The 288,358-nt window shown below is 43.2% G+C and overlaps 5 protein-coding genes across 34 annotated transcripts in view; 1 reads left to right on the forward strand and 4 right to left on the reverse strand.

The window, feature by feature from the left end:
* The window catches only part of LOC118795857 (GRAM domain-containing protein 2B-like), an 11,595-nt gene extending 2,107 nt beyond the window's left edge, over window positions 1–9,488 (reverse strand). Inside the window, exons 1-11 of one of the 2 annotated variants that reach the window (XM_036554610.1) lie at window positions 9,352–9,488; window positions 5,201–5,353; window positions 4,769–4,826; window positions 4,157–4,229; window positions 3,713–3,816; window positions 2,996–3,094; window positions 2,632–2,703; window positions 2,470–2,538; window positions 2,243–2,330; window positions 2,009–2,083; window positions 1,716–1,815 (exon numbers count right to left, since the gene is read on the reverse strand). In XM_036554610.1, the coding sequence (XP_036410503.1) occupies window positions 1,716–1,815; window positions 2,009–2,083; window positions 2,243–2,330; window positions 2,470–2,538; window positions 2,632–2,703; window positions 2,996–3,094; window positions 3,713–3,816; window positions 4,157–4,229; window positions 4,769–4,826; window positions 5,201–5,353; window positions 9,352–9,401 (941 nt within the window). In that variant the 5' untranslated portion in view covers window positions 9,402–9,488. Of the gene's footprint in view, window positions 1–1,715; window positions 1,816–2,008; window positions 2,084–2,242; window positions 2,331–2,469; window positions 2,539–2,631; window positions 2,704–2,995; window positions 3,095–3,712; window positions 3,817–4,156; window positions 4,230–4,768; window positions 4,827–5,200; window positions 5,354–7,184; window positions 8,467–9,351 lie in introns of those variants that run through there. The other variant, XM_036554609.1, reaches the window with a different exon arrangement.
* A 10,015-nt stretch (window positions 9,489–19,503) lies between these two features.
* Window positions 19,504–27,358, forward strand: LOC118795387 (PDZ domain-containing protein GIPC3-like). Its single transcript, XM_036553846.1, has 6 exons — window positions 19,504–19,803; window positions 22,216–22,401; window positions 22,874–23,054; window positions 24,754–24,863; window positions 25,840–25,921; window positions 26,999–27,358. The coding sequence occupies exons 1-6, from the start codon at window positions 19,504–19,506 to the stop codon at window positions 27,148–27,150; spliced, it is 1,011 nt and encodes a 336-aa protein (XP_036409739.1). The 3' UTR covers window positions 27,151–27,358.
* A 1,466-nt stretch (window positions 27,359–28,824) lies between these two features.
* On the reverse strand, window positions 28,825–35,247 carry LOC118795695 (thromboxane A2 receptor-like). 2 transcript variants are annotated; one of them, XM_036554376.1, is made up of 3 exons: window positions 34,949–35,247; window positions 32,770–33,652; window positions 28,825–31,204 (listed from the first exon to the last, which is right to left on the reverse strand). In XM_036554376.1, the coding sequence occupies exons 2-3, from the start codon at window positions 33,565–33,567 to the stop codon at window positions 30,905–30,907; spliced, it is 1,098 nt and encodes a 365-aa protein (XP_036410269.1). In that variant the 5' UTR covers window positions 33,568–33,652; window positions 34,949–35,247; the 3' UTR covers window positions 28,825–30,904. The 2 variants fall into 2 exon arrangements, with proteins under 2 accessions (XP_036410269.1, XP_036410268.1); XM_036554375.1 differs by having other exon boundaries at window positions 34,944–35,247.
* A 1,747-nt stretch (window positions 35,248–36,994) lies between these two features.
* LOC118795943 (thromboxane A2 receptor-like) lies at window positions 36,995–41,042 on the reverse strand. The gene is made up of 3 exons (XM_036554754.1): window positions 41,005–41,042; window positions 38,655–39,519; window positions 36,995–38,014 (listed from the first exon to the last, which is right to left on the reverse strand). Exons 2-3 carry the CDS (start codon window positions 39,444–39,446, stop codon window positions 37,796–37,798), a joined length of 1,011 nt encoding a protein of 336 aa, XP_036410647.1. The 5' UTR covers window positions 39,447–39,519; window positions 41,005–41,042; the 3' UTR covers window positions 36,995–37,795.
* Window positions 41,043–52,928: 11,886 nt separating this feature from the next.
* LOC118795491 (receptor-type tyrosine-protein phosphatase S-like) lies at window positions 52,929–215,159 on the reverse strand. 28 transcript variants are annotated; one of them, XM_036554011.1, is made up of 37 exons: window positions 214,906–215,159; window positions 186,030–186,098; window positions 147,388–147,589; window positions 140,417–140,562; window positions 139,221–139,362; window positions 124,631–124,819; window positions 112,535–112,645; window positions 109,966–109,977; window positions 101,827–102,096; window positions 100,636–101,217; window positions 99,975–100,111; window positions 99,741–99,885; window positions 91,158–91,466; window positions 89,192–89,385; window positions 87,986–88,012; window positions 86,571–86,688; window positions 81,830–82,423; window positions 80,850–80,944; window positions 80,156–80,409; window positions 79,889–79,976; window positions 78,202–78,429; window positions 77,748–77,905; window positions 77,316–77,330; window positions 76,973–77,088; window positions 73,835–73,882; window positions 69,179–69,276; window positions 67,383–67,506; window positions 65,943–66,118; window positions 64,717–64,836; window positions 62,218–62,372; window positions 61,464–61,749; window positions 59,812–59,990; window positions 59,199–59,325; window positions 58,650–58,775; window positions 56,116–56,270; window positions 55,464–55,599; window positions 52,929–55,211 (listed from the first exon to the last, which is right to left on the reverse strand). In XM_036554011.1, exons 3-37 carry the CDS (start codon window positions 147,470–147,472, stop codon window positions 55,143–55,145), a joined length of 5,814 nt encoding a protein of 1,937 aa, XP_036409904.1. In that variant the 5' UTR covers window positions 147,473–147,589; window positions 186,030–186,098; window positions 214,906–215,159; the 3' UTR covers window positions 52,929–55,142. The 28 variants fall into 28 exon arrangements, with proteins under 28 accessions (XP_036409904.1, XP_036409889.1, XP_036409887.1 ...); XM_036553996.1 differs by lacking the exon at window positions 87,986–88,012 and having other exon boundaries at window positions 76,973–77,085; window positions 77,316–77,327; window positions 77,748–77,902; XM_036553994.1 differs by lacking the exon at window positions 87,986–88,012 and having other exon boundaries at window positions 77,748–77,902.
* Between the last annotated feature and the right edge of the window lie 73,199 nt (window positions 215,160–288,358).

Consider the following 288,358-nt stretch of genomic DNA (forward strand, 5'->3'; position numbering starts at 1 on the left):
TTTCTACTTTGAGTTTCAGGTCAAATATTTTGGACACTGTGGCATACGTGACAGTTCCATATATAATATATTATTTCAGTCACAACGTGCCCCTACACTAAAAAGACAAATAGGTACGAAGCTCCTCCAGGCTCAAAAAGGAAACATGACTTGAACAACCTTAAATAGTTCAGCAAATTCAATTAATTGTAATTATTGTGACAACATGGTTGAAACAAGCCATGTTATGGATGTTTTTACAAACAAGACATTGAATCAAACATTTTTTGAATTGGAATTTCTCTTCTTAATTTGCCTACAGGTGAAATCTGCTGGTTGCTTATACTGTATATTGGCCACACAAAAAGAAAGCTCAGAAATGGGGAAAACGAACATAAATATGCCATTTGGTTAGAAAATACCAAATATCGTACTGTATATAAAAGTATTATACCAACCATGGTGATTCTAACGCTCTGAAAAAGGCAGCCGCTGAGAGCAAACCATGCTTGATAAGAAGTGGAGAGAGACCAAAATTTCTAGCACAGAATGAAACATTTAAGATATTCAATATTAAAGCTGCTACTTTCCCAGATCTTAATAAAGAGATCAACTGCCCCCGTTCCTATGATATAATTACTTTTACTAATAGATTATATTCTAGTTATTTTGTTTTTTTTTTTTAAGTTCAAATTTAATCCTTTCTTCCATCTTTTGCTCTCAGCTTACTTGAGGGAAATGTTTCCTTGTAGAGTGCAGGTGTACACAGAGCTTGACATTAGCTTCCAATGATGCAATTATCTAATCTAAGCATAACATGTGTCTCCAGTTGCATCATGTAGCTACATAAATATGTACTGGTGTGCAGTAAGTACCTTGATTAAGCAGTTTGCAGTTTTTAACTTGTTCTTGTCCCTGAAATAATGGCTTTTATATATCTCCCCAGTCTTCCTTGGAATCTGAGGTACATTTACCCTTTTTTCTGAGAAAATGCCTCACAACAGGCATATGCACCTCTGCCAAAATTCTTCAAAATCTTCATTTGATTCATGTTCAATATTCAAATTTATCTATGGGGGATATTTTGGGGTGACTGTGAACTCTTGTAGTGCCCCTGACACATTTTTATACTTTTAAATGATCATAGAATCCCGGAAATGCCCAGAATGCACATGTAAATTGGTTTCAATTTTGTGGTTTGACATCTGATGTTGAACTTTCAGATCTGATATCTAAACAATGTCTACGGCACACCCATCACCCGATTTTGCACATGCATAATTCGTATTCCAGCACAGCATTTAACATGTCCTGCAAACTGTGTCATATGTGACTTTCTACTGTGGCTGTGAGTGCTGGTAACAGCACAGGGAACAAGATTCCTAGTATTAGGGTTCTGTAAAGAAGGGAATGAAACTCAGAGTATTTGATATATATTAAGGAGTGAATGTGAATGGGATACCTAGGTCATTATGTACATTATATTACATTATTGTCATTTAGCAGATGCTCTTACCCAGAGTAACTTCCATACGTTACAGTTTTTACATATTATCCATTTATACAGCTGGATATTTACTGAGGCAATTACCTTACCCAAGGGTACAGCAGCAGTGCCCCAGTGGGGAATCAAAAAAGCAACCTTTTGGTTACAAACGCTGCTCCACTATGCTACACTGCTGCCCCAAGGGGATCACAGCATAAGTTGTTGATGGAAAGGCAAGAATAGGACTCACAGGAGCAGGTAGATGAAGAGGAGGAGGTTGAGGTTACTGGTCTCTCTCAGTATGAGGAGGGATTTGACCTTCTCAGTTATGGCCCAAATCCAAGAGTGTCCTGTAAAGGGAGAGAAAAAGACCACAGCAGTTTAGTGTCATTAGCCCATGGGAACTGTTCAAACAACTGCTCTAGCAACAAAAGAGAGCCATCATATTTTATATGGATGTATTTGGTCTGTGTGTGTGGTGGTATATATGTGTGTGTGTGTGTGTGTGTGTGTGTGCACGCGTGTGCTTCGGCAGTGGGGTACCTGTTTGCTCTTCAGTGGAGCTGTCCTCCTGGTCCCTGTCTGTGGATGTGGAGCTGCTCCCATGAGGTCTTTCATCTGAAAGGAACCATGGATCAGGATACAAATATTACTTCTCAACTGCATCTACTACACCCAACTGATCTATTACACTTTTGCCTGACTCTGAAATATTGGTAGCTCCAGTGGTTCCAGCCCAATCACAGCAATGGTGGTCCATACCAGCAGGACACTTACTTCTGGTCAGCTTGGGTAGGGGTGAATCCAGCTGGTCGATGGGGTCTTTAACATCAAAGCCATCCTCCAAACTGGAATGGCTGGAGTTCTATGGAGAAAATAAGAATGAGACCAGCAGCTTCCTTACCCACTGAAGCCCACCTACAGATCCATGACGTAGCCAGAAAATTCCTTAATAGTGAATACTGCTACATATTAAAAATAAGAAGCTAAAGAGACAATCTTACCACATCCTTCCCTTGATCGAAGCTATTCTCAGCAGAGGAAAGAACTGGGCTGCTGTGGCCGCTCTCTTCCTACAGAGAAAACAAGACAAGACAATGATTACAAAGGGCCGGTAACCTTGAGACCACAGAGAGATGGAAGACAGCGCCCCCTGCTGTACATACCTCCACATTTGGACACACTGTGCACAGAAGCTGGTAACAGGCCTCCCGATTCCGCAGAGAGACAAACAAGAACTGAAATGCACCAAGAATGCACGCTTGAGTAATGGAATAAAATCAATATGCAGTGCTGACGCAGCAAAAGGTTTTCCATTTTACAATTTATGTAATGTCATGTTGCCTTGCACTGCACTGTACGTTCTGTAACTGCTTTGGTATGAGTTACACGAGTTACACAACCACTACTGTCCCCGTGAGGAATGTTCTTAATCACATTGATTAACCACCATTGGGACAACGACGAGGTCAATATTAAGAGAATAAACAGTGAGAGTGTCAGAGGCATTATTGCAGAGTGAACTCTGACCTTCTCCCCCTCGTGGGTGTGTATGGACAGGGCGTTGGGCACCACCCGAGCTGTGTTCTGCTTCTTCACAGACTGCACACTGGCTGTATGGATCACCACCTGGGACAGAACGCAGGGGATAAATGCATCACTGTCACAAACGGCTGTGGTGAGCAGAGGGAAATGTGTGTTTTTTTTGCACAGTTTTAGTACATGTCAGTGGTGGGACTCCTCATGAACTGCTGCACTGACAGTATGAGTCAAAAGTTTGGACACCCCTGATTAAGATAATGGGAAACATGCATTCAAATTTTTAATTTTTAAAAAATATTTGAGTAAAATAGGTTTCATTTTATTTTATTCTATTTATATTTTTATCTTTTGGTCACTGCATAATTCCATTTGTGTTATTTCATAGTTCTGATGTCTTTGCTATTATTCTAAAATGTGAAAAGTAGTAAAAATAAAGACAGAAAAGTACGTCCAAACTTTTGCCTGGTTCTGTATGACTTTGACAACACATGGTCTTTGGTCTGCCTTCACCAATTTTGTTCAGCAGAAAAGTTTAAGTGAAACAGTAAGGCCTCTACAGCAATCAGATTACAGATATAGCTGAAAACGCAGATACAGCTGAGAGGCTTACCAGAAGTCTAGAAGGCTATTGACAATGCTCAGTATTCATCAAAGTCAATAAGACCCACAAAACAGCACAGACATCTTGGGTTAAGGGACGCTTACTTTGGTTTCCTTCAGCAGGACGGAGGAGTGGAAACACACGTAATTTTCAGTCACGAAGAGTTTGCCGTGATAGACCACCTCCTTCTGCAGGGCGCACGTGAAGGCTAGAGAGAGAAGCAAACACGTTGGGTTACACAATGGCCACCCCGCACCACCCCTTCAGAGTGATGTAATGCAGATAACGCCATTTTTCCACCTGTTACACCTCACACAGTGCTGTTACACCTTTTCTATTGTTCCTCATTTACGGGTAGCTGAATAAGGAGTCAAAGACCACGTCATTATCACCACCCGCTATAGCCGAAACATAACAGGTGTACGTCATGGTGGCTTGGGTGTGTATGAGCTGAGATTATTCCGGGGGCATAAATACGTTTTAAATGACTGGAATGCAAAGAAACAAACGAGATTGCAAAACTGATTAAAGTGTTGTGTTAGACTCACTGTGCGTTAATTCCTCACTTTCAGGAATGTCTCGAAAGAGCTTGTGGAAACTCTTGTTGTGCTTGATAAAACTCTGCATGTTACAGAGAGGAAGAAGAGCAAACAATTCAGAAACATTCCTGTCAAGTTGTATTTGGCAGATCAAGACTTAAACCACATTTCTCAGACTTCAGACAGCATCTAATTATCTGTTCTGAAAAACATGACATCAAAAAATTATTTCCTTCTTGAATTTATAAGAACTTGATTTTGTTTCAGTATTGAACCCTTTAAAACAGTTATTTAATTTGTAATTTTTTAAATTATCTATTCACATTTTACTGTCATTATTATCTATAATTTTTAATTCACACTTTCTTTTCTCTGTGTCTGTCTGTGTTGGTTTTTATATTTAACACATTTTACATTAACACAATTTTGAAGGTGACGTATGTGGTACTGTCACTTGTGGAAAGGTTCTTTTCCCTTGTAACTCTTATGTTTGTCCTTCTTGTACTGTTGTGTCATTCCTTGTACAGGAAGGTAAAATAAATTAAATTAAATTTGAATTGATTGAATTTGAAAACATAGCTAATCGGCAGTGTTTTCTGGGATTTACATGTGCTGACTTACATTTCGTGAGACTGCACCCTCTGGCCTTTCAAAGACTTTCTCCTCAATACTTGGTGACCTGTGTGGCCATAAGACAAAAAAAGTGAAAAATTATGAGGAATGCAGAACAAGAGTACTTATTCTTCATAACTACCTATTAGCAGTGTATTTAGACGAATAAATGAAAGATTACTCTATTATATACTATTTTATATGAAAGAAATATACAAAGAAATAAAGAGGAAGACAAGCGGACCTAGTAAGAGGATTATTTGTGACGTGCTTGTCTAGCACCATCCCCAGGAAACAAAGACTTAAGACAAACAGACAGCAAACACACACACCCACATACACACCTACACACATGCACACACGCTAAAAGATGCATGCATGCAGATACATGTCAACAGACACAGGAGAACCCTGCCCATGTACACACACACACATACACACCTCAGTGGGGTCTGCTGCTTGTTGAGGCTCCTTCCCAGTTCCTGGATCTCCACCTGGGCTTCCTCCAGACTCTGGGCTTTCCTCGGTTCAAATCTCTTCTTACTCTTCCCCTTCCTCAGTCTCCCGGACAGTCCCCCACCTTCTGCTGTATAGCTGGAGGGAGAGAAACACAATGAGCCTACCTTCCCCTCCTGAAGGACCTCTCTTTCTCACTGCTTAATCATCCCTCCATCTCGGGACTCGTTTCCACTGCATTATTATTTTTAGAACCACAAGGCAAACTACTGGAACCACCCACAACGCTTTAAATGATCATTTAGCCGGTGAGCAATCACTTTAAAACGTGTGATGAGAGAATAGGGAGAGGAGGGACAGTAACATTTGATCTTCTGATCCTTGAGAGCGCTCCATAATTAATGCAAACTGACCGAGTGAGTCCTGGTCTTCAGTCTCACGCTGTTTCATTGTGTTACAGCAGTGCCCAAGTCTGCCCTCACCCAGGCTTAAACTGGGCCAGCGAGACAATACAGTCAGATCTTCATTGGTGAGACCACTGACTGATCTATGTCTTCACCAGGTACAACAGGTTGATCTCATTCTCTACCCATGAGTGCTGCTTTGTTCTCTTGGACCCAGTATTGATTAGCCTAAATATTACGCAGTCATTACATTCATTCAGATTTGAGTGTCTGCTAAAATGAATATAAAGTAGTAATGTGTTGTAATATTCATGTGAACAGATATTCCATCACACACATGCTACTGTAACACCTTTTAAACACATACAACAATAATACAGTCTGTCACAATACAATGAGTACACAGATTTTTTTCTATTGTCTACATTAGAACTGTGGAGCACAGTTTATTTTGTTTGTAAAGGAAATTCACATGGACTTACAAACAATTGCTGGATGTGAGGCTACACAATATAGCTCCCCAGATGGGCATTTGATGGTGATCCTCAGATGTTGCCTGTAAGCTATGGACGAGCGTGATGCCCTGCTGACTGAATGATTACTTTAAAAGATTTCCTGAGACTTCCTTCCTGCTTTTCTGGACACTCAGTCCACATTAGAAAGTCAAGGGCTGCTTTTCCAGTCCAGGCATTTTATGAGCTCTCCTTTGATTCTCTTACCCACAGATTTTTTACCAAGACTTTACTTGCATTCATTCCCACGTTGATTTTCCAACAGAAGCACTAACCAGCCTCTGATGTATGTGATTTACAGGGTCTACAGTCTGCAGACTTTGTTGAATATGGTTTACTATGGGTTTCAACCTTTCAAACTTGAGCTCATCCTCAATGATACATGCAGATCAGGGACAGTGTAATTGGAGTGTAGCAGTGGAGATGGCTTTTAAAGTTTCACAACAGCTGAAGTAACAATGAGCCAAAGGTCAAGTGGACACCATGAGAACTCAGTCTGATCTGAAAGTGTGTTTCATAACCTCTCTGCTCCAGCAAAGGTCAAATATTTGCAGGCACTCACACACACACACAGTATACACACACACACACATACATAAAAAAATCGAGTGAGGCACTACCATCTTTAAGCTGGCATTTTGGATATGGTCATAGTAAATCAATCATGTGTTAGTTTTCTGGAAAGCCATGTAGGGCATTTTCTTTAAATTCTTTATCATTTAAATTCATTACATCCAAGATGTCTTCAGAACTCTTCAGAAAAACATAAAATGGTAACAGCTTCCCAGTTAAAGTATATCAAGTCTCAAATGTAATATTTTCACTATAACACAGACAAACAAATGAAAACCAGCTTGATTTGGTACCTATGGTATTTTCTGCATCTTCTCTATCATAAAACATAATACATTTAATTTCATTGTGCATTGATAGTTATCTTGGTGTTCACTTAAAGCCATTCAACGCCAAAACTGAACATCTCTTCATCAGAACAAATTATTCTCACTTCTTAAAACTTTACCCTAAACGAAGTGGAAAAAAACGCCCCCCTACCTCTCCACGGGCTTGGATTTTGCCGAGCGGAAACTCCAGCACCTTTCCATAGCAAACTGTAACTTCATTTCATGGACTGAGAAAGATATAGGCACTTCATACCCAAAGGTTCATCACTTTGCTAGTATAGGCAACATAAACCCAAAAAAAGATGTTCTTTTGTGGAATCCAATCTTTTCTGATCTGCTGGTCCGCCAAGGTCCCAGGTGATGAGCTGTTGCTGGACCCTCGGCAAGCACTAAAGGAGCACTCCAGCACAACGGCAACAGATTCTACCAGGAAGCCCGTGTCTGGAGAAATGGTGTGACATTTCACAGCAGTTGGCTGTTGATGAAGCCAGGCCACTCCTACTGGCTGCACGGCACCCTTTGTGTTCATTGTGATTACCACAGGTGTCAGCACGCAAACCGCAAGCCCCTCCCCCTCTGCACGCACCCCCTGCACATAGCAGCAGCGGAAGCCACGTGGTTACTCGCTGAAGTGAAAGAGAAATGGGTCATCTGAATCTTTACTGCACTTTCACTGTGAATTACGGAGTTAGCTCTCACTGCCTCTGTTAACACATGTGCTTAAGGGGAAGGAAGCACATGGCATCTTGAAAAAAAAGTCCTGACCTGTCACTCTGGCAACGAGGTAGGGCTAGTTTCATGGGAAACGCCATCTATGACTGCAGCACCTTGGAAATGAAAATTATTTTAAGAGAGTCTGAATTCAGAGAATGATTTGTGTAATTTCAGAGTCTGCATATGTATGTGTGTTTTTCCTTCGATGTATTTATATTTTCAAGACAATAACGAAGTAAAAATCAAGATGAACTCAGGCAGACATAAGCACTGTATGCATGTGTGTATTGGTCTGTATGTGTTGCAGTATATATAAGTGTATGTGTGTGTGTGTGTGTGTGTGTGTGTGTGTGTGCGCGCGTGTGTGTGTTTGGTCTTTTTACTCAGTCTGTGCAAAGTTCAGCAGTCCCACAGGAAGTGATGATTAGGCAGAAGATCTGAACAGACTGGATTTACCAGAAACCTATGTTTGATGGCCAGGCTTTCCTTCAAGCCAACACATCACATGACTGTGGGCGGACCTTTAATTCAAACAATGCAAATCACAGGATCGAGGGTGGAGCTCGCATGTATTTGAATAAAACGAAAGTCACATTCCTACAGCACCTTACAATTGCTATATGTAAGCTGGTACCCACAACCAAGTTGACAAGTTACACTCTGTCAGTTACACACCCTAAAACTGCTATGCATTCAACCAAAATAATGAGCACCTGTGATCTCAGATTGCCCTTTGACTAAAAAAATTCTTTTGCTTATTCATCTGTGAATCGATCTAGAGCTCTGATGACACATAAGACTAGGATCTGAGGTTGGCTGTTAGGACCGTGAGTCCTAAAGTATATCAGGTGTGTGTATGAGCTATGAGCACAGGCTGACAGCAATCCCATGATACTGTTCCACCACTCCATCCCCACTCTGTTTCCCTGTCAGTCACAGAGAGCAAGACCCGTCACATTTCCAGAGCTGGCAACTCTCACTCATTCGCCACAAACACTGTCACACTCACGCGTTTACGCCCCTTCTCACAGTCTCACTCCGACCTGACAAAACTGTCAGCTCCAGACCAAGTCAGCGTATGTTCCGTGTCACTGCTGATATGAGGCAAAACGCAAAAGACTGGATGCTGCTAGCCTGCTGAGTCTGTCTTGAAGGACTCTGGTCATGCAACACAATGAATCTCACTGCAGATACAGCAGCAGATACAGAACATCTTCATACTCCTCATACTCATGGCTTTCTCACCTGCAGAGGAGCCAACTCCTTTGAAAAGCACAATGAAAATACTTTGGCTAACAAAAAGAGTCCAGTGCTAAACATTATCACCATGCTACGCTAAATGTTATCACCTCAAACCATAACTGGTATTAATGAGCACAAAACAAATGTATCCACATCTTATCACGAGTTAAAACAAGATAGAAATGTTAAAACAAGATAGATCATGTTAAAACAAGACACAGCAATACCGTGTTTCTTTTATTGCCTCATATTACACAGAATTTGAAAACACTGGTGGTGTACTTTTTTAGTGAAACTAGAAGTAGAGATGGAAGCCTTGCAATTTTTGGTTGTATGCAGCTATAAAAAGCAGCAGTACTTACTAACAGCTGTCCAGAGAGAACTTCCTGAAACTTCTGCTCTGTAGACTCATGGTGAGCAGCTGGGGGGTTGACCACAGTACCACATCCACTTTGTCACTGAGCACCTTTCAGGTCCTATAGATTCCCTGTTCTTTTGACCAAACTCCTGCCCCAGCGCCTGTCCCAGTTTTAAATGCGCTGAGATCAGTAGCTGATAGCAATGGAGGCGGGACAGTGTCCCAGCACTGCCCTATCAGTGCCACTGCACACTGCGGCTTCTGATAGCAACGGTTGCTACACACACCACCATGCCTCCCACCCCCCTCCCACACTTGTAAAAACAAAATACAATAAGCATACCCACAGATGCACAAACACACGCACGCACGCACGCATACATGCAAATACATGGAAAGAGACACATACACTCACATGACTGCTTGCACACAGACACACACACAGACACAGATCCACACACAAAATGCAAAATGTATCTGTCATGGCCAAATGTCCATAATGTCCACCATGTACATCAGAATCACAGATTTGTTATCGCTGGGCCGTGTGTGATGAGAGCGTGACGCTCAGATGACCGTGATCAGATATCTAACAGCACGTTAAAGGCTTCTCAGGCATGCACAGTATGTCAGACATCAGCGGGAGATAAAAATCTTTTGGAGGCACTGCTCGTCCTGTACAGCTAGTCATGCCAGTGAGAAATTGCAGAGAAACATCTGCAGCACCAGCTATTTGGACATGAACTAAAGGTGAGTGCTTGTGCTTGGCTACATCCCAATGCAAAGGAATGTTTTCACCTGGAGCTCAACACTATAAAATTATGTCACAGTGTTTGCAGGGTTGTGCCTTCACTTTCAGTGTTGCAACGGCTTTTTTCTTATATTACATTACATATTGTCACTTAGCAGATGCTCTCATCCAGAGCGACTTACACAAGTTACAGCTTTATCCACTGATATGGACTGAACATTTACTGAGGCAATTCTGGGTTAAGTACCTTGCCCAAGGGTACAGCAGCAGTTCACCAGCGAGGAATTGAACCGGCAACCTTTCAGTTACAAGTCCTTCTTACCACTACGCTACACTACTGCCCCTACATACATTGTATAGGCTACATTTATTACAACATTTTATATTTTAATTTTACTCCATGCTGAGCCCCCAAGTAAAGGACTTACTTGAACACAAAATTCATGCACAGTATTCAAGCACAGTACCAACCAAATGGCTCATTTAGATATGCTTAGAATGTCCAACCTAACACTTGCCCTAAAAGTTTAACACACACACTTGCTCTAAAAGTTTAACACACACCCTCAGTTCATTTTACCAGCAGCATGTGTATAGGTTGAGCATTATTACTCATTTACTGTGGCACAAACATCAGTCCTATGCATCTGTACACCTGGCTGTCCTTTCTATTGACCAAAATATAGCAGGCTGTGTCCCCTTGCCACTCAGAAAAATATACGATAAGCAGCTACACTCTACAACAAACTATGTCATCAAAATGCTCCCCACCCCTCTATTGTCTAGAGTACATATTTGATGGTTCTGATTTCAGCAGACTATAGGTTGGCCTGGGTAGCTCTGTCATTAGTGTCAGTTGGTTTTGTGCAGTGGGTCCCTGGCCCATTGTCCAGGCCCTGGGCTTGGATTACAGGGCCTGTCCCTATGGGCCTCTCCTCACACAAGGCTATTATTTCACTGTAAAATCCCAGGGTGTCAGGTGACAGCCGTGTCACAATTGGCCCACATGCAAAGGGACTTGCCTAGAGACAATAGGGGCGAACTTCTGTATCTGGCTGTGGAAGTGTGGAAGTTTCAAGCCATGATTACAGAGATTCACTGGCTGATCTTCTGCATTTTCTTCCTCAAAAAGTACAGTCTTATTGCTTCTTTTTCCTGTGAGGGAGCAAATGATGAGGCTAGCTCAAGATCACGTTCTGTGCCATGAAAATGCAAGTAAATACCTTCTGTCAGCCTGCAGGGATCAGGTTACATCCACTCTCACAGGAGAACAACATGAGAAGAGATAGGCATCTCCTGTGAGAAGCGGCCTGTGTTCCAGAACCTGCTATCATGCATCTGATCACAGATGTATAGGTGAGTGCTCCATCGCTGCACCGCCTTGAAGACAACGCTGTGCCTGTATCACCCTCCCCATACAGAGCATCAGTAAAAAGCCCTGTTTACCAGAACTCTTTCTATAACTAATAACAACCCCTTTCCTTTATTGTGCTACCTATGGAGCTGGCCGCCACCCACCCACATCTGTTAATTTCACTTTCAGTTCACCTCACCCAGGTCACTGGCGATTAGCGAGCAGAGCACTCCGACGCCTGGAGAAAGGCAGACGTGGGCGTGGCCCGTGGGAAGGCTTCCCATCAACGCTGCCGCTGCGTCAAGGAAAACCATTTAGCCTCAGCGCTTATGCATATGGTCTCTGCAATGCTTGACTTCACTGTTTCGGTATGTAATAAGGAGTGAGTATCACTGAACAGAGACAATTCTGAGCACCTGAGGGCTTTGCTCATAAGAACCATTATATGATGTTATTAGGTGGAGCACCTTGTGTTAAAATGGTCTGACAGGTATGCCTGTGGCTTTTCATTTAAAAAAGGAACTAATCCATTTATTGTTTCTCTATGAGAAATTACACCTCTCTATTCAGTCTGTATTGTGAAATATCCTCATACTATAACCTGCACCCACAAGTTGTTTGGAAATTTCCCATAATATGGTAATTTATAACCGCTTCATGAAAACACTTCCTCTTCCAGTACAATGGAAGTACAATGCATTCCTACATACAGACCTCTCTTTTCAGAAGTAAAGTTTACTAGTGATTTTCACTGTCAAACCTTAAAGGTCTGACTAACCACAGTAAAGGATGAGATCAGTATTCCACTCCAACACAGCATCAACCATATAGCACCTCCCCCTCCCCCCAGAGCTGCTGCTCTGATCCTGCTGAATTGGCAGTAAAAACATGGTGGTGCAGCAGTGTGACCCTGCCACAGGTATTTAAAGCTGCATTACTGCAGTTACTGCATTACGTTATTTTATTTGCTTGGCAAATCACCTCATCCGGGCAACACAGAGGACAACCTCAAAACTCACCTCAACCTGGCAACCTCAAACAATTCAGGTTATGTATGCTTGCTCAAGAGCAACACCAATGTCCTGCCTGAGATTTGATCCTGCTACCTTCCGGCTATGAGTCCAGCTCCGCAAAAACCACAATGGCTCAATGTCGCCTTACCTCGCCACATCCTCCATCAGGGGGGCGTCCACGCTGTCCACAGAGACATGGCGGTACCACGTCCTCTTGCTTTTTTCCATGAGGGCCACAGTAGACTTCAGCCCCACTGCTTTAGCGATGGGTTTGGATGGAGGGTGTGGCTCTCCCCGGCCTATGCACTGTACCAACGGTTGAGCGCCCGGGACGAGGGGATCTCTTGTGAAAACCGCTTCCCTCGAGCTGAGCAGCACCACACTGCAACGGCCTGCACCCACACAATGAGATCACCTCCAGAAGTGGGCCCCCATGGCGTTACCGTGGAAACAGCTCCACATACTGCAGCGGGTGGGAGGGAGAAATGGCAGCTTTTCTCCAACGCCTCAATGTCACCATAATGACACTTATATTTAGGCAGAGGGCTGAGGGAGAAGAGTCGAGGAAGTTAAGAGAGGACAAGGTAAAAAAAATCCCACCTACAGAGTCTGTTCAACGTGGTCTCCTCCTCCTTGAAAAGGAAATGACTTCAGAGGACTACTAGACAGGAAGAGGAAGCACTGCAAATAATCTTATCACTGCAGGGCTGGCTTTCTAACATATCACACTTTCGCACTTGGCTAAGACAGAACCTGCAAACTGACGATGAAGTTGACTTATTACCGAAAATAGTGACTTTTCATGTAATCCCAAATGTAAATGAATCCATCACCTCTTCAGAAAACTAAAGGAAAATGCAGAGAAAATGCAGATGTATCTTAATTTGGCCTCAGAATACCAGGCCCCTGTCTTTGTGGGTACAGGTTACTGGCTAAGTGGCCCAGACACTCTCAGCAAGGGCAAGTCTCTCTGAAGTAGGCAGTTGTCTGTAGCCTTCTATGCTGCTGCAAAAGCATCTAAAGTTGTCAATAGCCATCCAGCAAAACAGAAATGTCCATTTTTACGAGGATAGGGGTAACTTCCTGTTTGTATCCAGTGGCATCCAAACCCATAGCCATCTCTGCGCCCGCAACACTAACCACTAACTGCCAAGCCCATGGAGGCACACCGGACATGACTGTGACTGGTTACCGAGGTGATGGTGTCTTAGTCAGAGAAAGGTGAGAAGATCGGGATCAGTGTGGGAGAAGCTGTGACCCATGTGTGAACGACCTGGGTCTGCTGCTGCATTATTCTGGTTACCAAGGACAGCTCTTGTGATCTCCACTTCATGCTGGTGGCAGTGTAGCATAGTGATTAAGGAGCAGGACTCTTAACCGAAAGGTTGGCGGTTCGATCCCCGTTGGGACACTGCTTTTGTACCCTTGGGCGAGGTACTTAACCCGTACTTATCTCAGTAAATATCCAGCTGTATAAATGGATAACATTGTAAAGAACTGTAACCTATGTAAGTCGCTTTGGATAAAAGCATCTGCCAGATGAATAAATGTAAATGTAAAACAATTGCAATTTGAATGGTGACTTCCATGGCACCCAGTGGCACAGCCCAAGTAAATAACAGCTTTCCCCAATCCCGCTTGTTTGCATAACTGTAATGCCCTCTTACACCAGATCCCGTTTACTACTCTCCCCTTCACTTCTCTTTGAGGGAGTGTAGCCAGACATTGCACACTTCACAGCAAGGTTTGCCTATTCAACATTATGAGAGAGTGAGATTTAATTTTCAGTTAAAATGAGCACAAACTATTTCACAAAGCTAAAAGCAAAACATATCAAGTGTTAATCAGATTCTATTACCTAGGTCAGCAGTTTCAGAGAGGTTATGGATTATAAATGTCCATAAATAATTGAGGATGGCAAATACACTGGGACAGATTATGCATGAGCCAGCACGGAGGCCATGTCTGAGCGTAAGTGCTTATGTGAATCTCCTTTTTGGCTGTGTACTGTCTGCAGTAAAACAAGAAACCTAAATCTTTATCTTCTCACCATCAGTTGATGACTAAAAGTACATAATATCAAAGAAATCTATATATCTAAAATAAAGAAATCTAAAATATCAAAGAGGATGTGTAATTTGCTTCCAGTTTCTGAAGTAGCCAGAATTGACTGCAAGGGTTGGCAAGACTCAACAAAAGCTCAGTGATCACAGCAAACTCAGGCCATATTCAAAGATGTCTTGCATTATTTTTCATTATACTTCAGAAACAGTAATATATGCTACCGTGTTGAAAAAGATTTTTAAAAAAAGAAGAAATTAAAGAGAAAATTAAAAAGAAATTTAAAAAATGATTAGAATAATAATCACATATGATATATGATATATTAAGATATTAAATATAATGATATATTTCTGGAGATTGGCAGGCCTGTAAGAGCCACAGCAAATATTCACCTATTGTCCTACTGCAACAAAAACATCCTTGTCATAAGGAAAAAAAAATCAAATAAATAACAAAAACTTTAAAAACATAAACCATACTATTCTTACATGCGCCAAAATGCAGATGACTTGTCTTAGAAGGAACAACCATGCATACTGTGCTGCAATACAGTGGCACTCACAAACAAGGCAGCTGACAAATGTGCCATAGCTGCTAAAATGCGCCATCTAGTGGAACTAAGAAGGAGCTACCATTTCAACCAATTTTCCTTTATCCACTTTTGCAAGATCATGCGCTTTACAGATCAAAAAAGTCCCATAGAAGTATAGTGAAAGCATTGTGTCACTGGAATGCCTGACCTGGGTTTTTAAGACAGTTTTAATCAGGGCCGGAAAGCATGCGTTCAGGCCTACATTTTACAACGAGGCGCAGCTGACATGCCACTTTGCATAGATAATTACAGTAAAGCCATGCATGCCAGCAAAAGGCTGGTGTTTTCACAACCGCACAGGCGCGGATGTGGGGTGAGCATAACAGTCTGCGGTAGCGCTGGTGTTGAGTAAGATCCGTGACTCTCACTGGCCTCAGACATCACAGTCACACAGCCAGCAGCGGCCTTCCCGTGGGCCTCTTTTCTCAGAAACCCCTACACCACATGGCACTGCACACTCACCGGAATCCCCCAGCCAGTTCCTGCAGGCTGGATAGCACCCAAGAGTACAGGTGCCTCAGAGTTATGAAATGAAAGTGCACTTACGGAAAACCATGCTGGATTTTGAACAAAGAAACCCATTGCTCCCAGTGGGACAGAGATATGATGCATAAGGAATCTATGAACTGCAACAGATAGGCAAAGTGAAACGTTACCTAGAGTGCTTCCATGACACAATAAAACCCAAGAAAAACAACTGGTCAGACATATCAAATGTTTGCAAAGTCTATAAGCATGGTGTGTGACAGGGTGCTCATTTTCAAAATACCTATATTTATACTTATATTGCATTTAGAAAACTACATTATTATTTAAAGTTTCAATTAGAAATATGTGTTGAATGAAAGTGTATGGTCAACTACTGCAGCAGCAGGCCTAGGTACCCTTCAAGGACATGTCTGTTGTACATTTTGTTGTCAAAATCAAGGCTAACAAATGAGTTTGCCCTCTGCATCTAACTTTGTTGTGGAAGTGTGCCACTTCACAGAGTGGTACGCAACCTGAATAAAGGATGAAGCAGAGGACAAACTATAAATGCTTGTTACTCTTGACGTAAACTGAACTTAGCAATTATCAAATGCCACTGCTGACCACCGCAGCATGTACAAGTGTTCAGAGGGCATCTTCACAGTATCAGATCAGCTGAATGCATTACCTAAGCAAGGACCTAGTGATCATTCCTCTTTCTGCACCATGCTAAATAATGCAAGTTTTGTTCTAGAATGCCAGTCGCAAAGCAACCATAGGATCATTCTAACGAGCAAGAGTATTTTTATGAATGTAATGTCACATAGTTTTCTGACCGAAGGACATCAAGAAGGACCTCTTCAGGACAGTGAATTGTAGATTCCAGGTATTTTGGACACACCTGCAGCATTGATCATTTATTGAGACATATTGTGTAACAGACTGACGTAATGGGCTGGCCACCTGCAGTGCAGTGTCACTCTAGTAGTTCAATAACATTAAGCTGCAGATCATATCCCACCTGTCTCCTTCCCCCCGGCACTTATGACGTTACGGGTTCCAGAATGGCAATTGGATGAGCAAGATTAGGAGAATCATCGCAGACAGAGAAAGCGATGATGCGGTTTAATGCCGCCTCTGGACATGCAAAGGTCAGATCGCGTGCAGTGACACAGCATTGACGTCCGCGATGATGAAGCTAAGCGATTTTTGACCTGTCCTTATAAACACGTCAATTAATTAGCACCAGAGCGATATTTTGTCTATCGTGAAATGTTCCAACTAAGAAGTCATGAATATGCTCTATATATAAGTGCTGATGACAGCACAGTTGTACGATTAAAATGAAATCCACGATGCATCTGATCAACTATGCGTTAGGAAAAGTTACACAGTAATTATTTCATAATCCATTGTCATAAATACACCAGTTAGCTAAGGGCATTGGACTTAGCTAAATGGAGAATATAAGAATCCACACAGTATAAAAATTTGATAACGCTCATTTTGCTGGACTGTTTACTACGCCGGTATTCCGTTGTGACCCATTTTACACACAAAACGCGGAGTCACTTGAGGTACGGCTAAATTTATCCACGCAAGCTGATACAGCATCAAAAACCTCGAGGTTGTTCATTCCTCCCCTAAGTAGAGTATTACATATAACAGCACTGAAACGTTTCCCAGGCATTTTGCAATAAGAAGCGGCTCTGTACAAAACGTTATGTGTAGTCGAGTCGGAGCTCGGGCCATTATTTAAGCAGAATCATAAATTGCTGCAATCATTATACGCCATAGTAACATTGTATAAAACAATCACGACATGCAATAACTGAAATTTGGAACTGCACACAGAAATGGGACAGGAATTTCCTTGCTAGGTGCATTGATATTTTACCCATCTGCACGTTTTCCGCCACGAGCATGGACCGATAAATTGATAAACGTGTTGTGTTCCCTTCTAGTTTGTTACCTTTCGCAAGTACACTTAATTATTGCAAAGTCTGGTGCTTTACGTCCTTTGTAGGGAACGTTATATACTTTAAATTCCTAAAGCTGACAACCCAGTTTTATAACGGTAAAAAAGTACGGCGAAATCTTGAAATATCAAAATCCATACCTTTCTCTCATGAAATGCTTTATTCTGGATATGGCACTGTGATCTATTTTCCGAAGAATAGTTTGCAGTGTCTTCCTCTTGTTCTCCAGCATTCTCCTTCCACCTGGGGTACGGACATCACCAGTGCTCGCTGCCAGTTGTTCGCGAACTCTCCACCCGGCCTGTTTGGATTTTACAACCCCTCCCCTTTCTTCATTGATGTCTACCGGTATTAAGAGTGCAAGCTGTTTCGCTGACCAATAGGATCTACTGTCGTGTTTCTAAACAGAGGCTTTCCGCACAAGTCCCACCCTTTATTCTGTTAAAACACGCGTAAAGAGAGACAAACGCCGCCCTTCACCCCAAAATAAGGTGCTGAGCGGAGCGAAAAACTGAGAATTATGCAGTTCATACCGAGGGCCATTGAGGTTTGCTGTTCAAAGTAGCCATGTGCGCCGTTAGTCTGATTTGATCATCAAGCTCATTGTTTGGGTACTGGTTGACTTCTGAAATATTATATTAGTGTTTCAAAACTGGAGTACAATACTTATATTACACAGTTCAGCATGTTGTTCAACTCCTGATTGTACATAAGACTGGTCTCATCCTCTGCACCCATGCAGCTGTGCTGAGGGTTAACAGATGCCATCCTCCCATACACAACACTGACTATTTTTTCACACTGCAAGCCCTACTGTGCCCCAGGAGAGCAAATGCTAAATGGAGAGCAATCAAATCCCCCTGACATTATTTGAATGACTCATAGGTCCCTGTTTGAGTCACAGGATGCCAAGAGCCATGCGACAAGGGACCCCTGACTGATGAAACCCACCCACCCAACAGCAGAATGAATGCAGTTATGCTCCCCTACTATGGATTGAATGACACAGCTCAAACTTATATACACATCTGAGCTGGAGGAATGAGCACTTTGGCCAGCTGAGCTGTTTGGGAACACCCCCCCCCCCCCCCCACTTAAAATGACCTGTATTTCCAAAAAATTCTAACAATTGCAAGAAAAATACCATTGCCCAGGACCTAGCTCAAGCCCTTCAGATTGGAATGGACAAGTTTATCCTGCTATCAAGTTACTTAGACAAAAGAAATTGTAATGACATGCAAAGTATTTGTATACAAGACAACACCAAATGCTGTTTAACGTTGTGGTGGTCTACTTGCTCTGGTAAAGCTAGAACTTCTAAGAAAAAAAAAACTGATTTCCATCCATGGCATTAGACAACAATTGGCGCTCTCTCTCTCTTAGGACACTGGGGAAAAGTGGACTATGCCAAGAAATGACCCCAGCCTTACTGACCACAGGAGCTGTAGCACAGCTATACTAGGAACCCCCAGGGAGGGTCTGAGGCATAACTACCATTACAGCTTTGCTAGGTCAGTCATACACAGTTTTCATCAGTTATAGAGATATCTAATCTTCTGTCAAAAAGTGCTGTTCCATTGTGATGGGGAAGCGGGAAGTTGTGGCTGACTTGTCAGCTGGGTTTGCTATGAATTTCCACTATTGAGAGCTCCACAGTCAACACAGGGAGGCTTTTCGCAGAAAAACAGAGGTGATAAAATGTTTAGCATAGGTGACAGGAGAGCACTGTGGTCATCTCTGGGGTGAGGGGTAGGAGAATAGAATGACGCATGTTTTGCCTGCCCTGGGGCCCTGCCTCGTCTCTTATGTCACGAATAAGATCCCGCTGTCCAGGAGCTTTTGATGTCCTGTATCCCGTTACCTGGTCACGCTCATCATTAATTTAGCCGGCAGACTCTGGCACAGAGAGACTCTCTTTTGGTCTCAGCCAGCAGCATGCAGCAGGGGTCCAAGAAGAAGAGGAGAGAGCTGGGGCAGATGCAGAACGGGGAGCCCACAAGCCCGCAGGGTACGGAGGGTGCAGGGGAGGCGGCGGCCCAAGGGGTGCAGCCCTCGGCACCCCCACTCCCCTCCTCTCCCCCGCCACCCGCCAGACCGCCACCCTGCCCCAGACCCAAGCTCGTGTTCCACACCCAGCTGGCCCACGGCAGCCCCACGGGCTGCATCCAGGGCTTCACCAACGTCCGGGAGCTGTACGCCAAGATCGCAGAGGTGTTCAACATCTCAGCATCTGAGGTAGGCCCTCTGCTAGGTCTGCTAGGTTTGCTAGGTTTTATGGGGGGGGGGGGGGGGGAGTTCTGTTTCAGCATGTCAGAAACACACAGAAAAGCTAGCTGCTGGCACAGAAAATGTGCTGTGTAATCATTGCATCAACTTTCTGTGATTGTGTAAAGTTGTGAAACAATATCGTCATTTTGTAAGAAGAGGAAAAGAGTTAGTGTCATGAAGTAATCGCAACAGCGATGGCCACAAGGCAGATGATTCAAATGACCTTTGTTTAATTCCTTGTTCATTTACCATTTCCTTATTATTTCGCTTTCACTTGCAGCATTCTGTTCATTATTGTTAATTTGTTTTCATCGTTTTTTGTAATACCTCTTTATCTGTGAGCTATTTTTACCGACATATTTAATGTGTCTTTGCAGTGCTTTATCACAGAATATTGCAATTTTGCCAATGCAGAGGACTCTGTACTTTTATACAAATATGGTTGTATTAGATTAATTTATCAGAGAATGCAGCAAGCTGGCCATGACCAGTATTGCAGTCTTGTCCTCTCTTTTGTTTCTGTAGGGAACATTCCAGAATTCTTAACCCATGCGGTGAATCAGGAGGTTCTTTTGGGGGTAAATTGTTTACATCACATACGTAGAATTTCTGGTTTCTAACTTGTACATGATCATTTAGGGACAGTAAATTAACAGTAAATTTCCTGAAACATTTTACAGTACGGATTTTAAGCTTTGTTGCTGTCTACTTGAAATGCTTTCAAAATTGATTTTATTTTTCATTAAGCATCACACCAGGTTATACATTTATTTATGAAAATAAGTGGTTCGCCCAATGGAAATCTACAATAGCATATGTTTATTTTCTGGATAACTAACAATGCACTCAGAGTATATGTTTAATGAATCAATTCTGAAATGTTTCCAGGTAGGATGACTGTCTTGACATGCTTAGTAATTTCATTTACCATACTTTTTCCATGTTTGTAGATATTTCTTGAGTCACCCAATTCTTGTGATCTTTCTTTGGGACAGAAGTGTGAATAAGGGCTTTATCACAAAACAGAGGTGAAAGGTCTCACAGCCACTTACCATAATTAGCATGTGAGGTTGTCACAGTGACCTGCAGAAACCAGCTGTTATCTTTTTGAAATGGACTTTTCTGGGGGCTGTTATCTCAGTTGTGTTCAGAGGAATTTCCAAGCTGTCAGCTCTCAGCCACAGTCCTTGAAACAGCTGTGTCTTGCTTGAGTATGTTTTAAGTGAGCAGTGCATACAGCCTGTATTTGTCTTGTCTTGCATATGTGTCCTTTTGGTGTGTACTGTGTGTTGCTGTATGTGTGTTGAAGTGGTGGTAAAGACCCACAAAAATGTTAATCTGACATATGGTTCAGTAAATCATATTAGTGCTGAGCAAGAGTAAATATATGACACTTGGCCTTCACTTTGTATATATAGAACTTTTACCTCAACACCTTATGCTAAGAAATTCTTGAGTGTGCGTGTATCTTGGCTGTTTACATTTGGAGTTTAACTGACAAGGGGAGAAAGTTAGGAATTCCTCTTAGTGAGCTATGGCAATATGTCTTTTCATCTCATCCTGCTGTGTTTTTTCAGTAAGAGCCCAGTGCAGGCACACAAGAAGTGAAATACTGCACTATCCTCATTGTGTAGCCCTGACCCCCCCCCAAACACACACACACACACACACACACACACACACACACACAAGCCCACCAAAGTGAGCCGTTGCAGTTTCTATTCCTGGCTGTGTGTGGTGACATTGTGCAAACATCACTCTGCAGTTCCAGCTCAGTTACTGACAAATGCTGGACATTTCTTTTGGCAGTCTCAATTTAAACAGGCAACTAAGCGATTCAAGTTCACAACCAAACTGTGCGACTTCATTAAATGATCTTTAAATCACCCACCTTTCTTCATTACATGACATCACAGTAGGCATGGCTACGGCAGAGCATAGGAGAGAACAATTGATTATACAACACATTTTCCATTGGCCTGAATAGCGGTCACCATGCTTTGTCATAGCATTCAGTGCTCAAGAAAAGAAAAGGACACCATTTTGCTGGCTAGCGTGTTCTCAGAAAGGAAATCCAATTTAATTCAAACTCAAAGTTCAAAATTAAAAACACATTTTCAGAGTGCAGATGCAGGCAGCTGTCATCATGTTTTAGTACAAGAAACAGCATAAAAATTCTGCACCTTCCTTCAGCCTTCCAAGATAAATTTAACTACAGGTCATTCATTGAATAATCTCTTTAGATTAAGTTATCATGTATCTGAGTGATATATTTGTTTAAGGAAGGTGGTGTGTGAAAAATATTCAAATCATCACTCGCAAAAAGGGATTGCCGTAGCCAAAACACCACTAGCCTGTGTGTTTCTCCCCACCTGGTAGATCCTGTTCTGTACTCTGAACTCACACAAGGTGGACATGCAGAAGCTGCTAGGTGGGCAGATTGGTCTGGAAGACTTCATATTCGCCCACGTGAGGGGAGAAACTAAAGAGGTGGAGGTCACAAAGACTGAGGATGCACTGGGCCTGACCATCACAGACAATGGAGCGGGATACGCTTTCATCAAGGTAGTGGCTTCCATCAAGGTAGAGACACCTTTAAGAGGCACCTAGACTGGTTCTAAGAGAAACTCAAAGTCAGAGAAAGTGGCTGCTTTGACATACCAAGCAATTGTAAATGAATCTCATAGAGGGACATCAGCTTTGTGCTTAGAACGTCACTGGCAGTAACATCTCCATAATTTTTTTCTGCTGTTTGACACCTCCTAGAAAACTTCAGTTTTATTTTATTTTGAGGTAGCATTTCAGATACTAGATGTGCATGTTAATTCATAAAGACAAATAAAACAGATATTTATTATAACATTATTTTTTTTATTATTATTACTATTATTTATATGGATGACATCTATGAATATTATCGATTAAAAAATACAACACGGTACTACAATACAGTAGTATTATGAATGCTCACATTTAATGGGGTCTGACTGGCTGGTTGTTCACCTGACTGCCTGTACCAATGTTACCATGTAAACAGAGGATAAAGGAGGGCAGCACCATTTACAGGATGGACACAGTGAACGTGGGCGACCACATAGAGGCCATCAACGACCAGAGTATTGTGGGCTGCCGGCATTACGAGGTGGCCAAGATGCTAAAGGAGCTGCCTAGAGGAGATGCCTTCACACTTCGGTTGGTGGAGCCCAAGAAGGCCTTTGGTGAGCAGGCACCCAAATACAACAAACTTCTCTGAGGCCTCTGTAGGTCCTACTAACCTGTAGAATATATAACAGTCACCATGTCTGGATTTCAGACACTTATTACATTCATTACATACTGTTGCTTAAATACAGCACTTGAAGGAAGTGCAGTGTTTATTTTCCCTTCTTTCATTTTACTCTTTAACTTTCAGAAGATTATATACATAATAAATTCTGCATTATATGTATGTACACATATTTCATTGAAAATCTTTTGCTCATTGGTTTAAATTAACTATGGCAAGAGGAACTGTAATCTGCCTGAGCAGTGATGCTGTGAAAAACACCTCCAATGTACAAGATGGTTATAAGCTGAGAGAGATCTAGAGACCTCAAACAGGTACAGATCAGCTCTGTCTGAAGAGTGCAAGAGTGCATTACCTGTGCATAGAGATATCAACTTTTACAGAAACAGTGCCACGCTGTGGCTATTTGCAGCCTAGCAATGCAATAGGAGGAAAAAAAAGAAAATTGCTGCATGTAATGAAGTACATGAAAAGGAAGGAAAATATGAAATCTGATAATTCAACTCCCTGTAATATCAACAGATGTGGAGACAGGAAGTTTGCTCCTTTTGCTCATCCAGCATTTTTCAAGAGAATGAGTGATCAGAGCATCTTTATTCAAAACTGTAATTACATATTTAATGTTCATGTGCAGCAGTTTGCCGTCGAGTTTGCCAGGGCTCTGGAACAGAAAGAGTTACACAGTGTACTGCATATTCCATCCTCTCTTCCATATTCCTTCAAATGTAAGAGAATCAAATAATCTATTTGCAATCAATTAACGCTCCTATCAAATAAGTGGAGAAGCTAAACACTCTGAGAGTAGTAAACAGCTGGCGATGTGGGTGTAATCACACTGCTGTCTCTCACCGGTTCTCACTAATTCTCATGAACATTGTCAGCCTGCCTCAAATAAAAATAAACCTCAAGACAGAACAACCACATTTCAGTTTTAAGTGAAGTTACTCTCCTTACTTAACTCCTGAGAGATGAAAAAAAAAAAAATCATCTGCTACTTCGCTAGATGGAATGTGATGGAGTTTTTGCATGCAATGGCTGTAGTGATCCTTCTAAGAAAAGGCAACGTCCCTCGCAATGAGGATTTCAGCGAAAATAGGGCCTCACATTCTTACTCAGCCTGCAGCCGTTTCACACATCGGTGCTGCAATCACTGATCTGTTCAGATAGAGAGAACATAACACAATGGGACCTTAGGCCATCTCCTTGCAATCTGTTTCCTTCTTTCAACAAACTTCCTACACCCAGATGAAGCTAGCATTGCAACAGAGTACACATGGTGTCCTGCAGGACACAAAATCCCCAGGCCCCCCCTGCATACGCTTTCTGGTCCCCTGCATGGCACATATGTGGCTATTAAGTCCTGCTGCAGGGCCACTGATACTTACTCAACAACTGCTCCCTAAAACCCGGAGGGGGATCACATTTCCATGTATTCTACATTCTTCACACGGCTCTTTCTATTATGAGACAAAAGTTCTGGAGGGTCATGGCACGCTGATCGATGCTAAGCGCCTGTAGACATGCTAAGTGACTGCAGCACAGCAGAGCCAAGCTCAGAGTTGAGGGCTCATGGCATTGTGGGGGGGGGGAGTCAGTGCTCACTGCTGTTTCTCTTTGCCATTATCTGGCAGACATGATTGGCCAGAGGATGAGGGCGCCCAAGTCCGGCGAGGGGAAGGTGACAAGTGGGAGGGAGACGCTCCGGCTGAGGTCCAAGGGGACCGTCTCTGTACAAGAAGCGGTGAGTTTGCGCACAGGCACATGCACACACTCACATACAGAAACACACACAGACACACAAGGGTTGTGCACATGTATGGCTTGAACAACGTCATGCTCACACTCATTGGTCTAGGAGTGTGGTTAGCCTGGCCTGATGCTGTTGCTCATTCAGCAAGAATGGATACACTTCTGTTCTTTTGTGCTGGAAGTTGGTCTGGATAAGAGCGTCTGCTAAATAAATGTAATTTGATGTATGCATACATGCATTACATTTACATTTATTCATTTGGCAGATGCTTTTATCCAAAGTGACTTACAAGTGAGACAGAGTACAGTACAAAGTGCAACACATGCACCTTACACTGGGGCCATCCTGCTCACGTAAGCAACAGGGCTTGTGTTTTCGTCCGCCTCAGGTGATCACCAGCTGTCTTCATTGACTGACTTAACCAATCACAACTGTCTACATCACAATAGTATGCGCAGGGAAGCAAGGGATGGAGCTCACAGGAACATGACTAAGCAATTAATCAACCCATAATTAATTATTGTACAATGATTTCATGAGACAACCTTAACAAAGGAAAAGTTACAGATGAGTTCAGATCCAATTTCAAACAATTTAAGTCATACTACACATAACAAAGAAATACCAAATATGCCTTAGCCATAGAATCAATGAGATATGATCAGTATATGATCTGAGAAAGAACCATGTATTAATGGGACATCTTTCAGTTACATGCAGTATGATAATATATCATTCTTAGAATATCATTTAAACAGGTTTTTAATGAAAGTCCGAAAAATATACACATACACGCACAAAAAACCATCCCCTTACTGCACATTCAGCAAAAGGCCATCTTACATGCTTTAAGAATATAACTAATCTCTGATTTATTGGCTTTAAATGATCTCCAATTAACATCTAAGCCATAATTATTGAAGTTAAACACCAGTGGGTTGAGTCATGACACTGTTTTCCCTCTCAGCCCAACGAGCTCGAGGAGAGTGCCACAAAGAAAGTGGATGACCTGCTGGAGAGTTACATGGGCATCCGGGACCTGGAGCTGGGTGAGGCAGATTTTGCCACTTTTCTTTGGCACAGAAACAAATTATCTCTGTTTTTCCATAAACCGTTAGAGATCTTTTCCTTACAAGGGAACGCTGTGAGACTCCACCCACAGCGAATTCACCCCCAAAAAACATGCGAATACTAGACAGAGAACTGGTGGTGCAGTGACTCAGTGTCTGAACAAAATGTGGACAGAATTATACCTATTACAGCGAGGAATGTTAGCCCCAGCTCTTCCAGTAATCCCTGTTTAGCTGTGGATTTAAATCTCCATCTTTTCTCTCTCTCTGCAGAGCAAGTCTATTTAAGAACAGTGGCTTCTCTCCACAAAAAAGCCACTCTTTGGGAGTAACAAAAAAACATAGTCACAGTCACATATTCAAATGAATTTCATAACTGTTTTCATTTGCAGAGCAGCCTGAGATGTTCAGTCATGATGACCTTTGAATGACCAGACGAAGTTAGACAGCATATCCTATAATCGCACATGAAGCACCTATAGCTCCAGATTAGTGCAGCCACAAGCAATGATACACTATAAAGTGCAGATGGCTGACATTAGGCACCTTGAGTGATTCCATAAGAAAGGAACACCCAGGAAAAGAATTTGGTTGGTCAACCATTTAAAAACCTGCCTGGTGAGAGCCACTGACTTGGTATCTGTCTGGTGAGTCCAGCTAACAAGTTTTCCATGCCGGCACACAATTTCATTCCTCTAAGGACCCGCCTTATTATAACAAGATTGATTTGATTCTGGCGTGGAGACACAATGCAACAATCACAGCTATCCAAAATTAATTTTTCATAGGTGAACTTTGGTTTGGGAAACATACATGAACCCAAGCCTCATGCTCAAACATTCCCTGAGATTTTTCCAGAAAACATAAAAATACATATTTAGTTCCAGTGACAAAATATGTGTTAAATGACAATATACGGTATGGTTAAAGTACAGATATTTTTATGGAACAGCCCTTTAAGGTACGTCTTTGAACTTTAATTACAGCTGAAGGTATAAGGTGCAATGGCTGGTTGGCTGCCACTGACACTCACAGGACGGCAAATCTCTCTTGCAGCATGCACCATTGTGGAGGCAGGCAAAGGCAAGCAGAACCCGGACGATTTCGCCAAGGCTCTGGACTCTGTGATAGGGGACTTCGGTTTCCCGGATGTGTTCTTGTTCGAAGTGTGGGGCGCCATCGGGGGAGTGAAGAGCGAACAAGGATAGAGGTGGCGCTATGCCCCTGGCTGTTCCTTTGTGACCAGTGTTAAAACGATTGAGAGGACAGGTCTCCTAATGTCAATTCCCAATGTCCACTCCCAGTGTTAACTCACCGTCACAAAAATGATTGCATGGAATAATTCTTTTATAACACAGAATGCATACCCAGGTAGTGCACAAGTGACAAACAACACAGTTTAGGACAACAGAGGATTCATGATGCATCCAGGTCACTTTCTTAATGAGGCTAATTGTGTCCGTCGCTTTCTGATGAGCTGTGGGACACAATAATCTCTGAACACACACCCACGGACAGAAAGGCAGACACTTTGAGTTCATGTAAATGAAATGAGCAAAGCAATCGCACCAACCTTTGCTCAACTTCACTAATCACGACACCAGACTGCATACAGCAGGGAAGAATAGGGATAACATATGTGGTCAAAGGAGAAGCAGGGACTAAACCACAGAGGAGATGGGGTGCTGAAGAACAACACAATGCATTGCACTGAAACCATTAAACACGCCCAAGACAATGTAGGCCTAGCCAGACTTTTACAATAACATGCATCATAGTCATCAGAGGTCACCATTTAAAGGTATATGTTACAGAGGTCTTCTAGCACGGAGTCCAGATGAATCACTAATGAGTCACTGATGTCACCTTTGCTCCCTCATGTTGCAACAGTAAATGAATGTAAACTGCTCTGGAAAACCACACCTCTCCATCTGGAGACGCTCCCTCATTCCAGGCTAAACACCATCATTTTGGGCAAACTCCGCCTGCACGCATCTTAAGCCACCCACATCTGAGTTCACTTAGCGGTGAGAGAGATTCACAACCCTGGGAAGCAGAGGAGCCATTTACTATAGACGCTACTAGGAGATTTACTAGATCAAATGAGGTGAAGTAAAACATTAGTACCCCATTTGGGATTTAAACCAGTGGTCCTAAAGTCCTGAAATTCCAGACCTATCACCCAAGCACCACACACTGGCCTATGCATACCATTGCTTTAGTAACCTCTGTGGGCTTCTGTTCTTCAGAAAAAAAAAATTAGCCGGTACTTTGGAGCCTGCATGATTTGGAGTAATCACAAGGAAAAACATCTGGGCATAGAAAAAATACGCAGCCATTTCAATATTTAATGGGAAAAGTCTGTGAACAGGATTCCCACAATAAAGAACGAAGGGCAGAGTAATACATCACCAGCAAAATCCTTGCATATGTTCTTTGCAAGGGAGTGCCGAATCAAAGCCATCCTTACGTGAGTTATGAGAATTTCTGGCAAACTTCACCATCAAAGCAAACAGCTATGGATTCCTACTGTTGGTCATTCTTCCCCGCAGCCAGATGAAATGAAGGTCTTTGCTTCATAGTTCATTAAACAGACTTCTCATTTTTACAAAGAATGTGATTTAGGTCTGCACTGTATTGATCTAAGTAAGTAATATAAGCTGTGTTCAGTGCTTTGGTCTAAACTTTTAGGAATGAATTTAAGATCTTCTTAATTTAAGATCTGTTCTTTTTCCAGTGTTCAACAAAAAAGTATTAAGTTCTATGAATGTTGAAATAAACAGCAAATTTGTACAAAACAGATATGAAACGTTTAGATTTGTTACAATTAAGTACAAACACACATTGTAGCTAGACTGAGTATAGTTCTTAATCTTGCGGTGTTAATCATATAGCGGGTTTTTGTATATACATTTACTCATCATGAGTCTGTTTTTTTGCCTGTGTATGCATGCAGATGTAAATATTGCTGTTATTGGTGTGTAAAATTTGTGTGTGCAGGAATATATCGTGTGTTTATTTTTCTGTGTAATCACAACACAGAATGTCAATCAAATTATTGCAAGGGCTGGACTGTACAGTAGGTGGCCAAGTATTGTATTAATAGGTTGTTAGTTTTTACACTGTGTGCTGAACTGCATGATACTGTATGAAAACCTGAGTTTGTAAGACACCTATCACATTGCATTCTTACAAATTGTTAAAAAAGGCATGAAAGACTATTGGTCAAGCCTCAGTTTCAACAGAGTGTTTTTGGTGTGTTCAGATCGCATCACATCTATGCAATAAAACAAGAGACACGAATGACATTTTATTTTCAAATATCTAAAACTGCACACATTTACGCATGCAACACTTTATTTTTAGGCTGAGAAATATCTATGGGGATCTGAGGGAGAATTCACGAGGGAGATGACTGTTTAAACTATCTGGTCTGTATACAGTCATGATCGGCGTGAGAATATTCTTCTGAAGGAGCGTGCTCACTGTAAAACTATTTTATGATGACATTCTGCTCCAAGCTGGGGAATAGATTTTAATGCCCCCCTTCAAAAAAGGATACATTTACTAAGACTGTTACCAATTAGAACAATTATTTTAGTTATAATAAGGACATTAATGACGTGCCTCAGATACATAACGAGATTAGCGCATAACATATTCTACCCATGAAATGAATGCATTCATAAATGCATGTAGTCTCTTTTTATTTATTGCTAAAATGAAATCATATTTACGGGCCTTGTCAAAATCTTTATGGCTAAAGAGGAATATAAATGAATCCCTTACTATCTTAAAATATACTGATAGAGCTATCAGTCTTACCCACTTGGGAGATTTAGTTTTTTTAACGCCTAGCCAACCTGTGCCTTTCCCTGTCATCCACAATCCAAGGCATTAAACATGGACAAGATGGAGGGAAGTATTTCCTGGTAGAGAAATATGTGAAATACTCTCTCTAGCTATTCTCTAGGGAGAGGTGGTGGGAGATAGAGTGAAGGGCAAGATGTGAGGTACTGGGAAAGGAAATTACTGGAGGAGAAATGTCTGGGAGAGCAGACATGTATGCTTACAGTTGTAACATTTTACCACACCCCCAATGTGGTCAGCATTATTAGCGTGAAAATGTACAGTAACTTCTCCAAGAAAAAGTTAAAGAGGTATGTAAATTACAGGTCATATAAACATGGATCTAATTTCTTTTAAAATGTGTACCTTGAATAGGAATGATACTTGTGAGATATACGTAACAATCATTTCTGTAAGCCAATATAACTAGTCATATAAGTGCATAACAACAGAACAGATGTAATTGACCTGTTAATTGTCAACTGAAATGATGACTTGGGGAGAAATTTGAACTTCTCTGTGAGCAGATCAGGTTCTGTATGATTAAGAACAAAAAATAATCAAGAGTCTATACTGTAAAGTGATGGCAAGAAATCACCACACTTAAGTTCCTTTCTTCAACACAGTAAACATACAGTATTCATTAAAGCTTTTCATTAAGATCGATCACTTTAGCATATGGTGAAAATCGGCTGAGTGATGCCTTTCTGAGAATAAATACAGACACTTACTAAAAACGCATGCTGAAAAACAAAAGTTGATTGTATCCATTGTACCAGAAAAAAATCGTGGCAATCCTGGAAGGCCCATGCTTGGCTCATGTGCATTGCACTAGTGGCTCCGCCATTCAGACGAACATCAGTCCATGGACCACAGAGAGCAGCTCTGTGGCAACTGCACAGTGCTGCAAAGCTCCTGTGGAACGGCAGTTCATCTGTCTCATTTCTACCCAGGCCAGCAGGGTCAGCAGGACAGTTCAGGGTCAGTGCAGATCAGGGTCAGTGTCATCACAGATTCCCAGCAAGCTGAGTTTGATAACTCCAAAATAAAATGATGGGAACATGATGGGAACTGTAAAAGTTAAAGATGAAGGGTTGGGTATGATGGGACAAGTCAGGACGCTGGAGGAATGGGCGTGCCCTCATCGCATGGAGCCTCTCCTCTATGTACGGGCTCCCCTCCCAGTGACGGGCGTGTCAGTCTCCTCAGGGAGGCAGTGAAGGCTGGGTACAGGCTTATGGTGGAGCCGCGGGACCACTCCCTCGACGGGGCGATGCGCCTCAAGACAGCTCGGCGGAACAGGATGTAGACCCAGGGGTCCAGGATCTGGTTGCAGGTGGCAAAGCGGAGCCACAGCAGCAGGTATTTGACCTGGAGACGACTCCCTGTTAGCACAGTCTGTGCAATGAACACCTGCAGAGAGGCCCAGGAAAGTTAAATCAGCTATCTGTGTACGTGTGTGCACACACGCACACGCACACACGCACACACGTGCACACACACGCACACACGCGCACGCACATGCACAAATGGATGAACACCGCGCGTGCGCGCACACACACACACACACACACACGCAATGACAATACACTCAGGGACCATCATTTTAGGTTAGAGCAAGTCCCCTGTGGCAGTTGTAGTCTTGACTGCAATGCGGTCTTTCTCCCACAGTCATCGACATGAATGGCTATTCCCCAGGAACGAACACATTTTTTTCCAGAACATCTCCCTATGGAAAGTCCAGCTGCCTCCTCCTGTCTTTCCATGAGGTCATAACACAATGACAAATCATGTATACAAATCCTACTCACAAACACAATACTGCGTCAAAATGACTGCAATTTGTTTGTACGGTTAGGCAAGTTTGCATCTGGAATGATAAACAGATATAGTTATAATGACTTCATCCCATGATGTCAGTGGTGGCAAGGCAAAATTCTCCATTCACAATGGATGGACCAATGCATGATGTGATCCAAGAAATCAAATTTTGAAACGATATTAGAATTATCCTGTTGCTCTAATAAAAGGAGTTTGCAACATCCAGCCCACTGAAAAATCAAATCAAATACGTTTCTAACTTTGACAATGCTATATGAGAAGATCTGAAGTTACGCTGGCGTCTTTTTGTCTCTTTGACTTCAAATTTCCAAAGCTTGCCTCCAGCAAGCAAACTAAATCAACAGTGCACAAACACTACAGCTAAGAGGGTAACCTTCAAAAAAATACAAGTGTTATATGTGTGACAGCTGGAAGCCTGTTATGTCGGAGTCACAACAGGTTTCTGTGTCGTTAGGTGACAGCGTCACCGTGTGGGGTTACGTGCTGGAGGGCTGAGATCTTAGCACACGTAGCACCTCTGTAAACACTGCCCTGTAAACACTGGCAGTGGGAGATGAATACTCCAGCTGTGAGTCTGAGTCATGACAGCTCGCTCTGTGTCTTCATATTGTGTTCTGAAAACTGGCATGCCTTCATCGCATAACAGCTCAAAAACAGGCATACATGCTCAGTCCCAAGCAGCATGACAGGCTCCATAGGCTCTAAATGAAAGTGCTGTCAATTTGCTGGATTCACTGAAATGTGAATGTGTATGATTTGAGTCGAATACATTTTACCATTTCGTACCCATGTGACATTCCTATCTGTGAATGCATTGCTTTAAATGTGAAATTGCTTTGTAGTATGCTGAGCTGCAAGTTATACTCTTAAAATAATCTTATTATAACTGCATGGTTTCAGCTATATTGTCCCAATAGACAAATCATAAAACATTGACAGCAATCCAAAGAAATTAATTCACGCTCGTACCAATCAAAAATGAATCACATTTTAATGTGTGAAAAATTCCAAAGAACGGTTGGTTGATTGAACGGTTGATTGGTAACTTTTCTCAGATAATTCACTTTAAGCTGCATCCTTAAATAAACCATTGTGTGAAACAGTAAATGCCTTAAACATGTAGATTGTGCACTCACCAGCAGGGGGCACCAGCAGATGGAGGCAATGATCATGATCCCGATGAGCTGTCCCATCATCTCAGCTTCATGGTTCCTGCGGCGCTGCATGGCCTCCTGGCCACAGCACACCCTCAGCAGTGTCACCACACTCACTGTGTTCAGCAGGAAGGATGCGGCCAGCGAAAGCAGACCCACCAAGGAGAAGACCAGGCAGAAGATCAGGTCAAGGGGCTTGGAACTGATGTTGATGAAGCACCAGGACCCAGGAACCTGCATGTGGTAGCTGCCCAGCCCTCCTAGAGGCAGCAAGCTGATGCAGCCAGCAAAAACCCATACCATCACTACGGTCAACAGGGCCCGGCTCTTGGACATGTTGGTGGAGCGGGAGAAGGGTTGGTTGATGCCCATGAAACGTTCAACTGCCATGGAAGCTCCCAGCAGCAGGGGGCACAGCCCATAGAAGACCATGGACATGCCCATGAAGTTGCAGAAGTGGCAGTGCGGGTCCAGCTCACGCCAGTTGAAGCGCGTGGCGTGGAAGGAGACCACGATCGAACCCGTGACCAGCAGCCCCATGAAGTCAGTCACCACCAGGCCAGAGAGGAAGATGAGAAAGGAGCAGCGTGAGCGACTCTGGGCCCGCTGGTAGGCCTTGATCAAAACTATGAAGGCAAACAGGTTAGAGCTGAGGCCTAGCCCACTGAAGATAGCAGAGAAGTAGGCGGAGGCAATGGTGTGGTTGTATTTGAAAGGTGGGCTGTTTATGGAGAAGCATATAGGAGTCGTCTCATTGTCTGACGAGGCTGACCTATCCATACTGGCAGTTAGTAGATTTTAACAACTTCCAGAGAAATAAGACTGTGTTCCATTCAATCGTATGCAGTTCCCCATGTGTGTCACCCTAAAAAAGAGAGAGTGTGTTACATTTATATTCAAATAAATATATTTACTTTTTTGTAACAAAAATTTCTCCTGAATTTTTCCTGCATTGCATACAGATCAAAAACTGAGACGTTGACGCCTCCTAAAATTTTGGATTGTAAGGCAAACGCACTTCAAACAACGCTATGATCACGCCAGCACTGGGAGGTGCACTAACTATGAAAGCATGCGGTAATTAAGTCCAGGATGTCAGTTTCTTGACTTCCTGTCAAAAGGTTACAGAGGCAGTGACGTAAAAAACATTAGATATGGACAGTGATTACATTCCAAGCTGGTGCCGAGCTGCTATCCACCCCTTTTAGGAAGTAAGAAGAGAACCAGAACACCAATCAATGTTGCTCAGCAGAGTAAGGCAAAGTCAGCAGACTTCTTTGGCTCCAAAGCAATGCTTCAAAGTCTGTTTGTAAGTCTGTTTTTAAGGCTCAGGCCAAATCCAGCATCTCGGACTCAATCCAGAAATGCAGCGGACTTTATGCCGCTTGATAAGATGTAGTCATAGCCACTTTCGCAGGACCCTTTTTACAGGACAAGCCTCTTGGGGTGAGTTTAGAAGTGCTGTAAAATTTATAGCATAAACAGGAAACCAAATGAAGGACAACCAAACAATTAACATTCCCTTTTCTGGTGTTAGTCCTTAGCAATTTGAGTTGCAAATAAACAGCATTAAACAAAATGGAGAAAAATGGAGAGAAAGTGTTTTTATAGTAAATCCCGCTCTAAGCTATGATCCCCACAAATCCCGTATACCAATAACTGAAATTACAAGCTGTAAGCCATATTGAAGTTCTCTACATACATTCAAGACAACTTGAAAATACTGGGCTATTTCAGTGCACTACTTTGAGGCACAGCGCAAAAAAAACGGAGGAAACGGATTATGACCCTACTGTATGAACCTGTTAAATGCGTTATTAGTTAATTATTTTTTGATAGCATGTATAATTTTTTCAAAGTACATGTACTATGTAACATTTCAACACTTCAGTGTTCACAACTTAGGACAAATGAAACTGTAATGGCGATTTAAGGTTTAAATTAATATTTAGGATAATAACCGTTTCCACCATAATATTTCATTCAATAGTCCAAAGCATTGTAATTGCTATGTATCACACAATTGCTTAACTAAAGCAGGCACTTACGGATAACAGTTTAACGAGGCATAGCTCTTTAACTCAAATACAAACAGAGGGAGAGAAGAAAAACAGAAGGAGTGAGTGGCAAAATGAATACATAAAAGAGAAAGCTACCTTACATCTGTCAGCAGTCCCGTGTTGGTCTTCCAAAGTAAATGAAGTGCAGCCACTCTCCCTTCAGAGTTATAGCTGCAGACCAGCTGTTCACTTGAGTAGTCCCTCTACCAATGCACCGACAGCAACCCTGTGTAATGCCGACAAAAGGGATAGCCCCGAGCTGTCTGCCTTTTTTTTTTTATCAGGACGTAACTGTTTTCTGTGAGAAATGGGACAGTGGACTGGTGATGTGGCAAGCACTGCAACTCAAACATAAGATGGATATCAGGAAGACCACCAGTATTGCAACATCCAGGAACTCTGGGAGCACTTCCAGCAACCAATAGAAAAAAAAACTACAGTGGGTTTCTTCATGTCTTCCAGAAATTTTGTTTCATTTTGACAGAGTCTTTGGGATGCTGCATGTATTTTTTTTAAAAAAATGAGAGAAGCGATATTTATTCTTGCATACAGAATACACAGAATCATGTTCAACATAAAAGAAAAAGAAACAAATTCCACTATTTGGCGGCCAAACAAGTCACAGAGTGGATACGCATTAAGGCTGAGCTCCACAGCCATTTACAGTAAGTGACTGCCTTTGAAGCAGGGAGTACAGACAACTGGACTCCATGCACATTTAAAAATGTTTTCCAGAGCTCTTTATTACAGAGGCACGCATTACATTTGATGGTCATTTGACTACTTGACATTAATGGATGCAATGGTCCATAAGACCCAGCCACTACAACATGCATGCTCAGTTACCATTTCTAATTGTGACTTTCCTGTCAATCATTAAGGTACTTCCCCAGCTAAATATTTACGAGTCTTTGTGCAAGCACACAAACTCAGTCTTCACAACGTATGGACAACATACTGTGAGGTAAAGTGATTCATATACAAAACATACTGATACAGAAAGATTTATTTGCCTATACCATTTGTTCATTCAACATTGTCCTGTTGTCATTTTAGCTACAAGTGGAACATTTACATTGTGCTGATGTGAAACACGTTTACTTATTGTTTTCAAATAAACAGTATTTATTTATCAAACCTCTTACTGTCTATGGAGCTTATCAATATGTTTTTGGTGGTGGGGTGAAGGTTTGAATCATAAAGTCACATCATAGTTTGCAACCATCCCTGGGGAATGGACATGTACAGCCTCAAATATTAAATAAAGCAGCAAGAATAATATTCAAGTTGTCAAAGTGTTGTAGCATTACTGTTCATTGTGTCTGGTGTATTTTCTTTACCTCCAGACAGCCACAGAGCTTAATTTACCCATGTTATTAGTTATATCAATTACACCACAGTTACTGTTTGCTACAGAAAATTTCAGGAGTAACATACAGATTTTCATGGACACTATGTGGCACTTAAAATAAATTACCTTCCAGCGGGGGATCTGGGATTGGCCTAAGAATTTTGGTCACGTGTATACATGTTGTCTCCAGAACAGGAAGCAAAGTAGATGAGTGTTATCATTTTGGTTATTGCATGAACACTGCATCACAATCTGGGGCATTGTAATACTGAGGTAATGCCATTAAGAAGAAAAAAAAAACACTTACCATCATAGATATGTGGATCACTCTGATTTGGAAATATAACAAAGAAAATGATGGAATTTATACTCACATGTCATAAGGTGGAAAAGAGTATTTTAAAATGGTTGCAGTGTGTACTGCACTAGGTTAATAAAGTAGGTGTACTGCTTTTAATAGTGATCTAGTGAATCAGCTGCACACTTTCAATAATAATGCTGTGAATATTGTAATTCACTTCTGTGGCATCTGTGACACCTTTCAAATGCATAACAACCAGTGCTTACGTATGTTTCTCTAACCTGGTATAGTGGCTTTAGTTTAATTTAAGTCTCCTTCATTAAATTAGGAGCAACTGCATTCAACACTGTTTGAATAATTCACACTTGATTTGAATAATTTGCATGCTTCTACAGAGCACTTTGGGGACCTGACCAAAACCAAGCCAGGGAAAGACACACAGGCAAAAGAGCCTGTCCTTGTCACTCTGGCACTTCACCTGCTAGAGATAGCTTCGTCTTTGTACGATACCGCTACAGGACAAAAATTGCAGTACCACTGTGAGTGGAGCCACCAGGCTGACATGAGGCGACAGCATCTGTAACTTCACCAAAGTGGGAAGTGCAACGAGTCTGCCCCCTTTCTCATGTGGTGAGGTGGCGTGTTGTCGGAAATGTAGAAGTCTCTCTGTGGCCAGAGCTGCGGGAACTGAAACTGTGTTTATGTAGGCAGCAGAAGCAAGGGAGAACAATAGAAGGGGTGGAGCAGAGCTTAGTATTTATTTGTATGAAACAGGGCCGTGTGTACTTCTTTGTTTTGATTTTGTTTAATTTGCGTAAAACACAAAACATAGGCAAGCCTCGGCCTTCTCCTTGAATGAACCGTCTTTTGCTTTGCCTGCACCAAATTAAAGAACTGGTGTACAAAAGCTGGAATATTGCTTGATATTCCTGTATTGGAGTTCCAACAGCCCTCTGAAAGTGCAAGTGGCGTATTATTGCATTTCCTCTTCTTTGCTGGGTTGGACTGTGTGGCACACACACAGCATGGATTCTGTCAAATGTGGAAGTCCGCATGTGTGAGAGAAATTAGTAAGAATATAAACAGCAAATACAGAACTTTCCTTTGAATTCACTTCAGATTCTTGACAGGGAAATACTCTGACTCACGAAAGGTTCAGTCTTTTTTAGCTCTGGTGTTCATCGTTCTGCATGGGTTTTCCACTGCTTTTCCCTTTCCTGGTAACATGATTACTTGGTGATGACTCATGGTGGACAGGGTGATGCTCTTTGCCTACTGAGACCATGGGTGTGGACCTCATGATCTGTCAGTAGTCCTAGTTGCATTCCACGACCTGAGTCTCAACAGGGGTGTCCTTGATTTGTGCAAAGATGTTACCTGCCTTAAACAGGACAGCTGGCATAGGATGTAGATCCAGGGGTCACAGATCTGATTGAGGCAGGCCAGCCGCAGGAACAGCAAAAGGAGATCAAGGTCTACAGTCTCTGCTGACAGGGCGCACTTCAGGATGAATATCTGTGAAGCGGATGTGAACAGGGTAAGACAGGGTAAGCCCTCAGCCCGAGAACACAATCACAGGGTCTGTAATCAATCATCAAGAAACATGAACAGGCTAATTCTGTATTACACTGTAAATTCAAAGCAGTTACTATGTCGGCTTCAAATGTTCACCTAATTAAAAAAAAGTAAGGGAATTTGGATTTTTGATCATTGGACCCATATTGATTATGGAAGAACAGATTAAGCACCAGAGCTGTATGAGTGCCCAGCAGTGACGGGAGAGGAAGGATTCATGAATCTTCTAACAGGTTGAGATACTCTGTGCTTTCAATTATTGACTCCCATTAACCAAAACATTTTCTCTTTATGGCAAAATACTATATTTGTTATCAATGAATTATTTATAAAAAATGATAGTTCCATCCATGCAAGCGTTGATGAACCCCCCTTGCCTTAATAAAGGGCACAGGTCCTTGCACCATAACCAAGCAGTCTGTAAGTCCTTGCCAGTTATAAGAAATTATATATATATAGTATCTTGTGTATGAATAAATCAAAGTAAGTGAAGACAGGTGCATTAACCACTAAGAGACAGGAAAGAGCTTGATGCATAAAATAAAAGCGAAAGCCATAAATATGGATCCTGTGCACTCACCAGCAGGGGGCACCAGCAGATAGAGGTGATGATCATGATGCAGGTGAGCTGTCCCATCATGTTGAGTTCATGGTTCCTGCGGCGCTGCATGGCCTCCTGGCCACAGCACACCCTCAGCAGTGTCACCACACTCACTGTGTTCAGCAGGAAGGATACGGCCAGCGAAAGCAGACCCACCAAGGAGAAGATCAGGCAGAAGATCAGGTCAAGGGGCTTGGAACTGATGTTGATGAAGCACCAGGACCCAGGAACCTGCATGTGGTAGCTGCCCAGCCCTCCTAGAGGCAGCAAGCTGATGCAGCCAGCAAAAACCCATACCATCACTACGGTCAACAGGGCCCGGCTCTTGGACATGTTGGTGGAGCGGGAGAAGGGCTGGTTGATGCCCATGAAACGTTCAACTGCCATGGAAGCTCCCAGCAGCAGGGGGCACAGCCCATAGAAGACCATGGACATGCCCATGAAGTTGCAGAAGTGGCAGTGCGGGTCCAGCTCACGCCAGTTGAAGCGTGTGGCGTGGAAGGAGACCACGATCGAACCCGTGACCAGCAGCCCCATGAAGTCAGTCACCACCAGGCCAGAGAGGAAGATGAGAAAGGAGCAGCGTGAGCGACTCTGGGCCCGCTGGTAGGCCTTGATCAAAACTATGAAGGCAAACAGGTTAGAGCTGAGGCCCACCCCACTGAAGATAGCAGAGAAGTAGGCGATGGTGTGGTTGTATTTGAAAGGTGGGCTGTGTATGGAGAAGCATATAGGAGCTGTCGTATTATTTGAGGAAGCAGATCCAACCATGATTTCCAATGATGCCTTTTATCTCAACTTCCCAGGAAATTTGAGTCTATTCCGCCAATGTATTTCAGCAGCCCTAAAAAATATTGTAATGTACAGTACAGTAAACTCCCAATATGTTCAACTAACATCAATAAAATGGTTATTAAATGTTTATTTGATGATTCATATTCAGTAATGATTGGCATTTAGACTATCAACATAGAGCATTTCTGACACATTCATAAGCACTACATAAAATGACAGAACAGCTAAAGCATTATAAGAGCTTTATAATTTGTTGAATATAATATATACTTTACAGTTCTGTCATGACACATACTAGACAAAAAGATATAATATTGGAAATCTAACATTTTTTTATATGCTTTTGTGTATGGTTTTGACCAATTAAAAGAGCATTTTTAAAAGCTGTAGTTTCTGATGTTTTTCATGTTTGTACAGTTTGATAAATGTGATAACAAATTTGGCATGATGTTTCATAAAGTGCATTGGAATTATTCATGTTCTGAGTGTATGCATCATATTGCCTTATTTCAATCTGTATCACTTTTTACTCTATTATATGGCTTTGTGCATGCATTATGTAACATTCACATGAATATACAAGGAGTGCATTAAAATAACTTAGTTTCTTCCTGAAATTGTTATACTGCTCCAAGAAATCATCACTACTGATGATTTATAACATAATAAAATTCAGAATAAAAACAAAACAAACAAAAAACAGCAGAACCACACATAATATATCAGGAAACATTGGCTCAGACTGAACAAATCACAAAAAGATGAGTTTCAGTAATAGCTTGTTTGGTTGACAGTCTAATGTAAGTTTTTGGTGTTGGACAAGGCAAATGAGACTTTTACAGAAACAAAGATAATTTAAAATAAGTTTATCACTTCTGTTGACTGTAACAATATGATTCTCAATTATTCATAGACAGCTGCTAGGGAACGATTCATAAATTTCAATTTTAATATGTCACATGGTGCATCATTACACATACTTAACCACTGTTATGTGGCAGTTTTAAGAATTCACAATTAACTTGCCATTATTGTGTTATGTACAGTATAAAATAGTCAACCGAGTACACTGAGTCAGCAATGTTCATAAGGTGATGACAGAAGTGTCAAAGTTTTATGTATGGTTCTTATGAATTTGTATCGAGTGCTTTATAATGCATTTGTGAATGTTGTGAATATAACAAAACTATGAAGTTCTGCCAAACAAAAACAATAACCTTTGCTGCTTAGCAATCCAAAGCATGCCACATCATGTTCGGACATTAATCAATTTTATGTTTCCTTCTAACTGATTTGACTTTCATTACTACTGTACATCTAAAGACAGCATTGCTGAATGAACAAAAACAAATTTGTTTATGACCAAAGCTGGAAATGACTGCAATCATAGACTCAAGAAACTAATAAATCCTATATACATTATTACATCACATTATGTATACATTACATTACATATACATTACATTAAATCCTGTATACATTATGAGCACCATAGCTCTCAGGTCTTTTTAAACATGGAAAAAAATGTACTTACCACAGGATTTATGCAATATGCATCCCACTGTAAAATATTTATTTGGTTTTTCTTCTAAAAGTTCTTCTCAAAAATTGTATATAATTATATGGAGCAAAAGGTGCCTGTTCTCCTGGAATAAATGCCTCCAGTCATGATTAATTAAAATATTTGTGCTGTGATTGTGGTGTCGGTCACTCTTAAACACCGAAGGCAACCAAAAGCAGCTGTTGCAGCACTGCCAGTCTTTGCCTTTCTTCAGAGAAACTCTTACTCTTCAGAGAAGTTCATACACTTACTGGCCCTCGGTCCTGTGCTCTCATTTGTATCGCGCAGACCAGGCCAAATTCCAAGCACGCCATTAGCGGGATAAGTCTCATTGCGCAGGTCTGGAATGCTATAATACCCAGGACATAAACAGGAAATTGAATTAAGCAACAAATGTTATACTATCTCTGATGTTATCCCTCATAACCGGGCGCCAGAACAAAGCATTTCCAAAAAACGGAAAATCGTAGCTCGTCGGACAAGTATTTCCAATAATTTACCTAATAACACTCTTCTATATTTAGCCTGAATTGCTTGCCTTGATGTGATGTCAGTTACACTTAGTCTTGAGCATAATTACCTCTGTTTTCTTTGTGTTAAGTACTGCAATTGAGCTTACATAACATAAGGAAGTGAATCAACTGATTATAGATAAAGTAATCTTGAGTTAATCACTCAGTAATACAATCATGGCAAAACATGTGGTGTTCAACCCCCTCTTTCATTTATTTTACTGATGCTAAGTGTATAAAAAGTGTCAAAAGGTCAAACTCCTCTTTTATTACATAGGCGAAGAAATATATCCAAAAGCCTATTATATGTAAACAAGGTCTTTATGGAATTATATTTCTGTTCTCTTATGTTTCTGGGTTGATGAACTAAAAACCACCATCAATGCCGTTTGATGGAAAGTGATGTAAAAGTGACGATAAGACCAGAACTCTAAAAATGTGGCTTCTCTTATGTAACAATAAGTGTCACAATATAACCTATGCTCATGGCGACGAATCACCCTTTAAGATTGCTTCCTGACTTGTGCCTCTTGAAAAAGAAAGACCTTGAAGCTAAACCAACAGAATGCATGCGGTTATTGAGACCTTGCTTTGTGGTTAAGTGTGAAAACACAGCATTGAGTTTACAGTGGTTATCAACAGAATATCACCATCTCACTGATGAGAGCAATGTGCTGAAACATTTCAGTCAACTACTTAAACAAAAAAAAAATGTTGAACATGAATCTACGAATGCTGTGTTTGAATTTCCTTTCAACTATGCAGCATAAATATAGGTGTAAATCAGAGACATCAACTTCAAATATTCATGAAACCTGTGGGATTTAAATAGAAAACACCTATATGGGTCTTTCATCACACAATAATGTGTGATGAAAGAATATCTGCACATGCTGTACCAACATCCATCCATCCACACACACAGCAAATATTAAACCTGGACTTCAGCCTCGCCCTGAAGCATTCTTTTTAAGACTGGCCAAAGACAAGGTGTCTCAGTTCTGCTACAGCTGCCTTCACTTTCCTGGGAAGAAATGAAAGCTCTACACTGTCTCACATATGCAGAATTTAATTCATATCTAAAAGCAAAGGAAAACAGCTGAAACTGCTCTCAGCTAAACATTTCACAGCTCGGATTCACATATGGGTAGAGTGCCAGTGACACATCCAGGCTGAAAACATTCCGTTTCAGTCAAACTGTCGCTGTTGTCGTGGAGAAACTGACTTGGGCCTAATTTTAGTTATGATGTTAATGTTACAGAGATTAAGACTGAGGAGGTAGCTAAGGTAATAATTTTTCAAAGTCTCATTCTGAAGACACTCCATTATTGTCAGTTCACAAGTCATATTGTGAACATCATGTAAATAAATGACTGAAAGGCCAAATGTAAAAAGGCAAATATACAAACATGAAACACATAATCTGAGAAAACAAATAACCTTAAATCCTGCCAAATGTATGTACGCCGATCTCCTAAGTATCATTTACATTCCTCTTGTCTGCTTCCACAGTCAGTGGGAGATGAGTGCATGCCCACTTACAGGACATTAAAATTGGTACATAGGCACGATGTTTTAAATATTCATGGGGTAACTAAATTATTAATGCAGGCACCAGGCTGTCAATACGTCTGCTTTCTCTAATGTAATTACTACTGTGCTGATGCAGGGGAACAAGCAGTTTGTACAAGTGATTCAAATCCCTCTCCCCATATTCTAGAGTCCTTGTACAGACAAAATGTGTTTTAAAAACCGCTAAGGAATTGAGAAACAGACACAGCTTTCCGTATCAACAGTCATCTAGTTTCTAAGATGTGTATCCAAGGTAACCTTGGTTCTAAAGGGTCTCAATAAGACCACAAAATGGAGTTACTATTCAGTGATAAATGGTTTGTAAATAGTTTGTGAATGGCTAGTTTGGGTTACAAAAGAACAAATAACTAACATAACAACTTCTCAAAGGATAAGACTGCATATGTCTCCTCTCTTTCCAGTGCCTATTCCCACTCACACAGATCCCTTCCTTTGCATCAACCGATGTGCAGCCCAAGGTTATCAGTGGTCAACAGGAAATGTTGCAAGGCTAAGCAGATTTTTTTTTCCAAGCAAACAGGCAGCCTTCATTAATGAATATGCAATCTCCCAGTTTTTTTTTTTTTAAGAAGCTCAAGAACCAATGGTCTGGTAAGGTGTAAAAAACTACATTTCCGTCATCACCATAAATATATTTGGTAAGATACATCAATGACTAAGACAGAACACGGATGAGACACAAGCTCTGTGTCTGGTGTCTGAACACTTTAATGTTGTTCAGGCATTGATTTGATGCAGGCAGTTGCACTCAGGGTAACCTATGAAACACCATTGCGCTACTGTCACTTTGTCTCCTTCACTACTGACTGATGCAGAAATACTATGGATTTGATCTTTGAAAGATCTTTGATCTTTTTTTTTCCCCCTCAAAAATCTTCTTTGGAACAGGGTGTGAAAACACTGCCCTAGGTTCACTGCCATCCCTGTCATCACCATGGCAGCTGCCTAATCTTTTGTCATTTACAATGAAGAGGGCAGCTTTGACCTCTCACCCCACCTGCAGATTGACCTTTTGCTGAAATAATGCATTATGCATAAAACAATGTGCAATACTGGAATGAATATTGGCAATATTGTTTTGATGTAATTGGTATGTATTGTAAGCCAGTGTGGTTTTATGATGGCTTTAAGGCTACACGTTGAAACGGCAGGTTGGACACAGCTATTATACCCACCAGGGTACACAACTGAAAAGAGCCTCAAAAATGATCTGTCTCAAGGAATAGATACTATATGGCACACAAGCTGATTATTTTATTATGCCACGTAAATAAATAATGTAATCCTAAATGCCGTAACACAGGTGCCGCCATATTGGTAAAGCTGCACACAGGCTAGCTTTGCATGTTTCCAGCAATAGGAGGGCGAGCTCCGATTCTTATGTGCACTAATGAATGCAGCGCCATTTACCCGGCCCCTCGGTGCAGTGTTCAAACAGACACGTTCTGCTTGGCTTCCCTGCAAATCAGTAAATTCCCAGATAATTGCATTATGGGCCGGACGCCGTTCCCAGCGGGCAGACGCGGGCCGTCACCCTGCATTCTAATTGCGAGCAGCCAGCGCCACGCTGACGGAGGCGGCCCGTTGCCGTGACACGCTTCAGGTGCCAGGGATTAATACCAGGTTTGCGGACTTGGGCCTGCCTCCTCGGCGGATGGCCGGGGCACGCCACCCTGGCTTTGTCTGCGTTGGCGCTTGCAGAGATTCTCGGCTGTACTCCATCTAAATCACTGTGATCTGCGATATAACGGGGTGACTTCAGGTTCATTTCATGCTTTAATATATGTTTCATCTGTCTCTGCTTTTCTCTGACCCCCCCCACCCCCACCACCCTCGGATCACAAAGATTCCCAGCCAGATAACGAGGGGAGTGCAGGTGAAACTGGTTTCTATTACTGATCCCATGTTCTGCAGACACTGAGGCTAAATCCGCTTTTGGCCTGACAAGATGATGTACTTGCAGGCAGAACCAGCTTGTAGACATGCAACCGCTCCTACGAAGGGCAGGATATACTATGGAATTTATTCCTTCAAATGGAGAGAATCTGTCCTGCTGTTAACATTCTGTGTTCATTATTGTTTTGCAGTTTTGCATCATCAGATGTGTTTACTCCTCTCCATTTCTGAACGGTTGCCTTCGTTTGAGACCATGGCCTTCATGCAGTCTGTGGTGGCCTGGCAGGAGTCGTCACAGCAGAGCGATTGACTTTTGAGTACTTTTTTTTGCCTCATGTTGGTGCTCTTGAGTTACCCTCTTCCGCCTCAACAATTTAGATTTTTTTGTGCCATATATTTTCCTCTTAATACAAGATTTTATTGTTACCTTAATCTGTGTGGCTGTCTCAGGTTGCACTACTCCATGTAACACACCCTCCCATAATCCTGAGTTGTGCTGTGTGTCTAATTACAATGCACTCTGACCTTTGAGCTACAAATCTGAGTGAGCAATGTACTATTTTATTTGTCATACCGTATTGTGTTTGGTGGCTACTGCAATTTTAATGATAAATGTAGCAAGAATGTGAACACTGCAGTGAGCTTGGACAGACTACAGAGAATTGTATTCACAAACACAGCATATGTGAGAAAACTCATTTGAATATATTTCATCACAGAAAACAATGCAGGATGATGTTCATCCTCAAAACAAGGACACCTTGGAAGTTTTTTCTTTTTTTTTTTCCCCCAAGCCATCTACTCAGTAAATTGTTGTAGAAAACATAACCTTTTGCAGTTTTTATACTGGAGAGATAAAAAACAGCATCTCGAATATACTCATTCTTTTATTCCATCTAAGCAATTTCCACCACATATGTTCAAAAAGAGCTGCCAGGAAATTATTCAAGGAGAGATGCATGATTCACCACCAGATACACTTTCACAGAATTTCAGTGAGGCTGTCTGGGAACCCATTAAAAATAGACATTGTTTCCAGGGTAGGGACATGGCCAAAAAAATATGAAAAATAATGAAATGCAAAATAATTTAGTAATATAAAGGCAGGCTTGCACTTTCATCTATTTTATTAAAATCAGTGTTTTTTTTATTTCAGAGAGAACCTCTTGAGTTCAACTTCTTACAAAGTGGCTTTGTTAAATTAAATAAATTTCAACCGATAACACTCAATTGGGTTTCAAGACCAACCAATGGCCAGTGGTGAGCATTTCATATTTCCTTGAGAGTCGTCGGGCTGGGTTCAGTGTCCAAGGCCTAGAATAGAGATTGTCTCCTTATCTCCGAGGTTCTGTGAGTACATACTTGAAAGAGGATCTGTAATCTCCCCTGTGGACAAGGGAAACTGATTTGAAGCACTTCAAATGCGGAGCCACATCCTGGAACACAGAGCTCTCCAAAATAACCCTAATTAGAAGCAGAGAAGTATATCCTATTCCCCCAAGAGGTCTTTGTCCTAATTGATGTTGGGTCTGGCCAATCAGCAGACAAAGCAGGGGACCCATCAACAATAAATGAAAAGAAACTAAAAACAAGCTAAATGTGGTAGGTTGCACGACAGACCTTACTGTAGTACACTGGGGATATGCTGCAGTGTGAGCTGTTTAGATTGGAGAGCACTGTGCTCTAAAAAAAATATGGTTTTTAAAATGCAATCGAGACATTTAAAAATGGTATTATAAATTACATCATTATACATGTGACATCAAGATTGTAAAAACTCACAATAATCCCTCGATCCCTCAGTCCAGGCATTGCAGAAACTGCAACATAGCATTTAGTTCAATGAGAAATGCCAATGACTCCTAATACCTTATGACATGAAAATCACACAATGGTCTGGCCTGAAACTAGGCTTGGTCTTGGTCTAATCAACACTAAATATGCCAAACAATCAGGACTGAAGTGGAAGAGCCCAGCTTGGTTTGATAGAAAGTGCCAGGATGGAATACAAAGGAGATTAGCAAGGAGAGGCAAGAGCTTCTCAGAGCACACAAGAGAGAATTAGTATTCATCACAGAGTGAAAAAAAGGCACCTGTTTTCTGAGGATGTGTCTCCTGCACACTGTTTGGCAGAGACCACATTACAGATCATGATACAGAGGGGATTTTTTGTTCTATTTTTTTTTTCTTCTAAGTCTTTTCCCTTTTTCTTCCCTTTTCAAAACGGTGATTTGTGGAGTGCTGGGTGTAGTGAAGGCAATCCACTGTTAAACACATCCCAACAGCCACCATTCTGAACAGAGCAATACAGCCAAGTGGGTGCTAACTGAAAGAGGTATGTGGACCCACTGGTGTCATCTGAGTGGTTTACAGGTCCCCGATAAAACTAAGCCAATTTCTTCTGTTACCAAGGGCTCATTGGCCATTGGCTAGTTTTCTAGCCTGGGCCACAGAGCTCAGAGCGAGCACTTTGTCAACTGAGCCACTCGCTATCCAGAAGGTTTATAACCCACTTGAACACTCATTCATTTTATTCTCAGGATCAGATACCTTGAGCAGTTCAGGGGAAAATATTGCAATGTACACTATATACTGTATCTCAAACTGGCAAGTATATGGCCTTCCCCAGTGCCTTCCAGGAATAAGAAAAGGTCATCAGGACTAACACATACTTACAGTGTAACACAACAGGCTCCATGTAATCTAACCACACAGCATGCACACTCCCACTTGGTCTCAATCACGCATCTGTGGGAGAAGGATTAGACCAGTTAGATAAGGGTGTAGCACAGAGTGTTCACAGGTGTGGCTTGTAAACTCAGGCAGCCCCGGGACCGCGTTCTGTTTTTGTTCCATTTTCAGCAGGGCAGGGGGGAGCGGGAGGCCGGGTGCTGTCCTGCCCTCCCTCTCCCTACACGGCCCGTCTTTAATCAGAGCCGTCAGTCAGCGTGGGGAGGCACTGTATAGGCAGACTGATGCAGCCAGCTTTGGGGGCAGCTACGGTGGTGCCTCTCATTAATCACAACATTTCAATCTACTTACAGAGAAAAAAACGAAGGACAACGACCCCTGAATGAGATCAGAAAATGCTCGAACAGAGGCTCCGAGGGTAAAGTTAGCTGCAAGCATGCAGAGAACCGCACACAAATAACACTGCTTATGGAATACAAAAGGTGTTCTAAAGTTATTTCAGAGTAGATTTAGCTGTAGAAAATGCCGTGGCAGCTCTGTTTTGTGACCTTGCTGTTTTTGGGTGTTTTATAGCTAGTTAATCAAAGAGTATTATAAAGGACATTTGCTTCATGCATGGAATGCAAGTGATACTGTTGTAAGTTATATTGCCAATCTGTAGACACTGTGGTCAATAATGGCATGGTTTCAAGGTTTCATGGTTCAAGTAGAGTGAGCAAGTCAGGATGATCAACTGATTCAGGCTATTCACAGTTAAATCAATGTCAAAGGAAAAATCAACATCGTCATCCTTTGGCCACAGCCGAGATATTTTCCTTAGAAAAAACTGCTTTGGTTAAATTTTTCAAATGAATAATACCATACGTTGATGGTCAAATAGGGAATTTTACACAAAACATCCACCAGGTGGCAGCATAACTATTCAAAAGTTACTTGTGCTCAGTAAAGTGCCACACCTTTAACACATTCAATCAGTAATGCAGTTAAATCAAGTTAAAAAGAATATAAAGTAAAAACATACTTCTGAACAAAACTCATTTAAAATAAACATGAAACTGAAAACACATCCCAGGTAAACACGTTTGCACACATCCATACCATGCAACGCATACCTTCGTGATACTCGTTTCTTGTTTTGTAAATGCATGCCTTCATTTAAATTGTAAATTCTTTTGCTGCTATATATATGTGTGTGTGTAAATCACATTCAGCCTCAGGTTTCCTGTGCTAATAGTTAACTTAGTAGGTTTTTGAACAACAAATGCAGATATTTTATACATGTATATATGTCAATACATGCTATATGTTTTCCCTTGATTTATTACATTATTTATCTCAGCAGATGCCCTCACTCAAGGTGACTTACACAGCTTGCATTTTCCATTTAGACATATGTATGTGAAGCCATTTAGTTTAGGAGCCCTGTCTGATATTAAAAAACACATTTGAATGTCAATTTACCTACCCACTATGCCACACTGCCAGCCAAGCACAAGTTTATGATGACCTCATCCATTTTCCTGATGGTCTGTTAGTACCAACAATCTAACACTGTTTCTACCTCTCCTGTCTCCATACATCTACTTACACAGAATGAAAGGATGTTCTCTTTGATGTGCTCTACCTGCGCCTTACTGAACGCGCAGAGAAAAAAGCTTTTATGTGTAGGATTTTGAAAATTGTTAAATGTCCACTGACACTTCAACGGCAGCACTGTTAAAAGCACACATAGCAAAATGGCTGTGCTAATGAGACGAACGCAGGAGAACTCCCGCATCCACAACAGGCTGAAATCGATGACCGCATCATAAACCAACAGCACATAAAGACGTAAGACATTAGCGTTTTTGGAATGTTCGGTTATTAGTTTTTCAGAGAGTCCATGATTGATTTGTCATTTGCAGACACAGGGTCCCGGTAATCCGATTGATTTCTTCGCAGTTTATTTCGATGTTCTGTGGCTTTTGGGTAATGCCTCTCATCGATTCGGCAACGGTTCGCTTGGCCCAGCCTTTAATGAGCTCACATCTAATTCAGTCCGTAATTAGGCGCAAGCTCATTAGTTTGGCTGTTTATTTTTCTGTTTTCTGCGACAGCGTAAAGATTTTTCTTTCCATGGTGGTGATCATTAAGTTGTTGGGACGCGAGAGCCATTGGAGGGGACACAGTCTGGCTGAACTAAATGGCTATGGGCAAAACATAAGTGAACGACTTGGTAACCAAATGCACAAAGCAGGGAAACAGGCCCGGAGGGTGTTAAGTGGTGAATGAAAGTATTTTCAGGTGCAATTTCCGGGGGGGATGGGCACTTTAATTGTGCGAGGCTTTAGAACAGCCGATTGTTTTAGCAATTCGGCAGTTTTAAATAGCTGATTTGTGAAAGGACACAAACAGACAAAAAAATGGAAGAAACACCTTCATATTCTCACAACAAAGCCCCACTTCCTACAACATGTTTCTTTCTCACATTGACCAAACAGCACATACTGTACCTGTCAAGTGATACCAAGCCCTAAGAGGTTTCCAATTATTAACTCAAACAAATCTAATAAAGTAAATAAAGGTTGGAATAAAAAAAATGGAGGATGATTTATTTCCAGGCACCTGTGTTGAGAAAGAATGGTCTAATATGTACATCATTCCAGACAGATTTCTTCTAATAATTGTTTCCTGAGTATCTACAGACATATGTAGTGACTCACAAAGGACAAAGGGCAGAGATGAACTCATGGCCCCTTGTTCAAGAACACTTGTTTATTAAGATCTCACTGCCCTGACATCTTCTTGTTGAGTCATGCTATGTCTGGAATTTACCATTAAAAAGCTGTAAAACTGTGGTATCTGTGAACCACATCACTGGTACCACATTCACACTATGACCACACAGCAACAACTACATTGCATTTTGATTGTGGGCTGCCCTCTTATTTTAGCCCACACATTACGCAGAAAACAGCTGCTTGGGTCAAGTGTCCTATTGGAAAAATTCACAAACTTCCACACATAACATGTTATCACTAAAATTGGGTGATTTTGCATTCACAGTTAGGCTGGAACCCATGGCCATTGCACAGATTCTGAAGCACCAGCTAAATGAATGTATGTCATATGACATCATATGAATCACACTCAAACACTTCACAGAACTCACTTTGGACAGAAGGAAAAGGAATCAAATGACGCTCAGACATCTTGTTTTCAGACAACCTTTTCTTTAATACAAAGTCAACATATCTAATTACACGGTGGTTTTCAACCAATTATTGTTTGTTAGAAGTAACAATCTGAAGGCGATAGCACTTGGCCCTTGTACAAAGAAAATTTTTTTGTTGTATTCATGTACACACCTTTAATTTATTTTTTAATTGTATTATGTTGTTTTTGTAATCCCCCAGCCAACCAAATGTTCCATTAGCTTTGCTGCTGTAGCTTAGTTTTGCACTGGACAACCTTCACATAAAGACACACAAGTTGAACAAGCTCTAAAGAACCATGGGTTTGTGTTTCTCTTCAGGCCTAATGTCAGTTCAGGGCTCTGTTCTGATGACACAAATAAAAATCCCAGCATGCCCGTGACCACACTGAGATCCTCTAGAGGTACAAAGTCATTCAGTATGCTTTTTGTTTTTCTGTTTGCAAGACTTTTTATACTTCCATTTGTGTGACAAGACTTTTTTTTTTGCTATTAATTCACTTCCCAATTCATCCTGCATCCACAAACCAAAAAAGTGGTGTCTTTATGTTTATGCTGTACCATAAAAATATTCAAACAATGCCACACAACACACATTTTATCAGGGGCAGTGATGGGAATGCAGGCATATTGTGCTACCTTTTTATATCAGGCTGAAATATCATACAGCACATCACTGAGGAGACGTTGCAGCCGACAGCCACTATGCATTAAAGCACATCTTGGCCTTTTAACCAATGTGTGCCTAGCCCTTCATTTGGGTCACTTCATTTCAGAAAAAAAAATCAGTTTGAAGAAAGACTTCTAATGATCTAGTCTGGGCCTGGCCTGGGCAGTGGGAGAACCAGCCCCCCATACCTTTATCTCTAAGGTATGTGGATGAGAAAGAGGAGGAAGTGGGGTGATGCTGGCAAAGAAACCTTGTGGGATCTGTAACGAGGCCTTCTTGCCAAGTGCATCCTGGGGTTTTCCTCAGCTTCAGTCCCAGAGCAGCATGTAGAGCCTGGGTAGGTACACGAAACTTTTTCTGGTAGAAAATGGTGCATTGGTCATCTTTTTAAACTAAAGAACTCAGAATAACAGGGGTGAAGGGCTTTCAAACAGCAGCAGCAAGGTAAGCAGGTAGCATGAGATTCCCATTTTGAATTTCAGAAACAAACTATAAAGTCCAAATTACACGTAATGAATACGTCTGGTTATTCACTTACCAATTCTACTCCGGATCATCGTTTTAAACAAATGTTTTACGTTAGTACAGATAAAATAATAAAAAAAGTAGAAACAAAATTAAATACAAAAAGAACTGTGAAGTAGGGCTAAAAAACACTGCACTATTAATATTCACCTTGTACAGCAGAATTAGTCTATAAAGTACATCAATAATTCATTGGTTATACTCTAATTATTTCTCAAATTAAATGTTTAGTAGATCAGTTAATCTACTACTTTATAAAATGACAAGTTTACCAATACTATCACTACTATCAATAATAACAATAATCATTAAAACTCCCCCTTCACGATCGGCACAGTTCTACCAAGTGGTAGGAATTAAAAAGGGCTGCAGCAATGGCTCTGGGCCAGACATGTCCCTTCACCGTTTCCAAAGAAACGCACAATATTTCCCAAGGTTATGAAAACAAATTTTAAAAAAAGAAAACAAAGAACAGAAAAAAACAAAGAGAAACCATCATATTTTTGTACATGATCAGTTCAAGGTTTATGAGTGGTACAAAAACATAAAAATTAAAGCAAAATATATAGTAACATTCTGGATGATATATATCTATATTCTGACTTTAAATATATTTTGTATGTAGGAGTATATATATTTATACACATATATGTATATATATATACATACACAAACACACATTACACTAACCTCTACAGTGAAAAAATAGAATGCCTTTTAACATAATACGAACAAATAAGCATTTATTTGTCCTACTAATGTAAAAAAATGCAAACAATATTTCTGTAAAAAAAAAAGTCAGCTGTGTAAAGTTAAAACAATCAAAATAATACAACATTAATGTTTCATAATGTTAACAATAACAATAAGGCTTTTTGGAAGTAAGAAAGAGACTAATCACAGCTCCTTTCATGACTGTTAGTGTACACACCTATTAATAGCTCCTTAACACACAAAGCACTGCCCCCTCGGGAAACATTTTTTGGGGGCAGGGGCAGGGGGCTGTTCCTTTTCTCAGAATGACAGATATTACAAAGTGTAGCCACACATTCCAGTACCTGTTAAAGGAAATGTAATGTTTTTTTTTTTTTTTTGCCGGTAGGCAGTCACTCGTGAATTCATGATCACCACTACAGCTCAGTGAAGCATGTGTGTGTCCAAACAGGGAACTTCCAATGCCGCTGCAAGCAGAGTGTGTCGCTGTCAACTGAAGCCAAGCAGCGCGGCGACGACCCCCCGGAGGTCATCGGATGGGTCACCTGCACGTCACTGTCACGTCACTGTGTTTGCGCCCATTCCTGCTCCTGCTGACGGCTGCCCGGACCGAGCGGTGTCTAGGAGGGTGTTCCCGAAAAACTTAAATGCCTCGCGTCTCAATGTCAAAGGCGCCTCACGACACGCACGGATCTGTCTGTGGACCGAGGGGTCCTGTGCTGCTTGACCGTGGAGACGGGGTGCGGTCAAATATGGTTGCTTGTGGTCCTTTTGAGTTCTTTTTTTTTTGTTTAGAAGTAAAGAAAGTAGATACAAATGAAGGAAGGGGCTGTGCTCACGGCTGAGGCAGGCTGGGTGCAAGCCTTCGAATCTGACCCATCGCTGTGTACTAGCGCGGTGCTGTAGTACAGTACACAAAAACATAAGCAGCATGTTTGGTATAGACAGAAAAAAATCTAAAGTAAACTAAACTACTAATGGTAATAATGACAGTTAGGATCACATGGTTGTGATGGACGTTGGCCTCCGTAGACACAGTTTTGGATACTGGTGTTTGAATCTCCCAAACAATCTTCGCCCTCCCGGCTGACACCACTTAAACATTCCGTTGTCCTTTTCTCTGTTGTGATCACACAGCTAACCCTCACGCTTTGCTCTGCACAGGACTACATACCAGCGGTACAACTTAAAAAAAAAAAAAACTAAAAACACTACCATGATTAAAAAAAAAATAATTATAAAACACGTTTGCGACTTCGACATTTTCAACCATGGAATGACATCACTCAGGGCCGCAGACGACTCCACCATCGTCCGGAAGTGGGATGGAGCCACGGAAAGGCGCCCGCTCTGGGGCTGGCTTCCGACAGGCCCAAAGCCGCGTGCTCTTCCCGGCTCACTCCCCTCGTGTGCCCCCTTCGTGCTCAGCACCTGCCCTGTCACGTTCAAACACATCGCGATGTGGCCCTGGAGTATTTAAGAACGCAAACTGGGCGTTGAGACCTCTCTTCCCGGTCGGAGTCGAGAGCTGGCTTTTCCCCCCGTCCGCCTCGATGCGCAGTCTCCGCTCTTGGCACTGCGAGGTGGGGCTTCTACTCCAGGGACACGGAGGCCCTGTTGACTTGACGGGCGGCACGAGGTTCGAGGTGGCAGTGGCTGCCCTTGAGAGAGGGAATGTGGACTCTTCTGTCGGGCGTCACGAACAATCTGTAGGCCTGTCTGTGGTGTCACAGCGGCCACCTCTGTGGGCTGACTTTTTGGACAAGCGTGAATATTACCCCTTTCGCTTACATATTTATGCACATCACCTAGAAAAATCCTCTCTGGTACAGACACTCCACCTCTTTACCTTTCTCGTCTATCATTTCCTTCCACTCTACTCCATTAATGATGGTTTTGCATGTTTTTCCTTCATGTTTTTTTTTGTTTTGAAATAACATCACATAGTTTGTGGACATTTGATGCAAATAAAAATATGTCCTCCACATCCGAACACTTGAGGCAAGGTTAGCAGTCCGACACACAAATTGTTCCCACCTCACATCTTGAGCCATCATTTGGTTCCTTTACCAGACAGTTTTGAGAAGGCATGTTCATTCTGTTTACTGTTGAATACCTTCCCATACTTCAATAGCCATCCTTGGAGTCTGGATAGAATGTGTTCTTGTATACTGTTGTGTCATTTTTTTGTTTTAATTCAGTTCAAGTTTTCATTCAGTTTGTTTTTCGGCTGTTGTCATCAAAAATTCAAGCAAGTTCCTATGGCTCAGAAGACTGTTGAGGGGGACGGTGGGATTGGTGGTGAGATGTCTTACATTTACGTTGCATAGTGATCAAAGCTTCCTAGGTATTCCAGAGCCGCCTGGTAGCAAAACTGGTATTCATCCTGAACAGGGAAAACATAAAACAGATGGAGTCAGCACTTGAGACTTCACATACTTGTTACTCATTGCTTAGAAGCTGAGAAACTGCAGCGTTTCATAATTGAACAAAATAGCAAAAAGCAATAGAGTTAATTAGCACTTTTATAATACAGTTTAAACAAACACAAAAGGACTATGTCCAATGAGCCAGAGGGAAGCAACCCCCTCACAGACACGGCATAAACCGCTGTGCTGTGTAAATGGGCATCTCTCACCTCGGTCTGCACCATGGCTGGCCTCTGTGTGCGCAGCATCTTGACGGTCTGGAAGATGTCGACCACGCCCTCGTAACGCATCCTCTCCAGTACGATGCTGAGGGTGATGAAGACCCCGGTCCTCCCCACGCCCGCGCTGCAACACCAGACAGGGGATCCGAGTCAAGAACAAGACCAGCCAACATGGCTGCCACTGCACCCCCCCCCCCCCCTACACAGCCCTGCCCCGGCCTGGCTCCTCACCCTCCCCAGCCCCTTACACACTCTCAGCGCTGCTACACATTAAGAAAGGCAAAAACACTGATCTGCCAACTGAGCCAGTAACCCTGCCTCACACCCTGGGAAAAGGTTCCCGCTGATCCATTGCTGGCTGAAGAAAGTCTCTGACACGAGAAAGGTTGATTAAAACAGATGTTAAGTCCCTCATCCCTGCAATCCTTCCTGTCTGACAGTTCTCCAAATTGGAGCCCTGACACTGATCCGGAAATCCTTCAGGTTTGGGGCCGTAATCTGCTTTAGCGCGACACCGTGTCCACTTCGTCTAAATTTGTGGGGGGTTACGAGGGGGAAATATTACCTTTGAAATGCAACAGAACTGCAGGCCAAACACGCATAGAGAGGGTGCTGATTCCCAGGCTGTTCTCTGACTTACCTGCAGTGGACGGAGATGGGCCCGTCCTGGCCGAACTGCTCCTTGGTTTTATGCACCTGGCCGATGAAGTCGATGAAGCCCTCGCCGGACTTTGGCACACCCTGCTCCGGCCAGTCTGTGAACTGGAACTGCCGCACGGTCCTGGACTGGCCATCCTGTGGGAGAGAAACATATAGTTTAGCTCCCTTAGTGGTAACCACAAAATGATGAACCCGTCCCATTTTGCAAGAGGTTTACAGTTCTGCCCATGAGGTGTTCCTGGTTCAACTTGAAATACCACTTTTAAGAACTGTGTAAAAACGTGTGTCTGTAATAAAAGGCAAATGGGTTAAGTGTTTGGTTGGATAGATATACCATTAATAAATCCACCCAGTAATGGGCCATTGACTTGGTGTGAACTTGGCATTTCCAATCCAAGCATTTTCCCTGGGGTTTGCTTTTAAATACTTTTTTCATTTTCAAATGCACTTTCCCGACAACATTTCAAATTAATTTTCAAACTCCGATGAGATGCACATGCTAAATGATATCTGTGAGGTAAATTACAGAGCAGTCCTTGGTGGCTTCTAAGCCCTTCATTCGGTGTGAATCATCACCTCAGTGGAGCAAAAGGCACCGTTTTGTTTCCGAGCGTCGAGTCCTGCTGGAAACCAGGACACCCTCCCCGACCGCGCCTCCCTGGATGCACCCGTCCTTTGAATCTTTCAGCGTGCGCACAGAGGCGACACTGGCTCCCCTTTATCTCTTTGTCCCCCTTTTCAGACAGTTATTTTGCTTCCGAATAACATCCCGCTTACAGCAAATCAATATTACATCTGGCCGTGACAAGCATCTTCATTTGGGGACCGACTTAAATGGAATAATCTGGAGGGTGATCTATGGAGCAGCGCTGCCTTTGAGTGCTCCGTCGCGAAACCTGATGGATGAAGTCAGCGGGATGCAACGCACGCTGGAGTGGAAGGCAGGGGAGGGACCGGCTGTGGAAACGCATAGCAGGCGACTACACCCGGCCTCCAGACAAGGGCCACGCCCTGCTGAGTGATGCTTCATTTGTAGCCTCAGGGCCAGGACGGTTGTGTCGTTTTCCTTTCTGAATGAAAATAGGAGGGGAGCTCAGCAGTCTTCCACTGGTCAGACAGCAAAGGGCTCGTCTGTCTATACACAAGCAGCTCCCCAGTGTCTTCCATCAGACACTGCATGGCTGTCTGTCCCTTATTCTTTCTGCCACCCTTCTGGGAGCCCCTTTACTCCCTTTGACCAGTCAAATGCTCATTTTATTTCCTGGAAAGCAATTAATTAATCAATTAAAAGTAATGAACTAAAAATTAACCATAGAAATTCTTGCAAATTAGCCGAGATACAGAAAGAAGAAGGGGAGACAACGTGATGAATGAACAGGAGGCTTCGACTGCAGGTCAGGCTGAGTAACTGAACTCGATTCCGCTTTCCTCAGGAGAGGTGCGGAACAGCTGAAGTGCGCAATTCCTCTAACTCAACACACCTTGGCACCCCGCCCCCAGCCTCCCGCCCACTCTCCCCTCGTACAGCTTATTCAAGTCGCCTCTGATTAAGGTTCTCCTCCATTCACTTTCTCCGGGAGCGCCACGAGCGAAACGCTACACGAAAAGCTTTGATGGCTTAATCACAATTAGGCCCTTCTGCCATTAATGCGGAGCTATTCAACCTTCTCTGCTCCGCCATTGCAGCGCACAGAAGTGAGTGTCGACACCCCCTCTCCCACCCCTGGGATTAGAATGGGTTTTTTTTTGGGGGGGGGGGGGGGGGAGTGTCTTGACAGTGTAATACGATCGATTCAAAAGTGAGCCGTTTCGACTAGCTCCCCTGCAAGTTTCCAGCGCGGTCTGCTCGCCTTCAGCACGGTCTGCTACACCCCAGCCCCGCTGCAAACTGCAGGATGATGTAACGGTGGGCACTCCATGGAAACGCTGTTGCCAAGGACACAGACGGTGGGTTTGACTGACCGCTTGCTGTTATGTTACCCTTTGATGAATCTCCCTGGAGGGCTCAGCACAAAAAAAAAAAAAAACTACTCGATCAACAAACAAGAAGCAAAGCGACGCCTCAGCTCTCGGCCAGCATTTTTCAATGTCTGAGCGCTGCCTAAAAGGCCTGCTGATTGCCCGTAGGTTTGTCCTGGTAATTTTCCCTCTCCCTTTCATTCTCATGCAAACCAGCGCGGTGCACAGGAGGGCTAGCCAGGCCTGCTACCCAGCCTTAAGCACTGCAATACTGCAGATTTCCCAGGCCTCTATGAATAGCAAAACACAGCCTTGAGCACACGGTCATCTGTACTAATTTAACGTAACGTTTCATCCAGTTGTTCAATTAAGGGCTGTGGATGAAAACTAAAACCTAGAAGCCCCCGCAGCACTGCAGGAGCAGACTTGCCTACACCTGGTGTAGACTGCAGCGAATGACAGGAAAAGATGGCTTCATGCTGACATCAGAGCAGCCTCTGAGCGGGAATCTGAGAGGCTGTCTGTGTGTGTAATGGTCCTCTCGGCTGTACTCACCCTGGCGTCGGTGACCTTGAACTCTCTCAGGATGTACTGGGGCATGTTGTACTCTGCCATGGGGTCCACCACAAAGTACTGGTACCGGGCGGAGCGCTCTGCTGGCCAGTATTGATGGCACTTTTCCTGTGGTCGCATACGCACATAAACACAAACAAAAACACACACACACAGACACACACACAGACACACACAGACACAGACAAACAAAAAAACATCCAGTTAGTCTGAGTCACTGAAGCTCAGCTGCAGATCTTTAATTTGCCATGCAGGTATCATGCTTTATAGCTGCAGCCCCACAGTTGCAGATACCTTATCAACCATTTTAGCACAGGAAAAAAATGGCTACTCTATTATCTGTTGCTACAGTATGACAGAATCAAATAGAGCTGTTGCTAGAATATGTTAATATATGATAAAAAAGCTTAATTTTTATAGCACTAAGATCACTGCATTTCAAATCATGAAAGTTCCAGCTCCAGCAAGTTCAGCAGTCAAGAACAGTGCAGTGAAGGGGGGGGGGGGGGGGGGGTACAGAAGCACACTCACTCTGCCCATCTCTCTCAGCTTGGTCAGCATCACCACGATGGTGGAGTTGTTCTCCCACAGCATCCTCCAGAAGTCCTCTGTGGTCTCGGCCAGTGGTCCCTGTGTGGCGATGTAGGCCTTCTGCTGCCTGGAAAACACACACACACACTCTCTCATCATACTGCTAATGGTACAGTACCCTCAGCCTCAAACAGCTTGAAGGGGACGCAATCATGATGCAATATGCTAAAATATATACTGCCCACATTTCCAGTCTCTAATGTATCACTGCTGCTTCACTCTCTCTCCAGATCAACCTGGCATGAAAAGCTCAGTTTATCCAAAACTCATCTAAACCACCCATAATGTGAATAATACTGAATGAACTGACCCAGAGTCAGTACTTAGCAGGCAGGACCTATCTACACCACACCCTATGCTAGATTAAATCCAGTATACCGCCACTGAGGGTGGAGGTGAAGAGGAAACGCCAGAAAAAGGAAGCTGGTGTTTGCGCAGTTTCTATTCCAGTCAGGCCCATTACGGATGCATGCTGTGTTGAATATGGAAGCCTTGCATAATTATGACAGGCCACCTAGTGTACATGTGGCCTCGGCCGGGCCTGGGGTCTCACCTGTATCCGTCGATGAAGCTGCCGTTGATGTAGTCGGAGCCCTCCAATCCCCGGATCGGCTGCAGGCACACGCGGGTGGTCTCGTACGGCATGATGTTCACCAGCCGGTTCTTGAACTTGTTGCAGGGGAGGTTGGCACTGATGAACCTGGACGTGTGGGCTTTGGAGTTGGCCAGGCGCTGGGGCAGAGGAGAGAGAGAGAGAGAGAGAGGGAGTGAGCGTGACGGCACCTTTCAGCTCTTCCCACAGAGGACAGGTGTTCCGTCACAGTGCTCGAGGCAGCGCAGCCTCTGAAGCTGGGTTGGAACAGTAAGCCATTTAAGCCACTTTCAGGGGAAACATACTTTTTTTTTGTTTTCACTACTTTACGAGCATTTGTCATTCAAGGGTTTTGCAGAGCCTAGCCGTGCCATCAAACTGCTTTTAACAGGAAATAACTAGACTGATTAAACCTCTGTGGACAATTTGAATTCACCAATGTCCTGCTGTAATTGGATTTTTAATTAGAATTTGATTTTTTTCATCATCTTCGCATTATCCAGTTATCATTATTGTTATGATCAAGCAGTTCTCTGACGTTCATTTTCTCTATCTCAATATTCGGCTGCATTTCACCCCTCTCTCCACCACCACCGTGGTTTAATGTCTGCCCAAATCATGTCTTCTCATCCTCTGTTTTTTTTTTTTTCTGCTGAGCAAAAATCATTCAACATCCAGCTCCGTTTTTTAATCCTGGACGTGTGTGTCTACGTGGTCAGTATTTCTGGATGGGGATGAATATGCCCTGTCTGCTCCTGAGCCATGGTGCGGCGTGTGAGCTGCCTGCTGGACCCCTCCCAGCTGCCCGCCTCTGCCTCAGCCTTTGATCTCCGTCCACAGGAATACCTGGAGGTGCATGAGTCAGACGCACAGATGCCAATAACCGCTGGAAGAAAAAGGGAACGGGCAGCCGAGCGAAAGCCGAGCGGCGGTAGAGATTTCTCATTAGCTTTCCTATGCGCCGTCCCCAACTGGGGCCCCACCGCAGAGAGGGCCACCGAACACTCCTACCGGGCGGCGCTGATACACTCCGCGGCTGGCAGGTTTTACCCGTGAATCAGCTCGCATCGATTGTACCTGCTTACTTCATGATACTGGTCGTGTGTGTGTGGTGCCGCGTGCGTACCTGTTTAACAGGAACGATAAGGTACACGCACTGCATCTCTGACTCACACTGGGATTCAATTTAACCGAAAATGTCAGAATGCACCTGGGCCTCTGTCACCAGTCAAACTACTCCAAAATTCAGCTATTCCCGTAGGTGGCATAATGCTCTCTGACCATTGATAAAAGCTCTGCAATGTTTCAGCCCTTTAATCTAACAGCTCTGTGTCATCATGACTGTTAATTGCTACTCTTCAGTTATTTTATTGTGGCCTTGGCTATAATCAACCCTTCATTCAGCATGACTCATTTTTGTTAACTACTATTGTTACTGTAAGTGGTCCTTTTCAGGCATTACTGGGATCACTCACAGATCTGCATTTTCTGTTTTTTTTTCTTCCCCTGCTGGAAAAAGCACTCTGCCCAGCACAGTCCTGACACTGCAGTTGTAAAAATGTACTATAACATATACTGATCGATTACCCAGCAGCCCCTGTTCTGCTGGTTACCTTGAACTCCAGCTCCATGCCGGTGACGTGCTCGCCGCTCTCCACCTGGGCCAGCTTCTGGATGTAGGAGTAGAGGCTGCGGGCGGCCACCTCGGTGTTGCCGCAGGCGACCGCCTCCAGCAGCGCGTCGTGGATGAAGCTGTACTGGTCCTCCGTCTGCACCATGTAGTTGCGCTGCGAGCGCATCAGCGTCACGTGGCCGTAGATGTCCACCGTCTTCTCGTGCTTAATGCGCTCCAGCATGGCGTCGATCACGATGAAGCAGCCTGTGCGGCCGACGCCGGCACTGAGGGAGGGAAAGAGACGAGGAGAGGGCGGGGAGAGAAGAGAGGGGGAGAGAGAGGACAGGGAGAGGGAGTGAGGGAGGAAAGAAGGAGAGAGTGAGGTAGAAATACATGAATCCAGAAATAGTATTAAATGTATTTAATTACTTCATACATCCATGCATATGTGTGTGTGTATAAGGCACATATTTATGTATTCATGTCAAGTTGCCCAGTTGTTCCCCCCAACCGTCACCTGTTCAGTAAACTATGAAACCAATTCAGACTCATCAAAAGCACAGTAAAAAAAACTGACATGAAATCACTATAATGCAAGAATGACAGTAATACAGTATTATTCCAAACCGGAGCAGATTGTATTAGACACTCTCTCCACTGGCCTGTCCTTAAACTTCCCTGGCACACTCAGTTTAAGAGGAGCTGAAGAGAGTGTATGAGTGGGCAGGGCAGGCTGCGCTGCCTTGGCTGACCTGCAGTGGGCGATGATGGGGCCGGCGTCAGGCGGGTTGCAGGTCTTCACTCTCCGCAGGAAGGCCAGGAACGGGGTGGGGTACTCTGGCACGCCGTGGTCGGGCCACGCGGTGAACTGGAACTGCCTGACCTCCCGTTTCTCACTGGAGCCGTTCTGGAGAAGAAGGGGAAGGAAGAAAGGTTAGCATATCATCACCGGTCACATACAATACTGTTTTATATAACGCACTTCATGTTTGGTCATTACATTATTATAACAAGATTATAACAAGATTAAAAAATGAAAATTTGAAAACAGAAATGAAAAATGAAAACAGACAAGTCTGATGTGTAGGTGGTCAGTTGTCCATAGATGGGTTGTCAATCACTTGTTATTACGGCCTACTTTCATTATGACATCGACCCCAATGACAAAGCCTTATCTGAGATCATGCGTTCACCACTGACTGCACTCAGTTCTATTTAGTGTGTGCCATTTCTACTTGTTCGTTTTCACTTATGCATTAATGGCACATGATATGTCACCTTGGATATGGTGGTCACATTACTCAAAATAAAAAAAAGGCACAGTGCATTTATATAATCACACTGAACAGTATCTGAAGAGTCGGCCTCAGAAAATGGCAACTGGAGTAAGACGCAGCTCCATGAAGGGGAAGCCAACTGGACCCTCAGGCCGGGAGAGGGCCAGAAAACAGAACCAGGATTTTAGATTTTAAAGCGAAGGAGGGAAATCAGAGGGGAAAAAAGGGAAACTAAGGCTTTGGTTCTAACCTTCATCCCCTGTGGAAGAATCACTGCAGGGCTAAGCAGAAGGAAAGTCACCGTGACAGTGGCAGTGACAGTGATACTGATGGTATCAGTGGGAAATGGGACCAGAGCAAACCGTCCAGGGCTGAGCACCTGTGTCCTTGGGTCACGCCTGCCGCTGAAAACCTGACCGTAATCCGCCGTCTGCATTCAGCTGCAGATGCAGCCCCTGTATTGCGCTAAGTGCAGCGAACGCTGCGGGTGCAGAGTGCTATTCGTATGTCTGAAGGCTGCTGCCCAAAAGAAAAGATCGCTCTCAGCAGAAAGATCCCATTGTCCTGCCCTCCAGTTCTCGCTCAGTTTTCTTCCCAGAAGCGCTAAATGAGGACTTTGCATTTCAATGCAGTGTTCCTGCTTTGCTGACAGTTTTTTTTTTTTTTTTTGTGGAATAAATTAATAAATAAAGCCGGTAATTAAAAGTGAACTGGCCTAGTTTCTGCTGTTTGTTTGTTTATTTTTCTGGACAGTTTTTTGGACAATGAAAGCGCTCCATTTGCTTTTCATGACGATGAGCCTCCAAATTATTTTTTGAAACAGAAGCGTTTGGATGGCGCGCTGTCACGGCGGGAAATGCATAAATATGGATGGGTTTCTTTCCGTTTACCGCGGTTGGGTGACTGTTTCACATTTGCTCTGCAACCACCCCGGAGACACAACCTATATTTGTTTATTCGAACAAATGAAATTGCTATTTAAGAGAGCAGAACAGAGCGGAATGAGAGCAAAACGCCCGATAACACCCAACAGGAATGGCCACACAGGGAGCCAATCAGAATGCCTGGGAGAGGACGTTAGGGAAGAGGGTGACACACGGGGCAAGCCAGAGGGAAGGACAGAGGGGGGAGGAAAAAAAAAAGGGAGAGGAGGGAGAATGAGTGAGCTAAGACAGTCCGTGAGAGACAGAGAGAGAGAGAGAGAGAGAGAGAGAGAGAGAGAGAGAGAGAGAGAAAGATGGAGCAGGAGGGGCAGAGGTGGAAATGACGGACACAATGTGAGCCATACAGTGAAAGTCAGACGAGTGCCAGTGTTCGCGGAAGAAAAGATTCAGGTTCCACATGGCAGGATGAACCCTCAGATTCAGTTCAACTCTGGCCCACACCTTCAAAAGCAGCTCGCGATCCGAGCGGCATCTTGGTGAAAACCTAATGCCTTCCCATCTGCTAGATCACCTCTGCAGGAATGGACAGATTTTTCTCCCCCGAGTTCGGGGTATGCATGGAATGCCACTTATGTATGCATGGCTTTCCTCCACTCACTTAGCTAAGTGGTTCTTGTTGGCAGACAGGCACTAAAAGATGATGAACCAGGAAAGACAGAGAGGGGGAAAAAAAGGGTGGTGGAGGGTGGGGTGGGAGAAATCATTTAAAGCACGACAGCATAATGTCCTTATTATATCACTCACTCCATCATCACCACTGCGTGCATGTGTGTATGTTAGTGTGGTTTATTAATTATGTACTCAGACAAGCTTGTTCTTCTGCTTTTGAGTATGTACAATCACCCTCCACAAGCAAAAGTACATTTCTGTTCCCTTGCTCCTATCAACATCTATGGAGCTCCATGTACAGATGGGGGCACTCATCTAAACAGAAGGGATCCTAAACGAGAGCCTTACGATCCAGGGCCTCACACCCAGCATGCATTGCACACACTCTGGAGAGGGGGAAGCTGGGCTGGGAGCCTCTTACCTTGTGCAGGGAGAAGGTGCGCACGCTGAAGGTGGCCAGCTCGATGGTGTCTAGCAGCGTCACCTGGATCATGCCGTAGGTCTCTGTGCCGCGGCTGGGCCAGTACTGGTCACACTTGATCTGTGGGAAGGAGGGAACAGGGTTACAACCAACAGGCACGGCTCAAGACAAGTCTCTCAGAATGGAGCTCTCCCAGTTGCAGCCAAACCCATTATGCATGTCATCTGCTCCACACCACAAGGGGGTGCTGTTTCGCTGCCATTGTGCATTAAACCCTACGCACCAGCAGCCACACCCCACCACAAAAGCTTTTCCTCTGCACTGAACTGAGAGCAGGAAGGGAGAATTCAATTCTGAATTCAAACTGAGAATTCAATGCTACAGCCAGCGGAACATCTCCTCTCTGCAGAAGAGGCCTGCGTGCGCCTGGGTCTCCCGTTCATGTTTATTTAGTGCTTTCCCATCATCTTACCTTCAATCCGCACAGGCTGCCCTGATTACCTCTGACAGGGCCGCAACGTGCCCGCGGAGCTAGCCTACGTCACACTCACGAGAGCGATGGCTGAAGGGTATGGAAATAAGTGAGAGCGCATGGAACGCTGTCTGCGCACCTTCAGAAAAAGCAGCAAGTGCATGTGGTGCACTGGGCTGAACCGTGGGGGATCCTCGCCCCTGTATCAAAATGGGCCTCGCTCCAACTCTCCACTCTGCACTGAGGCTTGCTGAAGCAAATGGGCTGTCAAATGCATACGGCAACAGAAGGGCATGTCTGCCTTGCTTTTGAAATCGGCTTCTTTCTGTCAATTGATTCTTGCATTTTACCTTTACCCTTGAAGCAAGCGCTTCAACTGGAATAATGTCTATTTGCGCTGTGTTAACCTGTATCATATTAAATTCTGTTGCATTTCAAAGGTTTCCAAAGGGATTCATACCAAAGTAGCCCGATGATACCGCTGCACTGTTAAGTAGAATTTACCAGCTAAAAGCCGGGAACGATCAAAGCTGCTCACTCAAAACAGCTGCAATTCCAACACACTCATGAACACTTTATGGCTGAGAAACACCCCATGATCATCTTACCATTTCAGCTGAGCTACATCACTACACAACAATGCTACACTGATAGGTACAGGCAAGCTTTCTCTGTGACAGAAACCCATTCTGGCTGCAATAAAACCACGGGTTGATCTAGAAGAATACTGTTTCTGGGTAAAGGCTCCACTCACCCGTGACTTTTCCTCCAGCCGGGTCATCATGACCACAGTGGCTGCCCGCTGCTCCCACACCATCCTCCAGAAGTCCCCAAAAGTCTCGGGCAGCGGCCCCTGCGTGGCGATGTAGGCGTTCTGCTTGCGGTAGCCATCTATGTAGTTGGCGTTGATGTAGTCACTGCCCAAGAATCCTGCAGTGGGCACGATTGGAAACTTACAGCAACATGCCTCTCAGCGAACAGTTGTTTATAATGCATTGCTATAGGTTTTGAATAGATAAATCCATAAGAAAAACATGAGAACTATGCTGGTACTCCTTATTAACTTAATTCATGAAGGCGACGAGTGTCAAACATTTTGACGTGTTGAATACGTCTACACTGACAGGGACATTGACATTGCTGAAACAGGAATTTGGGCAACACCACCATGCGCATTATGTCAAACACCTACATTCTCCATAAAGCACCATCTCTGAGTTCTGGAAAGAGGAAGGATAAAGGCCTACATGACAGTTTTCTGGGTTTTCACATGACAAATCCTTCCCCTCTGCTGCCACAACCCAGGATTTTTTTTTACTGACAGCTCGCCGACCAAAAGTCTTCTGACAACAGTGGTATTAAGTGAGGAGAGAAAATTCAGGGACAGCACAAGTGCGAAACCTCAATAAACAGCTTTTTTCCCTCGATAACAAACTTAATGAGCTGTTTTCTACATTGCGGTACTTTTTTCACTGGTGTTTATTAACCTGTGGTAACAAAGAGACACTCTGGTGCTTAACAGGTGTTGATTAGGTGTCTAAAAATAGCAGAAGCGGGTGAAAATTAGCAGCAAGTACAAAGAAAATCCCATTAATAATATATTCCAGATGCCACCAAGTGAGCAGTGTTCTTTCTTTTGTCATAGCTAAGGCAAACACAGGATGGCTATGTGCATGAATTGCTCCACTGCTGACACTAATGGTGAAATCACTGCAGTGGAAAATGACAATTTTGGAGTTGATTAATTTATTCATGATTTTGCTTTTGAGTGTTTCCTTTGATATTTTGTTTTTTGTTTGTTTCCCATTGGGCTGTTCTGAACTGTGAAGCTTAATTCCAAATAAATACATAAACAAACACAACAAACAAAAAAAATAAAAATGGGTGAATAGGAGAAAGTTTGGTAAAGTCTGCCTTGCTTTTACTCAGACTACAGACAAGTTTGGTGAAGTCATAAGTTCAGTTGGAAATTTTTCTCTGTAGAATTTTCCAGAAAGATCAAGTGAGAAAGCTGAATATCCTTCCTATCCAGTGCATCACATATTATACACCCTGTGTTACAAGAAAAATAGAGAGACAGAAAAAAAACTGGGCACATCAAGACTCTAATTTCTTTTAAATATAGTCCTTCATATGTAGGAAAACAGACACAATTATTACTGTAGTGAGCCCTGAACCTTCGGGCATTTCTGACCTTCGACGGGCGAAAGGACGACCCGGGAGTGGTCGTAGGCGATGACATTGGCGTAGCGGTTCTTGGGCTTGTTGACCTCCAGGTTGGAATGCTCCCAGGTAAACTGCTGGCCAGGATCGATGGACTGCGGGGGGGGGGGGGGGGGGGGCACACGTAAAGGGAGGTCATCGGTTTTCCCGAGCGCATACATCACTTTGGCTGATCATAGTCTTAACGGTGGTGGTGGGGGGTTTTGTGAGAGCAGCGTAATTAAATGACGGTTTGATCCCATTTAAAACAGAGCACGGTAACACAGGTCGGCTTGCCGCAATCGCCGCAGTGGACGTTAAAAAATGATGACGAAAAACATTGATAAAGCTGGCAGCTCTTCCCCTGAGGGCGTGAGACAAATGGACCCCGCGAGTCTGACGCGGGCATGATAAATGCCGCCACGCTTTGAATATGAGAATTCTGAATAAATAATCCATTCCCTTGTCGGGGTAATTTAGTATTCCATTACGGGTTGTGCGTTCGCTCTGAGCCAGCGGTGCTCTCCTGGCCCCGGCATGAGGGATGCTCTCATTTAGGCCCTAACGCAGAGCGCAGACCGTGGGGATGAATACAGCCCAACTGTGTTTGCAGAACAAAGCACATACCCTCTATCAATGCCCTAAAATAGTTCTGGACTTACAAGGCATCTGAAGCTTATTTCACACAAAGCAATACATAGGGAGAGAGAGATACTGAAAATGTAAATGAACTGTACTTCTTGCAGGATAAGCTAGTAAGTGTTTGAAAGTGTTTAGCAGTATGTATGACAGGCACACACTTCCTCCTTCTAAATGTCCACCTCCCTCTCTCCCCTTCATCCAAGGTGAATCACCACTGGTGATTGTCCAGTGGCTTGACTCGATGGGTGGGGACTGATCCTGGGTGTACTGCACAACAGAGAGAATTCTGTTGGAGGTCCTGTGTGAGGGCTCCTGGGAGATGCTGGGACATGCTTTTCAGCCTCCACTTTCTCTTTAAATGAGAAAAACGGGTGCCAGGTCCCTCTCATCCTCAGTTTTTGGCTTTTATTTCACTCAACTGTGATGTGGGAGCAGGGGTGCAAAGACAGGAAAGAGTGCTAACTGTATAGTCTGTTTCACCTTGGCCACACCTTCAACTGAACTGCAAGTTAAGACCATCTGGTCCCACCCCCACAACTAATGAAGGGTTAGATTTCCTGAACCTCTCATTTGGTTGGATGAGGCAATAAAATCAAAGAAACGTTTACGCACGCTAAGTTTATATGGGCAGCTGAGCTTGCATGTGTTTGGTATATGGAACTACATATGCTCCCCAGAGTTCAACAGCTAGTAAACTTCTTGAGAAAATGTTGAGACAAATTCAGACACATTTACCTTTTACATTCATTCATTTGGCATATGCTCTTAACCAGAGTCACTTACAAGAAGTGCACTCATTAGGGTTAGGCAATTAGCAAAACTGATACCGAATCATTAGTGCCATGTCCTTGAAATGTAGTGTCAGTGACAGAAACATTGCCACAATGAAATTAAGTACTGTCAGAGGGTGCATAACCTTTAAACAGACCCCAATTAGGTTAGATACCTCTCAACTGAACTACTACACTACTGATAATGTTTCAGAGAACATCATAAATGCTGTGTAACCAATGGCGATCATAAGAAGCGTTGTGATGGCGGGGGTGAGAGGGTGAGAGTAAAAGGGTGATCTTGGGACTTGGTGTAAAGAATAATTTGTTCTCCCTGCAGACAGGAGTGCCCCTCTGCCTCCCCGCACACCCTCACCTCGTACTCCTGAGACAGCTTGAGGTTGTCGTTGGCCTTCAGCAGCTCCGTGTGTTCCGGCAGCTCCGAAATCGGGATGGGCGGGTGATTCATCATACCTGCTCGGCGGACGGACAGGGTGGGAGAGAAAGGGGGGGGGGGTTGGGAGAGCGTCAGAGGACTGCCACGGTGGTGAGCCTTAAAAGCAACAGAACGACATGAAGAGAGAGCGGGCAGGGGAGGGGTAGAAAGACGGGTAAGGAGCTGGGTACATGGGATAAGTGTGTGAGAGACTGCAGTGGGACAGTGGCACACGTACGCAGTCCACATGGCTTGGATGAGTGACGCTAAGGCAATCAGCGACCAGGCCAGGGCTCCAAGCTCATTCTTCAAACTCCCTCCTCCCTTTGGCGCTCATACACTTTGGAAAACTAGATGCACCAACTGCAACTCATTCCTCCTCCACCTACAGCATACTACTTCTCACCAGGTGGTCTTGCCATATGCCTTCTGTGAAATGGAAGGATCCTTCTTTGTAGCAGCAAGTGAAGTCACTTGAAATATGTTTCTAAATACAGCATGTGCAATATCCAACAGCTTCAAAAATCAAATCACTTCCTCACCCAAAGGCCAATATTCCAAACAGATGTCATCCAAATCCTTCCACAACCATTTCAGTTATCTTGTTAACAGACAGAAAAACAAACATATGTGATTAAATACCGTCTGCCTCACCTATCAAAGGGAGAGGTATTAATAGAAGTCTGATGAAAAAAGGGTATTTGTGGTAACAGTGAGGATGACAAAGATAGAGGCATGAAATGTACTTGTAAAAGATGTGTTCATGTTTACTGTCCAAAACAGGAGTTTCTGCAAGTGCATTGCAAGTTAGCATCTTTCATTTAACAACCAGAGTACAGAATACAACAGCCTTCAATTTAGGCACAGATAATGCTATTAAGCCAGTAACACAGGGCATATTTTCCTGCTCAGTGACATCAAAGAAGCAACTCAACACAGAAGACCTTCACAAAACCAGCTACGCTTTGACTCGACAACGGAATCAATTTCACTTGGCTATGGAAGCTCCTGTACTGTGAACAATATGAAAAAAATCCCTCATTTTAAAATGAGCAGTGACTTGGGTTAACAATATCACTGTAACAAGACGCATCCAGTGACAGCACATGTATGAGGATGTATTGTGGCAAGCCAACCTATGAAACCTCATCAAAAACGACCAACATTCCAAACAGACATCAACAGTCTGTCCTTAAGCTGACATCACTCAGTGGTGGGCGATCATTGAGCCCTGGCCTGGGGGATGGGGGCAAGTGAGGGGGACAGGGGTGAGACACAGTGACATGGTGAGGTGCTTCACTTCAGTCAGCCAAGGCCAAGCAAGCATGACATACTCATGTGCCATCTTTGCTTTCCAATCAAATGGTGGGAATGCACTTGTAATTGGGAATTGAAGAAACACCCCACCCCCCACCTCCCACAATGATGTCAAAGAAAATACACTGTCCTTTCAAACTGGGCTCTGACTCTGACTCCATTAGGCAGTCAAACATGGGGGATCTGTTGTACTTACAATATGTGGAAATCAACCAACAGGAAGCAGAAGAGTTATAGGAACATGCAGGGTTTCATTAGGGCTACAACAGGACTCGATTTGAATCCTTGTGTCTTCCTCTTGTAAGCTTCCGTTTTTGGATAGATTATAATTTGTCTACAGAGGTCAAGAGTCACCCTCTCCCAAACCTAACTCGGCAAACAGCACAAGTATATTTGCATTGCTTGTAACTGATCTCTCTCCTCCCCTTGATGACACCAAATGTTCCTTTTCCATTGCAGAACTGAAACCTGGTTGTACCCCTCAGTTTCAGGACCAGTTTGTTTCCCCACTATTTTGTCATACCGAGCGGTACCAGTTCAGCCCACTTTGGTTATGTGTAGACTTAGTGGGCAAGTGGTGTAACCACCTCACATCAATCCATGATGGTGCTGAAAACTGACAATAAGAGAAGGGAGACAGGAAGCACACACAGACATCAGCGTGATGTCAAGTGCTACACTACAGCACACTGTCCCTAGTCAGCCAGGTTTGCCTACAGGCTACACAAGCTTGCTTCCAGCTCTACTCTGGAAAAGGGGTAAAATGCTGTCCCCGCTCTTGAAATAGTTCTTTTTAGTTTCAGGATGACTCAGACCTATGACCCCTGCTGTTTTTTACGGCATTGTTATAATACTCCTCCTGGTTTGAAGGGGAGCGGTTCAATTACAGGCACCGTTATAACACTCGCATACTGCTTTGGCAGGACCTAATACAACATAAAGCACCAAAAATAAATCAAAAAGGCACTTAAAAGCTATATGGGGAAAAAAAAGATCTACATAGCACAGAGCAAGAACGATACATCAAAAACCAGGTTTGACTAATTAGTCCTGTCATTTGCCAGCCAATGTATTAAAAACTCTCAACTTCATTTGATTTGACCAGCCAACCTCTCTTGTTTGTAATTATTGATGGGACAACAAACTAAACAACCATCCCACTGCTTGTATTTGGGCAAGCTGCTGTATCATAATATTGAATTTCACACAATTACACTAAGGACTTGTATTACCATAAAAAGTAAACACTCGACAAAATATACGAAATAAGGAAAAACTGCCTCAGTTTTTTTTATTGCTTCTATATTTTATAATGAACTACCCAGCAATCCTTTGCCATTTTCTATTGCCCAAAATAGCCCTTATTAAAACGTGTCTGTATTATTATTTATGTAAAAATAAGTGGATCCAGATTTGATTCATGTTCTTACACTGCTGATGGAATTTCAAACGCAAAGAGAGACCGCTAATGGGCCTTTTCTGGAAATTCTCAGGGAGAAAGTTACGATTCTGAATAAAAGCAAATAAATTACTGACATGCATGCTAATATGAAACTAAACTTTTCAACTCTTTAACCTTTGAAGTAACAGAGCATGCTTATTAAATGCAGATCAAAAGGATCTTATTTGTATTTGTGAACATTTTTGACGATATGTGCACACTTGGCCGCTCTACAGTTTGAGATATCAGTTTCATTTCCGAGGATATTTCCTAGGCAAGTCAGATCAAATATGTCGTGATGGAGTCAATTCTGGTTTATCAGAATAAGGTATGAGCCTTTTCACCTGACTGACTCTCTCACACGTAAGAGCACCGGGTGAGTATTTCATCAGGTCAGGAGTGTGACGTTACAGGACACTGGTGACAGCTTGGTCACTCCTTTGTGAATCTGAGTGAATAAGTGTCTTTCATTCAATATGACAAGCCAAACTATTGATTTTATGTGATTGAATGATATGAGCATCTGATGAATGCCACATACTTGGCATTCATAGATTATACTAGAATCCCCAGCCAAACCGTAACCTTTAAATGCAGACTGCACGTCTAAAACCCATTTCTATATTTCACTGGCATTGGCATGTTCTGGGTAAGCAGTACTGCAAACGGTAAGAAGACTGATATTATTATTATTATTTATTTATTTATTTTTTTTTTTTTTACAACTTTTGCCTTGTATTCATCGCGTTTTTCGGTTTTTGATGGCACAGACTTTTAGGCACGGGCTTAACTGTGTGCTCTCTTACGTGACGGCATCTCGATACAGATTAGCTGTTTTAATTCGCTCGCTCCGCCGTGAGTGAATGCACGAAGGCGGCTCTCGTTCCCTCTGCGCGGTGTTTACAGCAACAGATTTGATTTATTTGTGAACACATGCAAATCATAATGTTCCAGGGCCATAGGCAGAAACCTTCTTTGCTTATGAATATTCAGATTGATACTGAACTATTGTAGGGCTTTTTTTACTGCAGTGAAAGGATGTACAATATCAAACTCAACTCTGCTTTGGCAGAACCCCACAGCATACCAAAAATGGAAAAGCACTATTTTTGCAATCTGCTGTTTCTTTCAAGGACATGAGACCCCCCCCTCCCCCCAACTCACAAGCTCATATCCATCCCCTTGATTTAAAGCCGCTGTTTTTCCACAGCAATCAAGAGAAGATCAATTAAGGAAAAGGAAACAAACTGGCCTCTAATTACACATTTCCAATCTCAGATTCCCAGCGGACATGAACAGGAAAGTAAGACTGTTAACGGCCCTGAATATGGATTTACATATAGAATACTCTAAATATGGATTTACATATGCTTATTTACATATAAAAGCAAGGCACAATGTGACTGTAAGATCACTCCACTTTTTTCTCCTTTTCCTAGCACTAGAAGGACAGCATCAGATGACTGCTTGTTCTTAGGCATTTATGCCATTGATTTGGCTTGTTCCCCCCCATCAGTTCAGATTGGAATTAAGAGTGGTGGGGTGACAGAGGGGAGGTGGGGGGAAGAGAGAGAGAGATAGGGTTCCTGTGGGAAAAGAATAAACAACCTCTCCACATCCGCAGTGACCGCAGAGGTTACACGGTGCATTAATGAGCAGCCAAAAGCCTGTGAGAGCACGAAGTCAAACCAGACGAAAGGAAATTAGTGCTGCACTGGTGAAGTATTACAAACATGGAGATATATACAGACAAAAATAACGCAAAGGGTGGCAAGTGGCACAGCGCTAATGCAAAAAAAAAAAAAAAAACACAGGAACTCAAATTCGTTGGGACTAACTTTCATAGGCAAAATCGGCTTCACTTAGAGGGCTGCTGAGACCAGAATCTGTGAAAAACAGCAGACATAAAAAAAGAAAAAAACAAAAACTCTTCTTAAACACTGATGGTGAAAGAAAGCGAAAACAATTATGACAATAGAATAAAAAGGCCAGCACAGCACTGGAGACACAAAAAAATAAAAAAAACAAAAAAGATGCCATACTTATTCTTGTTAAATGAACAGCTGCTGTTTACCAAATGTGACTGTAAGCAGTTTCCACTAAGCTGAACCCCTCTTTCCTGAATTATTGAAGCCTTCCACTAGGGAACGGCAAATACTCAGACACACTGAAAAGTAGGGCGTATGTACGGGAACATGACTCTGGCCCACCCACCCACCAGCTAAACGCACCCAGGAAAAGCATCAGGGAGACATCTGTAGTCTACCTGATCCGACTGGATTCTGAGGGAACAGAAACGGACGTCATCCACAGGCAGCTAAGCAACGGCTGGCGCAAAAACATGAGGGAGGCCCTGGGGACTCCAGGAACACACAAAACACATTTCTCCAGAGCGGTGGGGCAGGAAACGGCACCGGTAATCTGCTCCATTTTTAACAAAATCCACCTCAGAAACGGCTTTCCCCACCGATTCGCAACCCTCCTGCTCTCTTCCGCACGGAGGAAGGCAGGACTGGAGGAAGTGTGGCTCCCATGAACCCCTGGGTAATGCAGCAAGACAGACCAAGTGAAAACAGAGGGAGAGGGCTGGCCTTAGTGTTAACCGCACTGTGTCAAGTCACCCACGTCAACTCCTGTGCTCTCCATGGTGGAAGTGTGGAGGGGGGGAGGGGATACAACAGCTTCCTAAGTAAAAGTCGCCTCCCCCCCCTTGAAATCACGATTAACAAACACCGCAAATCACACCGAACATCCTGTTGCTCCTGACGACGGTGTCTTATTCACAGCTGCTGGGACTGGGGTGGGGGGGTTGTTTAAGGGTGACAAACAGATGCCCAATTCTGTCGTAAATTTGGCCTGTCCCACTGTGGGTGTCGGCACTCGAAATCGTTGTAAAACAGAAAATTAAACCAGCGCAGTCTCAATTAGGAGGGATGATCGGATCGAACGCCTTGTGAGACGACAGTATAAATGGACCAGTACGGATTCTCTCCCATATTTCACTGACACGATGACTAATTAAAGGCGGAGATAGGGGCTCTACAAATCTTCTGCGTAAAGACGCCATTCATCAAAGGCTGGATGGATGCCTCAAAGAACCATGGGAAAACAGGGCAGTCAAACAGATGCCTGGGATGGTCTGCGATAGTTGGCAGGGGGATCCAGCCCATAGGCAGCTCGCAGTAAAGTCTCCCTAACTGACACCGCAGGCTCTGGCAGTCAGTCTTCTCGGCCAAGTAGCTGTGGGGAGATGAAGCTGGAGACGGAAGACGCAGAACACAGAGGAGAGGGCAGAGGAAGTCAGACAGACAAGAAACTCGCCCGTCTTTCCTTCATTAGCCGGCTGGCTAATGAACCTGCCACATGAGGCGGGCAACACAGGCGACGAACAGGCTGCGTCTCAGCAGGACAGAGGGAAGCAGGAGGGGAGAGAGGCAGGGGGAGACCGTCACACAGACAAACACACACACACACACACACACACGTGTAATCTCTCACACACACACACACACACACACACACACACACAGACAGAAGCATGCACGCACACGCGCACACACACACACACACACACACACACACACACACACACACACACACACACACACACAGACAGAAGCATGCACGCACACGCACACACAGTGTGCACAAACACATACGTGATCTTTATTTAATGCCCGCCCACGGCACATCTCATGCGTGCGCATTTGCGCCGTATGCCGCGAACTGCCGGGTGCTTCTCCGAGCGCACTCAAGTGTGGTCGCTTGAGCAATGGCATCTATTAGCTAATGGAAATGTTGCAAATGCTCACTGCCCTGTTTAATTGGGCCAGAATGTCACTTTAAATGAAATTCTCAGAGTGAGAGGATAACGGCGCAGTGGGATTCAGCAGAACGGCAGAAAATGGCAGAAAAAACAAGGAATTGCACCCAATTACAACGCAGACAGTGTGCGATTTCTACAGGGTCTCTCTTAACCGAGGAGAACGCTGTCTGGAAAGAGACAAATAAGATGAAAGCATGATGGTGTGCTCACTTTCCACCCATTACTGCTACGCCCCTGAAAAAAACTGACATATAATCAAGTGGGTGATTCATAGCCTGCACTTAACTGGTTCTTTCAGGTCAAGAGAGTACTTTTTTATTTCGAATGTCGTTTGATTTTGCTGGCTGGCCCTACGGATAGCGAGCGCTGCTTTTGAGAGACTCTGCCCTTTGAAACAAGCGCTTCTGATGGACTCGAATACGGTTCGGCGCAAGTGAGAGAGGCACACGAGGGAGGACGCCGGGAAAGCTCGGTCGACAGAGAAGGCCAGACGGACGTCGGGCCGTACGGCGGTGACAGGGAAATGTCAGCTGCACTTTGAAGGCGAGACGGGGCACATTGTTGCTGGAGAATCATGAGGATTTAGATCGAAGGCTGACTGCCACTGAGATGACAGCTGACAGGTACAGCAGCGCTGGATTAAGGTCTGGGGACTTCAGTGGTGTTAGGGAGTTACACTTCAAGCATCATGTCCCAGACTTCCGACGGGACTTCCAGAGGAGCAGGATTCCTGATGCTCTGTAACACCCCAGGTGCCAAAACACCAGTCGACTCCCACAACTCAAACCTCTGTGCTGTCTGTCACACTTCCCATCGGTACAGAGTGGCAGATGCAGCTTATCTGACAGAGACAACCGGGGTGAGTTATGAACGGACAGCACAGAGGGCGAAATGATCAATGTGCTCAGGGCAGCCACCGCTGCTTCTTGTGTGGATATTTCCTCTGCTGTGTGCATGTGCTGTGGTACTGAACCTCCCTCTCCCACTGTGAGAATCCTCGGGCTGGTTCACACTTCACAGCAGCAGGGAGATGGCCGGGCCGCCCGGTTGAGCAATTCTTCCGCTGCAGCCTAGAGGACGACTGGACAGAGAAGCATGCATTTTCTGGACGTCTGGGTGTGTGCGGGGGCGCGCGCGCGAGCATACGTGCCTGGGGTCTGGAAGTTGATGCGTCTCATCTCCACGGGGTCGGTGGGGTGGTGCGCAGCAATTTCGGCGTTGTTCAGGGGGCATTTGTTGCGTGGTTCTGCGTCCTTCCTTTTGCTGCTTGGTAGAGGCAAAGCAAAAACACCCATGAAGATATGACTGTGGACAAGCGGAACAGCATAGATATTACAGCACTCTAACACTGACACAAGAACCAAACATGCAAGACTTAAATCTTCCCCAAACAGCGTTCACAAGACACACACAGTGACATCACTAGGGTTTCACCATAATGGCTCTTCTATTCTCTTTCCATTTTGCGAACAATAACTACAGCTTCTCCTTACCTGTCTGGTTTGCTGCTTCCATAGTAAGCATGGGAGTCAGACAGACAGAAAATAAATAAACAAATAAATAAATAAATGACACAAACGGAAACAAAAAAAAATCAATATCGGGCATTGAAATTCACATAGCAGCAGAGATCTAAGCTACAGATAAGGCTTATCTGATTGGAGCAGGCGGTTTGTGTGACGATCCACGGGGACACGAACCGACCCAAGCGAGGCAGGTCAAAGAAGGTCAAGGAAATACAATTACAATCTATCAGTGTCTGGGTGATTCAGGGGGCTCTCTGGCGCCTTAGATACACAGTCCAATTAGACCGCTGCGAGGGATTAAACCTCTCAGGACTGCTCATCGGCCTTAGACACCTGGAAACCGGAACAGGTCCTAGGCAAGCGACCTCACCCCATTCCACGCCAGCTTTCGACACTCACTTCTTGTAGAGCAGAATGGCGATGACGATGCAGATGATGAAGACCACAGCGAGAACGGGCCCGACGACCCAGATCAGACCGTCCCCTCCGTCCATGGGAAGCGGGTCCACGTCAGGAGCCATGACGGAGTCCGTGTAGGGGCTGGCCACGAACATCTTCTACACACACACGCACACGCACACGCACACACACACGCACACACACACGCACACGCACACAGACAGACTCAGTGAGACTCGGGTTGAGAGGTCTAGAATATTCAGCCACGCTGGAGCAATACTCTCTGGACACCATCAAATATGCTCAAATTGCACGATACAAAGAACTCTGACTGAGATCAAGCATCACATTTAGATTAGAGAGCAGTGTGCAAATCGCCCTCAACTGGCTGACGTAAGAAAGTCTGAATTCTCGTAATTGTGTGAGGAGCGCGCAACGAGGGAGGAACTCTCACCCCGTTAGTGGTATTGAGCTCCGCCAGCAGGAAGAAGACATACTCCTGCCCGGGTTCGAGGGCTCTGTTCTCGTAGCCGTTGTAGTCCGCCTGGTTGCCCACAGTGAAGAAGGCGGGCACGTTGGAGGGCTTGAAGCAGGCGGCGATGTAAGGCTTGCGCATGTCCACCTGTCTCCTCTGCCGCGTGACCCTGGAGTAATGCTTTTTCGGACTGCTGTCCTTCAGGAGCTGAGGGAGAGAGAGGGAGAGAGTGAAAGAGGTGGGGAGAGAGAGGGAGAGGGAAAGGGAGAGAGTGTGATACAGTGAAAGGGAGAGGGAGGGAGAATAAGAGTGAAAGGGGGAGAGGGAGGAGGACAGGGAGAGGAGGAGAGAGGGAGAAAGAGAGGGGAGAGAGAGAGAGTGAAAGAGAGAGAGAGAGGGAGAAAGGGAGATGGAGGGGGAGGGAAAAGGAGAGAGTACAAGAGAGTGAAAGGGAGAGGGAGAAAGAAAATAAGAGGGAAGGAGGAGGAGGGAGAAGGACAGGGAGAGGGAGAAAGAGAGAAAGTTTCTCATTACAGTGACAAGTGATCAGAAAGTTTGAAAATGTTGACTTTGTGGTGTAACTTGCCAGCCTTAATTTGCATCGCAATTTGTTTTTCTTTCATTGCTTTCTATGCGCCTCGGCTTTGGCAAGACGGCATTATGTCAGACAGAAAACCTCTATAACTCATTTGGTACAAACATCAATACTACGGTGTTCTGAATTGTTTCAAGTTTACTTTCCCCAGAAACTCCAATCCAAAGTCGATGCAATAAGTATAGTCCTGGCAGTGAGCCCAGACTCACACCAAGCTTGTTCATTTTGTAAATGTGAGAAGCGCTCGACTTAAATGAAATAACACTGATCTCAACGCCAGTGGCTTCTGACTGATTAAATGTCAAGGTCATTCATACCAGCCAAGGAGGTATCCATGTGTCATAATTTAACAGTAGTTTACCACACAGTTCTCATTTAGTATGCACTGTATATCAGAAGGTACTCGAAATTAATTTGAAGTTTTCTGGAGGGGGGAAAAAAAAAAATCGAGGAGAATTTGAAAATGGGGACATGTTTCATTGGTTGCACCAAGCACACATTAATCAAATGTCTCTGCAAGACAATTTATGTCCAACACAACACTTTCCCTAAGTTTTATTTTCTCTCAAACACCCTGGATAATTTTTCTTCTTTTTTTCATCCAACTTTTTGTCATCACCAGGTGCACATTAGGCTTTTTCCCACCATAACAACCTCTGCATTTGTGTAGGGGCACAGGACAAGGAGATATAAGCCCCCTTACACGCGCTCGCCTAAGTGACACCTGACTATTTTTCACACTGTATGTCCCACAATGCACTACAGTGAAGTGGACTAACTGGAAGAGGGGTGCTCCTCCACCGATATCATCCAAGTAGTTTGCAGGCACCCAATGAGTCCTAGTGGAACAATCAATGAGGAGACCTTAATGTACCCTATGGAAAAAGCCTACCTATTCTACTGCTGTGAGATCCTGGTAATTATTAGCAGATGACACAGCTTTCAGGCAACAGAGTTGAACCCAGGTCACTGGTGATGTGATGCTGAAAGTCGATGATGCAATGCTGTAGGTTGATGATGTAATGATGTAGGCTGTATTTCATGCTGATTGACGCTGCTCACTGCACTCACCTCATCCAGGTCGATCTCATCCGGGCTCTTGATGTGCCTGATGAGTCCCCTACCCTTCTTCAGAGGAACCACCACCACATAGACATTCCTGCAGCACACAGTTCGTCCATCTCACTAATCTCACATTTCACCATTTAACATCTCAACATCTTTCAAGATGAGCGGCACTGTTTCGTACAGTCTCTTTTTTTTCTCACCTCAAACTATGTAAAGCGTACCGGTGTCTATGAATGTGTGTGTGTGTGTGTGCTAGTGTCCTTCACTCACTTCATTAGATCCCTTTTCTCCAGTGGGGGGAGGATTAAGGTAAGAGTGGGCTCAATGTCATGGTTGTGATCCAGCTCGGGCTTCTTGGACAGGATTGGGGGGGCCGTCTTGGCGTGAATGCGGTGCCGCAGCCCACCCAGGTTACCCTCCGGGCTGGTGATCTTGAAGTCGTAGGTCGTGTTGGGCCGAAGATTAGTTAGTAGCGCTTTCCTCAACCTGGCGTCCACATCTATCTTTTGACGACTATACTCCACCTGTGGCGGACAAAGAAAAAGAAAAATATACACACGCACGAAAACAACATACACACAGAATTAATGAAAGGTCACGAGCATGTTATGCATCAAATGTGAGCTGTTTGAATGTTTAAATGTGCCTACAAATACCCAAGCAGCTGTATCTCTTCTCATCCATCAAAGGCATGTTGATGATGTCACATTATTTATCTCATTCAGATGGTTCACACAGCTCACATTTAACATCTTACATGTAGCATGGATATGCGCTATAACAGCTGTAACAGCAATGGTATCATCACAAGCAAAGGAGATACTGGTAAGCTATAAATGGACAACATGTAAAAACTGTAACCTTTGTAAGTAGCTTTGGATAACAATGTCTGCTAAATGAGAATAAAGTAATATAATGTGAGCTATTACAGTGTGTAGAATCAGCTGGCAGGAGGGAGACTAACCGTGAATCGGTAGGGGTAGCGGCTCTCGGGGAACTCCCAGGTAAGCAGAACCGATGTCTTTGTCACAAACTTCACTGTGAAGTTCTTTGGGACATCTTTTGTGAGCAGGGGGGTAAAAAAGATACACACAAACAGAAACAAAACACAAAGCAGGCCGATTAGTGCCAAAAGGAACAGCGGGTGGAGCAAAGAGAAGGCGTGGTTAAAAAACTGGCTGCAGTCCCGTTCCTTTGGGAGGGGGAGGGGGGGTTCCCTCGGCGTGAGCGGTGCGCTGTGTTTACTGTGGAAGGGGAGGGAGGGGGGGTACGGCAGCAGGTTAGGACACAGAACACGCCAAATCATGGACACAGACCCATGGGAAACATGATCACACACTGCCATGGCCTAGCGGCAGTGCCACTCCAAATGCACTGACGTTCATTTAGGGGTCTTTTTCGCGGCACGTTTTGGTCCTTAAATGGAGCTGTCGAAACCAGCTTGGGTGGGCACTGCCAGCTTAGACGACGCAGGAGACAAGGACAAACCGAAACAAGAGCATGCCCACAGTGGTGAGCAGTGCATCTTGGGATGCCATGCCACACACCTTCCTGAAGTGGGGGGAGGGGGGAGTGTTTCAAATAAATTTAAAAGAAACTAAATAAACAAATATTCCAAATCAATAAACTCATAAATACAGAACTGAAAAAAGCAGAGAGCCTACCTTGGCATACAGGGGGGCGTGTGAAGCTCTGTGTAGTGAGTGTACTGGCAGCAAGTGGGGGTAGGTGTGTCTACTGACTCAGCACTTACCTCCAACATCAGGACTCCTCCCTCTCAATGGCTCTATGCCTTACTGACTTTTACCTTGGGTTAGTGAAGTGAGTGTCCCCCGCAAACTGTTTTGCTTTTGTTTTTTTTTGTTCATGGTGATGGTGGTTGCTTGGTTGCTCTCATTTTTGTGTTTTTTTTTCCCCCCGTGGAAAGAAACAAGCATGCCCTACCTGTCTCAAAGGCCACCGTCCGATACTGGATCGGGGGGCTGTAGGGCCCTGGACCTACACTGGTGTGCGCGCGAATTTTCACGTCGTACACAGAGTTGGGGTTGAGGCTGTTGAGGGTGTAGCTGGACTCGCTGGCCGGGAGGGTGAGCTCGCGGGGGCTGCCGGCGCTTCCTGCCTCTTTGAAAGCCAGCGTGTATTCCGTGATGGCGCCATTGCGCTCGGCCAGCATGGGCGGCCGCCAGGAGAGCTGCACCGAGCAGCAGGTCACGTTGGACCCCTCTGAGATCTGAGGGTAGCCCTTGGGCACCTCCTCGGGGACGGTCAGCTCCTGCCAGGCCTCCTCGCCGAAGCCCGAGCGGCTCTTGGCGGAGATCTTGAAGACGTAGGTGGCGCCCCGGTGCACGTTGCTGACCGTGTACTCCTGCTCCTGGGCCGTGAACTCCAGGGTGGCCAGCGGGGTAACGTCCTTGCGCCCGAACTGGAGGCGGTACCCCTGTACCTCCAGCCCGGGGCCACCCTCCGCTGGCGGCTGCCACCTCACCACCGCGGAAGTCTCTGTGTCCTGACTGACTGACAGCGAGGGGGGGCCTGGCACTGTGGGCAAAGGGGGGGGGGGGGGAAGCAGAGAGAGTTATCAACCTGATACATCCCCTCACGCCATCATATTTGCTGAGGAGATACGGTCTTTCACATTTCATCTGCGGTAGCGCTGTTCCACTGCCGTAACTGCTCCAGGGCAGATCAGCCTCCATCTCACTCTAATAGTTTGTTGTGAGTGCTGACTTTTCCAGCGCACTGCCGGGGCTCAGAGTTGGATTACTGCCCTCTGCCCATCACTCTCCAGCACAGGCCCTGTCAGACAGATCACAGTCGGCAGGCGGAGAGGCGCTTTTCACCAGAGACTCTCACTGCTTCGCGATAGATTGTGGCCGGGAAAAGTCGAACCCACTCAAAACCCCCTTTTCCCCGATAGCACACAACACTTCAGCCACTCTTATGCTTTTCATTACATGTCCTACCAGCCTCCAAAGGCAGAAAAAGCATTTCCGGGGGGGTGGTGGGGGGGGGTTCTGTGGAGGAACGAGGGAACGAGGAGTGAGAGGGAAAAGATTTCTGTGCACTGCGAGAGTGGAGGGCAGATGGTAGATACTCACGGCTACCACACACATCCAAGCTTTTCCCTGTCATTTCAAAAGAAATTCAGCTTGCAGACTTTAAAGAGATTAATCCCTTGCCGCCTCTCTGCTAATGAAGCATCATCCAAAAACATGGCCAGTAATTCAGTTTCAGTTCTAGACTGGGGAAAGAACTGAAAAGAGGCACTGAAGGATGCAAAGGCACAAAGGAGACCTGACAGACTGATACCCGACGTCTTAGAGAAGCAATACTGATGCCAGAGGTAGGAGCATTGGCGAGAGTAACAGAGGATTCTACACAACCTGTCACTCCTCAAAGTCAGGCCGTGGGTACGTTTCCAGTCAGGTTGGTCTTTGGCAGCTGCTGTTGGCACACAGCCCCCAGGTGAGGAAGGATAGCGCATTACAATGATGCTACATTTACATTCATATTTTGTCTCTTAGCAGATGCTCTTATCCAGAGCGATGTACAAGAAGAGTACAAATAACTTTGCATTTACATTGTTGACATCAAGTAAATGCTTCTATTCAACAAGATGAGTGCACATAACACTACATTTACACTGTTGACATCTGGTAGACGCTCTTATCCAGAGTAACTCCAGAAGTCAAGCACAAAGGGCACCCAATATAATACAAAACCTTGCATAAACAAGGAAACCATCATCCACAAATGAACAGCCTGCATCAGTAATAATGCTGAGACTGTTAACGCGCCACTGGCCTGAAAACACAAGTGCAACACAACATACCCAACAGGAGTACACCATTCCAATACAATACCAACACATACCCAGGGCCTGGCTGAGTAAATGTCAGTGTAATGCTATGATAATACACCAAATGGTGAAAAATATGTTCTGTCTTTATCTTACTTGGTCTCTTTCTGTCCCTTCCCTCTCTCTCTTTCTTCCCCCTCTTCTCTCCATCTCCCTCCTCTGACTCACACTGTCCGTATTTGTCATCTAGTGATTTGTCTTTCTTGTCTTTTGCAAAAGGTGGGGGAGGTGAGCAGAAAACATCACCTACAAGGTGACCGGAATTCTGTAACAAATTACTGTGAGTTCTACTTGGGATGCAGAGAACTCCTAATACCAGCTACAGTGCATGGTACTTAAAGTCCGTGACAGAATTTTATATTGTGCTAATGGTAGCAGAGAAGGATGAGGGCCATCTGACATCTCAGGGCAAGTCTAATTGAAAAGGCTTCCCTTATATCTAATTTAGCAGAATAAAAACCTTTCAGTTTTGTGAGATGCTTGGCATTTAACAGCATCCTCATTATCTGAGCATTGTCACTGAGAGGGGCTCGGTAAAGATGATCCACAAATACTGAGGCTAATTTTTAAAATCATTATCCATAAATGCCTTACTTTAGGAGATCCCTCCTTGGCAGGAGACAGCCCATGGTTCATTACCTCCTGACATCCTTAAGTTTCACAGAAATGAAAATGTATCACAAATACACAGCGAGATCGCCTCTTCAAAAAAAAAAAAAAAAGGAACTGCCGGAGCCAGAAGCAAGTACTTAGTATCTCAATTAAAGAGAGAAGAGCCAAGGGGTCCGCATTGTCAACTATCCAGACCGCATCTTCCTAGTAAATATGAGCTTGGCCAAATATTATTCTTCAGAACCACATCATTGAGTGCTTGCCCACTAATGAACTATACAAAAAAATACTGGGGGATGACAGAAGTGGTAACACGATGGAACGGTTATGAATTCTTAACTGTGTGTCCAGTAATAAGAAAAACAACAAGCAACAACATGTGAAAAGCGTTTTAAAAGGTCTTCCTTACTACTATTACATGGCAAAAAGAGATATATTAGAGTTTCCTAGTATCATATGGCACATCATAGACAACTGATCCCTTTGACTACATAAAATATTTTCATTGAGGGCCACAGAGTTCTGAGTCAAGTCAAGTCACTTTTGGGTAATTACATATGCATTTTTGCTGTGCATAAATATTTCCTTCAGTTTAAAACAAATACTTTAGTGGATAAGCTTCTGAAGGGGGTGAGAATGGGTGGGGGGGCTGCTATTCAGATCATCTGTCACTGCGCGTCTGGCTGCAGGGCGATGGCAGCCAGCGTTTCCTCCGTTATCACAGTGTGACACTTGCAACGGGCACGTCTGTCAAACTCAGGCCTCGTCAGGGAGGCACTGGAGCCCGGAGCTGTGCGGAAACTAAACGGCCCCGCGACGGATTCTCGGCGACCTTTCTGGGAGGGCCCTTCATGCTCCGATATTTTTTCGAGTGTTGCGATATTCACATCGAGCCACTCTCGTTTCGAACCCGCTGGGACCGCCCATTGAAACAGCACTGAAAAACTGATTTAATCTCAAGGAAAGTCTGGAGTCTGATTGTGGCCTTGAGCTATTTCCCAAGAACCCGCAGAGACCCACAGGATCCTTACTGAGATGCTGTGAAGCCTGTGTTTTCCTGCAATATGCCCACACATTTATCCACAAGGAGCAAATTTATACCTCTTTAAACCCTTAAAGTTACCTTGCTACTGTATGTGTGGTGTTTTGGAAGGATATACACCAAATGTTGACACTGCTGTTCATCTTTCTCTACCCTCTCCCCTCCACCCACACACCACTGTCACAGACTGCCCCTCCTCAGGTGATTCACGTCAACAGATTTTAGGTGGAATCCTTGCTGCAAAACCAGATTATGTACACACGGCAGAGCCACCATATAATTAGAAACTGTGTGACTATTTTCTCCAGCCTAGACCCTCAGGGTAGGCGTGCATTTGGCTGTGAAACTGAAATACAGTTCACATATCCCTAAATAACGCAAATAAAAGTTAAATAAAATATCGCCTGCCTCAGCTCCCACTAAACTCATGTTTAGCGGCATATTGCTTAGCCACTGCTACCCTGGCCACATAATGTAACTGAGATTCTCTGCAGGTTCATAAATCACTGAAAGATTTGGCCTTCCAGTAAATTAATGTATTATCCAACACTCATTACGATTTTTAATTAGAGTTAAGAAAAATTGTCTGTATGTTTCTATGTGATATTTAAGATTGTGTGGTACAACCTACAAAGGACGCATCTCTTATTTTACTCCATTCGATAAGAGTGGAATGAGATTAAAGAATTACACCTTGTCATTTTTTACAGTGGATAACCATGATATGCAATGAATCAACTATGCCATTTTTTAATTGTTACATGTAAAACCAATTTAAAAGCTTTTGCAATCAACACCTGTTTGACAATACTTGTATAGGGAAATAAAGAATGTAGTCCAGGCAAGCAAATGCTATACCCTGACAAATGCATCTTTTGTGCTGAGATGCTATTTTCCTAATGAGTACGTGACCAGCTTGCTTTCCTTTATTATGAGTTAACTGGCCAGTCTGTACATTGTTAACATATAGCAAGCATTCCTCCCTTTCTTCTTCCTTTATTTTATTTTAATTGGAACTGAAACAATTACGGCAATGTACTGGTCTGAATTTGCGATTGCTGTGTACTTTTAACTATGTACTAGTCTTTGTAGTACTGTTCAGAGGCTTTCTCCTGTGATATAAATAATAATGCTCCCAAGAATAATAACAGGGTATTACTGCTGGTACTGACCTGCTCCCTTTGTCACCACCAGTTTGGGTTTGCTGCGTGCACCATCCCCTTTGGTGGTGTAAGCAGCCACAGTGATGGAGTAGGTGGTGTCAGGCTGCAAGCCCCCAATGATCATCTCCTGCAAGTTAATAAACACAGAGTATTGCATTCAGAAGTCATACAACCCCTCCGAATCCTGTGTTCATTCCAAAAGTGGTTTTCTGTACTAGTCTGTAAGTCATGTTTATCTTATCTGAAAACGAGATGTAGAGAAAATGAAAATGGCCAAGTACATTTTCTATGTTGTTCAGTATTCATTATTAAATACATCTTGTTCATTAAATGTTAATCTATGTCAAAACACCCACTCCACTGATTTTGTGAAACATTAACGCAAATTAACAATTAGACTCAATGAATATAAAGGGAGGTACATCCTCCTGATGCTATCTGAGTAACTCACATTCCAACCCCTATGCTCAGCAGAATGAAGCCAATTTGTTCTGCTGTTATAGGCTCCCGGTCATTGTCAGCAAGTACCATGGCCGGGTTTGAACCCCAGCTGCAGGTACTTAGAACAGGTGCTTGTACTGTCTTAGCCACCCGAGAGGACCCACTTAAACCCTTCACAGGAACAAAATACAGCATGCAGCAGTCTGTATTCACAGACAATTCTGATGTCCGAGATTTCATAAATTGTACGGTTTTCTGAAATTTCTCTGTTGTTGAGTTTGACTGCACAGGAAAATGAATCCTGGACATTACAGATGGGTCAGTCAGAAAGATTGCTTCCTAGTAAGATTGGCTGCAGATTTGGTCAGTTTGGTCAGAATGACTGCTGCACTGTTTTATAGATCCAGAATATAACGGCTTGTACTACACACACAAGAGAAAGGCAGAGAGTTGTCTTCAGGCAAGTTAACCACAAAATGACCTCACTATAAAAAGCAATGTTGGGATGCAAATCCAAGGAGCAAGCACGCTTCTTCACAGTACATAGCATAGCATCCTCTCTACACAGCTTTACACACACACACACACACACACACACACAAAATACCTGACTTACTGCACTGGCAGAAAGGAAAGAACACATCACAACACACAGCACACAGCAGCCTCAGTGGACACAGCAGCGGATATTGCATCTTCCCCCACAGTCTTCTCCCAGCACTGTTCATAATTTGTGCATGTGCTGAGAAGTCAGGGCGTACGCTCTGAAAACCTGGCTATTAGTGGAGAAGCATCCAATAGCATAGTGTAGCAAAATCCATCAGCTCATTACTGCAGGGAACTTAAAGCTGTGACACTGGGATCCAGCATGGTAAAAACAGAACTGGTCGTAGGGATTGAACTTGAAAGATGAGCCTGGCTGATGCAATGACCCGCTTGGCTGTTCTGATCTGATCTGGCCGCACCAAACTCTCCATACTCACATATTCAGCTGTATCATCCGTTTCCCACTAACCCCCGTGAGAGAATGCGGGACAGCAGTGAGAAAGAGAGGGAAGAAAGCAGAGCATGAGATTGATTTGGGGGAGGAAGGGAGGGGCTTGCGACAGCAGGGGGAAGTATGGGAGAAAAGACCAAGAGCAGGTATACGGGCTCTGAGAGAACAGGAGAAGGGCACGTTGACAGTGTACAGATTTGCCTGCTGACAGGAAAGGCTCTGATTGGTTGAACATTCATGCAAATCGCTGACACAGTACAGAACAGGTGTCTCATCTTGGAAAATTTCCTTATGCATTATTTTTTCCCCTATTCTGTCATGTACAACCTTCACGCCATCAAAATAAATCAATCATAAACAACAGGCTACACAGAAATCCAAAAACAGGTGAAAAAAAATGCACAATACATTTTAATGTAATTGCGGTTTAGCTATGCTATACAAGTCGCAATACTATACACTTGCTTGCTGAGGCATAATAATGTCCCTACACATTATAGGGAAAAATAAAGCAAATTCATCTAGAAATAAAAAATGATCTTGACAGCAGCACTCCGGTAACTACACTCTCTTGCATTCCCTACTGTTTTTCCATTTAGTTTAAGCCTCTAAATTATTGAAACTCTGTGCAATTGCAGTTTGAAAAGAAAGTCTACATTTTTAACAATCATCTTATGGTTTTTCTGACACTCGCTTTATAAATCAACCACTAGGGTGAGTTCATTTATAATTCATACAGCAGTTGCAGGAAAGGCTGTTCTATGAAATTTCTATTCTGTTTTCTCCCCTGATGCTCAACATTCAGTATTGTTTGACATCCCGCTGCTCTGTCTTTGTGGCGCAGACGCTATCATGGGCCTTTTACTGGGAACATGTGTGATCTGACAGGTCAACCAAGAGCACTAATGAAAAAGAGTATCTACTGCATGGTTCTTGGCATCTGAGCAGAACACAACTGCAGTAAGATTATTCCCTTACACTTGATGGTTGGGTGTCTATTTCCATCTGATACACGTTGGATAAGGACATATTTAACATATATGAGCACATGCCTTTGGAATTTTGCTGACGGTATACTGCTCGATCTGCACAGCAAAATAGGTCACCGTTTCACAGATGTTTCAGGCTTATATTTAACCAAAATAGCCTGGAGAATCCTGGTAGTGCAGACACGGGCTGAGATGAATCTCACCTGGGCGTCGGCCAGCATGACGTCCTTGATTCGGGGCAGGCCGCGGGACTCCCCGTTCTCCACGCGCACATAGTGCACCTGGTAGCCGCGGATCTGGCCGTGTTGCTTCCCCGGCAGCACGGAGCGCCACATCACTTTGAGCGCCGTGGAGTTCAGCACTTCCACCTCCACACGACGGGGAGGGGCGCCAGGCACTGCGGAGACAGAGACACCCTTACACACCCGGTCCACATGTATGGATGCAGACAGAGCCCTTTACACACCTGACCATACCCATTCGACTGCTCACGTACATAGGCACACAGACACCCAAACAGGCCTGCAGAATCCAACACAGTCACAACCAACCACACCTGCACTCATTTATACCTCAAACCCAGCACACACACCTGTGCAGACACACACTTCCCACACAAACAACTGCAGCTGCTAAAGAGAAAACAGGTGCCCAGCACACTCATGGACAAAGACATCACATCAGAGGGCATCTCAGGCATAATGAGATTATATAACATTATGCCACTTTAGGTTGTCAAAGGATAAATGCACCCATTTACCCATCCACTCACTGTTCGTGACGCATTTAATACAAATAAATTTCAGCCGTTTTTCCACAGATACGTTTTTATGCTTTTTCCCCTTTATACAACTCTGTTTGGAACTGGAAATTACACATTAGGCTCATCTCATCACAAGAGCCTTTGCGGCTCCACATGAGCATGAGTGCCAGACAAATGCTATCCTCTGATACGCTCACATACATCTCAAGGCTATTTTTTCCACATTACAAGTCCCACAGCACACCACAGTGAAGTGGGCACCCACTGGAGGATACTCTAATGATGTCATCCAAGCAACTGACAGGCACCTGATGACTTACAGGCAGCCTGAGAATGGCGAGACAAGGAAAGCCTGGCACTGTGGGCTCCCGGTCATTGTCAACAGATGACTAGTACATTGCCAACGGAGCCATTCAGAAGCCCTTCACACGAATACTTTATAAAAAAAAAAAAAAAAAAAAAAACAAGCACTGCGTGGGGGCACAGTCCACCCTTAATTGTGCAACAGGTTTAAGTTCTGATTTCTTGCATCATGGAAAGAGACTCTGCAGCAGTGATGTAGGGAAAAATGCCCGTATGGCTCCAGCTGCAGGTCCACCTTCATAACCCCTTTAGTCAGCAGAGCATACAGGGATATCCCTGCGAACAGCCACGGACGGAACACAGCTTTCTATGTGAGGCCAGGTGATCCTGATCCTTCAAAGCCAAAGCGTGAAGCTCCCCCTGACACCCTCTGGCTAATCCTCGCACCCTGATCTCCTTTCATAAATCACACATCCGTCACTTCAATCTCCCCTGGCAGACCGCAGAGAGGGCAGTCTGGCTCGGTGTTTCTTATTGATCAGCCACTCAAACTCCATCCACAATGGGGGGGGAGGCGGGGGTGCCGTGTGCAAAAGAGCTCTACAAGGCTACAAGGCTTAGCACTGCAGCTCTCACAGGCTGCTCAGAGGCTGGGCTGCTACAGCTCCTTAGCTTTTCAATACTGTGGAATAAAGAGGTGGCTCCCATTCTTTAGGTGAGACTGGGGGGGGGGGGGGGGGGGGGGGGGGAGCTTTTTTTTTTTTCTCGGTCACTGAAATATTTACACTGTGTTTTCATGCTCCAGACAACTAGTGTTCAAGGACACCTAGGAGCCTTCAAAGCTGTCCTTGAGAACAAATGTAACCATTCATTTAGTAAGCCTACAGGCTCTCTCCTTCATGCACGCTTGGCATATGTAGCCGAGCACTTTCCCTTGGCCTCAGTTTCTAATATTAAATTGTTCCTGAGAAAATTTGTGTCAAGCTAATCCAGCTGATAATTACATGGGAAATAATAGGAGGAGGAGTAACAACTGAATATTTGTCAGAGAAATAACCTAGATCTGTTTTCTCAATCATTAACAGTGCAAAAAGCTTTAGTACCATCTTCGTCGGTGCGGCAGAGGAGGGGCTGGCTATCTGGGCCGGGCCCTTTGGTGGTGAAGGCAGCCATGGTGATTTGGTACTGGGTCCACTTCTCCAGCCCCTGCAGCGGGACCTGCTCCAAGGAGGGGGGCACGGCAGGCTCTTCCATGGGCTCGCTGCCGTCTTCAGCTCCCGCCACCTGGTAGCGCACGATGTACCCCGCCAGGGCGCCATTTTGGCTCTCCACAGGCGGGGGGCGCCAACTTACCAGCAGGGAGGTGGAGCTGGAGCTGGTGCACTTAATGTCTTGAGGTGGGGCAGAGGGCCCTGGTTGGGTGGGGAGGGGGAGGAGGAGGGGGGCGGAGAGGCAGGAAGGGAGGGGGAGGAGGGGTGGAAAACAAAAAACAAAAAGATGGGAGAGATAAAGAAAATGACCAAAGGAAATTAAAACAAAACAAACTTAAAGAAAAAAGAAAATGCAACCAAAATTAAATTAAAAATGACAGCAAAAATTGGCTGAATAAGTGCAAGCAAAAAGGGGAAAAGAAACTCAACAATGAACATCACCACGATGTGCATAACAGCTCTAGTGAGATATTTTTTTCCTTCATCCTCCGCATTCCTCATATAGCAGGACATGATACTGTACTGTATTATCAATACTCAGGGTTGGAGGGGGTGCTATTGACCCAGGGTAGACAACCTAATTAATGCCAAGTGGCCTGTGAAATCAATAATGAGCTCTTAGCCCAGACCTGCCTTCTCTCATAGTAAAATACTGATATAGTACATCCTGTGTCATTGTGCTGGTAATCGTTTTAAAATGCGATTTTTAAAACGAGCTTTCCTGTAGAATACTTTTCTGAAACATGCACAGAAAATGCACCAAAATAATATGAACATCTATTTTTGTTCTTGTGTGATCTCATAGCAGCTACTTTCACTAACGTTCCCTAAAATGAATAGCACTCTCCCACAGAATATTAAATTAACTTTTATGCGTTTTGATCGGTCTTAAGTTTTTTTGTAACTTGTCATTCATTGATGGATAAGTCTGAATAAAGATGGTGAACTCCCCTGCATAATCAAGTGTCAGAATTAAAGTATTTAATGTAGGGGGTTCAGGTATTGAGGTATGAGTCCATACTGTGTTGTAAAGTGGCAGTGGTTTTCTTTCCAGCACGTTATAATATATATGTAGTAATGAAGTCACTGACTTATTGTGAATGTTGACTTATTGTAAATGATGTCTTTCCCAGTTTTGCATTTTATTTGGCAATGTTAAGTAAAGCAATAGAAGATCTCGGATCTTGCATGAGTGAGAAAAAGACCCCAATCAGGGAAACAAGGTGACAGTGAGGTTTTTCCTAGAGTGTGTGCGAGGTTTGCTGTAATATTTTTCCCTGAAACGAACAGGGTACAAAGCCAGCCTGCATGAAAGTAACTGTCCTTTGCTGGTCTCAGTGTCTTTAAATGCCACAAGAAACATTATTATGTTTGTATAATGGGATCTTTTTATGTTTCTGCACTCAATAAATTGATCTTTGGCATTCATTGAAAGGATACTGAAATCTTTTTACAAACTGACATCCAATTTGAGTAACTGTAGGTTAGAATTTGAACTGCAGTTCATTTCCATGTTAAAAGTGACAAGGGGCGATAGCTGGAACAGAGTCAGGGATGTTGAGGTTTTAATACCTTGTAATATATTTCACCTACAGTGGGTGAAATGGAGCCCACAAACTTTTAAAATGGGCTCCATTTTAGCACAAAATCTTTGTTTGTCACTCTAATAATTGCTGCTCCACATGTTCACCAAAACCTTTTTTTAATTTGTTCAGTTCATTGTTGTGATTTATTTATACCAAAACAACAGTGTGATTAAATGAATAACAAGGTAGGAATGCTGAAAGAAAAATCAGCATGAACATCAAATCAAATAAAATGACTAAATATGATGAACTGTCATTCCAACACAAAGGCATAAAGAAACACAACTGAAAAAGGAATTAGGAAATTATTACCATGACAACTCCAATAAACCATAAGAAAGGAAATGCTAAATTCAAATGAGAAATCATAACGTATGAATATCTTGCCAATGTACAATTCAAAATAATGAGAATAAGGAACATTCCAACATAGACAGAGTCTGCACTGATACGTACCTGTCCTCCTTTTAATACATATTTTTAAAGACTTTCTTACTCCCAGCACCTGAAATCCCAGAGAGAACCTGCTCTCTGAGCCAGTGGGTTCCGACCCCTTCCCTCCTCACAGCCACATCAAAATGGCCCCAATGTGCCACATGCCGAATTTGGAGCTGCACTCCACATTCCCACTTCCTCCTGGATCAGTGGCCTCCTTGAAATTTCACGTGAGAGCTGAGATCTCACAGTGTGCTCAGAGGGAGAGGGGTGGCCCTGTGCTTTGGTCAAGACTGTATGCTATACTCGTCACATAGGCCTGAGTGTCCACAGGACAGAGAGAGTATAACTGTTTGAGACTCACTGGAAATTTAAAGCCATACCACCAGGATCACCCAATTCTCCATTCTAAGAGTTCTACAATAATCACCGTGTGTCAAGAGAGGACTGATAGGAGATGACAAAATTAAGAATCCCATTCCATAGTTCTTACTGCCACTGACTGGTGTTTTAAAAGCAGCAGCAAACAAGGCCTTCACAAACTATTTACACCTCAGCGCTTTCACAAACAGGCGAATCAGGCGAATCAATTTCATTGTGGTGTCTGCTAGTCTGTTGCTATGCTGGTGAATCCTGTCCGCCAAACAGACCGGTCTCTCAGAGGAGCAGACAGAGAGAGAGAGGAGTCGTGCTGCTGCATCCATTAAGCCTGCCTACACAGCCATGTAAACTGTGCCCCCCCCCCCCCTTCCAAAAAAGGCCAGACATTCAGATTTTCATTATCACTCAGCAGTCTCTCTGTGTGTGCATTAGCATAGTGCTCAGTTTGCATACAGGGCTGAGGCCAGCTTTGCAAGCTTTTTTTTTTAAAAAAAAAAAAATGCCCGATAAAAAAACAGAAACGCCAGAGGTGAAGACACACCAGTTAAACACAAAGACCTCACCTTGTAAAGCTGTGAAGAATTAAGGATTTGGCTGAGAGGAAGGCATGGCTCCTTAACACTGACCTGACACAACCTGGTCATACCTTTACAGCGTGTTTGTATTTTTTAAATAATATTAACTTTGCTTATGTTTCTCTTCAACACAAGGCATCATTTGCACAGTGACTATGAAAGTGAGGTCATAGCGGTGGTTGCTCTATAAAATAAACACTGCAATCCACCACTATTACTTTCATTCGGGAGGAAAAACTGCTGTGTTTGTGGGAAACTTCAAGGTTAAATTTAAATGTGTGGCAATGCGTGGTGATGGATACTACTCCATTCAGGGGTGACATGAATTTCTATGAAAAGGGATTCTCATCTGTACCTTCTCTCACCACTCTGCTGCAGTATCACCCAAATATCTGGCCTGCCCCACTCTTTCTCCCCAAAGTGTGGACCACTGAAAGGTGAGGGCTCCCAGCTCTCTGTGTGTGGACACTCCAGACCACTGCTGAACTGCCTGAAATGCATCTCTCTGTGGCCTGCAATTCCCAGCAGACCTTGCTGTCAAGGGCCAGTCACACCCACTTGGTCAGACTAGGTCTGTCTATCCCCTCTCCTCCATCTCTCCTTCAGTCAGGAGTATCTAGATGCCTTTCCACTGCCCTGCCTTAGTTGAACAAGAACTACAGCAGGAACTAGAAATTGGTGAGTCAGGCAGAAGTAAAAGAATTATTCCTACACAATACATTAAATTCTTGCCAATTCACCCAATTTAATTCACCCAATTGAATCAGCTGGTTACGGGATCATTTAAAATGGCAACCACCGTACTCTGTCACACTGAAATGGCCCACATACAGCAACAGCAGGCCAGTGGAAAAGCAACAACCCCACTGCAGGACAGAGAATTTAGTCATAAAAATGGGTGTTTCACAGCTCCAACAGCGGTCACTGATAGCGCCTTGGTGGGCTGCACCCACCCATCAGAGCTGAATTAAGAACGAATGGGCTGTTAGGGTCGCATTACAATAACAGTGCTGAAGAATGCTGGGAGATGGGGGCTGCAGGGGATGGACAGTGCCCCATTGTCTGTCAGTCTACAGAGCGCTGGTGCTGTGGCTGGCCCTGACCCTGAGCGGGCAGCTCCCATGACAGCCGCCTCCCAGAAACACCGTCTCGTCTGCACAGACATTTCATGTCCCAACATGGCTTAATACACTTGCACCAAAAACAGAGAAACAAAACATAAAACGTCAAATAAAAACATTGTTATTTCTGTTCGCAACAAAAGTCCAGACTGCCTAGCATGATAGAGCTAGTAATAACGGGGGCCCCGAATCTCATGTCTCATTTCATTCCCTGTTTGTGCGGTAGCTGTTCCCTAAAGGCTTTTAATCCGCACACCACATTCGGCGCAAAGGCGAACGTGTCGTGTGATTAAACACATCTTCCTTAATGCAGCGGCAGTCCACGCCAGTGTGCAGCAGGATACTCAACAGCTCAATGTGTGCAGTTACGCGGGAGGCAGCTGACAGCACCGCGCAGATGTAATCACATTTGCTGTTCGGGGAAAGAACAGGAGCAGGATGGCAGCCTTATATCTCTGCAAGACAAAGCGGGCTTTCTTCTGTTTGTTTTACGACTCCAATACGTGACCCTTTCTAATGGGTAGCTACACGCTGCCTTTCCTCCTGCCAAACTGCCAGAGCAGGAGGCTTCTTCCTTTCAACAAGTGGGTAGTTTGCAAGGAGGAAGAAAGCATGTCTGCATTACATCTCAGCCTGTAAAAGTAAGTGCACTCTTGGTCTGTATTTACTGCTCTTCTGGGTTGCTGTCTCCCGGCAAGCACAATTACCAGCGGTAGGACAGTAGTTATGTCTGAACCAGAGCTTTGAAAAACACTCCATTATCATAATTATGCATACTTAGTGATATAAAGGCAGCAATTGTGATGTGGCTCTCCAGGTTGACGGATCTTGCAGACACAAGATATTTATTCAGAGGGCTGCGTGCGTGGCAAACGGGCAGAAACAAACAGCGTCAATCAAACCTCGGGCAGTCTGGACTTCGGGTGCGAATCTCTCCAAGAACAGCCATCACTTACCTTGCATGCACCCACAATACACAACTTGTTTTTGTGCTTTTTTATTTTTGCTTTTTTTTTTTTTTTTGATTGTCCAAACCCGACTGACCTTTCTGACCTCAAGTGCCATTTTAGGCCCTGCTTGAGGAGGGGCTCAGAGAGCTATGATGCAATCAACCCACCCCTGCAAGAGGGGCTTCCATTCCAGAGCTGCATGCCAAACTTCCAAGCAGCAGGGCTGTTGAGCTAAAACCAAAGCCGGGCCCCTCCCTCACTCCCTCCCTGCTGGTGGCCTGGAGGTGCTCCTGAGCACCTCGGCTCAAGCAGTGGCCTAATAACGGCCCCGACAGATACTTACTTTTACCTTTAGTTTAATGGATTTTGCTGGGCAGTGTAATTGCTAAGTGCTGTGCTTTGCTGCTGACTGTTTCATTAGAAGTGACCGACAGCTGTCTCCATGAGCTGCGTCCTCATGTGATGTGAGCCGTGTGCGTTTCAAAAACCAAACAAAAAAAATCAATCGAACCAAAAAAAAAAAAAAAACGTAAATAATAAAATCAATAAAAAGCTGGGTGACCTCAAGCCATTCCAAGATAAGTAGTTGCTTTTGTTGCTTGTTGCATTTCACAGTGAGAGAAAGTGAGAGAACAAGAGAGAGAGAGGGAAAGAAAGAGTGAAAGAGGGATAAAAAAAAGAAAGGTATTTGATCCAATCTGCTTTCTGGTAGTACGGTTCCACGGGCAAAGCAGGACAGAGGTAAAGGTACACACACAGACACAGGCTTGTGTATGGACACACAGACATGGAGACGACAGACACGCACACAGACAGCATGGATGGGCATATGCAGGCTGAGTCATGCCTGGTCCTGGCAGTGATCAGGGATGCAGTGGCCCCGCCCCTAAAGGTCTGTGCCTGGAGCAGAGCGGTACATGCAATTGGACCGCTCAAAATGACTCTTGGGCTCTTAACGAATAAAAATGACCGCTACCAGGGTGCAAAGGTGAGTCCAACATCTGGTTACAGTGACTGTAACAAGCTTCATTGGTTTAAACAGCAATGTGTTAAGACCCCGTCGCCGCCCCACCCCCGGTGCCAAGCCTGTCATGACTTCCTTTCAGCTCTTTCCCATTTAATTCAAGGGAGGTTTAGTCTCAATATGGAAGAAAATGGACAGCATTACCCTGCAACTGTGAAGGACTAACACTGGAAGAGGTGTACTACTGGATCTTTCATTCTACTCTTTCCTTTTTTTTTTTCATTTTTCCATTTTCTCCCCAAATTTTTTGAAATGCCCAATTTGTCATCGATGTTCGGTCCCACTGCACAACACTGTCAATCCGGAAGAGCGTGGACAAGCACGTGCTCTCCTCCGAGACACGTGATGTCAGCCGCTGCTTCTTTTTGCACTGCGGTCCACAAGCTAAGCTAGCACAGAGATGAGTCGGAGGAAGACATTTCATATGCAGCTTTGGCATATGGACCACAGGCGCCCGATCGACCAGCAGGGGCCACTGTTGCTAATGAGACCGAAGACCCTGCCAACGTACCCACGCCTATCCCCGGTGGAACAAAGCCAATGTGTCCCGCCCGTGAGCTCCCGGTCACTAGTCAGCTAGTGACACGGTCGGGATCGAACCCGGGCTGTAGCGTTCAGTCTACACTCGGAACAAGTGCTTTTACCGACTGAGCCACTCGGGAGCCCATTCTACTCTTTACTTTGATCAGCTGGCTATCCAATTACTAATGCACCTGATGGTCAGGTCTCAATGGTTTTACTGTTTGTTGTAGACCGGCAGTTCGCCTTCCCTGTCTACTCCTGATTTTTATTTTTAGTCTTGTTACATTCTAAATTAATCCTCCAAGATCTGCTGATGAAATCTTAACTCGGATAATAGTTTTCCATTAACTGGACCCTCGTGAGCATCACTCAGGTGACAGAAAGACACAGCTTCAATTAACATCTTAATTAGTGCAATGTCACCTATTTTTAAAGTGAAAAGCCAAAGAACTGTGAACAAATCTCATTAACATTATATGAATAATGGAACAATTAATTTTTCATCTGCATGTCTTAAGCAGCGTTCTAAAAAATGAATGCTGAAAGTAGGCACACTGTATTATACTGCGCCTACATCTATGAGTAAAAAGATAAAGGCCAGGTCTAATCACTTTTTCTGCTCTCACTGTGTGGATAATTATTAATAACTGTACCGCTAGTCTTCTATGGTGGCAATGGAAAAGCAGGTGGAATCACTTACAGCAATTATAAGAAGGCAAAAGAGATCAGGTGAAAGGATGATTCATGATGATATATGTCATAACTAAGAGCACTGGCAGTTTTTAGGCTGTTTTCTAAATACATGGAGAGTTGGACCTCCTGGAACCTGCTCAAGTAATGAAGCTTCAAGCTGCAGGGTTTTGCTGTCCTTCCAAGCCCGCTGTCCAATTTTGTTTGTCTTTGTGCTATAGGAAATCATGGCAATGACCAAAGCAGTTGTTGTGTTGCAGTCAGAAAGAAAAAACGTGCACTTCCTGTTTAAAAAGAAAATGATATTGACAGTCAAAATAAACCGCTGCTTTCATCCGGAATCAAGCTCCCCACATTGGTTTTGTTAGGATGTATCATATTACACACTTGTGACAAAGGAAAGATGATTAAAAGAGCTTGGCACAGCCTCACGCAGCCAGTGACACATTTCCCTTGCATGAGGGTAGGAGAATAATCCATTAAACTAAACACAATACTCACACCTTACTGCATTCCAGCTATACCTACAGCCTAATATTGCACAAACAACATTTGTCACTGTAATCAGAATTCTTTACAAACGTGACCACCATTTCATCATTTACCAAGTCATTGCATATGCATTAGATACTAGAAGGAAGAGACGTTAATAGGCAAATGAGATCATCGTAATTAGCACATTACCACATTACTAGTCCATTAAACAATCTTACTTCAAGGGCAGAGGTGTCAGGGTGCAAAGCTATTCATTTAATGCTAAATGGATTCATAAATTTGCACAAAATTTAATTTGCTTTAATTGATATTTGGCAACAAAAGAGGAAGGCCAAGTATCCAATCAAAAAGTCTCTGCAGTGTGATTCAATCTCCATGAAAACCTGGGATAGCACTGCTCTCAGTACACTTCTGCACCAGCGAGGGAGAGCCCAGGTGATGCAGACGCTGTTCGCATTCACTCCCATTCATCTCCTGATACCAAGAAACATGTAACCGTGTGTGACCCTGGAGTTGAGAACAGGCAAGCAGAGAAAGAGCAGCAGGAGAGGGCAGTTGTTTCTGATTGGATACCTGACCTGAGGGCATGGCACATGACCCGACACCCCTCCTCCTGGTAAATCATCGCCCCACCCCCATCCCACACCCCTCACAGCCCCAATGCGGGGAAAATGCAAAAAAGCAAACATGACATACTGGCTTGTGAGGTTTTCTGGACAATTTCATTGGTGAAGGCGCCAATGCCTTTGTTGGAGATGGCGGCAAGGGAGAAGTAGTATTCTGTATTTGCTCGCAGACCCTCCACAACGTAGGAAGAGCTGGGGCCAAACGTTTTCTTCATCTGTTTGTTGAGGAAGAGAGACAGCATTACATCAAACCTTGTCCTGAAGAGTAAAGTAAGATGAAGGATAGAAGGATATGGGGTTGTACCTGGCTGCCAAACTTGCCCTCTTTGTAGTGTAGTTCATAGTTAATGATGCCCTCCCTCTCATAGGCAGGCTCCCACGTCAGCTCGATGCTTGTGTCGGACACCTTGCCCACCTGGAACTTTGCTGGCTGCCCAGGTACTGACACAGATCACATACAAAACACATCAGCAAACATTCCTGCGACAACAGCATTTTAGACCATATGTAATTCAAATACATGCAAAAAAATATATTCTTCTGGAAAAGCATATGTACAGTAGATGTACAGTAGATGTACCTAGAGCTGGCTACATTTGTTAGATTGTTAGATTATTTGCCAGCTTGCTGGTTATATCTTACTATGGCCCATACAACATTAACTATAGGGCAAAAAGCACGTCATTGTATTCTCTGCCTTTAAACTACATGCTATTTATTTAAGGTCAGCGTTTCTTAGACATGCAGTCAGACTGCATGTCTATCAAAGGCATTGTTTATTTGACTGAGGTAATTATCTGAAGCAACAGTAATTATATATGGAATGCATATAATTTCTTTGACATGTCTGCCAATGAAAGTGCATGTTTGTCAACAGCAGACAACTCAATTTTCTGAAATACCAGTGTGCATCAAAGCAAAGGGGTTGAAATTGGGATGCTGGTGATGTGTTGGGGTATTCTCACCTCCCAGGAGCACTTTGACATGGATGGGGTCGGAAAAGGGGCCATCACCCACGGAGGTGAAAGCCAGCACACGGATGGTGTACGTCTCAGACGGCGTGAGACCCTGCAACGTAGTGATCACGCTGTCCTGAACATTGTGGATCAGCCAGAGGCTCATAGGCTGCTTGGGGTCCATGGTGTAGTAGACCCGGTACCCTTTGATCTGCCCATTGGGCTCCTCCGGCTCCTCCCACCGCACTACCATGGTGTTCCGAGAGATGATCCGGGCCTGGATGTTTCGGGGCGGGCTGGCCGGGGCTTGCTCCCCGGTCCGCGCCTCCACAGCGTTGCTGGGCGGGCCCTGTCCGATGCTGTTGAAGGCCGACACCCGGATCTCATACTCTGTATTGGGGTACAGGCCGCCGATGCTGTAGCGGGTGGTGGTGATGCCGTCCACTGTCTCGAACTTGCTGTCGGGGGACTTGGCGCGGTACTGGATGATGTAATAGGAGACGGGATCAGGGTTGCCAGAGTCCCAGGTGATGGTCACACTGGTTGCCGTGGTTTCTGTCACAATGGGTGTCCCGGGAGGCTTCGGCAGAGCTGTAGAGGAGGAAGGTCGAGTAAAGACACTGTCTTTTGTGGAGTAATGAATGCTTACAGAGTATTACAGAAATCAATGAAAATACACCAAATAAAATATTACACAGTCATATTTCATAGTTGGTTAAAGTAAACTGTGTGTAAAGTGTTTTTTAACAAAAACAAAAGACAGGGGGAATTTAGGTGAGGTTATCACTCTTTACTATTCGAATGGTAAGGTCATAATAGCTTCAAAACGCAAAAATCCAAGAGAAAGCCGTTTTGCAACACAAAGACAACATAAATTAGATCCCACTACAGTAGTGCTGATAGTGTTTAGACATGAATGTTTCTCACTTCTCTCAATAATACCACAACTGAAATTAGCCTTGCTAGAGTAGAAATATTTAAAGTGATACATAAAAATACATAGTGTTCTACGAGACAATTAGCTAGGAGGGTGTTAGTGTTAGAAGTAGACAATAGCCTATTAGTTTGTTAATTAGTTCTAACAGGGTTTTGTCTAATTTTATATGCTATGTAGCAATCAAATAATTTTGTTATTGTTAATGTTAAATGTCATTAGCTGGCTAGTTAAAGGCCAGCAGCTGCATGATGGTGAAGCCTTACACTTGACGATGATCTGGGCCACAGCCTCGATGATGCCCAGGCTGCTCATGGCCACGCAGGTATAGTTGGCCGACTCATGAACACTGCTGAGCTCCAGCACGTTGCGGCCGACCGGCATCTCGTCCTCGGGCGTCAAGTCTTCAGCGTTGAGCATCCATTTGACATAGGGCATGGGGGAGCCCACGGCCACGCAGGTGATGTTGATGCTGCCACCTGGCATGATCTCGTGGTTAGTAGGCAGGATAGAGAAGCGGGGGGGCACACGCCGGACTGGGGGAGGAAGAAGGAGGGCAGAACAGAGAGAGGTAACAAAACGGGTGGATGAAACTGAAGGCTTTCAAATGGTGGGCTAGAGGTGCAAAATGGCAACTCGTAAATAATAGTGAAACTGAAATCCAGATTCAAATCAAATTCAAATAATGGTGAAAAACTAAACTAACAGAACTGTTTCACCAACGATAGAAACTGACACTAAAGCCATGATTTAGAGCAACAGGATTCCACTGACTGATATTTGACCCATCACATCACATTTAAATACACAAAAATCTATTACTGGTTTCTCATCTTTTATCAGGTAACAACTAATCATTGCAGTAGTCTAATAATTTATTAACTTTAAATTCCAATTACAACAGAATCTTAAATTGGCCTTGATTCAATCTAACCAAAATGCACTTCATGCTTAACTCTGAGTAGTGAATGTAAGCAAGGGTTAAAGGCTCTGGCTCTTATTAATTTCAGCAATCACCAAGCTGTATAAGAAATGAAGAAAAACACCTGCTTAAATGACTTACTCAGACTAAAGGGGAAAGCACATTGCAGTTTAATCGAATAGAGGCCAAATCAAATTCTGTCAAACATTAAGCTCCAAGACGACAGACAGAACATCTTGCCACCTTACCATTGATGGTAAATCTGAAAATACAGATATCACAAGGTCCATCACACAGAATGTGGAAGGCAGGTCAAAGCCTAGTTATCTAGACCACCTTAAAACATCTGTGCTAAGCAGGAAGGTGCAATGTGCCTTCTGGATGCAGGGTCCAGCTTTCAATCGGACTGCTTACACAGTGACTCACTACTAAAGATGAGAAACTTTAATCAGATTTTTGTGGTTTAGGATAGATCAACTGGACAAAGCCTTTTTAAGATCTGACACGGTTCCATTGATAGATGCAGCTGTCATTTTCCCAGACATCATGCATAGTAGGTTGAAGTTGATAAAGAAATAAATGACAACAAATAAAACAAAGATAAACTGAGACGTTAATGCATAGAGGAATATAACTGAAGGTTCGCTAGCATGCCCAGACAAAGACAAATTCAGAGAAAGAGAGATATATATGAAGGGGAGAGAGACAGAGAGACAGAGAGAGAGAAAGAAGTAGAACTGGGAGATGGGAAGGAGGAGGAGGGGGAACCCAATTCAATACTGTAAAAGCTTTATTCTATTTTTCCTCCTGCCAATGTAACCAAATGTGACAGGAGCACACTGTCACATCATAATCCTGGTAGGAACAACACAAAAATATAAAACGTATAGATAATAACAGGCAACGTCTGGAAAATACAAAAATAAGTAGCCAACATGGCAATAGTAATTAAAAAAATATATAAATTAAACAAATAAATCACAAAGAGAAAGGAAACATATGTGGGGAAATAAAATGCTATACACCATCAATAAAGGTTATGCATCTCCGTACCAGAGACGTGGGATGCAGTTGCCAGTCCTACACACGGGAGCAGAAATGGTTGGGAATGTAATGAAAGAGGTGCTGGACAGGGAGAGGACTTGGGCCAGGGCAGATAAATACTTTACTGGATTCTACTATACTGGATACTATGCTGGATTCTACTATAATATCCATTACATAATTATACCCATTACCTACCTGCCTCTCTGTCTGTCTGCATGTCTATTTATGGAAGGGATGTTGGTTGATCTCCAAAAAACGATTTATTTTAACTGATCTAATTTAAGCTAAATACGTCAGTTTGCTCTACAATACTGAACTTCTTTACTAGGCATATGTCACATACATACACAGCAGTGTATTGACATTGAATTCTCTCACAGGTATGCAATGCAGATGTGCTGGGAAATTTTCCCAAGTCAACGTTCTTTTAATGTCAATGCTGCTAACAGTCCTTTATCATTTTTTTCTTTTCTCTTAAGCAACAGAACTTAAGCAATAAGCAATAGTTAAAATCGTACCAGGTATTCTGGGCCCCATTTAATTTGGTGGTGGTAGTGGTAGATGGAATACTATATAGTCAATAAAAGTATCCAGCAGTCTAGCCAGCTAGCTAGCTATGACTGTGCTTTGATAGCTCACTAGATATATGATTTGCTTAATACTAGTAATACAGCATTTCAAGTAACCAATACACTAACCAATTCAACAACATTACACTGACACTTCAAAGTTCTTTCTAGCCATCTACATGGCATAGCATTAGATAGCTAATTTTGTACTTCTACAAGATTTGTGACAGTGTGTGTCTGGCTAGCCTGATAGCTAAAACAATCTGATGTATAGCAGGCTAGCTAGCTATTAGCACTTGAAATCTGCTAGAGCCAATTACCTAGGATTTCTATCCATCTAGAACAATGCACCAAGCTACTTTACTCACTAACACAGCTATTTCATGGTGAATAATTTTAATTTTGCTGAAAATCACATAATTTTTTATCACTGAGTTAGCAACAGAGTTCACAACCCTAGCTAAAGTAGTTAGCTTTGTAATTAATAAAATAAGAGGAAGACTCTGAGCAAGTGTGGAGTGGGATAGAAGTCTGGATGGATACTGGGTGTGTCGGTGTGTATATTCAAGGATTTGGGAAAACAGTTATGAACCTCATGGGAACTACAGATTATAATAGGGTAGGCATGGTGGCTAAGGTGTCAGGATGGGTTTAGAGACAGACAGACAGACAGACAGACAGACAGACAGACTGACAGACTGGGAGAACAGAGTCAAAAGACAGGATGGGACAAGAGGCAGAACAAGACCCAGGAAGCATTACAGCAGACTGAAGCACAGGGAGAGACAGACTAATATTCATGGACGTGGGAACAGACACTGGGAGGTGGGGGCAGAGGGGTGTCGGGGAGGGGCAGGGAGAGGGGCAGGGAGAGGGGCAGGGAGAGGGGCAGGGATGGGGGCGGGGGGAGGGTAATAAAAAATCTGATTCCAATCCAACAAAAGAAAACACAGTTCTCAGTGGGTTCCAGGTCTCACACACTGGGGCTTGAAATCCAGGATTCAAACTGCCCCCCCACCCCCATCCCACCCACACCCCTGCACACTTTAGGGTGGTTAAAAAAACAAAACAAAAAAAAGAACAAAAGCTACACATTTCACGCACACAATCTCCACCCATAAGGGAACCACCACGGCCATTACTGAACATACATTTTGTAATTTTATCCTCAAACCCATGACAATGTAATTAGAAATTCCATAGTGGGTTAATATAGCTTTCAGTCACCAAACTAAAGGTGGCTTCATAAGGATAAGGCAGTGAATCACCTATAATGCCTTCAATGTCATGGGGTTTATGATATCTCTTCCTGTCTTTGTCCCTATCTCCAAAGCACTCTCTTTAGTGTACCCAGTATTGGGCTTTTTAAAAAAAAGACAAAAAGCAGACCTTTCAAACAAAGAAAAGCAATACGTTTCAGATCTCTGCCTACAAATTGTCAAAGGGCAGCCCAGTCCTCATACAGACATGCAAGGTATGGTTCTTGTATGAGCTGACAGCCTAACAAGCACAACCAACCATCCACCAATTCTAAGACAAGTGTACTGATGCAGTTCAAACGAGTCACCCAAGCCCATCCAAGCATGCATGGCCGGGTGCCAGACTGACAGATTTTTAGGAGAAATACTGTATATCTGTGATACAATCTCCATGACACAAATGGAGTCACAGCACAGGTTTCTGTTTCAAAGCTTCTCTCACACACTTCAGCACACAGAAATATAGATCATGCTAGCACACCCTTTAGGTCTTAAAAATAGGAATGAATTCAGTGCCAATGGATTTCAAGATGCCTATTTAACTGCAGTTTGGATGTTGGCTCGCTAAATGCTGGATTAGTTGTGTTAGTGTTTTCACTGGAGTTCTGTTCCTCAGACCAGAGGTCAGCTGGCGGGCCTTGAACTTTAGCGGTTTAGTCAATGAGGCTGAAGTGAGGGGTGGCACGGCTTTCACCTTAGGAAATTCATGCTACAGATGTCAGTCTGATCTGGCAAATTGAATGTGAATTGAAGTCCAGACAAAACTTAAAATCTGACTCAAGAGAACAATGTTGCTATTTGAAGGACAGAACAGAAATAAACAATGCCTTCCATTTGTAAACTGTATTTATGTGATAAACTACCCAGTCAGTATTATTATTAATTGTATAATCTACCTTATAATTACTGTAAATGTACATATTAATGACCACTGTTGTAACTATGGGTAATTAAAACACACTTACCAAACTGGCAAACTATCAATTTCAACAACAATCAGAATAATGAATGTCTACCTACGCAGGGGGAAACAATGCCATTCGTTACCTTTGAAATAAGATCTGTATGAATATGGATTCAGGTGGGTGAGTGGTTAGTCATGGAGAGTTAATGCCGTATTCTAATGACTTTTTTAATGTGACAAGTTCATGCAGAGCCAGCATTATGTGATCAGTCTGTGTGCTATAGCTGAAAGGGCGTATTTGATTAACCAAGGTCTGTTTTCAAGCCAATGTATGGCTTCATCAGAATTAATGTACAGTGAAAGTATCATGAGCAAAGACAGGCTGATCATGATACACCGCAGGGAACAAATGCTTTCAAACGCCACTGAGGCAAACTGCACACCTGTCATGGTTCCACAGGGTGCCAGGCTATGATCTAGCGATCATTGCCTTTAAACCACCAGACAAAGCATCCCAGCTGAATGGATGGTGTCCTCATTCACAAAGACCAGTAACCAACGAGGCCCAGCTAGAGAAGAATACTGAAAAGAAAAACTCAGGGGACCCAAGTTAATCCTGTTTCAAGCCCCGGTGCTAGAGATGGACAACACGATCTACTGCGAGGAGGCGTGGTCAGGAAAGAACGCTAGAGACCTGCACTGATTCTACAGGGGAGGGCAAAGGTGTGCCGAAAAAAGGAGAGTCAGAGGCGGACATTAACGGCCATTTTGGCAAGACAGTCAGAGTGTGCCTGTTCTGCCCCAAAATGAAGGGGGTAGAGCCAAAATAACATGCAGCCTTTCATGCCACTGTAAAGCTGAGATTACACCCTCTTATGTGTCTGAGAAACAGGGAAAGTGCTCAGATCTTTGCTGGACACTGGGGAATTAGCTTCCTGGCATTCACATACAAATCCCAGGACATTATTAGGCAGCAACAATGACACTATAGTGGCAGCCAATTGTGAGCACTGAAATTAAAAGGTGTATTCAGAATATATACACATATTTATATTTATTTTTAGTTTTATATAGTACATTTTGCTTTATTTTCCCATGCTAAATTATCATTCAAAGGAATTTGTTCTGATGCAAGTTATACTTCACTCTAAATCAGGATTGAAGCCTACAGATTCTCCCAGTAAGACAAAAGGTGTAATCTTGCTTTCATTCCACAGTTCACACTTAAACACAGAAAGCAGATCGTGCAAGCAGATGCCAGACAAAGCAGGTGAAACCTGGGTTTCAAGACACATTCACATGTATACAGCACAGCACAGTATTCCTGTATCATAACAGTGCATAATAGGTTTCCATCACATTGACTTACAAAATATATCATATAGCAATATACTACAACATCTCCACAGCGCACTATGAGGGCATTTAGAAGATGGATTTACTTAGCCTCTCCCAACGGGAAAATTATCAGTAGTGGACTCTACCCCCTCCAAACAGGCAGATTTAAATGTAATTAAAATTGAGGAGTTGTCATGACAGTAGAGAGGTTGGCGAATAAAAATCACATTCACTGAGGCAGATACATCTGATTTCTGCAATGGCTCAAAAGAACCATCCTCCTTCGCATACACGAAAGGTTTTGGAAAAAAAAGAACAGCAGTTCTGCTGATGACTCTAAACTGACAGAACAGTTTACCTGACAAAGTAGCAAAAGGCCACACTTGCTGCAAGAAGGAACGCAAGTGCAGAGCTAGGCTGATTACCTCAACCCACTATTAAGAATGCCAGTTTGTGTGGTAAACAGCAGATTCAATATCCTTATATTTGAGCCATTTGAGTAAAATTCAGTTGTTTTACAAATTCTGTGGTATGCCACAGGTAAGACTGAGCCTGGAATACAAAATCAGCTCCTCTCTCCATGTTCTCTGGGCTGTAGGCACACAGTTTGGCACCCCCCAAAAAACCTATACAGTGAAAAATAAAGGCTCACCAATAAATGATGGATTCTCTCCTGGAGGCTGCAATCCTACCTGACAGATGCATCACTATTTGAATCCTATACCTGCCTGGTGTCATATGCTGACAGACAGGAGAGGCTTGGGGTTGGCCCTGAGATTCTCACTACGTGGCAACAGTTGACTTCTTCAACAAAGCCCCCTTTTGTCTCAGCTGAATTGCTGAATACACCTTCACACAGCAGGAAGGACTGATTTACAGTAGAGAGATCCAGTATCTCGATTACATCTCATCATTCACTGACGGATGTCTATGCCCTAAATACCAGAACACACAAGCCCATCCAAAATGTATGCAACACATTCATTATACAGTCAAGTTTACTGCAGGCTGTGACACACAATTTAACTCAGGCCTGTTAAAGCAAACTAATTACTTACAAAGCTAAACAACTAAACTCCATTAAAAATATAATACAGAAAATATTTCGGCAAATAAATGAGAAACACGTCTGCTGGATGACAAATGGAACCGAGCTGGAACAGGGGTCCACTTTGGTAGTCCCGGACCAATATTTTATGGAAGAGGGCTATCGCGATAAAGAAATGAATAAACCAATGTTGTTAGTGTCCAATTTGAGATCGGTTATTGCCTGCCTCAAATAAATCTCAAAATCAATCCAGACACATAATGCCATGATGGAGCTGAATGAATAAAACATCAGCTTGAGTGAGCCCGCTGTCTGCCAAAAGGCAGGTGGCAGTGAGGCAAGAGACCTATAACACCTAGGCGCTGCTGACTAGAACAAACCCTCCAGCCATTCAGAGCGGCACTCATCATGCAAAAAGTAATTACGTTTGATACCGATCCATGTAGCTCTGTAAAACAGATCCAATAGCTGTGTGAAATTGTTGCTGAGACCAATCAAGCCCAATAGCATATCTTATTTACCATGATGGATTGCTATTAGAGGGATAACAGGAACACTAGCTGTTTTGCATTCAGTCTTTTAGAGTAGGAAATTCATTTTGTGAGTAATACGGTAGCTTGACAAGGAAAACAGAAAAACTAGGCAACAACCAATACAAAAAAAGAAAATAAGTTATATCAAGAAAACTAGTACAAACAAAAATGTACCCATACATACACACAAATCCACAACCACGCACGCGCACACATACATACACACACACTCTTACAAAATGAAACACGACAACCAAAAAGTAAGTTCAAAAATAATTTGTAACAAAGGGTTAGATAAGACTATAGGGTTAGACAGATCAACATCAACAAAAAACGGGAAACGCAAAGCAAGAGACAACACCCAAAGGAATTCTATTCAGGCATGCAAGCGCAGTTACATTCTCCCATCATGCATCAGGTCCTGCTATTTCCAAGTGCTGGGTTTCCATGACAACAAGCACAGAGAAGCTTTCTGAGCAGAAGCAATACCACAGGATGCGAACGTGAAAAGGGCCCACAATGCAAACTCAAACGAAAACCAAAATCCCAAGCAGAGCGGGCTCTTTCATCAGAATTGTTGGAGTAAAAAAAATAAATCTTGAATTATATATTTATTTATTAAATATTTCATCTCTGATTTTTTTTTATTTTTTTTGGTTTATTTTCACTTGGTGTTTGCTCTTGTTTCATCAGGCAAATGTAGTAAATTTTTTTTGAAACATGATTTTTTTTTTTTTTTTATTTTATGTGGGTAAAAAAACGTAAAAAAGAAAAAACACACCAACCTTCTCGAAGCTCTGAGGGATGTAAAGGGGTTGATGCAGAACACAATGACATGAGGAGAAGAGAGAAATAGGGGAAACACAGAGAGAGTAAAAAAGGCCACCTCAAGGCTGTAAGCTGCTACATTTCTCTTTCTGCTTGTCCTCTGCTCTTTCTATCCCTTGATACCTATGGCACCATTCAGATATCATTCAGAAACTTGCCTGCCCTCATAATATGATTTGATCCAAAGCAATCAAATTCCCCACAGTAGCCGCAACGCTGTCAATCGGAGGTCAGTGGCCATATGAATAGATTTAACCTTGCGCTGATCATCACTGACAAACATTATGCTGAAGCCACCTACAGCACTCCCATGGTGGCTTATTTGCTTTAGTGAAAGAAAGAGGAAACAGGAAAATAAAGTAAACAAACAGCCAAAAAATAAAGAAATGAAAACAACTAACCTGTAAAACAGCACAGTGTGGGTTGAAATTAGTAGCTACAGTATAAAGGCACTGAACAAGGCTTGTCAAAACCAATCGCAATATAAACATTTTGAACACATTCCTTGTTCCCCCGCATCCCCTCAATGCTGATTGTTGAAGGAAAGGGGCAAGTATTATCTTGTCAATCTTCTGTACTGTAGCAACTAATCTCAAGTGTAACTCTCAACAAATAGACACTTGCATAAACCACATTTAAACTGATATGAAAAAAAAAAAATCAGAAAAAAAGAGACAAAAGTAACAGGTCATTTTCTGTACACTCTGAGTATTTATGCTATGGCTTTAATATTGCGACAACTCAATGCAATTGTGTGGAGTGGTGTGGCATCTCGTCTTTAACAGTACTATTGTACTGAAGGTCAGCATTGAATTGGGGAGGGTGGCGGAGGGTGCATCTTGACCGTGAGAGGAGGCAGGGGAAGAGCCCAAGACTAAGAACAGGGCTCTGAGTACTCCCCGCACTGTCTCTCACAGACAGTCTAAACCAGCTCGCTGCCACACTGTACGGAATCTAAATGTTCCTTTAACGTTTCTGTCTCTCCTTTGCGCTGCCGGTTTGACAATAAGACTGGAAGTTATTAAGACCAAACGCAGACTGTACCCGGCCCTCCTACTCAGCGAGTGAAACACTGTTCATTAACACACTAATGAGGAAGCACAGTAACATGACTGACCCTGGACACAAAGAAGTTAGTCTCCTGAGCAGTAACACAAAACATAACACAGCAGCTGTCTGAAAAAGGCTAGCCCAGCGTCACCATTTTGCAGAATATTAACTCTTGTGAATTGGTAATATACAATCTATTCATAAGCAGGAAACTTCAAGTAAAGGCAGAACAATAACAATAATCAGGAGGGTAAGATTTGTGACCCACTGTGCAATAAAAGGTCTTATTACTTCATGGCAAACAAGTTCTTTTCCAATTTGCACAGAATAAATAACTAATAACTAAAATGAATTTCATTATATTCATTTAACAACTGCAGTTGGATTGATTTGCCTTTTGTCATTTGAATGATGTCATTCTGCAAAATAACCATTAACATTTACAACCTTTCTATAGTACTGTAATGTGTTTGGGAGAAGGGTATGTCAATTGTCATATTTAAAATAATAAATGAAAATAAACATTTGGACAAGTGCCATTTTCATTCTAAATTATCGTCTATTCATCGCAGAGTAAGGATATTTTGATTGTCTTGCACAGTTTCTTGCCACCCAATCAACACTTACCAACTTACCATCTCCCTGGGACACCTGTCAGAAAAGATACTTTTCTCAAGGGATAACACATCCACCTGTTTGTGCATGGTACTGGTAGATCTTAAATTTATATTTCCTCCCTTTGATCAAAGTGATGACATTATCTTAAATCTACCCAAGTAGAGTGCATGTTACCAGTTCAGAATCTCACAGATGATAAACAGGGACCTCACTGACGTCACTACCTCCCATTTCAAAAGGTTATATATTTAATGTGCTCATCAGAAGAATGGACGACATGTTCTGGATAGTGAGGTACATACCGGAGGGAGAATAAGATTAAAGGAAAATGACAGAGGGTGGCTGACCCTCATTATTCCACAAAAGAGGCACTCTTTCACACATGGCCAAAAAAGACCACTCGACACCCAAGTCATATACAAAAAAAGTCTTTAGAAAAAGTAGTTATTTTGGAGTGCTGTGAGAAAGACTGCACTACCATATCTTCCATTATTTCCTTTAATTTGTAGAGTACCTAAAACGCTCACACTTTTCTTAACAAAAGGCCATAGTTTCATGCCTCTGGAAGAAAACTGCATAAACTCATTTTAATGTGTGAGCGATTTGGGTTTCTGATTGGCAGTCCACACAGCAAGAGAGGCATAGGAAATCAGATACTGTGTGACTTAACGTGCCTGGTAAACTCCAGCTGGTCAGTGCCGTGGTACACAAAGTTTGTAGTGCCAACCTACTTAGTAGTTTACGTGAGAACAACACAAATACCATAAGAGAAGCTGGTGGCAGTTTACTACACAGTGCTGCACAGCAGCCTTTTATTTGAGTTAACCCTCTGCGTTCTGGCGTGGTGTTGCTCCCTACCTCGCACGTATAGGTTGGCGGGGGAAGAGTAGCGGACACCTTCCACGTTGGACGCTACGCACTCATACTTCCCCTGATCTGTCTCTTCTGCGTTCTCTATCTGCAAGGCACCTGGGAAAGACACAACCACATAACAAGACAAAGCAGAGAGAGAGAGAGAGAGAAAAGGAGAGGGACGGTACATTGTATTAGATTTGTGCTCAGAATATACTGGTGTTCCACTGTCATTTGTTTCCACATGCAGGAAAAACAAAAGGTCACAACACGCCTTGCAGGCACATTCCTGTGCCAACCAACAAAAACAGGGGTCCCTACAGGGGTTCTGAGGAATAAAAGTTATCTGGAAACAACAGTTGCAAAAGCGGGAGGATCAATTATTTTGACCCGATCAAAGTTTATAGCCCCGTAACCAGGAAATCCATGAGGGAAATGATATTCTGGATGATATAAATACATCAATGGCTTGCAAGTTGGTGGTTAGACCAGAATAAACAACGCACACACACACACACGCACACGCACGCACACGCACGCACACGCACGCACACGCACACACACGCACGCACACGCACACACACGCACGCACACGCACACACGCGCAGAGGAAAAAGCAAACCCCTCAGATCATGTGTCATTACCGAGTCAAGGCTATAATAACACAATTAGTGCGTCTGCCTTGATTGGGCTGGAGGCTGACTGTGAACCCCCCTCCCCTGTCTGAAATATAGACTGCTGGCACTCATTACCGCTCAGCTAGAGCATGCAGATACACCGTCGCCTGTCAAAGCTGCCGGCTTTTCTTCTCCTTCTGTGTCATTTCAAACAAGTCCTGGCACGCACTCCATTCGGATCAATGTGCACATAAGTAGAGGGAGGGAACTGGCTGGAGACATTTGGAAGCATCCAGCCATGCTGCGAAATGCCACACGAGCGCACGCCTGCACGCACCTGCATACAGATGACTGGGTTTTCTGAGCGCACATAACAACACGCTCGGTTGATCCTTGAGGAGGGATCATTTGCCACCATATTTAAGCAATCCGTATGGATTATAATTATTAATTAAGCGAGTGAAATTAATTTATCTTACATTCCCTTTTTACACACGAAATGTGTAAAATATACACTATGAATTTATTAAACTGTATTAGGAATCTCTCGCATCCCATTTCATTTTGTCATTTATGACGCCTCCCATTCCCCTTAATGTCACCTTGTAGATGGGATTTCTGTACTGTAGGCCTATCTCTACTCTAGAGGAATGTGATGCCTAACGCTAAGATTTAATTGGTGAAATGCTTAATGATAAGAATATTCAGCAGTAGCTCCCAAGCTGCTTCTGATTTGGCCAAACACTCCATCACATGTGATGCGCTAATGCCAGGAAGACAAATATTCCCCTAGAGCACGCAGATGGTTTCAAGTTTGTGTGGGAGGGCTGAACGAAATCCTTTGCTGGGCCCCCGGCGTGGGCCATTTCAGGGCTCCAGCAGGTGGGCTTGGAGCATGCTTAGCTGCCTCCTAAGGGTCTTGCAAGTTTGAATCCCTGCGCAGAGACTACAGCTCTAGGCAGATCATTCCTATAAATGCAGCGAGCAGCCTCTGCCTGCCTGTGCCGGAGATAAATTTGCATTCCTCTGCTCTTCGGAGAATAAGGCTGATTCTTAATGCTGTTTGGTAGCGCCACTACTAAAGCTTTTTCTGCGACTGAAAGTGAAGGATCTTGAACTCCCTCCCCTGTGCTCACAAACCAATCTATGACGATGCATGTGGATAACTCGAAACAGGAACAATCAAATAACTCCACTGGCAGCATAAGAGACGGGAGTTTTTTTTTTGGGTGAGGAACAATTTAAAAGAAGTTTTTTTTATGCTTTGCATTTTCTGAAATATAAAAAAACACCTCCTTGCACGTCAGTAACAGCGAACTGTGCGGTCCCAATAGACTTCATTACAGTTTTGCAGCCATTAGTTCAGAGAGAATGCCTAAGCCGAAAGGCTGAAATTTCCACATTATTCTATTTAAAGCTGCATTTTCTTTTCATATCTATCCATCAGCAGACCTTGATGCTTGCTGGAACCAAGCGCAGCACATATACTAAGGCAATTAATGATCCTCATTTTTTGATGCATTTCAGTTTTTACCTTCCTGTTTTTGATTGCATTTGGGTGTGCTTTTGTTTTTTGTCACTTTAAATTGTTCTTGAAATTCATCTTCAGGCAAAACTTTAGGATATTAATGTTGTGGAAAACACTTGCTTTGCAGATATGGGCTCAATCCACTTCAGCCCTTGTATAGGGCCTTGTGTAGGTCATTGTTCCATATAACAGCAGCTCTTGGTCAGAACATTGCACTCTAGACCTGAGCATTGCTGCTTTGAATCCCAGCTGTGAAACTGCTGTTGTGCATTTCAGTGAGGTTTCTCTACCTGGTGCACACCGGTAAAAATGAATCTGTATAAACATGTTCCTGATTGCATGCAGTGTGAATTTCTATTCATTGTAAATTGCATGGGCTAAGCAAAAAAAAAAAAAAATCGCAAGCAAGTCACTATGCTCTCTGTTTCATTTCTTCAAGTCTCTCTGCACATACACACTTGCGTTTTCCTGTCCTGAAAACAAATGAATTCTGTATTTTCATCACTCGACCATGCATTTCCCTAGCCAGCTGAATGCACAAAGTTTAGTGATGAAAACCTCAGAGCATGTTTAATATGCTGCAATCCAAAACACATTAATGCCTTTGATGTCCCTGTACGCACTCCCTCTCCATGCTTCACTTTTTCTTCTTCTTCTTTTTTTTTTTTTAATTATCATTCTCTGTGTAATGTCTGTGATTGCATTTTTACAACTCTGGCACCCTGTGGCTTCCTTCAGAGTCTGTACAGCCACTAGCATCACAGCAGAACCAGGGGAGAATAATAAAAACACGGAATTATCTCGCTGCTGCAAGTAGCAAAGCAAACAGTGCCCAACCAAGCCTCGCAGTGAGGCTACAAGATAACGCACGTACTGCGCTTCTTTGCAGCACGCATTAGCTTACAGCGCTGCGAACACAATGCTAAAATACAAAGAGACAACACTGGTGTCACAGGTTTTAGGTGATTCAACCCTGAAAGCTTGCCTTTTCGTGCCCGAGGGAAAAAATAACTGAAGACGATAAGACAATTCCTCAATCCTGCGTTAACAGTGTGCGAGCGTGTTGTCAGATGAGTCATCGGAGCGAGCTGGCAGATTCAGAGTTGGCACACCTAAGAGAGCCTGCCTCGCGCCATAATCCTGTAACGACGACGGGGCCACAAGAAAAGCAGAGCTCCTAAAATCAGCTACGCGCAGACTACGCGCATGGGACGGACAGAGACGCAGCAGGATCGAACGCATGACTGCGGGGTTTGCCACAGTGTGACGTCACGGCATCATGGGAAAAAAGGTGAGAGCCTTTGTTTGGACTGTGCAGGGCCTTCGCTGAAATAAATCGGGGAACACATGCCCTCCCATTGAGACATCTGTCATGTATGCTGGTTGCCCGAAATTTAACCAGCCTGTAGAAAGAATACCAGAAGCAGGAGGGAGCAGTATATAATCAGAATCTACTGGATAATAGCATAATAGCAACATCAGTGAAACAGGATCAGCTTTGAAGAGAATACCTCTTTTCTGGGCCTTGTCTGTCAAACAACGGCCAGTTTAAGTATTTTCTGTGATCTGTTTTGCGGATTGAGGAATGCCTTTGTGACCAGTGAAACAGCAGTAGCAGTTCTGCTGTCTCCATGGCTGATTAGCTGTAGATACTACAGGTTATCTGTTCAACTTCACCAAAACACACATTTGCCAAAACATACTCAGTTTAACCTCCAATGAGATAGACAGAAATATAGGTCATAATATAAAGCATGATCATTCTAAGTTAGCACTGTTGGACAGGACATTTGGAATTGTTAAATCAAAGATTTCCTTCAGATAGAAAGAGACAGAAGACACTGAGGACAAAGACCTTGAAAATGGGTAAGCCTGAGGAGCAGAAATCTGGAGGCCCCTCTCTCCCACCGTTGGATGTGCAAGCTCAGACACCACCCCTAGGTTGTTAAATGTGAGAGCACCAGCATGAGGGCTGAGTGTAATGCAATTGATGTCAGTTTCCATCTGCTGGCTTGTAATGCCCCCATAAGCGCAGCAATGATCCATGCCGGAGGCCCACAGACAAGCTTATGGTGAATTCCCTGGTAATCTCACACTATTTACCATAGAGCAACTGTTCCGCAGTTGGCAGCACTTTAAATGCAAGTCAGCCAGGCTAAATTATTGTTTAAACATGTGCATGTGGGGCCCAAACACGCACACACACAGACACCTGTGGGGGAGACGATGGTGACAGGACCCCCAGCTCCACCCCCCAGGCACCCACGCCGCGTTTTTGACAGCCACCAGGGGGAATCTCCCTTTGTGGGTCTCTTGCTCCCAATATGCAAATGCCAAGTCCATGAGTCATGCTTCATTTTGTGTGCGCAATATGATTTCGCTGTGGTTTGTCGCTTGCTGTTTTTGTTAATGCTGTTCAGTGCAGGCAAACACTTATTCAAGAAACCGTGAGAGGAACAGGGGTGTTTGGGAAATGAATACAAATGAACAGCTGGAGCACAGGATTATTGAGTTCCATGCGCCAAGGGACATGGACCATGTACCTGGTAGCACGTAAGCACTGGGGTTCAAACCAAAAATTCAACTGAACTCACGGACTAATAGAAATGGGATGCTTACTTACAAAGACATTTTTAAAGAGGTAATTTGTTTATTTAGAAGTCACCACACCTTTCTAGAAAGCTCTGCATCATATTACTGTTTTATAGTAGATCTATAGGTGGGGTCTGTGGGAGAAAGTTAACCACACACTACATTCAGCGTACATCCTGAGTAGGTCTTTAAAGTCTAGCTAACACCCCTTGAACTTGACAGTGCCCAGGCGGGGGAGAAGGTGGGACAGAGGTCACTGGATTGGAATGGCAGGAGCCGGTGTTGCCACATTGAACTGCGAGCTCTGCACTGCCACCTACAGGCAGCTTGGGGAATGAGAAATCTCCACAGCACCCTCAATTAGTCTAACATCCCTCTTTGTCTTGTGTCAGAAAGTATTGGAGAAACCATTTCGTCTGCAGTCACTGTCACCACGGACATCTTGGCAGCACTCATTGCCTTGCAGCCTTTTTTTTTTTTTTAAACGGTATTGAAATTCAGCAGGGTTGAAATGAAATGTAATTTATGCAGGTTTATCTGGCATTCTGAGAGCGTTTCCTGCCAGGCAATATAATGCCGCAGCGCTGCACATTAACATACATAATGTGACCATGGCGTTTTCCAGTGCTGTTTTCCTCCAGAGCAGAGAGAGTGTCAGGGCTGATGGAACAGTTTACCCAACAATTCACCACCCCGGTAATCTCACCCTCCCAAGATTCCAATCTGGGAGGACTTCAAATGTCACAAACCAAACCAAACAACCCCACCCCCTTCTCCCTCTCTGGGAAGAAAGCTTGAGAAGTCAAACACTGAAGAAAACACACACACACACGGAACACACAAGACACACTGAACACTGGCACGACATAAGGGGGTGGGGGGAAAACGCACAAAAACACAAGACACAAAAGAAAAACAGTAGGAACAAGATCTTTAAAATATAAAAAAGCTCACTTTTTTCCTTCAGTATTTTGTTAGCAGTTAGCTGATACTGTGTGCTATTAGTTTGCTGGTTTATGCCTTACCTCGTACTGGGATACCCTCTGCAAGAGGCAAATGAAAAACACAAGAGTTTAGTTAAATAAGATATGTTGTGACTAGTTATGCATTTGCTTGTGGGTATGCCATCTACTACTGTTATTAGTTCTTATATTTAGTTATTATGTGCATATTATTATGTGCAGAATTATTGAGTTTGAAAACTGCTACTAAATTGCTACTTTCTCACTGGACCATTTGAGAGGCCAGTTTTTCGTTCTTTCATATATTTTGAACTTGTTCATTACTGAAGAAGAAAACGTACAGCTTTATAAAAGGAGGGCAATAACGTTACTCTAAAGTGGCCCTCATGAGGACTTTTATATGCAAGGTTCTGTAATTGTGTGACTCCAACCTCATGTAGAGCTCCAAAAGAAGCAAAATCCTGTTAATTATAATGAAGACCTGTTTTATAACTACTGAGTGACCATTCAAAACATTTGTACTAGTCACCTTTAAGTGCTTAGGTGTAAGTGTTCAAAAGCAAATCTCAGCAACAGGGAAAACCATTGTGAAGGGTTTTGCATTTACCATTAATTCTGTGAAAATAAGGAATAAATTAAAAGAGGGGTGGGCTTCAACAGTTTATTAGTTAGAGCTAAGGCAGCAGGACTCTCTTTTTAAGTTTTAGTTGAGGTTCTAGTTAAGGATAGGGTCTAAAAGTTAGACGAGGTTAGATTAGGTTAGGTATGGGTTAAGGGTAATGAAGCCAAGTTTGTACAGTTAAGACAGGTCAGTACTATTCAGTGCTGAAAGAAGGGAGCGAGGAATTTTGCTACAAGGGAGGTGTTTTTTTCAAGCTGAGAGAGGATTAGTTTCAGAGGGATTGGTTGCAGAAAGCTTTAAACTGAGGCTTTAAATTCTTAAAGATTTGACTGCATTTGGGAAAAACGACATAAAGGACACATCAGGAGGGAAGCTAAACAGATAAGCGGGGGGAGTCTTTCACCCGGTTCTCCTTTGGGGGAGGGGAGCGATACATGTTGTCTTCCACGAAACTTCCACTACAACGATAGCAGCGACGGGTACCACACGCTCACTGCGAACATGGATGGGGGGGAAGAGGGGGAGGGAAAACTGTGGATCGTGGGCCGGTGATGACGTGGAAGCTTATTTCGTGTGCAAAAGTTCGCACAAGTCTGTCCGTCCTGTCCGCAGAGCTCTTCTCTGCAAGGATGTGACCTTTGGTCCCACTGCATTCTGGGCACCAAGACCAAGATTCACCCCGGCGTCCACTGACCTTTCACACTAAATGGATGGCTCCCCGTCAGCGTGAGTGAAGGCAGGTGGGGGAGCGAGCTGGGCAGCTCTATAAAGGAATGAGAATCTGGCTGCAGCCACTACCCATCTGCTGTTTTCCATGCCTTCTGCAGGGCCAGACTCATCTAACCGTCTCAGTCCAGACGTGGCACCCCACCCCCCGCACACCACAGAGTATCCGGACTGTCTCACTGCGCCACCATCAGACCAGTAATATGCCACAAACGGCTGATTATCGATGCTTCTTAATTACATCCACATCCACACACGAGGTGTGAGGGACAGAGTGTGCTACCTACTCTGTGGGCTTAGGCTGACAACTGTGCCCTTGTGTACATGCAGAGGTGGTCTGTATGTGCGCGTGGCTTGGAAAGGGATATAAAAAAAAAATAACTTTACCATAAAAAAGGATTTATGAATATGTTATGACATATAAAGGCCCCTGTTAATCCGCTGCTCTCCTGAAGGGCGGAGAGGGCCCGTGGCTCAGAGCTCGGGAGCGGGAGAGGAATGTCAATCTCTCCGCACCCCCACGGGGCAGACGGCTGCCTCTGCTCGGACTGACTGCACAGGTGGCGCGTAACTGCGCCTCGTTCGTGACACCTCTGTGCAGCTTACGGAGGGAAAGAACCGCTCCGTACACACCCATCAGAGGGGAAGAAAAGCGGAACGTGTGTTTGTGTGCTGGTGGCAGGTCTGTGCTGTTATGAGGGAGGCCTCACGTCCAGCAGCAGGACAGTACTTCAGATTTTGTCTGGTGTGGTAACTTTCGATCAACCTACACACAGGCGCGCGCACACACACACACGCAGAGGCTGGCAGGGGTGTGAGGCTGAACTGTTGAACTCGCCTCTCCTGCTTAGTGCCAAAGTGCCACCTCTGGCCTCCCTCCTCCACTGGAGCAAGAGATCTCCAGAGTAAACAAACAAACCCAGCAGGAGCTTCACTCCAGCGAAATTATACTGCCTCATGCCATGTTTAATGGCTTCTCTCCCAAGGTCCAGGGAACAGGCTGTGGAAATGGCGGCATACACCCGGACGTTTTCCATATATAATCTGCCGAAATACGCTTGGCTCAAATTGAAAAGCTACTACAGGCTGTATCCTCCATCAAGCAGTAGAGAGAGATTTATTTAAAAAACACTGTGCTACTGCAAAGCGTATCCAAATTCCTCTCTTCCCCCAAGAGAGAAACTGCATTAAACCCTTTCTACCACCTGGCTCGTAAACCATGTGCTCACTGCTTTCGAGTAAAGATTAAAGACTGGGGTTCAGCGACCTGACTGGAAATGATGGGTGTGGAAGCCATTTTGCTCCACGCTGTTTCTTCATCAGCATAGCTTGTACTGGCTGACAGATTGGGCTTTGATTGTTCAAACAGCAGTGCTCTACCTCTCTGGTGCTGGACCCTGAAAGATCAGGGCCTGAGAGAGAGCACTTCTTCAACACGTTAAAGTAGAAGGAAACAAGAGCGCAACAAGATGGCAGAATTACAAAGTCCCTATGAATGCTTTCACTGCGTCTGATATTTTCAGCAGTGCACTACATCCTCAGCCTCAAAACCATCAAGGCCCAGAGATGAATAACACAGGCCTCGTACTAGAAATGGCAGCTCTAAAAACTCCAAGTTGAGCCTTATACTTTGAATCTGATACAGAGCTTTCCAAGGCTCTTATTAGTGTGCAGGAGGCAGGCCCTCAGTCAGGGTGCCAAACTATTTCTTGAGCTAATATTGGGCTTTGGAGGCAGGAAACGGAGCTTGCTGCAGAACAGGGCTGCAGGGTTCACCCAAACGGCTCTCCTGCTTGCTCACGATGCTTCAGGAATTCCTTTCGAACAGCAGGAGGTTTTTTAAGACTGGATTTCAGGCATTACAGCAGTAAAATGGTAAAAATACAATCACGGAACTGATTTAATAAGCTCATGAATCTCCACGTTTTCATCAGATGCATTTCTGACTAAGGTAATGCAGCTATGTGGGGGACTGACAGGGGGCAGTAGAGGTTTTATCTGTAAGCCCAAGGCTTAAGGAACCCTTTGTGGCATGTCAGTGGCAAAGTGGTTAGGGAAACTGGCCTGTTACCACAAGGTTGAACGTTCAAATCCTGGGAGGGGCACTCATTTTCTCACTGAGCGAGGCACTTAACCTACATGGCTATAAACATCCAGTAGTTAAAATAGATACAATGCCAAATGGATACTGCACACGTACGTCTGGATAGGTATGTCAGATAAGCAATAGGATAATGCAATGAAAATGTACATCTTTTGTGTTCATTGTTAAAAACCTTCGAGAATAAAGAAGGATACCTTGGCTTTATTCCTGAGCTCGTGGACCATTTTACCTTGATGGAGGTGCAGTGAGAGAGCCCTGGGGAGTTCTAATGAGACAAAGGGGCTTACTCTGAGCTGGGGGAGACACAAGCAGTCATTTATTCAAGCCCCATAATTTCATCCTTGGTTTCATTTTGCTCTCGGGGAACAAAAGGCAGAAGTGTGCTTTGGATGTTAGTGGGAGACCGAGAGGAAAAGGAGAGGAAGGGAGGGATTGAGAGAGGAGGTTGGGGGCATGCAATTATAAAGCAGTGAAAATACTGTCATCTTAAGGGACAGCAGGGGGGGGGGGGGGGTGTGGGGGGGCTCACTTACCAAAGGCTTCTGAATATTGTAAGAAAAATACAGAGAGGGAAAAACAAAACAGCGCAATTTAAAGGGTGGGGACAGTTATTCATGTTCCAGCTGTTAAATTTCAGCACCAGGCATTTTACTGCAGTGTTTTCACCGTCTTGTTCAAGATTTTTTTTTTTCCCACGAATGCAAAATGCAGACCCACATTAGATGATTCAAAACTTTTGGAAACACTTCAGCTCCATAATATTTAATATTTTAGATCAAAGGGGCATAAATTTGATTTTTACTGATTTGTCTAGTTATTCCCATTAATAAAGGACTTCCATTTCAAATATTTAATCTGAAGCTACTTCAGCTGCAGACAGTAGTAACGCTGTTAAAAACAAGAAATGATTGATGTGCATCATGTATTTTCATTCCCTCAAACAGTCCATTGAAAATAGTGACAGTTTCCATATGGTTTGCTAGTATAATAATTTAAGGCTAAACATGATTTTGCTTTAATGTTAATTAATTGACCAGTGTGTTTTAGCAAGGTTTATCTGAGTTAGTACTGCGTAGGTTAAATTATAGTAAAACTCTAGAAACTTCTTAGACTGCTGAAATCTGTGTTTCTCTGTTAGCAAAAGCAAAAGCAAAAAACACACAGCACACCAGTAATTCACAGGAACTAACCAAATAGCTGATACCAATAAAAACCAAAAACATAGCAAGACAAAGAGACATGTAGAGACAGGGAGGGACAGACACACATACATCAGCTCTTGGAGATAAGAGTTCTGTATCCCTGCAAGAGACCAATAATACTCTGACCAACACAACCAGAGAATCCTGAATAAAGGCCATCCAATCAAATAAGTCCTGACATACAAGATTCTACTCCCAAGCTCTACCATTGGCCTACCCAAAGCGGTCTGGTGCACTACATAAGGCAAGTGGGTGGTAGTAGCAGAAATAAAACACAAGGAAAGTGTTTAACTGGGATTGACAAGCGATTCTAAATCAGTATTACTATTTGGCTCATTGACTATACCTTCAGCCATACACTTTCCCTGTATGCATGTAAGTTTTAGTTATTTATTTATTTATTTTTACAAAAAATATGGAATTAATTTTGAGTTTCAATTACAGCTACACATTTTCAACTGCTGACTGTGGGGTACACAGCAGATCGTTTTTCATAGAACAGCCCCAGGTGTAGTTTAAAATGGTGCATAGCGCAAGTGCGAGAGACCTAGTAAGCAGTCTCATTCCCTGTCTCAGGAAAAGCAGAGGGCTTCTGGGGAGTGGTTGGGCCTAACACACTCCAGTCTGGTTCCACTGAAGGCTAAAGATACCCCGCAGAGACCTCCAACCCTACATGTGGCTCCTCCTGACGGCTGTGTGGGTCAGATAGAGGCCTGTGTTTTAGCGTAGCCTGTTTATTGGGCCTGTCTGATCCCGCTGAAGGCCAGTCTGGTGAGCGGGAGAGGAAAACCAGTCCCAGCTCCAGACATCAGCACATGGAAACTCTCAACTATGTCTCAACCAAACCGAAATTCCTCTGAAGGTCACCTGCTGTTCACCAATAAAGATGGAAAAAACCTTTCCAGATTACTGTTCCACACCAAAGCCTGCAACACTACCCCCCAAAGGGAAAAGAAAAATAACATTCAAGAGTATCTAACATAAGTGAAATAGGGGCCATTTCATACCTGCTGTAAAGGAGGTTATTCATAGCTTTTGTTGTTTAGTCTATATTCTTGTGTGATCGCCCAATGCACCACAGTAATGTCACTCTATATGTGTGTATTCATTCTGCTATGTCTAGGAAAAGTACAGATGGATATCCAGCCTGCACTGTGCACATCTAGGACAAAGTCGATGTTATTACAGATTAATTCCTCAATTATTGTCCTCCCTGATGTATTGTATCAGCTTGGACCCAAATAGATCCATTGGACTTTTCTAGCAGTAACAAATCATCGACCCAAAACATTAACCTCCAAGTGCTGGAGGTAATTAATTAGATTTATAATTAGACTTTCTTTGGCTAGGTCCTTCATTTAAGTTCAAATAAATGGGCAGCAAACACAACATGACTATGCCTCAGAAATGAATACAAACGCTGGCCATTAGAAATGAAAAATGGGTACATCTACACAGAGCACTTTCAATAACAATGAATTATAATTTTCACATATTATAAAAAGCATGCTTTTTAGCCTCGGTGGGTGTTCCATTCTCTCCGATGCAATTAGTATTTATCCATAAACTCTGAACTCAGCAAGTGGTCTAGCACTACAGAGTGGCAGCTAATCTTTTCCCTTTACAATCAGATTGAGCCTCGAGAAAATTTCCATAACACAGTGCATCCAAACACACAAAACATTAACCCCTGTAAACCGTGACTGCTGTATGTCAGAGCTGACGTTGAATGAAGCCCAACATTCTTACCTGATCGCAGCTGTTTGATTCGCCCATTACTTGCACTGGGGTCAATGGGCAGGAAGTCCTTAAACCAAGTGATTTCTGGGTCAGGGTTACCGCTGGCGACACAGAGCATTGTAGCTGTGCGTGTACGCTCCACCACCTTCAGCTGGGGGCTCATGTCTATGTTCGGGAAGCCTAAAGGTAGCAGGTCCTCTGTGGGGAAGAAGAACCATTCGGTAAAAAGTATTATATTTTATTACATTACATTTTATTACCCATCTATCTCAGATAGATGGACAGACAGATATAGACAGTAGAGCTGTCAGTCAATTGACAAATGAGTTGATCTTTACACATTTTATTTCTACACACTACTTGACTTTGAGGCACACAGTACAACCTGCATCACCACTTATAATACACCATATTCAACAAAAAATAACTGAAATATGGAAACGGGGACGTTAAAATTCTAGCTTACATGCCAAAACAGTGGTATTGCCTGCGGTAGAAGCAAACCCTTTGTCCTCTTGCAACATGCTACTGGTTACACAACCCTGGCATTAAAGCTCCTCTTTGCGATGTAAACAGTTAAATTTGGTCTTACTGATCATGTTTCCATCTGTCTAATATGAATCTAAAACTGTAATGCAGATCACTAACATGCTTGTTGGCTTGTGACCTTAAATGTACATGATCTGCTTACATTACGTCATTTTTTGTGTGTATTTATTTCTGGTAATATAGTAGCTTGCCCTGCTGTGTTCCAAGTTAATGCCGATAGCACTAACAGTTAAAATACACCAACACTGAATATTATTTAACGGGCCAAATGAACATTTTGTGTTTGTGTCTGTCTGTGTAGCTTGCAAGCTAAAACAGTTTGGTAACTGGATAACCACTACAGAGGCACTTGAAATTTGTTGGCATCAAACAGATTTCACTGTTACAACTGCGGATGAAGCTTGGAGCTTTCTTAATGTTGTTCCAGTTCCCGGTCTAATTATTCTAATCACCCTAATCACTAATTACACTCATTTTAACCCGACACTTACCCCAAAGCAAACTTTGTTTTGTGTCTTACTATGCATTATATTGTGCATGATTACACAGGATGAGTAGACACGAGTAATGATGCATTTTTAAACAGCATTAAATATGTACATTTCAACGTTAAATTCTGAAAGAACTGTTTTGTAAACTCCAAAGTTTCACATTTTCATCTTCTAGGCTTTTGATATTCTGTGCTCATCATTCCCAAGAACAGATGATTGCCTTGATGACATTGTGAGATGCTGGGGGGGGGGGGTACTCTTTAGAGTGGGCACCTTTTGTAACAGCACAAATTAAACTGAATGTCCTGATGAACAATCAGATTTCACTAAAATAAAAGGAAGCAGAACAGCAATCAGATTGAAATACTGAATCTGAGCAGTACAGGGGAACAAGGCAGTGAATACACCAGTGGGTGGCAGGATCCCAGCAACTGCAGCATTACTGATGCTTTGGTCTGCATCAGAAGACTCTCCAGGTATGCACTACCATGAACTTCCTGATCGGGAATGTTGATGCATATCCATTATGAAACTTGTCATGGCTGGGAAATGAAGGGGGCTGCCTTAGCCTCTAGCAGGATCTGAACTGTGTTATATGCTCACAGGAATTAAAAACAAATGAACAAATCCTCAATGTCAATTAATTCAGAGCCGCAATATGATCATCCCACTTCAAAGGCCTGGGTCCTAGCTAACCACAAAACATGTTCTCTGGGGTCCAGATTCAACCCGAGCAAAAGCATGTTCTCCTGAGTCCAGATTCAATCTAACCACAAAGCAGTTTGTCCTTCACCAAGAGTCTTGTAATTAAATAAGGTTTGGGTTTTTTTGCAGCTTAAGTAACATTCTTGTATAAAATTCATAGCATCGTAGCCTCACTTATCAGACATGCACTTTCAACCACACATCTGGTGACTTCCCCCACCAACAGCAAGGTTAAATATTTATCAAATTAAAAAGCACCGAAAGAGATCACAGGCCAACCAATACATCAGAGGCATCTTGCCAGAGTGACACAGTTTATAATACGGATAAGAAAACATCCCAGGAAGAGCTGGCGTGAAAGCTGCATTCCACACAGTCAAACAAGTCCTCTCTCTTTAACTAGTAATTACAAAGTGAGATGTCCTTGACTGCTTTCCTACAGAGTACAGGAAAAGTTTGAATCAAGTCTGGCCAACAGTTTTCTTATGCCTGCCAAAAATGGGCTCGCATGGTGCAGTTTGCGATGTGTGCTTGTCTGAACATTTTATGGGTTGGTACTGAACCCTTTTGGTTCACCATATGCATCACAAAAGGATGATATCATCGCCAGAGGCTTAGAAAATAACTTGACTTGCCCCTGTGCAAAAGGATTGGATTTTTGTGTGTTGGAGCAAATGACCCTGAATGACGGCTCGTGCCACCTCGCTCCAGCGCTCCCGTGGGCACATACGCACACCACCAGCAACACCTGTGTCCTTCCGCCATTGCACATCTGCACAGCTGCCTCCCTTTGTTCGGGAGGCATGGGTAATGCGCATGCAGACACAGCAAGCGCTGGTCTGCGGACAATCGCCGCATTAGGATATCAAAGGGACATCGATTCTGCTAATAATATCTGCGCCCCACAAAGGCCCAATTAGTCACCCCTAGTGCTGAAAGCATCCCATTTCCAGTGCGCTTTACAGGTGTTCACCATTTCGTCAATAGCTTTATTTGTCTTTTGCTTTTTACATTTTAATATCGCTGTTTAAATCGGCAGAGGAATGTAATTAAGTGCTGCCGAGGAGCGCCTGTGAAAGCTCGACATTTGGACAGCGGTGACAGCTGACCTCTCACTGAAGCAGACGAAGAGACCATGCATTAATTATCCCTAAATGTCATTATGCAAGCGATAGATGTAAATATGCAGGCAACGGATGGAAATCCTTTAGCCTGGGCTGGTTATCTTAGCGACAAGTTACCAAAAGCTGACATTAACAAGATTACACTCGTGGGTAAACGGACAAGACTGAAACACGATCGCCTCAATGAGAAATGGATGTCAGTGTGGTTACCTTCAGTGGTGAATGGGTATTATTGTCATGGTTATTGTCAATGGGGAATGGATGTGACAGTGTCATGGGTACTTTCAATGACAAACTGACATGATAGTGTCATGGATAACTTTAATGTACGGCTCACTGTGTACAGACGATAAGACTATACCTTGCAAACACTGAAAAAGACGTTCTAGTCATAGCATTTTACACAGGATAAACACACCTACTTCAGCTAGACCCGTTGGAGCCCCTGGTCAACCTACTACAGTACACAGGGTTGGCCAATATGCATTCAGCCTGGGTCTGTTTGCCGTGGAAACACCTCCACCTCACCTCAGCCCAGCTGACCCACAGTCTAATGGCAGCTGTGCGTTTGAGGCCTGGCAGCTTCAATGGCGTGTTTGTCATGTACTCCCCCTCTCCTTATTACTCCTGTTATTATTTTCACTTACAGTAATAATTTAATTTCATCTGCGGCATAATCAGGTTAACTGATTACACCTCGTCAGCCAGTGACAGATCTAAGGCACTCGGCATTTAAATTCCACCGTGGAGAGACTACGGGAGGGAAGGCTGAAGCATAGACAGAGCAGCTGAAGGGGGGGGGGGGGGATTTTTTTCCCCTAATCTTGGAGGAAGTACTTAACTTATCTGCAGGTCCAGCTGTTGGGGCTAGAAGGAGGGTTAATTTTAGTCTCTCTACTCCTAGGCCAAAAGCCACAGAGAGAGGAGAGGGTGGGGGGCCAGGGTGCCAGCCGTGGAGGGCAGGGAGCAGTGACACTGTGCACAGCACTGTGTGGGCACACATCTGCAAAGCAAGGGGTGGGGACGCATGCACAGGAAAACTCGGTGCTCGGACACACCCTGTGCCCACTCAGGGTTTGCTACAGCGAAGTGAACAATCCCGATTTATCGCGCACAGTCCTTCGCTCCTCACATGCCTCACCAGGCCATCTCTAATGGTGACTTGCTTAGTCTTTGGAAAGAATGCATTCACAGCCCACCTACGTCTTTGACAATTATTCCACTTTTTTCCACCTCACAATTGCTCGACTAGTGCTTTTAAGAGATGTTTCTGTTAAATTTGCATTAAATGCAGGCTGCGCAAATGCAGTGGACTCATTAACTAGGTATTCAAGCTAGATTGCAGGAGCTCAGTTATATTCAAAAGCCACACGAAAATTCTTGGCTCCAGTGTGTTTGATAGTCGCGAGTTACAGTTTCTGACAGCTCTGGGTTTGGTATCACAACATTAGAATGCTGAACTGCACTGTGTTTTGCACCGCTGCATTACAATTCGTGGCTGCAACGTGTTCAGAAACCTAGCATTAGAAGTCTGTGGGGCGATGTGTCCAGAGGTGATGTGTCCGAGTGAAGGCTCGCGTGGAAAGCTTATGTGACTTAAAGTCCGCTCAAATCACCTTTCTCAGCGCCCTAAAACGCGAGTCGTGTGCCACTGCCTCCCGAATCGTGGAGTTTGACTCCTCCTTCGTCTCTGGAGAGCAGACCTAAGATTTGACAGTAGCGGGGGAGGAGATACTGAGCAGGTGTGCAGGCAACAGAACGCTGTAGTCTCTGCATGGCAACGCCCGAGGTGACAGGAGCTGCCTGTCGTTTGCGTGGCTCCTTTTGTGAGTGCAGAGACACATCGAAGGCTTCAGAGGCAGAGTGCTCTGTACACATGGGGTCAGCGAGATGCACATCACCCAGTCAGTGAGGTGGTTGGAGAGCCGAGCGCTCCATCTGGCCCTTTCTCTCTCTGCAGCATGGTCCGCGAGCGGAGTACAGATGAGCCGGGACACGATGTCCGATTTCATTATAGGAACGCTTTCAATTGACAAGTCTGTTTTCTTACATACAAACATGCCGCGAAGTAATCCACTGTGCCAACACAAAAGATTCTCAACTCACAACAGGAGAAGTGCCGGAGGACAAACTATGGTAGGTAAACACGAAAATGTGGGAGAGGAACAGGCCGATTCAAATGGAACAAGAACCGCGGAGGCTTATATCAAAAGGACGGGGGCTTCCTTCTGAACAGCCGCAGCGCGATTCGGGTCGCACCTTGAGCACGACTGTTGTGATTAGTCTCGGAAACCTGAACTCCACCAACAACTCAAGAGCGGATAAACTCATCTGAAAGGGAAGCTGCGCAAATCCCGCTATCCTTTCTAGACAAAAGCGCGCGGAGCTGGGATGCGCGGCCGGAATTTACATGAACAAGAAAACAAACAGCCACCCCTGGTATTAACGGTGGCAGTTGGAAATTGAGGGGAACAATGCCCTGGCCCTGTGTGTTGTTAGCTCTGTGTAATTACACAGCTGATAACGAAGCGGGCTACACCTCCGGGAGTGCTGCCTCAAATTAAGAATGTTTTGCATAAAAGGGGGGGAAATGCACAAATGCTCTGCCAGGGCAGTAATTGCTCGGTGGTGTTAATTGCCATGGCAGCATCTTAACAAGCAGGCTTGTGGGGAGGGGGGGACAGGGTGGGACACGAGAAAGCTGCAGACACGAATGGGGAAGTAGGCAAACACGTAAACGAGGCCAAAGGTGTAAAGGTCTTTAAATATGTGTGTGGGTCTTGAAGTGGAGGAAGATGTAGATTCCATCAATCTGAAAAAGATGTTCAGAGGGAAGGAAGTGAGGAATGGCAAAATGGGGCACAAAGACGCGGATGGGGATGCAGAGACCACACACACAGCAGCTCCGACTCGGAGTATGATTTCTATTGAGAACCGAACAACAAACCGAGTAATAACTGTTGCTTAATCTGCTCCGAATACAAGGGAGGGCCTTTATTGGCACGGCCTCAGTAAGCGCTTGATTGAGGCCGGGGGAGGGGGGGGGGGGGGCTAGGGGGGGGTTCAGATGTGTCTGTGCAATTTAATGAACTGCATTACCTCACCCTACATCCATCTGGTCTCGCTCACACCTGCTGTTTAATGCGCCTTATGACGTCACGAGAACCTATTCCAGACTGACATTTACTGAACAAACAGTAAACATCCTTCAAATAAGAAGGGAAACAAAGACGTGCGGTGGTGTACCTTATGGTTAGAGAAGTGAACTTGCAGCTAGAAGTTGGTGCGCTGGATATCCACAAAAATAATGTGAACCTACTGTGTAAATAACACCCTGCATAAGGGTGTCTGCTGGGTAAAATTAATAATGAGAGCAGTGAAAAAGAAAATGAAAGAAGAAATAAGCATTCTCTCTCCAACCATTTTCCTTATTCAGCCTTCCCTTTATGGCTATCCCCACCAGCCTGACCTTCTTCAAGGACAATCAGAACAACCCCTCCATGTAGCACTACCCATTCGGTTCTGCTGTTCACACAGGTCTAAAAATACACAAGGCACAACTCTTTCAAAGACGAGTTTTCATTAAAAATACAGGCCTGAAGTCAACATGACTGTCTCTACTCCTGCCCAAGCTCGTCATGAAAAGGATGAGCATGGCTCTACCTTAGTGGAAGTGTCTCTTGGTTAACACCCCGCTGCCAGCCCAGCCATAACCTAATTGATTATCCATTTCATTTCTTCTCACTTTGTCTTTGCTGCAAATACAGTACACTGTGGGTCAGCACGCCATCTCTAATGTTAGAGTCATTGTTAAAAAAAGCACCATTGTGAGAAAAACACCACTGAAAGGGACATTTTAGAATATGAACACAATATGAATAATGGAATGGGGGGTTCCCTGACTACTTTTCATTGGGTACATGTACCTCCCTTCATCATAGGCCTTTGGCGCTTTTAATATTCTAGACTTAACTATGTATAAAATGCAACTACACTTCCTCTAAGACATAATCAGAACCTGAAATCCATGATACCCTGCAACACGCAATCCCTGGATCTCTCTCCCTGAATCAAGTACCCAAAACACGGTGCAGTACCCCGCACAGAACTGCAAGCGCTTATCGCCGAGCTCTGAGCTCACATCGGCAGCCACTTAAAACCGGTTCTCAGCGAGAAGTTTGCGCTAAAAAAAGCAAGAGGGAAGGTAAACACAGACTCCCGAGGAACAGATGTTCGTTTTGCATGGTTCGGTGCCAGGCCTGCCTTTGCTGAAGAAGGTGCCAGCGGAGCACCAGGCTGTGGCGCCGTGGCTTAGCGTGCGACGAGCACTTTAAGGCTGAGGAGGCCGAGTGCTCGTTAAATATTAACAGCTGCTGCCGAGTACAGTCAGACCGGAGTCGGCGCTCGGAAACAGAAGCACGATAATCTGTGGAATTTGGCCGGGGATGCAGACTGCAGCTCCCCTATCCCTCCATTCGGACGCCTTTTACACCGTGTGTGAGGATGTTAGAAAGTTCTAGAGACAGAGAGCACACGCACGTCGGAGCAGTGTGGTTGGGGAACTGGTATTGTGACAAAAGCTCTGATCCCAGCTGGAACTTCGCTATTGCATCCTCATAACCACTTCGGTAAAACATTCAGCTGTATACATGCTTGATAATATGAATGATGAATGATCAATCATCTTCAATAGGGTGACAATAATATAATTATATTAATCATCATAATCATCACTGCAATTTTTAAGTGCACTATGGGGGGGGTGGGGATTAATGAAGATGAAGTCTGGGAGATGACATGAGAATGACCCCCCCTTTGCGGCTCTGGGCTGGCACTGACATGTCCCCCCGATGGGCCCCATGTAGTACAGCGTAGGTCACAGCGTATCACGTCATGTCACCATTCACGTGGCTGTGTGGGACCAGACAGTCTCCCAGCTCCTCTATATTCATGGCCCGGGCTTCCCAGAGTCTCACAATGGGCAAGTTCCAGCTTGCTTCCCCTCCGCACGTCACCGGGTTCGCCATCTCGATTTAGGCCCCCCCACCACCACCCCACCCCACCTGGGGTTCAGTACTCCGGGGCGCTGATAATGCCTTCAGCTGACGGAGCCGGTGACAAAAGATTTGACTGCCTGATGGGAGGGAAAACGGTGACAGCAGTCTCCGCATCTGACAAACAGGAAAATTAAAGGCCCTGACCTCCTCTCTGTTCCACATACACAAGGCAGCAGAGCAGCCTGACAGAGCCGCGGACCCACTCAGAGAAATACATCCTTAAATAAATTCTCTGAAAGGGAGTTTAATCTCAGATTGGACGTTTTGTCACAGTAAAAAGATAGAAGATAAAAAAAAAAGAAGACGCATGCATGCACATTGCATACGGATTGCAAACGAGTTCCCTCCATTCGTGCCCCTCCTCCGGCTGCCGTGACAGCCGGCCGAGAGGTCGCTCTAGCGGAGCCCGCCGTCACGAGAATCGATGTGTGTGGGAGTGCCAGCCACCCGCCGAGATCCCCTCTCTCAGCCTCTCATCTCCCCGGCCGCACCTGATCGCTGTTCCTCGGCTTCCCGAGATCAAAGGAACAAAACTCCGTAAAATCCTACTTTACCCAACTTCTGCTGAGGTGTCGGGAGGCCTAGCGGCTATACCACTATCGGGGGAGAATATATAGCGCACATCACATGGCGAGGAAGATCAGGCACACGCTGCTTATGGTGTGACACAGCCACTCACACCCTGCTCAGAGCCGTGACTCATATTTTCCTTCCTGCCCCTGTGCGCGTCTCAGAACACTTGAGCGAGTGCTTTCTGGGGTTATTTGATGGCTAAAACATGCTTCTATCTCCAAAACACTACTAAGTTATATTAACATATTACGAGAAATGATCAGATCCAGCACTGTAACAAATAATCTGCCGGAAAACAAATGGAATAGACCGCTGGCTGTTGCGAAAGCAGCAAGCAGCACGTTACAACTCAGATGTCTAATAAACCCCAGTAACGGAAAGGATACAAGCATTACAGAATTTACGAGAAGGCGTGCTTGCACAAACGACTAATTGCAACACAAGTCAGTAAAAGAAATAGCATGCACTGTCCACATGTACATCTGAATTTATAGTTTGAAGACACTTAAACCACTCACTCTGACATTAGCTATTCAGGTTGAGGGCATCTGTGTCATCGGGGGCATGGTACAACATGAAAGAGATGATCCACCTGACTATCACTGGTGCAGTGCTTGGTTAGGTTAAACTCACTGATGGCTCCTGAGAATAAAACTCCTGAGAAATTTCTTGAAGGTCAGAGCACTGCCTTCTTTGCAGCTGTGAAGGAGATGGTTTCTTATAGATAAGACCAATAACAACTGGGACAGCTCAAAAAAGTGAGGGAGCACAGCACCCCTATTACCAAACCTGGACAACCCCTGCCACACATATTCCTGTGTACTTTGAAAAACAGTTACTCACGACAAACTAAGTTCTGCCACACTGATGGAAACCCTACATAATCATGAATACATTCATTAAACATATATATGCACCATATATGCATTTGGTGGCTTGACGTTTTATTCACACTAGAAATAAGAACAAGTTTTTGTTTTTTTTTGTGTTTTTTTACCAGTCACCAATTATCAAGTAGAACGCCAAGCAAGTGCTCGAATGTCATTAGCAGCAAAGCACTAAACACAGCATTCAATCGCAAACACTTCCAAACCTCATGAGGTCTGAATCTTAATTAAACAAACCGACAGCTGGGGGTCAAAGCAACACCATAAATAAAACAAATATTAAAAATACCTCCTCCCACTAAATATTATGCCAGCCAATGATGCATTGCACAAGCATGACCACAGGGTGTCACAGGGTGTGATAGGGTCCACCAAGGTTACCAGCGCTTCGGGGAGACGTTTTTAAAGACGTGGCAGCTGGATACAGGCTTCTTTATGAGGTGCAGATGTGGATGGGACACAAAGGGAGGCTGTGTTCACAGCATCTGAGATGAGGCTCGGAGCTATGAGTCGCCTTCCTCCGCCAAGGAAGTATCACTTTTACTTCTCCACCCCTCCACCCCTCCACCCCTCCGTCAGTCTTATCTAGCACACCGAAACAATGGCTCAGGGGGTAATTCAGGGCGCGGGCTGCAGTGAGAATGGAAGTGCTGAGCGTTCATTATGCAGCCACTCATTACCGCTAACAGCGAGTGTCAGCACGAGCTCCAGACAGCCGATTCTCTGCACCTGCCTCTGCGGGGCCCACAGCTCAATTCCCCCCCCATCCCTCCCCCCCGACACTCAGAGGCTAAAGGTAAGATGGGTTTTCCAGGTGAATCCCGGTCTGCATCTTTTTTTCCCCCGCTTGGACCGTGTGAACCGCTCAATTAGGGTCATGATTAATCCAACCGTTGGGGTGCGGTGACCTTTGACAGGGCTCGACACCGCTGGTGGTGGAAGGGGATTAGCTATCAGTGGCTCCGTTGCCCAGGGGACAGGCGGCTGAGCGTAACCAGTTGCCTGCATGCGCGCACACGCACACACACTGGCTATTCACAGCACTTCACCATTCTGAGCATGATTCTGCTGTTGCCAAGGAGTACACTGCTTTTGACATCACACCTATGAACTTAATACCATGCAAAGTAAAACAGTGTAGCATTGTTTTACCATGCAAAGTAAAACAATGTAGCATTCCTTACAGTAGGAATGCTACATTCTCCAGGTGGTACCTCCCCGATTCAGCGTACGTTCACCGATTCAGGCAGGGGCACAGTAAGCTGCAGGGCCACCCGGGGTCTCTGCTGCTGTTGCTAATTACAGCCCCGTATCGACACGCAGGGGATCAGCCAGACAGAGAGATTATTCCAGATAAAGTTGAGTGGATCGATGAACAGGGATATGGAGGGGTAGCACTCCAGCCTGGGGTGAGGGAGGGGAGGAGGGGTGAGGTGTGTGTGTGTGTATGTGTGTGTGTACATGTGTATGTGCGTGTATTTAAGTCCTCCACGGCGCTCTGCGAGCCGCCCACCCATGCAGTTCACCCACTCGGCTGAGCCAATTTGTGAAAATGACATTTTTATGTGTGCTTTCCTTTTCTGGTGCACTTCTGCTTCTTATTCTGTCTCAATCATTTTCTGTTTAACTGGATGACTATCGTTAATCTCCATCACGTGTTTAAATTTGAGCATATCACATAGGGTAAGCAGCTGACACTTCATGCTTAATTTTACCCTCGGTCTCTAAATGCAGTCACCGTGAGACATATGTAGAGTCTGGGCACAAGCCACTGCGCCAAACCCTGCTCACGTACAACCATCTACTGCAGACACACACACACAAACAAGTGCCGCTGGAAGGTGGGTGTACCCATAATCCAATACAATGCCCCCCCTCCCCACCCCATCCCAAATACACACCCCCACCACCATAAGTTCAGAAAGGCACCCCCTGCCTAGCCCTGAGCCGGTGCCCCAGTGGCAGTTCTAATGCATGATAATGTGTTTTCCTCCTCCGCCCTTCGGCTCCTGCAAGAATTCAGTGGGAATAATAATCAGCCACGCTCCGTTAATCCGGATCATTCACAGCACGCTTTTAAAAAACATATAGCTTGCTCATACCCAGAATCCCCTGGGCCAGGGTATCCACCGCATTCTTGTTCTTTGGAGAGAACGCAGGGAATCACAGCTTTGTGCCTGGCAGCCAGCTAATGCCTCCATCACTCCTTAGTTTTAATTCTGATGGATTTATTGCTTGAGCTTGAGTGAGGTGCAGACAGGAGTGCAGGTTTGTTTTTATATAAATAGCAGGGGTTTGATGGTTGTGTGTTCTCCGTCGAGCATTCAGCAGCTGGGCCACTGTGGGAGGAAGGAGGGAGGGGGGTGTGGTGGGCTAATTTGTGATTTGGAAACTGCTCCGCGCTAACCTAAATACAACTGGCAGAAGAAGGAACAGTGGAAAGAATAACATGCCAAGAATAACAATCAGTCAGTTCCATCTTTTCGAATCGGTGGGGACAGGGATAGATGGGCTCTTTATGTTTTTGTCCCTCAGCAGTGCAAGAGAAAAAGTTTAAGGTGAAAAGATCTTGTATGCCGACGTGCACTGTGCCAAGACAATGGCCTATTAAATGATTTTCTCTGAGAGGAAGGTCAGTGCTGTCCCTCTATGACCGCATGAAGGTTCCAGAACAAACAGGCCTCTTGCACCTGAACAGTAATGGATAACAGCATCCCTGACCAAATTGCAACCCAGCCTACACCTGCACTGGCCACACATTGCCACTGGCACCCCGGGGGCTAAGTCACAGGGTCACCTGAGCGGGGTTGAGGCCTCTCACCCCATCCTGCCCATCTACCGAGCTGCGTAGTGTGCTCACAACACAAAGGACAAAACGACATGCGTTTTAAGCAGAGTGAAACTAACCAGAAAGTGCGGGGAGGAAGAAAAAAAGCACAGGCCTGTGCAGCAGCACTGATCAGTGACTTCAGTGCTGACTGCGACACCTCCACGCGCCTCCAAAGGGGACCGTGGCATTGATTAAAGACTCACACCTCAAATCATCAGCATTCGGCTTTCGTTCTACAGCCATCTGCAAGACTGTAAAGAGACTACTGCTTAGCTTAGCTCCTGTAGTCCCCGCAGAAGCGCAGAGCAGCCCTGAACCATTTTACAGCGTGGGTTTGAGTGGGCAGCTGCACTCGTTTCGAGACTGATGAGCTGTTTGTGCCCCCCACCCCTTGGGTGATGGGATAGAAAGAGCCTCCTATCCTGTCTGTGCATGTTCCGGGGCTGGGGTGAGAGGAGTGGGGCTTTCGGTGTTTCTCTCTAGGGGGAGATGCTCTCACGCCTCCAGGAGCTGGTGTTTGTGTCTGAGTTCCCCAGGGCCCTGCCCCCCCAGGCCAGGCCTGCTGTGCCGATAGCGCGGTGACGACAGGCCCAGGAACAGATGGACAGGAGGCGATCCCCCAGGCATCGGGCACGCGGGCCTTACGCATGCAAGCTGGGCCTGCCAAAGCTCGGACTTTCATGCAAAAGCGGGCTGCTGATAGTAACCCTCCTCTTGGACAGGGTCCCAGTCAGGAGCTCACAAACTGTAAAGCCCAGAACTCAGCTGGAATAAAGCATATGGCAAAGACTGGGAGAAAGGACGTAAATAAATAGAGAAAAAAAAACACATAAAGTGTAGACCCAGTTTACTCCATTCCAGGTTTTTGGAACAGCTGCCACTATCTGCAATACATTGATAGGACAGAACCACACTATATTATCCACACAATTCTACTGATGAATAATATCAATGCAATTTCAATACAATCTATGAGTCCTTGTATTGCAAATGCCCTCGTACAAAAGACACTTCTAGCTTTTACAGTACAATGAATTTATCGCATGCTAGATGTCTGCTGGTGCTAACAGGTACATCAATAAAACCCTAAAAGCACAGCTTTCACTCTGATCATGGAGGGCCACAATCCAGCAGCTTTTCCAGTTCATTAAGACTCAAACAAGTGGAGGGAGTTGAACTGGTCCACTCAATACCATGATTAGTTTGAATATCTGGTAAAACGTCTGCTTGGGCGAAAGTCTATGGATTCCTCGGCTGTCCAGGACCATAGTTGTGCAGTCTTTACTTAAAGGATTTCTTCAAAGTGAACGGTAAGCAAGTGCAGTTGTGCCTGTGCAAACCGTAGTTCAAAATCACAGACAAGATTTTTTTCCCCAGTGGAAAGAGATCATTACTCCTGCACTGTTTGCAAATGAGTTCCATTTAGGATTAGCAAACGCTGTTGCATAAATGTGGTCTAGTCATTGCTAGAGAGTTTATGTTTTGACAAGGCACCCGACTCTCCAGCTTTGTTTTTGAGAAGAACAAACCATGGTAATGCTTCATTTGTGTCACCAAGTACTGAGTGCTACCAACACAGCTGAACATGGAAGTAAACAGGAGCTGCAAATTTGCTGGTAAATTAAAGTACCTGTGACAATGAATAACATTTCAAAAAATATACTACGCAAAACAGGAAATTACATGTATTTTTGAAAAGAAAATCACATTAAAATTGTTAGATGATAAACAAGAATATATTCTGAACTAAACTGTGGCTGTAACCTGTTGCATGTCCTTTTTCTCCCCAGTCCAGTGCCCTCTCTTACACCTCTTTCTTCTCTTTCTTCTTCCACATGTCATTTCCCCCTGTGCTCAACTCTGTGTCACAGTGGATTCTGTCACTCTGAACCTCAATGAGCTTCACTCCCCCCCTCAGAATCTCGCCATCTCTCACCATACCTGCCTGTTACATGCTTCCCCGGTACAAGATCAGTCAAGCTTTCGTTCCAGGGAGCGTGCTCCCTTCTAGAGCATGTTTATAGGGAAATATCCACCTGGTCTACTACCCTAAGAACTGGCAGGTGAGACCCCTGATGCTCTTTTTACTCCAGCATAGTCAGTGCAATGAAGCAAATAGCTGCACTTATAACCTGTGTGTGCCACAGCAGCTATCAAGGTTTTGTTCCAGGTGCTGACCTTCTTTTAGGGAATAAAAGAGGTCAGGTCGGGGGACCTTCGATTACCACTGCACAGTACGCAATAACGGAGAAGCCCTACGTGCTTGACAGGGGCACCGTTTGCCTTAGGTCATCTGCTCCACATACTAGATCTGAGTGCTTTTACTACACATTTTAACATCCACCAAAATCAAAAAACGCGGGCGCGTCTCTGCCGCGCTCACCTCTGATGATGGACAGCTTGGCGGTGACGGTGACCTCGCCCTCGCTGTTGTTAGCCACGCACTCGTAGATGTTCTCATCGCGCGGCGCCCGCAGCGGCTGGATGCGCAGCACCGCCCCCGCGCCTTCGTCAAACTCGATCGTCTGCGGCGGGGAATGGACCGGGCACGACGGGGCGGGAAAGGAGGTACATGTCAAAGAAAAAAAAACATTACATTACATTATTGCCATTTAGCAGATGCTCTTATCCATGTTACCCATTTATACAGCTGGATACTTCTGGGTTGAGTAACTAAACTGCAGTTTATTTATTTATTTATTATGTAAAGTTGAGTTGGCTCTGAGGCTAATTTCATTACTGGTAATGATGTTGCATTGTTATCAAGCATATGACAATAAACTTGAAACTTGAACTTGAAACAGGGAATCGAACAGACAACCTTTTGGTTACAAGCCCTACCCCTTACCACTATGCTACACTGCCACCCCAAGCAGACACATCAGTTTTACTGTAAAAAGTCTTGATATGTATTAAAAGAGGACAACAGAAACAAACTATATCTACTAGGATTATGGCCTCAAATCAAGAATGCATCCACTTCAGTCATGGGTCATAAAACATACTTAAATTTGAATATAAAACTCAACAGAATTTTAAATGAGGCAAAAAATGACATGTGTGCTTCTACAGTTTCATTTATGGATAGTATCATTAAAATCATTTATCTACTTACCCAAATACCCAAATATTTAGATTTTTTTTTAATCTTTTTCATTTTTTTTAATCTATTTCATTGTCAGCTGTGAGAGTGTGGGGAAGCTATAATGAAAGCACACTGAACATCAATCGCTTTACAGCTACCATCTGTGCCCTGCAGAGCAGAGAATACCAACAAACTCACATCATAAATAAAGCTCAGCTCATTTATGAGGAAGCAGATACTGACAGACGGCACCACCATGCCCGTATGGAGGATTCTAAAGTCAATCAAGAGCTTAGGCCTTTATTCAATCCAACCACAATGCAATCCGTCCTTCACTTGCCCTACTCACATTTTAGGTTTGTCAAAAAAGCACAGACCAATTCTTGCAAAGAAAATGGCACGAAGGCCACGATGAAAGGCACGACTGGTAAATCCAAGTAATCTGTGTCTATGCAGGTAGGAAGTTATGTGTTATATTACGAAGGAAGTCTCACCTCGATGCGCTGGGAGTTGACCTTCTTCCCTTTCTTGTTCCAGTTCACTCTGGGCTTTGGGTCACCTGTGGCCTGGCAGACGAAGGAGACCACACCCCCCGACACACCTATCTGGTCTACCGGGATCTTTGTGAACCGAGGGGGAGCTGAGAAGGAAAGGGGAGACAGAGGAAAGGCGAGTTCAACCACGAACCTGAAGTCAACCGGCTACGGTCGGAAATAAAGCGTTACAGCACTGTTAGCATGCACATGCAATTTCTGAAACACAGCAGGGCAACTGAATAACTATTCATACAGAGTACAGAAGTAATGAAAAGCTGTGCTTTTTTAATACATTCGTCCCGTGCAAACACTCCAGGCTGCAGGGCGAGGGATGTGAGGGGCTTGTACAAACCGTTGAGGCCCCGGTATCAGCGCCGCAGTAATAATTACACTACAGAAAACAGGCACACTGACAGTCTGATCCCCGAATTAATACTTCATGAAGTCATGAATAATAAACTGCTGCAGCTTATTTACAGATTTTAATGCTCTGTAAGTAGGCACATCCAAACCCACATTCATCTCCCACAGACGGTTGAAACAAACAATAGAAAAAAGGGGGTGGGGGGGGGGGGGGGGGATAATGGTTCAACACTGATTTGGTTTTTATAAAAGGACTTTGCAAGGTGTGGAGCTCCACACTGTGAAAAAGAAAGAACCACCAGGTTGCAATTTGCAACTATATATATACTGGGTACCAAAGGTTCTTCCGTATCAAAAAATAAACCGGGTGAAAAAGTTTTGTTGGACATAATAAGCATAGATGCAGCACAGAGGTACAGATGCACCGATGCACCTTGTAAAGGTCATCATCTTGAGTCATGTTCGGCATGTACAACTGCCAGCACTTTCAAAGAGTTCCCTTTTCTATATTATTTGACTACTCCAGTCAACCTGAACAAGGCTCATGCTTGAAACGAAGGACAGATTTTTTTTTTTTCTCCCCAGAGGAAATTGAAAAATACTCTAACCGCACTTTAAAGAGGGTACGTATAATATATAATGTAAAGAATTACATAATGGTAATAAATAACTATGTTTAAGCAGTTAACTGTGACTCAGTGGCACAGGAGCCCAGATTATAAATAATAAGCCAAACTTTCCTCCCGGTTGCTTCTTTTATGTTTTCTTTTAGAGGGTAAAAGGTCACCAACAGCACAACAAGACAAGAGAACGAGCTCTCCGGGGGAACTTGTTAAATCCAAACTGCACAGATATGTATTAATGATCAAACGCCCTGCGAACACATCCGATTAATTATTAAGGATCCGTAGGCAGGCTGATTCAGGGGGTAGTGAGAGCTCCTACGTTTATTAGGGACTGAGGAGAGACGGCAGAGTAGAACCCTGAGGACACTGGTTCTTTGCACAGCGAGATCGACTTTTTCTATTCCCCCCCAATCCTCTTCCCCTCCCCATCACCCCACCCAATCACTGCACACATGTGAGTCAGAATCCAGGCGAAGCAGCAAATCGCACGTGACTGGCCCCGCAATTCCACAGCACACATCACACGGCTCGCCCTGCACGGGACCGAGAACATTCTGGAACCAATGCATCTTACATGGCCCTGCGCTTTCTCCTCAGTAAGTTTCTAACAGTGCATTAAAAATGTGCAGCAAAAGTATTAGAAAACAACACTGCCTGAGAGCCTCCAGCAGAGAGTTATTACACCGCAGAATGCAGTGAACCCCAGTCTCTGTAACCCCAGCGATATTTCGGGGTGGTAATATTGTGCCGTGAAATGTCAGCAGCGGGACAGGCCGGAAATGTGTTTCTCTGTGAAGCCACATTCTTCTTCAGAGTGTCATAAAACAGGGACCGAAACCCCAAAATAACACAATCTTGATATGAATCACATAGTTATTGCAAAGAAGTTCAAATAACCAATAACTCTATTTCAGTTCGGTCAGGTTGTCATGGAACCCTCTCTGGCAACACTGGCAAAGGCTTATCTTCTTATCCATCCATCGCGCAAGACTCTCAGGGCACTTGCTGACCTCATCCATCGCTATGGGAACCAACCTCCTTCCTTTTGCCTTTATGCTCTCTCTCTCTCTCACACACAGCCATCCCCTGGTTATATCTAATCTACTGCCCTGAAGACAACCGAGAAAGAAAGAGAGCAAAGTCTCAATCAAGAACACAAAAAAGGGATATAACAGAATACATAACAGAAGTTCTCCCCGGGTGATGTGTTTACAAGATTCCAGCTTGCCCTCACTCCGCCAACCAGCCTGTGCTGCTCTGTGGCTCAGTGGCGGGAAACGCTGGTCATGTGACCGTTTCACGACTGGGGATACTCCTCATGCTATCTCTGCTCGGCCAGCAGATCCCTGGGCAGCCCGTGTGTAAGCGGAACAATGGGTTTTCCAACTTGCTATTATCATCACGGGTAAACTGTGGCCGAGCTCTCGGACAGCAATGACAACCACGGGCATCCTAAAGCTTTGTACTCTGGCTGCATCAACTGAAATGTCAAACAGGCAATCAAGGCAGGCAAACTCCCATGATACCGCTGGCTGTAGAGCCGTTGCAGACAGGCCTCCGGGAAACTGTTATGACACTTTCCCCGGTCATCTGACAAACTCTGGTACAAACACTGCACTTTCTGCTCTGGACATATGAAATACCGCAGTATGTAACATGCCACCTAGTCTTCAGCTTTTGTCGCTTTAATGATAAAAAGCCTTGTCCGATTCTCCATCGCGCCCCACCCCACTTTTTCACCAGCAAGCAGTATGCAGTATGTGGCCTATGGCCTATGTGGTATGCAGTATGTGGCCTATGATTAAACACAAACTCAAAATGGTTGTAAATTGGTCCCATTGAAACCCATGATTTATGCAGGGACCTTAAAAACCTAAGTGCATGTTAACAGGTTAAAAATAAATAAGTGTGTGTGTGTGTGTGTGTGTGTGTGTGGGGGTATAAAGTGCAAAAGGAAAGTCGATTTCAGAACTCAATCCTCTGCTCTGATGATACCGAGCCCCAGGAACAATTTAATGTCATTTGAACCACTTCTGCCAAATAGCACTTTGGCGTTTCCCGTGATAAAAGGGAACGTCTGGAAATTGAGAGATATTAAGGCCCTCATCTAAGAGTAAACCCTGTAAGCATGGTAGAATCAACATGGTACATGCAACATTTGGATGGTGAAGGATGTATTCATTCAGCTGAAATGTCATTTTAACTCGAAGATTCATTGACTGAGTGTAAAATCATGAATTTGAGAAGACATGATGATTCATTCAGATGTAAAACAAGTATTGATCTTTTTGCCTTCAATCAAGTCCCACACATAATACAAAAAAACTGAATTGCTTAAAATGCAATTAAACAATGACAAAATGCTTTCAAGGCCTCTGAGGTAGAGTGACATAAATGGAGACTTACTACAGTAAAATGTTATGGCACTTGATGGTGTTTATAACATATGAATGGTGTTTATAACAGAATTTCTCCACACAGAATGTAAGATCCGGTCTCAGCTGCACCACAATTTTCTGTTAATTTTAGCCACCACCAAAGTTCTTGTATTGGAAGCCAAAAATAAACAACCCTTGTTTAAATTTGTTTGTCAAGGTAAATGACAAACTATATAGAGACTGAATCTGGGCTTAACTTTAGCACTAGAGAGGCAGTGATGTCTGAACATCAACAGGTCACAGATTTCTGTTAGAGTGACATCTGCTGGTGGTTTGTGATTACTGTACTACGAGGGTTGGGGGGGGGGGGGGGCAATGAGAAGTGAAGAAAAATGCAGACAGAGGGACAGAGAGGCAGCAGGAGAGAGTAGAGGAGAGGGGGGAGAGGAAAAATGGCTCTCTGTGGGCCCTCAAATTTTCACTTGGCAACCTCAATGGAAAATAAATTGTTCAAATTGCTCTCGTCACTTTGAGCTCCAGTCAATTACAATTAGAGGAGCTGCCTGGGATGTAGCCATGACACATGCTCAGACGACTGCATCCAGTGAAATAAATTTCTGTATGAATAAATGCTAAAATATATCTCAACGATACAAAGCACAAAGGAAAACAGTACAAAATGCAAGAGACAAATGTGGTTTTGCATTCCCAGAAAACCCTAACATCCTTATGATGGGTGACCGCATGCTCGACGACCCATGTGTTCTCAGAGGTCAGATGTTTTTTTTTCCTTTTATAATTTCACAATAAATAAAAACCTCATGTTAGCTTCAATTACCGCAAGACATTTTTTGAATCTTCTGACATCAAAAAACGTTTTCATTTTACAAACAGCATTTCAAATGGCAACTAAGGCAGCTCTGGGAAAAATTAAAACCCCAAAGAAATTGCAGTTGTTTGGTTAACGACACTTAACGTTCACTTAACCACACTTGTATGGGATAATATCTTGGCCTGTGCTCCGTCAATTCAACGAGAAGAAGCTCTCTCTGGGATACATTTTTAAATGCCTTTTGCCTTTTGCCACAGCAAAAATTAACATCACTATCATATTCCAATTTAGTTAAACAACAAGCGTAAACTGAGCTATTGCTACTACAGCCTTGGGTGCCCTTTAAAGTGGCCCAGAGCTAATGAAGGATCAGAGAGGCTGCAGCAGTGGTGACGGGGTCCTGCGCCGGAGTCCAGGGGCGGGGGGGGCTGCAGACGTGCTAATGGCAGCCCTGCACTGTGGTCAGACCACGCGGCGTGGCGCACCCTGGCTGTCTGCGCCGGCTTTTTTTAGCACCGGGCCCAGGGATGTGGCTCCGTGGGAGGCAGCCACTCGCTGGGAGTTCTGAGGCTGACGGGGAAGGGGGGGTTCGGGAAGCCGCACGGAAATTGCCTTCTTCCCCCCTGGTGACACCAGCTTTAATAATGCAGTGTCTCTTGAGGGAGAGGGAGATCGGCGACGCTAACACGGCCGCGTCTGCCCGAGCGTGTGACCGCCACAGGGGCAGCGCCGCTCCGCCGCAGCCGGATCAGACCACACCCTTGGTCAGTAACACCGTGGACCTCATGCCTTTGCAACTGTCCGTCAGCGGCGTTAATATTCCACCCCCGGGCTCGGGTGCGAGTGCCAGTCACCGTATCTCCTGTGCAGCTGGAGATGAGGACAGTGCAGGGCAGGTGTTTGATAAGCACATGGTGAGGGACTGGCACATGTGACAGGAATGCAGGAACAGGGACAGGGACTGTGCAAACCCAGGGACCTCTGTGAATGGCAGTGCTACAGGTGTCTCTCTGTGCTGGGGATTCTGGAGCGTTCCTGCCTCCCCTCTGTGAGGAAAGGTTACTCGCAGCCCTCCCCTCCCTCTTCGCAGGGCTCCAGGTCTCATCAGAGAGGATACTGTTCTTCAACCCCCCCCCGTGTGGAAGAGATGGCTGGACTCTCAGCATGTGCACACACTTGCGCGCGCGCGCACACACACACGCAGGCACGCACGCACACACGCACACGCACACACACACACACACACACACACACACACACACACACACACACACACACACACACAAGACCCAGGGCGTTGCTATCAAGGAATGATTTATTCAGCCTTTCTTCTCTTCTTTTTGATTAAAAATGTCTCCTTTAGGGGTTGATTTATGAGATGGGAGAGGAGGGGGAGAGAGAGAGAGGGAGAGAGAGAGAGAGGGAGAGAGAAAGAGGGAGAGAGGAGAGGAGTGGCATGGTGGTTTCTGCAGAGACAAGTCGGGAGAAAGGCGGCATGCAAAACAAACAGTTGGCGTATCAGCAGGAGTGTGTGTGAGAGGGAGACACAGGTGTGGCAGGCAGTGCAGTGTGTAAGGTCGGCTTTGTTGGAACGGGGGGACAGCCACAAGGAGACAGACAGACAAGAGGCACAGTCCATAAAAGCAACAGGGTAGCAGAATCAGAAACACAGACCTGGGGAGTTTTCCACAAGACGGCCTACATAATCTGAACCTCCCATAATAACCAGAGGTCTGGAGAGAGCCATTGGTGAAGCAGTTAAACAAGGCAGGTGGAGTGGGAAGCCAATCAACGGCTCAATATTATTTGCAGATTCTTACACAATGGAGTTTTCCAAAAGGCACTGAGGAGAAGTATATTCATCGGAGGCAGTGCAAGTCGTCACTTGTAGACAGGGTATAAATAGACTGTGATGGATTGACAAAAGGAGCCATCATATCTGGGCTGATCTGGAAAGGATGTCATATAGGCCAGACAGTGAGTGAGAGAGAAAGGAGTGAGAGAGAATCAGAGAAAGAGATGCAGAGAGAGAGCCGAATGGAGAGAGTGAATGCCATTTCAAGTAGCGTGTTGAAAAAAGAAAAAATAAGAGCAAGAAAGATACCCGGAGTGAGAAGAAGAGCGATAGGGGGATGGCCTCTGTAGAGGAAGATAAATTTCCAGGAGGACAGATGTGGATTGATAACACAAACAGACATCAGTCAAACCCGAGCTCAGTTCTGCAGCACAGCCTGCACGAAACAGGTCGGAATTAATGGGAATTCCACCTCCACCAACCGCAGGTATTAGACCAAGATTTTCACTGTGCCCGCTGACTCCGTCCCCGCAGAAACCCAGGACAAACTTCCCCCACCCTCAGCCGGTGGATCCAGAGAGCCGCAGCCAGCCACCTTCAAGCAACTGCGCCTGCTCTTGGTCCTGTACCAAGTCCCCCTTTTTCGAACACACAGCGGGGAAGCCTGTCTGCTTTATTTATTACTCTGTCTCTTGCTTATCGGCTCGCTCGTTGCTTTGTTTCCTAATGCGTCTCTAAACCATCTTAGGGGAGAAATGGTGCAGAACAAATTCTGACTTGGAGCTTCAAAATTAATGAGTAAATGCACTTCACTGGTAATGGGAACACAGGAACGCTGACAAACAGATGAACAGGGAAGCGAGGAGCCGAGAGACGGAGAGACTTATTCTCGCAAGTGCATGACAAAAACCACCTGACAAATGAAGGGGACTTACATAAGGCGTTGCAGCCAGGCAGCAGCACTAGGAGCAGGGCCACCAGAGGCACTAGAAGGCAAGGGAGGTGGCGGTCGGGCAGCATGCTTCGGGCAGATGACCTTCGACCTGGCTGAAGAGCCGACGCCCCACGGTTACAAGCTGGAGAAGAGTGGGGGCGTGGGGATGGGGGGGAGGGCTTCACGCAGGACCTCTTGGCACTCTGGAAAACAAAAAAATTAGAAATCCATTAATTCACCACATTACCAGTTACCTATAATGCAGGAGGCAACACAATGTGAAGGTTCATTTAGGCCAAGGCTGATCCGTTCCTGCACCGTCCAGAGAAACACTGAGAAGGAAACAGGTGAGGGGGGGGGGGGGGGGGGGGGGGGTAGTGGTTGAGGCAAAAGGTAAGTATGATTGCATCTATGCATCTATGCAGAAGCTGCCAATCCCTAATGAACTGCTTCCCACATGCCATAATTAGTTTGCCGCTATCCACAGATCTTGTAATTATTTGCTTATCCAAGGATCTTGTAATTGCTTAGGTGTGCGACACTATTTGCGGGGAAAGCCTCTTTGTTTTAGCGAGATTTCTGTTGCTCCCTCAGGGCACGCGGGCTTCGGGATCCGCTCTGCTGATATGTATCTGAGGCGCGCTGAGAGCAGACAGACGTACCGAGAATCGAGTAATTCCTTGTTTCATTAAGACCGAAGACAAACGTGCACACAGAGAAGGCCTGTCTGGAAACATCCGACCAATCAGCACACGTACACCGCTCCTCCCTGCAGCTAGGGCCGGCCCGTGCGGGCCCATATCACGTAAGCCACTGATTCTCAATCCTGCTCCTAGGGCCCCCCCTGCTCTGCACGTTTCCAATCTTTCCCTGCTCCACCTACCTGACTGAACTCATCAGCGGTACTTTTGATTAGCTGAGCACACCTGATTTAATCAAGAGCATGTTAACTAATTTCAATCAGGTGTGTCTGGAGTAAGGATAGATAGAAGATATGCAGGACAGGGGGGGCTCCAGGAGTAGGACTGAGAAACACTGACTTAAGCGCACGGCTTGTCATCAGATGTACGAAAGGCCGGAGAGACGCACAGGGCGACAGGTGAAGCCAGGGAGGCAAGCGGGGCCATTTCAAAGTGTAAATACATAGTAAAGACCAGAGGAAGGATTAATCTTTCTGACAGGCGTTTATGCTGAGACAGTCCCATTCAAAGAGGTCGGGGCAAGAGGTGGCGGCAGGACTCAGTTCCTGCTCGTTGTGGGACAGACCAGCCGAACAAACCTGCAGAGCCTCAGCCTCAAGGCAATCTGCAGTACAGCGGAGCGCTGGGGTTCTGGTAGGGAGACAGCGCAGAACTACACTACAGACTACTGCCGGGCCTAACAATTCTAAAGCACTTCATTCAGGCTTATAACTGCCTTCTCTGAATTCGTTTAGCCACTCCTCCCAGTTCTGAGGCGCAGTTAATCAAGTGAGGGGAGCTGGAAAAACTACCAGGCTGCGCAGCTCTGAACCAATCACAGACACCCCTGGACTCTTGCCTCCCACTTCTGTCTGCTTCTGTTAGCAACAGGCCTTCCTGAGACTGAGCATTTAACATGAATTGGGGGCAGTGGAGGAGGGGAGGGGGGCATACATTCAGCTTCAAAAGCCCTTTTTTTTCTGGGCCATTTTGTGATTTTAAACCAGAACACACACTATATTTTACCTCAATTTTTCCCCCTTTTGTTCGGCCAGCTGTTGACATGGTTCTGAACGGCAGGCGCGCTCGCACAGTGGGGTAAGGAACACAGTGAAAGGCATTATGGGAGCCGCCGCTGGCTGAACACCTGCATTGTGAGAGGCAGCGTGCCCGAGCTCAGCGCCGTGCAGGGGGCCCGCGCTCGGTCAGCCCCGGCGCAGCCTCAGTCAGAGAAGAGCTCAGCTTCATTCTGCCTGTCAGTGCCCCTCATACGCCAGAACCAGCCGGTGCCATATTACAAATCGTATATCATAACACACACGGCCCTTTGTGCACAGACACGTGCTAGCTCCGCGCCGGGCACTCCTCGAGCCCTCCGGCAGTGTCAGGCGTCAGGCATCGGCGGTGGCCCATTGTTGTCACGTCAGGGGGAAAATATGAGCCCCGCTAAATGCAAGGAGAGCCACCCAGGTGAGCGGGGAGGCCTTCACCTTCCGGCGCGGATCCAGTCAGCGCTGATCGATTGATAAAAGAAGCTAACAAAAAACCCACAACACTCAGAGCTGACAGGTTAATCGCTCGCTTATTTACACCAGGTGGAGGAATAAAAGGAGGATGTAAATAAAGCGAAAAACGAAAAGAGCGCCGTCCCGCTCGGCCCACCAGAGTGCTCCCTCCCTCCCAGTGCCGTTCCCCTCCTCATCGATCGCCGTAAATCATCCCGCGCCTGAGAGAAACGCATGTCCCGCTACGGACACTGACGGCACACACACAGCTGTCCTGAAGAGGCGGTGGGGGGGGTGGGGTGGGGTACGTGGTCATATTTCAAACAGCGCCTAGAGGAGCTCCATGGTAAAACGAGCCTCTGGGGAAAGTGTTCTGCGGATGGTACCAAGCATTTATCGACCAGCCCTGCAAGGCCCATTGAGCTGCTGTATGCTTGGCACATCCAGCTAAACTTTCCCAAATTAGACACATGTAGGGCAGCTATGAGGTAAATTACTCTCTACTTGTAAAAGAGCAGGCCAAGGTGCCCTGTAAGCCACTGTTTAAAAATGCACAAGTCAGGGAGACGTCCTGTCATGACATATTGAGCCAGTATCGCAGACTAGGACTCTAAGCCTGTTTTTCCACTTCTGTCCGGATTTGGACAATGGGCCGAGACCCTTGGTGTTGGCGTTCTGCAACAAGTACTAAAATATTCCCTTGGCTCTCCACTTCTGTCTCCTCACTACATTTTAAGCCTCCCTTGTAGTAAGATGGCACCTTTTTTGCTGTGAATTCCAGCAGTCAGATGCGATCAGGGCCACTGACTGTGACAGAGGGCACATTTTCATGCATTATTTATATAAAGCATTTGCCTGTCAGTTGGGGGGGGGGGGGGGGGGTAGCTGGTAGAGAGAGAGCCTGGACTGTGTGGAGCAATGGAGGCAGGAGGGCCGCGAAACAAAAGGAGCAACAGCCACGGCCATGTAATAACAGCAACTAACATCCTTTTAAAAACTGCAGCTGTGCCTGCAAAAAAAACCAAAAGCAGACATGCTCCAGCTGTTGGGATGCAGCGGGCCATAATTTCTACGGCTAAGTGGGCATGAAGTATCAAGGCTAGCGTTACAACGAAAACTAAAAGCTTGAAGTCAAGCCAGAGCAAGCTGCAGAAATCGGGGAGACCGCAGGTTGAAAGGTATTATCCGAAAGGGTCCAGCTGAAAGTACTGGGGTTCCCCCTTGCAGGTGTGTAGAGAAAGTCTGTGTTTGAGGGAGGGGCAGGAGACCACAGACTTCCAGAGCCACGGCCTACTCACAGCTGCAGAGCTAATGGGGCAGGAAGGATCATGCAGAGGCCCCAGCTGGACAGATGACTCACCTGTGGTGACGTAGGAGAGTGGAGATGGAGGCGGGGGGTTGGGGGGGGGGGTGTAAGAAGGAGGAAGAGGGCACTCAATACTGTCTCAGTGTTAATGATATTAACTAAAGACCCTAAACTGGCGGAGGGCAGAGGTGGGTCTTCCTTGAGCAAACCAGTCCTGCGTTCCCAAACAATTACATAGCACATCTGTCTACATGTCAGCTCAGCGCTAGACCACTTAAGCGCATCTTATCCGAGTGGCTCTACATACTGTTCCTATAAATATGATCAGAATAATTAATGTGTCTAGAGGTGTTTGAATGTGCCAGGCTATTTTTTGAGAAAGGCAAAAAAGCAACAATCAGTTGTTATTTATGTCAACGTAAATAGAAATAGGTTACAGCACGTTCCAGTTTGAGAAGCACTCGTTTTTCCAGTGTCCCAATTAATTTGTCTCGGCATCTCTAAGGTAGAAGACTCTTCCTCAGAGTCAGACAATAGAGCAGCTGCCTCCCGGAGGAATTCGTCTCAGACAAAAAGAAAGATAAACACAGTTTGTTTCTTATTTCTATGTCTCAATCGCCCTGGTAAAATGAAGCCGCTGGCACTCACCCCTGACAAGTTAATCTTTCATAATTCTCACAAATTGCGCTCACTTTTCAAGACTCGTTCCTTCAAAAATGCTGTCATATCATTTCACTTTACACCGCAGAAAACCTGCTCCTTCCTTGTGCACGGTTGCTGCACATCTTCGGGAAATAAAAATTAAGGGCCACAGACACATTTAACGGGGCATGACTCCGTTGCCGGCGGTCCTTTATGTGACATTATGTACGGTGGGGCTTTGACTGCCACTGTCAGGCACCGGGCCTTGAGATAATAATTTCCCAGGATGCACCGGCGTCCACTGTATCAAGCCATATGTTCTGGACTCAGTGTGAGCGTTATCACCAAACGGATTATGGAACACAACAGGCCCTGACAGGGAAACCTGGCTGTGTCCGAACACAGTGGTGCACCGGTTCCTGCCACAGCTCAGCGGTGACATATTACAAAGCCACTGGGAGGGCGCTGACATTCTGCTGAAAATCACACACCCAAAGGAAACGTTTTTAAATGTTGACTCAACGACCCCTCACATTTTGTACAAAAATGCTTCTATGCACTCTAACTGCAATGTGCTTTGTCATTAGTATCGATTAAGAAATTTCAGCTATTGTTGCATTCTTACAAGATTTGCTATTCATTTCAGCAACTGCTGAACTGTCCATTTAGCTAAAATAAAGTTAAAAGTAAAAAAAAAAAAAAAAAAACCTTTGCCTATTTTGATTATATCAGTCTGAGTGGAAATTGGAAATAGTTTATAATATGAATCTTCCTAGTACAACAAGCAATGTGTGCTGTCAATACTGGTAATTAGTTGATTTCATTAGTTTATTAGATTTAATTGAGTATTCAGGTCTGATCTATCTGTTAGGGTTATGAAACAAATGCAAAAGTAAAGTTAAAGTTTTTTTTTTTTTTTTACAGTAATGCCAAATCATGGGTCCCTGGTGATCACACACACAGCACACAAAGATCAAACACTGGAAACAGGGAGATCTCTTTGAGCCTAGGGCCAAACATTGCTAGTTCTTGGCGCTCTCTGTCTCTCCCTCTCTCCTTCTTTCTCTCTTTCTCTCTCTCTCTCACCCTCTTTCTCCCTCTCTCCCTCCCTCTGCGCCAGCCTCTCTCCACCCCAGTTATCTTTTTCTCAGGGAAAGCATCTTTGACTCACCCATTCTCCGGCGACGTGTAATCTAAACATTACGGCTCTGAGAGATGTTGCCTTTCGGGGGCCTCTGCAGTTCAGTAATCACCTCTGCTTGACTGTATTCTGTGCCGTAGTCATCATGCCTCAAACTGACAGGCATTACAATCTCAAGGTAAAAAAAAAAAAAAAACAGAGCTGAGCTGAGATAAAAATATCTTCATTCTTTCCCTTCTCCTGTTTATCCTGCTCCCTATCATATTTAAAAAGTGCGCTTGCATTGCAGAACTTTGAAGAGGAATTGCATGAATTTGCATTCATCTGCAGGAACATTATGTAAATGAGAACACCTGGCTGTCTATTACACTCCCCACATTCCGCACCCCCCCCCCACCCCCCACCCCTCAAACTCTTCATCTCCTAGTAAACTTGTTCTCCTAGGGGGTCTAAACTTAAAAGGTGACCAGTACTCTTTTTCAAGGAATAAAGAAAAAAATGATCTATTCTACACCATTCCTGAGATAATATGTTGTAGTACAAACTTTAAAGCGCCATACAGGTTTGACTGTAATTTTAAAACGCTTCACGTCAGCAAACTTTCATCTCCGATGCTGCCGGAATGGCTTCAGCTTTTATAGAGGCTTTTGAATCCGTTATCTCTTAAGTCAAGCGCATACAGACTACAGCGTGAGAACAACCGTTCTTCTAAAGACGAACCCAGGGGATAGAATCAGTTAGCTGGGGGGAGGATAATGACCACTGCCTGTACAAGCCTCTACCTCTATCATCTACTAATCAAGGGACACAACCTACTGACTCCCCAATCACATTACTATATATTAGCTCAGCGTCTGCAATACCTAAACATCCTTAGATTTTGCATAAAATCAATTACCACAACCAGAGATTTACTAGGGCAATTCCAGTATGTTGTTCGTGAGAGCATCAACCATATTTTTTAGCCTTTCCAAGCCAGGGGCTGTTGCCATTTCTCCTACTGCACTGAAGCGGCAGCTGACACCACTGCTGGGGACCCTCAGCTATTAATAGCTGAATTTAAATCAAATCTTTATAGTGGCAGCTACCCGTGCAAGCCTGGGCAGGAGGAAGGACATATTATGAAGGTGCATCATTTGAATTCAAATCTGTACCGCGCTGCAGGGGGACAGAAACGCCTCAGTCCTGCATGACGCAATGACACCACCGCCTGGCACGCTGCCAAGGAGAGAGAGAGACTGTAGTCTCTTTATGGTCACCATCCCCGCTATTGTTTATAATAATCGGGGGGAGGTGGGAGGGTGGAGCAAGGGTGCGCAGACTGAAATGCTTACCTCGACACGCAAAAAGAAAAAGTTGCATTGTTCTGTAAAGTGTTAGGAGCAGACAACCTGTCAGCAAACCCAATATGCATTTGGATGCTTATGAAAAAAAAAAAAAAAGATTAAAAGGAGGGAATGCATTTACTCCCCAAAGCACATAGCACAGTGACAGTTCTCAGGATATACACATGGCTCTGAAATATGAGCAATGAATCAATCAACCTTATGTATTTCTCTCTCGGCTCCGGCTAAGGTTGGCGACTGGTCCTTTCGGTTTGCCCTCCGGGGACAGTGCGAGGGATGAGATTGCTCCTTTCAAAAGGAAGACAATTGTGCTGCCAGTCATCGTTACAGACGAGAGCAGGGTAGGCGAGCGTCATTAGCATTCCTTCCCATGGCCTCTGTTTATTCTACTCAAGGTGTAAATGGGTCACAGAAGGCAGTGCTTCGCCAAGCCTCGGTGCGTTGTACAGAGGCACGAGTTTGAATGGGTCAGGGCCACACATGTTCATTGGAGAGAACAGGAAAGGTTGACGGTTGCTTAAAATGTATTAAAGGAGGGACCTTTCAAAAAACACTAAAATCTTTGTTCGGGGGGGTTTTGCTTATTTATAAAATGGTCAACAGCTGAATTTGAAAGAGAATCACTTGAAAGGGTGACTTGGACTTTTCACACAAGCAGTTTTCAGACGTTGATTTTTGTTCTTTTACAAACTAAGTCATCCTCTATTTGTCAGTATGCCAAGGGCTTTGTATCCAAAGAGAACCTTATAGAACGGATTTAGCCTATACAATGTACTCCAGGGAGCATTCTGATTTCCCATTCCCTAACGGTAATTCATTGTCCTTTTAAGAAATTGCAAATGGGCCATTATGGCTAAGCACAGAGGAGCCATTTTATGCTTTTTCAAACTACCAGTATTGGTAAAAGAACCCCCATTCTTCTAAAGAAATTTAGTATACATAATGTTCTCCTTAGAGTTCAAAGCATTACTGGAAAAAGCAGAAAAGGCTCTTCATAGAATTGGAGTAAAGTCACAAACTGGACCTCAGACCATCCATTCTTAACACACAAGAATGCCCTGCCTTGCTTGTGTGTTAACCACTTTTTGGTGAAGTAAACACTAAACAGATCAGAACACCATATGTGTTTAACTATGTGTGCTTTTGAAATCCGCGAAGAGACCGACATGAAGTGTTGCTGTTTTTTTCCAGCTTCAGACCATACTCAATTGATTTCCACAACTGATAGGGAAAGCTGTTTGCATGTCTAAGATTGTCATAAGCAAAAATCTATATAGCCCATGCAACACGCAACAATTACAGTGTGCAAAAAATAACCAGCAGTTTGCAGGCTGCTCTCTTGCTTAGACTGACACAGCAGAAAGGGAAAGACGGCAATTACGTGACACACACATCTGTCTGTCTCCTTTTCCCTTCCTCGCTCATATCCTTGGAAAACAGGACTTACTTGCAACCCAAAGTACAGAAGAAGGAATACAAAAAAACTCCAACAACACGTGTTGTTTTTTTTTTCTTCTTCAAGTGAGAAATTAAACATCTTCCTCCCTTAGTTTTGTGGTATGAAGGTTCTGGAGAATACAATAATGGAAATCTCAAGTGTGGGTGGGGCCCACAGTGATCATGGCCATGAGGAGAGCACTCACTGGCAGTGCTAAGAACTGCGATTCTTTGGGGAAGAGCACTGGTATGACATGAGCCTATTTAATGTATTCCTGACTGAGGGAAACACAGACGATGTTGTCCATTTTGGAGCTGCGCCTTGATAAGGACAATTGTAAACAGGGCTCTGCGCAGGACCAAACACAAGGTTACTGTTGCGGCGCATCGCCACGTGGGCAGCCAGTGAAAGCCCTCAATGTTCCCAAACTGCTGGACTTAAATATCAGGGCAGGGACAGACCGTGGTCGGGGCACGGCCCTCCCCCTTTCCATCCTGTTCTCCAAAGCCTGCCTTCCTTATCATCTCTATACATTACTCACTCGGCTACAGACAGGCTTCAGGAGGGGTCAGGGGTCAGAGATCAAACTGCTGGGAAAGCAGTTTAAACTTTTTTTTTAACCACCATGTCACATTCTGTCTCATGCAAGGTTCTTAACACTATTATAGGATGGGAAGGCAGAGGATAAATACAAATTTGAGAAAAATATAAACCTCTGTGAGCCATTGTAGATTGTAGCCATTGTAAATAGTTTTTTTCCCTTGTCTGTGATTTAATATAGTGCTAGGACAAAAGTTTTATTAATGTAAATAACAGTTTACATTACAATTTCAGTATTGATCATGTCATTCAAAAGTAGGCATGAGACAAAAAAAATGTAATTTTGAATTTCTCAGCAACAGAAAACGACAAAATGCTGCATGGCCCTGAGAAAATACCTCAAAATCAAATTAACATGTGACTCAGATTAAAACCATATGGAATGCTATTTACATTTTTTTTCCAGCAATACCATATTCAAACGCATCAAATGACCAACATACTGCAACTTATCCATTTAAAAGTTAAGTTACCAAAGATAAAAACAGTGACCATCTGAGAAGCAAGTAGCTCTGGTAGTAAGCCAGCCACTAAACTCTAATGTATAATGTTAATAATAGTTGAAGAAATAAAGTTGCCTCAAAAGCCAGCTTGCTTGGTACATTGCTCACTATCTAGCTAGTTAATCTAGCAGCACTATTTACATAATGTTAGGAAAGTTACTGTGAGCATTGTAACAAGTTAAGTGCTTTATGTAGATTTCAGACAAGCAGAGTTCAGACAATTATGGATGAGTTTTATAAAAGCAATATGGCACTCAATGCCTATGGAACAGCACAGAAAAGGGTTTGATATCTTGTAAGTTTGAAAACTTATTCAATCATGCTTTTGTTTTCTTGACAACATTATTTCTTGATGGAATATTGCTTCAAAATAACTAATTCTTGTGAACTCCGAGCCTTGAAAAATAGTGCATCATAAGCAGAATGTACCATTTCATGCCTGGTAAAATGTGATGAAAGTTTAACCACATTGTGCTGGCTGCCATTTCCTCTTTGAGAGGGTGACTTAGTGTTACATGGTGCGAAAATAATGTTCATGGCTGGATATAGCCTGTGTCACCTCATCCCTAAAGAAATCTGACATGTGCACCAAGTTTTACACACATTCACTTGCATGCGTTCAGCTCAGAAATACAGCCCACTTTAAAAGGGAGATTGTGCATTTTCTCACCTATGGAAACTTTCATGTTATATCGTATACATTTACTCTATATGTCTGGATACTGAAGCAGTTATTATTGTTATGGGTACAGCATCACAGCAAGGATTGAAAACAGCAACCTTCCAGTTACAAGCTACTACTCTGTACTGCCACCAGCAAAAGTCATATCTACAAAGACAATTGAGAAAGAGGCAGAGAGAGGGAGGAGAGAGCCCCATAGAAGGAATGTGAATCATTCCCTGGTTCACCTCGATTCATGTGGGTTCAATTGCCTCACAGTTCTGGAATAATAAAAACCAGAACGTTTCCTGCTCTTTGTCTGAGAACACCAGCATTGTTGAAACTTCAGTAATCAGAGCAATCAGGTTGCTGGTTCCACAAAATCTCTGCACAAGCGCTATTATGAGCATGTGTGGCCAATGGTTGCTTTTCTGAGCCCAATGCAATGGCATTAGTTACCACACAATGCACAAACAGACAGCTCGCTGGCAGCACACAGCACCCACATTCTGTACATAGAGGTGCCTCCTTTGCTCTCAGCTCGGATCTGAATGCCTTCTCATCCAATCTAATCCCTCTGAGTGACGTGTTGCCCACAGATTGCCCTACGAAATGTGTGGGTAGAGAAAATTAAACTCACTTTCGGGAATTGCCAGAACTTCGTTTGAAAACCACAGGGAGACCTCATGAGCCATCAGACCACCTGATCAACAAAAAGTGAATGCCAGCCGCAGGCAATGCTGGGACCTCAGATTCACTGGAGTGCCAGCACTGTGCTACTTATATCAAAAAAATAATAAGTCAAGACTGAAGTTATTTTTCATGAAAGATTTGGCAAAGAATAGTATTCTGGCTCTGCATTCTGTGCCCTTGTGAAGTTTAATGGAAGGTTGGTCAGTCTCGAGGTGAAGCCTGTATTGTTCTAAGCATAAGCATTACTTATTGGTCGACTCCTCAGAGCGAGTCAGATGTCTCTCAAATAGCTCTCACATGCACACGAAACGAGTTCCAAGCCTTAATTGCAACTTTGGTACCACATGTCTGCAGCCCTGCTCCAAATATATTAGGAGTACCATCTTTCTTCAGGCTGTATGTGCCTGACCGTGTCTTCTCAGCTTTCAGCAGAAATATAAAAGAGCCTCTCTCTCTTTCGCTAAGATGTGTTTTCTTAGCAAGCACACATGAGGTGCTGGGCTCCGCCCTTTGTTTGAGGCTCCCTGTAGAGACTTGCAGGATGGAAGCAGGTTTACAGAGACGGGGATAATGCAAGTGTGACCTGTCGCCACAGCTGTTAAGACTGCTCAGTAAGAAGAGGTCTGCTGCATATGGCCCAGCACTGCCCTGGGCTCCCTCTGTACCGGCATGCATTTGCGTGTGCCTTCAGCGTACATATGCACACTCCCTCATGTTGAATGTACCTTTGAGTATGAGTTGAGTATGAGTGGGTGTGAATGTTGAGTGTGCGTGTGTTGGTGTGTGTGTGTGTGTGTGTGTGTGTGTGTGTGTGTGTGTGTGTGTGTCTCATCCCTGCACTCTTACAGACTGTTTGAACAGCAGTGCCTGGGTCGTAAGCTGAGGAATGTCTGTCAGAGTGCAGACCACACAACACAAATCAGAGCTCCCACATCTATACTCCACACATGTGCTGAATAAATGGCAAACTTAAATTTGGGCACAGAATCACATGAAATCAGATGCAATTTCGAGGGGTTGTAGATTTCCCCAAAATTCTTCAAAGCTTTGTCTTAAATTAATTCTCCCACACAATTTCTTCTTGACCCTTCTGACATTTGAACAACAAAAAACAAACACATTTCCAAATTTTCTTCCATATGAATCGCTATGCACACAGAATAAAAACCAAAGTGTAACACAAGCTGCTTTAATGGATCTAGTAATTGTTTAAACTTTTTTGCGCACACATGCACTGTGATGAACCAGAACTCCAAAACCTGTTCTGCACTGAGCACTCTTCCACACCCGGCTTCGCCCATGCCATGGCAGAGAATGAGAATTTGGCTCGTCTGGAGACCGGGCCTCCTCCTCCTCCTCCTCCTCCTCCATATCTCGGCGTGGAAGACGGGGAGTAACACGTGTTTACATTTACACTGCGGTGAAATGTGCAAACGTGGCCAGTTCTCCTGCCTCATCCATCACCACCGCACGGCACGCACCGCCGGAGCGACAATAAACACAGTAATCCCGCAAAGCCGTGAGAAAAAGGCACGCCGCCCCGCGTGTGATCGAGTGCCCTGGCGAACGCGTGAGTAAACGCTAGCATGTCCCCCAGGGGAGGGGAGAGCACCGTTCTGCAGTGTGTGGCATGTCGTGGAAAAAAAAAAACCTGACAGGGAGGAGGTGCAGAGGCTGAAATGTGCATGATCATATGTACACATAACTGTTAAAATGCTGGGCACACACACACACACGCACACACACACACACACACACACGCACGCACACACGCACGCACACACGCACGCACGCACACGCACGCACACGCACGCACGCACGCACACGCACGCACACGCACGCACACGCACACACACACACACACACGCACACACGCACGCACACACGCACGCACACACGCACGCACACACGCACGCACACACACGCACACTTTTGCTCCAATATGCCATTATTAAAAAAGCAAAGACAAGTCAAGCCTGGCCGAAGGGCCTGAGGAAGGCTTATTTTAGCTGGTCACTGGCCAAATCCAAGGTACTGAAGCAGGGTGAGGGCCACAGGGAATGGGGAGAGAGGGAGAAGCGGATTAAAATAAGTGGTGGTGGGTCGTTTCCCAATCTTAAGTCTCCTGGGCCGGGAGCAGGCTGTTCTCAGCAATGTATGCTGCTTGTCTGCAGAGTCCCAGCGGTGAGTGAGAATCTGTCTATAAGCTATGTTGAGGAAGGAGAGGTCAAGTGGAGCTCTGCTTTAAAAAGGAATGGCAGTGGAGGCCTTTTTGTTATTACCCACACTGTGTACAGAAGAGCTAGGGCTAGATGCAGAATCTGAACAGCAACAACAGCAGTTTAGCCATACAAACTACACTTCCGGATGAAATCCCATTTCGAGTACTAAACAGTTTACTGTGATGACTCTGAAGAACTAAGGTACTGGGAAAAGCCCACTACAGGAAAAAAATAATCTAAGTGAAACTCTCCTTTCTTTTCATGTCACTGTTGCCCATTCCATCAAAAGCCCTCCCCAGGGCCTGGTTCAGATCCGGGCTCTCTCAAGGATATGATTTGGAACAGCCTATTTTGGGGCTTAGCTTGAACCAGAGGGCTGAAATGTCATGAGCGAGTGTTCCTCATCAGTCACACGTGCACTCTCTCCCCGCCCAGGCTCTCTGGTTGCGCGGAGCGACGCGGCAGGGGTCAGAAGAGGGACGGGGGGATGGGGGGGTGCAGCTGGCCCCCTCGGCTCTCCTGTGGAAATACGAAGCAGCTGTGCCAGTCCCGGGCCTGCTCTGGCGGATAACACTGCCCCTTTTGTCCGTCCGCAGCTCTCCCACCGTCGCGTTCCTCGTCTCTCCCTCTTCTCTCAACCTCTCCTCCCCGTCTCTCACTCCCCCGTCACTCAGGATGGGGAGATAACCCCTGCTCAGAGCTCTCACTGAGACAGACACACACACACACACACACACACACACGTGTACACTCTCATTTGTACACACATGCATACACGTGCGTGCATACACACACACGCACACACATGTGTACATACTCATTTGTACACGCATGCATACACATGACTGCACAACCAAACACACACACACATACACTTAACATAGCCACTTAACAACTGTCATCATGAAGCCTACTATCTGCCAAGATCAGTTTACCTTCTGCTACATGTTGCTTATTTTTCCAACTCAGTACGCAATGATTAGTCTTCTACACCAGTCATGAGAATGACTACATCCACCAATGGCAGGCAAGACATCAGAGTGAAACTTAAACAATGGTATGAATGTGGTGCGCACGCCCGCTTCCACCATCTCCCTGTGCATCAGCATCTCTTTGAGAAAGATCACCACTACAGCGGGGGAGGTAGAGGGGCGACGGGGCGAGTATGAGGAGGCAGGCCGCACATGTAAGACTAGGCTGATCCGTCCGTCCGCACGCGGTGGCTCCCACAACACCAGGGCCCCCGGCGGCGGGACCTCCGACCTCCCCTCCACGGCATTCCAGACGCAGCGCAAATAAACTCGCCGCTCGTCGAGGGCGGAATTTCAATGAAAACATGTGGGAGTAGGTATGGCCGAGGAGGGCATCTGCCGGCTATCAAAGGCCGTTTTCAAGAAGCGGGAAGCAACTTGACGGACAAAGGCTGTGCTGGACGAATTCTGCGTGAATGGGAGAATTCACCGAGACGAGCAAATAATGAATAAATCTACAGCCCCAGCTGCAATTCTACATCATGTGCAGCCCTTGTATAGGTTTGGCACATTCCACTATCAGCATCTCACTGACAGTTTGACATGCTCACCCCTGTTTCTATTAATAACAGGAGGAGTAATACAGGATAAGGTAAATGCAAGGCAACAGAGATTATCTACACTGGGACTGTGTGCAGGAGCAGGACTTTAAAAATCTTGTTTCTGGAAGAGAAAAATGGGCATGGACTCTCAAATGGAGACACCTCTGGCCCGGGTTCCTGTGATGGGTAGCTTCAGCCAGAGCCCCAGTGCTGCTCTCTTGTTTTTTTCCCCAGCTTGTGTTGGAGAGAGAGAGGCTGTCTAACCATGCCCATTCTCTGTAAGCTGATAGCACTCTGTTGTCTGGCTTCCCTGATTGGAGTTAGATCGCTTGTGACAAAGCAGAGATCCTGGGAGACTTCTGATGCCATTAGCCCAGGCAAGCCCCTCCATCCTCGATTCTGCTGGCTCTTAAAGACACAGGGTGGAATCCAGCAGCGAATTATCTCTGCCCTTAAAACTTGGATGGGTGTGGAGATTGTCTGCTCTTCTCTCAGTGAGTAGGACCACACAGATGATGGACACTCTCGCAGACAAATGCATATTTCAAGCAAACAGCCTTTTTATTTCACATGTGGAACAAGTGAAATTTTAAAGTCGGCCAAATCACTCTCTCATACCTCTTTGAAGACAGAAGTGAACTGTGTCTCCCTGAAAGATTAAAACAATATTGCTGGGTAAAAACAATATGAGTAAGTGATAATGTAGCCATTTAAATCCTGTTGAAGAGACACAAAAAAACACAGGCAGGAGGACAGCAGTTTATGTGCGACTGGATCAGAGTGTTCAGAACACATTCACGCCGCTAAAATATAAAGCTAAATATACACACAGGACAAGCAGTTCATAAATTCCATTACATTTTCTATTGCTACCAACACTATGCCTTGAATTCTGAATACTGAAAAAGAGCTCCCCTGAGATAGGGAGAACCACAGCGATTATATTCTTGACGAACGACGATTCTTTCACTTGACCTGTGGTTTGACATCTCGGGAATTCCCAAATGTGAATTTAAGAAGGCTATTTCAGCAGGGACCATACAGTAAAGACAATAGTTTGGCAAACCTGGCACATAGAAAAATGAATATTTTTTTCATAGCAAAATGATGGGGTTTGTAAAAACCTATATTCTTCCAGCGACACAGTTCACTTGGCACCCAGGACCATCCTAAATATAGAGCACCCTGAGAAACCAGTCTGAACTCCAACACCACACGTAACTCGGACTGACACTGGGCCGACGGGAGAAGGAAAAAAAAAACAGACTTTTGTTTTACAGACACATTTGCAGCCCTTTATGGATGCGGATCAGAAACTCTGAGAATTAAGAGCAGAGGTTCTGTAGTTGTTAATTACCTCTCCACCGCCAGTCGATTTAAACCTGGAGCACCAGGTGAGTTCGCCGTCTGTCCAAATAAATGACTTCGATTAAACGATCAGGAGCTTGAGGAAGAATGAAAAGTGGCAGACTGCAGAGTAAACCCATTTGTAGACTAATTGAACAGGGCATCGTTTCTCCACAGAGTGGATGAGAGGGAGACTGTGCGTCCTGTGCCAGCCAGTTTCAGTGAGTGGTGCCTGGTGTACAACCTCACTCCCTCCCTTGTAGAGCCCTGTGTGCTTGCCTGGCCCCTGGGATAACTCTCCTGTTGTAGAGTGTCTTTTTTTATGATGTGACGCTCAGTTTCGGTGACGACAACCCAAAACCCAAAACACTAGCACCTACAGAACAAGTAAAAAGAAAGGCAACAAGACTAGTTCAAGGTATGCATCACTTCATCTTTTCCTTAGTAAAAAGATGCTGCGATGACAGGGCATTTAATTTCAGAGTCTCACAAGGGAGCAATAAGATGGAGCATGAAGGCTGTGTCATCATGGGGGGGACAGACAGAACCAGAGAACATGGCTAGAAATTTCACACCAATATGGGGAAGTACCACAGTTATAAATACATGCAATAACTTGCCATGAACTGTAATGAGAGTCAGAGACTGTAGTCAGAATGCGTCACGGCTTCCACACAGTGCCATTTGGATTCATTCTAACTTTCGCGCAAATGACGAGCCGAGGTAGTCCGTTCTCCTCAGCGTACTTCATTACGTTCCTCCTGCCTCTCCGCGTATATCCCTGAGTCACCTCCACGCGCTGCGTACGCCCCCCTCCTCACCGCAAGCCTCACATTCCGGAAGACATGGGGGCCCGAATGACTTCCTGCCTGTCGCCTGCGCCCATGCAGGAGAGCGGAAAGGGAGAGCCAGCCAAAAAGCTTCCTGAAAGCCGTGTATGTATTTATAGGCAGGGGCAGGAGCATTGCTGGCAGAGAGGCTGCCATCAGGGATTTGGGAGCACGAGATTTTTATGTTGACAAAGGGAAAAGGAGGGGAGGGGGAGAGAAAAAAGAAAACTACTTACAAATTCCACTCTGAGCAGACGTGATTCAGTTAAAATGGACGATAACCTTTAGAGGAGAGAGAAGAGACGTGATAAATCTGAGCTTAAATGGCATGTTAGAGAGCGGGGAGCTGGGAGAGCGTGCACGCGCATGTGTGCGTATGTGTGTGTGCATAATTTCACTGATCAAACAGTGTAATCAGGATGTGATGAGCTTTAATCAGTGTGGCATGGATAGCTGGCTGGATGTATGCGGCTCTGTCTCGATAGCGTGCGAAGCGCTCTGAAGCCCCAGCCGGGGGCTCTCCGGCATTGTGCGGACGCTAATCTCTCCGCCGGACCTAGGCCCTAGCCGACTCTTTTCATCTTCCCGAAGAGAGATGACATCCAATCAGGAAACATGAGCTCTGCTGAAATGCACCTGCTTGGTTGAGTCTTTACATGTTAATCTGATTACTAAAGGCAAAAAAAAAAAAAATGGAAGCCTGGGTGACTTTTTTTTCTCCTTCTTGTATTACTCAAGAAGAAAAACAAGGAGCTAGGAGCTGTCTTCTGATGACAGCAAAGAGGAGGAGGAGCGTGAAAAAAATACAGATAAAATAAATGGAGCCATCCTATCTTCAGCATCTCTGCATTCTTTTATTCACACAGCATAAAACACGGCATGGTTATTTGCTGCAGTCCTAGGTTTAATTAAGAGGAAAGCTGTGGGATTACCCACCAAGAATTTCACAATCAGAGACCCGTCCACAGGCACTCTGAAAGTACATAAATATTCAATAGTAAAAAGAGAGCCCCCCCCCCCCCCCCCCCCCCCAGTCTTCGTTTAGATGAAAGCAAAGAGCAATGACTATAAGCAAATATACAGTCAACTATTAGATAGAGAGGGAGAGAGCATATGAGGACATGCCTAACTGAGCCTGATCCAGCCCCACTGGTCACCAGTCCTCACGCAAAGTGTCCTCTGTACAGTACAGCCACCCACTGCTCCCATCTATCTATGCTCCACTGAGCTGTGGCCTGGTCGTTCCCCCTCCAGAGTTCAGAAACAAGCACACCAGTGTAAGCGTGCAAATGAGAGACTGTGGGTGCAGGCGTGATCTACTGCACTGTGAAGAGCGATCATCTGAAGCAAATCAGTGGCCATCTCTGCAGTACGTTCACTTAATTGTGTGACGGAGTATATTCTAGTTGGCCTCCAGCATCGACACGCACACAAACACCGTTGGCCGCTGCCAACATGGTGCCACGATCCCACACGCCAGGCGTTTGGGCTGAATCTTCAAACTGACATTTATCTTCTGATATTTTCAAAGATTTACTTTTCACAGAACAGCTGTTGGTGCCTTTGAAGAATGTTTTGAATTTTTAAGGGAAAAAAAAGCGCTGCCAGTTTTCTCTGTGAATATTACATCCCTGAAAACAACCTTACTCTTTTCAGCCATTTTCCTCTTCAGTGCAATTCAAAAACACTAGAAATCTAAAATGGATATAATTCTGAATGTAAAATACAGAACTGAAAGTAAGTAAAGAAATAATTAAAGAGTGAGAGAAAGAAAACCAATACCATTCCTTACGGAGTCCTGCACAAAAAGTGCAATTACGCCAAGTTTTTTTTTTTTTTTTTTTTTTTTTTTAAACACAGCACACAGGACATTAATTTACAGCTCTCTCTCTCTTTCCCCTGGCCCTGGCGAGCGAAAGGGTTATGACTCCAGGATGAAAACTCCCAGCAATCTGTCAGGAATTTTCCCATCCCAAGTCCTGTCTTTTTTGGACCTTCCAACAACAACACTGCCAGTGTTGCCAGCCGCAGTCGTGCAAACGGTGCCCTGTTTGTCGTTAACCTCCGCAGCAAAAAGAGCACTTTGGGAGGAAGCAGCACAAAGCATTAGGCTCAATCACGAATCAGCTCAGAGACGCATTGAAAATATTCTTCTGTGACCTCATGACTGTACACATACAGTACCTGGGACACATTCTCCGAGTGGCATTATGAGGTTGTTTGTCACGCAGCCTGCTGCGGGTGATTTCTTTTTAAAACCGAACTGTTTCCCCGCTTACGTCCCGGGGAATTGAATTAGCCTGCGGTTTCGGCTAAAACAAAACTGTTGGGGTTGGAGAACAAACAAGAACAACAAACCCACACAAGAGAGGATGTTTGCAAGCCGCCTGGATGGTTTTTGTGGAATTCCGAAGCTGGAGACAAACTTCCTGAGTTTCTGCTATTTTCTCCAGTGGAAAGTGAATGGGTGTTGACTGGACATAGGCACACAACAACCCAAGTTAGCTTAAGATAATAACAGGCACACCATCTTCAAAGAGGCTGATTTTAAGTCATACTCTTCAAAGACAATGTTAGGCCATTACTTCCCAAGGCAAGGGGGTGAAAAGAATCAAAGGAATAACATGGAGTTTTTCCAAGAGCAGGAGTTCTCCTTGCAATTTTACTCAACTACAGTACTACAGTAAAGAAACACCACAGAGAACATCAGATACTGTTTAAATCAGATGATACGCAAGGCAGACCGCTACAGTGCATCTGCCTTCTTGGATTTCATTTTGCTACAGCTACAGCCACCGCTGCACTGCTACATATGAATGCGGATGGATAAGCGGGTACGCTGCACAACAAAACGTTGTACATTGTCGTTCCAAAGCTGTATGTTGGACGTTGGGCATTTGGGCTGAAAGATGTTGGAAGTAAGGAGCTCATGTGCTAACAGAGTGTGGAATTGGAGGTACACTATAAAGGGGGATTAAAGCAGCCCTGTTGCTGGTGCACTTTCATCTTTCGTGATTGACGATTAGGAAAAAAAAAAAAGTTTCCCATCATTCATATCCACAAAATCCTACCACAGCCACATAAGCCATTAATCCCTAGCCCTATAGGGTACCCACCGGCAATACAACAGTAAGCTGTAATTCAAATTAGACTGAACCATATCAGAGCTGAGGCGCTACAGCAGAGGCGGTCACCTCTCCCCCCTCCCTCCCTCTTTTTCGGCTCCCTCTTCCTCACTCCTTTTCCCATTAGCTGAGCTGGCAGAGTCGCAGGGCAGGCAGTGCCCATACTCACCAGCATCTCCAGGCTGGAGAAACCCAGGGCCAGCTCTGTACCCACACACACACACACACACACACACACAAATAGGTCAGGCGCAACCGGTGATGTAAGCGCCTGACCCACGCTGACCAAGATCAAGTGAGATCACTGCCTTGTTACCTCAGCCTTGGAGCATTCTGCAGTGGGATAAAAATGGCTTTGTGGGAGACCTGTTGCACTGGTTCCATATTTAAAGACAAAGGCTTTCTTTTTTCGTCTTTCAGTAAATCAAATCTGTTTGCCAATAATCCAAGCTCAATATGGACTTCTTCCATCCCCTCCAATCTGACCCTGAAACACTGAAGTCCTTCAGACACAACCATACGGCCTTAGAACCAGTTAGTGGCAAAGGAGGGAGGGTGGAGACACCTCTGCCATTGTGATGACAGGGAAATCTGTCGTGTGACATGCTATGCTTCAGCCTCACCCAGGTGCCACGATGCCCTATCCCCCACAGATGAGCGAACAGTGACCACGGTTCATGAGTCAGTGAGTACAGCCAGAGTCACGGGCCGACACGAGTGTCCTTGCACCCTTTCACCATCTGCCTCATTACCGCTCAAACGTTCTGCATGCCATCCTGAGGAGCACCGTGCTCACGGGGGTTCTCACAGCACACACTCACCGGAGCAGTGTCAGGAGAAACGTCAGGCCTCCCACAGAGTGCGCACACATGTGCGTGCACACACACACACATCCAGTTAGCAAATTCGCCGCTGTCACAGTCAGAGGCCAGAATCCATTAACCACAACAGAAGTCTTCAAGAACAACCACAAGCCCCCCCCCCCCCCCCCTTACTCATAAAGCACCGGGGTTAAATCCACATAAGTCAAAGCTGACGCCCACACATAACCAGTCAACTGAAATTCCACTTTATTAATAAGGCAAAACCAATCCAAATGACTAGACCCAGGGATTCAATTCAAACTGCTGGCCCTAAGATCTAAGATTGCAGCTGACACTGCTACAAATTAAGGCAAAACTAACTTCTGTGTTGTACGGTATTTGCCAAAACATGAGTACACATTTTGCATTTAAATCCTGCTTTGAAGTGATACTTAAAAGAAAGAGAGGTCATTAGAGTGATCTCTACCCCCTGATTTTTTTTTTTTATTCTGCAGTATGTCTGAAAAGTGAACTCGACCTCAGTGCCCGACAAGCAGCTCAACAACCAAGCAAATCACTGAGTGCAGAGTAGTGACGGGTCTTAAAAAGTGGCATTTCAGTGCGATGCCAGCATGAATAATCCACAGCTACACAAACACCAAGAGGACAAACATCCATGAATGCTCCTGAAGAACTGTGGCCTTTTCACCGTGTCTCGAGTACAGCTAGCTTTGTTTGAAAAGCACACGATAATGGGGGAGGAAGAAACATGAAAAGAATCCAAAATCTAGCCCAGACATTGTCTCAAGGAGAGAACGACTACAATGTGCAAGTGTGGTCAGAGCAAATCTCTCCAATCCCCCCACTGAACCTTGCAGACGGCAAATACGTCACGCTTTTCTGTTTGTCCTTAAGAACGAGACGCCGAAGACGTTGTGTCTTCAGACAAAGGGAAGCACATCGCAAGGCCTCGATCAATCACTTTTAGTGCTCTCCACTCTCTCCAAACGCACCACACAAGACTCTTTACGGCAAATCTGTTTCTACACTGCTCCCTTTCAAGACGTGAGCTGAGCAAGACTGTACCGTGATTTACAATGGAGAGGCCCTTTCCTTTATTGCTAGCCCAGCCTCGACACTTAAAGAGACATTATTCCCCACAATAGAGCACGGACTGTGAACACAGTGGACTGATTTGTAAAAACCCTGCATTGGAACACAAGTAAGGCAATAACGACAAAGAGCCTTTTTTTTTCGCCTTTTTTAAGCTGATCTTTCTGAAATCCAAGATGGCTACATGTGATAGCAGACATCTCTCTCCGGCAGAGCAGACGCTGTCCATGTCCGCCACTCCACAGAGAGCACTTATTATCTATATTCAGATAGCTGCTTTTGAAATCAGCTCCTCTTCGTAAACAGACTTTCTCAGATTTAAATTTTCAGATACGTTTGTCTTCTCTGTGGCAGCATGTGGGCCAAATGTTGGATTTATTTTCTCCAGCTAAAACCATTGAAGCCTGTTTAAAAATTCCTCTGTGCAGTTCCCTTAAGAGAAGCACATTCATCTTATAAAAAAAAAAAAAAAACACATAATGAATCACAAAGACCCACTCTTAAGATATACAATAATAAGGCAGTGGCACAAGGAGACAGAGCAACAGACTGGTGGATGGATTAAAAATCTATTTAATAATCTGTCTTGCAGATCCTTCCCCTTCCCATGATCAATAGGAAGGCCCTGACATGCATCGCCTTCTGCAGTGATTTGCGTTACGTCTGCGAGGCTGCCGTTCTGGATGTGCGAGGGGCGTGCTGGAGCGCCCGGTGTCCTCGTTCGCTCTCCGCTTCATAATTAAGCTCCCTGGAGCGAGGGGTTCAGATTTATTATTGCATCTTTATTTGCATTGCAAATGTCTCCTTTACGATCTTAATCTAACTCCTGCCTCTGCCTTCCACCGCCTCCCCCAGGACGATCGGACACCTATGGGGACAGAGAAGTGGCTGAGGGGGTGGTGCAAGTTTGCATGTTTGCAAGTCTGGATGTGGGGTAGCAGACGGGTTGGGGGGGGGGGGGGGGGGCTGTGTCGGCGGGACCTTCTCCCTTTCCAACCGTGGCTGATATAGATTCATGTCTGCCCTTTGAAAGGCAGCTGAGTGTCAAGATGCCCAAAAAAGACTAAACTGTATTTTTTTTAAACAGAGATGAGCACACAAAAAGAAGTTACAATCTTCTCAAGGCCTTACAAGACTGCTGTGTATTTGCACTGTATTAAATAACTGCAAGGAAACAGATCCTTCAGTTCCACATGTTCATCTCCCAGTCCTGCTTTTTGGTGTTCAGCTGTCTAGAAATGAAAACTGAACACAAGTCTGTCAGCACCCTCACTGAGCCCCGTGGCAGGCTGGTTTGCCCATGGTTACACCCTCTACTTGGTGATGGCGTTGTGTCCTATTGCACAATAGTCTCAGACAGCCACTGCCAACAGCAGTCTCAGTCACTGTAATCCTCCCATGCCGCTGCAGTTATCCTTCTCCAATCCTTCCTGTAGCACCCGTGGGAAGAGAAAACATGGTTTCGCGTTTTGGTGTGTTTTATAGCTGAACAAGGGTGGATAGGTGAGGGAAAAGGTGATGGAACTAATGGGGGAGTGCATTAGTGCAGTCACTCTGATCTTAACACACTGAAAGAAAGCATCAGTTTTCTCCTTCCTAAAAAGAGGGCAGTGGTTTTCTCATCAAGCACATCCTCTCCCTGTTACTCTAACATCACAAGTAAAAACGATTCATGTATAAAATGAGAATGCCCCACCCCAACTTCTATGTCGTCTTTAATCCTCGATATTACTTTGTCTGTGACCAGTCCGGCTTTTGACTCTTGGGAAGGGATCTCAATTTTAAATCTGGATTATCTAAACTGACACTGCAAGAGAGAGCAGTCAATCCATTTATTTAGATTGTGTTTCTTTCCGATCATACTTACTGTTGCAGAGCTCAGCTACACTCAAAGGCAGGTTGAAAACAGAAAGAGGTATGATGAAGCTGTGCATAGCCAAGGGCAGACTGGCGGCTGTCTACAAAAGCTTTTGGTGAAGTTTCAGAGAAGTGGCTCCTTGGAGGACCGTTGATATACTGGATTTAATTTTCCCCACTGTCCCCACTTGTACAATTTTTGCTAATTATATATTGCATATCACACATGAAGGTCATACTTATGACATACAATCAAGACATATCTTACTGCAAATACTTTGTGAAAGCCTGAGGTCTAAATGTACCCAAGTAATTTACCAGTTGCTCAAATCAAACAGTCATCCCATTTCACATAAGATGAACCAAACCTGTCAAGGCTCAAGCTGACCTGATCAATAAGGAGTCAGGCGTGGTAGCGTAGCTTGTGTGCGTCACTGAGTAGACTGAGTAGATTGAGTAACTGACATTTATAAAATGACAATGCTGAATAGCTTCACAGAATGTGTGAGTTTTCTTCCATTGTTCGTTGGCAACCTTGCAGCTGCTGAGCACGTCCCTGAAAAGAAAAAAAAACCCCACACTGAATGTAGGTGACACACGTCAGCCGCCGGAGCTGTTCGGACACTGGACGCCTTCCAGAGCGGCGTGCGTGACAAACCTGTCATTCCACCTCCTCTGAAAGACACCCGCAATTCACCGAGGAGACGCAGGAGCAAAGCGGCTCTCGCTTTCTCCTGTATGCACCAGTGGTGCAAATCCATTTCCTGACTCCGCGCTCAGAGAACGTGACCTTTACGCGAGCTCCGCGAGCTCAAAGCAGGGGGGGATGGGTAATGGCCGTGCCCCGTGATTGGGCCTTTGATAGGGAGCGTAAATGAGAAATATAGGTTTCCAATGCGGCCGCGTAACGGCCGTGAAAAAGATTAACAGCCACAGCACGGTACAGCATTCATACATCTGAGAACAAACAGCGTAATGACATTTAAAGTGTGCGTAACAGTGATCATTTTATCAAGGGTCACAACACCCGTTTTAAATTAAAGATCCCAGTACATTTAACAGGTAGACTTTATAAAATTGTATTTGTATCTTGGCACTGACTTAAGTATTTTTGTCCATTTGTTCATACAGCGAACACCCAATGAGAAGTGGTTTTTGCCACCATTCCAATCCCACCCAAACCAGCACATAACATAAGCTAAGATCAAAATTTATCTCCACCCAATCCATGTTAATCCATTGGAAGGATTTAGTATGTAGAGAACATCTACCACAATCCCACTTTCTGGTGGCACTGGGTCAAATTAAAAAACCCTGTGAGCTAAAGATGTGACACCTCTCACATAAACTAAATAACTGTGCCCACAGCACACACACATACGAGAAACAGGCAAAGAAATAGAACAGGAGGAGAAAGATGGATACTCTAGAGGAATGTAAGACAAACAGTAAAATTAAACTAAAATGTCACAAAATTTCCATCTTAAAGCGCTCACTGACATAGATAACCAGTCACAACCTGCAGCGAAGCACATTCTGTCATTCCACAGTAAAGAAACATTTTCTCAAGGCAAAAAGAGAAGTTGGATATCTCTCTTTTGCTGAAGAGTGGTTCCAGTCCTGTAGGCAATGGCCTGGTCGAGCAGGGGACAGTTAATAGGCCCTTCCTTTCCCAGGGGCCCATGTTTTCACTCTCGCATTACACCCCATTACTCACATCCATCAATTACACTCACCCCCCCCACCCCCCACCCTGTTTTCCCATCACTCTCATCATCATCCCTCAACTCACCCCACCCCCCGTAGCCCAATCCTACCCTCCCATCCCCCTTCTGCCCACCAGATGTCCGCTGATTGGGGTGGGCGTGTGGGAGGTTGAGGTGTGGGGGGATGGGGGTCAACAAAGGGGGTTGGGGGGGGCTTCTGAAAGGGTCAAGCCAACTCCTCTCGCCCCAAGCTCTGTCCCCACACAAAAGCCAGAGGATTAACAGCTTTTAGCACATGAAAACCCTGCTCTCTTCCCCCTGGCTGCTCTCCACTGGGCCTTTCAGCATCTATGGACTGACTTTCACCCCTCCCCCAGTCCCACGCATCAACCTTCCGCTACCCACTTCCCATCTTTGCTCTGGATGGCCCCGTCAACGCCTGCCAGGAATGAGGAATGAGGAATGAGGAATGAGGAATGAGGAATGAGGCAGCTTCCTCCACCTGAGCCACACTGCCCCCCCCCCCCCGAACCCCCCAACCCTGAATCCCTGTCAAGCTCCAGCAAACAGACTCTGTATTCTCCCTCCTCACCACACCACTGGCAGGTCTCCTTCCAGGTGACATTCAGACTTACAGCGGGGCCTGTACAAGACACAAAATTTCACCCACCACCTTATTCTTCCAAATCTGCCTGCTTTCCACATTTTGCCAGCCCCATCACTCTGTAGCTGCCCTGCACTGCCCTACTATGTCTCAAATCCCGCCCCCCCCCCCCCCCCCAAAAAAGCATAAGGCCTTCCTGTGTTCACCGATGCAGCAGAGACTCACTGAAAGCTGAAAATATTGTAGGAAAAATATTTGTTTCAAGAGAAATTCCAAAAATTTCAAATGTATGCCCTAACTGATTATAGCATACATACTGAATGACAACAAACTCAGACAGGAAACATTCCCTCGCAAAGGGAAGTAAAGCTTTGTCTGTGACGAACATTAGAAATGAAGGCTGTTTCATGACATTGTTACATTATTTATATGCTTAGCAGACGTCCTTATCTGGGGCAACCAAAATAGCCTTGCAATGTGCATATTGGCCATTTTTAAAACTGGATAAGAACTGAAACAGATTAAAGATCTATATCTTGTTCAAATCTTCAACAGCAGTGTTCCAGCTAAAGCTCAAACTCACAAACCTTTGGTTACAAGTCCAGTTTGCCAACAAATTTAGCACTGTGCAAACCAAGCAGCATTCTCCAGCTCCTCACCATAGCCTTCAAGCAACTGAAGCTGCTATCAAAAGTGGATGATAAAACTAGAAAGTTTAAACAAGTGTTAATGGAGACAAAATGAAAAAGCACAGTATCAGTTTAAGGGAACATTCATATCCTAGGGGCATTAACATATGCCAAATTTAAAATGTAAACACCTTCTTATCATGTTTTTTAAAAAAAAAAAGAAGAATGAAAAAAAGACACAAGAATCATGCCTATTTGATTCACCGGGCCATATAGACCAGCTGGTCGAACTTAATGGGAAAATAAATGGACCAAAAGCAGATTGCCAGCCTGACCCCAAGCAGTACAAAAGGGGCAGCAGCCTTGTCCAAACCCTCGTAAAACGTCGTAACTGGGGCGAAGGGTGGGGCGGGTCTGTGAAAGACTGGGGCTGCCTGGTGCCCCGAAGGGAGGCGCATCAATCTAGGAGCGCCAGCTGGTACTTACACTTTACAAGCTGAGACGATTGGAGGTGGGGAGGGGCCGAGAGGGAAGAGACAGAGGGGACATTAGGAATAACATCTTGGCTTCTGCAACGCAGGGAGCCCTTTTACTTGTTACCTGTGCAAACCCCTAAACTGCACAGAAGGGGAGGTAAGAATGACGAAGTTCATAAGTCGTCGTCCCCCCCCCCTACCCACACTGCCAAAGGGTGACAAATGTTATCAAACTGTGTGTGCGCCATTGGGAAAATAAGCGAAGCGTATCGCTCCTGGGTTAGAAACTGCGAGTGAGGCAGAGCAGCTTGCTGGTTTCAGAGCTCTGACCGAGGGGAGAGAAGTGGCAGTTCCCCCGTGCAGGCTGCACTGCACTGCTTCATCTGAGACTTCATAAATCCGCGGGGAGCTGGGAGCGGGAGCAGGCCGACCGGCAGGCGACGCGCTCGGCCGGCCAGCCGAGCGTGACAAGGTTAAAAATCGAAGTCTGAAAGGACTGGGTGAGCCTCGGTGGTCTGACACGGCCGCTGAGAGTTATGCAGCCTCTTGTGCAAGCCTGTGCCTCCCAGCAGCTCCCTAAGACAGGTGCTGACTGGCTCGGTGCAAAATTCTCATTAAGAGCAGCACAAATGTCATTCCTGGTTTTCTGCTCTGGGCTCAGCCATTTTTTTTTTAATGAACATTCAATCAGACCCTGATGGTTGCAATGCAGTAATTCTGCCAGGGCTTGCAAAAAAACCCTAAAGGAGGTGATCAATGCTCCCATGTAAGAGCAATCATGTCTCCCTGACAAGTGAGCAGTTTGTAAAACTCAGCTTCCACCAATTCTAGAAATCCACTGATTTAACTGAATGATCCACCTTTAGCCCTGAGCACAGAAGCAGCTGCAGCTCTGGACCTGGTTGGTCACTAAAGGGAAGTATAGGTGTAGTACATGCAATGGCGGGGGGGGGGCATGGTCAGCAACAGAGGTGCAATTACCCACCCTTCCTTAACATAAGGAGCTATTCAACGCTGATGCAGAGTCAAAAAGGTGAGGGTGCAAAGTTCCTTTCTTAACTGCCGGACGAGGTGCAGTCACCATGAGTTGGAAATTACTTGATTTAGTAGTCTGGACAAATGAAGAGGAAAACAGCAAGTGGCAAACTGAAGGGCAGCAGGCAGCCATTAACGGTGCCGCTGTTACAGCTTCAAGAGCAACACCTCTCATTGCAGACATCCTGATTGTCACTTCATCAATTGCTCTTTATTTTCATCAGACATCATCAAAGGGGGGCTTGGCTCTGAAGGAGGCGATATTTATGTCCGAATTAAATTTTTGCTTCTATTTTTACACTCTCCCCATTGATTAACTGGCACTTGAAGCACATTGTGCACAGAATTCCTTAATGACAAACATGAGGTGAAGGTGGCACCAGGTGTGTGAAGAGGACCTCCTCTTCATCCCACTCACATCCTCCTCCGAAAGCAAGTGCCCCTTCAAGGTCAAAGCCGCTCCACCCTCCCCTCTCCTGCTTTCCGCACCCCCACTGCACTAACGAACCAGTCCACACAGATCCATGACATGCGTCAAAACTGAAAACATCTTTGTTTCAACCACCCTGAGGATGGCACAGGGTTGACTTCTACAATCAGACACTGGAACACCACCCTGAACGGGTCATGACTCACAACAGAAACCATGGTCAACTCCACCAGCCAGGGCCAGACCACTGACAGGACGGACCAGAGTACTTTAATAATGCATTGTCATCAAGCACTAATCACCAGAACAGGATAGCTATCATTCGTACATACAGAATGCAGAAAGAAAGTATTCTGACAGCTCGATATGTAACTCTTTCGCCTGTGCAGTGTATCGGAGAGGACCGATAGTACCACTGTCTGACCAACTAAAACAAAAAGCAGAAAAATGAATCATGATTTTTAAATCAAACCCTTAATTTGTTGATGCCTCAAGCAATGTATAGAATAACATGCACCTATAACATATCACATGACATGCTTTGGATCCTTGCATTTCTACTGGCTAACATGAAGCTGGACATTGCTAGTCACCCTCTCAAAAGGTGTAACATCCAGTCCATCACATTTGAAAATAAACTATGCAAGGAGCTGGACACACCTACTCAGACACAGCTCAGTGATCAATGTAATGAAAGACACTGGGGGTCTCTCAGACCTCTCTACACAATGCCACACTTCATCAAATAATGACTTCAGGGATGGTGTCAATTTTTGATATAACCCATTGGAGTTCTTTCATTCCCGTATAGTTTACATACAGTATGACAACATTGAGCAAGAGAAACAGACATTATTAAAATTGACTCAAATGAACAAGCCCCAGATGCACAGCAGCTAACCAACCTAGCTAATGACTAGTGTGTGAAAGAGGGTATAAGAAGGTATAAGACTGAATGTGTTCAGGTAACATACAGGGTGCCCCCACCACTCTGATGCCTTTACCCACACTTAAACTACACTGCCACACTGCCCTATGCAAAACCTACTGTGCAATAAATATGACTGTAAGATACAACTGCAGCCTGGAAATGCCACAGCCCAATTTAACCTAAGCTGAGTTACGCAACAGGGATAGTCTCTCACATATTATATATTCATACCAAATCTGCAGAAGTGAAGTTACCAACAGGCCAGTGATTTCATAGCTCCTGGTGTCCACACCTTGCAATTTTTTTTTTCCACCAAGCCAGGCTGTTATCACAAAATCAAAATAAATGGTCAAAACCCCAGGCAATGTCCTTGCTGTTAAGATGTCCTCTGATTGGTCAGTCAACAAATCAGGAAGAAAATGCAGCATTAATAAGGGCTCTTCTAGGAATGAGAATAAATACAGCTATTGCATGTATTAAACTGTGTGCTTCTGGTCTGCATTCTGCTTAATACATAATTTAGCCAATACGGGCTATAGTGAGTAAGTATTGTGTGTGTGTGTGTGTGTGTGTGTGTGTGTGTGTGTGTGTATGTGTATGTGTAACACCACCCGAGTCCTCTTATTAGATTCTTACTGATAAGTAGTAGGAAGAGATGGCGAAAAAACTGATAATGATTCTTGGAAAATGCATTTTAATAACGAAGGACAGGTACCCATTAAGACCTTGAACAGAATGATTTACTGGGCATTTAGGGTCAATTAAATTCCTTGCCTGAAAATGGCTTTAAAATAGCTTTTAGGGCATCAAACAAATTCAGTTTTCCTCCCTTAACAACGTTCACTGAGCTCAGCTAAACCGCATCAAACTAAATCACCCTAATTCTCATCCGAAACTGATTAATGCATTAACCTTCTACAGTATTCGAATGGTATAAAACATTTCAACTAAAACATCTAAGAAAGAGAAAATATACCTTTAGTCAATGTGAATGTCCGTTGCTGGAATCTTTCTATACAATTCCGTCAGTGACTTCTGATTAGCAGTCACTTGGTAATTGATTTGGTTGAATCATGCAAGAAACTCTAAAATAGAACGCTTAATGGCTGCGAAGCACGCACACCACCGGACCTTTCACATTCAAATTAACACAATCTCATACTGGAAAACAATTCCAGATGTCTTCAAACACGCAAAAAAGTAGCAGAACCGTAACAACGCAAACTACGCATCAAAATCACGTCTAATACCAAGAGCAGTCTGCTAAGTAAACGCGCGCATTATTTATATTTATGTATTACGATATCCGGTTACAAGTCAGATATTAAGTAATTCTTAACAAATGGTTTAATAAAGGCCCCTGTATAAAGTCTACAAATGGGCTTTGTTTTGTCCCGCGGCCTGTTCTGCATTCGTTCAGCATAGGTGACGTTGATTAATTGGTTTGCATTCTTTATGTCTAAATAAATTCCTAAATGGCTACCCGGTGAATTCTGTTGCCTTGGAAGAAAACATGCGTAGACAAACTAATTCAAATTCAATTCAACAATAGAAGAGAAGTGTTTCGTAGCGGTCGAGCTTTGGAACAGGCAATGCTTTGTTGCTGCCGTTTGCGTAAATGTATACTATTTAAATAAAGAGACACAACCTTGACTGTCCTTTGCCAATCCGTCTACTGCGGTTTTCAAAGAGCAGAATGGGCAATACAAAAGTTTGCATATAAACTATGCTACGCCAGTTTCTACAGAAAACACCAAGCTTTCACTGAAAATAATCTGCAGAAAAAAAACGCTTGAAAAATCTTCTGATGAGTGAACCATGTCAGAAATTCGTATCTCCAGGGCACCAACTTCGACAACTCCAGTTTTATTGCAGGAACCTTTCTTAACACGAAAAGGTCCTGGTTAACGAAATAATACCCTGCAATCATATTGTGTTTAAAACTCGAAGCAGTAGTGATACAAAACACAAATGCAGTCACAGCGTGGGACATATCCGTTATGCCCGTTTGTGTGTATACTATAACCGTAACGTCTTTTGTATTTTTGGTCTGTCGTTCTTCGGACGAAGAGTCAGGTAACCGTATCATCCGGCTATATTGGGGACAACATTCCCAAGACGTTTTAAGAAAGAGAAACTAGTGAATTAGGTCCAATAACCTGGATTAAGCCAACTGAACGCTCAAAGAGGCAGCGGAACTAAACATCAGTAAAAACAACGTCGGTTACAAAATGTAATTGTGTTGAGACCCGCTCCAAAATTAGTACAATAATATACAGAAACAAAATGTTTAGATCTGCAACAACAAAGAGCTGTATAACGGGAAATTCATTACGTTAACGTATTCGCCACCAAAACAATGCACAGACTGATTTACTGACGAAACATTATCGCAGAACGTAACATTCTATTTTGTAAAGCGAAGAAATTGAACGGTAGTGTGACTTACCTGATAAACTTGTACTTTTCCAAACCGTTCCTGATGTTCGACTACACTGGAGAGTGAAGAGTAAAATCCCGTTTCTTATAATAAGGCTTATGTAGCATCCATGAACGAACAAGTTTTAAATCCTCAGTTCCTTGCAATTGTAACTCTGTGAAAAAGTTACAACTTTCGCAGGACACATCGCTCTCAGCGCATGGCTTTGTGCGTTTGTTGTTGGTCTGCAAGCGGCAACTAGATTCCACACACCGCCGCACAGTATACAGCACTGTGCTACACATGCAGTTTGTTGCTGTGATATTTCCGTACGCTCCAAAGACTGATTTTTTTTTTACGTTCTGCTTGCCCCCCGGGTCTCTCCGAAAGGGGGTGGGGATATGTGTGTGTGTGAAATGGCCCCCTTCTCTCCGTAGCTCAGATGCCAAAAAAAGCGAAGTGCAGTCTTGGTGTTCACGTGACGTTTCGCTTGAATGACGCTACAGAGTGGAAACAGATGAGGGTCTGGGGTCGAGTCGTTATTTGAAACCGTGGAGATTTGAATGGGGGGAAAGGCGGAGAACTGGGGCATCGAATGGGGATGCGAGAGGGGATGATGGGGGAGATTTCTCCCCCCCTCCCCAACGTAGCCCACGTAAACACCAGTTAATTGCCTGCTCAGTCATGAAAATACCCCCTACGTTGTGCAGCACTGGTACAGCAACCCTGTATTCTCCTCAAGGAGCTCTGGTAACCCACGCCGAGCTGAGGACGTATGTAATTTTAAGCGAAGAATGAGAAATTGACACGCTAGCAAAGATCCACACAATGAGTATTCCAAAATACTAATACTATAAGTCCCGATAACGGTAAGTGCACTTATCTTGCATAACTTGTCGTGCATAATTACTGATTGCCACTCACATTGACAAGTATTAACCTGTCAATTACATCCTCTATGAAAAATGTATATGTTGAGTCCATCTGTGGACAAAATTTTATTATTACAGAAACTATTCACTGACAGTTTTAATCAGGCTTAATGACCATTCCAATACTGAAGGTAGATTACGATTTGTATGTTTATTTGTATTTGGTGTTTATAGGTTCAAATTATTGAACAGCAAAATGGGTAGGAAAATGATGCCAGTGCAGTTTTTTATGGCTCTGTAGGGACTGCCTTACCTTCAGCTCCTGTAGAATCTTTGACTTTAATGATATAATGATGAAGGCATTGGTATTTAACCTTTTTTTTTTTAGCTTAGCCCCCCACCCCGACTCTACAATCAGTTACTGTGCTCTGTCTTGCCCTACCAACTCCTGCCTGTGCCCTCGTGACACTTTCTTGTTTTTGTTGGTTTAGCCGGATCTAGCTGGTACACGAGAGTCTTGCCCTCATTTTAGAGGATGATTTGGAGAAGTACTTATTGGGAATAAGCAGCAAGCCAGTTTGTTAGTTTCTATGAATTTCCACCTGCCCCCAGAATACTAATATCCAATACTGCAGTGGTGCCACAGACAACCAATAGTCTATGATATATATATATACAATATAGTAATGATACCGATTATCAGTGCAGAAAACAGAAAACATAAAACAATAAGTTTAAGAGTTGGAATGCATAGGGGCAGGTTACACGCATTCCTGAATTTAGTATTTCGAGATCCCGCTCTGCAAAATTCCAGGGATTGCCCCACAGTTTGAATACCACTGGCTTAATGGATAAGGCAGTCCCAATGAAATCAGGGAATGTAAATACCTAAAGATGGAATAACTGTTTCAAGACCTAATATAGCACAGCAAGACCCCCCCCCCCCCCCTCAGCCATAGCCTGTGAGTACAGGCTCAGGCCCTATAATTTAGAAGGAGCAGAATGTGCCTTCTTGCTACACATGCATGAAATACGCACCCCTCCCATGCCAAACAAACCATGCACACCCATTTCACAACTTACAGTGTATGCCTTCCCTTCAACTTGCACAGCACCGCACTAATGCACACCACCTCAGAAGGTACAGGGCCATTCAATCGAAACACTGGGTAAAATGCCTCTGTTTGTATTTATTTTCCCCTGCTCTGCTTATTCACGGTTGCCTAATTTAATCCGCACAATAAATCCAGAGCGGAGTCACTTCTTCCTCTGTTGACCAGGGAGCCTTAGCATGGTAAATTTCACTTGGGGGGAAGTAAATGTGCTTTGTGACCCCCAGTCTATTGTGAGGAATGATAAAAGGCCACTTTTAGCTTGACACTCGTAATCCATAATGCTGTCATGAATGAACTTAGTGGTCTGTGATCTTTCTCCTTTTATCTCTCTATTTTATGTATACATGTACATGTGGACCTCTCTCTATTCAATCTAACCGCTTTGTGTTTTGTTCTTCTCTGTGACTAACAAATTTAAACAATTTTTGAATTTTTTTTTCCCCTTTTGTACACGCTAATTTTAATCAATTTCAGGGCATGACATGTAAACAGTGAAAGAAAAAGATGACTTTAAATTTATTGCTGAAAATTTCACTTGTATCAAATCTAGGCCGCAGTATGTTGATACATGTGTGAAATTGTACACTTCAAACATTTTAGACCTACATTATATTTGAAGGTAGCCACAGTTGTTTTCTCTTTTTTTGAAATTTTTGATGTTAGTTTTACCTGATAGGTGTGGCAAAATTACTCAAGCTCTACACTGGGACAGTGTTTAATGCTTTCTGTGTAAGGTCTGTGATGTCCAGACCTGCCCACATGTAATAAATGAATTTGCTCTTTTATGTTAACTACGATACATCCTCGTAAAGGTGCTACAACTGACCATGTTTTATGATTTATATTTTCAATTTATTATAGGTGCAAACTATGTTTTGATCTTTTAAAATAAAATGCAGATATGCCCAATTTATCAATGCTACGCAGTAGCCTGAACATCTTTAATTCTAACAAGGACCATCTCTCAACAGAGTCCCTTAAGAATACCGGTGCAAGCCTTTACACAGCCAAGTTAATGGGAGGTGTTTCTTTCTCGCTTGCAGTATTTTTGCAGCATACTTTCCTTACACAAAAGAACAGCCCTGTGGTAGATATGAAAACTTTAGTTACCTGAAGGTTGTTTTTTGTCATTTACTCCCTCTGTAATGGAGCACTTGTGGAGATATGGACAAGGTCCAGTGCACCGAGTTCTGTGGAAAACACATCAGTTCTGAGGGGGTAGCATGTCCCCAGGGGCTATACTCAGTTCTTACCAATCAGCAGCATTCTCTCCGCTTTTTAAAATCTCCCTGACATACAGCCTTGACTACTACAGAAGCCTCTGTGTGCCCACATAGGATTTTTTTTTTTTTCATTTAAAACATAAGACACAGCAGCCTTGGAGCTGAGATGAAATTCAGTTAGAAGAAACGGACTGATAGCCATTAGTGCACAAATACTACCACTGTTATCACGCAATGATGGAAATCTGAAAGAAGACTCTGCAGGGATTATGAATCCTTTCTGAATAAGCACTTCAAGCCATCCATACTTCAGTGCCCTGTCGGTTAGACTCTCTCACTGGGCACTACATGCGGGTTTACACTAGGGGCTCATGGCTGACAGGGCACACAGTATACGCTCTCTCTCCCTATGCCTGGCTAGTGGTCATCAGAGGAGAGGGGCGGTGTCTTGGCAAAGATGGACAGCTGCAATGCAATACCAAGAGAGGCCTTGTTGTCACAGGCGGAGGACTACAGAACTCTGACTCTCTCTCTCTCTCTCTCTCGCTCTCTATCTCTCTCTCTCTCTCTCTCTCTGTGCAGAACTAATGAGGAATTAAGCCTTTTAATGTAATTTTCCGGTCTGATCCATGCTTGTTAACACTGCTGCTGATGTAGAGCAGAAGTGCTTACCCTCTCCCCTCCCTGCCTCCCTCTCTCTGCTCTGTGAGCAAAGCCAGGGACACCCTCCTCGGCGCGTTGCTGGAGGCTCCTTATTTGGTGAAGAAGAGGATCTGCAAGCTGTGTTTACCCAGCAGGTCACCGATGCAGTAAGCGCCATGGGTGAGGAGCAAATGCAGTGCCTTTCACCCTCAGGGATAATGGTGCAGGGTTCACAGAAGCACACAGAACTGGCACCATTCACAATCCCTCTTGTGCAGTCTACCCTCTGCTCCTGTCCTGTTTTAACAGAGCTGTGTTCAGCTCACACACACACACACACACATACACACGAACATCATGCTCAATCACTCCGGCGCAGACTCTTTTCGTGACACCATTGATCGCACGTCATTGGTGCAAAAGCACATGTTCATGTAGCGGAAGCCTTAATTAAACAAGGCCGCGGCTCCCTTTTGACCCTGTCCACGACCTGTTCCCAAAGAAAGGATATGCCCATGCAGCAGAGTGCTCTCAGCCAGCTCTAACTGCCTGGCAAACTGGGACTTAATGGTTGATCAGGATTGGTCAGGATTAGGTGTCGTCTTAAAGCAGGATTGGCTGTATCTATTAAGCATTAAACAGCAACTGCTGTTTGACTGCTTATTCTGACAAGTGAAAAAGCTCCAGTGCAGCAGTCCTCAAAATGATTCATTTGCTAATTTTTAAAAATATTTCTGTTCTTTTCATTTTTCCATACATGATTTTATGTTGAGAAAACACAGAGGGATTAGTCAGTCTTATTGGTCTAATAGATGCCCATTTCTGCTTGTTTCTGTGGTAATTAAAATTTTTATTGAGTCTTAGGTGGCACAAAATGGCTAACCCCCAACAGTTTTTAAATAGCAGTTAAAATCAATTATTTGAATGAACTAGATTTAAATCAGCCTGACCCTGCCTTAGGGCATTTTAACACAATGCGCTCTCTCATATTAATCTTGCTCTCTGACCACCTAGCAGGTTTTCAAACCAAATTGAAGAGACAGAAATGACAAGCTCTGGAATAATTACACATACTGCTAGCAAGGATTTGTTTCTTTATTTTTTTTTAACAAGTGACACACCAGTTTAACTGGCTCCATTACTGGCACATCTAAAGAAAAAATAAGCCTTTGATTCCCAAATACCATGAAATTGTATACCCCGGTATAACAAAATTCATTACCTCAGGACCCAAGGTTAATTTGCTTTTCTCAAAAAAGGGCATAAACAATTGAAGCGTTTATAATTGAACAGTGGTAATTTATTGCTTTTGCGTTATGATGTGTATTACAGAGGTTTAAAGCCAGCAAAGGGAGCACACTCAGAAAAACATAGGAGGCAGCTTCCAGGCATATTAAACAGCCTGTCAGACTCCATACAAAAAGCATTTGTATACACTGGCCCATTAAACACAATGCCTTTTTGATCTAAGTCGTAAAACTTTACACAGTCTCCTCATATTCAACTTTTCTCAGGCGGGATTCTACTGTCACACTGTCCCACACCCTGGTGCTCTGTTTCCTGTATCCATAAACATTAAATGCTTCCATTAAGCTAAATAGGTCATGTTTTTTTTTTTTAAATGGACAAGAACCTGCTTGAAGTACATCACAGAATTCCATCTAGCATTGTGGTATGTACATTACATTCATTTACATTACATTCAGTACATTCATAAATGGAAATAAATGTAATGTAATGTATCCTGCCCTCATTTGCAAGCCATGTTATTTTTTCCAGGCATGTAGTGTATGAATTCTAATATTCTGCATATATCCTGATATCGCTAGTATCCCCTTAGACATTACAACAAAGAGCAACCTCCGTTGATTAGTATTCATATATTAATGCTGTAGATATCACATAATAACAATAGTACTGATAATACTACTGCTACCCCTACTTGTAAAAATAATAGAAATAGTTCCCTATTTTGCCAGCATGTCAGTAGAGCTAAAAAAAAAAAAACATAACTAGTGGTTGATCTGTGAGAAAATCAAACCAAGGGAGAGTGTTTTCTTAAGTCTTATGTACTTTTTTCAAGAAACCTTCAAATTCATTTCAGTTTCAGACTGAAAGCGTACATTAAATGATCACTGTGAGGTAAACTACAGACTGCAGTTTTTCCCCCCCAGAGTTAATTTGCATGCTCCGTTTCTACGCTCCAGTGACCTCTGTTTTACCCAGAGGCACCACTGCCTCCCAGTGTTTCCAGTCTGTCACACTCTACCCTGCACTCATGTGGAGCTGTACCACACTAACACAGTTACAGTAAATGAAACGACTCAGTGGGAGCAGGGTATCATTTTGCTGAATACGCTCTGTGCAGCTGTTCAAATGCTGCTATTCGCCTGAGGGCTGGAGTCCAAGCCAGCACCCCCTCGACTGCGCAGCCCCTCTCCGCAAATTTTAATTGCACCTGCCGAGGTGCGTACTGGAAGAGACCCGTAGATGAAAATCCCTCTCAGGCCGGTCCTGAAATCAATAAGACTTACCAAGATCACAAGCCCCAGGTGAAAGGATCAGACATGTTCCAGGGGGAGAGAGGTTTGCTTCACGCTTGGAGACGAACAGCTACAGCCTACCCACAACCTGTTCTGTCATGGATTTATCATTCCACCTCTCAGAATTCCATAAAGATACCCCTGCAGATTCCATATACGAAGAGACTGATTGTTCAGGATACTGTACCATATTCAGACCACAGACTTTAGCCTTACCTTGTGGTCCGATTTCATATTACTCAGCTTTTGTTAGTGATTCATCCAATGTACTTTGATCAGTAAACTTAAAAATCAATGCCAGCTTAAAATAAACATGTAAGAAGATGCATTATAATAGTAAGTAAATATGTTAATCATGACTAAGTAAACTAGGGGTGTGGCAGCATAGTTTTTAATGCTCAGTTGACACCGTTAACAAGGCAGACCTACAATGCTTACTGTTTACCATCTTGTTAGTATTGCCATTTATACTAGCAGATTTCTGTTGTTGTAGACCTATGTAAGGATACAATGACAGTGTCCTGTCTGGTATTTAAACCCATTAAATCTTTTTTTTTTTTCTTCAAAATTAAACACAATGACACCCAGCTGTCATAAACATTGACTACATAAGCAGAGGTAAAGAGGCCTTACCCCTCTGTTGTATTCAGAACCCCTTTAGCTTCATGACCTCTTTTCCTTTATCTCTATCTTCGAGTGTATCTGGAATAGGATGAGAGAAATAAAAGAGAAAAATTCATTAGCTTAGAGGGCCCATTAGTGAACATCCTTTGGTCGAGCTTGAAGCAGAGCAGAGATAATTATGTGAGGGAGACCATTTCCGCGCATGGCGGCGTTGCGGATATTGGGCAGCCAGAGCGGGAGAGCAGCCTGAATAATGAAGAAGGCAAATCTGCAAGTTCTAGGTGGCTTTCTGATCTTTCCCTCCTTCACCCCCCCAGAGGAAGACAGGGCTGATCCTGACGTAAGCAGTGGGTCACATTTATCACCCTCTCACAGTACCAACTACTCAGTACCCACGACTTAGTACTCATTTAACATTAACTCAGCACTCTCACATTGACATTTTGTTTATACACAAGATCATGGGAAAGAAAAACATGGCAAAGGGAGGCAGAGTTTTGTTAAATAGTTAAGGAAGCGGGCTAAGTGCCAAAAGGGTTACAGATTTACAAAGGGGGAGCAAGGAACTTAACATGACTTCAGTACATAGCCAGCTGTAGAGCTGGTTAATATGTGACAGTACAATGTAAGTCAGGATAAGGACATCTGCCAGGAAAATAATGAAAAAAAAAAGAAATAAGATTGACTGTGCAGTTCAGAGCATATTTAACCCAAGCGGCAAATTCACCTAATCGGAGTGGAATTACAATAACCATTACTGCATGTAATACTACGATTCAGACAGATGAGCTGCCTCTCATTCACAATATTGTGCTTTTGTTGCCTTGTCAGCAACTGGCTCCTGAGTGGAAATTTTCTTCTCTCCCACCTCTCCTCCATCCCCCGCCCCCCCCCCCCACCTCGCTTCCTGATCTTTCCGCACAGCCTGCAGACAGACTACAGCAGCCCCTGGGGGCATCGTTTCCACGACAACCAGCCAGCAGGCGGACATGATTCCTCATCCTGACGGGCAGCTTTAATGCGCGCTGACCCAATCATAACAGCCGAGGTGCCCTGCGTGGCACCCGGGGGGGTAGGGGCAGGGTCGCTCACGGAGACCTCTCCCGCTCACCAACCAAGACGAGTGCCCGGGCAATTTGTTCAGCGTACAGTATTCATTTTCTGCATGCGAAGTATTGCACTGCTGCTCCAGTGCACAAGACTGTCCCAAAGGCAGATGTGTCATTAATCAGTCTGCATACAACACCACAGGGACCAGAGAGAAGACTACACCACAGTCAGAGCAACAGCACGCTGGCCACAGTGCGTTGTTATATTTATAGGCGCAACAAGCCTGCAACTCTAATAACATTGCTATTTTCGCGTGAGAAACATGTTAAAAAAGGAGGTAAAGCTATTTATCAGCCCCAACCGAAGTGGGAAAATGGCGGTAGTTGTTTTAACCAGCATGTTCCTCGTGACCCTGCAACATATTGGCAAGGAGTTCAGTCACCGTAGAGACAGATGGCGGAGCATCATGGTGCCCCGAAGATTCGAGAGATGGCCACAGAGCTAAGCCTGCATCATTTATTGTATTATGTTTTTTGTGTTGATGCATTTGTAGGCTTTGGTTTAAAATAAATCCTTCAAAATGATATAGTACGGAGATCATCAAAATGAGAAACAAGCCAGCCACACTGAGCACCACAAAGCACATTTTAGAATTTGTTTCCATGGAGGAGCGGTTGAATTTGTTTCACTGTTTAAAGAGACATTTCTCCAGCCTTCCATGTGGCAGGTGACCATGGAGTATGATTGTATTGAAACAATAAAGATTTCACAAGCAACTATAAAAGTGCCCCCTCAAGGTTTCAGGCTCCATGAAATATTGCATTAGATGTATATTGATAACCCCACTGTAGCAGCGCAGATCTCTGTTTGCCTATTCTCCTGCTGTGAATTGTCTTCGTCGCTCCGACCTGTCAGAAACGGTAAAAGCAAATGAATGCATGCTGCTTGCAGTGCAAACAAATCATTCATTTCATTTTTTGCAACTGTGATGGGGGCCAGACCTCAATTTTCTATCTACTCTGTTAATGCCCTTGGTGCCTGTGAACCTTGATATGTAACTTTATTTGTACTCAAATCATTAGGCAGTTTTTCAGACCTCCGCGAGAGATTCGCACCTGTGTAAAGACACACCTCTCACAGATGGGGTTTCAATTCACATGGGCCCTGAGTCATATGGAAACTAACCCCCAGTTCACCAGCTCCACGCAAGCGTGCTGTTTCTTTTGTCTAATGGCAAATACTGCAGAGAGTGAATGATTGTCTATGGATTTGTGCAGGCATGGAGGCAATGAATTTGGAGTTTGCAATGTTAATGATGTTGTAGGATAGTGTTGTTTTGTTGACGTAAAGACATGGATTCTGTTAAACTGTGTTAACAGGCTAACTGCAGCTCAGTAGCACCTGTATATGTGGCATTATCCTGTTTCATGCATGGTGAAAACCTGTCTCAAACAGGGTACTTGTTTGGGCAGGAAGAACAAGTGAAGTGGAGAGGAGGAGAAGGGAGAAAATGACAGCTTGTAAAAATAAGAATTTTCCTGTGTAAGTTGCACATGTTGACAAGGCATAATTGACACTTTAATAGAAAATTAATACTGACTCACTTCTCTCTGCAAAAACCTTGTCCAATATGCAACTGCTGAAAACCCAGATGTGATGTCATTCATGAATGTCCTAATAGGAAAAAAAATGGAAGTTACAGCCTCCTTCCCTGTCATCTAGTATTTTAGCATGCTCTGTCATTTCTGTCTGGATATGAGCCTGCAGCTCTTATTTGACCTATAAGTACTTACGGTAATAGTAGGTTAGGACTTTGCTCTGGTAGAAAAAGGAGGGAGAGCAAACCACATATATTATTCCTTTATTTAAAATAATGCCTCACTTCTGAGGTGTTAAGACACCCACCATTTAGAAATTACCACCATATACAGTGAATTACCTAATGGAATTATGCATTTCCGCAATGGCAGGAGATCACAGTGCTTGTCTTGCTACAATTTGCAAGCACACATATGGACATTTAGATCACACCAGCCCCTAACAGGTAATAATGGGCTAAATGGCTGGATGTCTTCCTCTCATTAGTTACCTTGCCTATCGGTTGATATGCTCGAGCTCGGATATTCCCTCACACTGGGCTCTCAGGCGGCTGCCCCTCTGACTCTGGTTTCATTAGCAGTTGGTTCTGTGCAGATAAACACAACAGCATCCATTACTGCGTATTAGGTGTGCCTCCGCAAAGTCGTACAATAATTACAGCAGTGTTAGGCACCGCTCCTTGCAGCTGCAGCTCCCAGCAAAGTCGGCCAGTGATATCTATTATTCCATCTTCCATGCATATTAATAGAAACATGATGAGGAACATGAAGTGCCCATTAAAATATAATCTGTCAATATATTAAAATGTGGGACAGTGGACATTTGTTTTGAGCAACTTTTTCTCCTATTTAATTAAAAGCTACTAAAACATGGGAAAAGAATGTATTTGAATAAACAATATTTTTAAATATATATTATTAAAATATATATATATATATATATAATATATATATATATATATATATATATATATATATATATATATATATATGTGTGTATATATATATATATATATATATATATATATATATATATATATATATATATATGTACACACACATTTTTTTTATTAAAGGATTTTAAGTAAATAAAAACATAACTCTCCTTAATTATGAGAGTCACCATGCATGCTCGCAGTGTAGGCTTCTTTAACTGTTTTTGTAAAAATTTTGCAAAAACAATTTTGCTCATGTTAGTTATTTTTGAGTGCCTCCATATTTGGAACTGTTACTTAGTCACTGTTTGGTCACAAACCTGCACACTGTGTGAAGTGGTGCCTAAATCATAGATGCCTTCCTGTTTTGTGCTAGCTTTCATTATTCATGCTCTCCCTGACTCTGAGGTTGACTTCTTCATGGACAGAAAGTGATATACTTCCTTTTTCTCCCATGTCGAATGGCAACAAAACACATCAGATATGAGATTTATGTTCACACTTCAAATTCTAAATTCTGTTGAAGGTCATATTGTGTGTATATATATATACACAATACTAACATATATATATGTTAGTAAGTTTGCATTTTCATTTGTAAACACCACATATACATTTTTGTTTATAGCTGCCATATTTTTCAAAAGGAAAATTGCTACATGGAAAAATTTATATCAGGCTAGGGGCAGATATTATATGTACTAAATATTGTTCAGATCTTCCACTTCATTTCATGGGTTTCAGATAAATCATCTGGGTTACATACAGTGAACATTCTTCAAAAATGGCACATAAATGAAGTAGAAAGACAAAAAAATCTGAAGAACAATATCAACATAACTCTAGTGTTTCACCATCTCACAAGAACCTTCGCTCATATTTTTCTAGTTTCCTTCTCATGGTATGGTGCGTGATATTAAACATCTGGAACTAGCCACTAACCCCTCTACGCTGCCTCGCTGGATGAAAAGTAAATCTCTGTGTCTTTCAATGACAGTGTGACATTGGAGGCAGCAGTTGGCCACAGATGTGGTTTGGCTGGCAAATTAGACACTGCAGATTAATTACAATGAATCATTTCAAACATGTGTTTGTGAGTGTTGATTATTGTGCACTCTATCATAATGCAAGCCAAGGAAGACTTTCAAAGGATTGTGAGTGTAGTTGAACTGTGCGGAATGGTCACATATTTTTGATAACAGTTTTGGTAGAACTACTTTTGGGTGCCACTAAAAATGTTAATTTCAACATCTATTAACATTTCTCTAAACGCTAACAATGCTTGTTTGATATGTTTAGCATATATATATATATACATATATATATATATATATATATATATATATATATATACATATATATATATATAAAATGCCCTTTAAAGCACTTATAACTGGACTGTATTCAAAAATGTTTCCTATGTTGCAATAAAAAGCTATTCCTGTCTGCACTGCACATGTCTCTATAAGATCCAAAGATGATTCCATGTGTACCTATAATTAAAGTATTGCAAAGTTAGTACTTGGAATAACTTAGGACTAATTTGAATGCAGCTGACAATCTCTTCTTTCAGACAGTGACAAATTTAGAAGTAGGGAGAGCAGTTTGGAGCAGTGGATAGGAAAATAGTCTTGTTACCAGAAGGCTATGCTTATTTCCTTGAGCCAAGCACCAAATTTCAGTCATCAAATTGATGAGTCAGCTCTGTAAATCAGCAATGCCTAAGAGGTATGTCATGGAATTCGTCCTGAACCGAATTTATAAAAGGAGCTAATAAGTCTCTCTTTTCCTGATTCGCTGATTAGGGCTTGATTTTTGAGGTACATGGCTTGGAGAAACAACAGATTCTAACTGGTTGTGAGAGTGTGTATTAACATCTAGTGACAACACAGCTGGGACAACGTGTTAATACATGGCTGCAACATTTTTCAAGAGCAAGTGGCTGAAACCGCACTTTAGGTAGTATTTATACTGATGTTATTTTGGAAAATTAGGAGCCTCTTTGTCCACAGCTAATGTCCTCAGCTAACAGCTCCATGTTGGATTTGCCATTTTGTCTGTCTTATTGACCAATTAAGAGTAATGTTACCCAGTTAGTTTATTGCAAGTGTCAGTTGGTCAGTTTGGTGTTGAAGTAGGTGGTTATCTATCTCCCTACAGTTCAAAACCAAAAAGTGTGTTTGCCTGTGTTGTTTTCAGCATTATCCCCTCACTCAACTGCACTGTGCAACTCTTTATGGGTCATTCCTTATGGATAAAAAACATTTCCACAGGTACCCATTTTCAAGAAAGAGCACTTTTACAAGCAAATATTACTGCAACTTCTCAATTTAAGTTTCGAGCAACCCATTTTATAAGACCAATAAAGCATTCCAGGATATGCAATTATGCAGAAGAACTACACACTTACCCCTATGCAGACCTGCTGCCTTATCACATCTCTGGGTGTGTGGTTATTCAGTGTAATGCACACCCTGCTGTGCCTTATTGCTTACTTTGTTAGACTTTTTTTCAGCATCAGATTGAAACATTCAATATTTGTACATGACTAGAAAAAACAGAGGTATGGCACAATTCAAGCATTGACATGCCAATACACAAAAGCTCAATTAAAAAGAAACATTTTCAGCTGGTTTTAAAAGATTCAAGAGTGTGAATGTTCCTAGTCTTAACTGGAAGAGTTCCACAATTGGAATTCAGTTCAATAATCAGTTGGTGCCAGTGATTCATGGCGGTGTTTCCCGTGCTTTTCAAGTTTTGTAAAATGCATTTCTTTGTTTGTTTTGTTGGGGTGGTAGGCCTAGGCCAACCTTAACCTAACACCCAACTGGAAGAGTTCCACATTCCACCATTTTTGGCATCTCAATCAAGCATTAGACCATAAATAGGTATGCCAAAACATCCCCAATTTTCTGAGTACAGAGATCGAGCCTGCACACATGGTGCTGACAGCTCTTCAAGGTGAGAACACTTGTGCCTACTTAAGGCCTCATATGTTACGATTGCTCCCTCGTAATCAATACAGTGTTCAACAGGAAGCCAATGCAGTCATCTTAAAGACAACTGTGATGTGTTCAGACATTCAAGTGTGAGTCAATAACCTGGCAGCTGCATTTAACACAAGCTGCAACCCATTAGGTTTACGGTCTGAAACATCATTTTAGTTGTTAGGAAGAGAACAAATTAAATTAGCAGAAACAGTGAAGATAATCAGCACTAATGCTCGTTGTGGCAGAGGCAGAGCTGAGACGGTGATTGGTGTGATGGAGTCATTTGGCTCGTTATTGCTATTATCCAGTGGTATGGCGTGGCACGGAACTCCAAGCTGCCTTTGACCTCGCCCGCATGAAACCTATGGTTCGCAAAGCCCGGATCATCCCCTCTAATCCGCTTTCATTAAGGATGAGCTGCATGATAGCGGCGTACTGTCCTCCGGACTCTTCATCACAGAGCGTGGCTTTGATAGCAATTTTAATAAAACACCCCACCGGATCATTGCTCATGCCATGCTATAAATAACACACAAAGAAATTTCAGGCACACATTGCACATACATGCATGGCCTCCAGCGCGCAAACATAACCCACTGTACAGTTATGACAGTAAACAAAAAGAGGTGAGAATATTCTCACTCTAAGTATTCAAAGTATTACCAGGAAAAATATTTTATTTACTAAAACCCACTGTAGCTATATCCTCCCTTAATCTTTTTTGTCATTCTCATTTTTATCATCACAATCATTTTATCAAATCGTTTTATCCTTCTCAGTTCATTTCTATACAAGATGCATATAGCCTCTAACTTATATGAACCACTTTTAATGTGAATCCTAGATGTATTTTATTGGCAATATAAGATACCTTACATGAGGAAAATTGAATGAATGTTATGGTGCATGGGATATAAGAAGATTATATCTGTATTGCTTTCAATGCCAAAAAAAGCAATATGATACTCATATTCTAGGGTTTGAATTTCACACTCACACACACACTTGCTGTATACCTTTGATAGATATATTTAATTATATATTACACAATTACACTACATAGATTATTTATATACTACATTGATATACTATATTGTATATTGAAGTTGATAAAAGGTGACAGTGAAACCAACAAATACTGGTCTTGTCCTGTTCCTCTCTATGGGGAGGTGGGAGTAATGGCAAGTATGCAAGTCCCTTTCTTCACCATCTCTTAGTTCAACCAAAATAAAGGTAGGGTTTGGGATGTTTATGTTTTCATCATCATTCTTAGGCTAATTAAACATTTAAGCCCATTTAACAAAGTGTACGGTGTAACCTGAAACACTGGTGTCTGGCAGACATGGTGTTCAATCAGGGCTATGTCTCAGGATTCCTTAGAATAATGGCGGCAGTCAGCCAATACTCAGCCAAGGAAGACAACAGCATTTTTACTCCAGCTGTAATTGATATATGTGCAATTTTATTTTTAGATCTTTTTTTTCCTGTCTCCATTCTTAAAAGACCCAGCAAATTCCCATAAGTGCTCTAGCCGGGACTGTTACTCATTTGGAAGTGATACAACTGCCATGACTGTACTCTCTTTTTTTTTTTCTTAAAAGTATGGCTATTTAAGTCCAGCCCTTAAAGGGCTTTCACTGTCTGCACTCACTGATTCCCATTTGAAGAGAAAGTGCTGAAAGGGAAAGAATCGAGGAAATGAGGCAGATTGACAGAGGCCCAAAAGACCTGAAGGGCTTAGGTTTCTATGAGTGGGCACTGAGCCCATCTGATTCATTCAACAGAGAGAGAGGGGGAGAGAGAGAGAGAGGGAGGGAGGAAGAAAGAGAGAGAGATGAAGAGAGTTATTTTTTGTTCTTGTATATAAATGTCAATTGCCCTTTAATGATATTTTATTGCAGTGTTCTTTACATTAATTCTAAATCCAGGATGAATTTTGTTTGGTATGTTGTGCAATTTGATATATTGCATAATTTGAATTCGACTGATATGAGAGAGAGAGAGTGAGAGAGAGAGAGAGAGAGAGAGACAAAGAGATTAATCCTCCTTGGTTTAGTTTTTTTTTTTTTCAAATGAAAATTTGAAACACAACCATCCATTCCTTTTTAAATCCATATATACCAGCAACACTGATTAAGACTAAGTGAAGGATTATGAAGTGTTGTTAAAAATCAAATTATCTTATATTAGCATATTATGTGTAACAAGTACAAATAAAGATCAAATGCTGGCTGGCATGAAATTACAAGGATGAAAACTATAGAAAGAAAGGAAAAGGGCAGAAAGACACGAAGAGAGGGAGAGAGATTTGGTATCAGATGATTTATTTTGTGCAGGTAAAGCACCAGGGGGCAGCACTGAAAACAGGCACATCAAGGACATCAGAGAGGTCAGTCGCCTCCTCTCTAGCCAGCCCGAGCAGAGATGTCTGTGCCACTGCTGCCCTGCCAGGGCCTGTACAATGAAATCATGGCCACTCAGTCGCAAGCTACCCACAAGCCACTGGGGCAGGGTATTAAAGAGCGCCCTAAGACATTGTGAAACATTATTCCTTTCCCCAGCTGAAGGGGTTAGGTGGAAGCGACAAGCAAACGTGGTGTAAACAAAGCAGCTTTATAGACACTTTACACATTGAGCAAGACACTTTCCCTGGATTTCTGGTCTCAGACAGAGCCATCCCTGGTGAACGCTTCTGTGAACGCCATCTTGGAGGACAGCGGCAGGTGGCTGCATCCTGATAACAGGGTCACATAGGCTTTGCGTGTGAGGAGAATCCTTCTGACAAAGGAAAAGCCCTTTCAGATTGTCGGAGATTAACCACGTGATGTAAAGGGTCAGGATGCCGTTTTCTCCAGTGCTATAAAGTAAAGAATGCCACGCATGTCAAGGAAGGGAGCGCATGTCAACACCCCGAAGACCATCATTTCCATTTACAAGCCAGAGAAACGCCCTCAAAACAGCCCTTTTATTCTCCACTGTGCTGCCACGGCATACAGAATGGTCTGGGGCTCACTTTTTACCATAAATAGTCCTTGTTTTATTCTTTTATTCGATTCTTCATAACCTTTTTTCACATATTTTTCCCCTTCATACAACCCTGTTTGGAATCAGCAAATCACATTAACCTCTGCACCCACGCTGGAGCACTGAAGCGAGATGAATGCAATCCCCCAAAATAACCTCCCACAGCCAACAGATATTTTTCATACTACAAGTCCCACAGTGCACTGCAATGAAGTAGGCACCAATTGGAATATAGGTGCAGCTCCACTGATGTCAGCTGAGTAGCTCTCAGTTGCCTCGTGAGTTGCAAGATGTCTGAGAGTGGAGGGACTAGGAAACCCAGCCACAAACCCATACAAACATGAAATAACATGGTGATGCACTGAAAAATACATTGTTCAGCCCAAAAATGTATCACAAATACATGTAAAATATATTCACACAAAGACAAAATATATTGCGAGATACCAAAATGGCAGCAAGTTACATATTTTGACTGAGCTAAAATTCCCCGTGATTGAGCTACCCTGGTGGAGCAAAGCCAACTGGTTTTGCCACTGTGGGCTCCAACCAGTCACCGTGGGCTGATGACACAGCAGGGATTGAACCTGGATTGCAGGGCTCAGCCTGCACATGTGAAAAGTGCTTTCCCCATGATTGGGTCCCAGTCATGAACAGGCCTTTGATTAGCATAACCTTTTTTTATCCATCTCATTTCCCAGCATTCCTTTGTTTTTCATTTTTATTTTTTAAACAAAGCACAAAAGCTAACTGAAAAACTTGCCTAACAAAGGCAAAATGAAGGCCTCACATTAATTAACTATATTATTAAACAAATTGGGGGGGGAAGGGGGTGATTTTTAATGCTAACGTGAGCCAAAATCCATGACGCTTTCTTTTATTGTCTGGACCTCATTAACGTTTCCATTCATCTAGTCTGCTTTGCTAAGAGATTGTTATATGCAGATTGCTTTTGTGCCACCAGGTGCGCTCTCACTGAAGAGCTTGATGTGCACAGGAGAGCAGGGAAGGGGGTAGCATTGAGCTGAGGCCACTCTCTGTTGTTGGCTGGATCGATGGAGAAGCCTTCTATTGCCAGGGGGTGTTCGGGAGATCTTTTTTTATCTCTGCATTGGTGGATTAAGCTAATCAGAAGATTAATCACACATTAAACACCAAAGGCGATGGCTCTGACCTCCTAGCACATTCCTAAGGGCTGGGGAAATGGGTTAAAGAGCAGAACGAGGTTTTTTTAAAGGCCCCTTTCCCACACCCTTGGCTGCTGCATCTGTTTCACAGGGGCTCAAGAGGTCAAGAGGTTGCATGTTTTGTGGGTGCTTCTGATCACTGCGGTCTACAATACAGAGGTGCTACACTACACAACTCCATTGAGATATGTGCTAAGGGTGTGCTGAGATACCAAGCACAGCTTCTAAACAAAATGTTCTTTTTATCTTGGCCCAACAATACACAGCTAAAGGAAGAAACGGACATTGCACAATAAGAACTGTGAATCAGCAGGGTCCTGTACGTTCTATCCCAGATGAAAACTCAATAGAGCAAAAAATGAGTGCTTCACCAAAAACACAACAACCTACCCTGCAGACAAAGGCAGATGCTTTAACTGGAGCATCAGTCAGACTCCTATGACTTTCTGAAACTAGACTTTGCTCACTTCTGAAGAACGATTCAGCAGCAAAGCAGATGTAGGCTGGGAGACACAGGCAGCAGTGCTGTGGTCCACACACAGAACCACGTCCAGTCACTTGCGCTAGCCTCTGAGCTCCCTCGCTGGGAGCACTTTCAAGGCTGCTTGGAAGGAGTGCAGATTTCCCAGCAGAGATCACTGGGGCATCAGTCCACCAGCTCCCGCTATCCAGCTTCCCTGCTGTCCTCACTCCGGAGGCCAGCCAGAGCTCACTTTCCCGTCCCCTCTGCACGGTCACATTACTTGGCATCGGGGAATCAAATGCCATTAAAGGAAATCCCTCCTCTAAACAGGGATTTAAAGGCGCGATGATCCGATTGCTCAAAAGCCAGCAGAAATTAGCTTTTATTTGCCATGTTTGCCGTGTTCTTTAATAAGGCTTAAACCCTTAAGTATAACGTCGTTCTGAACCCCATCTTTTAAGTCACCATATTCACATGGAAAAGAGCAGCATGATGACTTTTTCCAGGGAAAATCCGAAGTACATATTTCTAATCCGTGTAAGATAAATAAAATAAAAAGTAGAAGCAAATTTATTTCCCCATCTGCCCACAGTCACGGGTAGTATGTCCATCACCTGATGTCGGATGCAGTAGACTTTCTGCAGCCCAAAGCCCATAAACACCAATGCAGATGTCATACCCGCAGATGTGTGGTGCAATCCTTATATTGCGCCGCACTTTAAACATGACATGCAGTCAATACAGATCATTTTCACACCCCCCACCCCTCGCCATCAACTAGAAGAGGTGATACACACACGGTCTTTTCTATCAGAACTGACACTCGGGAGGCCCCGATCTATTTCTCTGATTGGTGAGACTGCGATACGCTCTTGCCGTGTAGGTGGGAAATCTCACACTCTCCGGGTTCGGTCATTTTATTGTGGGGGGAAACACAATTTCTCAGCTGCTCCCCCGAGGAGTCTCTTATTTAATAACCTGCTGGGCTTTGTGACGCCTAGGTCCAACAGTGGAAACACACACCAGGGAAACGCAGTAGAAAAACAGCCCATTTTGATCACGTTAGTCTGCGTTAGATGAATCGATTCCACAGTCTCATCAAGCCTTTTCTAAGCAGAGCAGATGAAACAGAGTGTTTTTGTTACGTTTCACTTTGTGCAATCACTTGGAGTTCTATTTAGGGAATGTGACTCTCATTATTAAAATGTACTTGAACAGAATGTGAGAGGAAGAGCACTTCACAGGATACCTAGAGCCTTATCTTATTTATAAATGGATGGTACATCCAACCAAACACTTCACCTACATTTTTTTCTAAACGTGCAGGTGCCTTGTGAAAGTGCAAAGCAGCAGCTAACAGCCTGTTAAGAAGGGGAGCTTTCATCTCCACCAAATATCTCAGATTTAATATGTAGCAGAGCTACGTCCAGAAAATAAATTTCTGCTCCAGTGAGTTGAGCGATTCCTCTGTGTGTCAAGTAAACCTCGCTCATTTGTATTCCGAAAATGCCAAGTCTTCCACTCCGCCCCTCACTCCCTGCCAAAAATAATGAAATACAGAAGTGATGTATACAAACTGACACCATACGAAAAAATATAGTTTCAGTTACAAGCTTGTCCGTCATTGTAATGGAGTCTTGTTTGTGACTTTAACAAATTCAGAAATGCCACAGATAACACTTTGATGAATAGCACTGCTCCCCTCCTCCAATAACCAAGGCATCTCTCTCTGTCCGAATGTCTCCTCGCCATATTAGATTGCATTATGTGATATTACATCACGGCCCAAACCCCCGCACATTTAGCGCAGGGCATGTGGCAGGTGTAGGGGGCTGCCAGCTCACTTCAGGAGGAGAACGGGACAAATGGGGCTTGATAATCACGCTTTCAGCTACCCTCCTACATTCTGCTAATGTAACAGGCATTGCTGTATGGCGACAAGTAATATGCAAATAGAGTGTCCCCTTCGAGAAGCACTTATTCTGTCACACACATACACGTACGCACACTGACATGCACACACAAACACATGCACCCACCCACACACACACACACACACACACAGTAGAATATTCAATTCCTCGCTGACAATGCAAACCTTCATCACATGGCTTGAGGGGAGCAGATGAACATCAAAAGAGGGATGGCAGGATATTTCAAGATCAAAACACGGAGGCAGAAAGTGGGTTACATGTGTGAGCAGGGGGAAAAGAAACACCTATATGCCTGCATACCCTAAATCTATCACATACACAGCCATCTCTCATGGTTTCAAAGTTGATAATACATTGTTGCTAACGGTGTGGGACCAAGCCATGTGTCTTTGATGGGAAAACATATTCCAACAGCGCCAGTCTTTCCTGTCCCAATGTCCCATGTCAGATAATACTTTTTTCAGCACAGAAGTATGATTCCATTTCTGTGAGGAATCAGGGTGAGATCTGAGCTATGGTACTTTCCCTCCTAGCCACAGGCACAGCTAAAAGCTAGTACACATATTACAGTTCTTGAAAATCACTACCGCTACTGCAGCATCAGGGAAAATAGGCTGCCACAGCACATGGCTTTTGATATCATACCGTGTGTCGACATCTCAGGACTTAGCAACAGTGTCTGACCCATACAGTGCCTGTCAGTTGCCAGTGATGCTGCCATATAGGGTTGAAAGGCACTTACCACAACTGCAGGATGCAAAAATTCACTCACTGTCACTAACTGTTTCTAGCAAGCGACTTGACTATTTCTTTCTACTGACCGTTTTTGTTGTTGTTGTTGTTGCTGTTGTGTGTGTGTGTGTGTGTGTGTGTAGCAGTAGCTGTTTGTGGAAGGATCAGCTGAACCCTCACGCGCTTGCTACAGATTAAGGTGTAATTCAACCACAGTTTTATACATTTATGTATCGTTTCTTTACATTTATGGTGCATTTGTCATAGATTTGCTATAGCTGCAAGCTGCACAGAAGACCCATTACATATTATTATTATTTTTTTTTATATATATATAGCAATGAAACATCCCACACATTTAAAACTGAAACATGCTGCAGTGCATGCTGGGTAGTGGTGGCACTTCCTGAAATCTTGAAAGAAAACGTTCCCATAAAAATATAGCTACATGGTTTATCGTGGCCCAAGGAGCCACCTGCACATTCTTTGAGGGCTCATATTTAGAATGTAAAAATTACCAACTTGTAGGGAGTCTGAAATCAAGTAATCCATATTTCATAACTGGGGCGGCAGTTTAGGATAGTGGTAAGGAGCAGGATCCAATTCCCTGCTGGGGCATCCCTGTTATACCCTTGGGCAAGGTACTTAACCCAGAATTGCCTCAGTAAATATCAGCTGTATAAATGGGTAACATGTAAAAACTGTAACCTATGTAAGTTGATCTGGATAGGGGTGTCTGTGATGTAATGTTGCTTTAATATATTTATTATCATATTCTGCTTTTTTCCTGCAGTTCTACACGAAATTCTAACAGATTTAAGAGGCCTATCCTGCTATCATTTACCCTGGGGGGGACATTATCCTGGAAGAAGAAACTGTTAAAAAGGGCAAGACCCAACTGTCTGCACTGACAAAACAGTAGACATCTGCAGAACTCACAACACAGCACAAAGGGTCAGGGTCAGGAGGAACACACATTCACTCTTCTCACCTGCTTTCCCAAAGCAGAGTGACTTTTAACATTGAAGTGTCAGGAAAGTGATCATCCCTGTTGTACTTACATCCTCGGTTCCCTCCTGGGAGCAGACAAATTATGGTTTTTAAATGATTAGGTAAAGACTACCAAAGCCAGCCTTTTCGTAAGAAAAAAAATCAATTAGCACTCATTATTTTGTGGCTTGCATTACAATCATTATCCTTAAACCCTTATGAAAAGGATACAGTTTGTGTTTGAAGTTGTTACTACTCTAAAGTATACCAATATTTTGGTGATTTTTTTATGCAGCTGCGATCTCTCCAGCCTCATTTATGACTGTGACAAAGTTTTTCTTTGTATCTTCCAGAGCAGATAAAAAGGGAAAACTTTGGTTTCCAGGGCAGAATGAGTCTGGGTTCTTCTAACTGAGTTCACCATCTTTGATTGAGATACCAGAGGAGGACAGGATACTGTGTAATTACTGTCAATCAGCTGGTCCTCAGATAAGAACGCTGGGATTTGGGGGGCCCCTAACAAAGCCCTGGCCTTGCCCTGAGCGCTGGTTAAAAAAGAGCTCTTTCATGACCACGAGAGGCAGGAAATTCCCTTCCAGCATCCTAGCAACAGGGCCCTGGAGAGGGCTGACAGACAGGCCACTCCACACAAAATAATGCAGTCCCCCGAGAACGCACCCTGTCACTGCCGTCCCACCTCAGTCACCGTGGAGACACATTGAAGTTGTCATCACTCACTGCGAAGGCCTCTCAGACCCAGGCAAGAACAGTGCCCCACTCTTTGGCCAGCGTGCTCAGTGATAGCTTCAGCTATCTTCACTGCACAGGTATTCCAACGAACAGAAATGAGCACATGCAGCCGAACTGAAATTTGAAAGCCACCGCTTACAAAAGTGCTCTCATCCCCACAATGCAAAACAAATGCTTTAAACACTGTAACCTGTTCACTCCCACTAGCTCTCTGCCAGTGAATAAATGTGAGATACTTCATAAACACCCATTAGTACCCAACAACTGTAGCAAAAGGAAAAAAAAAGTGAAAAAAAAATAAATGCCATTTCTGCCTATGCCGATAAAAAAGTAATGAGGAAAGATGAAAAATAACATGCCTACCCAAGCATCCCCAAGAGGATTCCTTTACAGTATACGAGTGATTTTAGTTCTTTAGTTGACCCTTCTATGTATTCTTATTGCTTACACACAAGCAGGAACACGCACACACACACACACACACACACACACACATGCGGGGCTCAGTATCCGACAGTCAATATTTTCTGAAGGATGGCCTCCCTGGGGGCCGGCAGGCAATCTGGAGGGTCTCGGGTGTGTGCAGTGAAAAAGCCTGTGATTGCATTCGACCAAACCTTAAAAAGATGTCATACATCAAACGGCTGCAGATAAAAAGCTATCCAGGGCAAGTTAATCAGCGAAGTGTCTTTCATGAGGGTGCAGACATTTGTCTCAATATTACGAATAAATCCCATCTCCATGACTCCATGTCTTTAAAAAAATAAATAAAAAATCACGCTTGTAAATAATTACCAAACAATTTTTTAAAGTGCTTAAAAAATGTTTGCTAACTCAATATCCTGTTCAACTGTCAATCTCGGCTAGATATTTTTTATTAGTACAGACTGAGATTGCCTCTGTTTGACCTTGAAGCAAATGGTGCATCGAGCCTCTCTCCAGCCCGCTGGTGAACACCCACATTTGCATGTGAATCATGGCTGATCCTGACACACCCAGTGATTTCAGCTCTGTGCACAGTCATGATTGACAGATGATACCACACTGCTGGTAACTGCCAGGGGGAAAAAAACCTGCAAAGGAACATGATGAAAAGGGCAGAAGCCATGAGGTGAAGTCTCTTTCCACCATTTACTGCAATTCACACAGATTAGGAGTGCTGTGCATCAAGAAAGTCAATTGGTCCAAATGAACTGCAGGGCAAAGATCATCTCCATTACCAGTTTAAGTGTTATCCTTTTATAAGGTACACTATAAAAACACCTTATTCTGGATCAATACAGCCAGAAAACAATGCCAAATCAGACATGGGACAGGAGCAGAAGACAAAAGCCCCCCACCCTCCGAAAGCTATTTGGATCAGCATTGTTTGTGGCCCCTGTCAATTTTTCTAAGTGAAAGTATAGATCTTGAATTGTCTTTGAAACTTGTGGAGGTTGAAACTGACCACTATTTTGCCTGGGACATAGCGGATTGTTGGCTGGCAAGTTGCTCTTTGTTTTTCTGTTAACATCCATTCACAGGCATCAGCCTGCTGTATATTCCTACCTGGTGGGCGGACCTGTAATGCGGGGCCATCTGTCATACCCCTTAGCCTTCGCCGTGAGGGACTGGAGTCAATTAGGCGTTGGTCGATACGGTCACGTAATGGTTTCCTTTAAGGTATGACCTCTCGTCTCTCTGCGAGACCCTGCGAGTGAGAATCCGGTTCTGCCCCCTCTCCCACCCCTTTTAGCCACCTCTCAAAGCCTGTCCTCAGGGGCTCATGGGGGGGATGACACATCCCTACCAACCTCCACCAGTTTCATCACGTACCTGCATTCACAATCTTCCCTGCCGGACGGCTAACAAACAAACAAACAATTTGCACCATCCGCCGAGGACGTTTGAATGACAGCCACAATGAGCCCCTGCCAAATGTGAGGGGCTAAAATAGCACACCGGAGGGAAGGAGGACCGGGAAGTGGCGGAAAAAAGAAGAGGAACGACGGAGAGGCTGGTCTCCCTCCAGGAGGCAAGGTCTCACTCTTCTGAGAATGACAGAGATAACGAATGCCGCCTCTGAATAATTAATCGGCGGACGGACAAGGAGTCAGAATAACTGGGAATTGTCTGAAGGAAGGTCAAACCCGGGGGCCTCTCTTGCCAGAAACCAAATCCCCGTTCTTTCATTCAATGTCGATCTCCCTTTCTCCACGACCAAGCAGAAACCGTGCTCGCAGTGAGACATGCTAATCGGCAGGGTTATCCCCCCTCCTGGGTGAGTGGGACATGAACGCAGTAAACCCCCCCCCACCCCCCCCCCCCCCCCACACACACAGACTCTGGCCTTTTTCACAGCCGGGTTCTTCATTAAAATTGAAGACAACGCTGCAAGAGACTCTGCACCTATGACACTTGTCCTTCTGATAAACCCTGCCTGCAGATACTTTCACATCAATACGGACGTGAATTACAGATTGAAAGAGCGCTCCTCTGTGAATCGTCAATTCGTATTCAAAAGACAGGCCTCGACTGCGCGCAGTCCACGCAAGCCAAGAAAGCTCAAACAGCACTTTGACGTACTGCCTCCATAATTCTGCCAGGAGTGCAGGCAGTTCCTCAGCTTTCTAATAAAAAAAGCCAAATGTGAAACTAAACACATCTGAGCAAACTAATAAAAAATGCAGGCTCAGACCTGCACAGTATCTTGTAAGTAGACCCAAACACAATCTGCTTGCAAGATTGCATTTCTGTATGTATATATTTTTAAAGACTTTCAGTTTAAAATCTAAAGAGATACAATAGTTTTGTCATCCATTTTTAGATTTGCCCGACTTGCATAACAAATCCTGATGGGGAAATGGACTACAAGATAGAAGCTGCAGAATATGAGGAAGACCTTGTGGCAGTAAATGTGAAATCTCTTTCCGTTTGTGGAATCTTACAAATATATAGCATTCAATCACTTTGTCAAGCAGATATAGCCAACATTGCAGTTGGCTGCATGGTGTATGGTGATCGTTCCACATTGTCACAAACACAGAGATTGCCATCTTTCATTCCCCAAACACAGTCATGTGAAAAAGCAGGTAAACACGGAACATCTTTCTTTGTGGTCCTTCTCGTAGACAAAACCTGCACATCTGACCCCAGTAATAGAGAAGTGCTCCGATATCTCTCTCTTCATCTCTCTTAAAGGGAGATGGATAGCTAGAATTACCTGAAATTACAGTGTACGCACGTGCCCCGCCCAAGCCAATGAAGTAGCACTGTACACCATGCTTTTACATTTTGCTCCAAGACCTAACTGTTTTGGACTCAGTACCGGGCACAGTGTGGTTTATCAGGCTCTGTGCTTTTTCATTTGACTGTGTGACAGAGTAATGGGCGAGGAGATTCCTCCGGCCTCTGCTTCTCCCTGCTGTGTTGCCACTCTAAGAGCGCGTACAAATTAAATTACCCCTCCGCCACACGGGTTCCATCATGAATATTCAGCAGTGGGCTGTGTGGCCAGACAAGGCCACCTCTGCGCTGCAATCCACTCGAAAGCGAGGCCAAGCTCACGGCGTGGGATCGGGAGCTGGCCCTGCTTCAGTAGAGCAGGTTCCCCTGGTGACTGTAAGCTAAGGCTCCAATTGGACAAGGTTTTAGCAAGACGAGGGCCTCCTCCGAGCTGGGGGGAAAATTGTGTCCAGACGCAAAGGCAGACACATTGATCAACTGGCCGGAGATCCGCAGTCAGAGGGTTATTCGCTCAAAGCCAGCACACCTTTGATCCATTCCAGTTATTTAGCTGGCTGGAATCAGCGGGAGCTAAAAATGGCAAATCCTGTATGTGACTTGCTGTCAGGGGCTGATACCCCTTCCTTTCAGGATTTCAAAAAGGTCTCTTTTTGTTGGGCTCTTTGCTGTAACCTGGCCGGTGGCATTTTGACAAAAGAGACACAAATTAATGATGACAGAACTGATAATATATTGAATTGTAATTTTTCAATTCTCATGCCAAAATGGCATCGTCAAGAGTTCTGGTGTTGTTAGGCTCTGTCAAAATATAAGGACGAAGCAAGCAACGCTTGTGTGAAAATAAGAGATTTCTGCTTATTTAATGTAAAATGGCACATAGCATAACAATTCATGCACAATCAGCGCTCAAAACCGATGGGTAAATGCACAAACAATTCATGGGTCAGCTATTTGCACTCAGAATATTAATAGGCATTCTGAGTGTAAGTAGCTGACCCATGTGCTGTTTTGAGCACTGATCGTGCATGCATTGTTATGCTTTGTGCCGTTGAATAATAAAAAGAGAGAAGTCTGAGTTTATTCACACAGATTACCTCCTTTCTGTGTAGTATGAATTGCTTTTGTCCCTTTTTGATTGGCCTATGAATCTCCACCATTTTGCTCTGTCGATAGACACATTGTGAATTCATCTTTCTACAAATATGTTGATCGATGACGAATTTCCAATGGACGGCGAAACTCTTCACTTAATCCAGCCCCCTCGACAACCAGCAATCAATTATGTCTGCAGTATGAATGACAACATTATGGTGTCACTGCAGATAGCAAAATGGGGAAATAAAAAAGCCAATTTCACTGTGACTGCCGGAATATGGGAGAGAATGAGAAAGCAGAATCTAGCAGAAGCACACAGGTATATTGATCCAAATTCCATTTAACAAACTGCCCCCTTCACAATGAGCCAGCACCACGTCCTGTTATGGTGGGGAGCTGCACCATTGGGGACTGAGGAGCCACAGTGTTGCAACTGATCACTAGCATTAAGTCACACTCAGCTATTGTTCCAACAGTTCCCGAATCTCAGTGGACACTATTTGGAAGTCGGTGCGATCAGTCCATTTGACGTATGGTTTCAGCACAAAGATATCAAGTGCTGTCCTTTGTTTTTGGAGAGGGGTGGTGGTCAGGGGGCGGGGGGGGAGATAATCAAAAATAGCAGCCCGGGATGCTTGACAAAAAAAAAAGGTCCTCTCGTACAATCAGTTTATTTTTGTTCTGATGATATCTCAAAGGTATATCCGCTATCACTCCTGGTTGTCACTCTTTAGCTTCTCACAGGCGTTTAAAAATTTAATGTGTCCCTGAATGACAGATTGCAGATTGCAAGTGAGGGACAGAGACACAGACACAGAGAAATGCTGAGCCTTTCTTACTGCTCTGGGAGGATATGCTGCTCACCGGCAACTAGGAGGCAAATGAAGGAAGACTGAGAATTCAGAAGGAGATAGGAAGACAGACACATGCAAGAAAGACCAAGAAAGATATAAATATTTTGACATTTTATATTTTGACAGTTTATTATGCCATTCCCGTCAGTCTAAATTGACAGGGCCAGACATGGCATTCAGCACTTGGAAATAAAGTCAATCGTTTTTTTTTTAGGTGAAAGCTATTACAATATTTGACAAAAACGTCCATAGTATTTGGCACATGGGATGGGGGAAATCGATAAAACAGGGTAAATGCCCTTCAAATGAACACTTGATTAAGACTAAATAAAACAGTATAATCAGGTACACAGACATGAATGCAGAAGTAGTTTCCTTACAAGAGCAATGCACATTCTGAAGCCCTGAACCAAAAGATGATCTTGGATCAAAGCTGTCTGAAGTCCAGCCTGATGATACTCCCATGATATTTCTCCATCATCACCTTAGTATGAATACTGTTTTGCCAGGTAAGAAGGCACACACCTCTGAATAAGGGGCAATAATACACTTTGAACTGTTAATCTTTTGTTTTCTGTTTTGCCATTTTTCTGAGCCATGACAGGCAAATGTGCCTGGCACAGGTTTGACATTAGAGATGGTAATCGGTATTCTGTCTTTCAGCTGAAAGGTCTTCCTCAAGACCATCTGAAAACACCAGATGTTTGTCCTTCATGCTATATTGCCTTGAATAAACTGCCCCTGAGACTGACTGACTCACATTTCTGTCTGTGGCAATGAGAGGGAACCAGCCACAAGGATCTAAAAGCCACAAAGTCCTAACAAAGCACAGCGGCTTCATGTGGAAATAAGCACAAAATAGCATGAAGTACTCGGGGACAAACAAACATATTTGATCTATGGGCTGTGTTCCATCATGTTGAGAGTGGGCTTAGAATGGATTGCCCAGAAGCTTTTACACACAGTCATAAATTAAGATAGGTTTGTCAAGACCAAGAAAAATAATAACACAGCAAGCAGCTAGTCAGGCCTAAGCAGTCTACAAATGAGACCGTATCACAATACCACATCCATTAAGCTGTCAAAATATTGGTGTGAGCAAGGGCGGATTGCTTCATGACAATGTGCACAGATACCCAGCATGAGACAAATGGCATTCCAGGGTTGAGCCATTTGCTGTAATGTATGGCAGCCTGTGGAATTTATGGATCATTTTCCCTTCTCCAGGCTCAGACAAGGCAAACAAATATTTCTACCTGCAAAAACAGGTTGTCAATTTCAACAAAAAGGGAAAAAAAAAAAAAAAAAACACAGCCTCTTGAAAACCAAACATGTCACCTGGATGAAGATTGATGGAGGCAGACCTGTCTGCAAGAGGCCGACTGTCACTCTTTAGCCTCTGATGGTGAGATAGGGGACCGGGGAAAGAGCAGACTGCGCAGCACCACTAAACTGCATTAAATCAGAAGACATTATTCTTAAGTGTTTGTGTTTGCTTCCTCTCTATGTGTATGCGTGTGTGTGTGTGTGTGTGTGTGTGTGTGTGTGTGTGTGTGTGTGTGTGTGTGTGTGCGTGTGTGCGTGTGTGTGGACAGATGGTTCACCTCATGCGGCTTTCAGCCTTAGTTAATAATATTCCAATAGACGTGAATCATAAAGCCTGTATCTGAGGATGGCTTTACTTCAAGCAGATGGATGAGAAATGTGAGCAAACCTAATGTCACCATTCGTCATTCCCTTTGCATTAAAGGTCTGACTGGCACACGAATCCGCCTGTACAGTAATCTGGTTTGTCACAGTCCTAAGGAAATTAATGCATCAAAATGCCGCGCTTTGATTAGTGAGAATGTTAAGTTTGGTAGACCAAAGGAGTTACAGGCAATGCACTTTGCACAACTCTTCCAGCCTTCCGTGTCAGCAATTACTCTCTGGAAAAAAGCTTCTTTGCCACCTCACCTCTCTCCCAACCCTAATATCACTCATAGACTTTTCATCTTCAAACAGCTGCAGCCATTTTCTCTTCCCGTCTCCCAGCAGTAATGCCCACCATCCTTTTTACAGAGAGCCATTGAGAGACCAGAGCCCACAAACTTTCCCTCCAACACATCTCCCACCCCCCACCTGGCGGACACCTTTGATGGCCGAACGCAGATGCTGCAAAGCATTCCATGAATAAAAAAAAAAAAAATCAAGCAGTCTAAGGTTATTGTAATCATGCAGAAGAAGATTTCAAGTGTCCTATTTTGAACAGTTAATCTGGCGGCAAGATGCCGAGCTTGATTAGCTGATGGCCCTCGTGTTGTATTGTATGTTTGCTGGTTGATTAGCATTGCATTCAAAACACGTGACCGGTTTCCATTGGCAGATGTCTATGTAAGACAAGCGATTACCAAAGGGAGAGACGGGGGGTGCCGGTAGCAGGGCCAGGGGGGGATTTCTGGTGAACAGCAACACCACGCTCAAGGACACGCTTTCCCCAGCAGCAACTTGCTTTAAAACCAGCCTGCTAGCACTTAGCTTGGGGTAATAAACCACCAGGCGTTTGTCATGTCCTCTTCGCCCAACACAGCAATGGTGGAAATAAATTACCTTTAACAAGACTACAGCCTTTTCAACTGCTCTCCCTCTCTTCCTCTCACACTCTCCCTCTCTCAGCCCTCCAGCAGCTAGGTAGAAAGAACCAGCCAACCAAGGAAACAAACAAAACACCAATCATATTGGCACAATCATACACAGCAGCACCCTGTCGGTCTGAGGCATAAATAAGCCTTGTTTGGTCAGAGGAACAAAAAAAGGATGGAATATCAGGCTCTTGTATGTAGAGAATTGAGGCTCACAGGTTTATCACAGGGCTGAGGCCTCCTCATGCATGTGTAGTGCCCCCATCTGTGCTTCACCTTTTTTTCCCATCTCTCCTCTGCATCTTTGAGCTCTCTTGTCCTCCAATCCCAGAGAAAAAGCAGGATGTTAAATTGATCTTTCATCAGACGAATGAAGGGTAGCGCTATAGCCTTAGCTGTTGCTACATTACATGCACCCTCACCCACTTCTGTCCTGTCATTTGCTTTTACACCGCACCCTCGTTTCCTTCTACGCTACACTCTCAGTCACCACACCGCTCCTTACACAGCTCCTTCATTCACCTCTACACTGCACGCTTTTAACTGTTACACAGTTCCTCAATTCACTTATACACTCCACCCACGGTTCTACACTGCACTGACACCCCCTTTTTACATTGCACCTGCACCCACCACAATCACACATTCTCAAACTGCAGTTACATGTAGAACATGTATTCGCCGCTAAGCGAATGATTATTCAAACATTCTCTCGCTACAGGAGGAGATTGATCGAGCCGTGATCAACACCGGAAAACCCTTGATCAAAACCTCGATCAAAAAAAGATGGCTTTCACTAAAACCACAATCCTTCTTTTACCCACCCTCTCCCCATTGCCTCTTGTCAATTTCTCCCAAGCCATTGGTGCATCCAAACAGAAGGCTGCACAGCTCTCTCCATACATTGAAATAAATGTATCGTCTCATTTTAGAAAACTGAGACCAGCACTGGTGTCACCAATACAGTAGTGCTAATCTATCATTTCAGACAGTGCTGTGGTTGCAGGTTTAGAAGGACCTTATGAAAGACAGTGAAAAAACACATTACTAGGCATTTAGCTTGACCTCTACAGCAATATTAGCTCCAATGGGGGCACATAAAGGAAAATCAGGCAAGGTGCTTAAGGACTTTCTTGCTCTTGCCCATTGTCTAAAATATTCAGCCCTTTGTCCTCTCATAAAACTAAGCCTCTAGAGTATGTATTTACCCTTTTATCCAGCCATTCTTCCTGTCATATATCCATCCATCCTCCCAATCTCTTATGCCCCCCCTTCCAGTTCATCCAACCATCTGTCTGCCAAACAGTCCACATACTGATCCATCTACCCATCTGTCCTCTGTCACCATAATCAATAGATGGCTCCTTTGCTAAGATTCCAAAGAAGGATGCTGATTTTCCATTCTTTCTGAACTCCACTATGGTGACAAAGCAACTGTATTCATGCTTTGTCACTTTTTTATAGATGTTACATTTTTTCATTTTATTATTTTTTTTTCCAATGTTTTCAAGGTTGTGCATTTGCGCAAAGATGTATTTGTCCTATTCAGTCTGTTTACAAAGAGCTAAATGTCAGAAATAATAGTTGGGAGTATTGGGAGGAAAAGGCATTGATCTATACAGCAACATTGTGATTGGTTCAAATCAGTAAGTCTCCTCCAGTCCATATAGCTATTGGACTAATTAGCCTTACTGCAGAAGCCAGGAGCCAGCATAATTTTAGCTTACTCCTGGTGTTACCTGGTAGAAATGTGCATATGTCTTTTGTCTTAACATCAGGCAGAGCACAGATTTCAGTGAATTAGGCATTTTGTTGATGGTCTGGTTGGCATTCAGAGTATTTCTAGCACCCTCTATATTGATTATGTAGTGATACCTTGTAGGCTAAAACATTTCTGAAAGTTCTCCATCTCCAAGGAAAAAACATTTCTGACATCTTAAGAAAGAGAGAAACCAAGGTGTCTAATTTGAACCCTAATGCTAACCATAAACATAGGCTTAAACCTAAAATGACTCACGTTACCCACCTTCACATGATCTCGATTGGGTCTGAACAGTTTGATGACCTTTACAAAAAAAAGCCTATGGTTTGAGGTGTCAGCAATGAGCACTCTAGTTTCTACTCTCCAGCCCGGTGGATATTAATGGTATTGCAATTTGGGGTGTTACCTACAAACCTTGAACCCAAATCTCACTGCTGTCATATCAAAGCCCCACATGAATCACATGTTAAGATAAGCAAGGTTTTGGAGTTGTTTCAATAAAGGAACAATGTTAGCCTTATAGTCAATAAAATGTGCTCCTTTCTCATTACATTCAATATAAATTTCATTTGGTTTGACTTGAAAACAAGAGAAATATTGTTTCAAATATGATATTGAAAGTTGCACGCTCTGTGGTTAATAGTATTGCCCATATTGATAACCAGTCGTTTCAGTCAGTTTATCGTTGAATAGGCTCTGGAAAATTTTGTAAAATATTTTGAGTAAAGGAGATTCTTACTCCCTTGAAACCTCCTCTGTGAGGCACTGTAGTGCTTTTCCAGCCTGGTATTTTACAATGTACAATAGGCAACAGTTGAATTATTTCTTAAGGAGAAATATGCGATGGTATCTTTATACGGCTTCAGATAACACTTACCATTATTCTTCATTTGTTAAAATATAATTTTAGTTTGATTCGGTAAGTGGGGAGAGATACAGCCACTTCTGATGGGAAGTGTGACTGCGATTATCTAGAATGGTAGAGGCGGGGCAGGGTGTCCCTTGAAGCAAAAAGCCGCCACCTCGAATGTGAACTGGATGTTTACCTCTGCCCTCTATACAAATTAGTTACACTCCGAGGACAAGCAAAGAAGATGCGAATTTTTGGAACGGAAAAAGCATTCGGTTCCACTGCTTGTGCGCGCACTCGTGTGGTAATGCGTGCGCGCGGTAATATGACCGTTATATGCTCAACGATTTTCGAGTATACCTTATACCTACCAGTTTTCTGTTTAACGTTAGCGTGTTAATGAGTGTGGGGAAAACCACCAGGGTAATTTCAAATGTTAAGTCTTCGAGTGTTCATAATGTTAAAATGTGCATATGTAATGAATGGCAGATCCCTTAAATACATGCATCATGTAAAACATTTATAAACCATACAAAAATAAAATAATGCCTTTGTCTTTCTTGGGAGGTGGAGTGGACGTGCAGATTTGACAGTTATGGCTTTTTCGATTTTTTTCCGGCTTTGTCCTGATTTAGCGGGCACACCTGTGCGGTACGGCGCTCACATCGCGCCCGTAACCAAGCACAAATCCCATATCATTTCCCGTTGCCGCCCAGCGCTCTGGAGAACCCGTTCAATTCATATTTCTTAATGTGATGGCATTAAAGATTGAAATACAAAACACCATTACAAACGTCATTAGTTTACATTACAATGCCAACCCATAAGCTATTTCCAGACAAGATAATAAAAAAATTACTGCATTTCTACAGGGGAAGAAAGATGAATGGGCTCAGGCACGGTAATGTTTCCTGCTTCCTGTCATCCGTCCCAACAAAGTCATTCAACTCCGCGAAAGATAACCATAACCACTCTGAATAATCTCGTTACAAATACAGAATTGTACTGATCTGATCTAATCTGTTTTTGAAACCCTGACACATTATTTCCCTCTTTACTTTCTCTCGGAATTGCATCCCCCCAAGCATTCTGCAACAGAGCGGACGCTTATGTATCTCAGCTGAGATATTGCGCATTTTTATGAGGTGTAAGCGGCAGTCCGACAGCAGCGTTGAAAAACATAAAACACAACTGCTTCATGTCCGAATAGGGTGAGGTTGTTGTCCAGTACGGTTTAAGGTGTGATGCGATCCACGCTTTGACAACCACCTTGAACAGCATGATGTGTCGTTCCCTTCTTACACTCATCTCTCTGTCTGTCTCTCTTTCACACACACACACACACGGAGTTAACTCCCATCGCACACAGTCCAGCATCAGTTGACTGTAAGTAGCAACATAATTAAACCCTTTAAAATCTTGTGTGCAATTGCATTAAAAAACCCACAGAACCTACGTGAACGATCATCAAACAACATCAATAATGCAACAGAAATCGCAAACATGAAATAAAGACATAGCGATGAGAGTTGATAAATGTGGAGTATCAGCGCGGTCCACGGGCAAGCATTTGGGACCGTGTGATTATGATGCTTGTGGCCGCCAGCAAAACTAGTCAGAGTACAGTAACATTGTCTTGATTTAAACTGCAGCACGTCTATATAACCGCAGTCCTGTCAAAATCCAAAGTGCAATGGTTACATCGATGTGATATTTGTTGCGTGAGAAAATAGTATGTACACGTAGGATATCGCCGTCCAAGTCGGTTGTCATTAGCCATTTAACACCAAAATCCCTATAAACAGACTATAATGAACTAATAACCCGAATAGAAATAACAAAAGATGGGAAACTAGCAAGACTGCAGGATCAAAGGCCAAATCAATAAAGGCTGAACTGTCCACCCACAGTCATACTCGCTACCCAAATGCTCAATAATGTCTGCACCCCAAAGTCCAACAGAGCAATCTTTAAAGACGGAAGAATAATCATACGTGATCGACACATCGAGGTATTGCACATGTAAACGTACATCTGTAGAAAGATAGCAGTTCTTTTAATGCAAGGGTGAGTACTGACAGTAAAAATATAAGGTGCACTGTAAAACAATCCACGTTTGATTGACTGTTTTCAGAACACCACTCCGCGAACCCGAGAGCATCCTTTCTGTCATCTACGTGTATCAGAGTATTGTTATTCATTCTTCAGCTAAAAATTGTAAGCACACAACATTAGAATGTGAAACAGTAGGGGAGAATATGACATTATTTTACGGAAAGTGAGCGTTTCCTCATACTAGTATTTCATGAATATATAAGTCAAATGGGTATGATCGCTTATTGTTGCTGCTAATAGAATTTTATTTAATTAACGTTACGCACAAAGCGCAAAATATGTGTCATCCAATTTGAAACGGAGCCTCGTGCATTGCCCTCCGAACAATGAGACGGTGAATTACAAGGGGCGCTGAACCAAGCGGGCTGGCGAGAGCGTCGAACACAATCTGCCAGCAGCAACCGCGTGTCTACAGACCAGCATTACCCTGCTACCCTCTGCCCATCGTGCTCGGGTCTTCATCCAAACGCAAAGTAAAAACACAAAGAGGATGCTCTGAGCGTGACACCGCTCCAGCTCTTTGTGCTCCCAGCCATTCACACCTACGGGAAGATAACACCTAACGGGAATCACGGAGTGAGCACCAGCCACACATCTTGAGGAGGGCACAAGGTAGACTATGGCGCAGGGCAATGGTGTTTAAATTAAAGTCAGGAAACATTAAATCACTGAATATGCAATTGATCCCCAGTTCCAAAAATATTACTTACCTTTATCGATGAGTGTTCCTTTTAGTTACTATTGTGCAAACACATATATATGGCCTCACATCTTCCGGTGAAAATATATAAATTTGCAATATTCCTGTGTATATACGGGACCTGCCAAAGATCCAGGGACCGGGGTTCTTGCAGTGAATACGGTTTTAAATCCAACGATTGCGCTGGTTGCTCGGCAATGTGTGGTATCACAGGACTGCTACTTAGTCCCGCTTCGAGAGACCACAGCTGGTACCGTTTTGGAAGCTGGGGTGATGTCATCGATACCCCCCACCCCTTCCTCCTCATTCCCCTCCCATTCACACACCCCTTATACTCGCTTGCCGTCCTTTCTTTCCCTCTGATGACGTGTAGAAGTCTATCACACAGTTTAGCCTCTCCCAGACAGCAACGTCCGCGAGCATCCTTAAATCGAGGAGGGATTTCGTTTTCAAATGACTCTCAACGCACTGGACAATGGTGAGAAGAGAGACGTCACAAATCGCAGTTTAGCCAATCGAAATCGAATGCGTTTAGTGTTTGGTGACTAAAAATTGTCCAACCCGAATATGGTTGTCAGATACAGTTGAAGAAACTGTAGTCTCACAAAGGTGATCAACTTTCTGGGAATGCATAGCTGCATCCCAAATGGCTCGTTTGTTCAATCAAAAACACTCTGTAATTTGAAGAGAGAGATTTCTGGAGGTTCATTAGCCTCTTATGATCTGTCATAAATCGGAAGGTGGTCAGAACAACTGATTCGCAAACCACTTGACGTCACAGTCTGAAGACCCAATTCTTCAGACCTCAGCCTCCTTACTTTTAAACATGGTAGTTTTACTACAGGGTTTGTGGTAGCTCTTTGTTTGGAATGATGTAATTATTGCATGAAACACAAAAAGGCAGACATTGCGTTGCACTTAAGGAGTTGAACCAAATACGCGCTTGTGATGTCAGTACTGTGTTTTGCACTGACCTATGTTCAAGAACATCTGCTACATGACAAAATGTGAATGTGTCCCAAATTTTAGATTAAAATTATTTAGTTATTTCATTAGGTATGAACTGAGGTTGTGGACCAACCCCCCCCCCCCCCCCCCCCCCATCCCACACACACACACACATTTGGACATTATACATGGAAATAGATGTAGGGAGAAGGTGGAATGAGGAGGGATTCTGTGAACAGCTGACAGGTTTTTTTATACCTAAGGATGGGATGTGTTTAATGATTGAGTGGGGAATGTCTAAACGTTCCCTCCCGAGTCTTCTTTCAGGACTTCATTTATTCAGTCTGAACAATGTGTACATTTTCCTCTTTTAAATGCTGTTAACTGAAGCTAGTCATAACAGCATATCATGCCAGGCATTTTCGTGCATAAGGGACAACTATATCTGATGTATAAAACCCCCGAAGAAAAAAGAGTAGCTCCAAAGAGGTGGAAAACATGGTGGAGTAATTTTAGATCAGAAGAGTTTAGCTAAGAGGTAGACCGAGCCCATACAATAACAGCGAAAGTAAACAGAAACTCTTGCTTGAGTAAGCATTGCAACGGCTGGTTGCAGAGTTTAGATACATAAAACATCCCCATGGAGTTAATGTGTTTTTACCTTTCTTTGACAAGAGTGGGCTACTTTTCCCACAGATGAAAAGAAAACAAATTCATTTTCCCAATAGAAAAGAACAGAAAAAGAAGGGGCGCGTGAGGACTCAGAAGGCTTACAGTGAGCCCAAACTGATGATCACTGTGCCCTGGTGCAGGTAAGGACTTGGTGGTTGATGATTCTTTTTCAACTTCAGAAAGCCATTACACTTGGAGGACAGTTCTTTCCCTGTCCTTTATAACATCCCCTTTTATTTGACCCCCCCCCCCCCCCCATTTCACATCCATGGCTACCCTAGCTTCACCTGAAACTGTTATATGTCACTTCTTGTGGCTGAGCAAATAGCTGGCAGCTGGGATGTACAATGACAGTCAACAGTTTGGACACACCTGAAAGACATTTCTTTGGACAAAAGACATTTTGATCTAAAGACTTATGCTTAAATGCTTGAAATCTGTTTCTTAGACAAATATAGATAATGAAGTTGATGCCAATGTATGAATTTCTTTCCAAAATTTTAAAATATTTTTTGGGCTACTTTGAAGAATCTAAAGTATAAGCTAGTTTTGATTTGTTTAACACTTTTTGGTCACTGCATTATTCCATTTATGTTATTTCATAGTTTTGATGCCTGTACTATCATTCTAAAACATGTAAAATAGCAAAAAATAAAGAAAAAAACCCTTTCTATGTGTAGGTGTGTCCAAACTTTCGACTGGTGCTGTATCTGTGCCCGCAAAGGTAGAGGGACATAGTGACTCACTGACCACTGACAAAGTGTCACCTCACCTGAATAAGTGTGTTGAACACTCATCACTGTTGACGCCTTGGTGTTAGATAGCATATTCAGCAGATGGTCTGCTGTTGACTGTTCAGAGTTCTCCTGGACGTTTCTGTCTGCCATGCTGCTGTGTTTGTCTGCCAGAGCTCCAGGTACTTTTCAGGCTTTTGCAGTGAAGCAAGGAAGCCGGTTAGGATTATATAAAGGAAAATCTCCTACCCCAATCCCCAAATTGTGAAAGAAAACAGGATGGCCAAAACAGCACAGGCTGTGTGAGAAATGTGTGTACCAAACAGGCTATATCACCTCTGACACATCTGACACAGGAAGCAACGAAGGGGCGATCACTTTGTTAGGTTAACAGGATGTTGCTCGGGATGAACAAGCTTTGGCTCGACAGCTGTTTGGTGGGTTGAATGATGGGCGGCTGAAGCCACTCCCACTACTTCCATATTTGGATAATAAGCTGACAGGAATGGCATGTGGGTGATGGCACTGAGCTCGTCCCGACCTACAGGGTGACAGAGGTGCACTCCACATCAGCTGCACTCTGAAGGCAACACACAATCCCGGCCACACTTGCGACTGATAAGCCCATCGGCCATCTTAAAGAGACTTGGCCAAAGGCCTGGTCGTCTGAGAACCCCCGAGGCTTGGTAACATATGCAGAACTTTTAACACATGAAACATTCAGCACACATAAATGGAGCAAACACTCGCCAAACACTTGTGTCTTGGCTCATTAACACTCCCCGAGGAGAAGCAACCGACGCAAGTGAATTTTAAACAGAAGTCTCTGTTCTACAAATTCCAAAGTGACTAGGCCTAACAGGGCTATCAAATAATGTGGAGGCTGTATTCAAGCCTGGGTATGTATGTGTCTGTGTGTGGTTTGTGTGCGCACACAGACGTGGGTGTATTTGTAGGTGTATACATGGGCATTTGTGTGTGTGTGTGTGTTCATATGGGTTAGCGAGATGGAAACATTGTTACAGCAGTATCAACTTCACATTTTCTCTGAACCATTGCCTCTAATCTCACAACTGACATTAGGCTGCATTCCTGACATACTCTGGCACTGATTCAATCGGACTTAACCTTGGTCGACACACACCACCGCGAACAATACAATCCTGTCACTTCGGGAAACTGTCAGCTCTCTAAGGAAAGGCAAAAAGAATAAGATACTTTATTCCTTGTATTGGAATAGTATGTGCATTGTGTTTTGATATTAATTGTTTTAGGAGAGCTTGTGAAATGATTATTTTTTAAACGTGTCAGTTTCTCCTTCTTTCTTTATCTTGTTTCTTTTCTCCAGCCTATCAATGTCAGACATCTCAGTGCAGCCGTCCCACCCCAAGGGCACCGTGCTGAATATAGAAGCTGACAATGAAGCTCTTAATGAGCACTGTTGCTATGAAACAAACCTTGAGACGGTTAGTTAACAATTAATTCACACCTGGTGCTAAAACACAGTGCCTCGCTAGGTTGAAGTCTGTCCAGTGCATTTTTTATTGTACACATGGTGCAAATGATTCACATACTGAAATGTTTTGATATTTTCACACGTATTTTTCAAGTCATTTACCTGATAGGTGCTCTTGTACTGGGCACCTACAGGTATATATAATTCATTTATAGCTGGTCACTTACTGAAGTATTTCGTGTCAAGTAACTTGTTCAAGGCTATCGTCACAGCTGAAAAGATCTTCAATCAACAGTTCAATCCAGAATTCCGACCTGTATGCTTGTAAAGCTATTTCCTGAACCCATACTCCACACTGCTGCCCACATACACTCTGTCTAAATAAAGCTCTACCTACACAACTATCTATTTTGTGTTTCTCTGTCCACACATATCAGATTCCCTCAGGAACCCAGGATAACCTGCTTGCTCCACCCTAAACATGTAAAAATTTGGAGCAGCCTTGAGAGGGAGAAATCTGATTGGAGCACCTCGCCGTCAGTCACTTTACATTACAGTTGCTTAGCAGACACTGTTATCCAGAGCAATTCACATAGCTTACAATTTTTAAATGTGATCCATTGGATATTTAATGAGGATATCTATGGATACACTAATGTCCTATTGTGCTGGAAGTCTGGATAAGAGTATCTGCTAAATGAATATTTGATATTTACAGAGGCAGCTCAGGTTAAGTACCTTGTCCAAGGGTACAACAGCAGTGCCCTAATGTGGAATTGACCCTTTTGGGTCACAAGGCCTGCTCCTAACCACCACAATGCTGCCTGAGAGGTCAAGCATATCTCAAATATATCTCAAAAGTGACAATTTCTAATCAAAATGCCAAGCTGAAAGCAAGGCTGCTACTGTGCCGGAAAGTGAAAATACATAGGTACAAGTTTATGTAATAATAATTACACAAAGCATGATGACCTATGAGGTTTGACAGGCCTCATTCCTAGACACTGCTTAACAATGAGGCAGGTCAGCAGCTGTTCCTCGTTAGCTTCATGCTGAAAAAGTCACCATAGGGGTGAGATAATAACTGATTGGTGCTCTGATATTAGAAGACATCCTGATTTTAGACAGTCAGAACAGCCTGCCTTTGTGTTTCTCTGGGATGAGAAGAAATTAGAGGACTGGAATGAGCAGCAATGACCAGAAGAACAGAGAAGGAACTCGGGAGGTAGTGGACACTACCAGGAAGTCTGACACTATCCAGAATCTAGTTACCAAGTGGGCCTATGGATGAATTTAAAACATAATATGGGACATAAGTGGAGAAGGAAGGATGTGGGAAATAAACTGGATCCCTCTTCCATGAAAAGTAAGAACATTTCACTAATTTGTAAATTATCATTATGGTACATTTAAGAATGCAGCCTAATTGCATGGCATTCTTTGTTCATTAGTCTTGCGGAGCTCAGATGGATCAACCAGAGAATTAGGAAGGACAAAGCAAAGCCTTTTTCTACCTTTTTGCAGAGTGCTGGAAATGCCAGCAATAGCACATTTATCTAACTACCAAACAACCCTATTAAGCAAAGCTTGTCTTGGGAGAATCTCCCTGATGTTTATTTGGAGCGAGCTTTACCTGAGATTCACTCTCCGTCTCCCTGCTGGATTCCTCTCTCTATAACGGAACCTAAGGAACACCTTTCACTTTAAGCAAGCGCGGAGATCTGAGAGCAGAGAGTTGACATGATTTGCACATTGCCTGACAAATACCCAATATTCAGGAATACCCATATTCGAGCCTGTCACTCACCCAGATTAAAACCCGATTGCTCGCTGTAATGCAACCGCGCACCACAAGAACAGAAAAAAAAACTCCCTCGACAAGTTAACTGAGCCTTACTGTGTCTGCGAGCGGAGCCACCTGACCCAGTTTATCACGCAGCTGTCTGGGCCGATTGAAAGGGGAATCTTAATCAATGGAGATAATTGCTGGGTTTTTCCTGGCTGCAAGAGCAGAGTCTGGTGGCAGGCAACCCTCCTTTATTTGCATGCCGTAGCATTGTGACGCTGTTTGTTTCTCGCATGTGCTAAAGTGGCATTAAGACTGAGAGCATGATCACAAAGCACGCGTCATAGCCACAGCCAGGAGGCGCGCAGCTCCGTATGCCAGCTATTCTTGAGTTTTGCCTGGACTTCCATGGTTGCACTGGCGACACAGATGTGTTTGACCAACCACATCACAGCTTAGCGGTATAGAGCTGGAGAATCCAGACAATCGTGCTCTTTGGTTGATTACAGTGTCAAGTGTTTGTTTTCAATTTGCTCCCTGCGTATCCAGCATAAATGTGTTCTCACATCTGTCCTGCGAATCATAAAATAACAGTTCACTACTGCTTGCTTTATATAATACACAAATAAAAGAGCACCTGCCTACATAGGTAAAACAACTTGCTTCCTGCTGTGTTCTGTTTTTCACACGCATCCACCTGCACAGTAATCACAGCTCTGAGGCTGATCAACAGCACCAATGTCTAATTAATCTCCTCAACAACACACCTCAGCTCATACAAATTTAAAACATGATTTGCGTCGGGAATAAAACAAACAAATCTACTGTACGTGTGAAAATGATGACGGTCTGTAAGCTGCGATAAACATTTATTTTTGACACATGCTTGTATGTTACTAATTCTCTCCACGTCCGTAGATGTGAGAGACAGATATGAAGTTATATATGCTTTAAAAAGGTTCAAGCTCACACGCACAACCACTGGTGTCATCTGAAGATAATGTACATTTATACACCTGCAGATGCATAAAGGGATGCAGAGGCAGACATATTAAAATGTGCTGAGACCGCTGCATCGAAATAATTCAGCACCAGCAATAAAGCTTGTTTGATGCTCTCGACTACATCGACAGGTCCTCTTGCTTTCTGCCGCGGTATTTATTGCATTACATTTCCCACAAGTCCGCAGTTCCCCCGACTCCTTACATACAACATTAACAGTTCATTTACTTTGAACAGGAAATCAATCTATCAAGAAGAAAGCCTCGTTCTGCTTCCCGGCATCGGATGGGTCAGGGCCCTCTACAGGGAATCGGTGGGAAGCCCAGTAATTGACTCATGTCCAGTGCATTAATTGGCACCGCATGGAAGATCTTAAATTCTAACTTCACTGGCAGTCTGTCTGGATGCCTCACTTACCCACAATGCATCACACCCTTGGATTAACTTGACATGTCTTTAATGAGGCAATATTATATGTGGTACACCTTCACACGGGTGACCAAATTACAAAAGCAAGCAATTGCAACAGAAGTGAGATGTGACTTGTCTAACTTAGACAATTTTTGCATGCAAAGCTTTGAGTTTTTAATGGATCAAAGACACATTACATGGCATTTAAACTGTCTTTATAAAGCCTTATGTAGAACAAAGTGATATGGAAAACACACAGGTAATATTGATCATCCAATAAATCAATGTACTGTGCACAAAAGTGTGTGGTGTGTATCTTCAGAAGAAAAAAAAACAGCAACATATTTACAAGCCTTGGGGCATTGCTTACCCTTCATGGGATGACCTTTCTAAGCACGGTAGCTACATTTTGCCCTTTGCTGCCTGCTCGCATCCTTGCTCACAGGCATGTTTCACTGAATACCCAATCAGACACCTCACGCAACATTTCAGCAAGCCAGTAAGGCCAGATGTTAACAATACAGTTCTACCCAGATGGAAGTGTCTTCACAAGTGAAATCAATGGAGCAGGCTTGCTAAGAACCCCCCCCCCCCAACAAAAGCAGATCTCACATCTCTGTGTGTTTTGTAAAATTTAAAATATAAGAGCAGAAACACTCTGAGGTCTTACACCGAAGCACATTACTTACCTCCAGTGGGAGGAAACATGGATTACTTAACACAGGGGCCTTTACAACTGTGAAAAAATATCAACGGATGGTTGGCATCATTGTCATTACTGATTGCAGTCCGTGTCTATTTGTCTGTGTTTCTTCCAAGGATTGGTTCATTGCAGTGATTCTCAAATATATTCAAGTTAACATTCATATTTTCCCTATGGCAACATAAGGCTGAGTGGTCTAAATCATACACCTATCCTTTGTCAAAGAGATGTGTGTTGGGTGGCCTAATGTGAAGCTATGTACTTTAATGTGTCATTAATACAATTTGTCTGTGTGATACACCTGCAAATATTATAAAACCCATAAGACCTCTCAAACATTATTCAGATTATTCCATCTCTTCAGATGCATTTTATTGTATACCTGACCTGCTTTCGATGAATGCCTGAACTCAATTACTGAAAGCTTTGCATACTGCTACATATTCCCTCTAAGTTTCCTCTGTTTCACTTTCTCTCTCCCTCCATCTTTCATATGGTGAAAAGATAAATGAAATGAAATTAAATTAAAATTTCAATTTATTGAAAATGAAATGAAATCAAGAGTCTGCAGGGACATGGAACAAAGAGTGGTGATCGTAATGTCCTGGAGTTTGTTATGTTTGGGATGTCTAAACATGTGAGCACATACTTTAAGCATGCATGTGTACGTTTGTCATATCTGCTCCCATTCATTCTAACAGACCGTTCTTCCATTATATGTAGATCCATAAATCGTTTCCACACATCCTCCTTCATCTGCTCCATTCCAGTTAGGCTTTTGAGAAATAATGTCTGAAAGCCCATTGTTTTTGTTATGTTCATTAGGGCTACTAAGGACGTTTTTCACAAATCAATATCTCGAGAGGATTCACTCCTTCTCACACATGCCGCATGAATTAGGCACGCACTGCACAAGTGCACAAACCGCTGGTCACGAGTCCCAGCCACGCTCAGCATTCCTCTACTGTTTCTGAATGTACATCATGTAATTTTCAAAACAATATTTGCCACATTTCTAAAATAATTTATCTAGATGGTCTATTGACCCTAGCTTAGAGTCACCAGCCATTTAGATTGGCAGCCTTTTGGCTGCCTGTAACTTATGTTTAATTTTGAATCGAGTTCTTTTTGTCATTTCCAAGCTATCGTTGTTTTGATTGTACAAAATTTTCCATTACACCCAGACAGGAAAAAAATCAATACACAAGGTTCTGATAATACTACACCAATAGCTGTAGTGCTGGCAGTATTGTAACCCAAGTAAGTCACTCTGAATAAGAACATCTGACTAGTAACTAAATGCAAATGTCAATGCAAATTGCAGCTTGGTTCTGAAACCAGCTCCATTGTGATTTGTTAAAAGCATGTTTTCTAAAAGTAAAAAAAGGAAGAATGCTTGAAGCTGAGACGTTACACTCTACATTTGTCATTTCCGAGGCAACGCAAATAGATACATAAATACATAGATACATAAATTTTGCATATATGAAACCAGATTTTCTACTACTGCTATTATGTTATTACAACATCAGTGACAAACCCAGTATTTGAACCTGCATCCTCCTGGATATAAGCCAGCTACTATGCAATCTAACCCAATCATGGTGAAAAATGTTTTTATTACTTAGGAGGACACAATACTGAACAGATGTTTCAAGTAAGTATAGGAATCGGCTCTGCACCGCTGTGAAATAAAATTAAAGGCAATCTCCAGCTATTTAGTTGCATTCATGCCTGCAAATTGCTTGATTAAAGGCTGGTACAAATGTCGAGTGGCAGAGTTATACAAAAAGCTTCATTTTGTATTGCCCCTGGGGATTCCAGACTTGAAAGAGGTACAGTGTGAGAGACAGGAGGTTCTTAAACAAGACCCAATCAGACACTACAGCTACCATTGCTTTTGATAATATCAGTCCAGCCACCTGCACGCTTGCGATTTAGGCTGGCAAAACGGCACAACTCCGGTAGTTGAGGGAGTGGCGATTCCAATTTGTGAATAACAACACACCAAGCCCTTGCTGCAAATTAGGTCAAAGGGCTTGAAGTAGCAGCTGCAACTCTGAAGGGCAAGTAGTTTTAGATCCAGAAGCCTGCACATAGTAAACTGGGAAAGGCAATTAAACTGAGGAATTCTAAGGACCAGAGCCAAGGGGGGATATGTAATGCACCTGTGCAAACAGAATCAGAATCAGTGAAGAGAGATACAGTTCTACAAGTGGATACAGTGCTGAAATCAAATATTACAATATGTTTACTGTATGTGGGTGCAGCTTTTGTGTGAAGAACATGACATGCTAATACATTTCAGCTTGTGGAATCATTTTATCATGTTGAACCATTGTACCACAAAACCGAGTATGTAGACTGGATCCAGCTGAGAGCAGTGAAATACAGGAAGAAGTTCTGTATATCAGAGAGTCAAACAGGAGACAACTTTGACTTCTGTAAGAAGGGGAAGAGATGTAGTGAAACTGGCTGTGTCTGGAAAGGAGCCCAGATAAAGACAGGAGAGGCAGCAGATACGAGAGAGTAGACTTTGTAATGTCACCCCTCCATTCTTGCTGGGGACGTCAGTCAGAGGTACCTTGAGGTAACGGAGACCGTGATAGTTGAGACAGAGGAAGGAACCTCATTTATGATTCATGCAGAACCTAATTCCCCGATGCCCGTGCTTCGCTCGCTTTAAGAGGCCTATTGATGGCAATTCCATGTTTTTTAGTGCAACTCAAAGGTAGCTTATAGAGAGTTATAGTAAAGAGTAAAACCGCTGAGAGTCAAACAGAAAAGAAATTTCCCATCATTTCCCAATTCAACATACGGTTCTGTCATGTAGATCGCTGCCTCTACTGTGGTTGTCGATGCACATTTTCTGTCAGTAATTGTTGCTCATACAACGATGGAGGATTAGTTACCTCCCTTTGTCGACAATCATTGTAGAAATACTATTAAGGAGACCTCTGCTTCGAAATGTATAAATCTTGTGTGAATCGTATTCTTAAATGTATTTATTCTTACATTCATACTCATGTGGTCCTGCACTCAGTGCACTGCAACTTTCCAAACAGCCTTGACAATCATATCAATAAGCAAACAACCACCAGTCAAAAGCACTACTTTCCTTTCCCAGTTAATATGAAGTGCCAGTTCCTGCTACCCATCCAGTCATGCTCGAAGATGAACAACACATGGCCCAAATAGTGAATGTGTGATCAGCTGTAAAGTGTCTACTGATATTTTTCTGTAATATTCCACTAGAACTGATGTTATATTACATGGCTGCTACATCATATTATACTAAAACAGCAGCAAAATGTAATAAAGCAGCAAAACCGATGCTTCAGTGCAGACAGACTTCCTAACCGACGTGCTTCTGTTATGATGAACAGATTCAAGACACAATACATTATAGATTATTCAGGGGAGAGATTTGTACTTAGCTGTCTTTGCACTGAATAATTAAGAATTAACACATTCTTACACAATATTCTCTAGAAACAGAAATGTAAAGTACTTTACATCACTGACTTTTCTACCATCATCACCCATTTTTTTCAGTTTCTCAGAGAATGTTATTTCATCTCTCATACTTTTATTACATTTCGACTTGTTAGCTCTCTGATTTTTAGTGAAAGGGAGTGCTAGTGACACAAAAGAGACATGAAACCTAAGCAAATACAGTAAAGAATGAATGAGTTATTAAATCAGTGCAGTATCTCGTACAATAAGAGAGTACAGTGTTTTAGGCACAGCCCCACAGTATACAGAAAGTTTCATTTGGTTTAGTTAATCTGTGCTGTTCCAGGAAACCCTCAAAAGGGGAAATTGCTGGTGGAGCGTCACTGAAGACTCATTTCATGTGCCCAAAGGGTCAGGACACTATCAATATGACAATTACAAATGAGATAATCTTGTTTGCAGTCAGAATATGCCGTTGCTCATCTAAACATGTCTTTGGTTAAATATCTTCAAATAGTTTTTAATTACTGTCTTTCTATCATGATCGAGCAAGACAAAACTTTTTTTTTAAATTTAATTTGTATCGTAATTTCACTTTCCATTTTATCATAAAATGCTTAAAAGCTTTTTTTTCAGTTCCTGGGAAATCAATATTCAAAATGAAAGACAAGAGCAGCTTTGCAAAATTAATGGCATTATTTTTTGGGGGCTTTATTTAATAGAAAGCCATTTTTTTTAACCTTCATTGGCAATCTTTCCTGGGTGTAATCAGCAGTTTATGTCTGTTAAAAAGCCTTGCTCTGTCGCTTACAGACTGCAGGAATGCAGAGGGTGAAAAAATGGAAATGGAACTGGGTACATAAAAATGGATATAATGGTTGCTTGGTGACACGGTTTTAATGGTGCACTGAATCTCTCAGGGCATGGTCACTGAAACCTCAGTATCCCCATGCTTGCTTCACTTCTCAAACTTCAGACACTACAAGTTACTAAGAAAAAGGTGTAATGCAACACTGTGTTGCATTTATTACAAAAGTCACATTATTATGAAAATGAAAAACCTCCCATTGTCTTGTTATAGAACGCTCAGTACATCAGTGCCAAAGAAATTAGGGCTTTTCTATATAAAAATGTTTTCATTAACATGGCACTGCTGGGGCTGGTTTTTCCTTCATCTGCCTTAGTTTTTCATGTTTAGCCAGTTTAATGATACCTCATCCTCTTCTTACATTCTTCTCTAATGTGACTGGAAACTTACAAACTTTCAAGGCACTGTCACCCCCTCCTCCCCTCCCTCCAAACTGACTTCCTTACATTAAGTGCTTTCTCCTCTATTCACCCCCAAGCAGTGCACTGTTAAATACACTGCTGCAATCTCCGGAAACCCTCTAGGTTAGAATAAGAGGAGAGTATCCAGATATTTTCATCTAATGTACCATATCGGCTCGGTGCAGTTAAACTAGTGGTAAGGGGCTTTAAAGTGGCTCATTCTGTTTTCTTAGTAAGACTCGATGCCTCGTTTATATCTATTTATAAGGTATATGGCATCTTATTCAATACTACAGGGATGCTCTTATTCAGTGTTTTTTTTGTCGTCAACCCCTAGCTTGTCAAAGCTCTCAGAACTTCTAAGGTCCCCAGCTAGACTGCTGCTACCAAAAATGTTTTTTTTTTTCCCCATGATTCCGTGAGAAATATGAATAAGAAAAATTGCCCGGAGTGGGTAAAGTACTGGAGCTGCAAAACTGAAGACTTGTGTTATAAGTTTGGGTTTAATACACAGTGATTCATCCCCAAACTTTCAGCCTGCTGTCACTCCTCTAAATTTAGCAAGCGTACTTGCTTCCACTGTGGAACTGCTTGTACGGAAGCTTTTATCCAGTTTGAAATAAATAAATAAATAAATTGAGGGGGAAAAATGAAAAATGTAGACCAATTTCACAAAAAATCCCTGTATGGAGAGTGTCTGAGTCATCTTTAATGTCGTGACTAATCAGCCATTCCCCTGAAACACATCGCCATGCAATAATGCATTTCGCCTCGCGTCTCACCTGTGATGACTAATGAGATTTGGCTCTCAGGCTCACGCCAGAGTGGACTGCGTCCCACCTGCACGATTGGCGTGGTCGGAATGCGAATACGCATTCCCCCACAATGCGGCGGGCAGTCACGCCACCGTCTCGGCCAGGGCACCACGTGGAGTGTCCCCGCAACCCTTGCTGCACCTGCAGAGCCACGGCTTGGAATAACAGCCCTTTTGTTCTTTCCTAGAGCAGGCTTGTTATATCACAACAGGCACATTCGGCGGCCCGCCGCTGAGCCTCTCTGTGGTCCTCGCCTGTCTGTGTTGCAGAACCCCAGGCCTTCGCCACATAATGAGGGGTTCAGCTGGTACGAGCGGTGGGTGTTCTTCCACATCCTCTCCTCCGCAGCCCCCGGATCCAATCTGCAGTCTTCATCATTATTATCATAAGAGCACAGATCTGTGCTCCCTCCCCCACGGCAGCCAAGCGGAAAGCCAACGCAATGCCGTGCTTGCTGCAACGGCTGTCGACAGCACGCTACGGCGTCGTGGATTTACAACACCGAGACGTCATGCTCGCTGTAATGGCCTCTGCCAGACCACGACGGCGTGGGGCTCTCACCAGCAGCGGGATGTGTGTTTGTGGCATGGTCATGGGGAACTGTTAGTGACAGGATCAATTGTGCTTGGAGCGTACCACTTCACTCTGACAGGAATGGTGGAGATGGGGATAATGGGCAACAGGAGAAAGGCAAATAGATGCCACTCTGACCTCTGGTGTTGACTGGCAGAGTGTAGAGTGATTACCCTGCTGCTTGCTGTAGCTGCCTCTCAGCGGAAAGGCCAAAAAGTATTGCAGTGATACACTGCCGCGTGGTCATTGATGTTTCATAGAGTGAATTGGCATTTCAGGGTCACCCCTGCAGGATTTTAAGAGAGGAAACGCATCAATAACACAGGTATTACAGACCAGAAACCTATAGCAGCAACACAAAACCCCCGAAGCTTATTTTCCTCACTCCGGCGCTCTCATTAATTTCATATCACGCTGTTTCCCATAGCCTTACGGGATCCAGCCGACTTAAAGTGAAATTATGAAAGGTGTAGTCTCCCTTATCTGCGCTGTATCTTCTCCTCTTTCTCTCGTCCCGGAGAGACGGCTGACTCAACCGTCCCTCTCCCGTTGTGAGCACCACCTGGGCAACAGACTGTGCCCACCAAACACCGGGCACCGCTCTGATTTCATTTTACCTCAGCCCGCCTCGTAGGCAGGACCGTTCATCTCATTTGTATTCTCAGTTCCATGGATAGACGCAGACTCCCAAGGTGTCACTGCAGTTGGATTTTATTTGGACTGCTTCCTCACATCCCAATTAGAGGAATAGCCTGCGGATACTACAGAAACCTGAGCCACTGGAATACTTATCATTCATGATGATATTATTATTAAGTCGAAGAGTTTTTTTAGTCAGTTTGTTGAATGCTATTAATTAAACAACTCAGGGCAAGCAAGATTCATAGCATAACTATGGCTGTTTTACAGCTGGTATATAATCATACCGTTTTATCACGGCAATGAGAAAGGCCTGTATACAAAAAGTCTAACCTACAATATATAACAATCTTTTTACATTAAAAATATAATACTGAAAAAAAATAATGAGAGATTTAAATAAAATCTCCTATAATTGTATTCATGTCTAAAACCATGATTTAGCGGTGGGTCTTAGGAACTCCTACCACTGACCATTTATAAATACTCATGCAACATAGTCTCCTACCATCATGACTTTTGTCATTCCACTGAAAATAACCACAAAATGTCTTCAGTCACTCCCCATGAGAGCACTAATCCAAGGTTTTTAGTCCCCCCTGTCTGCAGACCTTTTGGAATTTAGAATCAACTCCTGTGTAGCTTCATTGCATTGATTAGCCATCTAGATAGCTCATTGATATATTGGACTCAATATAACCAGCATGCTTCAATCCATTTCCTCATCTCCCCATCTCTCATCACATTAACTAGTAATCTAAAGCCAAAACAGCTCTGGCCCTGTCATCTGAAAAGGACTGGTATCTCTGCTTGGGTCATAAGGTCATATACAAATCAATACAAATCACACAACCAGCAATGCCATACGCCTGTGAGGTAGGATTTAAGTTGGAGTCAGGCTTTTCTAATTTCCCATACTTGGCAATTGGCATGACATACAGTACCAAGAGCCTGCAAGCTCCTGTTGCAACAGTTCTGGTGCAGTTTTCCTACCAAAATTTCCCTAAAGTGTTATTTGTAAACTTGACACTCCACGTCACCAGTCATGCACAACATGGACTGTGCTATATGCAGTAGTCCAGACATGGTCAGGTGTCCATCACATGTGAGGTAATGATGGGGTAGTACTCAGGCCTCAGGCATTACAGTGAAGTAGGGGGGGGGGGCAGTTTATAACATTGTACACTGATTTCAAAGGCTTTCAGCCCTCTATGAATCACATTTAATATTCAAAGCAGATGACGCAACTGAAAGCCTGAGTAATAGCTCTTGAAAACCACACTGAGCTTTTCTCTTTCAAGCTCACACTGAAACATGCCATTTGTTGGAGCCCTTATGGAACTTGTAACTCCTATAGCTGAATATATTAAGCTAATATTCCCTGTTTTTTACAGTATAATTTTAACTCATTTAGTGAATATTGGAATAAACGGGACATGACATAACCTTGATGCTTCACATAAGGGCATCCAGCTTCTCTAGACTGGATGCGTTAATGTTTTATGCCTCAGCAAACAGTCATAGCCCACACAAATTCCCAGCACATTGATAAATGGGGAAATTATGTTTATGTTCGCCACCACCAGGCAATTTTTAACGAGATTGGGAATTATTTGTTTGATCATTTTGTCACTGACACCCACACAACTCATATGATGATAAAATAACTGGTTGTGAATAATGCTAGAAGGTGAATTCCAAACGGTAGAGAACGGAAACTGCTGTTTCTCCCATTTGTCTGACAGTAACTGAGATTAAAGAAACTGCGAACAGAAAATGACAGACGGTTGCTTCACGTAGAGGCTGTTTCAGGGGGCACTCTTCTCTCATTGAGCAATCCAACTGATACTTAATGAGAGAATTTGGACAGGGCTGTGATTGAAGCTCGATGATGGGAGCTTGAACCAATGGAGGCTGCTTCTTGACAGGTTGCCTAGGGAGATAATTATACATGTTTAAAAGATTTGGTTCATTTTCAATTAGCAGTCGAGAGCATGCGGAGCTGCCCAGTGGCACTGAAACCTTCCATGAAAGCTGTAGCTGGCCCAGAGCTCTGCTGGAAAATCACATTAAAGACAAAACAGGGAAAATGTTACCAGTGTTCAGAGGTAAAGAAGAGCTGTGGGTACAAAGATAATATAATAGTAATAAATAATGAACAATAAAATAAAACAACTTACTAAAGTACATAATAAAAGGAGGTTGAAACAGAAACAGGGGATTGTAGGACATCTATTTTCTTTAAGGTGTGACAATTGTAACTCCTTCTAGAACTCTGTAAATCACACTGAATTAGGGTGTACAGAAAAAGAAAAAAAAATCCATTGTGGTCCCTCAGCCTTCTGCTAACTGTTGCTTCACTTGTTTGTTGGCATTCTTAACCATTCCTGATTCTGATATCTTGTAAATCCTGAATGCTCATCAGCTAACCATTTCTGCAACTGATCCAGCTGAACTCTCTGTCAATGAGAACCTCCACTCTGCAAAAGCAGTTACCCTGTCCTGTGTATCTTTCTTCCTGTATCTTCTTGCTTCACTGGCAATCGGATCTTCTAATGTGTCTAACAGAGAAGTGACGTTTCTGTCATTACCTTCAAATGGATCTCCATTGCACCTTTTTGGGCACCCCAGCTCAAAGTTCCAGGCCTCAAGCTCACTTGCCTGGACTATTGTAACTCTCTGCTTCTTTGTATACCTGCACAGGCCACTAGGCAGACACATTCTGGTCATGACTCTGCCCAATTCTTGCCTCCAGTGGTGGAATAAGCTATCTTCAACTGTCAGAACAGCAGAGTTGGTAGCCATCTTCTGGCACAGACTGAAAGACCTTGTCTTCAAACGGCATCAGTACATACAATATGAGTCAAAAGTTTGGATACACCTACTCATAGAAGGGTTTTTCTTTTTTGAATAATAGTAAATCATCAAAACTATGAAATAACACAACTGGAATTATGCAGTGACCAAAAAAATGTTAAATCAATCAAAACTATCTTATATTTTAGATTGTTTAAAGTAGGCAAAAACATTTAAACAATAATTTTTTGGAAAAAATTCATATATAGACAAATATAAACAGTGAAGTTGATGCCTAAGAAACAAATTTCAAGCATTCAAGTACAAGTCTTTAGATCAAAATGTCTCTGAATGCATGCTTCCCATACTGGTACTGTATATGATGTTGCCAGTTTATAGATTTTTGAATGTATACATCTTAAAATGGCATAGCAATTCCACCACTATCTATGTTATTCTTTAATTAGGTATGTCCTTTTTCACTATGTTTATGTAATTTACACGCACAACCAAAATGTGTGTTTTAACGCTAAGCCATTGAGAAAATACAAACATTTATCAAAATAATTAGAACCTCTCAGACAATTTGGGCATGACAAAGCCTTTACTGTTGCAATTAAAACAGAGGAAAGGAAACAAAGCATCTAGTAAAAATACCAGAGGGCTAGTTTAGACATGGCTCATGATTAATTACACTGAAGATTTCAAACAGGAATTAATACTGCTTTTCCACCAACGGAGACCGGGCACAGCAGAACGTGTTCACTGTGACAATATAAAGCTGAGAGGTACATGGAAATGGATTATTAAATTTTGGTTCAGAGAGAAAAATGTCTTTACCTGGGAATTGTAGCAGCTGTGTCAGTCAGGGGAAATCTTTTCCTCCCGTGATGACTCATGAAAGTGCAGGTACACAGAGCTATCAGATTTGGAGTACAGAACCTTGTTTCTCAAAATCAATCTGCCTTAAAATGGAGAAGGCCTGGTAGATACCTGTCCTAGAAATATCCTTGTTGAGTCTTGGAGAGGTAATTTTTCCATATAAAAGTAATAAATTTGGGGTCACGAATGCAACTACGTAAAACCGACGTAAGCATGAAATAATGGCTGCATTAAGTATGTATAATACATTGTGCGTGATACGTAGAAGCACTTTTGACTTTCACATTTCATGCCATGAAAGAAAAAGAAAAAAGAAAACCGTCCGCCTGTCCCAAAAATGGATTAAAATGTTAATGTTTTATTTTATATTGTTTAAATGTTTGTGTGTTTTATAGCAATGTTCATGTCAATCTACAACTTTGACAATAATGGAGCTCATTTCAATCAATTGCAATGTGAGCAGATTGATTGTCATTGTGTAACTGTGGTGCGTCTGTCTGGATCAGTCATTAGTTAATAAGCTTCACCTGTGCCAATTGTCAATGAACCTCTCTCTAAATACAGGTGTGACTGGTACTGGCACCAGTGTCATATGACATTGAGACAACTCTTGCCCCAGCTACGCCACATGTGTTATTAACACTGTGATGAAAATACAGAGGCTTAGTGACGTTGTGCTTGAAGCATCTAAATGGAAAGTGTAAGTTTTAGTCCATGCTGAGTCATATGAAAGACAGTGAAAATAATATCTATTGCTTCTCTGCTTGGCACTGAGTATTAAAAGTTGGATTGATAGCAATCGTCCAGGGAACGTACTTGGATATCAGTAGCTTCATGCCACAGAAATCAGGAGAAACTCCAAGCATGGGTGCTACACTTGGATTGGGTTCCTTTCTAACTATACTGTCACACAGGAAAAATGCTTCTCTTTCTGTAAGCAATTCATCCAAAAACTAATTAATAGAGACCAAATTAAACCAGTATTGATGAAAAACGGTTTCATTTTGGTATCTTATAATCAAGTATAAAGAAAACTATCATGGTAATTGCTTCATTATGTGTCACAAGTATATTAATTTCGGTGTCTGTGTACCCAAAACCCGACACTACCATGCTTCAGTAATGAGAACAAGTTCAGAAATGGTAAAATGAGAATGAAAACAAATTAGATAAAATGATAACCCCAGGAAGGTGACAGCCAGAGACAGGACAGAAAGGAATTAATTTAATGAACATAGAGACAAACGTGTGAGTTTGCTGATGTGCTGTGCAGATCAAAAAAAAAAAGGCTGACCTTCAGAACTTATTACACAAACTCAAGTTGCCTGCTAAGTGCACTATTACCAGGGAAGGTGAAGAGAAAGAATTGCGTGCCCTTATAGTCTTGCCATGTACTGTACCTGCGTCAGAGACTAAACACCCTTAGGTTACCATGTAAACAGTAATAAATCATACTTCACTGTGCAGGAAGGTCACAGGTGACCTCTCACTGTTAAAAATAAGGCATGCTGTTTTCACTCGAGGAAGATGTACGAGAGCACTAATTGGCTGTAAAGCTGACCCCTTGTTTTTATGGTCAATCAAACTATTTCAAACACATGCACATAGGGCAGTGCCAATTCAAGCAACCTGGCAGTGGTACAGCAGCAACACTCCCAATAAGAATTAAAACTATGTTGCAACAGTGCTGATTTAAATCATACACACATAGGCATGCACAAACACATATCTACCCACTCTAAACGTTTGCCTTGTAAAACAAATTGCATTGCTCAGTTGAGTTATATTTTTAATGTAGCTCAAAGCTATTAAATACAAAACAAGACTAGCAAACATCTAAACATCCCAGCAATGCTTGCCTGTATCTGCAAGTGGGTCTAAGGGTCCTCTTCAGTCATTTTCTACTTTGTAGCAATCGATCAGCATTAAATGCGACCATTTAATCTGTTAACAATCACACCACGCTAAACCTATTCCACAGAAATGCTGTCCGGTAAAGTGTTACAATAAAGATCAAGGGGGAATTGAAAGTCAGTGGATCACCCTGACAGATGCACAGATAAATAACTCAAGAAAAAGCAATGAGAAGTAGTGTCACTCGTCACTTGAGGCTTTTTTCCCCAAGCTGGAACTGACTCTCGACAGACTCTTAGACCCTTCACGCAATATTGTCACATTTATGTGATTTCACCTCAGCTGAAATTTGAAGAATTCCTTTGGATTGTTTGAAAAGTGCAGCTGACATCGAGTTTGGTTCAATGGGTCTTGGGTTCCATCTGTGCTAGGCCTCCCACGGGGGCTTATTTCCCAGAAAACCTTTCTACTGCACAGCAACATTCCACTTACAACCTTCCAAGCCTACAGAGAATCCATGGCAGTTCTAATGTTCCTAAGTGTGTGTGTGAGTGGTCCTATATGTTACTGTTTTAGATTTCTGTTTCATATGATAATAGAAAACATCCATCAATTATTAATCATTTTCAACTGTGGCACAATGAAGTGCACATGAATGCTGAATGTACAGTATAGCGTGGTGGATGCCACTGTTTTATGTTTGTGTCCAAGAACATGGTCTAAAGAACACATCCACCTGAAAGCAACCTGTGCATAGGCATTCAGAAGTATAATTGATTTAAAATCATGATAATAATTATTATTTTGTAATCATTGTGGATGGAAAAAGACTAAGGCCTTCATTCAACCCGTGCACAACTCACTTTGTAAGAATCCACAAGTAGTCAATATACTCATGACAAGTTGTTTATTGCATTGTTGGAGTTATGACTGCAGATAAGTAATTAAGAGATTTTACTGATGTTAAGGGTTTCAACTGCTTTGATGCATTCTTCAAAAGATGACAAAGTACAAAACCCAAACTCTCCACATTGTCAGTAAAATGCTTTAACATGCACAAACCCAACACCAACATTTTTCAGTTGGACTGTCAGAAACAAAATCTGCTCCAAAAGTCACACAAATGGCCTCCCAGTTTCACCACTCTAGCAAAATCACAGATGCAACTTTATTAAACAAGGTGATTAACAAGTAAACACAAAATTATCTCAGAATGAAAAATATGTTTTCCAACTTTAATGGTGCCATTTCTTTCCAAACTGAGCACAGAATACAAAATTGCACTGAAAGCAGTTTTTCAGCAACCTCTATAATGTTTCACATAAACACATGAAATGCTAATCAAAACTGTGTATACTTTGTTTAGAATACTGGGATACAGTATGGAATTCTATAATTGAGATATGAGGTAGTCCTCTTTTACGGCCATATGCAAGAATTAAGGGCTAATTGTTGTTAAATCAATAAGCATTTGAAGCAGGGAGTTGTAGAAAGCAGTAGCCCCGTTTCCATCCAAAATAAACTTGCTATAATGTGAGCAACAAAGCTCGACAGGAGCTTTCAAAAATCAGTTTAACACACCTGGCGTGGTGCCAGATATGGCCCCAGTGCTGGGCAGTGATTAGATGAGAACATAGACAAAAGAACAAGTGCATGGTGTCTCTGGCCTTTTCATCACCCCACTCTCGGGTGAAACGCGACAAAGAAAAAAAAGAACAAACGAAGCCGGCTTTCACACTTACCTAAGTCACCGCAACATGCAGGTCCTGTGGCCATGCATGGCCTCTCCCTTAAGGCCTGATGAAACCAGTGAGCAACACCGGAGTCAATTGGCTATGAACTGTAGGTGTGTATGCCTGTAGGTGAGGCCACTGCTGTCCAAGGTCACGAAGATCCTCCAGGCTTTAGGGGACAGCCAGGATGTATGACAGTGGCCAAAAATGCTGGGGTAGCCCTCTCTGCTCCTGCACCATACCCTACCATCATTGAGCTTACTCAGAGATTTAATTTAAGATTTTAAGATCATCCAACAGAGGTGGTGTTATCTTAAATCAGAAAAATTGTTTAATGACACAAATGTGCACAATTAACAAGAGTTCTTTTTAGGTGATGCCAGATTAATTAGGAGACCATGTGATGGAGGTGCTCCACATTTGACTAAATGCTTTAATTAAGCATTGTTTAGGCATGATATTTGTATCAACTACATAATTACGAGATTGGAAAAAAAAACTGAAACATCTCCACTCCACAGCAAGGTTTGCCCATTTTTATTATGATCTATGGGCACACTTCTTGCAAAGAAACATTGCCACATAAGCCTTCTTTTCCTGTATATATTATTTTATTAAACTTGAAGCTACGTTGGTGAGACTCGATTTTCATTGGTTCATCACCATTGATTTGGGGGGGGGGGGGGGGGTGCACTGCTGTTGTTCTGAGCAGCAACAGCAATGGGCCTTCCATTACAAAGGCACAGCTGTGTGATAGTTTATCTTTTATCTGGCAGAGGAAACAGGCCGTCTTTTGTTGGTCTTGTTGTTGCTGTTTGTGCATTTCAAATGGAGCAAATCATGTCTGTGGATACCAGGTTAAGAATATCAACATCCTGGAGCTTGGTGACAGAGCTGGGAGGCTGCGATGCAAATGTACTGTGAATCACAGTTGAGGTAACATCAGGTCTTACAGATTGTTTTGCACAGGGGATTCAGGGAAAAGCATTGTGGATACAGTTGCAGGTTAAATATGATATTGTTAGTGACAGCTTACGTATTGGACGAGTTGCACATACCACAGTATTTAATTTTGGTAACATTATCTTTGCTTTGTGCTAATGTCCCCTAGCTCCCGCTGTACAGCATTGCGGATGTGAATTGGCACATACCCATTTATCCATGTGTGTGATACAAATTCACCGTACCTCTTTCAGCGGTGCCCTTGAACGTGAAGTTGTGTCCTATTCCATGCTGTGCTGGGAACTGTCTGCGTGTCTCTGTGAGGCAGAGTGAGGGATTGATCATTCCAGCAGGCCGGGCTGTGAGAGGCAGCGAGAGAGGAGGCTCGCTGTGCCGGTGGCCAGGCCTCTGTCTCAGGTGATGGCTGCGGGCTTACTCACGCAGGGCTGGCAAGCCCTGCCAGGCCCTGCCGATGCCCTGTGAATCCCCCCCCCCCGTTCTGACAGAGCTCTTCCTTCATTCGCCTCCCCACCGTCTGTCTGGCGACCCTGGAATCTAGGTTAGAGCCATCCATCTCTGCTGTGTATCTCTGACCCAAGAGCGCACTGATGATATTAGTACTGCCACTACTACTAATAGTGATAATAATAACCATCAAAATAATGCTATTGATACTAATACTAATACTAATACTAGTAATGCTAATACTACTACTTCTAATAATAACGATAATGGTTTTATTGTCAATGGTGCTATTGTTGGTAGAGCAGTAAATAAAGGTGCTCCTGTACCCTTAATGAACCCCCCAAGCTGCGCTTGGGTATTGCTGGGATGCATCTATGACGGCCTCTACCAGCCTGTGGCTTCAAGCAATTGAGAACAGGGGAAATCCATCAGCAAGAGCGGTTTCTAATGCTTTCTGGCAGCAGAGAGAGCCTGCAAGCAGCAGGAAGAGAGGCATGCCAGCCAGTGGAGAGGGATGTAGGGAAGCAAGAGGCGCTGCTTGCTTTTTAGTCCATTTCAGATGAACAGGTGATAATGTCCATAGCTTCTCTGCGAGGCACTGTGGGTCACCCGACTCCCTCTCTCTCTCACTTTCTACCTCTCTTCACAAGTCCTGTCCTGTTTTGTGCCACCATCTAGGGTAGGTCAACTGACCCATCCCTGCATCTGTAAACCTTTTGAAGGTTTTGAATCCACTGGAAGGAGATCAATAAGCCCGTATTTGCCACATGAACATCATCTATGGCAGAAATGGGTTTTTTGAGAAAGCTACAAGCTCTATCTAGTTTTACTGACATGTGCTCCGTCCTTAAATTTGAGTAACAAATTTAGCAATGTGAGTGTTATGTTTCTTTATGAGTCTGGCTTGCACTATGATATTGTGTGGAAAATGAAAAAAAACATCATATACTTTTGTTACTGAAAGGTAAAGACAGAGGGCACTGTGGTCAGATTAAATACGTGCTTGTTTACTAAAAATTAACACAGCTATGTTGTTAAATGCTCCTTGGTTTATCTGCTATGCTCATATACAACACAAACCCACTGGGTGGGGTCAAGCAGAATATACCTTAAGAGTTTCCTGGTATAAGGAGTGACTGCTTCTCTTGGTGTCCCAGTATGAGTCATGAGTCATGACTTGCACCAACTTTGTGGAAGGGTGGGTGAGGCATTTCACTAGTGTAAAACATAATCTCATATTCTCATTCAATTTGACGCTTTCTGTCCCATTTTATTTGATCCACGATCATGGAACAGTCTGTTCATTCTTTTAAAAACAGCTGCCATATAAGTCAGAATCCCTGACTTGCAAAGCTCCTTCCGCAGAGAATTAATTTTTCAGCATAACAAAGTGTTCAAGCACTTCTTGTTCTCCTTTCTTAGATCTGCAGGCTGCCTGTGACAGAGGCAGGTTTGTGGTAGAAATGAGGTGGGCCACTCTCCCGTACAATGCATCCCATAATAATAATGGAAGAAATGGTGTGCATTTTACAGTGCCTCAGCATGCTGGAACCGAAAGCCTGCAGAGCGGCACATCCTCCATTTTGGATCAGGAAACCAGTCTACCCCCCCCCCCCCCCCCATAGATGTCCTCACACTAAGAAAGCCCTCAGATGTCACATAAACCTGTAGCCTTTATTTAAAATGCTGCCTTTACACACCACAATAAAACCCAGACCCATCTGACTAAACTGAAACGTATACACGTGTCCATTGCACAGCTCACATGGATTTAGCCATTTTAACTGTACTCTGACAGTGAGCCTATCCTGGGACTAGAAATCCCAGTTCAATCTGAAGCGTCTGGCTTCAATATAAAGCTTAAGTCCCTCTGTTGCCACACTGTAGGCTTTTTTTTTCCATAAACTCCATGAAAACCATACAGGTCTTCAGCTGCAGCTCAGTGTGGTTTCAAAGATGCCTGTCTATCTAAGGTTTCCCATAAACAGGATTTACATGGGTCAAGTAAGTCCATTACTCAAGCTTCAGCTTTGTTCGAACAAAGCATTTTTTCCTCTGCATCATCTAATATCACAGGCACACTCAGCACTGAAAGCTCTTAATTATGTATTTATATTGTTCATGTTTTCCAGAGTTATTAAACAAATTATTCATAGATTGAAAGTCAAGTAAGTTACTCTTCCCATAACAAAAAAGAAGCAGAAAGGCTCTGAGAAATGACCCTTGGTAGTGTCAGTGATACAAGACTAAAAGAGAAATAATTTGTGGGTGTACTGGAGGAGGGACTGAGGGATGATGTCAGAACTGTACCTGGATCAGTTCTCTACTACTATATAAGGATATTATAAGTGTGTGTATATATGCTGTTTAATAGCCAGCATGTGGTGAAAGTGTGGCAAAAACACAATCATGTGAGAGAGGAAGTCTTGGCAAGACTTCTAGTAGCTCTGACATTGGCATTGCCTGCCTCTGTAGTCAAACTTAGGAACATTGGCATATATATATATATATATGTATACATATATATATATATGTACATAGGCAAATATGAATTTTTGCCTATATATGCATTTTCCCCACACACATGATGAGAGCTTGTTTAAGAGGAGGTAGATGCCAGGCTGTTGACATGTAGGACAGGTTTTATGTGTGTTTACCTTGTGTAGGGTATTCAGCGGGGAGCCTGCCTGCCCAGATATTTGTTACCTTTGCTGGAAGACATCCTCCAGGAACCCTCAGGTGAGAATGCCAAATACTTCACGTCAGGAGAATATGAATATTTCCTTTGTGTTTAATACCCGTCGCACAGGAGATAAGGCTTTCCTCCTATTGTGCTTTCCAGCTGCTGTCTGACATTGGAACGAAATCCTGGCTGTTCATCTATGATTTCTGTGCCCCCCACCCCACCACCTCCCCACCGACGAGGGAATCGCAAGCCTTTGGATGTCACATGCATGTTTTTGGACATGCTCTCAGCCAGAAACTGCAAGATGTGGCAACCGCAGCAAAGCGCTTTCAAAAAATGACCTCTTTCACCAGAACACCAACAACACTGGACACCCGGAGAAACCTAGACATCTGCCTGGTCATGGCTAGTGGCTAAGGTAGAGCTCCAATGCAGTGCACCTTCGCCTTGGATAGAGTGTCCACACGTTGAAGTCGCCTGATCAAGCATGGCAGTAAGCTGACCTTTTCTTCATAGGGAATGGATTCTCACACTGTGAGGATTGATATTCCTACAATCACATGTCCATTCGCAAATGTCTGTATTTGAGTATACTTTATTTAGTATAGTTCACTTGTATGGTGACAGCTGTTTCAGCTCCATAGCGCCCATCCTCATGGATAATCTTGAACTAAGATGTTACTAAGACCTCTGTAATGGCATGCAGCAAAATAAACCATGCTCCTGGATCATTAACCATTAATTAAACTCAAGGGCTGGCACACCATATGAGCCCATAACTGCCACACCATAACTGCCAAGCAGTGCGATTACACACAATAAACAAATTATCCATACTCACAGCAAACCCCAGAATCCATGCAACATAAGGCTCATTATATTTAAACTTAGAGTGCTACATTACTGTCAATATGATCATAATGATGCTTCTGTTTAGTTGCTGTGTTCATCACCATCTCAGAAGTCAAGCTAACATACCAATCATGGGACAAACCAATTGCAGTTGAAGGTAACCTACAAGCAGATAGCTTAAGCATGCAGTTCAGCAATCATTTCTGCTTTTGTATGACACAGAGAGAGTGACACAAAAGTTCAGGAACACTTTTCTGTGTCATCACCATACTTAATTCATTGCATTGCTTAAATAACTGTGATGCTTAATTCATCATGATGCTTAATTCCTCGTCTCAGCTTCTAATTACCCAATGGCTGCTAAAGACAATGTTACATGAGTGCCTCATTGCTTGCTGTGCTTGATTGCATTGGTATGCCCCTCCCCTTCCCCTTGTGAGGGTTTTGGCTGCTGCTGCTTCCCAGAATGACCAACAGGCGCCCTCATAACTTCCTGCCAGGGTTCCCAGCTGCTACCTTCTGGGACGACCACTGGATGGCTTCACTTTCTGTTTGTTCCCTGTCTCACTAGTTAATGTGTTTCACCTGTGTTGAATAGTTATTGTCGTCACCTGTTTTCTGTTATTTAAGCCCTGCAGTCTTGAATTGCCATGCTCTGTGTATGCTCCCCTGAGCCAAGTTTGCTTTTGCTTCTTGAGTCTTCAGTAAAGAAAACTTTGTTTTCTTTGAACCAACCTTTGTGTCCTGAGTTACCTCTGTAGTTGGATTCACCCTGCTCCTTGTAACACCCCTGCTTTCACCAGATTATTTGCCCTGTCTAATCAGGAGTGTGGTATCATCTGCTCCTTGCCCTGAGCTGCTGATGGGCAGTTATGATGGCTTGCATATACATTACTTGCTAGTAGCATCCCTCAAAATGCTGAACACTCCCCAACCTTGCGTGATCTGTTTGTTCCAGTTACATGTTTTTCATTTCATACTGAACAGTTTCCTGATTGAAACAACGCCAAGCTGATTCCTTTCACTTTCTGTAAATTTGACTGGTATGGAAAGACAATGACAAATATTTATTTGACAAATGACAAATATGACAAATATGAAACATTATTAATCACACATTTCAATTAGCTTCATGCACAAGTGAGCAGATAACCAGTTTAGGTTTTAGAGTAAACTGCAGTCACACTATTGTGATGCCTGTCATCTTAAGAGGCTCAGACCTACTGTACTGCTAATCCTCTTGTGGTCATGCATATTCACTGAGTATTTCTGTCACAACTGCAAAACAACCAATTGTTATGTTTCACATCATGCTTGTCATTATTATTAAGACTAGGCTATGACAAAGCCCACCAAAAAATGTAAAATTTTCATTTTAAATATTAAACAGTATTATTATTCCTTGCTGATTATGAAGTGTATGTGAGCCTCAGAGTCCCTGAAATCCAGTTTACAAGCTGTAGAGTTATCAGTCCAATGTTGTAGCTAATGTGCAGTAGTTCAGTGGGCTGTATACAATCATGCTCTTTTTCGCTGATGACAGAGTAGTGCTCACCCAAAATCTGACATGTGTGTGCCCTGTTGAAAGAGACCCCTGGCTAATCTTGTCAAAACCATGTGAAAAAGTGATACGAGCTGACACTCCAACCATGGAGTGTCCAGCCCATTGGTATTGGAGCTTGCCGTAACCCTCTGTCTCTTGTAGGTCAACCTGTCTGCTTTTTGATTGACAAGGTGTCAGAGAGGCCTGTGGTTACTGTGCCTGGCCTTCTGCCTTAATTTGTTTCGGCATTGCCTTCCTCTCTCCAGCTCATACCTCATCCCAGCTCTGCCCTTGCTCTGTGTGTGTAGTACTAAGCCTGGATTAAATAACCGCCCATTCCCTTTATAAAAGATACATTAAAAATCTCTTCATTCGCTCTGGGGGGGGAAACTCAGTCAGCTTTGTATTTTTCCAGGATCTATTGATCCTGCCTGTGAAGGACGCTTTTTCCTCATAGTACATCCAGATTATTCTTAGTAATCCCTTTTTAGCCGGTAGTGTTGCATTATTGTCCATTAAGGAACAGAGCAGTGAAGACACTTTTTTGTGTTCTTATGACAAGAGCTGAGAGGAGCCAAGGAGCCATTGTCTTTGCCAGAGTGACAATGATCCTTTAGCTTCACCTGACGTGCGAGTGTTTGGCACTACGCGGAAACTGGTTTTGAGTCCAACGCACTGGCCGCAGCCATTACAGGACAAAACCCCCGATAAACGGGGACAAAGCCGGCACTTCAAAAAAACGACTCCCTTAAACAAAAAAGGGGGCGAAGAGTGCGGCTCCTCCCGTCGAGTGTGCGGATCGTGATACGGAGTGCGGTGACAGGCCCTCTGAGGAGCGCTGTCATTTCCGACAGGAGCAGCCAGACCTAATTATGATGGAGGGGACACCCAGGGAAAGCAGCGCACACGGCGAGGCTGTAGACATGGGCTGCGAGAACCGGCCAGGGACCATGCCCTCTCTCTCCCCCTGCAGGCTGTGATTTATGGCACGCTCAGAGAGGTGGCATTTGGTGGCAGCGGGGACAGGAAGTAGTTAATCACGCGCTAAGCTAACGAGCGACAAGGCAGACACGCGGGCCGAGTCCTCCGGCGCCTGCCAGACCGCAATGCAAACAATACGTACCTTGGGAGGCGTTCAAGCGTCGTTTATTTTTAGGTCTCAACAAAGTCCCCCAGCTCCCGCTCGCACATTTTGTTTGTTTATGGCTTTTGTTCCAAGGAAGGAGAGTCTTGAGGAGCCATGTTAAGTGAGGTACAAAATCTCTGCTTTTCATCGTTTAATTGAACACTGTTGTTCACAGCAGTTGTCCGTCTGCCCCGCCTATTTATTTGCCTAATTAGTATCATGTGCTAAATAAGGGGGGAGTATACATCCACTGGAAATGATGACACCTGGGGAATTCTAAAACGTGCCAGATGTGTCATGCTTTTTCTTTTTGCTTTGATTTTCCATTCCTATTCAACAAATTTTTGAGAACAATCTGATTGTTTTGACATGTTTCTGTAATTAGTGACATGTGATAACCCTGCCCCCCCATCTTTCTTGTCTCATGCCCCCCCCTCAAGTAACTTCACATTGGCTTCAGCCATGACTGACCCCTTGGCTGGCAAGTTAACACAACCCAACAAAAGATGGGTCAATAAAGAGCTCAATGATAACTGACGCATTGATAAGTCAGTGCTTCACTTATCATTCATATGTGTGACTTATCAATGATAACTGAAGAATTGATAAGTCACACTAGTGGTATATTGCATAAGCCATAGTTCAGTTACTTGAATAAATATTCAAATGTGGAAATTTTAAGTTCAAGCCAGGAGTAAATTTTGCATAAAGGTTGAAATCATAAAACACAGAGTGGTTATATCTTTTGCCCTTGGTCCTTCCAATGAAGTCATAGTTTTGAGGTTACCATGTCATACAAAAATAAGTGCGCTTGTTACAATAGAAGATACTGCATTAATTTGTCTTGTGTCTTACACAATGAGCATTTAAATTACTTGCTTATATTTATTTGGACTTTGTGGTTTCTTTATTGTATGTGTTATGAAAGTGTCATTATAAAGCCTACATAAAACCTATGTGACAACTGCGATAAAATCACTTAATGTTAACAACTGTGCTATAAAGGCATCTAGGATTAATCTATGAGGAAGAAGACCTATGGGAAAGCATTTAGTTTGGTTGGATGTAGTAAGCATTTTTAAATCAGCCTTTTAAGGGCCACTGAATTGCCATGAGCTTGGCAGATCTAGCTGGACTGGTAGCTACCTGCGGGACTTTTTGTCCCATTAAAGTTCAAATTAATTCCCTGCTCTAATCACATAGTACCTGTTAAGTGTTAATTGCAGTGAATTGAACTGATCATTTTTTGATAGAACAGTCCTCGGTGCCCCCTAATAAAAAGCTGCGAGCTTCTGGCACCGCGGCAGCCAGGGCAGGAAAGAGATGTCTATTTCCGAGAGGGTCGGACCAGGACGAGACAAAGAGCGCCCGCGAATCTTGCCCAATGAGAAATCGATGGCATTGTTCTACATTTCATTACATGCCGGCCGGCAGCCGCTGCCGTGTGAAGAAAAAAATTACCAGCGCTGCCGGGACCCTTTTATGTGTGGATGAATGAGGCACGATCTGCACCCCGAACAGCATACTCATTACTCGCACAACCCGAGGCCTGATTGAAGTGCAGGTCAAACGGATAGAGAGGATCTGGGTTTTTGTATTAGAGGAAGGGCGTGGTCTTTGATTTTTCTGCTCATCTGCAATAATCACAGAATGAAAATATCTGGGCCTGGCATTTCTATACTGGGGGCCATCTGCTTCAAAGCCAGAAACGTCTGACAACTCAAAATCCATCCGTTAATTACAAGTAGGCCTCAATGCTGGTTCGCTTTGGTGTTGCAAAAACAGTTTTCCAGCCTGATTGGTATTTGTACGTCAGAGAAAAACAACTACACAGCAGTCTGAGACCCCGAGAGGCAGGGAAAGGAAAACTTAAAGAAGAGGTCAGAACAGTACCCAGTGGGCACTAAGGAGGAAAACATGTAGACTGCATCAAATCCAAGGATCCGTTTCTCTTCCTCAGTAGTACCATATTATACTAGGTATAAAATATTCATCTTATCCCTGCAGAAATACATTTATCTCTGAGGTTTCTGAGGATGTGTTCATGTATGAAATCAGCAGCTGTCCTCAGTTTCTGAGGGTGAGGTCTAAGCGTGAATTTTCACCTCATATTTAACATGAGTACAGACTCAACTGCTGATCATTTTTGCATGCAGCCAGCGTATATGAGTGACACAGCTTCTTTAAAATTTACTCTGCCTGAAGGAGAGCCAGCGCGCTTTATTGATACATGATTGTACTTCTGCTCTTTGTTTACCCATAAAAAAGCGGAGAAACTTCCATATGCTTGGAATCCACAAGTTTTAGATGTATTTCTGATTTAAACTTTAAATCTGAAACTTTCACTGTGTCTAATGCAAACAAGTGTCTCTCTTGCTTGTTGATATTTACCTCCAGCACCTTAGCTGAAGTGCGATGGATCTCCCTCTGCACTTTGTTTATCTAAGCTATAGAACTGCTTTTTCTGTCTGCACATTTAAACTATCACAGTGTAAATTATAAAAGCACCTCTGAGAAGACATAAATGACTACCTGTCATTCTCCAGTTTACTTATGTATCATAAGTTAATGAGCTTCCCCCAGCAACTGGAGGAGAAAGAGGCAGTTCCAGCCTTTTGAAGGGAAATACTTTTTTCTATTTCCTTGAGCTGTGGTCAAGTCAGAGAATTTGGGAATTGCTGCCCCCCCCCCCCCCCCCCCCCCCGCCCATCAGTGCTGTCGTAAATTGCTGTGCTTTTTAAATTGTGCTTTTAAATTTTGTCTCTTGTTGCCGCCTTAACCCTGACGCTCATTGTGCCATTTGAAGTTGTTGAAGTTTGCCGTTCGAAAGTATATCGTACTAGTTGCCCTTTAGGCTGTAATTGTAAAAATCTGATAGTACTGCGTCCTCAAACAGACCTTGCTCTCAGCTGAGAACTGTCTCATTGTGGAACTGTACACATCCTGTCCCCGTACTGTCGCTGTACCTACTGTATGCACTTTTGTAAGTCGCTTTGGATAAAAGCGTCTGCTAAATAAATAAATGTAAATGTAAATAACTGCCATTCCCCTCATAGGTGCACATGTGAACCAAGGGTGGCGGTACGATTCTAAATTACAGCATTATTTGGAATTATTTTAGCCTGAATTGGTCTGAACGTATGGCCAGATATGTTTTTTCCGAGTATGTGTCTGTACCAATTTATTCAGCAGTCAGTCTTTCTCAGCTTATCGTCCTCCCCGCTGCGGCCCACCCCCTTCCCCAAGCTCTTTCACGCTTCAACAGTGCCGATTGGTTAGAGCACGCATGCTGCCTTGACAGATATTGGCGAAAAAAAAAAGAACTCCAGAGTGACACTCCCAAGACAGGGAGGGTTTTTTTGACATAAGAAATTGTTATATTTGTGAGCAGAAATGGGGTTCCACGCCTTGCAAACTGTGTGCTGTTGTATCGAGGATGAACATGACATATGAATGTGGGGGGGGATACACACCCTGTGCCAGTGCTATTTCAGCTGTACCGCAGCTGTACGCTTGTTGACTGAGCAAATTTGTGGTAGGTTATTCTGAGGTACTATATATCTGAAATAAAGTAGTATTTTTTCAAAACAGCTAAATATGTATTTTGTATCCAAATATAGCCATCACAGCCAGAAATGGCCAAAACTAGAGCAGTCACTTCAGCCAAAGCCTCCATTTACTTTTCCATTTACTGATTGCTTCTAGAATCATAATAGAGTGCATCATGTTTACAAGAATCACCGATATAAGACTAAACCACATATAGTGATCTAAAACAATGAGATAGAATCCTTGACATACCTGTTTTTTTTAAATAGTGCACTTCTAAAGGTTAGGCAATCCATTTACATTTATTCATTTGGCAGATGCTTTTATCCAAAGTGACTTACGAATGAGGGAGAGTACATCCAATCCATTGGTAAAAATCATTTGAGGCTCACTTGCAACATATAAGGAGATATCAAATTGACCACAATGGTGCATAGTGAGAAAAGGCCATTGAGAGATTGCATTCCGTGAATCTCATGTCTTGCATTACTTACAGTAGAATAAAATTTAAACAAAATATTTTGAGAACAAATGCATTCGTTAATTTCAATTTCTTAAAATGTATGTATTATGCTCTACATATAGTTGATTATATCTATATTGCTTTTTAATATGTTGTTTCCCCAATAGAAAATAATTGTAAGTAAAAAAATTATATTGTAGGTGCACAACACAATGTACCAGCTAGCTAGAAGTCATGTGTCTATAGAGGGTGTGAGGCATATGGCAGTGAAGTCATCATTTTAGGTAATGTGTCTGTCTTAAACTGTTCTTACATACAATGGCACCAGCTTTCAGAAATAATCTGGAAAAATAAACTTTTAAGGAAAAGACTCAGGAATCTCCCTTAAGCCCAAAATAAAAATAAAAATAAAAAGACCCTCCCCTGTAACCCAGGCCTTTTATATATTGCTTTTTTGACAGGAATTCTGATAAACACAGCATGAAAATGAATCAATGAATATATAAACGTGTTTGGGTCCTTTATCCCCTTCTCTCTCTGTGAATACTGAACAAACAGACCTGTGAGTTAATCCTGGCAAGAGCTATTACTTGATTCCCATACCAAATTCATTGTCTATTTTAGATAAACGTTGAAGCTTGATATTTCTAATGTTGTGTGTGTGTGTGTGTGTGTGTGCGCGCGCGCGCATTAGATTCTGTTTCCCTACTAAAGCTGAGTTATCTTGGCTCATTTCCCCTTGCGAGAGCTGCTCTGCTGCCTTATACATGTTAATCACAGAATAAGCTCACTTTCAATTGAGCCAGGGGAGAAACTGCCGCAAAATCAGGTTGAAGAGCTCTGTCAACATCTCCGTGCCCCTGCCTCCCTTTTCACCAGCTGAAAGCAGCGCTGACGCTGTCGCCGAGACGCAGTGGCACATCAAACATTAAGCACATTAGTCTGCCCTGACACAACGCACTGTAAGCTGCTCACGGCATCTGATCTTACCTATCAGGGCTCTGGTTACAAGACAGCCCATTGGCTTGGAGCAGGTGCAGGGTCATGTGACTTTCTCTCACAGAGGGTGAGCTCTGTCACTATACTACAGTCTTTGGGGATAAATTCCCACAGCTTTGACCTTGGTTATACCTATGCAGAATGAATCCGCTAGAGACGATAGATTTCAAATGACAGTTGCTGAATTTGTATAGCGTGTTGATTAAAAGGAGTGGCAATTAAATATCAAGGCAGCTAACAGAATATTCGGTGATGGCAATTTAGTATATCTCAGAAGAATGGTGTAACCATGAAGGATATGCCAAAATCCTTTACAAAAACCTACCAAAATCAGAAATGGAAGTAAATTACGCACAGTATTATAGGTAATCATCAAACACAACTATGATACAGCTCCTCATACTGGCTGATAAAGCTGGATCTTTATGTGAACATTACCACACGTGAGGAAGATGGACGGATTAACATTTCTGCCCACTGTAATGTAATCACTGATTATCTTGTTTTTACTGATGTGAATAAATTACAAAGAGGGAGCCTGAAGTCATTTTGTCCCACTTTAAGGTGGCATCTTTCACAGCTGACATTCACAGATTTGTGTATTCTCGAATAAAAGACAGTCTGTTCAAGCGCACTAGGGTTATTTTCCTCTGCCCTCCCTCTCCTCTCCACAACACATACCTCAGCAATTGTTAAGTTCTGTAATCGCAGCATGCAGACTTTTCCAAAAAGGAACAGGCCTTGCAATCCTGCTGAACTCTTTGTGAACTGCAGCTTTGGGTGTGGCCTTTGACTTTGCCAGCTGCCTCAGAGGTCCCCTGTGGAGTTAGGGGGGATGTTTCCAGTCAGGGACTTGGGGCTGCACAGGTGCGGGTTTTCTCCTGGGAAGTGGTCATTCTCGCTGATTTACTCTTTGTAGTTCACCCTCCTGAGATGCAGGTGTGGAAAACAATCAGCGTCATAAATCATCAAACGGGCTTCTTGTTCTTTCTTCAGTCTTTTCATTCTAATGATACAAGACTGTTGTATTCTTACGCATATAGCAAAGGACTAAAGCAGAAAACAAAAACAATCACTTAAAACCCTGTGTAAAACTGTGGTAAAACTAGTAAAGATGCAAAATTAAATTACACTGTACTTTAGAATTAGACTTTAGAGTCCTCAGCCTCTGTCCCTGAGGTTTATCCTCAGTTTCCTGAAGAATATGAAAGCCCTTACTGGCATTTGTAATGGGCACGGCTGAGCTATTTAATGCTTCTTAAAAAAAAAAAAAAAAACTCCAAACAAAATTTTGTCGAGGAAATTCTGACTGAACAGTGGCATCCCCAGGTTGGTCATATAGGTACGACAGGCTATGGCAGCTGTTTTGAATGTGCTCCTTGCACATTCAAAACAGCACAGTCCTCCGTACCAAACCTTGTCCACACTGCAAATCAGCCTGCTCTTTTTACGACAGCCAGAATCTATTGTCAGATGCCAGCCATTTGTGTCCAGACCATACGTCGAATGATCTCTCCACCAGACACCTTTTACATTAAATGCTGAATACTGTTGTATAAATTCTGAATGCTCTTTCATCATGAAGTGTGCTTGAGAGAAGAGCATATGGGGATAATTTGATTGTCAGTTGTTCTATAAATGTATTAATCATGCTAACAGAACTAACTTGACCTTGTAGAAAATGAAAATCAGGCTAACTAATCAAATGCAGCATCAAACCACTGTATGAAATGCTTTATCAGGGCAATGTAATCTAACTTAGGTTGTGAATGTGTGAGACAGAGTGGAGTAACTTCATGTGGGTGCAACTGATATGAACTAATGGATTGCAGAGATGACAGCCAATTGTGAAATGTCCCTTAGTGAGCTAGAATGATCCAGTGGCATAGAAGGACAAGAAAGCTGTCACCAATACAGCAAAAGGTTTGAAATATGGTTAAACACGGTACACACAGCTGAGATCGGCCACCGGAACTGTTTCTGGCACTATTCTCCAATTGGAGAGGAAATCTTTCAGGGTTTCCACATTCACTGGCGCTCCAGTGAAGAGCAAATGCATATTCCATTACTACGAAATAAATCATGGTTATTGAACGGAAATATCACTTGATAAATTGCATGCTCTTTATTCATTAAATAAGTCTAACCCAATTCAGACATGGTTGTCTATTAGTTTTTTTTTTCTATAGCTGTTATTATTTTCCTCTCTCCTGTTCTTGTGGTTGTAAGGCAGGTCTGACTGATTCATGTTAATACTGTGCTTGGCTGCCTGTGTTTAAATATTAGACCAGTGAAGAATAAATGACTATTTACTGTTCTTTGAACTGATCTATGAACAGATCACTGCAGGTCACACAGAAGGCAGAATTAATCAGACAGCGTGACAAGCAACTCAAAACAGCCAGTCTCTGTGCTTTTTTGCTGTTTGATACGGTCTAGTTGGTGATGACATTTGATTAAGATTTTTGAAATCTGTGTTTACTTTCAACTATAAATGTATTTATTGATGAATCATTGATATGATTAACATGCTGGTGTTCATCAGCCGATGTCTTTCCCATGTCTCTCATAGTTCGTCAATTTTAATCAAATGCACCCTGTCAAACGCTTAGGGATAGACACTCTGTCCCACTTTCTGCCAGGCCTCTGGTGCCATAAACACAAGCACAAAAAAAAAAATCCAACTGTATTTTTGGCCAGAACACCAGATACACACAGCCACTCCCTTGATAGTTTAACCACAGTCCTACACTCTGCAAAACACCAGTGCAGTCAGTCAGAAAACTTCAGTCTGGATACTGTTGACATTTTTACCAACACCGACATCAAATTGTCAAACACCGCAACGAGGACATTTATCAACTGCACCACATTATCATGCCGTCAGAGTTGGAATGCTTGATGTATCTCGATGCAGTGTACCCAAACAATTTTGTTTTTTTTCTCTTTTTTTTTGTTATTTTTACTAAATATTATATTCTTCAAGCTTGACAGAAGGGAGAGTTTGTGAACCTGGCCCAACACATCCAATTCCCAGACCTTGAGCAACGGCACTGACACTCCTTTGAAACCCCACACCTGCCTCTGCTCGTTACAGGCTGCTCAATTATTCACAAGTTTAAGTCTTTCTAAAAATGTTTTATTCATGCTCTCAAGGAATGTGCATTCTTAATTTAGTCCCCACGTCCAGTTGCTAAGCAGTGATGTCATACAGGCCAGACTCATCACAGGCTGCTACTGCTTGGCTAGGCACACAGAGTAACTCCCGGTAACTCTGTTTTCCCAAAAGGGAGCGATATCTGCACTGTGGCCAATGTAGGATGTGCAGGTGAAGTCAATGGAATGCTAAACCTCAGCTGTACTGCATTGGATATGCCTTTCAGTGGTGCAGTGATGAGAAGACGAATGAGGGTTTTAGAGGGAGAATGGAACAAATCCTAGAGACCTGTTAGGGATTTATTAAAACAAAACACAGTGAAAACAGCAACACCTTGAACAAACATGATTTCATCTCAGAATATTTTTTTCTATCTAGGGAATAAATAAAGGAAGTTAATAATAGATGATTGGATCTCAGGCGAAGGTCAAAGTGACCTCAATTAACATGATGATATACATAAAGATATATTTGACTTGATAGATGAGTGAAAATAATTACTCAATCATTGTCTCACATTTTCTTGCAGGAATTGTGGGTACAAAGTTAGGAAAATCAAAATTGCATCTGCAGTGTCTCGTATGTCTAGCCAAAAAACTCTCAGATGGTAGCACGTATATGTACTGCGTCCGTAGAAAATAATAAAAATGTATTTTATTGTGTTATGAAAATATTTGTATAAAATGATAAAAATATTGCAGTAGGGATAATAAGTTGTTACTAGCTGAAAACCTCAAAAAGATCAAAAAGAGTTGCACGCATATGTAGTTAGCAGACCGTTTGTTTGAAGAAATTTACCAAACAAGGCAGTGTATTTAAGCAGAAAGTAGACATTCACCTAGAAATATAATGGGGCAGCTTGCTTGGAAAGGTCTGGAGCAGTCATCTGCCTATTCTCTGAGATCAACGAACTGTGGAGAAGAACATACTTTTTCATGTTATCTGGATTTCCATCTTATCGTTTTCCCCTGTATGAGTAACACATTGTAGCTCACTCACATCTTCACAATTACACAGTCAGCTGTGGAGACCAAAATACTCCTTACTTCAAAAGGTGATTCAAATTTAGAAAAGTGATAATGTGCAGACATTCTGTAGCACATGTTGCATTTTCTCAGGTCCTACAGTCAGCTGGTGTTTCCTTTGAACAGCTTCATGATCATCTCCTCAAATCACAAAAAAACAAATGTGTTATGAAAGTTTTGTCCTTCTGTGTTACATCAAAGAGCATTGATGGGAATGGGACATCCCTGTTATTTCTCCAAAGCCCTTTTCACATCCAATTCAATCAAGCCGGCAATTTGTCGGCATTGAACAGCTGGCTTCTCCCTCTGGTCACCACTCACACCAGAGTCAGACGCTGCCAGAAGTTTGGCAAATTACCGGTGTGATACCATTTGCTTTTAAATGTTGGACACAGTTTAATTTAGTATTAGAGGAGGCCCACAGTTGCGACACCGTTTTCTACTTGTCGCTAGATCGATCACAAAGGAATGCATTATATTACTGACTATATTTTAACTTGTATTACATCTACATCACAGTGATTGGAATCTAAAATCAGTAGGTATACACACACACACACACACACACACAGACAATGAGCTGTGAACAATGAATGATTGTTCATTGCTACTGAAGCATTCCAAGGTTTAGTTATAGCAGTTACTGTACCAAGATTTGTTATGCCTAAATAACCAGATTCATTGCTTGATATTCAGGCTGTCTTATATACCTGAAAGCTTCAGACTGCATAACTATAATCCTTACAGAATCAGATCTGAGGTCAATGAACTGCACATGTAATTGCACCCTAAATCCCTTCAAAGAACTTTCATATTTATATTTCACTTCTCTTCTCTCAGTAAAGTAGCAGTATGTAAGGGCTAATCATCAGCTTTGATGTACCAGTAACCTTTGGCTTTTATTTTTAGCTGTATTTTCCTTTAACTTTTACACTGTTCAAGGGATCCTGTTAGGTAAAGGGTCACTGTTGTATTAATCAATAGTTCTGTCTCTACCACTTTTGTCACAAATTATTATTATTATTATTATTATTATTATTATTATTATCATCAACATCATCATCAATACAAGTACTACCATCACTACTACTACTAATACTACTATAACTATCACCGCTATTACGGCTACTATTAATAACAATAATAATAATGAGCCATGTATTAAGAATTTGAATGGTACCTCTCTGGTGTTTGCACCACAACCTAATGTTAGCAATGTGCATTTCCGTCACGGCCAAGATTAACTGGCGTGAGGCTGGAGCAAGCCACAGACTTAATTCCGTTGCGTCCGAATTGCACTGCTCTTGCTTGCTGTACAAGAAACATTAAAGTGACCATAATGCAGCCCAAAGACAACCTGATTTTCAAAGTGTCCTGCTGGGAATTTGTATTGAGCGGCTTTTCTTGGCACATCTGGTCCGGACAGTTAGTATTGACTATAGCATTAATTATCACCTTGAGCCTCCAGAAAACATCTGGTCCTGGATACCCTTGCTTTATCACAGATATTGGAGATGGGTGGGTGGGGGGGGGGGGGGGGACAGTAATTAGCATCTGAGTGATTTTAGTCAAGTCTCCTTTTTGCTGTGCCTATTCCCTCACTCACAAATTAGATTTCTTTAGCCTTTATTCTTTATTAAACCTTCGCTTTCTTCTGTCATGACCTTCAGACAGACATGACAGATGAAGAATATATTAAAAAATTAACACCTACATATTCATATTTTCTGCCATTTCTGTTTCTGTGTTTTTAAATTTTAAATTCAATGACTTGTGGAAATGCAACAATGTCAACTTTGTGGTGGGCTGGAGTGATTGAAACTGTTAACAAATGAATGACAATAAATTGATCCTTTGTGTTGGGCTGGTGGTTGAAGAGGTCTATGGATTCATTTAGCAATGGAAGCATGTTACTGGCCATGCCAGACATTACGCCACTGGGTGGCTTGTCTCACTCCACCCATTTCCACGGTCAAATGAAGGGTCCTTGTTTGATGTATCAAGTGATTGGAGTGTTTGAGCCAGCATGTTAAAACATGCTCTTGTTTCCAGCAAAAATGTAGATCAGGCAAGGGAATAAATAAATACAAGATTAAATGCATTTTAAAATAATTTAAATATTTGCATAAATATTTTCCAACAATTACATTTATTTTTATAGACAAGAAGAACTGTCTTTTACTGTACTTGCCACATGGAACACAACATTGTACAGGACAATTAGGGGTCAGTAAGAGGGAAGTAAATAAAAAACAACATGGCAAATCTTTAATATGGTACTTTTATGGTGGTACTTTAATATATATCCATTTTATAATGGAAACACATGTTGATTAATATCAACATTGCATAAAATATAAATATCTCTGTGAAAAAAATACATTGCATTAAATAGAATGTGTCTGTGTGTACACATTTGAGACTCAAAAAACTGCCTGGGACAAACAGCCAAGACCGACAATCAGCGCTACCTGCAAGTGTAAAGCATGTGGCAGGACTTTAGGAGAGTACAAAGGACAACACGTAGAGGGAGTATTTCTCAAAAAACCTAAACGTAACAAAAAAGCTTCTCTTTAGTAGTGTGGCATTACACACTGTGATGATGAACCATCACAGTAGTTATTAATAACAGTAATTAATCCGAGGGCTACATTGGACACGTTGTAACATTATGGAGCATTTTTTTCAGAAATGCATTTCACAATGAAACAGAAGCGAAATGAGGCATAATTCATTGCGATAAAATCTCTAGCTGACATTTAAAATGCTGCATGACAAAGCTGAAGTGTTTAGCTGGTGTGCTTTTGTGGAGACCTTTCCTTCTAAGCAGTGTTCTTATGTACTTTTTAGATCAATAGGAGGCATGTTAAGTGTCTATTTGAGAAATCAGACTTATCTGTGAGGAAGTGGAAGTGTTTGATGACCTATATGGGTGGGTGTTTCTCCGCTTCTGGAAAAGAGACGGAGAGGTGGCATTTTCAGAGGCTTGCCGGTAATGCGGTAAGGTTTCCAGGCTGAGAATAGGTGCGCATTTTCAGTGGTACAGTGATCAATACTTTGTCTGCATGCTATTTTAACTTACAAACACTCACACTGTCATTATGTAAGTGCTGTCAAATGTTACACTTACTGGGCTTGTTTGATGTCGGCACTGGTGTCTCTAAAAGGCGTCTGTGGAGGGGGAGTTCACAATGCACATTCATTAATTATGGATGGGAATGCTGCACATTCATATTAAGGGGGGGGGGGGGGGGGGGGGGGGCTGACTGTAAACTTCAAATTTAAATGAAGGTATGACACAAACTGTTGGCCTTAAACCTCTGTAAATGTCAGGGTAGACCTTTTTGAGTTAAAAATAAACCTTCACCTTTTTTTGTTCATCTTGATCATACCTGCTTCTTGTGTCCTGGTACAGAGGATGTATAGAGGATATATATATATATATATAGTGCATATACGCATCAAGGTTACGGCTGTCCAACCTTTCGGACGTAGGCTATTGTATTTCCAATATAATTCTGAGAATTGAATGAGACATTTGGTTTCAATTTACTGTCTCATTTAGAGTTCAGCTTCGGCCTAAGATGGAATTGATTTCCCTGAATGAGTTATCAGTTCAGGAATATGAATGCAACACACAGGAGAGGATTGGGAACGGCAGGAGTGAATTGGTTTGAATTAAAAGAGTTAATCAGAGGGAATTGAGGGATGATACAGATCTTGTAGCTTAATTAAACCAGGCAACCGTGTTATAAAGCCGCATAGTCTGAATATAAGATTTAAAGGATACTGATTTTAATATAGAACATCTCAGTGCGTCTCTATGATGATTTGCCGACCTTCACTGGTGTAAAAATCCTGTTCATTTTCCTGCCCGCTTATCTCATGATCCGTTTTGGTCAAAGCTCATTTTGACATGAAATTGGGAGAATGTTAACGTGGGAAAAGTAATCTTTTCACATGATAAAGCAGTTATCAACTGTTTCTAAGTGCTCCGAATACACTGAACAATGCAATTACATGGAAGCGTTGTCTAAGCACCTAATTCTGGAAGTTGCTTTAAGGTTGAGATCAGTAGGACCACATCCTTCAAATACCATCACTGAAATATGTTGAAAAAACAAGCTAGGTTGGGATATATGATTACTCACTACATTTATTCACTCGGGTGTTTGACTGTGTTGACTTTCATTTTCCTAAATAATAACTATGGCAGGCATGTAAATAATATGACTACGGATCAGTTTCCTTAAATGTGAGCAACAGGTTTAAATAAGAATGCCTGTCCTCAGTAGTAGTCATTCATTTCGGTAAACACTGGATATGCAATCTGATTTCTTGCTAATTAAACTCAGGGAACAAGCTATGACATTCTGGCTGGGTTGAATTTTCCCAATGACTAAAAAATGAGCTTCATTTGTTCACAGGGGTCTGCCCAGGAAGTAAAAAAAAAGCAGATATCTCTGCAGACGTTTTCACACAAAAGCATGAAGCAATGAAGCTAAAAACCAACCAGTTCATGGCTGGTTCATCCATCAAGTTGTTAGTGGTGTTTTAACATCCATATTCATATGTTTTGATGGCACCCATCCTCACTGTCTGACTCACTGAATGTGACAGAGGCAGGGGGCAGCGAAGAGGGTGAACAGCTGTTGCTGCTGTGTGAACACATGCAGGCGCATGGATGTTTTCTCTCATGGTCTGCGGGTTGCCTAGAAAATCTGCCATTGGTTCCCCATCAGTGCTTTCGTTCTCTCCCTGTATTCCCTCCCTCTATCTATGCATGTTCCCCCCTTTTTGATTCCCTCGGCCCTCTGTTGCCTCTGTCTTTTCCTCTCAGTTAAATGCATGCTCGTGATGAAATGATGTTGAGTCTCTGAGTCTCTCTCTCCCTCCATCTCTCTCTCTCTCTCTATCTCCCTCCCTCCCTCCCTCCACACTTTTCCATCTGGATCCAACATCTCTGATGGAGCTTCGTGTCCACTGAGCCCGTCTGTGAGCCTGTTAACATCCGTGACAAAAAATGCTGTTGTGCTTTGTGTAATGATGCATTTGAATATGATTTTTTTAAATAACTGCCATATGCCAGTAAGGGTCTAATGCACCAGTACACTGGCACTCTGAAACATTATCTGTTTGAGATCTCTCAGCAACATCATGAGATCAGTCATGCATTATGACATATTGTTAGGGAAATATCTTTCTGATTCCTCCTTAATTGACAATTTGTCATGATAAATTCATGTATGATGAAAATGAAATTATTGATGAAGGAATTTTTTGATGTTTTGTTAGATGTAGAAGATTGGTCATCAGTTTCCCTTCAGACTGAATTCTTAAAGAGTGTGAAAGATACAGCATATGAAAACCTGCAAATCAAAATTCAGCTTAGACTAAGTGAAACCAAAGCAGCCATCACTGAAAAAAAAAAAAAAAAAAGATTGAAAAAGTTACTCTGTTCCCATTTCAAACTTTCCAGTTAACGCATTACCCATAAAACATCTGAATTGGAATCATTGCCAGTGAAAATAAAGTACTGTACTTCCCTCTTTGTAGCAAGGTACGGATGTTCAGTTCTCTTCTAGCTATTTCCATTTGCAAATAAGTATGCACAAGACACAAACTCTGCATCAATTTCCATAATTCACACTGGTTAAATTACATTTTAAGAAATGTTTAATGAAATTTCTCCCTAGTCCAGGAGTAGGACAATGCTGGGCACAGTGGGAGATGTAGAGTAAATGGGGATCTTTTAAACTCTTCTCACATATTAACACAGTGTTTGTTGCTATTTGGGGGCTGAGTACCGTCACATGTGCACTCCCTGTTGTTTATATTAATATTATCCTCACTTCCCTGCTCTCCGTCATTTTTCTTCTGACATTCAACTGGGTTTATTATGATGATGTCACAATAGGACATCCTGATATCATGATGAAATTTTAATGGCTGCACTCTAACATTTTTGAAGAGGTATGATCTAGAAAAGAACATCCATGGCTAGCGTAGGAAAGCAGACAGCCCTGGCACCTACAAAATAAAGGAAGACAGGAGCTGAATCCGTGGTCATGTTTGATAGAATATCTGTGCCTACACTATCAGTATTGCCAACTAATCACATTATCATCATGACAATCATGCAGTTTCATAAGGGCCATCATTTAATGTTGATAAATAGTGCATAAAGTAGATAAATACCACCTTATGTTAAGTAACACAGTAAGCACAGTTGTAACAATTGTAGTGTAGCATAGGGGTAAGGTCAGGAGCAGGGCTTGTAACTGAAATGTTGCTGATTCGATTCAGTACCCTTGGGCAAGGTATGTAACCCAGATTTGCCACAGTTAATATCCAGCTCTATAAATGGATAACCTGTAAAAACTATAACATGTAAATTGTAAGTTGCTCTGGATAAGAGCATCTGTTAAATGACAATAAAGTAATAATGTAATGTAATGTAGTTTGGGTAATAATTTGAAAAGGGTTATATGACTATAATGCAAATATAGACATGATTTAGGACTGGACTACCCAGTATAGGGTTTTAACTAATGTCATTCTGTACAAAAGTTACTTACATCCAAAATTGTATGAGCAATGATATGAATTTAATGTTAAGTTTCCCTTCTATTTTCCATATGGAACAATTGGTGTTAATCATCCATATTCCAAAGCAGTTGAAATATTTGAGATACCTTTGTGAGGGGCGCTGATTAGTCAAAACCTCAGGAAATTAATTTGAGCCTTGCTTTAATTTAAATCTTGACAAGAGTCTTGGAAAAAGGCAGGGGCACCCTTTTTTCTTTCTTGTATGGAATAATGAGTGGATGCAGACTTTTTCTGTAGAAGTCAAAGACTAATTTTACAAACTACTAAAAACTACTGCAGTTGGATATATTTGGGGCATACCTACCATTCATACAGCACAATGTTATAATTAGTGTTCTCTGAAGAGACTGCACCAAGGAGGAATTTTGATGAACCTCAAGGACATAAACCACCTATTCATACTGTATGCTCACATGTGCATGCAGTCATTCCATTATATTACATTACAGTACATTAATTTAGCAGATGCTCTTATCCAGAGCAGCTTCCAGCACAAAAGAACAGAACAGAACTATATTCATTGAAACTGAACGAGCAACAGTGTCATACCAGGCTACCAACACTCCCAGACCAGTGAATGTGAGCATAATACTATTCAAGTGCTTCCAGAAGTTAACACATCACCCTCATCACCCTTAACACCCATCTAACATACATTGAACAATTATCTAACTAAATGCAAGTTGCCCTCACTGCATTGCAAACATAGTTACCATTTCCAGGGCATGAAATGAAAGGGAACATTCATTTTTCACTTCCTCATGTAAAAGAGACAATTACAAACATATTTTAAATTATCAATGTTATTAATGAACCTTTACTTTTAATTAATGGTTCTTATCCAAGGACCATGATGTGCTTTCCAGTAATGGGTTTTTTTTTTTACAATTATATTTGCATGCTCCAGAACCCTCGGTAAGCATCAGCGAAAGGGAGGAATTAATTTAGCAAATCAGCCTATTAAAGTCTGGGCCTGTTGTTGTCAACGCTCACAGATACGGAGGAAAGACGGAGTATCTGGGGTATTTGGGATATTTTTAATTCATGCTTTTTGTAACAATCGCCGTAGGATCTTAAATGGCCATGGTGGGTCAGGGTCTTAGTTTAAGGTCCCCAGGGACATCACTGAAAGACAGAGACAGCATTGCCCTTAAGCGTTTCTCTAATTGGATGTAGACAGAACAGGGTGCCACTGCCTACCAGCAGCCTAACATCAATTCCAAGCATATATCTCATTACTGTAAGCAAATGAATCTAGCACGGTGGCAGTGAGAGAAACTCCCCAGCATAACTGTCATCAGCATCAGAGCTGTTCTGTAACGGTCGCATAGGGTCCCTGGTATCCCGAAGAAGTGTTCAGCGCGCCGAATGAGAGCAGTCAGTTTGTCACCGCGGAATAAATCAATATTAAATTAGCCAAAAATAGATATTGCATGCAATAACAAACTGTAGGAGGGGGGGGGGGGGAGGATGCAGACAGCCTGACGCAGTTGCAAAGAACAGTAACATAAGACCGGGCTACTCATCCTCCAGTTGAGTTGCTGTGCTTGCCTGCACAGAAGCGAATAAAAAAAAAAAACTAATGTGTGATGGGTGTCAGTCAGTCTGTCTGTCTCGTGCACGGATGTGATCAGTGACAGAGTATCAGCAGTTTCTCTACTGCCTGGGACCTGGGTGGTTTTGGATCGAAGAGTATCGGCAACACAGTGACAGTCCCTGACTGCCACGGGCAGGGGTGTCACTGACGATCAAGCGTGATCACTGTGAGGGGTGAAGCTCAAAAAGTGGCACTTAAAAGACCAGAATTCTGCACCAGAATTTAAAATTTCTTTGGTCTGTTATTAATGGACAGGTATTAATAGGATGTCTTTTCTTAGAATTAGATTTTAGCCATTCCCTTCACCAGAACAAGTGAGTTTATTCAGCCTAACCAGATAACATACACACTAAAATATTTTGCTCCTCAATAAACAAAAAAACCCTCTTTATAAATGCAACACAATTGCATGGCAGATGCATTTTTATTCACAGAAACATTTAAAGTTTTCACTTGGTGGCAAACTACAAGGCCTACGTAGCAGTGTACAAATGATAATAGTCATTATGAGACAGAACTTCTCCTAATTCTCAATCAGATCAGAACTAAGGAGATACTGCAGCTTTCTTGTTCAGTTAGTTGTGCCGACTTCAAAGAGCAAGTTAAGAGGACGGCGAGCTTTGATGATGGCCCCATGGTTGCAACATGCCCATGAGTCAGTCCTGTGTGAGTCAGTTGAGTGAAAAGTCTGCAGAATTTCACAAGACGAAATTAATGAATATAGGAGTATTCTTGATTTGAGTGGATACTGTTTGATTTTCCACCATGTCTCTATCAGGTTTTGAACAAAATGAAATGGAAATGAGGTACAAAGAGACCGCTTTGTCATTGTGCATATTGTAAGAACCTCTGCCCACAGCATTGGAAGCCAGCTTGTTTGACATTAACAGTCACAGTCCAGGAATCCAGCTTCTACAAAGGCTACCACCAAACTCATGTATTGGCTGCATTGGGTGTGCGTGCTCATGTGTCTCAGATACCTCACACTCATCTTCCTGTGTGCATACAATTTAAGTTGACAGCTTAAGTGGATTACCCCTCCTCTGAGCCAGTTAATACAGAACCTGCAAGAACCTAAAATGCTAACACTCTTCGCATGAGGGGGTAAGCACTGGTTTCCTGTTGATGCACAGGGTACGAGTGCAGCACCTGTCCTGTTGATCACTTCAGGGCAGCAGCACAACAAATATTTGATGACATTTGCACTGTCCCTGTCAGGACATCTTAGTCCATTCGGGGGGAAAATGCATGCTCGCTTTGATGAGTGGCATAGCCTAAGGACCATTTTCCACCGAGTTAAGAGTTTCCCTGTGAAGATAACAGAGGCGAGTGGCGGGAAAACAAGGTGTTCTGAAGGTAGCCAAGTTAAAAAAAAAAAAGAGAAAACATTTCAATTTGCAAAAGTGCACAAAATTATTTTGAGTAATAAAGCCAGGAGATGACCTATGCTACGTACTAGTGTATCAGTGTGAATCAGATGTGGAACAGAAAGAAACAATATGGCTGTGTTATACCTGCACTCAAGCAACAAAAGTATACACAGAATCTATGTGAGCACTTGAGTGGAGCCACAGCTTGTTTTGTTTCAGCACTGCAACATATTAAAAATGTTTCTTTTTTTCCTCTTCGCTGGAGTTATGTCAGAGAAAAATAAAGCACAAACCTGTGAGACATCACTGACCTTTTGGTAGGTAAACCACAAAGTAAATATGTAAAGAGCTTTGTGGCTGGGTCCCCCTTGGGAACCGTTACAGTTTGGGGCCTGGGAGATTCCATCACACTGACAGCCTTGCTGTGGAGGAGAAGAGTTAATTGTTATGGGACCATGGAGCCGTCCCAGGTGATCCAGGATACTCTCCTCAGCAAGGCTAAGAGAGCAGAGCCTCATTTTCTATGACAGAGCAGGCAAACAGCCAGCGAAATAAAGGCGACCTCGCTCCCCTTGCTTGTCAAAAAAAAAAGAAAATGTGATTAGTAAGACCAGGGCAATGTCACACCTTTGACCCACCAACTAATTGCCAACCACATAATCCCACCCACTGCCCGCTGGCACATGTGGGGGAGTACATATCTATTCATTTTTTCTATCCAAATGCTTAAAAGGACATGATGATCTGCAATTACATACCACTGTGGGGTCATTGTTTTGGTAAATGCTGTCTACCCAGAATGTTTTCCATAATTATTTGGACATTGGCTTTAATGCGCGATATGTAGGGATGTACAACTTGTCGACATGACGATAGGATCCTGAGCAAACTTCTTGCATGTCAAAACTTTTTAATCTCCTAGAAGGAGATTCTGAACATTTCAGTAGACGCCTCTCAATCTCCTGCTGAGGGCTGCAAATAACCAATTGGAACTGGGAACGAAAATAAAACAACCAGGGAAACTAGGAAATGAAATTGAAGAAAAATCTTCCTGCACACAGAAAGTGCGCACAGCTGACACCTCCTCCTCTTCCCTCTCCCCTCTTTACTGCGTACTGCTTACGACATAGCAAAGTAGTTACATTGAAAATAAATGACCGTTCGACTGATATCGATATTCAGATATCGTAATTACTGTTTTTGCCTTGCAGTCTGTGAACAGCATCCCCATTTCCATGTCCTTCCCTTAATGTTGTGGCCAAAAAGGCTTCCATTGTCGGGTATGAAATCTGTTCTTTCAGGGCAAAATTTCCAGAGGGGAAAAATTGTGCTGTGTGGGAAATTCTTACCTGGTAAATTCTTACCTTTAAAAGGTAAATTTTGCTAATAACACCAGAGGGACATGGGAATTGGCAAGACTCACCTTTGAAAAAAAAATTACACCCAATTGAATCCCTTATGGCTGTTTCTTTCACACATGTGCAATTTCTCTTTTTTATTATAAGTTGACTGTATAGATCATAAATCCACTTAATCACATGTAAGTCAATCTCAAATCCTCTGGGATAGGAAAGGTATTATTTATTATTAATAGCTTGACACCTCAAGTACATAGTTAAACCCTCCCACTAGTACAATCTCTCAAGCAAAGTCACCTCCCCCGCCCCCCTACTGTGTGTATGTCTGTGGTGTACTGTAATTTGTTGTAATTTAAATACTGTAATTTGGGAATTTTGAGCAAGTCTGTAAAACTGTGAATTACATTAACAGAAGTAAGTGGACACAATGTATGTCACTATTTACTGATTACTAAACAATGCTGTGTGTACCTCCCCCATGTCCAATGTTGCACAAGCACAGAACCACACAGTAAGTACAAGCCTTTCTATTCATAACATCCAACATGATTTCCAGACAGGTATGATGCTGCTGCCCAAGACCCCGAAATAACACAATTCAAATATTACAAACAATAATACAATTCAAATATTCACATGCCACCCACTCTAAGCATTCCTTTTGCAACAGTGTTAGACTGTTGTGAAAGTAAAGGCATCAGAGGTGTTTTGATGTTGTGGTCCTGAAACAATGCAGTTTATTGCCTTCATTAATTTGCCTTCATAAAGTGTCAGTTATTTCAGTCTTTGCCCAGATGCATTTCTCAGCCGTATCAAGAAATCAAAGGATTGGACTGTAATGGAATTTTCTGCTTTTCAAGGAAAAAAATTAAAAGATAAATACAAAGCATATGGGGCAAGACTACAGTTCCAGGTCATTGTCAAAAGAGTTTAATCTTTCTGTCAAGAGATTGTTTAAAACATTGAGGGGGTGGGTTGGTTGGTCACCTGGTGTGAGGTGGTGGAGAGGGGGTTGGGTGAATGAAGGGGGAAAAGGAGAAACTGCCTGGGAGTTTGAAAGAAAAATCATCTTAGGAATCTACAGCTTAAATAATGTCCAATGCCAACATCTTGGAGAATTAAAAGGTCAAAACTGTAGTGTTAAATAAAAAAACAGGAAAGCTGTAATATTAAATAAAAATGGCAGCAAGAAGAAGAATTTGACTGAAAAGATACAAGAATCATGATACAAAAGTCAAGTTATTGTTTACAAGAGAGAGAGGATTGGGTTAGCACAGTGAGAGAAAATGTGTGCTTTGTTATTTGTCCAGGGACGGCCTAATACATTACCTTTTAATGAGGACCTAACTCGGGCTGATAACTAAACACCCTGATATATGGACTAGGTAGAGAAAAAGGAACCTATGGAGGTTACATAATACATTGTCAATTTTATATGACTGAATAACTTACTGAATCAATTCACGTTGATTTATATTCCACCTGGAATACAATCCTGGAACATTCTGGGTATAAGTCCAGTTAAAACCGCTACTGCATACTTCTCCAAACTATAGTACAAAGTTCCTCAGCCTCAGCATACTCACACACTAAATTTTTTAATGCCACAGACAGTTGCATTGGTATTGGAAGTTGTTGCAGTATGTTGCAGGGAATGAAGGAAGCTGGCAAAAGCCACTGCGCAAGCGATCCCAATAGTATGAAGTACTTCTTTTTCAGAGCTCTACAGACGTAGCTGGCACGCTGTCTTTGTAGCTTACTTTAATACCATGGCAATTCATATCTCCAAGGCTGTCGTCAATGGCAACCTGGAGAACTGCTTACTGCAATATCACTGTGCCGTGCGCTACTAAGGACCCAGAATGTTTGATTCCTGTCGATGCCAGAGTCTGTCTGTGCATCAGTATCTGAGCTTCGGCTCGACAAGTTTGCATTCAGCTTTTTATGTGATTACAGTCATCTGTGATGACCCAGTTTTCTTTTTTTTTTTGCTCATGTTGGGATTATGCAGTCTTCCTTAGATTTAGTCAGTTGCATGGCAAGTAGCACTGGTATTACATTGTGCTTGCTTATAACTGGCTTATTAATAGTGTAGGCATGTGTAATAATTAAGTAATAATTAGGTAATAAAGAGGTTATATTTGTATACTGTATCCAGTAATTGAAACAACAGAGTTGAAAGAATGAAAAAAACCCCAATTCCCACTACTTTATCTACCTGGTAGTATAAATGTTACTTTTCTCCTTGATGTCAGTATTAAACAATGGCAGACAGAACTGCTGATTGAATTCGTATAACAGCCACTTACCAGTCACAGTCATTCACTCATAATTGGACAGGCAAAGGAACCAATCATACAGTGCATTAACTTAGCGCTGCACCCTTCTGACCACCACTGTTTTGTGTAAATGTTCCAGGATTGCTGAAGTAGACATGGGTTTCCTGCATGCCCCATTTTCTGGCAAATTAATTCAGTGTCAAAAAAAGCACACACACACACGCCCATTGCTTAGATTTTTGAATATATTAGTTATTTCTGTTCATCTGAGTTGGCTGTGCATTACAGCATATCAATCAAGATATCAATAGGTTTTGTCAATTCCTAGTCTGAAAATTCCAGAACAAGTATCTCTAAAATTTTATTTTACCCTGAACCCAACATATAAAAGAGCTCGTCCATGAAATCTGCACTGAAATGCAGACGAGAATTACCAGCTACATTATACTGCTTTGTTGAAAGATAAATGTCAGTTTCACAGTATTCAGAAGGTGTAAAATGGCAATATCATAGTCTTGTTTTTTGTGTCTCTCTCTGTCTAGTCTTCTCTCTCTAACATCAGAGAAAACAGCCAGCCAAAAAAAATTAACTCATTGTACACAGTGACTGGAGCTGATTCTGTGTAATCGATTAAATGAGTGCATGCCAAAATGTCTTCAAAATGTTTTGTGCATTCATGCTATCTGACTGGATGCCTGTCATGTCATTCATATTCCCTACAGAATAGTTCATATGATATGCTTGGGCCAGGAGCCTTCATATATCTCTATTGAGTGGCGTAAATATTTGCCCGTCACAATATGGGAGTTATGAGAGGACCTATATTGTGTACAAACTATGAAGGTAGACATACAGGGCAAAATTTCTCTACTGAAATCCTCTGTCTCTTTGTCTACCTCTCAGTTTTTGCCACCTCAAACCCTATAATCCTCAGGTTCAGAGTATTTCAGACATGAAAAAGACTTGTATATTGAGGCACAGTAAACAGCTGTCACATCTCTCAAGTCTCCAAAGTGTCTTCAAGTGAAAGCATTCTGTGAATTTTTACTTCCAATTACTCTTATATAATCTTTTTTTAATAAACTATGAATGAATTCATTAAATTACAATAAACCTAGAGATTTAAATACAAAAAGTAATTTATTAAGTATCACTGCAGTACTTTTTGTTGACAAGTTCAGCGGACTGCTGGTTGGAGTACCCCTGAAGGTTGTGAGTTCGTTCCCCTGCCAAGCCTTGTCAAAGTCTAAAAATAATTGCCTTGCTGTTTTGCACTTAGCATAACAGAATCAAGTTGGGGTAATGACCCTGTGATGCACTGCAGTCCTGTCTTGTAATTCAAGTTGCTTCACACCATTTAAATTGGGATAAGCTTTGAGGCATATGGGTCTAGATTTAGCCTCCATTTCATTAGGAAATACATTGAAATGACTGTTCCAAAGACCAGCAGGCATTATTAAACCTTCCTGGGGTTTAACAAAATTAAATTGCTAAATTGCAAAAGCACTATTTGTTGAAATTGCTAATGCTGTGAATGCTGATTATGATACGGAATGTTTTTTTTTATTTAATTGGTGCGTGTTTGCCAAACTGCCAAAGGATGGAATCCATTTGCCTTTTTAATAAGACGTCTTCAATGCAGCAGAATTAATACTAATTCACTTTGAGGGACTCAGTCGCTGTCTGAGCAATCTTTCCTCTATTTTACAGGTAAGATCAGACCTGAGGACTCACTGTAACATCCACAAATCTAGATAGTTTGCCAGCCTGCCAATGGAATCATTAAAAATTTTAGCAGACATAATTAAGAAAGATGCATTTGACCCAATGTTGTAGATACCTTGGACTTGCTGACCAAAGCCCAGATGACTCATGTTTGTGTGTGTGCCTGTGTGTATGTGTGTTTTATAACACACATTTTTAAAAAAATAAATTGCAGGAAATACATATTGTATTGATTTCTGACAAAATGTAACACTGCTGCAAATACGTGTCACTGAATGGTGAGTCTAAATATACTTTGAGCAGGGGTTGTGGCTGAGTTTTAGCTTGTAGCCGACTTCCAGTTGATCATCAGTTATTCACCACATGAAGAGGTGGGAAAGAGTATGTTGTGCTTTGGTTATATCTGCAGGAAACCTCTAGAAGGGGCCACGTCTTGGTGCTGTATGCACATAGGGTATACCTCACCACCCCATAACTTGCCAATGGTATACCTGCTATCCCAATTTTTAGCAAAAAAATAGGACACAATGAACTTTTTATGTCACTGCAGGCTCAGATTGTGGCATGTGAAGGACCATTTTCACTGAGTATGAGGCATTTAACATTCCGGGTGAATGTGGCATTTGCACTAATTAAGGCCAATTAAGGCTGATTATGAGGCAGTCTATCACTGCTAATCGGCTGATCACAGATGCCGAAAACGCTTGAGGTTACCATCTCCAAAAAGTTGCTCCTCCCCTTCACAGATCTGCCTCATTAATACAACTTTATCATTGAAATGAAAATGTTAATTGCCTTTCATTATGTGTGATTTATGTGCTTTCAGCTTAAGAAACCTTCACAACTGTGCTGATTTCAATAAAATAAGCAGAGTAGTATTAATTGTTTGAGTGCTCTTTCGTATCTGTCAATGAGTGTGGAAAGAAAGAGGGGTTCATTCAGGGCTATGATTTGACAGGGATATTTATACTCATCAGAATTTACTTGCCTGAGATTAGGTTAATTTAGGTCCCTGAACCATGTGTGTCATTGTTTCTTCTCCATTGATATTCTTCACTTTGACTGAATGTGATGCAAGGTGTGATGCAAGGCATTTAAGCATACAGTTGGCATTAACTTGGTTGATTTCTTTTGAAATTATTTACACCTTAGAAATTGAAAAGGTGTTTTATTTATTTATTCAAAAATGTCTGTAAAATTCATGGTTTTGGAAAAAAAAAACCTTTTGTTTCTGTTGACTGTGATGCAATACACATTAGGCAGCACAGTAAAAAACCCTCAAATCCAAAACTAGCAACCTTTCACTGCCTCAAGATAGTTGATTTCCAAACAATAAAACATATGTACCACATCTGAAATATCGAAAATGTCTGTATCGAAATGAATGTGAATATACATGGACTAATAACTACTGATAGAATGTCTTCACAGAAGATATGTATGATTTCTATGGAACAATTTGCTATAAATACAGAATTTAGTGGAGGGTGTACTTATGGAACATTCATATTCTGAGATATGTTTGGTAAATGACACGTTAATAATCCTTTGTTTTTTAAGTTAAAGTTTGATGATAAAGGTGACTTTTGAGTTTAGAATTTAACATTATTATTTAAAAGGTGAGATACTGGGCCCCTACAAAAACAGCAAAACTGAGATATGGCAAAGAAAGGGGTACACTAACACATATGCTGTATAAATGTACATATGCACCTACTTAAGTATGCTTTTTTATTCATAACATACATTAGCAGTCCCTATCAGATGAAGCTCTACAGATGAAGTGTCATGGGTACTACAGAATGCAATAAAATGAACAGAACACATTGTAAATATTAAAACTAATGATGCTCAACATATGGTTAGCTCTTGTATTTATTTTCCTTATTTTTCTGCTTTATCTATCTAAAGCAACAATAATAGAAAAAAAAATATAATGTTATTCAATTGAGAAAATATATAATTTACTGTTCAAATTAGCTTGTAAATACTCCCTCAGCCCGAGATGAATGTAAATACAGAGTTATTACCTACAAAGGAAGCTATGCTCTGCAATGCAATGTCTTCCACCAAGAATGGAAAGAAAAGCATAATTAAGACCAGCAGTAATTAATGGACATTATTTATTCTTCTGCATTGTACCAAGGACAGTATACCAATTGTTTCATGCAATAATGGACTGTGGTCTGTTGTGCATTTTTCTCAGAAGCAATCATGATCCAACATCCATGTTTTCAACAGACCTGTCTCTTGTGGTTGGTTTCATAAATTCTGTACACATTTTGCTGTTTTAATTCTGCTTGACAAACTGTGTTTTCTTGGAGGGGACAGCCGCCTCTGAATCTTCCCCATCACAGCATTATCGCCGCTCAAATAATAATGCAACAGAATGCTTCACAGCTGAAAGAAAGCAATGTAAAGGACCTTCTCCTTTTGAAAAGTGCTCCTGAATCATGAAGCACGGTATAAAAACATGGCGCTTAACAACACCAGTGATAATGGAGAGCTGTATAAAAGTGTAAATGGTGTTCAGAGGCCATAACTGTTTTATTAGGAACATTTTATTAAGGCTAATGTAGCCCTACCTTTATTCGGCGCATTTTAATACCCAAATAGATCATTGAAATGGGGTCCTCCTGTCCTTACAGTTTCACCGTTTCACAGGGCCCTTACTCGGAAATGTACCATTATGCCATCGGGGATGAACTGTGCGCAACATTAAAAACAAGAAGTGAAACCAGATACGCGCAAGGAAAGTGGCAGTTTTCGACCCACGTGTTTGGGGAAATGTACTGTTATGCTGTCTCTATTAGGGCCCAGATGTATGTGGCATTAGGTGGCAGGCTAGTTTCGGTGTCTCCCAGGATCCTGTTGCTTAAACCTACGGCTGCATTCAGGACCAGCAGTAAAGGAGGGGCAAAGCCCGGAAGGCTGTGCTTCAGTTCTGAAAAGGCATGTAGCGCCTTCAGGAGGGACAATTTCACAACTTGCATCTCCCGCAGTATCATGCTGATCGACAGTCAGTGAGAATATTGTGATAGGTACTTTGTGCACAGTTTAAGATAATGCAGCTCAGTCCAGGCCGTAATTTTACCGGGTCACAAACTCATTGACTTTTTTTTTAATGTCACAGAGAGAAGTGTATGTGGCTGGCACACTAATAAAATCATAACTTGCTCAATCCGGTTTCAGTACCAAAAAACCTTCCGTAGTCGCTCTGATCCACTCCCTTCTGTATCCTAATTGGTATGTGCTAAGTTAAACCTTTAAAACTACAGCCATTGATAGACAGCATCCATTCTGGTGCCTTTGAAACACAGAACACAGATTTGTCATTTCATATATCCTTTATAGTGAGCTTGCAGTAATGAGAAAGAGAGAGGGAAGATGGCAGAGAGGAGGTGGTGGGCACAGAAGTCAGATTTTCACATCAAAGAGCTGCCAGTATAAAAATATCTTGTCTGTGGTCCAGGGGGCCGGCGATAATGATTTTTGTTCTGTTCTTTGACTTCCCAGACAGCAACTTTACTGGCTGGTGCTAAAACCATAGGGGTGACTGGACAATCTCTTTTATTGGGATGGAGATATCGTATTAAAAATAAAGCCAGCTCCAGCTCCCTCAACTAGGGGATGAACACTGCCATTCTGTCACACTGTCTTTGAGAAGGCCATTCAGAAATGGTTGGCATGAGCCGAAATGCCTGGTGGTGCCAGGTGAAAGTCTTGTCTTGTTGAAATTCGATGTTTAACTGGCCTTTTCCTCTCTATCTCAATTTATAGTGGCAATGGCCTGAGAGGTGACATGACTAGTGTGCCTATTCCCTAATTTACTAATTAGTTACTCACATGTACAGGGCATACAGTCACTATAAATCAGTAAAACCACTTGCAAAACTAAATCTGACATTAAAACAGTTGGTTCAAAAAGGTTCCCAGTTACACTAAACACGCTGTGTCCCTTCACCTCAAACAAACTGAAAAGCACCTTTTCCAAAGCGATGCTGCCCAATTGAGCCTGTATGTTTTAAAGTTGAGCCTGTATGTTTTAAATTTTTTTGTTGGTCTTACCAGCTGAGGAGGACGTGGATTTTCAAACTTTATGCGCCTCGCCTCTTCAAGAGCGCACATGAAACGCCACGCCACGTGGCCGGGTGGGAGATTCAAAGCTATCAGGCTGCTGTGGGTGTCATGCTGCTCCTGATCTTGCCTCTGCAGCACGGATCTAGCATGCTAAGTCTATAGCTGGAGGGAGAGTGAGGGGGAAAAGGTCGGTAAGCACTGCTCAGCACCTCCTGCCTCAGCTGATTACTGCTCCATGCAGAACGTTGCCGAGCTCTTAACAAGAGATGGAGAGATCTGACGAGCGGTTGCCCCGGAGGGGGGTCAGGCTGGAGCGACCGGGCCAGGAGAGAGAAACCAAAAGGAAAAAATCAGAGGGCCCGGATCTCTACATCTCTAGCATACAAGTGTAGCTGTGTAGAGCATATCAGCTCCCACTGCACAGCCCACAGTAAAAGTGATGCAAACATCTCTGCCTCATGTCTCCATTTCTGGAGCCTCCATGTGACTGGCAGCTCTCATCAGACTCCCTGGTCACGAGACGTTTTCTCATCTTAACAGTTAAAGAACTCACACCGCAAACGCTACCATGCTAAGGAGCTGACGCCTGGGACATGCGACGTGAATAAAACATCACATTAGAGGGATCACGGTGCAGTGGTATAATTATCATTATGGAAGTTGGATATGACAGCGTCTATTTTCAGTCGTCGTCTCGGGGGTCGGAAGCCTTTATATCAAGGCAAGGCAGCACATGCCGAGATGCAGTCAAGGCGGCAATGAAACAGGGGCAGCTGGGATTCCCGCAGTGTGTCTAGACCTCTGATCAACACCTGCTGCACCCCAGGATACAGTGTTCAATTCGCGCCACTCAGGGAATAATTGAATGGAGACAAGTTGGGGAAGGGAGAACAAAAAAACACATCTGTACAATCCAGTCAGCTACACCCTTTTGACAAAAAGTGCCAGTGAGGATGTTCCCGTCACAGAAAATGAGATGCTTTATTGGTGCACTGGGAAACATGGCAGCTAAATTCTTCAGCGAATTAAATCATAAATCAGCCATGTTTGTCATGGGGGACAAAACCAGATTTCAGGCTCGAATAATCCCCCCTTTTAATTATATTTACACAGGAAAGTGAGTTCCATAACTTTTAAATCATTTCAAGTCAGGACTGATTTAAATATGAGGACGCCACTGAGTGTGCTTTGATTGTAATCCCTTGTGTGTGCAGGTTTTACGGATATCAATTCAAGGCTTGTAATGTCGGCACCTTCGTGTATCCCTTTGCCAGTCAGCACTTGTCCTGAGAGAGCTGCCGACCGGGAGGCTTTCCAGCTGTATTTAATCCAGTAACACTCAGAATGGAAGAGGGAAGTTGAATTGGTTTAGTCAACATAATGATCAGATGGGGCTCCCTTGCAGCTCAGTGGTTAATGTGCTTGCTTTGTGCACAAGCTGAGCTCTGCTGGGGATAGGGATGTGTATATGTCAGCAGGGGTTACTCATCTCACCTCTCTCAGGCACCCTGTGAGTCCCGCAGGTTGCTCAGGTAACATTGGTAATGCAGGTACACGTGCTTAGCTCACTGTAGTCTTTTGGTTGATTTGTAGTGTGAAAAATAGTCGCAGTTGGTGTGCGAGTGTATCGACACTGCACCCCATCGCCCCTGCATGAGTACAGTGACTGTTGTTGTGAAGAGTGCCTGATATATCCAATTGCCAATTCCAAAAGAGGTGGGCTGCGTGAGGGGCATAAAAAATATAATGATCTCTTGAATCAGCAGGTAAAACGCAAACCTGGAACAAAAGCCCACAGCCACCATGGTTTTACACGACCAGAGATGAGCAACCATTGTGTCTGTTCTACTTGACTCATACCTTAGATGAATAATGAACATGAAGTTCCTCTCCAAGTGAATTCCTCTCCAAGTGGATTTCATAAACATGGCTGGAGGTGGAGATACTGTATGTTCCACCTCACTGGAATGGATCCACACTCACAGTGCCTCCACATATTGTTCCCAGATCACCTGAACAAGAACACGTGTTAGGAAACTGGCACTGCCACCCGGTCTGCTCATGCTGAGCTTCAGCTCCTAGCCATCTGCCAGTGCTTTCTGAGCTTTAGTTTCTACTTCGGCCGTCTGTGACCAGATTCGCTGCCTGCAACCTTGCCAATACCTACAACCCTCTGAATGACATCATGGACACGTGCCAAAGGTGCGTTCATTAGAAAAACCAGGACCTTGCTTGCACATGTGTGTGACATCAATTACAGGGCTACACTCATTGAATTTGATCACAGACATTTGAAGTGTATACTAATCCCCATGGACTTGCACAGACGCCTACCTGCTGGCCTGACTCCATGCCAGCACACATTCTGTGGCTGCATGTTTCAGTGGACACAGGGGCCTGCAGAGTGGATGCCTCTTTCTGTGAATGCTTGTTACTGCGCTCACAGTGTGGATCCACACCAGTGCATCTGCTCAGGTGGAGAACAGTGCATGCATGCGGGCAACAAATCCAAACTGTGTCACAATAAGCCTGACTGCTCTGGGTCCCCTCTGCACAGACAGGGAAAGTACGAGTGAAAAATGGGGCCATTTATGGGTTTTTTGGGTCTAGTTACCCAAAACACAGGTCCTACAGTCATTCGTTTTTCAGTTAATCTGGGTTTTGGGTGTAAAGTCTACAAATCTGCATTCTGTGCTGGATTCTGCTAATACCCTAGCCATAATAGTCCTTGATTTTTTGGATTATCCTGCCCTTTGTGGCTCTCTCTTACATTGTTGCAGGCCTTATGGGTTTACTGCATCCCATCCTCTCAGCCTTTTAATATGAATTAAATATGAATGATCAGTATGTCACTGACACACATCTTTAATAATGGCAGAAGACATTTCATAAAGGCTAACTCATATGTAAAAAAAGGTCCTGACAGTATTACAATATTATTTATCTGTTCAGCAGGCAGAAACTTTCCCAGACTGACTTTCATACCTATCTGTATTTTTCAGTATTATTTTTACAGCTGGATATTCACATAAGGTGTTCATTTAAAATATTTCGCTGAAGGATACAGAACAGTGTGTCACCTGCACGGTTAACATGCTGACCGTGGGTTAAAAGTTCACCCCGTTAACCACCGTGTCCCTTTACCAACCCGGTACTTAAACCTTCTTGTGTTTGCAGGGTCATGTTGCTTGATAGTTATTTCAGCAGATGCACACCATCCACTGTGAGCATGATGATTGTTGCAGCTGTGGTGTCCTGGATGTCGCTGTGCACTGACCTCCAGTGTCTCTGCCCAATCCCGTTGTTCAGTCCTGCTCATTCCCGGGGCTCCTCTCCACTTCAGAATTCCAGCCCGCTTCATCTTGTCTCTCTTCGTCTGCCTTTAAGGAAGATCGTTGTGGAGAAAAAAAAAACTGCTGGTGTCTCCTCCCAGTGTGACATAAAATGGAAATTTCAGTTTTTTTTTTTTTTACAGCACAGATCTTTTGCAAGCTGAGTGAATATCACTAATGAGCTCCTTCTCTCAGCTTTGAGATGTGTCCAAGCCTATTTCAGAAAAGGACAAAAAAAAAAAAAAATCGGAAAATACAGAAAAGTTGAAAATATGGAGAACCATCAACCAACCCCTCTTAATCAAAATGCATCTGTTCACATTTGTCATACATTATGGCCCCCATATCATTGGGGCAAAACTGATCACAGCCATAAGGAATACAAAGACAAAATATTTCATTAATAGCATTATTAATAGCATATTTGGACCAAGCTGTATGATATCTCAGAGTCATGTTTAATTCAAAATTTGCAAGTGTCAAGGTCCTTGATCTTGCATACAAAAAGGCTATGTTCAGATTCAAACAAGCCAATTATTAGGTTGAATTTTCTTCTTCTTACTAGGCTGGATGTTTCTGGGTTAGTGGGGGAAAGAGGCAGAACTCTTGGGATGAATTATAATGAAGCATTAGAGAACAGCACATGCAGCTGTCCTCATTAAAAGAAAAAGAAGCAAGGAGCACATTACACCTCTTGTGAAAGTAATCATGGACATCATCAAGAGTGATGTTTGTTCAAAGCTACTTTTGCTCATATTCATCATTTCAGCTGGGCTGCCCTACTTCACTCACCAGCCTTGTGACTGCACAGTAATACACGCGAGCTGTCAATTTCCAAAAATTAAGTAAATAAAACAAATTGGTTTTGGCTATAAATGTTGTGATGTTGCACTGGTTGGTGCTGTTGGCATTGTTGTATGCATGGCATCCTTTCTGGATTAGTTTATTTGTTCAGAATACCAGCCCAAACATGGAATTAGAATGCCAGGTTATAAAGGGAAGGTCTAGATTTGGATAAACGCCTTTGAACACAGTAAAAAAATAAGAAGCTAAAATCAATATCAAATGTTGTGAATAAGCCCATATCCAGAGCTCCCTGCTGGGAAGTTGCATCTTAGCTTTTTTTTTTTTTTTTTTAACTGGACTATAAAGACTAATAATGTGTCAGTGATGTGCCATTTCTGTGCTAACTGTGAGAGCTGTGTGGCAACAGGAAAAGAAGTCTGCTCCTCTTTCCGCACAGCGTGGATGGTGTCGTGTGGGTGTGTACTTGTGACTGAGAGAATTAGTCAAGAAGTGGAAGGCGGGAAAGAGCAAAGAGGACTGTGCTGAATTTATATTACTTCATTTTCTCTCACTTGTGCTGCAGGTGTTATAATGCTGGACTGTAATGCAGAAAACCTCATAGAGGCTCCTCATCGTTTTCCCTGCTGATAATAAGTCCATATTGAATCTCCTGCCTGTTTTCCGCTGTGTCAGTCCAGTACATCTCTCAGTTCTTAGTGGCATAAACCGTATTTGTCTCCATAGATATGCTGCTATAGGTAACAATGAAGAGATACAGCCTTTTGGATTGAGGAGTACCCCTATTACTCAGGCTGATAATCAGACCGATCCCTAGCTATCTTACAGTTGGTAAATAAAACATTACTGAAAGTATATGAGCTGACTTCAGCTACTGTGGTCCAGAATGAATTGGCTTGGGATGCAATATAATGATATAAGGAGCATAGGCCTTTACTGCACTCAGACATTATACTCCCCACATGCAGTATAACTCTTACCAATGTGGCATCACAACATGATCAGAAAAGCACTGCCATATTCAATTAAAGCACAGTTCTGTTTGAACAACAACACAAACCTCCATCATCAAAAAGACATTAGAAAGATAATGTTCCATCTCAATTTTTTTCTGGAGAGAAGGAAGAGCAAACAGCTTGTGTGTGATGGGAGAGTTGGTTGAGTGCTGTGTTGCTACACTGCCTGCTTGTGGCTTGATTAATGGTAGGAACAGTTTATACCAGATGGGCTCTCTGTACTGTCAGACAGCTGACAGGAAGTCTAAACAAACATGAGTCGCAATTAAAGTTTAGCTTTGCGACGGCTACAATTAAAGCAATATACATAGATTTAGTTACAGAAAACATAAAAAAACCTGAGCTTTTAATAAAACATTCCCTGTAATGGTGAGGTTCAGAGGAATCTGATCCAGATGTGGCTAGCTGGTCTGAAGTACACTCACCATCTTATTTAAAAATACCCAATGAGCTGTCCTGACACTGCACTCTTTGTACAGATACAAAGTAACTGCCATGCTGTAAGTGAGTACTTGCATAGCCATGTGTCCTGTCTACCTTCCTTTAACCCACCAGTTCGTCAGACCTGCTGTAGTGTCGACAAAAGCCTCTCTCATCTCTGCTGGTTTCTATAGGTAAGAATGACTTGCACAGTGGCACCACTTGGCTTCTAATCAGTGTGTGCAAAAACCCCTCCTTATCCCTGGATCTCCATAATCTGATCTCACTTTGTGTCTTCAGGGTGAAAAGAGTTTGTTTTAAACAACATACATCCATACATGGGCAAGTACATGGCTGGCTAACGTGAGAGGCCCTGCGCACAGTAGTGCTGACCCATAAGAAATGTTTCCATTCAGAACACACCCCACCTCAAACCAGTGTGGAATGAAACTCCAATTCCAACACAATCCAACATGCCAAACGCACATGGTATCTTCATACAGAAGCTTATGTACTTCTGCTGTGGAGACTCTACGCTCAGCTGAGCCATATATGTACTATTAATATATTGATAAACAAAGCAAATCAGAACAGCACAATGTCAGGAATGAACAGACCGTGTGCTCTCTACACTTTCAGAATATAGTCACGGAAATAAACTTTCATTTCCGTGCGTGCCATGCTGCAATATTTCAGCTCTTTGTCTCACTGAGTTCTAATACAGTTCACTCTTCTGATATGCCAAATGGAGAACAGGGTATTGTGCCATATCTGCTCTTCCTCACCAAAATCACCGTCAACACTAGGATATGATGGTCTGACATACTCATCTATTTCAGAGGGACATACTGCACTTCAAGTAGGGTCAAACAATCTCAGAGAGCACAGAAACGGTCTTAAGGGTGCCCTGGGATTGCTAAGAAGAGAGTGGATGGATTTCTGAGCACAAACAATATAAGGTTTTGGGGTAGATGTCCTGAAGGGATAGGAAATGAGAAATGTCTACATTGTAAGGACACACAGTGTGGTGGCACCCAGCTCCCTGGCTATGAGACAGGGATCCAAATCTCAACACAGTCATTCAAGGGGGTGGGGCTGGGCATGGTGGACTTGTTTGGGGGGGGGGGGGGTGGCAGCTGGCTGGTAATTGCCTCCTGTTGTAATTAAGCCTTGAACAAATGAGATGCCAGTCTTAATGTTAGTGCAACATGCAGATCACAAACCACTGCAGTGTAGCATAGCAATGCCAGGAGGTAAAAATGCATTGTTTGAGTTTGTGTTATTTATTTCACTGTATGTCTTTGTTCTTCTATAGCCAAATTACTATTCAGCAGATCTATATAGTAGACATACTAGAAAATACTATACAAAATATATGAGAAGATGAATACACTGATCAAAATGTATCGACTATCTAAGGTTGTCATTACTTCTGTCATTTAAAAATGGGAGTAAAAAAGGGAAGAAAAGCCTATTGATGTCAAGCCCGAAGACCCTGCCTGGAAATAATAGGAGCTACAGTGGACCAAGCAGCAGAAACCATGAGCTCCTTACTTCATCGTTGTTACACTTTTTTTTAAGTCAGACGACACTCAGTCGAGAAGTAGCAGTATACAAATGTTCTTCAAAAATCTGAGAAAAGCGCATGTAAATACAAGGTGGGCATGGGGGAGGTTTGCAGAGATTGCTGTTTGTTCAGTGAGCCACAGATTTACTGCTGCACTTCTTTCCAGTAGAGGAAGAATGCAGGCAAACGCCTGTATTTGTCTTCCGCTCAAACACATACAGGACCTGCAACCTCCCGCACTAGGTTATTGAGTTGCTCGATGAGGCGGATATGTGTGAAATCCCACGCAGGAGCAATCTCGTGTGTGCACTCCAGGACAGCCACAGGGATTTCCTTATGTTTTTCTCACCCATGTTCTCTAACACATAATGGAACTAATTACTCGCTTCACCGGACAAATTCGCTCTGCTGTCCAGGTCTGAAGCAGCTGATGATTTAAAGATGCCGAGAGAACCTGCGAAGGCATAGGATTCGCCGGGTCGTCCGGGCTGAAACTTTAATTTGTCCAGTTATGTAGCTAATTAGGTCATTTAGAGCTCAAGTGAACCAGAACACCGAGGATTCTGCAGCCCTTGAACACAGAGCACAGGGACTGTGTTGGGTAAATGCAGTATATCATATGAGCTATGATTTTGCTGCCTCCGTTTCTCATGTTTCAGCATGATAGTAACTCGATAATTATTTTAGCCAGTCCCCTCAATACTGAAGCCTGTTCTGTATATCACCTTTAAATATTTTTAAATAACCAGAGTTTTATGTGTCTACTTCACTTGAATGATTGCGTACACTTGAAGTGAATGCATTCTAATCAGTTCATAAGCCAGTTGGAATTTCTTAAGTTAAAACTGCCAACTGCATTCAAAGCGAAAAGCTTAGTTGGTGAGATGGACCCTCAGGAGCTCATGTGGATTTTCAGATGCACTTCAAAAAGTGCAATCGCATTATGAAGCATAATTCAAATTTCACTTCCAATTACAAAAGCAAGAGGGGGGTAAATAGATTTACAGAAAAAGGCACTCTCTAACTTTAATTGGAGAACTGTTTCCATGGTAATTGATTTATCTTTGGAATTGACTTGATGTAAGTAAGTTGTAAATGTGAAGTACTTTATACAGTGGCAGTGCAAATTCCAACAACTTACAAATAGCTCCCAGGTCTTGTTCTTTCTTTGCACTGCAAGCAACTTTCCCATATTCACAGGGGACAACATGACGACCAAAAGTTTCACAAATGATGTAGATAGAGAAGCAAGAACTGAAACCCGTTATCATCTTGTTTGTTTACAGCCGATGCAACAAGAACCTATTTCATTTTAAATAGTTCTCTGCTATCAAATTTTTTACATGTCACTATAGAAAACAGTGATGGTGAATTGGACTCTTGGGTGGCTCAGTTATCATAACTGTTTATTCAGGGAGCCCACAGCAGCTAAAGAAATTAGCTTTATTCTGCTAGGGGTAGAGGTACCAGGTCTTCTCATCTCTCCAATGCAGCACCATATTGAGCTTAGTGGGGTTTTCACAAAGTCCCTCCACGATGTCAGTGGGGATGAGCTTGTCCTCCAATAGGCTTTTGGCCTGCTGTGATGCACTGTGGGACATGCAGCATGAAAATAGCCCCTGGATGCGTACGAGTGTATTGGAGGATTGCTTCAGTGTTCCCGTGAGCACAGAGAGGGTGTGCAAAGAGATGAGCCTAGTGTACAATTTGCGATTCCAAATTTGGTGGGGGGGAAGAAAGGGGAAACGCATAAACGAAAACCTACAAGCACTGAAAATCTCATTTCTATGCTCCCTGAGTAACAAGATGAATTCTAAGAGTAGTCTGACATGGTACCATAGTGCATTCAAAGATGAATCTACCCCAAAAATGCTTTCAGCGTTCAAAAATGGCAAGTTACCCATATGTACAAAAAGTACATTCTCTTCAAGTCAACAATTTAGCCATCATTATGTCACACAGCCTGAAGAAGCATTAGTCTGATTTTCTGATATTCAGTATTTCCTAAGGACTTTGTGTCACTCGGCCCTCTGCATTTTTTCTCTAACCTTCTGAAAAGAATGTGTCTGATCAAAGTCTCAAATTTGCAAATGTGCAAAGGCACTTATTTAGTAGTTTTGAGGTAATGAGGGGCATATTACTTTGTGAGATTTGGCTTCGTATTGATATCAATTACTTTAATGGTGGACATATTTTTAACTGACTTATAATGGATGTAATTTTTGTGTTACTGACAACGTTTTTGTGCTTTATGTTATGGGTTAGAATGATACCATTCATACAATTTGAGTTGACAATGAGGGTGTTCAGTCATATACTTTCAACACAACATCTGTATGCACAAAACGAAAGCAGTAATTGTTACAGGAAAAGTATGTTCCTGAGACCAGAGTTCTTGTCACTGCTAAGGCATTGGGCAAAAGTATGAGTTTGTATTATAATATGAGTGGATATGTTTTTACGTAAGGAGATGTGCCTACCTGTCAGTTGAGGTGTGTTAAGCCTGTTGAATGTGCTTCTGTCCAGTGTGGAAAATTTGTGAATGTATTCAGGGAAGTAGCTAGAAAGCAGCATAGTTAACACAAACACACATGTGCATGTGTGTGACACAGTGGAATAGTTAATGCACTAAAACGACTGCTAAATACTGATGCTGTAATGCTTCACAGAGGGGAAACAGAAGACAATAAGGAAGAAAGTCCAAAATGGTCTAAGTTTGTGCATTCATTGCATGGCTTTAAAACACAGTCCTCATGGCTGTTTTGGTTATTTTTGTAGGAAACTGTGACAAGGTCCTCAATGACACATACAGAATTGTGCACCTACCATTCCAATAATTACCAACCAAAATGGTAGGCTTTCTACAGCATACACACCCTGCAATTTCGTCCTGCATTGTTGAAACAAAAGTTCCACCTCTTGAACTCCTTAAGTTCAACAGTTAAGACAGCAACCCAAACACAAAGTACTGTAGATGGTCTCCCTAGTGATAAAGTGCCTGCTCTGTGAGAATCTGCCTTTGACTCCAAGAACAGTTTCCAAAAGGCTGATTGAGTCATTTGCCAGGCTTTTTTCCCAGCTCTAACTCACCCACATACTAATTTACATTATGCGCATATACTTGCAAATAAAGTTCAATGGATGTAAAGAGAGCCAAGTAAGTTTATAACTTGTTATTTGGGATCACAATTCTGAATAACACAATGACACAAGGGTCGTGATGGAGTGGCAGTGTGGAAAATGGCTTATGGAATTGTGATTAGAGGGTTGTTGGTTCATCTGTCAGATAGGACACTACTGTCACAACCTTGAGCAAGGCACACTTCCGTGTACATTTATCTGTGTATGTGGATCATTTGTAAAATGGAAGTTGTGTAAGATTCCCCTTGGTAAGGGTTCTTTCTAAACGAATAAATCCTGGAATCAAGTAGAAGGTTTTGTAATGACATGTGTTCTTCAGCTTCTTTTCACATCGTTGGGAGGAAGCCCAGTTCTGGCAGTAGACCAGGGTGAGTGTTTAAGTGATAACCTGGCTGTAGCAGATCACAGTTTGGCTGCTGGATTTCACTGACTGTGTGAGGAGCAGAGATGCTGAGAGCTTTGTGCAACGGAAGTGGGGAAACACAGCAGATGGGAAGCTTCAGCCTTGATCAAACTTCTGAAAAAAAAAAAAAATCTGTCCTGCTCCAGAATGGCAGAGCAGCCTGTTGAGGCTGAGCGTTGGCTTTTAACCGAGCAGCTGAGAGACTCGTTTGTTTCGGAGAACGGCTAAAAATAACTCTGTTTCTTGGGGATTGGGAATTTAATTGGAAGTCACAAAAAGCCGAAAAAAAAAACAGCAAGTGACAGAGAGCAAACAGATAAACACGAAAGTGTACGTACAGTGTATTTTCAGGCCGTGAGCTAGCAGTCAGCTGTGCGTAGGCCTGGCTTTCCCAAGTGCGGGAGTCATTAATTAGTCAGTGCATTTGCTTGGATTGTTCCACAGCCCTGCCACCAAAGTGATGCAAACAGGGATCCCCGTTAAAAACCCTGTCAATGAAAAGAGACTCACATCTCCTGCTTCCGAACCTGACAAGTGTGTCGGAGGAACTGAGTAGGTTAAAAACACCTCTGATCACAGAAGGGGGGCTCAGCGTTTACCTTCTGTTCTCTTCTATTCTTACAAAGTGTTCTGTCACACAACCCACCTCATTTGCAACATTTCGACATCTCAATATATATCTTCTGTCAGTCACCGCCAGCTAAAATGTATTAAAAATACTGCAAAGGTAAGATCATTCTCCTGGATTCTAGCTGCATTTGTCCTTAACTAATATAAATGGAAGTGATACTTTTCTCAAAGCCAGCAGTTAAGGTGAAATGTAGATTGAATCCAGGGGACTGTCAATGGCAGATGAGTCAAAAGTAAACAGCTGTCCATCAATTTCTGTTTTCACAAGCTCTCGATTTTGCTTCATAAGAGCACCTTTATTTTCTACTATCATTTTCTCAGCCCTGTCTAGTTGAGTGTACTTCATTTCACGTGTACAAAGAGCCAGTGATGACAGAACGGAGATCTGCTCATACAAGAGAGTAGCAGATTGATATGCTGCAGTCTTTCATCTTCAATATATTAGCACGTTGTGTAAACTTCCCCCACTCTCTCCGGTATTCACACTGTATGTGTCAGTCTTGTGTGTCACAGCACACAGCCCATGATTTCCTTGTTAAGATTTAATTAACCGGTGACAGCTGGGAAGTCTGAGTCACCTGGGACAGAATGGAAGCTGACACAACTTGTTAATTCGCCCCAATTAGGGAACATTGTCACTCAAAAACACTTCCTCCTCAATACTCTACAGAGGGGTAGGAGGCTACCAGAGGACATGGCCTTGTTGTCTGCTTTGATCTCATTTGACTTTTCTGTGTATTTAAATGGTACAGATGAATAGGAAAACTAAAATACCCTCAAATATCCTCCTCCTTCTGTGTTATCTGTCATTAGTCTCTTCATGTCTGTAGCCACCACCATAGACCATTCAGACTCACTAATGATACATGCCACCCTACCAACAAAGCAAGGTCAATCTGAAAGCCCATCTTGACATTGATGATGCAACTGACAACAAAGCACTGTACATCTTGGGAGAGACCCCCATTCTCACAGAGTGAACAAACATACACTGATTTGAAACAGGTCAGCTTTGCACCTTACTCATGAAGAGCAGACCTTTATCAGTGCACTGTAAGGTATACAGTATATACATGTGTATATCACTAAAGGTATCATTTTCATACATTTTGTTTTTCATGAATCATACTATATCAAAGCAGAGAACTTAATGGGTCATAACAGGAGAGATGTCCAACACAGAAAAAAACCAGAAAACCTTAGTCAGAAGCTATGAGTCCTGTCGGAAAACCATTTAAATACCACCATCTAGGGAAAGGGTTCAGCAACCCAAATGAAAGGAAGCCATTTTATTCAAAATTTCAAAATATTTGAATAACATTTTTTGTGAAACACAATTTCACAAAATTGAATGTTTGATGATTTAAAATATAACTATTTACCCTTTACCAAATTTTACACTGTTGAGAGGAGGATCATTTTAAAATGTCAATGCCTATGTCTGTTCTGCTTTTCTTATAAAGATAATAGTCAGACCCAAAATATCCCTGCCAACTTCCCTCCCAGTACCCAGGGAAAGGTAGATGCATGCTTGCGGTCATTTTGGTCACTCACAATCAGCAGGAGGTTAACAAATTACAGAAGAGGATGAGTTGAATGCCAATTAATACTACATACAAGAGATAACAGATAGTGGTAAAGAGATAATTAATGTTAACTTGTGTCTGTTCAAATCATGACCAGCTAGCTATCCATGGCTGTTTCAGCAGGAGAAAATAGCTAAGTTAGCCAAAACATTACTAATGTTTGATTGTGCAAGTCCTTTATTAGTTAGCTAGCAATCTAAATCAGTCATTATGTAGTTGCAAGCTAGCTAACATCATTCCAACTTGCCGGTTGGTTAACTAAGATGTACGGTTTTATCTGAAATGAAAGATTATTCTACTTTTACGTTAACTCCCAGACCCACACACATAACTCACTGAAATATTAATTTTTAAAATCATAACAAGTAGTTAGGTCATTGTTTGCTGGTTAACACTTAAGCTAATGTTTGCTTCTGCATGTTGTTTTGCTACCACATTTTACTGTTGCCCATCCACTAAACTAGCGAGCAATCATAATGAAAATTCTGTTTTCCTGTGGATGGATATACAGAACCTCTTAAGATCTCGTCATCCTCTGTTGCTTAGTGGTTAATTCTGACAGTTTAAACAATGGGCAAGATACGAATGCAATAAACTGGCCAACACAGTTTTCCAAAAAAATGGTATAGGTATCAGACATTATGTGGTGTTTATGTTTCAACTTTATAAAGTATCATAAAAAATGACTGCAACCCCCTGACATTGCACTGTTCATGTTTATGATTACTACCATAGTCACAGAGTAATGACTGACCTAATGCGTACAAATCCTATTGCTGGCCTTGACCGACAACAGCTAGAGCCCCTCTGTCAGCAACTGAGTGACCCCGACCTGTCGGATGAAAGATGCCGCTTACCTGTCTACAAATCTAAATTATAATGTAACTGACATAAGACAATGAAGAATATGTAGGCAACTTCAGTTGATTTTTGTTGTTGTTTTATGCATTTAGCTGCTCAAGCGTGAATAAAGATCTGCTGCTGTGTGATAATAGCGAATTTTGCAAAACTGCTAATCGCTTACTTTTATAGATCACTTCAGAGCTGCAAGGGGCCAAAGACAGGTTCCTGACCCTTGTCCAGAATTATTGTCATTCTCATTACCAGTACTTTCATCACCAGTTGCAACTGCAATTTATTTCCAGTCACAATGCTTTTGTTTAATTCCATTGATGGAGGCACATACAATGGGCTTTGTAGTTGTGTTCTGATGCAGCCCTCAGCACCTTACAGTTGCAGACATGATTTCTTAACATTGTTATCACTTATGTTTACATGGGGAGATCCAATGTTGTCAAAGTGTCTTGTGTACAAAATACAAACATGAACATAGACTTGATGGTAACTGATCAAAGAGATCCATCTTCATATTCAAAATTTGTGTTTACACAAGCAGGTTTCACCATAACTGTGCATAATTCAGCATTTTCATCATAGATCTGACCTGCTGTACTTCCTGTAACTAAACAGCCATTACATCTGACTTATAACCTTCCAGATTTAAGAATGATTTTGGCATTAAGTGTTGCTCACTTGGCAAAATCCCAGCACCTGGGTCAAGAATCAATGCCCTACTGAATTGAGATGGTATATTTGATTGGTTAAAGTGCTTTTCACTCAATGAGAGATGATCTGAAAGCCCCATAAATACACATTGAACACTCTGAAGAGAGCACTCTTTTACAGTAAGCTCACAACCTTTTTGAAAACCCATTGGCACTAGAGCACTTTACATTGGGAAGCAATCTTTATACCAGATTCATATAAGATTCGTTTTGACATGGTTATTAATAGGTAAAAGTCAGATGATCCACTGATAAGGCGTCTAGCCCTAGTTCTATTACAGCTTATCCAGCACAGGATCATATAATCTAAAAAGCTTTGATATATTCCTTGACAAACTGTTCATAATTTATTGTTAGAGTAATGCAGTATCTCTAAAGTGAACTTGGAGAAAGTTCAAATAAAGTTAAAATGTGAAAATCCTCAACATCAGAACATAGACATAAATTGTCTCCTTTTGTCTTCCCTTTGGTCATGCCCTCAGTCCTCAGGGCATCAGTGCCTCTTGAGCTGAAAGTCCTCACATACTAATGAGCATATTTCCCAGCAATCCATTTTCCAATCTGGTTTACAGAACCGTGCACAGCTCTCCAAGATTGCACTCCTCATGATCTGGAACAGGGCTAAATGAACTCAGAAATGGTAGGAAATTAAAAAAAAAGTTCTCAGTTACATAACTTATCTGTACAACATGAAATGTCTTCTCACATACTGTAGCAGGCAAGGCAACTCTGTTTCTGATAAGGGATTTCCGCTCTGCTTGTACATTATAACCGTATACTTTGGCATCTCTCAGCTTGGGAAAAAGCAATGGTGGTTGATGGGGGCAAGCCAGGTCGAGTGGGGACAGGCACCCATCTGGTCCACTGTGACTCTGCTGTCAGCTGCTGCGACTCCTCTCAACTCAGGACACAAAGACTATCATAAATGTCCTGAGAGGATTGTAGCACTCTAAGGGAAAACAAGATTCATGTACCGCCTAGGCATCTCCTGAGCCACACCCTCCACTAAAATCCCATTAGAACGTGAAGAGCAAAAGCAATACCCAACAATGAATGATACCTAATTTCATTAATTGCAAGTCCCTGGACAAGGAGGGCTCTAAGTCCATTTTGGGGGTTAGCAAAAGTTTGGTTGCTCATACTTATAATCATGACAGTGCGATGGGATGGAAAACTGTCTGCAGTGAAGTGATTGCTGGTGGTAAGATCCACCTGCTACCTCCATGATGGAGTTGAGAATTGGGGTCTGCCCTTGAAAAGGATGACAGGGATGGCGATGATAAAGATGGGATCAAAGGATTGGTATTTCTGGAGTGCGTCTCCCCTGCAAAGATGACTTTTAGAAGTGCCCTGGGAATAGGTGTCCCAGATGAGACGCCTTTAAGAGGCATGTTGCTTTCGCCTGAAGTGGGGTGCCGTGTTTGCGTGTGCGTGGAAGAGAAGCG

The sequence above is a fragment of the Megalops cyprinoides genome, chromosome 20 (assembly GCF_013368585.1).
Source record: "Megalops cyprinoides isolate fMegCyp1 chromosome 20, fMegCyp1.pri, whole genome shotgun sequence".
Taxonomy (NCBI): domain Eukaryota; kingdom Metazoa; phylum Chordata; class Actinopteri; order Elopiformes; family Megalopidae; genus Megalops; species Megalops cyprinoides.

Bases quoted from the DNA above. Each gene is read 5' to 3' on its own strand.
- LOC118795695 (XM_036554376.1), bottom strand. From the start codon at position 33,567: ATGGATAGGTCAGCCTCGTCAGACAATGAGACGACTCCTATATGCTTC. The intron at 31,205-32,769 runs GTGAGTGCACAA...GCCTCTCTGCAG, and splicing joins TCTGCTGGTGCCCCCTGCTG to GTGTTCATTGCACAGACTGT.
- LOC118795491 (XM_036554011.1), bottom strand. From the start codon at position 147,472: ATGCTGCCCGACCGCCACCTCCCTTGCCTTCTAGTGCCTCTGGTGGCC. The intron at 77,906-78,201 runs GTGAGAGTTCCT...GTGTGTGTGTAG, and splicing joins AGCTCAATACCACTAACGGG to AAGATGTTCGTGGCCAGCCC. The intron at 59,326-59,811 runs GTGAGACCCCAG...TGTGTTTTCCAG, and splicing joins AGCTTCATCGACGGATACAG to GCAGCAGAAGGCCTACATCG.
- LOC118795387 (XM_036553846.1), top strand. From the start codon at position 19,504: ATGCAGCAGGGGTCCAAGAAGAAGAGGAGAGAGCTGGGGCAGATGCAG. The intron at 22,402-22,873 runs GTAGTGGCTTCC...CCATGTAAACAG, and splicing joins CGGGATACGCTTTCATCAAG to AGGATAAAGGAGGGCAGCAC. The intron at 25,922-26,998 runs GTGAGGCAGATT...TCTCTCTTGCAG, and splicing joins CATCCGGGACCTGGAGCTGG to CATGCACCATTGTGGAGGCA.
- LOC118795943 (XM_036554754.1), bottom strand. From the start codon at position 39,446: ATGGTTGGATCTGCTTCCTCAAATAATACGACAGCTCCTATATGCTTC. The intron at 38,015-38,654 runs GTGAGTGCACAG...TCCGCTTCACAG, and splicing joins TCTGCTGGTGCCCCCTGCTG to ATATTCATCCTGAAGTGCGC.